Below are 288,358 nucleotides of genomic sequence, written 5' to 3' on the forward strand. Positions count from 1 at the left end.
TTTGGAGTGTCTAGGGTTTCAGTATGCCTTTGGGCAGTCATTCCAGCTTTCGTGGTGCTAGGCCTTCTGTTTCCGCAGCTGCTTCACAGTGGCGCTCTCAGCGTAACTGCAGTGCGGCCGTCCCCTACTTATCCCTGGGATCATTGCCGGCACTTCTGTTCCCCGGTCCCGCCCTGTGCTGCTGGCCGAAACTTGCTAGGTAGGTGCTTGTGTGGATCCTTCTGCGTCGCAGAGACTTGTGTGGACATCCCTCAGTCCCCTGAACTCACCGTCTGCGTCAAGGAGCTTGCGTGCACTTGTTTCAGCTCCCCGGGCTGGTCTCTGTGTCGTGGGGCTCGTGTGGACTTGTTTCGGTCCCCCGTGCCCGCTCTCTGTGTTGCGGGGTGTATGTGCACTTGTCTCCTCTCACTGCCTGCACTCTGTCACGGGGATTATTTGCTCTTCTTTCGGCTCTTCCGGGAGGGTGGTGTGCGCTGCACAAGTTTGTATGCCTTCCCTCTGTCAGCACCCCAGTCCCGCCCTTTTGACCTCCTGATTTTTGAAACAATTTGGGATGAATCTTAGATCCATTTTTCTAAGTTAATGAAGCCAGACTCAAAGAGGGACATACTCTAATGTATCAGTTATAGAACATTCTTTTTTTCAAATACAAAACTATGGAGACAGAAAACATTTGTGGTAGCTAAGTGCTAGGAGGTGAGAAAAGGAGTTGACTACAAAGTATGAGGGACATTTTAGGCAGAAGGGTGACAGAACCTTTCCACATCTTTATTATGGTAGTGGAGACATGACTGTACACCCTTGTCAAACAAAACTCATAGAAACTGTATACTAAAACGAGTGATGATTTTTACCGTATGTAAATTATACCTTAATACAAAAGGGAAAAAGAAAAACTTCCCAACATACTATCGCACTTTGAATGATAACATTATTTGAATATATGAGCCTGGCCTAATGATTAAATTAGAAAGCAGTCACTAGTTTATGGTCAATTAAAATGCTAGTAGTCAAGTGAAATCTGTGAGGTTTCTGAAAATATATGTATGTGTATATATATGTACATATACACATACACATTCATGTGTGTATATATATTATATATATGACTATATATGTGTGTATATATTGACAATCTTGGTAATTCTAAATGAATCATCTGGAGTTACCTCAGATAATTTCGGTTAAACTTGGGCTAAAAAAGATTCATTGTGGTTTTCCTTTGGAAAAGCATTATCATTAATCAGAAAAACATTATTAATATAACTGTTGAGAACAAATTAGCATAAAAATGTTTTAGTTTGTTTTTGTCCCTGTTATAAAATTCTACAAGTCTATGCAGGAATTTTACCATTTTAGTTTTCTTCCAAGGGAAGAAAATAATAAAGTAGAAATTTAAGTCCTAAAGTGACGTTGGCAAGGATTTCATAAGTTTGGGCAACAGATGATGGATGGTATTTATCAGCCCAGTTGTAGAAGGCTTACAGAGTGACTCATGAACTGATAGCTGTTTACTGAAGGGGAGGAAATGGCATTATCTTGTTTAAAATGTTGCCACGTTGCAGAGAAAATACAAATCTCACTCAATTTTGAGTCTATCTCCTTTATTAATAATAAGCAAGTTTCCTTTGTTCAAGTTATTTAACTAACTCTTTTAATATAGATTTTATAGGCTGGGCCAAACTTTTATTCCAAATGAAAAACAACTGCAATGCTTGCATGAATCTATTTTAGCTCATTATTTTTCATATTGTAAGATAGTGTGTTCATAAACGTAAGTTCATTAAATGTACTTACACATCATATTAATGGAGAAGGAAACGGCACACTCCAGTTTTCTTGCCTAGAGAATCCTTTGGACAGGGGAGTCTGGTGGGCTGCCATCTATGTGGTCGCACAGAATTGGACACGACTGAAGTGACATAGCATGCATGCATGCATTGGAGAAGGAAACGGCAACCCACTCCAGAATTCTTGCCTGGAGAATCCCAGGGATGGAGGAGCCTGGTGGGATGCCATCTACCGGGTCGCACAGAGTTGGACACAACTGAAGCGACTTAGCAGCAGCAGCATACATTATATTTGGATTTGTAGTAAATCATATGGTTAGTGTTTCTGGTTTCTTTTAATCAGAAAACAAAACTAAAGTAGAGGGAAAATGAAGAAGGACTCAGTGTCATTTACTCAAGGCTTTTGCGTGACAACTGGTAATAAGATATGTGGTGGGGTGGGGAAGGGGTTTTAGCAACTCTTGGTCATTGCAATTTGTAGAATAAACATTACATATGCAATGGTCAATGTGATTCAAATTTTGGCTGTAGCTGATGACTACTGAAGGTCATCTGGTGGTTATATTTTGAAATACATAATTACTAGTATTGTAATATGGATGGTGGCTCAGATGGTAAAGTGTCCGCCCGCAATGTGGGACACCTGGGTTCGATCCCTGGGTTGGAAGATCCCCTAGAGCAGGAAATGGCAACCCACTATTCTTGCCTGGAGAATCCCATGGAGAGGGGCCTGGTGGGCTATAATCCATGGGGTTGCAAAGAGTTGGACACGACTGAGCGACTTCACTTTCACCTTCTTTCACTTTAATATGGATGCATTTTTTTTTCCCATTTTCACATATTATTTTTGATAGTCGAGGCCCTTTCCTGATTTAAACTGATGGATGGGTTACGAGCACTGACATGGTAAAGAGGCAGGGAATTCTCTGATCCAAAGTCTAATCCTTTGGGGAGAAATGTGTAAATGAGGAACAAAGATTACAAGTTTGATGTCCAAGACTGACAACAAAGTTGAGGTTTTGGAGCCTGGGGTTTTTCCTAGGACTGAAGAGCACAGGTATTTTATTTAGAAGACAGCTGAATGCAGTCATCTGATCTGATGTTCCTCTTCTGCCTGCTCTCGCCCCACTCTGCAGAGATGAGTTATGCTCCACAGAAAAGCTCCTGGAGCCTACTGTGTGAAAAGCTGTTTTAGCGGAACAAGGTTGTCATTCTTTGCCAATAGCAAAGCTGCCGAGATTTTTCCTGGTTTCAGAAATCCAAGGTACAGCAAAATTAAGCTATTTGTCACTACCCAACACTGGCCCATTTCACTCCACAACCTCACAGGAGCTACCTGTTCTGGCTTGCTGTCAGGGGAAAGGATACTGTTGCTAGACTCTTTCCAGCCTAGACTCAGCTTGTTATTACGTTCTTTATGGATTTTGTGCTTGCAAGTATGATTTCAAAGTCAAATTTAAAACTAAAAAAAAAAGCCAATGTGCTACCTTTACACAAATATGAGATCTTGTATTACTAACATTTGAGCTATTCCTGGCAAACTGTATTTTTTTTCTAATATGTTACTTCTGCATGGTAGAAAATTGCATTAAGACTCCAGGTATGAGATTTAAGAGTTAGTATGTAATATTTTTGGTCTGAAGACTCTGAACTCTCCCTTGTAAAGTATATTCAGATAAAAGTTAAGGACCAGATTATTTCTTATCCACACAAGGGAAATCCAGTCTTCTAACTCAGGCAGCAGACTATGCTTGATGGTTGACCTGTCTACAATATTTTCCATATTACTGATTGCCATGCTTTATCCAGATGATCTAACTGAATGGTTAACTTCTTTCTTCCTGAGCACTCACATGGCCACTGATCAAAGATGTCTAATACCTGTGACACTAAGGAAATGGACTGAAAATCCATTTCATCTCTGAACAGCTGACAAAAATCAAAGTGTAATAGCTTTAGCTATGACACACTAGTAGGGTGAGAAGTCTTATCCTGAAGTAAAGTTAGAAAATCAGATTCATAACTTGGTTTCACCTCTTGATTCTTGTTTGCTTCTGGTCTAAGAAGACAGAATAGTACAAGTTTAGTGTGCTCAGGGATTGAACCCTGCCCAGAGTATCAAATGAAAACGAAGTTTGACACACTGATGCTTGGAAAAGAGAGTATTTCTCCCTCACTCAATAAGCCCTGTTTCTCAGGCATTGATAGAACAGAAGTATCACTGTTTCCTATTACTTAACATGGAAATAAGGCAGGATGTGAACGACAATTAGCTGAGCTGATGTATCTAATCCCTAAGTGTGGGACATGGCTAACAGCAAGTACTCAATAAATGGCAGCTGCCCCTATTCTGTTTTTGTTTTTAAAATTCATAAAAGACAGAGCAACCACTCATTGTTATGGAAAAAGCATGTGGAAAACAGAGACAGTGTATGCAATCTCTTTCTCTACCTTTTGGCAATTATAGACTTCAGAATTAAATGAGTTATGTAACAGATTCTACAATTATGAAATTTAAGAGCACCTTATTCATCCATTTGTTTAATGAACATCCATTAAGCACCTACTATGTGTTAGAATAGAACTGGAGATGTAAAGGTAATTTAGACACTATGCCTGTACTCCAGGAACTCACCCTCTAAGTGGAATTACTTACAAATTAATGATAAAACAAAGAACTGCAGTAAGATGGATATAAAATGGAAGCATTTGGTGATACTGACTTAACTCATTGAAGATGTGACATTTTGGTGGTTAAGTTCAGTTCAGTTCAGTCACTCAGTCGTGTCCAACTCTTCGCAACTCCATGAATCGCAGCATGCCAGGCCTCTCTGTCCAACACCAACTCCCGGAGTTCACCCAGACTCACGTCCATTGAGTCAGTGATGCCATCCAGCCATCTCATCCTCTGTCGTCCCCTTCTCCTCCTGCCCCCAATCCCCCCAGCATCAGAGTCTTTTCCAATGAGTCAACTCTTCACATGAGGTGGCCAAAGTACTGGAGTTTCAGCTTTAGCATCATTCCCTCCAAAGAAATCCCAGGGCTGATCTCCTTCAGAATAGGCTGGTTGGATCTCCTTGCAGTCCAAGGGACCCTCAAGAGTTTTCTCCAACACCACAGTTCAAAAGCATCAATTCTTCGGCGCTCAGCCTTCTTCACAGTCCAACTCTCACATCCATACATGACCACAGGAAAAACCATAGCCTTGACTAGACGGACCTTTGTTGGCAAAGTAATGTCTCTGCTTTTGAATATGCTATCTAGGTTGGTCATACTTTCCTTCCAAGGAGTAAGCGTCTTTTAATTTCATGGCTGCAGTCACCATCTGCAATGATTTTGGAGCCCAGAAAAATAAAGTCTGACACTGTTTCCACTGTTTCCCCATCTATTTCCCATGAAGTGATGGGACCGGATGCTATGATCTTCATTTTCTGAATGTTGAGCTTTAAGCCAACTTTTTCACTCTCCACTTTCACTTTCATCAAGAGGCTCTTTAGTTCTTCACTTTCTGCCATAAGGGTGGTGTCATCTGCATATCTGAGGTGATTGATATTTCTCCCGGCAATCTTGATTCCAGCTTGTGTTTCTTCCAGTCCAGCGTTTCTCATGATGCACTCTGCATATAAGTTAAATAAGCAGGGTGACAATATACAGCCTTGACGTACTCCTTTTCCTATTTGGAACCAGTCTGTTGTTCCATGTCCAGTTCTAACTGTTGCTTCTTGACCTGCATACAGATTTCTCAAGAGGCAGGTCAGGTGGTCTGGTATTCCCATCTCTTTCAGAATTTTCCATAGTTTATTGTGATCCACACAGTCAAAGGCTTTGGCATAGTCAATAAAGCAGAAGTAGATGTTTTTCTGGAACTCTCTTGCTTTTTCCATGATCCAGCAGATGTTGGCAATTTGATCTCTGGTTCCTCTGCCTTTTCTAAAACCAGCTTGAACATCAGGAAGTTCACAGTTCACATATTGCTGAAGCCTGGCTTGGAGAATTTTGAGCGTTACTTTACTAGCATGTGAGATGAGTGCAATTGTGCGGTAGTTTGAGCATTCTTTGGCATTGCCTTTCTTTGGGACTGGAAAGAAAACTGACATTTTGCAGTCCTGTGGCCACTGCTGAGTTTTCCACATTTGCTGGCATATTGAGTGTAGCACTTGCACAGCATCATCTTCCAGGATTTGAAATAGCTCAACTGGAATTCCATCACTTACACTAGCTTTGTTCATAGTGATGCTTTCTAAGGCCCACTTGACTTCACATTCCAGGATGTCTGGCTCTAGGTCAGTGATAACATCATCATGATTATCTGGGTCGTGAAGATCTTTTTTTGTACAGTTCTTCTGTGTATTCTTGCCATCTCTTCTTAATATCTTCTGCTTCTGTTAGGTCCATACCATTTCTGTCCTTTATAGAGCCCATCTTTGCATGAAATGTTCCCTTGGTATCTCTAATTTTCTTGAAGAGATCTCTAGTCTTTCCCATCCTGTTGTTTTCCTCTATTTCTTTGCATCGATTGCTGAGGAAGGCTTTCTTATCTCTTCTTGCTATTCTTTGGAACTCTGCATTCAGATGCTTATATCTTTCCTTTTCTCCTTTGCTTTTTGCTTCTGTTCTTTTCACAGCTATTTGTAAGGCCTCCCCAGATAGCCATTTTGCTTTTTCCCATTCTTTTTTCCATAGGGATGGTCTTGATCCCTGTCTCTTGTACAATGTCATGAACCTCATTCCATAGTTCATCAGGCACTCTATCTATCAGATCTAGGCCCTTAAATCTATTTCTCACTTCCACTGTATAATCATAAGGGATTTGATTTAGGTCATACCTGAGTGGTCTAATGGTTTTCCCTACTTTCTTCAATTTCAGTCTGAATTTGGCAATAAGGAGTTCATGATCTGAGCCACAGTCAGCTCCTGGTCTTGTTTTTGTTGACTGTATAGAGTTTCTCCATCTTTGGCTGCATAGAATATAATCAATTCTGATTTCGGTGTTGACCATCTAGTGATGTCCATGTGTAGAGTCTTCTCTTGTGTTGTTGGAAGAGGTTAGGGAAAGCTAACTGGAGTTTGTAAGCCAAACATTACATGCAATGATCATATGGTTAGAATTTTTATCTAGAGCTGATTAGAAAGATATCTAACTTGTCTGGTGTAATAATAAGACAGGTTCATACCTACTGGGGACAGGTAGGGACCACAGATCAACACGAGGGCCTAATGAGCTGAGCTCAGGAAAGGTTCTGCTCACAAAAGCAAGGTGCATGCTTTGAGGGAACAAGTTCAGTTCAGTTGCTCAGTAGTGTCTGACTCTTTGCAACCCTATGCCAGGCTTCCCCGTCCATCACCAACTCCCAGAGCTTGCCAAACTCATGTCCATCAAGTCGCTGATGCCATCCAACCATCTCATCATCTGTCGTCCCCTTCTCCTCCCACCTTCAATCTTTCCCAGCATGAGGGTCTTTTCCAATGAGTCAGTTCTTCATATCAGTGGCCAAAGTATTGGAGCTTCAACTTCAGCATCAGTCCTTCCAAAGAATATTCAGGACTGATTCCCATTAGGATTGACTGGTTTGACCTCCTTGCAGTCCAAGAGACCCTCAAGAGTCTTCTCCAACACCACAGTTCAAAAGCATCAATTCTTTGGCACTCAGCTTTCTTTATGGTCCAACTGTCACATCCATACATGACTAAAGGAAAAACCATAGCTTTGACTAGACAGAATTTTGTTGGCAAAGTAATGTCTCTGCTTTTAATATGCTGTCTAGGTTTGTCATAGCTTTTCTTCCAAGGAGAAGGCACCTTTTAATTTAATGGCTGCAGTCACCATCTGCAGCGATTTTGGAGCCCAAGAAAATAAAGTCTGTCACTGTTTCCATTTTTTTCCCCCATCTACAAACCCACCTGCAATTGTTGCCCCTTGTAAGACAGAGCTGAAACTCAGGACAAAATTATATCCAAACAGTAGATATTATTTCAAGAAGTATCCATACTAGGAATTCCAATCTAATATACAAGATACAGAGATTGTGGACAATGAAATAAATACTAGGTTGTGGTTCTGGGATATCTGCATTTACAGCCCAATTCTAGGCAGTGACCGAGAGAAGAGACTATGGTATCCACCTTTGGGAAAGATCTAAAATGGTTAGAATGAGTATCACAACCCTCTATGTGGGTTGAGTTTTAGCAAAAGCCTTAGAAGGTCTCTAGAATAGATGGACCCATGGGCTGTGGAATGCAGAGTAAGTATTGGGTCAAGATCTGGAATGAATAGGGAGTGCTCACACTCAGGAAACATCTCTGTGCAAGGTGACGCTCCTGGTGCAGTCAGGTAGTGGTATGTATTGATCAACTGACTGGTTGGTTGACGTATATCCCCACTCCATTCTCGATAAGACTTAAGGTGACAATCAGCATGATTTAATCCCATAGGATACTCAAATAGTGGCATTCATCCAAAGTTTCTATTTGAATTTAGAACTCATCTGCAGCTTGTTGGGAGCCCAGTGTAATGGCTGGGAACAATCTGTGCATGTGCCTCATGCATGGTGGAGGCTACGTGATGGGAAATTTGGAGCATTTGTCAAGTGCCTGGGCATGTAAAATCAGACACTTCTGGGAGGCAACGTAGGAGTCTCTCTTGGGAAATGACATGGTTAAGAATGTGCTTTTGGATCTAAGTTCTTGGAGGCTTAGGTTAAGGCTATACCAGGGACTCGGAGAAGGCAATGGCACCCCACTCCAGTACTCTTGCCTGGAAAATCCCATGGATGGAGGAGCCTGGTGGGCTGCAGTCCATGGGGTCGCTAAGAGTCGGACACAACTGAGAGACTTCACTTTCACTTTTCACTTTCATGCATTGGAGAAGGAAATGGCAACCCACTCCAGTGTTCTTGCCTGGAGAATCCCAGGGACGGGGGAGCCTGGTGGGCTGCCGTCTATGGGTCGCAGAGAGTTGGGCACGACTGAAGCGACTTAGCAGCAGCTGCAGCAGCATACCAGGGACTAATAGGCCTTCCTCTGAGCTTGCAAACCAGCAGGTACCACACCTGTTTTCTGCTATTCACAAGCACTCTACCACTTGCTAGCTGCAGCGTGTGTCACGGCTGCCACAGGACCAATTTGCCCTCCTGTGGTGGATGGACATCCTCCTCTCCTCAAGGATGTGGAAGATCAGAGTCTGGATGAGATGCTTAGGAGCTCTGGCTCTCACAGGTTCACAGAGTAAGTTGTACCAAACCTGCATACTCACTCTTGCAACACTCCTGTTGGGCCATTATGATTATTAGTATTAAGTCAAACTACTATTTTTGTGAGCTCACATATGACAGTCATTAATCAAGGTATTTTAGAAATATGTAGTCCAATCTTTGTAAAAATCCTATGATACATGCAGAATTACTAGCTTTATTTTGTAAACAAATACACTGAGGCTCATAGAGTTTAAACAAATTGCCTCTAGAACATAGCATTAGAAAAGGGCTAAGATTTGGTTCAAATCTATTTCTATTTGAGGCCAAACCTACTCCTGCCACAAGTCCTAATGTGCTGTCTGGGCAATTTCTGTCATGCGCCACGTTGTCCTTTAATGAATTTAATGGCATCCTTCATTTTCTGAGATACCAGACAAAGCAATGCTAAAAAAGGACATATTAAACAGAAAAGCATGGTAGAAACAAAACACAACTCTGAATGTTACACATCTACAGTACATATGTGAACACCAATTTTATACAGACACTCTGAGATACTGCAGATTTGGTTCCAGGCCACTGTAATAAAGTGAATATCGCAATGAAGCAAGTCACATGAGTTTTTTGGCTTTCCAGTGCATAGAGCAGTTATGTTTACACTACACTATACTCTATTACATTTGCAATAGCATTATGAATTAAAATTGTACATACCTTAATTTAAAAATACTTCCTGCTAATAAAAATGCTAATCATCTGACAATGCAAGGTGGCCACAAAACTTCAGTTTGTAAAAAGTGCAATATCTGTAAAGTGCAATAAAGTTAAGTTTAATAAATACTATATACTACCTATATACAAACACTGTCAAAAATTATAATACTTCAAAATCATTGGTCAAGAAAAAGTTGAAGTCCTAATCACACTCTTTGGCTCTCTGAAAGCAAAGCAAATGCAGTTTTTCACAAGAATAGTCTCAGATGTGAGTCTCCAAGGCCAGGAATCCTGTACTTATCCTGTTGCTTAAATGCTATTGGGCAGACCGTTGAACTACTGGGGTGGAAATACAGCTATGGTCTCTTGAACAACTTACTTTGAAAAAGATTCTAAAATATGGAGCAAACTTATTTGTAAAAATCCAATCTGTCTTTCACTTTTCAAAAGTGCCTATTTTATGTCTAGGAGAATATTTATGACTTCCCTTTTTGAAAATGTTCCCCTTTTGATGAAAAATGTTTGAAGCCAGGACAGAGCGTTCTTACTTGAGATAATTCAGGAAAATAGCTCAGCGGAGGGGAGGGGAGCATTGAAAAGAGGCTTAAAAAAACTAAGAAAAAGGAAAAGAAAACAAACGCAATTTTAGTATCATTTTCTTTGCTTTTGAACATCTCTTTGTTGAGTGGTCAAGGCAGCTTTATGGGTTCTTTATAAGATGTAAGGGAAAAGTCTGAATTAATGTTTGCTTGGGAAAAGCTAGAGCTGAGTGTGGGTGATTTGTGTTATCACTCATGGAGCCAGGGCAGATGGAATACTCCATTACACACAGGAAGCTGTGAGGGATTTAACAGTTTCTTGTGTCAGAGGTGAAAAGCCTCAATTTAAGGGAGACTTTTAGCTTCAAGGTTTGCTACAGAGAATATGTGATGCTTTTGATATGTATATTTTGAAGCATGTAAGGCTCAGAACTAGAAAAACCCCCCTTGGGAACATGTCTTAGATCATAAACAGTCCAGGAGAGCTGGGACCTGCCTTGAATTCCTCTCCACTTTCTCCCCTCACCTCCTAAGGCACATCAAATACTCTTATTTGGAGAAAGAAAATGTGCGCTCCAAACACAGAGGGTCTGTGCTTCTGATGGGACTTGATTAGATTTCTGAGCGCTTTCTGTCCATTTTGTGAAAGATGATTTCTTGCCCCTCTCTACCCCTTACACTATTCAAAATGAGTGAGGTTTGTTTTCCAGTTTTCCTGAGAGATAGACTATAGCTATTTCTAAGTAGAGATACACACACTTCTGGAGTCATGGCGAATAGGAATTTACTATTTTCCAGGAGACAAACTTGAGTGTATATGTGACTGGATTTTGTCCTTGTCCACTTCTTATTCTTGTGAGTGGGAGGCATCACAAAGGCAATGGTACCCCACTCCAGTACTCTTGCCTGGAAAATCCCATGGATGGAGGAGCCTGGTGGGCTGCAGTCCATGGGGTCGCTAGCAGTCGGAAATGACTGAGCGAATTCACTTTGACGTTTCACTTTCCTGCATTGGAGAAGGAAATGGCAACCCACTCCAGTGTTCTTGCCTGGAGAATCCCAGGGATGGGGGAGCCTGGTGGGCTGCCATCTATGGGGTCGCACTGAGTCAGACATGACTGAAGTGACTTAGCAGTAGCAGCAGTAGCCCACTTTTTATACCCAAAGCCACAGAGTTCATGTTTGCTCCTTAAGATCTCCATGGAAAAGGTAATATGGCAGAAAATACTAAGATGACAAAAATGTATCAGATCAGAGGTGAATTTCTTTTTCTTATGAAATGATGTAAACTTGCTCTCTTTGAAGGTGAAGACTTTAGAAATATGAAAGGAAATAAAATAGATTTCATAAAGCCTGGTGAATGTGTAATAATCTCCTAAATTCTTCTGAAAAGGGAACAAGGTTAACTTTCATCTTTAAGGAGAGAAACTACAATTTCTCCAGACTCAAAAATGCCATGGTCAGGAGCTTCACTCTCGGCCAGAAGCCCTTCATAAAACTTCCAGAGCAAAAATCAAACATCATAAAAACCCTGAGAATAAGTTGGAAAGTACACATTAGAACACAGACCAAGCCGCTAAGCATGGAAACAAGCAATATTCCATAGCTGACTGTATTTAAGAATCATCAGATTAAATGTTATCATAGCAATTAACTGCTAAATCTAAAATATCTTAATCAGATTTTTGAAACAACCAGCACAAAAAAGAACTCTATAATTAGAGGAGATTAAACAATAAAAGATGCTTGCTCCTTGGAAGAAAAGCTATGACCAACCTAGACAGCATATTAAAAAGCACAGACATTACTTTGCTGACAAAGGTCCATCTAGTGAAAGCTTTGGTTCTTCCAGTAGTCATGTATGGATGTGACAGCTAGACTATAAAGAAAGCTGAGTGACAAAGAACTGATGCTTTTGAACTGTGGTGTTGGAGAAGACTCTTGAGAGTCCCTTGGACTGCAAGGAGATCCAACCAGTCCATCCTAAAGGAGATCAGCCCTGAATATTCATTGGAAGGACTGATGCTTAAGCTGAAGCTCCAGTACTTTGGCCACCTGATGTAAAGAACTGACCCACTGGAAAAGACCCTGATGCTGGGAGGCAGGAGAAGGGGATGACAGAGGATGATGGTTGGACGGCATCATGGAGTCAATGGACATGAGTTTGAGCAAGCTCTGGGAGTTGGTGATGGACAGGGAAGCCTGGTCTGCTGCAGTCTATGGGGTGGCAAAGAGTTGAACACAACAAAGTGACTGAACTGAACTGAAACAATAAAAGACTATAGTCACTGTTATCAAACATTACCACAACAGGTAGAGTTTGATCAGAGAAGGCCATCAAGACAAATTTCAGTTCAGTTCAGTTCAGTTGCTCCGTTGTGTCCAACTCTTTGCAACCCCATGGACTATAGCACACCAGGTTTCCCTGTCCATCACCAACTCCTGGAGCTTGCTCAAACTCATGTCCATTGAGTCAGTGATACCATCCAACCATCTCATCCTCTGTCGTCCACTTCTCTTCCCGCCTTCAATCTTTCACAGCATCAGGGTCTTTTCCAATGAGTCAGTTCTTGACATCAGGTGGTCAAAGTATCGGAGTTTCAGCTTCAACATCAGTCCTTCCAATGAATACTCAGGATTGATCTCCTTTAGGATGGACTGGTTGGATATACTTGCATCCAAGGGACTCTCAAGAGTCTTCTCCGACACCACAGTTCAAAAGCATCAATTCTTTGACACTCAGCTTTGTTTATAGTCCAACTCTCACATCCATACATGACTACTGGAAAAACAATAGCTTTGACTAGACAGACCTTTGTTGGCAAAGTAATGTCTCTGCTTTTTAATATACTGTCTAGGTTGTTCATAATTTTTCTTCCAAGGAGGAAGTGTCTTTTAATTTCATGGCTGCAGTCACCATCTGCAGTGATTTTGGAGCCCAAAAAAATAAAGTTTGTCACTGTTTTAGGTTTGTAAAAACTAGAATAGGGGCAACAAACTGATCTAAAGTGGCTACTTCTATGGTATCTGGACCTCCAGTCATGAAGTAGTGACCACCTACTGGACTTTTCTTCACTGAGGGTTGCTAACCACTGGAGAGTCATTCTTTGTCTGAGAAGCTCAGCCTGAGAAGAAGCCACTCACAGCGAGGGAACACTTTATAAGAAGGGTTAAGTGCTGCATTTATTTTTATACTTATTCTGGGCCAGGTATCTTCCTGAGATAGGGGAGAAAGGAACTGATCATTAATATCCTTGTGTGAGAACCAGTGGAAGATCAGCAAAAAGCTTCACATTCTTTCTCCTCAATCTACTGAACTTAATATTCTTTTGACAAGTACTTTTCCAGCAACTCATGAGTGTCAGGCTCAGCGAGAGGTGTTGGGTCATAGATGATGAACATGAGAGATGCAGCTCTGATCTTCTGGAACTTATTTCATTTGGAGGAACTCAGGCATTAAGCAAATAATTCCAAATTAATCATTCTATTTTATTCATGTTGAGTGTTATGAAAGAGTACAGAGTATAATGGGTGCTTGACTTGGCCATTAAACTACATGGGGATCTGAAGGTTTTCTTAGGAATTTATGATTCTATTGAGATCTGATAAATGAGTCAAAGCTAGATAAAGAGATGACTAAGGTTCAGCCCAGCAAACATAAAAGATGTCTGTCACATGACAAACAAGGGAATTTCTCTTCTTAGAGCCTTTTTCTCTACATAATTCTTTAGCTTTATTTTCTAGGAAATTTTTTCTATTCCCTCTATTCTAGCCACATTGGTCACCGTGTGTGTGTGTGTGTGTGTGTGTGTGTGTGTGTGTACTGAGACTTTGTGGGTTTTTTAGAGCAATTTAAAGTTCACAGCAAAATTGAGGATACAGGAAAGACATTTCCCATATGTCCTCAATCCCCACATGAGAGTCTTTTCAAATTGGACCGAATCTCATGATTTTAGGGCTGATATACTCAAGTGTCCATCATCCAGAAACAGAGGCCAGATTAAATAATCAGGATATATGGGGTTCCAGCAGCCCAGTGATTCTAGAATTCCAGTTCCAAATGTATATGTCTTTCTTTTCTTACCGGTTGAAATAAAAAAAGGGCAGGGGCTGCATGAAAGAGCCAGAAAGGTTGTTTTCTGAGCATTAGAGGAAGCTCCTCTTCAAGTAGCACATGCTGGCCTCACACCAGGCAGAATGCCCAGAACTGTTCTCTCCACCGGAGTGCTCTTGGCTGGCAAATAGGACAGAGGGAGTTTGCTCGTAAATAGGCAAGGGTGAGCGAGAGCAGGAAGCACTTGGGTTCAGGGCTGAGTTACAAAGCACAGAAGAGAAAATACATCTTAGCAGAAAAAGTGACTTGGAGTTAGACACAGGAACAGAATGGAGAGAAAGCACCTAAACTTTGCTGTGAGTGAGGCCACATGTGGCTGCACAGCTTGGGCGCCCAGTGGCGGAGCCCACAGCACTTGAGGGGCTCCAGGTTTGACTCCTGGGGGCCTGTCAGCTTGCATCTCTTCCTGCACCCTTGATAAAGCTGGATGTCTTGCAAATGCTTACTTCTGGTCACCAGAGGATTTTGTGAAATGGATCAGCACAGCTCTAAATTCATGCTTTCCTGGAAAGTGAGGCTTGATCCGCTCGCATGTGAGGGACATCTTGTTATGTGAATGAATTATATCATACTGAAAGTTAGGGTCTGACTAGTGAAAACAAATAGAAACAGAACTAAAATAAATAAGAACAAGAGACTATCCAGGCTTTGCCACTTATTAGCTATACGATAGTGGGTAAATTACTTAGTCTCTGCCTCAGCTTCCCATCTATAAAATGGGGGCAGTAATAATCTCTCTACATGGAGTTATTACTAGAATTAAATGACTTAATATTCATAAAGCACGTGGAACAGAGAGAGAAGAGAGAGATTAATTCACCACTGAGGGAAAAGTATAAAGTGTAAAAGCTACATTTATTTTTTGAATAAATAAGTTTAATTCTGAATCATAGCCCAGGGCACCATCTTGCTGTCACCCTTCAGATTAAGAAGTTATAAATTCACTTTTTTACTATGTGTTAAATCTCAGGTACAATTAACTGAATAAAACAAAGACAACTCTTTGAGGAAGTTAGTTCTACATGAAAATTAAAAACAAATAATAGATCTTAAATAAAAAGCAATATATTAATATATTTGAGGTTGACTATACCAGTGACTAATAAGTTTAGATAGAATGGAAGTTACGTAGAGAAGCAAACTCTATAGAACATGTGGAACATATAATGCTGGGTATAAAAATAAACATTTTGAACTGGCTCAGATGTAACATTGAAAGTGAACACTAGAATCAGATACCATAACACTGGCTTTCCAAAATTGTTAGGTGGGGCTGTGACCAACCCAACAGAAAAATCCATGGTACCCGTAGTTTTCTCATTTTCTTAATTCAAAACCTGTGGGAAATATCTTTCAGATTTACAAACACATGTTCCTAATCACCACTCCCTGTGATAGAAAAAGAACATGGGTTTTAAAGTCACCTTAGGATAGATCAAGTTGGTTAGAGACCTACAATGAGTTTTCATTGTTCGGTACATATGGGAGCTGTATCTCCCCATGTGGGAATCCTACTGAATCTGAGCCAACATGCCTACTCTTGATTCATTAGACAATGAAAAAGAAATGATGGCAACCTGCCTCTTGATTCTGTGTCTCAGTGGCCAGCCACATGAAGACACACTAAAGAGCCACAGGGAGAACCTATCACAGCCTCTTCCAGGGTGAGTAGGTCTCCCCAGGGTGTCCAGGAAGATGACCACAGAGAGGAAAGCATCCAAATCCACTCAGCTACTCTGAAGTCAAAAGGCAGACAGGAATCATCAAGTTTGCTTCAACGGCAAAAAAACTGTGTATCACAGGAATGGGACACCAGTGAGGTACCCCCTTCAGGACGACAGCTAGGGGACATGCTAATTCACAAAATCTCGCTATGTCATCTGTCCAGGGACTGAATTACCTGGGGCCACTGTAGAAGAGTCATGAGAGGGGATGGCTGATGCTCCTTTATATTCTCTCCCATAGGACTGTCCTACTTCTCCATGAATAGCTCACTTGTTTCAAGAAGGAACAATCAGAAATTGGTCCTTTTAATGTCAGGAAGAAAGAAATAAGAGAAGGAAGGTTGAGGAAGAAAGAGAACGGGAGAATGGACAGTGGCAGATAACAGGAATTTAGGAATTGAGTTTGTCAGGCAAAGTGCTGGATCCTTAATTTACATCTTTATGTTGAATTCTTACAAGGGTCTGGTGGGGTACATATTTATTGTCTTCTCTTGCTCATGAGGAACCAGAGGTCCAGACGGGTAAAAAAAAAAATTATGTGCAAGGGTGAAAACTCAAGTCTAACTAACTGTACAACATCCTTCAACCATACCACTCCCAAAACTAGGGCCGGGCAGCCTTCATTCAGGCTGTTGAATATGAGAGCTAAAGCAACAAATCTGAGAGCCAATTAGAGCTTATGTCCTGAGGAGAAATCTATTAATAAACATTTTCTCTGCCCTGGCAGACTGCAGATGAAAATCTATCTTCCTGTGATAGCTAATGAGCTGTCAGGGAGACAGAAAAGCCTAAGAATTTACAGTTTTTGAGAGGAAAGTGTTTGGGGAGAAAGAATAGCCCTAGGGGAAAGGTCTGAGACCATTGCATTGCCAGGTCGTTGACCTCAAAGAAAATGTTTAAAATGAATGATCCCACTAGATTGTGTATTCAAAAAGAAAAGCAATGGTTAGGACTACTTTCATTTAAAAATGAATTTTCTGTTTTAAAATTAGATCCTGCCCACCTCTAACCTCTGGTATTCCCCCACCCAGAAATCTCACAAGAACTCCTTTCCTGATAAACTCTGTCTGCCACGGAATGGGTGGCAAGTTCCCTCCCTTCCTGGGCCAGAAGTCCCTTCAGAACGCCACCTCCACTTGTAGCTCAATGTCACTGTTCCAATGCTTTCTTTTATAACTGAAGGACTCAAGTCATGGACACAACCCTTAATAACATACATAAAAAGATTATACATATAAGATGAAAATATGTATCATTCTTCTATTTCCAACCACATGACCCAGTTTGTATAACTAATCCTGGAGTAGACTGTGTGTCAGGAAGTAAGGGGGAGGCTCCTGAGGTCAACTTGTCAGCAGAGCTCACTGTATCTCTAGAGGGAGCTTTCCCAGGGTCATCACTGCAGAGGGAAGAAGGGGTAAGCAAATTGGCTTTTCTGTGTCTGGCATGTCTCCAGCATTAGGGTGTTACAATTTATAGAAACAATTAGACCTTTCGCTGTTGCAAATAAACTTGAGAGCTCTCCCAGGAGAAAGGATCTTGGTCTTCAATGAGAAGATCAGATCAGATCAGTCGCTCAGTCGTGTCCGACTCTTTGCGCCCCATGAATCGCAGCACACCAGGCCTCCCTGTCCATCATCAACTCCCGGAGTTCACTCAGACTCACGTCCGTCGAGTCAGTGATGCCATCCAGCCATCTCATCCTCTGTCATCCCCTTCTCCTCTTGCCCCCAATCCCTCCCAGCATCAGAGTCTTTTCCAATGAGTCAACTCTTCACATGAGGTGGCCAAAGTACTGGAGTTTCAGCTTTACCATCATTCCCTCCAAAGAAATCCCAGGGCTGATCTCCTTCAGAATGGACTGGTTGGATCTGCTTGCAGTCCAAGGGACTCTCAAGAGTCTTCTCCAACACCACAGTTCAAAAGCATCAATTCTTCGGCGCTCAGCCTTCTTCACAGTCCAACTCTCACCTCCATACATGACCACAGGAAAAACCATAGCCTTGACTAGATGAATCTTTGTTCGCAAAGTAATGTCTCTGCTTTTGAATATGCTATCTAGGTTGGTCATAACTTTCCTTCCAAGGAGTAAGCATCTTTTAATTTCATGGCTGCAGTCACCAGCTGCAGTGATTTTGGAGCCCAGAAAAATTAAGTCTGACACTTTTTCCACTGTTTCCCCATCTATTTGCCATGAAGTGATGGGACCGGATGCCATGATCTTCGTTTTCTGAATGTTGAGCTTTAGGCCAACTTTTTCACTCTCCACTTTCACTTTCATCAAGAGGCTTTTTAGTTCCTCTTCACTTTCTGCCATAGGGTGGTGTCATCTGCATATCTGAGGTTACTGATTTTTCTCCCCGCAATCTTGATTCCAGCTTGTGCTTCATCCAGCCCAGCATTTCTCATGATGTACTCTGCATATAAGTTAAATAAACAGGGTGACAATATACAGCCTTGACGTACTACTTTTCCTATTTGGAACCAGTCTGTTGTTCCATGAGATGTTAATCAGATACACCAGCGAAGTTTTTATGTTTCAGCTATGGGTTTAGATATAGTAATACTGAGGTCTACACCTTCAGTGTTCACAGTCAGACTCCTGAGTGGGGTACTTCACCTCCTCCCTGACCCTGAAGACTGGGCCCCTTGGGACAGGGACGGGTTTGTTTTCCAGCCTTTCCAAGGCTGCTCCCTCCTTACACTCCTGCCACACACCCTTCCCACTGGTGAGCACTCTTGCTCCATCTTCTAAGCCATTCTCTTTGCTAGTTGGATTTCTCAGGGCCCACATTTCTCTCTCTTATCACCCTATATCCATTCTTGAGAAAATCCACTCTCGAGGCTTTGGGATCAGTAGCCCCCAGGTCCCCATCTCCAGCCCAGCTCACGCTTCTTCACAGAACAGTGTGGCTAAAAGCAGGGGACCTGCAGTCAGACTGCCTGGGTTTGAAACCTGGTCCAACTGACGTGCTGGCTGTGTGAATTATACAAGAGATTTAACGTCTCTATGGGCCTCAGTGTTCTCCTCAGTGAAATGGCAACACTAAGAGTACCTTCACTGTGGAGTTACTTGAGGACTGTGTGTTACTGCAGGTAAAGCACTTAGGACAGTACTGGGCACATCGGATGTACTTGGAAATGTTAGTGGGTATTGCTAATACTACTACAACTAGTAATACTACTATTACACAATTGAAACAGCTATCCAGATGTCCCTCATGTGCCTTAAAGTCAGTATTTATTTAATGCAACTGTATGCCTGATAGTTCTAGACGCTGTGTCCTTCAACCCTCACATCCCTGCAGTGTAGTGTTCTGGTTATCTACTGCTTCACAACAAACTATTCCAAACTTACCAACATCAAACAACAACCACTTTATGACACACATGAATACTGACTTGGAAATTGATACAGCAGAGATATAGCAGGGGTAACTGTTTTTCAAAATGTCTAGGGGTGAGTCAAACAGGAACTGATATCAACCAAAAACTTCACAGACATGTCTGGCACCCGAGCTACGACTTAAAATGCTGGGTTTGGCTAGGACTGTTGACTGGTACAACCTCTGCACAACTTCTCAGGTGATGTGTGCTTCTCAGAGCACGACACCTGGGTTCTAACAGGTAGTGTACCCGCGAAAGACATCAGAGAGCGAGTGTTCCAAGAGTACCAGGTAGAAACTACAAGACCTTTTATGATCTACCCTCAGGAACCACACAGCACTGACTCTGCCACACTCAACTGGTTGAAGGAATTGCAAACCCGCTCAGATTCAAGAGTAAGGCATGTAGATCCCATCTTTTCTTAGAAAGAGTGTCAAAGAAGTTTTGGTCTTTAAAAAAAATTGCCACAGGCAGGTACCTGTGGCACCTATTATCATGGCTTTAATAATGAAGAGCCAGAAACTTAGAGAAATAAAGTAACTTGAAAAAGATGATACAGTTAGTTGCTGAGAGTCTAGATTTGAACCCAAGATTTTTATGTCAGGTATGGGTTATTTCTTATTTATCCTGCAAAATGCATCCCCTCATCTCCTCCTTCTTATCCTCCCCCATCAAACAATAGATTTAGCTAGTGGAAGATGGAACCAGGACTATTTTCAAATATTACTGATGTGATACCGAACAAACTTCCCATTTACCTTCCCTATACCTGCTATACCTTCCCTGGAATGTTCACTTTCGATCAAGATTGGGAATCATCCCAATGTGGACCAAGATGGCAATAAAGAAGTCTCCTGAACCTCCCTCCTGCCATGGACACCTGAATGTACAGCTATACAAGCAGAAAGTCCCTTTGAGAGAAATTCAGAAATGACTTGGTGACTCCTACACATTAAGCAAATAAGAAAATGCTCACACCATCAAAACGGGTGGGAACTCTGAGACACAATCTCACCATAAACCCCACCAGCCCTGGCACGAGGCCATACAATTGGGATGGAACCCCCAACTTCCAACTTCTTGTTGAAGAACAAAGAATCTGGACCACACATCTAGCATCCAAACTTTTAAGACTCCCATTGAGGGGTGGGATCCCAAAACATCACGTTCTGAAAGACAATAGGGCTTGCATTCACATGTAGCACAAAACTACAGCAAAGAGCAGTTCTTTCCCCTGCTACTTTTACTGTGGCATAATTGACATATAACACTGTATTGGTTTTTGTGTATACCATGATGACTCGATATATGTATATATTGAGAAATGATTACAGTAAGTTTAGTTAATATCCATCATCTCACAGTTATAATTTTTTGCTGAAACATTTACTTTCAGCAACTTTTAAATACATGATATAGTATCATTAACTATAGTCACCATTCTGTACCTTACATCCCCAGGACTTATTTTATCTTACATAAAGTTTATATCTTTCAACCACTTTTACCCATTTCACCTACCTTCACTCATTTTACCCACCTCCAGCTCTGAAGTGAAGTGAAGTCGCTCAGTCATGTCCAACTTTGCGACCCCATGGACTATAGCCTACCAGGCTTCTCCATCCATGGGATTTTCCAGGCAAGAATACTGGAGTGGGTTGCCATTTCCTTCTCCAGGGGATCTTCCCAACCCAAGGATCGAACCTGGGTCTCCCTCATTGTAAGCAGACGCTTTACCGTCTGAGCCACCAGGGAAGCCCCACCCCCAGCTCTAGCAACCTCCAATCTATTCTCTGTGTGTATGAGCTTGGTTTTCTGGATTCCACATATAAGTGAGATTGTATGAATTTGTCTTTCTGTGTCTGACTTATTTAACTTAGCATAATATCTTTAAGGTCCATCTATGTTGCTGCAAATGGCAGGATTTTCTTCTTTTATCACATGTATTTTATATATATATATATATATATCTTTTATAGTATATCATATATACATATAAACATATATATCTTTTATAGTAAATCATATATATACACATATAAATATAAATATATCTCTCTCTCTCACACACACATCTTCTTTATTCATCTATCATGGGCATGTAGGTTGCTTCCATGTCTTGGCTATTATAAATAATGCTGCAGTGAAAATAGAGGTATAGATATCTTTTCAAGATAGTGCTTGTGTTTCCTTCAAATACATACCCAAAAGACTGAAACTGCCAGATCATATGGTAGTTCTATTTTGAATTTCCTGATTAACTGTTTTCCACAGTGGGTGCATCAATTTACTTTCCCATCAACAGTGTACAAGAGTTCCCTTTTCTCTGAATCCTTGTCAACACTTACCTTTTATCGTTTTGATAACAGACATCCCTAACAGGTATGAGGTGGTAACTCATGAGGTTTTATTTGCATTTCTCTGATGTGGAGCATCTTTTCATGTACTTATTAATGACATGCATGCCTTCTTTGGAAACATATCTACTCAGTTCCTCTACCCAGCTTTTATTAAAAAAAAAAAAAAAAAAACTTATTTAAAATTTGTTTGTTTTTGTGTTACTGAGTTGTAAGAGTCCTTTTTATATTTTGGATATTCATCCCTTATATACAATTTGCATCAGAGAAGCAGTTCTTAATGGGTGTGCAAACACTCATTACGGCTATCCTCCCTGGGCTCAGTGCAGAGGGACCAGGCAAAAACACCCACTCCCAGTCTTTCTTCTCCAAAAAGGGGTCTGACTGCATATGTTACAAGCTGCTGCCTGAATATCCAATTTCTGACTAGCATGCATTTTTGTGCCCAAAAGAACCAATGGGCACTTTACCTACCTTCTATCCCTAGCTCAAACATTAAAATCAAGTCACCAGTATCTACTTGGAATGAGACTGTGCTCACATCTAGTGCCCAAACTCTTATGGCTGCCACCTGGGAGATGGGCCCCTAAATCACCCAGCTATATAGCCAAGAGGATTTATATTCATGAATCTCACAAGATCATAGCAAACAAAGAAGCAGCTTTTAAACAGGAATGGAAGCAACTCCCACAGATATTCACCTGTGTAAAGTACAGAGAGAACAGGCAAAACATTCATATCCCAGCGTCTCCCTGTGAGGGGTTTAAATTACACACTTTCCCAGCTGCTTCTAAGGGTTTAGCTTCTAACCAGCCTGCATCTAGGTGCTGACTGTGATGTTCACTTTTGGAACACTGATGAATCTTGGCACAGCCTCAACTACTGAGAACCACTAAGAAAAAGATGGTGGAATGTAAAGGTTTGAGGGGCAACCAGAAGCTGGGGCTGGGTTTTTGACAAGGATCACCTACTACATAAGACGAGTTTGTCAAGACTTAAAAAGGTGACTGCTTTATCTAATGAATAAAAACTGATGCAGAGAGTAAAGGAAAATGGAGCTAAGTTATTTATCCAATAGAGAGTTCAAAATAACACTCACAAAGATGCTTAGCAAGGTCAGAAGAGCAATGAATGAACAAAGTTAGAATTTCAACAAAGAGAAAGTATTTTAAAAATATTTTTTTAAGTATTAAACAGAAATCATAGAGCTAAAGAGTACAACAATTGAGCTGAAAAATTCAATAGAGAGGTTCAAGAACAGACTAGATCAAGCAGCAGAAAGGATCAGTAAACTCAAAGACAGGACTGTGGAATTCAACCAATTAGAGAAACAAAAAGAAAAAAGAACGAAGATATCTTTAGGGACTCATGGGACACCATTAAGCAGAAAAATGTACACATTATATAGATCTTAAAAGGAGAAGACAGAAAGAAAGCTTATTCATAGAAATAATGGCTGAAACTTCCCTAACCTAAGGCAAGAAACAGACACCAGATCCAAAAAGTACCTAAAAAGATGACTCCTAAAGAGACCCACACTGAGATGCGCTATAATTAAAGTGTCAAGTGTTGAAGACAAGGAGAGTCTTAAAAGCAGCAAGAGAAAAGCTGGTTATGTACAAGGAAACCCCCATTAGACTATCAGCAGAGTTTTCAGTAGAAACTTTGCAGGCCAAAAGGGAGTAAGATGATGTATTTAAAGTACTGGAAGAAAAAAAAAATCTGCCAACCAAGAATACTCTATCTGGAAAATGTGTCCTTCAGAACTGAAGAAGAAACGGTTTTCCAAAGAAAAGCTGAAGGAATTAATCACCACTAGCTCAGCTTTACCAAAAAAAAAAAAAAATGTGAAAGGGAGTTCCTCAAGCTGAAATGAAACAACATAACAACATAAAAATATTGACAAACCTGTATGCAGGTCAGGAAGCAACAGTTAGAACTGGACATGGAACAACAGACTGGTTTCCAAATAGGAAAAGGAGTACGTCAAGGCTGTATATTGTCACCCTACTTATTTAACTTATACACAGAGTACATCATGAGAAACGCTGGGCTGGATGAAGCACAAGCTGGAATCAAGATTGCCAGGAGAAATACAATAACCTCAGATATGCAGATGACACCACCCTTATCGCAAAAAGTGAAGAGGAACTAAAAAGCCTCTTGATGAAAGTGAAAGAGGAGAGTGAAAAAGTTGGCTTAAAGCTCAACATTCAGAAAACTAAGATCACGGCATCTGGTCCCATCACTTCATGGGAAATAGATGGGGAAACAGTGGCTGACTTTACTTTTTTGGGCTCCAAGATCACTGCAGATGGTGATTGCAGCCATGAAATTAGAAGATGCTTACTCCTTGGAAGGAAAGTTATGACCAACCTAGATAGCATATTAAAAAGCAGAGACATTACTTTGCTACAAAGGTCCATCTAGTCAAGGCTATGGTTTTTCCAGTAGTCATGTACGGATGTGAGAGTTGGACTATAAAGAAAGCTGACCACAGAAGAACTGATGCTTTTGAGCTGTGGTGTCAGAGAAGACTCTTGAGAGTCCCTTGGACTGCAAGGAGATCCAAACAGTCCATCCCAAAGGAGATCAGTCCTGGTTTGAAGGACTGATGTTGAAGCTGCAACTCCAATACTTTGGCCACCTCATGTGAAGAGCTGACTCATTTGAAAAGACCCTGATGCTGGGAAAGATTGAGGGCAGGAGGAGAAGGGGACAACAGAGTATGAGATGTTTGGATGGCATCACCGACTCAATGGACATGAGTTTGGGTAAATTCCAGGAGTTGGTGATGGACAGGGAGGCCTGGCGTGCTGCGGTTCATGGGGTTGCAAAGAGTCAGACGTGACTGAGCTACTGAACTGAACTGAATAAAAAAATATACGGCACACTGGTAAAGGTAAATATATATGTTAGGCTACCAAAAAATGTCTTAATAAATATAAGAAGACTGAAATCATATCAAGTATCTTTGCCAACCACAATGATATAAAACTAGAAATCAATTACAAGAAAACTGGAAAATTCCCAAATATGTAGATATTAAACAACATGCTTCTAAACCATCAATGGGCCAAAGAAGAAATCAAAAGAGAAAAATTTTTTTGAATATTGAGGAAAATGAATATGGAAATACAATGTACCAAAATTTATGGGATGCAGCAAAGGCAGTACTAAGAAAAAAATTTATAGTGGCAAATGCCTACTGACATTAGGAAAACAGAATGATCTCAAATAAGAAACCTAACTGTACAATGTAAGGTATTAGAAAACAAACTGAGCTCAAAATTAGAAGCAAGGATATAACAAAAAACAGAGCAGAAAATAAATAAATACCAGAAAAACAATAGAAACAAATTCAATTAAACTCAAACCTATTTTTTAGAAAGGTAAACAAAATTAACAAACATTCAGCCATTATTATTAAATTAATAAATTATGTCATTAACTGATACAAGGAACTCACACAACTCAATAGCAAAAAAGAAAAACCCAATTAACCTAATTAAAATAAGTCAAAGAACCTGAATAGAGTTTCTCTGAAGAGGAAATACAAAGGTACAGAAAAAGGTTTTCAATATCACTAATCATTTGTGTGTGTGTGTGTGCACGCACACTCAGTCAAGTCTGACACTTCGCAACCTCATGGACTGTAGCCCACCAGGCTCCTCTGTCCATGGGATTTTCCAGGCAAGAATACTGGAGTGGATTGCCTTTTCCTTCTCACCACATTAGAGAAACACAAATCAAAATCACAATGAGATATCACTTTACACCTTTAGTATGTCTATTATCAAGAAAGACAAGAGATAACCAGTTATCTAACCCCATATAACTGCAGCTTAGGAGCAAGAGACTAATTCAGTTAGGCCCAATCATTTTATATAACTATAGAGATAATAAGATAAAGGCTTTAAGCTACTATGTTTGAGGGATAGTTTGCTATTCAGTTACAAATAACAAAAACAATCATCTACATAATTTTGCCTTCATTCTTTTATTTTTTGTATTTATCAGTTTCTCAAATAGTCATAGAATCTTGCGGTCAGAATAAATTTAATTCACTTGAAATCTTGAATAATTAATCTTGTATTTTTAAATTTTACAGTGGAGGTTCTCTCTAGTTAGTTCCAAATCTATGTGTGAAAGAATGATTCTATCTACTCCACTCTTTGGTCCCCGAACACTGGTGGCAGTATGAGCTGCTGCTGTCACTGGTTGCCATGTAACAGTTCAGAGCTGAGTTAATTACCTCCACTCCCTCTGTGGTAATTGTTAGAGCAACATGAGATTTGAAGGTGGCCAATTTATGTGAACTGTCAGGTGTACATTCATTGTTGACTAAAACGTTCCCATAGATGGTCATTCAGTTCAGTTCAGTTCAGTTCAGTTCAGGCACTCAGTCGTGTCTGACTCTTTGCGACCCCATGAATTGCAGCACGCCAGGCCTCCCTGTCCATCACCAACTCCCGGAGTTCACTCAGACTCATGTCCATCGAGTCGGTGATGCCATCCAGCCATCTCATCCTCTGTCGTCCCCTTCTCCTCCTGCCCCCAATCCCTCCCAGCATCAGAGTCTTTTCCAATGAGTCAACTCTTCGCATGAGGTGGCCAAAATACTGGAGTTTCAGCTTTAGCATCAGTCCTTCCAAAGAAATCCCAGGGCTGATCTCCTTCAGAATGGACTGGTTGGATCTCCTTGCAGTCCAAGGGACTCTCAAGAGTCTTCTCCAACACCACAGTTCAAAAGCATCAATTCTTCGGTGCTCAGCCTTCTTCACAGTCCAACTCTCACATCCATACATGACCACTGGAAAAACCATAGCCTTGACTAGACAGACCTTTGTTGGCAAAGTAATGTCTCTGCTTTTGAATATGCTATCTAGGTTGGTCATAACTTTCCTTCCAAGGAGTAAGCGTCTTTTAATTTCCTGGCTGCAGTCACCATCTGCAGTGATTTTGGAGCCCAGAAAAATAAAGTCTGACACTGTTTCCACTGTTTCCCCATCTATTTCCCATGAAGTGATGGGACCGGATGCCATGATCTTCGTTTTCTGAATGTTGAGCTTTAAGCCAACTTTTTCACTCTCCAGTTTCACTTTCATCATGAGGCTTTTTAGTTCCTCTTCACTTTCTGCCATAAGGGTGGTGTCATCTGCATATCTGAGGTTATTGATATTTCTCCTGGCAATCTTGATTCCAGCTTGTGCTTCTTCCAGCCCAGCATTTCTAATGATGTACTCTGCATATAAGTTAAATAAGCAGGGTGACAATATACAGCCTTGATGTACACCTTTTCCTATTTGGAACCAGTCTGTTGTTCCATGTCCAGTTCTAACTGTTGCTTCCTGATCTGCATATAGGTTTCTCAAGAGGCAGGTCAGGTGATCTGGTATTCCCATCTCTTTCAGAATTTTCCACGGTTTGTTGTGATCCACACAAAGGCTTTGGCATAGTCAATAAAGCAGAAGTAGATGTTTTTCTGGAAATTTCTTCATTTTTCCATGATCCAGCAGATGTTGGCAATTTGATCTCTGGTTCCTCTGCCTTTTCTAAAACCAGCTTGAACATCTGGAAGTTCATGGTTCATGTATTGCTGAAGCCTGGCTTGGAGAATTTTGAGCATTACTTTACTAGCATGTGAGATGAGTGCAATTGTGCAGTAGTTTGAGCATTCTTTGGCATTGCCTTTCTTTGGGACTGGAAAGAAAACTGACCTTTTCCAGTCCTGTGGCCACTGCTGAGTTTTCCAAATTTGCTGGCATATTGAGTGCAGCACTTCGACAGCATCATCTTCCAGGACTTGAAATAGCTCAACTGGAATTGCATCACCTCTACTAGCTTTGTTCGTAGTGATGCTTTCTAAGGCCCACTTGACTTCACATTCCAGGATGTCTGGCTCTAGGTGAGTGATCACACCATCGTGATTATCTGTGTCGTGAAGATCTTTTTTGTGCAGTTCTTCTGTGTATTCTTGCCACCTCTTCTTAATATCTTCTGCTTCTGTTAGGTCCATACCATTTCTGTCCTTTATCGAGCCCATCTTTGCATGAAATGTTCCCTTGGTATCTCTAATTTTCTTGAAGAGATCTCTAGTCTTTCCCATTCTGTTGTTTTCCTCTATTTCTTTGCATTGATCGTTGAGGAAGGCTTTCTTATCTCTTCTTGCTATTCTTTGGAACTCTGCATTCAGATGCTTAGGAAGCATAAATAAGAAGGCTTAGAAAGTTTGAGTTATGGCAAAGGCAATAAACATGGTAATAAGGAATGTTATATTGAACAAATACAAAATAAGAACCCACAACAGCATGAAACTGAAAAAAAAAATTAACTATACTTTTGAGAAAAAATAATTATCATAGGAAAAAATTCATCTAAACTTAATTTTCTCTCAAATATTTGCCTTATAACTTTAATTTCACTGCATTTATAATGCACAGTATTTCTCCCAGTTACTTCTATTTACTAATTCATTCAACTAATATTTATTAAGTTACTTACATGAGCTAGACATAGACTGTGCTAAATTCCTGGATTGAAGAAATATGAGAATGATATTCATACCTCAACCAATCCATAGTTTAATATGGTAGACAGAAAAGTAGACAAAAAAATAAAAATAAAAATCCACTTTAAGTACTATACCAAGATAAAGTAAAATAAAAGATGTTCTATAAGAAAGGCTGCCTAAGAGGTTAAGAGAGGGATTTCCTGGAATAAAATGATTGAGATTAGAGCTGAGTCTTGAAGGATTAGACTTCCCTGGTAGCTCAGTTGGTAAAGAATCTGCCTGCAATGCAAGAGACCTGGGTTCGAATCCTGGGTCCAGAACATCCCCTGGAGAAGGAAATGGCAACCCAGTCCAGTATTCTTGCCTGGAGAATTCCATGGACAGAGGAGTCCGTGGGATCGCAAGAGTCGGCCACGACTTAGAGACTAAACCACCACTTCCCTGTCTTGGTCTTTGGTGTAGTCTCCTGGCCAGGGTCCATCAGCCAGGACAAATGTTTACTGAGCATGTTTGCAGGAGTTTGGCCTGGGTCCTTGCTGAGTCAGCACCTTCTCCCTCACAAGGATGAGTCAGCAGTCATAAAGTGGCCTTCTCCGCCCAGTTAGAGCTCATCCAGTGGCTCACAAAGGACGGCATTGCTCAGATGGCTCAGACCTTGAGGACTGAGTAATCTCAAGGTTAACTTTGCCTTTTGATGTAGAAAAGGCTTATTCAGTCAACTTTGCTTTGCACGCATCTCCACCCCACTCAACCACCCAACATCTCTTTTATTCAAGTCAAGAAATCTTCTCTTCCTCTAAATTTCTGAATTTAGCTAATTATTGTGAACCCTACTGGAACTTTTAATTCTGGCATTTCAGTCTTGAGATAAGACTGATAGCCCTGCCTTCAGTTGGTTTTTATATTACTGGAATGATCTTTTCTTTTCTCCCCTGTGTTCTCCTGCCTCCTTTCCTTCATCAGATTCTTACAGTGTTAATGATCCCTTAGGTCCTACTCCAGCCTCTTCCACGGAAAACTGGATGCATGAGGTCACTGATCATGTGGTCACCATCATAGAGCAGGGCAGCGAAGGTCCCTAATTTCACCCCAAATTACTAGGAAGTCTTTTCTTTAAGACCTACTTTGACTGCTAACCATGCTGAAAGACAGTTGCTTTTAGAGACTAATTTCCCTGGATTATTTATTTTCCAGCAGGATAAGATTTAAGATTACCTAGTTGCCAAACTTCGGAGAAGGCACTGGCACCCCACTCCAGTACTCTTGCCTGGAGAATCCCATGGATGGAGGAGCCTGGTGGGCTGCAGTCCATGGGGTCACAAAGAGTTGGACACGACTGAGCGACTTTACTTTCACTTTTCACTTTCATGCATTGGAGAAGGAAATGGCAACCCACTCCAGTGTTCTTGCCTGGAGAATCCCAGAGACGGGGAGCCTGGTGGGCTGCCGTCTATGGGGTCACACAGAGTCGGACACAACTGAAGTGACTTAGCAGCAGCAGCAGCAGTTGCCAAACTTAAACTGATAGCCTGAAGGGCAAATTTAACCAGCAGACAGATTTTATTTGGTATTCACAGTATTTTTAAACATTTTGAATAAGTTACTCACATATATAATAACTAGATTTCACATTTTTAAAATATTTGAAAATCAAGCTTAAAAAAAAAAAAAAGTAGTGGATTTAGTATAATTCAGTGCACATTTCAGTTGGGTTCAGTTATTTTGGGAGGAATAGCTGCCCTTGAAATACAGACTCATGTTTCCATCTCACTTTAGCCCCTGCCCAGTGAACTGCACTCAGAGACTGCATGCATTCTCTTTTCCATTTCTGGACTAGTTTAACTCCCTCACTTTCCAGGAAAAAAAAACAAACAAAAAAAATGAGACCCATAGAGACCTCAAGATTTTCCTGAGCTTAGAGTTGATGATACAAACAGAACCAGAACTTGAACATGGGTCTCCTCGTTCCACTTCATGGTGCTGCTTTTCTATCTTATTTACATCCATAGCTACCTGCTCACTGTGATAAACTGCTTCAGGCTAGTGTCTGAGCAAAGATGGCAGAAGGACTGAACATCAAACTCCAAGAAAAGGGTAGTCATGGATCAAGACTTTAACATTGGATTTTAAAGAGGTTTGAGTATTTTGACATTTTCCCCCCTCATTCAATAACGCTTTTCTGTAGCACATTAAAGCAGGTGTCTATGAAGGTCACAGGCAAATGTTTTTCTGGTCGTTGTACATCTTTGTCCCATGAGAAGATGTGCAATTCCTTCTCACAATGACTTCCAGTTAACTTGATGGGAGAGTCCAGTTGAATTATGTCAGTGTCACTGATGATTTTATAACAGAGATATGGTAGATTTTCATTTTATCCTTGGGCCTGGTGGGTCCAAGCTAACAAACATTATTGTTGCACTCATAATCATAAATGTGAGTTTTGTTCCAATAAAGCATCCTGTCAGTTCTTACGGAGTAGACCCTTTTCTAAGTAATGAGATGGAGCCCTCCTTCACACCAGCCAGGACCAGTAAGTAGCAGAATTCGAAAAGATAAGCTTCCCCTCTTATCTCAATATATAGATGTATTGTTATTAGTTATACTTGTTCCCCAGGAAGCTGATTAACAGAAAATAGCTCCTCTATATTTTTAATGAATGAGAGGCCCATTTCAACAAAAGCATGAGAACTTCAGATTGAGTAGAGCCTTTTTTTTTTTTTTTTTAATAAACTTTTCTTCTCCCCAGAGAGATGTCCGGGACTCACAATGAGGTGCTTTGTGAGCTTCCAGCCAAGGTTGATCTGGCACCTCCGTCACAGAGAGCATGTGCAGACCGTGACAGGCTTTCAGGGAAGCCACTTCCCACATGTGCTCCTTTGGTTCCCTCATTGGTGCTCGGGCACAGGAGGCTGGCTCCTCCCGGTGAGCTGGGTGCTATGACAGATTAGACTTTTATGCAAGAAAATCAGTCCTGCACAGTTGATGTACTGCTTTAAATTTAAAGACCCCTTGGGACCTGAAACTGTAAGGTAAGCAGGGCTCAGCCACAATTCTTGAACTTTCAAACTGTGAATGTAATTTGAGGACGTTTCTTAAAACTCTTTTTTGTTTAATGTGAAACTTTAACATGCTGCCTTCTCCTGCTGCCTTTAAGAATAACAGCTCACTGTCAAACATGCACATATAGCTCTGATTTAAAAAGACAAAAAAAAAACAAAAACAAAAACAAACAAACCCCACAAACCCATTGCTTTAAAAAAAATTCTTCCAAAATGAAATAGTCACATTGATACGTTATACTTTTAAACTTGTGTGAACATTCCCAGGATAGGCCAGGTTTTTTCTCTGCTCTCAGTGTAATAAGTATCCTTTAAAATGGGATCAAATTATCTTTGCCACTTGAAAGTGGGTCTGTATGCAGGACTAGTGCTATAGAGAGAAAAGCCCAGTGGAATTGTAACCAAATGTCAGTCCAGGTCTGCGGGTCTGTATCTTAAGTGTCGCTGGCTGCCTGTTAATTTAAGCATGGGAGGGGAATCAGTGAAACCCTGCTGTTACAGTGGTGTTGGCACTGCTCTGCAAGAGGTGGAAACTGCTGGGATCAGGTGTTGCTGTGTGCAGGCCAGTTCCTTGTGATTGTGGCAAATGAAGTTGGGAGGCTAGAAGTTACTCTAATGCAGACTAAGAGTCAGAGGCTTGTCAGACAAAAGATGCTACAGAACAAGTTCGACAGTATACATGTAAAGCAGTTACTTGTCTAATGCTGTTAACAAAAATCCCAATCTTTCCGTAGAAATTTATAGGTGCTTTTAATGTTTTCATTCAAGTTCAGACTCCAAGGGTGGAATACTTTCAGGTGGGATGCTTTCAGGTATCCAAATGATCTAAGAGAGAATCACTGTAAAATCTCTCTCTGTTGGAGGGGAAGAGAAGATGCTGAATCTTCTGTCTGTGCTCTGCAGGCCATAAAGGAGAAGACCAACACCTATATTCATGCTACTTCTTTTCTCTTAAATCTCTGCTGAGGTGCCTCTTCTCTCCTAGTTTGCCTTTGGCACTTCCATGAGGACTAAGTTAACTGTCAGTATCTTAAACTTTCCCCGAGATTTTCAAACCTCTTTTTGTGCCTTTTTCGTGGACAGCACCAACCTGCATCCACACAGATCAATTAGATTCTTGCTCATCATTGTCTTTCTCCCCATGACTTGTGGTCTATGTTGTTATACTGCCTCCAGGGCACATTCTTGGGATACAAGTTGCTTTCGGTTTTCAGGCTGAGGAGGTGAACCCCAGAGGGGCGAGGGCACCCTGCCTGAAGTCTGAAGTGGCAGTACAGGTGGGACCTGACCTGGACGCCATCTGCCTTCCAGGCATTCTCCCTTCCAGGATTAAGCTGTCCAACCTGGCCCCAGGTATTTCCATGAGCCTACCCTTTGAACCACATTACTGATAAGCTGCACAGGGTTTAAGCAAAGTACTTACTCACTCTAAGGATTAGAATGTCTAAGCTACCTTTGGCCTGAAGAGAAGAAAATTCCCTCACCAGGCACACAATAAAGAATGTAGGAGAATGCAGAGTGGCTCTCTGAGGATTTTTCTCCTCTCATTGCCCTGTTTCTTGCTAGTCTAGGCACACTTTTTTTTTTTTTAAATGGCTCAAGAGAAAAGGTGAGGTTCCTAAGGAAATGAGGCTGGGGCTGTTTACTTTGTACAGCTAGGACACCCAGGATGCAAGGTTCACAAGGATAGGCAGTGGGCTTGGATTAGCATTCCAGTGCACCACCGCCTTGTGGGAAGAGTTATTTTTAACCTGACAATATTTCTGCACATCTGCAATCCAAATACCCTGTACGTGAGAATAAATATTTAGGCAATGTGTTAGCTTTGTTAACCAGACACTATATCACAGCCGTTCTTAGGAATTCCTTTTCTTATTTTAGTAAAATTAAAAGCAGGAGGGAAAAAAAAGAGTTGTGGGAGGAACAAAGGTGAAATATATTGCCTATGTCCGTTCAGGAAAAACTGCCTAATAAGGGATCATAATTTTTTTTCAAGATTTCTCTCTTTATCTAAGGATGACATCTCCTCTATTGATTCACTGAAGTTCTTGTGTTTTTCATCTTTGAAAATCTTGAGTCTTTTCTTCATAGCTGCATTCAGACTCTGATTTCTCAGCATCGCAATGTTTGGAGGAAGTTCCCAAAAGGTAGACAAAAGCACTAGAATTATAAGACTAAGAACAAGAATTCTCTGTCACTGTTAACAACCAAACCCTGCTGAAATCACCACCATTACAGAACTCATATTTAAAGAATTTCATTTGCCTCTAGAGCTAATAGTTGCCTTTTGTTATTTTTTTCACTTTTTACTGAATGAATGGAAGGCTGAAGGAATAGCTGAATTTATCTTCTACAATTTCACATCCCATGTGACACACATTCCTTCAATAATTCTATAAGTTTTTACTGAGATTATCCAGCATGCAAATCTAGGTAAACAAAAACCCTGAGAGATATGGTTAGACCATTTATTTTTTAAAAGCTCTAGGACATTGAAGACTATGACTTAAAAGTTAATAACCTGACTGTATCCTTTCACAGACAAGATGGAAGATAATTTAAATATTTTATCTATGTAATTTGGTGTATTAGGCAAAATAATAGAAAGTGCAACCTATCACCTAGGTACCGGTAGCAGCACCACAGGGCTCAGGGAGACATGGCTGGCAATTTCCAGGAGCTTTTGGTGACTCCTATACGCCTGCCCTCTCAGACAGCCATAAATGTAGACGAGGAGGTAAGAACAGGGTCAAGCAGCAATCATGGCCCTGGGAACCACACTGGTTTTTAAAATCACAGTAGTAACAGTAAGATGGGTCAAGGGAAAAATAGCATTGGGATACCTATAGGGTGGGAGAATATTAAATATATGTCATATTCTTGATGTGATTCTGTAGAGATGCCAGATGGTGGAGAAGTTGAGCAATTTCCTTGAGAAAATACTTGGAATAAAGTGCCTGGACGTCATCCTAGCCACGTTTGGCGGCACTTATTTTAAGTAGGAGGTTACTCACCATTGCTGTCTTTAGACAGTTTCAAGAGGAACTTAGACATATTGCTTAATTTTCGCAAACTGGCAAGATTCAAAAATGGTTTATTAAAGGAGTGGTTTGTGGAACAACTGAAAGAGATGCTAGTGGATTCCTAGAATCAGAATAGATTTACTAAAAAAAAAAAAAAATCACCTTGATGGTCACATTTCTTTTCTCTAATGTATTGTTAGCTTGGTAGACAGCATGTAAAAGCAGATAGCCAAAGGTAATTTGATCTAAAGCAAATTGGTCAACGCAATAAATTAGTTGAAAATGAAGATCTTCCATCATTATAGGTTCCATTATGGGTGACAAAACATAGGACAGCTTTATAAAGCTGTAGGTATCTGTAAACATTATTTTACACTTTTCAGAACTTTTTGTTTATATCACTATGTACATCCTTTATCTTCAAACAATTACTCTGTCTTTATTGAAAAAGTTTGAACAATTAAGGAATCACTCAAGAAAACCTAAGCATCAAGCAAAAGGAGCTAATTATTTGAAGCTAATGAAGTAATTAAACAATAGACCATCACTGTGATTTATGTATTATTTTAGACTTTTTAAGCAAACACATGCTCATTATAGGAAAATTATAAATACAAACCAGAAAAAAATTGTTTAACATAATGATATTCAAATAGGGCTGACCAATGATTTCACATTAGAGTATGATGGGCTTTAATATGTGTTTCTGATGACTAACATATGATATTTTACTTACCATATGGCATTTGAAACCTAGTATATTTTTAAAAAATAATCCATCAGTTGATAGACATTTACATTCTAATTAATTGCTGAATAGTCAGATTGTTTCATTCTACATTATAAGTAGGCTTAATAGGAATAACTAACTGGAAATGAGCTAGAAATTTAAGAAATTAAACTATTGAGAAAAGGCAAAATATGAACAAAAATATATAAGGTGAAAAATGGGTCACAATTCTGTCCAGAGTATACAAAAAATGACCAACTTTGAAAAAATGCCGATTGGCATTATTCTGTTTTAACTAGATCGTTGTTTTGACAAAACTGTCTTCTTGAACAAATTGTTTTTTGTCAAATTGCTTTTAGCTAAATTAAATCTGGCCAAATTAGTGGGAAACATTGTTCAAGGAAATGCCATAGACGAAATACTACTTACCACATGAACTTCAGTGGGGCATTGTGTAATTCTTTCATGATGTTATTGGAGACAAGATTAAGAAATATGAGCTGAGCTAATGCAATTAGAAGATTAATAACTGGTTGAATGAACATACTTAGAGATACTTCTTAGCAACTGGGGATAGGGGGAGCTGATTGGTGTTGGCTTATTAAAAAACTCTGTTATTGGTCTTATCCTAATATTTTCACTTTAGATAAGTGTATGTTTAACAAATTTCTTAATATATTATTGCTTTGACATCATCAAAATCCAAACAGATCTTAACATGTTGGAATAATGATCTGAATCTCCCTAGATCTTTACAATAATGACAAATATAAGATTATTTAGTTGGTTTGTAAATATAAATGTACAAATACCAGTTGGAAGAACTTGTGCTTGTGAAATAAAACTTTGTAATTTTGGTTGATAGTAATAAATTCTATACAGTGTAGACGAGGCAATGTGGCCTTTGGTGACATTGTTAGAAACATAATGGAGGAGTATGCATGCGACATGCTACACGCAGAGACCTGGGCCAACTACAGTGCAAGCCTTTAGTTACAGCCCAACCCGCGTGACTTCTGTTGCTTGTGAGTATACATTCCATCCTTGAACTACCCTTGAATCCTACAGTCCAAATTATTGGTCAATTCATATGATGACTTTAAGACTTCCTATTCCAAAGGATCTTTTCATTTCAAGGTTAGTGAGGCATCTGTGGGTGAATATAGAGAGGAGGGTAGTAGTTAGCCCAGAAGGGCAGGGGAAACCTTTAAGTCTCTACAAGATTAAGAATAATTGATTAAATTTTATAACAAAGTATGGTTGGACAGTCAGGACCCTGTAGGACAGGGTCAGGTAAGAAAATAGTCTTCAATTGTGTCAGCAACCAGGAGAAAGATTTCAGATGCAGTGGAACAAATTGTGGAAGTCTCAAAGGACAAGGACCATCTGAGATCCAGGAGACAGTGTGGAACACACCAGCCGAGCCAAGGCATGAGAGGCTGGAAAATGCATGAATTCACTCTGAATGACAGAAAGACTCAGGAGAGAAGGGAAACCACCGATGAGCTGACCTCTTTTCCCTGTGCCACTGCTAGGACTGTGTTTACATGGTAGACTTCTGCGTTCCTTTCCATTTGTTTCTACAAGGGTTGCTTTCCTGTGTCTGTGCTCCTGTTTACCATCTGCATCTGTTGATGATTGGCTCAAGGCTGAGTCTTTATCCCAGGTCTGCAAGTGATTCTCAGAAACCTATGATTTCCATCGCTCTTAGAGTCACTGGAAAGAAGTCAGTACATAGTGTGACTTACAGCACGGCCTAAGATTTAGAGCTAGGCCCTGCAACATGCCAGCTTTGGGAAAGGCATGTAAGGGTTATCAGTCTGTTTCCTCATGGGTAAAAATAGAGATCATAATAGTATTAACCTGGTAGGGCTGTCAGGAGAATGAAATAAAATCACGCCTGGTAAGCCAGCTAGCATGGCAACTGGAACATTCAATAAAGTGTTTAATTCCTATTGTTGTTGCTTTTAATTAGCCTCCATTCCAACCCTGTATATACCCTGGGAAAGAGAATTTACTTCTAGTAACCAAAACTGGTCCAAGAATATTCCCCGCTGCTGCTGCTGCTAAGTCTCTTCAGTCGTGTCCGACTCTGTGCGACCCCATAGACGGCAGCCCACCAGGCTCCCCCGTCCCTGGGATTCTCCAGGCAAGAACACTGGAGTGGGTTGCCTTTTCCTTCTCCAATGAACGCTGTGTAAACTGAATAGATAATGTATCCCATATACATGATTTACCACTTCTCAAATACATGTAGGTTCTTTTGTGGTTAATAAGAACTAAAAGCTGTATAATAAGCGTTATGTAGCACTGTGTGAAATTCTCCAACAATAAGAGCAAACATTATATAGTACTTAATTTGACAGATAGCCCAAACACTTTAAATATATTATTACCTGACTTACTCTTCAGAGCTCCCTATGACGTAGAAACTTGAATTATTCCTAGTTTTCACATGCTGACACTGAGGTAGAACAGTGCAGGATGGAACTGGCATTCAAAACCAAGCAACTGGATACAAGGTGTCTCAGCTTGTAACCACTGTGTTCAATTAACATTGCCAAGGAGTCTTCTCTCTAGCTTGTGTGTAATTCCTAGACTAAAATGGCGTCTAAGATTCCATCCATAATGCTACCCATAAATGCTATGATTCTGTATAGTGAGTCCTGAACCATATATCTGTAACATTCAAATAGCATGCATTCAGAGAATTGTTCGCCATTTCTTCTGAGATTCATGGAGATGGTGCATAAATTTTCTGCTGTTTATAGATTAAGAAGCTGTGGCATGCCATTCCCAGAAATTCTGCCAAAAGCCCTGGGGTCAAAGGCATGTGTAGACCTTACTAAAAGGCCAAGTCTCATTTTAGCAGCAGCTTCTCTTCCTTCAGGGGCAAGTCAGGTTATTTTATGTCTTGGTTTATCCCAGGCCCCTGTGGTCAGGGGCAGAGTATACTGACACATTTATCCCAATGGCCTGCACTGAACCAGCCAAGTGACACTGACTTATGACCTCCCCCCTTGGGACCTTCATGAAGCATAAGTTATGACACATAAGAGAACCCTGGAGAGAGTCAAAGCTTGGCATTCATTTTATTTTTAGCTTAATGGTTCCCTCTTCTCTCATTTCAGATCAGTCCTTTCTCAATGGCTGCTTCTGAAAGCCGGCCAGCCTCTAGTTCAACAACATTACTTAGGCTCATTATTGGGAGAAACATGGGAAAGCCAAAATAAACAAGCACTTTTCCTTGCAAGAGAAAAAATATCCTAGGTAGTAATTCCTCCATATTCTGAAATGATCCTATTAGGCATTGTCTTTCCATCAAAATTAAATAGTACAAAGGAACTGGGAGAAGGGAGCTGGTGGAAAAAGCATCGTTTCTCTTGAGCTGCTGGTCAAAAGGAATAATTTGAATGTTCTTATTACTTACTTAGAGGTACAGAAGTAACCATTATTTCTTGACCATGATACGATCAAGTAGTATCCATGGATTGTTTTCTTATTTTTTGTCCTTCACTTGATATCCTCCTTCATGTTTTATAGCATTAGATTAAGAGTTCTTAATGTTTTTTTTCTGTCTTTTATGAGGGTGGGCATGGGGAAGCATATATACCTTGAGAATATGAAAAATGCCACAGGGGTGCTTTCTTGAAGATTTTCATAAACTGCATAAGCTGTCAAAGGGTTCAGGTGTTGTCCTATTCTGATTTTTATGTACAATGAGTCACAGGTTAAAACGTGATCAAGAATTACCTTGAATAAGGAGCAGGGACTTGCCTTTAAGGAACCTGAGTTGTGTTGTTGGATACTTCACTGATTGGTGCCTGACCTTGAAAGGGTGGCCTGGTAACAGGGACTCCATCTCTTCTGGCCTCCAGTTCGCTCATCATTGTGACATTTACAACATAGTTTATAAACAGTTTCTCCCACACTGTCTCATTGTATCCTTTTGGTCGAGAGGAGTAAGGTTTTTCAATTTGATAACTGAAATTCAAAACAAGCAACTTATTTCCTCCAGGTGAGAAAGAGTATTAGTAAGTCCATCACATGCAGCAAGCTGTGAATGCCTCAAACTTTTAACCGAATTCAGTCATTGTAGCTCTGTGCTTCCTCAGAGAAGAAAACCTCAGAAGAAATGTACTATTTATGTTGAACCCCAAATGTTGATTTGTTCTTTCTCACTATGATACCAAAGACTCAATGACTGTGAAAGCGAATTGAATGCGTCTGCAACTAAATCCTTATTTAATGTGTGTGATGAGTGACAAAGGATCACAGGAATACATAGAATCAAGAAAATATGTAGATGCAGGAATATGTAGAATCAAGAAAGCCTGCATGGGTAGTTTCACGTGGTGAAAAAGGTGCCAAGTAGAATACAATGTGATGTTGAAAAATCAGTGCCTCTTCAGCACTCCTACATTTTCCCTCCCAGCTCCTGAGTTCTAATTGGAAAGGACCTGTAATCGCTAGGGTCAAATAAATGTCTGTTTCATCTCTGGAGGGGTGAGGACAGAACAGAAACTAGTCCCCAGTGGTGTCTGTGCCGCCTAATTCTCATTCCTCCTCCTGCAGAAGCTGCACTTGGACACGTCCCTTCCTGTTACAGGGTGCCAGGCCCTCTTCAGAGCGGTGAGGTCAGACTTTATCACTGCTCAGACTGCAGGAGGAACAGGTGCTGTAGCGTCAGGTTTAGGCAAGTAAAACAGACACTGGTCTCCTCATTCAAGGGAGTTTGGAAACCATGGGCCTCTCATTTCCCTGTTCAAATCAGATCAGTCGCTCAGTCGTGTCCGACTCTTTGCGACCCCATGAATCGCAGCACGCCAGGCCTCCCTGTCCATCACCAACTCCCGGAGTTCACCCAGACTCACGTCCATCGAGTCAGTGATGCCATCCAGCCATCTCATCCTCTGTCGTCCCCTTCTCCTCCTGCCCCCAATCCCTCCCAGCATCAGAGTCTTTTCCAATGAGTCAACTCTTCGCATGAGGTGGCCAAAGTACTGGAGTTTCAGCTTTAGCATCATTCCTTCCAAAGAAATCCCAGGGCTGATCTCCTTCAGAATGGACTGGTTGGATCTCCTTGCAGTCCAAGGGACTCTCAAGAGTCTTCTCCAACACCACAGTTCAAAAGCATCAATTCTTCGGCGCTCAGCCTTCTTCACAGTCCAACTCTCGCATCCATACATGACCACTGGAAAAACCATAGCCTTGACTAGATGAACCTTTGTTGGCAAAGTAATGTCTCTGCTTTTTAATATGCTATCTCGGTTGGTCATAACTTTCCTTCCAAGGAGTAAGCGTCTTTTAATTTCATGGCTGCAATCACCATCTGCAGTGATTTTGGAGCCCAGAAAAATTAAGTCTGCCACTGTTTCCACTGTTTCCCCATCTATTTCCCATGAAGTGATGGGACCGGATGCCATGATCTTCGTTTTCTGAATGTTGAGCTTTAAGCCAACTTTTTCACTCTCCACTTTCACCTTCATCAAGAGGCTTTTTAGTTCCTCTTCACTTTCTGCCATAAGGGTGGTGTCATCTGCATATCTGAGGTTATTCATATTTCTCCCAGCAATCTTGATTCCAGCTTGTGTTTCTTCCAGTCCAGCGTTTCTCATGATGTACTCTGCATATAAGTTAAATAAACAGGGTGACAATATACAGCCTTGACGTACTCCTTTTCCTATTTGGAACCAGTCTGTTGTTCCATGTCCAGTTCTAACTGTTGCTTCCTGACCTGCATACAGATTTCTCAAGAGGCAGATCAGGTGGTCTGGTATTCCCATCTCTTGAAGAATTTTCCACAGTTTATTGTGATCCACACAGTCAAAGGCTTTGGCATAGTCAATAAAGCAGAAATAGATGTTTTTCTGGAACTCTCTTGCTTTTTCTATGATCCAGAGGATGTTGGCAATTTGATCTCTGGTTCCTCTGCCTTTTCTAAAACCAGCTTGAACAACAGGAAGTTCACGGTTCACATATTGCTGAAGCCCGGCTTGGAGAATTTTAAGCATTACTTTACTAGCGTGTGAGATGAGTGCAATTGTGCGGTAGTTTGAGCATTCTTTGGCATTGCCTTTTTTTGGGATTGGAATGAACACTGACATTTTGCAGTCCTGTGGCCACTGCTGAGTTTTCCAAATTTGCTGGCATATTGAGTGCAGCACTTTCACAGCATCATCTTTCAGGATTTGGAATAGCTTAACTGGAATTCCATCACCTCCACTAGCTTTGTTCGTAGTGATGCTTTCTAAGGCCCACTTGACTTCGGCAAAGACTAATAGAGTTTTGCCAAGAAAATGCACTGGTCCTAACAAACACCCTCTCCCAACAACACAAGAGAAGACTCTATACATGGACATCACCAGATGGTCAACACTGAAATCATATTGATTATATTCTTTGCAGCCAAAGATGGAGAAGCTCTATACAGTCAGCAAAAACAAGACCAGGAGCTGACTGTGGCTCAGACCATGAATTCCTTATTGCCAAATTCAGACTTAAAATGAAGAAAGTAGGGAAAACCACTAGACCATTCAGGTATGACCTAAATCAAATCCCTTATGATTATACAGTGGAAGTGAGAAATAGATTTAAGGGCCTAGATCTGATAGATAGAGTGCCTGATGAACTATGGAATGAGGTTCGTGACATTGTACAGGAGACAGGGATCAAGACCATCCCCATGGAAAAGAAATGCAAAAAAGCAAAATGGCTGTCTGGGGAGGCCTTACAAATACCTATGAAAAGAAGAGAAGTGAAAAGCAAAGGAGAAAAGGAAAGATATAAACATCTGAATGCAGAGTTCCAAAGAATAGCAAGAAGAGATAAGAAAGCCTTCCTCAGCAATCAATGCAAAGAAATAGAGGAAAACAACAGAATGGGAAAGACTAGAGATCTCTTCAAGAAAATCAAAGATACCAAAGGAACATTTCATGCAAAGATGGGCTCTATAAAGGACAGAAATGGTATAGACCTAACAGAAGCAGAAGATATTAAGAAGAGATGGCAAGAATACACAGAAGAACTGCACAAAAAAGATCTTCATGACCCAGATGATCACAATGGTGCCAGACATTTCCCTGTTAGAGAAGCTTTAAACTGGATCAGATCTGAGAGAGCCTATCTGCCTTCGTCCCTCTCTGCTCTCCTTCCTCCCTCTTCCTTCTCTCTTTCTCCTTCTGAAAATTAAAGGCAGAAATATATGTGTAGATAGTTAAGGATCTGTTGGACTTTAGTCTACAGTGTGACAGACTATGTCTTCTGAACACCAGGACACAGAATTTCATCACCTTGTGATGGACATTTCATTTTACAGATTCAGGAAATGGGTGTTCAACGGGTTAAGAGATGGTCCAAAGCCACAGAATTAGTTTGAGGGATAGAAGTGATTCCTAGTGATGTTTTTTCTCAAATCATCAAATTGTCTGCCAGATAATACTACTGCGAAGAGTGACTGAACTGAGGATAGATATGGGAGAACAGAAACAAATAAAGGCCATCCAAATGAGAACAGAGGTAATTTATTTAGCGTTTACTGTAACAAGGGAGTCAGCCACCATCACATGCACTTCAGGGACTTGAAGGGAGAGGAACATAACACCTGCTGCTGCTGCTGCTAAGTCGCTTCAGTCGTGTCTGACTCTGGGCGACCCCATAGATGGCAGCCCACCAGGCTCCCCCGTCCCTGGGATTCTCCAGGCAAGAACACTAGAGTGGGTTGCCATTTCCTTCTCCAATGCATGAAAGTGAAAAGTGAAAGTGGAGTCACTCAGTCGTGTCCGACTCTTCGCAACCCCATGGACTGCAGCCTACCAGGCTCCTCCTTCCATGGGATTTTCCAGGCAAGAGTACTGGAGTGGGGTGCCATTGCCTTCTCTGACATGACATCTACTATAGTGGAAAATCGGAAGGTGAGAAAAGGTGTGATTTTTCTGGACACTGCTGGCAACAGCAGGAGGAGGGCTAGCTAGAAGTGCAGCATCCCATATGATTGGTTAGGACAGCATTTTTTTTTTTTTTGGCTAATTAACTCTTGAGTTGGAAGCAGGGATTAAATAGAATAGGGAATTTGACCATCTCTTGCCAAGTCCTGACTCTGATGAGCTCACTGCTCAGAGGCTGGCCTCAGAGCTCGGTTGTTACATTTGGTCTAGCCATTGTTGGCTTGTACATTCACTCTCTTAGGCGGGATTGATAAGGAATGCAGCCCTTTTCCCATCTCCCAGAGAAGACATATCAGTGATATCTTTGAGTCTTTCTTCTCCTTTACCCTCTGTGTTCCGTCTGTCACAAGTTCTCTCCTTGAGAAATCTCTCTGACATTTACTCTTTTCCTCCTACCAAGTTCTTGTTGAGAACATCATCTCAGGAACTGCCAAAACTCTGACCTAGCCAGACTCCTTCTTCCACTCCCCTGAACATTAAGTCTATCCAGCAGATTGGCCATTCTTATGCTGTGCTGTGCTATGTTTAGTTGCTTAGTTGTTTCCAACATTTATGACCCCATGTACTGTAGCCCTCTAGGCTCCTCTGTTCATGGGGATTCTCCAGGCAGAATGTCCTCCTCCAGGGGATCTTCCCAATCCAGGGATCAACTCAGATCTCCCTCATTGCAGGCAGATTCTTTACTGTCTGAGCCACCATTATCCCCAAACCAGGTGTCTCACCCAGGCCCAAAGCAAATGAAACACCTAATATGCCTCCATCCTAACCAGTGATGATAAACCTATCAAGTCTTCAGCCTGACTTTTAGTTCCCTTCATGGCCTGGCTTGCATTGCCAACTGAGCTTTATATTGCCCGTCCCTTACCACCACTTTCCCTGATCACCAATGCTATGGGCGGTAACCCGCACAAAGAAAGGCCCTAGACTAGGTACCTAGTGGGTTATGAATTTGTCCTCAGTTAAGCCTGTGGTTTCTTTATGTTGTATGGCCACAGCCTATACTCTCACACTTGATAGTCACCACATAGAAATGTCATAAAGTCAACCTCATCTTTTAGGTTTTTCTTAGTATTTTATAATCTTGAAAGTATTTTTCATATTTGTCACTTCAAATGATTCTCCTAACAAACTTGGGAGGAGGTTTAATACGATATATTTTATAGGTGAGAAAATACATGCTTCATAAATTATGTGATTTACCCTAAAGTCAGACAGATAGTAGATGGGAAGAATAAATAAGTCAACAATATTTTCACAGTCTCTATTCTTAGAACCATGTTCTGGATATCCATCCACATGACCACTTTTTTTTTCTTTTTCTGACCACTTATTTTACATATTTTTTTCTGACTGCTATAGAATACGTGTGTAATATATAAAAGGTTAAAAATAAAAGAAAAAAAATCACTTATAAACATTCCCCTATAGATAACCAATGTTAACATTTTATATATTTCTGTAGTTCTTTTTCTACTATTCCAAAATAATTGATCCCAAACTATATATAATTTGTATTACTCTTTGTAATACAATTACTCTTTGTTAATTAAAATATGACAAATATATTTCTCCATGTTTTAAAAATTTATAATAAAAAGATTCATGTGAATATTTGATGCATAATAATTCATTTATTGGTACATAAAATGTAATAAACTATACCCAAGCAACTAAACATTTAGTTTGTTTACAACTTTTCTATTTTTTAAAATGCTATCAATTTTATGTCCATAATGTATTTTGATCATTTACTGAGACTGGTTCTAAGATTTCTATCATTAAAAGCAATATTGTGTGATACTAGAAAATTATTTTCTAGAAATATAGTTCTAATTCAAACTACTATCAGCAGTTAATGAGAATAAACACTTCACCTCACTCCCACCAACACTGAATTTAATATTCTCTAAACCTTATGAAGTATATGGAGAAGACAGTGTCTCATTTTAATTTGTATTATTCTTGTTTACTGCCATTGAGACCAAAATTTTTTTTTCAGATTTTCATCAGCTTTTTATATTTCCTCTCTAGGAAGATTTTATGTCTCTTTACCCATGTGAGTAATGGGGTTGTGGCTGTTTTCAAATTAATGGGTATGAGCTTTAAACATTAATCTTAACCCTTTGTGATCTCTTCTGAGGCAACTACAAGAAGGGCTACAGCACAGCATGCCATTGACTTCCACGGAATTCTATTTCTTTGTTTCCTCAGAAAACAGCTACAAACCTAGGAGTCACATCTGGTAAAGAGGGGTAGGTTTCTCTCAACAGAACTGGATTGGAAAGTCCCCAAGAATAGGCATTTCATCCTCTTTTTTTGTATCCTCAATGGAGAACAGCCCAATCCTGGACCATGCTGAGGTATAAAACAAACACTTGACTTCTTGACTTAAGATAAGGTGGTGGGGGGTGGGAGGGTGGGAGGGGGACAAGATTGTAAAGTGAAGGTACTTGGTTTGATTTGCTGGGGGCCACAGAGCAAATTAAGGGTATCCTGTTCCCTTGACCAGCCACAGACTGACTGGAATTCTAAGCTTGTTTAAGAAGAGTATTGATGATTTCAAATAGTTTTTGCCAGAGTTTCGAGTAGTCTTTCAATCACAAAATTTTCAAGACAAAGCAAATTTTAATGTCATTTTATACATGCCATAGTGTGTCAATATACAATCAAATTAACACAAGTGTTACTTTGAGCAGTTTTAACTGTTAGAAATATCTTTTTAAACCAATAGAAACTACAAGTAGTAGTACACATAATAGCCCTATTTCAAAAAAACTAAATCTAGCCTAATATTATTAACATAAAGGAGCATATGAATTTAGTTTACACAAACTGCTCCAGCACAAACTGGCAGGACCCTCGCCGGGAAGGGCAGCACCTGGGACATGGTCCGCAGGCCCTGCCACATATGTGCCTCACCCCCACTCTCCTCCCTCAAAGGTCATCTGAGGGCCTCTCAACTTCTCAAAATCTCTGTTCAAACAGAGCATTGGTATCTCTGAAATTTAATGGAGATTGTTATCCAAGAACAGAATGTGAAACTGTATCAGGTATGATTTAAGCCCATGAGTAATCAAGATTTAGATATTTTATTTGGGTTCTAGACATACTTCCCACGTTTGAGTACATGGGAAATCTGAATTTTTGAGCGATAGTGCAGTTGAGGGGGAAGAGAGAAGGCTAGGTCTGGATTAGCTAGCCCAGAGTTATTTTGCTAGAAAAAATAGCTGCCAATGATATTTGAAAGATAAATTTTTAAAACTGATTTTTCCCCCAAATTGCAGGCCGATTTCATTTAGCATGTCCAACTAAAAGAAGACTTTTGTTCTGCCCTACAATTGCAACTCAATGAGGATATTTTTCCTTTTGCATCCCTGCTGGTGAAGGGATTACTGGAGTGAATAATAAAAAGTATGATAAGAAAAAGATTCTCTAGGCTGAGTCAGAAACTATCCCTCTATTAATAAGTGACTTAATTTTTCAATAATTTGGACTTCTTATCTGCCAGAAGAGGAAAACACTAACTACTCTATCTCCCACAGAGCTTATGAGCTGTAAACACAAAAGCACTTTGAAAAATTAAGAGCACTACATGAACATAATAAGCATATGTACACCTATGTTTATAGCAGCATGATTCACAATAGCCAATTCAAATGTCCATCAGCTGATGAATGGATAACCAAAATGTGGTATATATGTACAACTAAATACCATTCAGCCTTAAGAAGGAATGAAATTCTGATACATGCTACAATATGGACCAAACTTAAAGACATTATGCTAAGCAGAATAAACCAATCACAAAAGAACAAACACTGTATGATTTCACTTATATAAGGCACCTAGAACAGACAAATGCATAGAGATGGAAACAAAAGTGATTACCAGGGGTTGGGGAAGAATGGAATGGGGAATTATTGTTTAGAGGGTATAGACTTTCAGCTTGGGATGATGAAATGTTCTGGGTGGTGGTGATGGTTACATAAAAATGTGAATATATTTGACTGTACATTTAAAAATGGTTAAAATTTTGTTTTATATATTTACCACAATAAATAATATTTACTACTGTGTACACTGTAAAATAAAAACATAATTTATAGAATAAAGTAATAACTAGAAATGATAGTAGATAGATTTACTGGTATAAGTAGTATTAGTAATGAAAATAGCAATAATTTAGGTAGGTTGGAGAAAGTGTTCAGATTGATCAGATTTATGCAAAAGGGTGGGCTCAGCTACTTAGATAAAAATATTTTCATATATTTGTGTAGGTAAACTGAGACAAAGTGGCCTTTAGACAATTACATCTAAAAATTTCAAAATAAATTAAGGACTCCAGAGAAAGCTTATATATGTTGTAAGTATCCTAGAAGAATAAATTTTAAAATGACTCAATTTTCCCTAGAACTTATCCTCAAGCAGTTTAGGAAAAAGCTTTGAACATCTGCATATTTTCTACATGTTGAACTTTAAGTCCACAGTCTCAGAGCCTCTGCTGTGTTTTGATACCATCCTGTGCAATATGCGATCACTTATTATTTACCCGTTTCTCTTTCCTGGTAATACTCTGAGGTCTGTGAGGGCAGGGATCATGCGTCTTCTTCAATACTTGAATACACAGTACCTAGTACATGGCCTGGCACCTAGTAGGTGCACAATGTGAATTCGTTGAATGAATGAACAGATGCATGGGGGTGGAATCATATATTAAACATATTTTAGAGCTAAATAGGATTTGTGATACCATCACTGCAGTGGGTGAACATGTCTTAACATATCTACACCAACATCCTCACTAGAAGGCTTCAGGGTTCAGGTACTCCAGGGAAAATTCTTGGGACAGAGGGTCAGTAGAGGGTTTGTCTGGGCACACCTGCCCCTCTCAGGTAAGCCCCAGGGGTCTCTGGTGTGAGTGAACCAGGACTTAAAGTCCTGGGCATGATCTGCTCATTGAAATCCCTTTGGAAATGCAGGTTTCCATAAGAATCTAAATTATTCTGAGGACTTCCTGGGCTACATATCCATAGTGAGACGCTCCAAGCCATTCAGCAAATCCGGGAGAGACATCAGCTTCCATCCCTAAATTCTCTGGCCTATTAAGTCATTCTAGCCCATGTCCCCACGTCTAGATGACTGGCATGGTATGGGAGCACAGGCCCAATTAACCAGACCTGATTGTTTGAGAAAAGCTCATAATCTGATATTCTATGGAAAATTTTCAGCTTTCTTTTAATGAAAAATTTTTTTGTGAGCCAAGAAAAATAAATCTGTAAGTCATCCACAAGTTTACCTGAATGTATTGAAAAGCTTGCCAAGAGTTCACGTATTTTTTAGAATAGGCTTCCCTTTTTCCCTTCCATTCTTCTTTCCTAATGTTCTTTTTCCTTCCAAGCCCCCTCTCCCCTTCCTTCCTCTACTCTCCCTTCCCTCCTTTCCTTCCCTTTCCTTTCTTCCTTCACACCTTCCTTCCATAACATTTACTGAGCAGCTACTATTCCAAAGGACTATTTTTAGCACTGAATATAGAGCAGGAAAAAGGCAGGCTATATAAAATCAGAATTCAGACTCTGGTGGGGCAGAAGGGGAGACAAGCAGTAAATAAAAAGTTAGAATACATGGTGACCATTGCTATGGAGAAAAATAAAGCAGGGAAGTGGAAAGGAGTGGGAGAAGGTGTTGCAAATTTAAACAGAAGAGTGGGGGGAAACAGTAAATGCAAAGGTAAGATGGGAGTATGACAGCATGGACTGTGAGTGGATGGCATTGCTAACTTTCTTAAATTCTTCTGCACTAAAAAACTCTGCTTCTAGTAAGTTGCCCATTTTCAAGCATCAGCACTTTAAGTCTCTCTAGAAACCCAGTTCAGTTCAGTCGCTCAGTTGTGTCCAGCTCTTTGTGACCCCATGGACCGCAGCACACCAGACCTCCCTGTCCATCACCAACTCCCGGAGTTCACTTAAACTCATGTCCATTGAGTTGGTGATGCTATCCTCTCTCTGTCGATCTCATCCTCTGTTGTCCCCTTCTCCTCCTGCCTTCAATCTTTCACAGCATCAGGGTCTTTTCCACTGAGTCAGTTCTTCGCATCAGATGGCCAAAGTATTGCAGTTTCAGCTTTAGCATCAGTCCTCCAATGAATATTCAGGACTGATTTCCTTTAGGATGGACTGGTTAGATCTCCTTGCTGTCTAAGGGACTCTCAAGAGTCTTCTCCAACACCACAGTTCAAAAGCATCAATTCTTCAGTGCTCAGCTTTCTTTATAGTCCAACTCTCACATCTATACATGACTACTGGAAAAACCATAGCTTTAACTAGGTGGACCTTTGTTGGCAAAGTAATGCCTCTGCTTTTTAATAAGCTGTCTAGGTTGGTCATAACTTTTCTTCCAAGGAACAAGCATATTTTAATTTCATAGCTGCAGTCACCATCTGCAGTGATTTTGGAGCCCACAAAAATAAAGTCTGTCACTGTTTCCACTGATTCCCCATCTATTTGCCATGAAGTGATGGGACCAGATGCCATGATCTTAGTTTTCTGAATGTTGAGTTTTAAGCCAACATTTTCACTCTCCTCTTTCACTTTCATCAAGCATTTCCCTCAGGACTTGAAAAGCAGCAGCATTTCCCTCAGGACTTGAAACCTGAGCTGTACATGGCAGCAATCCCAGGAACCAATTCCTGACCTTCCTCAGGCTGTTGCCTACACCAAGCTCATATGGAAATTTACCAACAATTTACACTGGTTAGTTCACTCATTCATTCATTTGTAAAATATCTACTACGTACCAATCACTATATTTAATGCTGGGGAATCAAAGACGAGGAACCATAGTTGATGCTGTTCATAGGCTTGCATCTAATACTGAGAAACAAATATAAACATAAATAGATACAATAAAGGAGACACAAGAGCATATACATACAATAGGATCATTCCTATCTGGGATGATCAGAGAGAGCATAGTAGTGATTAATAAAGTCTCTATTTATTACAGATTTGTATGTCATTACATGTTGACTGTAATATGTTAGTTTCCTGGGTTGATATATTACAGACAGTCATAGAAAAATATCATCATTTCTTGTCAGTAAACATATTTCTTCTCTGAAAGAAGTATTCATTGCTGGAGGCCTGATTTCAGCTGCATAATATTTAGGTGGGATTTTAGCTCATGCTATTCAAAATAAAAGTTTATTAAGGTTCATTAGTGTTGTTTATGCCCATTTAACTATAAAGTAACATTTAAATTCGAGTTAAGTTCTCACTAATAATTATATTCTGAATTTGGAAAGGCATTAGGGATTAGGTCTGCTTGTCCAATTAAAGTTAATTGTAAGAAAGACAAATTCCTATTATTAACTTGTGTTTCTACAGCATTCAGAACTGTAAAATGCCATGCTGTTATTTTGTGCACCTATTTCTCAGCATTCGTCCAGCAGACCTAGAGACGGGGCAAGCAGACTCTTTTACAAACAGAGAAATGAGCTCCTCCATGAGGTGTGGCCTGTCAAGGGCCACAAGGACTGGCATTGGAGAAGCAAAATAACAAGCCACAGAGTCTGATTCCTGAGGATTATTATTTTGATCAAAGTCTCCTTCAGTTTAGTTAGCTACACAAGATTTGGAGGTATGTAAAAATCAGGCAGAAGTATTTCCAAAACTTTCCATATCTGACTGACCAAGGTAAAATCAGGAATTAATCTAACAGCTTTTGCACCATGGGCACAATATTTCTTAGATATTTACCTGTTTTAATTTTCACCAAATTGTATTTCAACCCTTTTCTTTATGTTATTCAGATTTTTTGAGGTCTAGTTCATATACCATAATCTTTACCCTTTTAAGTTGAACAATTCAGTGAGTGTAGTATACTGCCAACACTAAGTCATCACTGCTAATTCCAGAGCATTTCCATCACTCCAGAAAGAAACCTATACCCATTAGCAGGCATTTTCCATTTTCTCCTTCCTTATCTCCTGGCAATCACTAATTTACTTTTAGGATTCACAAAATTACCTAGTCTGGATACTTAATATTAATGGAATCATATGATATACAACTTTTGTGCCTGGCTCCTTTCATATAGCATAATGTTTTCAAGTTTCATTTGTGTAATAGTACATATTAGTACTTCATTCTATTGTTATAGTGTAATAATTCCATTGTATAGATATATCACTTTTTATTAATTTCATCAGCTAAAGAGCATTTATATTGCTTCCACTTTTTGACCATTATGAACAATCATGTACACATTTTTGCATGAACATATGTTTTCATTTCTCTTGTTTATATACTCCGGAATGGAATTGCTGGGTCATTTGACAACTCTGCCAAGCAATAACTAGATAGGTCTTTTACATGTAGTATATTTGCAATAACTGTGTAAAGGAGCCTGGGCCAAAACTCAAAAACAAACAAAATACAAAAACTAGAATTTTGTTAATTATATAGACTCTAGATTACCCAGGTTTATGTAATTTGGTCAAATTAAGTCCAAGTCTCATTCCAATAACAAAATAAAAACTATTGCTATAAGAGCACTAACTACTCACTAACCAACTGTGATTTGGGGCATGTTGCTTCTTTTCTAGTTTCCTCACCTATACACTGAAGAGACTGCACCAGCTGCTTTCTGAAGTTTATATACCTCTAAGGCCCTCCTTAATACATAGAAGGGGAAAATGAAGCCCAGGGAAGGAGGAAACTGAAGGAATGAACTTTTATTGTGGATTACAGACTACTATATGGGAAACTGTTTTGTTAACATGTCTTAATTAACCCTCCCAGTATTCTGGACTAAATAGTACCCTTCCTATATTACAAATGGGAAATGAAAGCACACAGACGTTAAGAAACTTCTCGGGTCTGCCTAGCTAATAAGTGGTAGAGCTGAGATTTGCTCCCAGAGCTGCTGACTCTACAACTTACCTGAAGCAGGTAAGAGCATGGACTTTGGCATCTAAAAGACTTGGATTCAAACCCATTCATCAGCTAATGAGCCTGGGAAAATTACTTAACCACTGTGAGATTCAGTTTTTGCATTTGGAAATAAAATTAATATCATTAATATCACCCTACCAAATAGGGTGTTGAAAAGATTAATATAAAACTTGGCTGATAAAGTACTCTCTTAGCTCCTTGGACAGAGTAAGCCTTTAATAAATGGCAGATGTCTTCATTTTATTTCCCTAAGGTTACACAGCAGATGGAACCAGATCTTAAGTTTTTTACATCCGCAAACAGTCATCTCACCATTACCCTATATGAGATAACAGTGTTTCTAAAAAATGAATATATTCACTGAGTACCTAGTGAAATAGACAATAAAATGAAAATAATGATGAAAAACATCATCTTATTTTCCACATAAGTCAGAAAAAGATTTTCGATACTATTTTTCTAAATGGTAAGGCCTAATTCTATGGGAACAAAACATATGCTAGATCTTTCTCATTTATACCATCTTGAATTTTAAAAAATCACATAATGCGACAGGGATTCAATAACCTAGATGTGTCAAGCTTATTGCTCAAGGTCCTTCGAGACAATTTCCACCTAGGACTGTCATTGTTAGAATTAAAAAACAAACAAACAGGATTTGGTTAAGTATTTAAATTTGATAAATAAATACATAGAAAGCCAAACTACAGTTCATGATTCAGGTCATGCACTGGAATAGGAAGAGCAGGGTAGCAAGCAGGGCTATTGAATGACCTCTGATGACCTAAAGTAGTAGATTCTCCCCTTGGACCATGTGCATAACTGGAATAAGCACACTATGAGAGCTGTTTGTTAACTGTAAATATTGAATATATTCTTTCTCCAAACAGAGTAACTCAGTGGAATTACTAGTATGACTGAAATAAATATTTTTTGAGATAATTTTTTTTGAGTCTCATGAAATGTGAATAAAAATAAAAACATACTTTGAATTTCTGCGTGATCCTCACCTTCTTCTAAAGAGACCAAATCCCTTTGCATTCTTCTAAGGGCAGACACAAGCCAGACCCTTTTACAACTATATATATCAGAGGTATAGAGAAACTGTTTCAACATCAATAAAATGCAGATATATTTAAAATTAATTTTTCAGACTAGTGAAAGCCTCTTACTTCAAGGTACATTTTTCTCTGAATTCATTCATTTTATATTTTGAATGTGTTGTATACTTCTTTATATAATTATTAAATTCAAAAGAACAACCTGCTGTGTATGAAGAACTTTCATATCATTAAAATTTATCATTGAATTTGTTATTTGCCCAAGAAATTACAGTTAAAAAGTTTTATTTAAAAGTCAACAAATAAAATTGCTGTATTAGATGGTACTTTTTACTTTTTTAAAGGACTTGCATATAACATTTCAACTCCTGCCCTTGCCCTTTGACTAGAATTTTGGACTGGTTAGAGTTGAACTACATTTAATTTTTTTTTAAAACTGAACTTCAGTATGATGTGAATGGTGCAAAATGATAAAAGGCTCTAATTCCTTTTGCTAAAGCAAGTCTTTTGCATGACAAAATAAACTAAGCACCAACATTTTGATCCCCAGAGACACCCTGACTTTTCCCATCACCCAGGTCTTCCAGGGCCAACACAGGTGCCGAGAAGCTCATGGCCAAGATGTGTGGGAGTTTGAAAGATTCTTGGGCAGAAATTTCTGGAGCCCTTGAATGTCTTTATATTGAATCCACAAATGCTTAACATACTCTTTTCACACATGCTAGGTGCAGGGGCAGAATATCTTCCCGACAAGGAGGCCACTGATAGAAAGATACAAGAAAAAGAACAACATGGTATTTATTTCACCATGCTGCATTTTGAGATTTTATATGAGTAACACAACAATTATTCTTCTCAGTCAAGGAGGAAAAATTAGTTGGATCAAGACTAGCTGCATTCCACTGTAGCTCATCAATGAGAAAGAACAGGACTGTGGACCGGGAACATGCTCAATTTCTGTTTGAAAAGTCAGCACATGTGGTCCTATTCTTACAATTGGCCTTAACTGGATAAACCAGTTTTACACTGGCTTTGATAAACTTTTTCTCCATTAAAAAAATTATTATCAGCTCTCTGACAACAGCTGGTGTCAGTTATTATTCAGATGTGTGCTCTGTGTAATACCCTCCAGCTGGAAAAGTCACAGAATTCCCAATTAGTTGCTACAGTTGGCAGATGGGAAAGAAAAGGGGAAATCCCTCTGTGAGGGCGTGGCTGATATATGCAAATAAGATTCATCCTAGATGATATCCTTACTTAAAGAAGAATGCCCTCCCTCCCCTAGGCATTTCTTTTGGCAACCTTTCCACATATCAAACACCACTCAGAGAGCAAGTACTGCCACGGACTGAAATGCCACTTCCCTCCAGTTCTAGGAGGCAGAGCTCCTGCTCTTCACATTGTTTAACAACAAAATGGTTTTGCATGACAATAATCTCCCAACAAGACAATCCTCTGAGACTGAAGTTTCTTCAGTTCTACTATTGGTTAGTGATGTTAATGGACCATCCTACTTCCTGCTCACAGCAAGAGAGTCCCTGTTCACAGGGAGGAAAATGGCATATCCTTGCATCAATGATCAATTTCTTTGTAACAAAACACCCTACAATTTGGCAGCTTGAACACGCTATTTATTTGCTAACAATTCTGTGGGTCAGCAGTTGGGTGGATTCTTGCCCCAAGGTCAGCTGGGTGATTCTTCTGCTGCTTGGTCTTGCCTGAGGTCACCTATATATACAGTCCTCTGGTAGTGATGGTCTCACTGCCTGTCAGTGAGGCCACTCTTTCCCTGGGGTCCTCCAGGGAAAGGTTAACCTCAAGGAGGTTAACCATAAATAAAGGTCTTAGGGTGGCAAAAGGGGAGAAAGTGGAAGGTGCAAGGCCTCTTGAAGCAGAGGTGACAGATCATAAGACTCAGCTTCGGCCATATTCTATTGGTCAACACAAGTCCTGAGGCCAGACGAGAGGCAAGAGGAAGGATAAATAAACTTCACCTCTTGATGGAGGGAATGGCAAGGTCACATTGCAAAGGACTGCTGTGTCCATCTTTGCAAGCAACCTATCACCAGAAGCTAGCAGCAAAGAACTTGCAATAAAGCGGTGGCAAGATTCCCTCCAGAAAGAAAATTTCCATGTGTTTCAATTTATTGTTTCTGACTTAAGGGTTTTGTTCTCCAATGATGCAAATGCAAATTTATCACATGGATATTATTACAATGGAGCCATCTGAATATTTGAGTACTCTGAATATTTGAGTGCTATTATTTCTAGAAAAGCCCATATTTAAGTTGCTATGCACATGATAGAAAATATTGTACATTCTCTAAAATAATTTGATGTCCAGGCAGTTTCACAGACACTATCAGTACCTTAAAATAACCTTTTAGTCAGAAAATAACTTCTTCCTCTTATTTCTTTGGAAGATATATATATTTTTAGAGTCTGGCATCAGAAACAGCTCAGGCACCTGGATAGGGAAGTCTCCAGAGTTCTGGTTGCTTCCATTAGCCCTAAGTATTGCAGAGAATGGCTGTCCTCAGATCTGACCTGAGAGATTCCCTGGGAGGGAGTGAAGTGTTCCAGGAGGCACCCTCATTGTTTTGGAACAGAGACTCACCAAAGTCGACTCCAGTAGTTGCTAACTGGATTTTGTCTTGTTTTGTCAATCATCAGCTTGGAATGGTAGAATGACAGGAACTGGGAAGCTACCAGCAGCCAGCTGGGGAAACTGACTTCTCCCCGTCTTCTATGGCTTGATAATCTCTAATTTCACCCCTCCCCTACTCCAGTGTCCCTCTCTCTCTCCGTCATATTATCTGTTTTTTGCTGCCTACTCTCTATCCTCCAGTGTCTCAGACACCCTTGAGTACATCCATATTGTGCCCCCACATGGGCACTATTCACATTATAGCCCATGCAAAGGGACCCTGAGGGGCAGGGGCGTCCCGCCAATACATACTTTTCCTCACTCATAGGAATTAATATTTATTGAGCACTCACTACATACCAGGCATGGTATGAGAAATGAATGCTTTATGACAATTACCTGATGTAATCCTTACAACTCAATGGCACATAGCATTACTTTTTCCATTTTATGAATAAAAGAAATTTGGGCTACAAAGATATTGATCTTATCCTAAGATTGTCATACTTCAGCCCTCCTCCAGAGCCCTGTTTTGTACATGGGTGGTCCATCACTGTCCCTCTAGCTTCTCAACCTTTTAGGTTCCATCCCTGTCATTATGTAAAAGGGTTACTGATGATTTTCTCTGTTTATTAATTTCCTTGTTTAGGATTTTAGCTAAAGCTGCAACACTGAAGCTAGCAGGTACTAAGAATCTCTGATCTTTAGAGAGAATACAGAAAAGCGGCCAGAAACTTCCACCCTCCAACCCTTAATAAGAGGTGGACAGAATGGTCTTTCAACCCTAACTCCCCATCCCCTTCTTCATCTGCCTCTCTAAATGAAAAATCAGAATATAATGGGGTGGGTGGCGGTGGTAGGCAGCAGGCAGCAGAGAGTTCACTGATGTAAAAGAGTAGTTTGAATTAGGTAAGTTGCTGCAGAAGTGTAGGAAAGTATGTATAGTGTGAGCTGCTCAGTTAGTTCAGTTCAGTTCAGTCGCTCAGTTGTGTCCGACCCTCTGCAAGCCCATGAATCGCAGTGTGCCAGGCCTCCCTGTCCATCACCAACTCCCAGAGTTCATGCACACTCACATCCATCAAGTCGGTGATGCCATCCAGCCATCTCATCCTCTGTCATCCCCTTCTCCTCCTGCCCCCAATCCCTCCCAGCATCAGTCTTTTCCAGTGAATCAACTCTTTACATGAGGTGGCCAAAGTACTGGAGTTTCAGCGTTAGCATCAGTCCTTCCAAAGAATACCCAGGGCTGATCTCCTTTAGAATGGACTGGTTGGATCTCCTTACAGTCCAAGGGACTCTCAAGAGTCTTCTCCAACACCACAGTTCAAAAGCATCAATTCTTTGGCCCTCAGCTTTCTTCACAGTCCAATTCTCACATCCATACATGACCACTGGAAAAACCATAGCCTTGACTAGACAGACCTTTGTTGGCAAAGTAATGTCTCTGCTTTTCAATATGCTATCTAGGTTGGTCATAACTTTTCTTACAAGGAGTAAGCGTCTTTTAATTTCATGACTGCAGTCACCATCCGCAGTGATTTTGGAGCCCAAAAAAGCCCCACCTTAAATCAAGTTCAAGAGAAATGGAAGACTCCAAGAGAAATGGAAGATTCCTGCCCCCCAAGAGAGACTGTCATGTCCCTCCCCAGCTGGAAGTCACTGTGAACTGCAGAATCAAAGGCCCATGACAGCTCAGGGACTGTGGTGTCATTCAGCAGAGAGTTCCTGAGAAAACTGGGTGTGAGTCCCTGAGAGTTTGGGCACTTGAGCATGTGGTGCCTGGTCGATGCTCCTGGCCTGAAGACTGCTTAAGGCAGAGGCTGACTATAAAAGCCAGAAAGCACAAGTGAGCAGGCAGGCGGCAGCAGAGCAGCCCGCACCCCAGCTGAGTGGTGGGTGGCGGGGGCAGGGAACTGAGACCCCCCCCCAACACACACACCTCCCAGTGTGTACTGTATGTACTACAGCAGAAACAGGCAGCTCCCTCACATGGTCTGAGAGTTTTCCCTCCCTGGATTCCTACCTGCAGAGAGAACTAGAAGCGAGAAGCTACCTGCAGAAAGAACTAGAAGTGAGAAGCAAACGCACGCGCGCGTGTGTGTGTGTGTGTGTGTGTGTGTGTGTGTGTGTGCTGGGGGTGGAGGATGTTGAGAGGAAGTTTCAGGAGGTCAGAAAGTGCATTGCCTAGGATTGGGGACAATCCCTGTGAAGAACCCACACATGTGCCCTTTGGGGGAAGCAACATTAAAAAACTGCTGTACAGCTGATGTTAATAACTGAATTACAGCAGCATCCATCACGTAAAAGATGTTTGCTCTTTTCCCCTGGTGCTTCTCTGAGGCCTCTAACACATCAAGGGTAGAAGGAAAAGGAGACAGAATAGGAAATGTGGCAACAGTGAATGAAAACATAGACCAGGCTTCCCTTCCCCTTGTGGAGCCTCTGCCTGGAGTTAGTCCCCATCTGGGGTTTGGAGGGTGCGTGACAGCTTTGAATTAGGTGTGAGGTTGAAATTTTAAAACTGAACTGTGTTGCACTTCTCAATACATTAAAGTGAATTTTAATCTCTAAAGTAAGGAAATAAGGCCATCTTTTTAATAACTGAAAGGGAATGGAAACCTATGATATTTGCCTGAGGAATCAGCCAGAGAGAGAGGCACGGACGGGAAATCCACAGGAAGGTATTTGAAGGCACTGGTTAGAGAAAAAATAATAAAGCTATTTCCTTTCTTGAACCTCATGCATAAATGGATTTCAAGGATCTATTTCTCAATTTTCATTCCCCAAAGAGAATCCTGATTGTTAAGCCTGCCTTTGTTCTAGACCGCATTGTAAGTCTCTAGCCAGACGTGGATTGGCTGCTTGTACCAAGGGCCCCAGCTTTCATCCAGCCAGCGGTGTCCAGGACAGATGGAACTGAAGGACTGAATGAAGGACTCCCCTTCAGCAGCTACAGTGGGCAGGAAACTTCCCCTACGGAGGTTTCAGGCAAAAAAGGAGACAGTCAGCATTCCCTGCCGCTCTGAGGACTGATCAGAGGCATCTGTACAAGGACTAGCCTTCCTGAACTGGGCTCAGAGCCAGACACAGAAGATGCTCAGCTTTTCCTAAACATCCTTTGCATGTGTATGTGTGTGTGTGTTTCTGTGTGTGTGCATGCGCATGTATGTATGTGTGTGTGCACTAATTACCCAAGTCAATTTACTGGAATGCAAGAGAATCTCAAGGAATAAGCAATATATTTTGTATAGAAACACACATGCATACTTAGTAATAAAATCAGAGGTCTTTCCTTCCTAAGGCCTTAGTCTTAAGGCAGTAATCCATCTCTTCCAGGCCCTGGGCTCAAGGTAATTGCTTAATAAATGTTTATTCTTTTCAATAACTCTGTCCTTGTGTGTGAGTTCACCCTGACCTCATGCCTCAGTCCAAATCTGATCTTCCTTGATCTCAGCTTTATTTATTCTTAAGGAAGGAAGGAATTTATGTTTGCTTGTTTGTTCCCAGAGTTCTTGGGCCCTCTGCAGTATCTGGGGGACCCCACGGCCCCCACCATCATGCAGCCTTTGAGGAAACACAAAGCGGTCAACAGACCAGGGACTCTGGTGTGAGCCAGATGCTACCAAATCCCACCTGTGTCATTTAATAGCTGTGTGACTCAGGGCAGGTTCCTTACAGTCTCTGAGCATCTGTTGATTAACTTGTAAATGCAGCTCTCAACAGTCACCTCAGAGTTGTTTGTAAGGTTTAAGCAAACAAAGAAAAGAGCACAGGGAGAGCATAGTTCTTTTAGCAACCTGTTGGAGCAGCCACCTGCCTGTTCCCAACCTTGACTCTCTTCCTTCACAGGGGCTCCTTCCAGGTCCCCAGACTTGTACTCAGATCTTCTCAGGTTTTTGTGCTTGTTACTTGCTCAGTTGTGTCTGACTCTTTGCAACCCTATGGACTGTAGCTCGCCAGGCTCCTCTGTCCACGGATTTCTCCAGGCCAAGAATACAGGAGTGGGTTGCCATTCCCTTCTCCAGATCCTCCCTGTTTCTTTAAATGCCTCTGTTGTGTTTATGCATAGTTGTTCAGTTGTCTCTTTGAGACCCTTTGGACTGTAGCCCACCGGGCTCCTCTGTCCATGGAATTTTTCAGGCAAGAATACTGGAGTGGGTTGCCATTTTCCTTCAGGGGTTCTTCCCGACCCTGGGATCAAAACTGCGTTTCTTATGTCTCTTGCATTGCAGGCAGATCCTTTATCCACTGAGCCATCAGAGAAGCCCTTTCTCAAGTTGGCTGTTACACATAGCCTTCTCCCTGCATTGCTAATCATACCTCCCTCCCCATGATATTTTCTAAATCCAGGTGTATATTTCTTAAGCTTTAACTTTATTCACAATTCACTTCCCAAACCTGACTCTCCAGACTGTTATCCTTCTCTCCTGCATAACCATAAAAAATTAAGATTGTCTCAATAACCCTCATTAATTTATGAATTCAGCCATTCCTTCAACTACCCTCCTGTGAGTACTCTGTATTGATATCAACTTGTTAAGTTGGATCATGAAAAAGGAAAGATTGGAAGACACAAAAGTGAAAAAACAAACTACTATCTATTTGGAGCCTAGAGCCTGGCAGGAGTTGGATGACACATGAATCTGTCATTGATATGCGATAGTTTATCTTGATATTAACTTTTAAAGTCTGTGTGCTTTTTTCCTTTTCACATTAGTATAACAAAAACATCAAAATCCTGTGTTTTTTTTTTTCCCCTGTCCTGATAGCTTTTCTGGGACAGAGTAGGTTTTTACTCCAAAAAATTACAAGGTTGAACAACTCAATTAAATTTTATTAAATTCAGTTTGCTGATCTCTACAAACAAGAATAATAATCAGTATCTCACAGGTTTTTTTCTGAAAATCAAAACAGAAAACAAACTCCCAGCATCATTCTAAGAATACAGTAGGCACTCAGTAAAGTTTGTGCTCCCTGCTTTCCTTAATTAGCAAAGAGAAAAGAAAAACAGCTCCCATTCTCCATCTACCATCAAGGAGCCAAGAAGTGTGTGTTTCCCACTCTTTTCTTCTTGATGTGAGATTGGGATCAGTCCCAACCAGGGCACCGATGTACTGACCTCCTCCCATTGCCTCAAGAATCTTCCTCAAATCAAATTTTGAGCGGGACATATACAACCTAAGGAACCTAAGGATCTGCCATCTGAAGGGTCTCATGAGTAATTGTCAAAATAAGAGTTATTTGACAAATAACAAAGCCATGTGCCAAATCTATCATTAAATGGCAGACTCCAGATCTCCTGTCTTAGTTAGAGAAAGAAGGGCAGTCTGTTTCCAGTGAAACATTAAATAGATTTGCCAGGTTGGAGGCTTTCCGGCCTAGACTCATAATACACTAACATTCTCATTTGCATGAGCTATTAGAATATCATTTATATTCTAATTACAGGCTATTTGAATATTGCATTTATATTCTAATTACAGGCCTTTTGTGGGGAAAGCTCATTTGTTTTCATGAGAGGACTGTGGTTTAAGAAGAAAGAAATGGGCAGTGGGTCAGGACCTCTGGGCAAAACAGGACCCAGAATGTGGAAAGCAAAATGAAAAGTGGTACCTAAGAAATAGAAAGCCCTGACCCTTGTGGGTCTGTTAGGGAAAAACTAGGTAGCAGCCCAGAAAAGAGGTATTTCTCACTGTAACTGAAAAAACCAACTCATGGTAGATTGTACACAGCTTTAGGAAACCTGCCACATAACCCAACATCCATCCTTGACTCCTTTCTCCAGGTAAGGTTTCCAGATGATTTTTTATACTACAGTTGATACTCAGATGGGAAAAAATTAAACACATGAAAAATCCCTTTGTCTTAGGGAAAAAGATTTTTGGACTTATAACTGTACTGAATAACTGTTTTTGCATAGTAACTGTTGATCTTCTATACAGAAGCCCCATATATGATGTTTGAATTTTTTTTTCTTTACAAGTTCAGTACAGCATTAGACTCAATAAATATAAACGGTGCCATCTCTAAAATCATGTAGGTGCTTCTCTGGCTTTACTTGAGGGATTTTTTCTTAGCTTTCTCACTTTCAGTCGGTTTTCTCTGTCCCCTGGGAATACGATGAAATTCAAACGATAGAAAACACTGGAAAACAATTGAGAAACCCTGTGAGAAATCTGGCTTTGCCACTGATGACCTACCTGGAAGGCCCTAGGCAAATTGCCCTGGGAGGTTCCCTCTGACCTGTTGCTCTGTCCAAGGAGACTGGATCATTTTCTTTCTCTGTTGCCATGACAGCCATAGGAGGGGACCTTTGTTATGCTGCAATGGCTTGCTTGTTTGTTTTCTGTGTCATTCATGAGTCTTATTTTCGTATTAGAGCAGTGAACTTCATGAGAGCAAAGTCCCCATCTCCAGCATAATCCTAGCACACAGCTGACTTTCAAGGCCTCAGAACTGCTTCTCCCTCAGCCCACATGGTCTTTTGCCCAAGTGTCCCTGTGACCTATCTCCACTCTTAGCGCCTCGTCATGAGGCTTCTCTGACCACCTACCCTAAGTATCCCCCTCCAAGTCACTCTCACCTCTCCTCCATATCATCCATTTTATCTGTTCTCAGCATCTGCCATCATTTGGCAGTCTTAGCTGATCACCTGTTTCTTGTTTACTTTATTTTTCCTCTTAGACTTGAGGGCAGGGAGCTTATTGGTTTCATTTATTACTTTATATTCAACATTTAAGAAAAAATGGCTGGTACACAAATGTTTTTGAATCAGTGATTCTAACTGACTAAAGGCTTAGGTAGTTCACCCATAGTCTATAATCTCTGAGTTTAGGAAAAGGAAAAGTGGTTCCCTTTCACAACATACTTGGGAAACAGCCAACCTCCCCAAATGTCTAAAGACAAATGTCTTCAGAGAGCTGATGATGACTTCCTGCAATGCTTGCCCTGCTGGAAAGTCTGTATGGCATGCGCTTACTGCCAATGCCCTCATCGTTCAGTTGACCACGGTAGCCCTTCTGTATTTCAGTCTTACATTTTCGATATATAACAATTTTACATTATTATCTATCTCATTATCCCTACTGTTCTACCCTTGCCTGATTTTTTGACAGAGTAATATTATAGAAGGACACTTAGGTATAGAGTCAGTGGTCACAACAAAATCAGGTTGGATAGAATCTATAATTTGTATTATTACAGAAAGGTCAATCCATATAACTTCTGCTGATCTGAATTATTTCTTTTCCTAATAATTCAAGTAAATGAATTGCTACTATATTTTAAAAAGTAAGGCCTGTCTATGTATACAGTATTTCCAAATTGATTGTCATAAAAATCTTGGAGCAGATAACCAGCACCATCTATCTTACACTGAGTTTCCAAATTCAGAGTTTGAAACAGGGTAACCTATATAAATAAGAAGTAACACATATTTACTTATCACAGGAGAAACTGTCAAAAGAATATGGTAAGAGGAAATATGGAAGGAAGTCATTAGATGCCCTCAAAAGTTTAGCTAAATAAAACGAATAAATACATAGAAACACAATTTGGTTGAAAAGTGTAAAAGTTTACACAATATGTAAAACAAAAGACAGTATTAGCACTATGATTAAAGTAAATCAAATTCCTATTTAAAGGTGTCTGGAAAACCGAGTCCCATACCTGATGTTTCAAGAATATTTTTTCACCTGTTAAAAAATGGTCTCTGCAAGAATCAAAACTCAAACACCACTTCAGATTTCATATGAATCTTATGTAACAATATAATTAAAATCAATTTAGCTCAGGTTTTTAAAGTATTTCCTGGAAGCAAATTATCTGGGTTAGTATGTTGTAGCTTCCTTCAATTTCTTTCCAAGTGATAAAATTTGTGTGTCGATTAGAAACTGTCTTTTGGTCTTTGGCAGAGTCATTGTCAAAGCCCCTGAGCCATAAAATAATAAGCATGATCTGCTTCTTAAGAAGCTTGGTGGAAAATGTCATTCATGTTGGTTCAGCGTAGACTGGTGAGACCTTGCAAGAGGTTAGTTACTTCTCTGTCTCAGGTTCCCCTCTTAATAGATGATGATGGTACCTACTACAAAGGTTTATTGCAGGGTTTAAATGCACAGGCTGTATGAAAGGGTATATTGCAGAGCAGAGCACAGACCATGGAGCCAGATATTCTGGGTTCAAATTTGACTTTTGCCCTATACTGCTCTATATCTTTGGCTTAATTTTCTTATATGAGAAATGAAAATTAAATACCTACCTCATAGAGATAGGTATTTAAATAAAACTGTGATGTCTGGCATATAAAACACTCCCAGTAAAGATGAAAAAAAAGAGTATTACTTTATTCCTTCATGGTGCTTTCAGGAGTAACATGTTGCTCACAACCTAAATTGAAAACTACTTTCAAGAAGGATGCAAAATCTGAGTTTAGAAAAGATAATATTACTGAAATTATTATTCAGTACTAATACTACAGGAGATTAAAAACAGTTCTAAACTGTTAGAGATCCCAGAGGTCCCTTGATCCAACTCCCTGATTGTACAGATGGCATAACTGGGACCTGGGCTGTGATAACACAGCCAATTAGCTGCTGGGTGGGACAAAAAACCCAGGGGTCCTGAAGACCTCCTAGCCAGTTTTGGACATGGCATATTAAAGCAGCAATAATCCTTTGTGATTTTGACTCAGTTGTGTCTTTTTTTTAAATGGAGTTCCTGGATAAAATAGCAGGTGCAATTATTTCCTAGCCTTCTTCAAACAAGAATAAACTTTTGAGAAAATTAGCACTTTTTCCTCCAGTTGTATTTCAGACCTTTAAGCAAGGAGAAGGTTTAGGACCTTAGCTTCCTGAATAGTGCCAAAATTAGGACACCAAACTCTCAGTTTTCCAGGGAAAGCCCCAGTTTATGCCTGTTGCCTTGGTGCCCCATCAGATTAACACTCCATTTCACTCTCAAATGTGTCCCAATTTGGATGGTGAGTTTTGTGATTTCTCTACCCAAAGTGTAATCTCAACAAAAGTAATGACAGGAGAAGTTATAGAATCTACATATCTTCCTTTTCAGGAAAAATAAGTAAAAATTCTATTTCTCATGTTCTTTAAAACAGAGGACTAAGGAGAAAGTGTTTGTCAGGGCATAGAAGTATCATCATAATTATATTTACTACCGTGTACTGAGCATTTGTATGGGCTTCCTGGGTGGCTCAGTGGTAAAGAATCTGCTTGCCAGTGCAGGAGATTCAGGTTCAATCCCTGGGTCGGGAAGGTCCCCTGGTGAAGAGACCCACTTCTAGTGGGTCTAGACCCACTCTAGTGGCAACCCACTCTAGTATTCTTGCCTGGGAAATCTCACGGACAGAGGAGCCTGGCGGGCTGCAGTAAATAGGGTAGCAAATAGTCTGATAGGACTTGGTGAAACAAGTCTGAAACAACAAAAACAACTGCAATAATCTCAATGAAGAATTTACTTTGCATTCATCAGGCAAGAAGATTAAAGCAAGGATACAAAGTAAATGGTAGGTGTCAGAATTTGAAGCAGGGGAGTATGGCTCCGTAGACTGTGCTCTGCTCTGCTGTGCTCCTCTTTCATTTATCATGTGCATGGAGAGAAGAGTTCACCAAGTGGGTACTGTAAAAAGGTTTCTCTGACTGTAGGGGAGAATTTTCTAAAGCAGAGGGAAGAATTTGGCTCAATTCTTGAGGTACATATCATACTCTTTCGTTTCATAATTTATGGTAAAAGAAAAAAATGTGTCTCAAATGTCCTGCCCTCTTTGGTAATATCTCCGAGGGAGAGCTGGCACACAGCTGCCATTCCCCTGTCCCCACTGAAGGTCTGCCATCCACCAGGCTCTGGCAGCAGAAATCACAGGAATCGTGGAGGAAATGAAGGCCAACACAAGCACTCCCACTGTTTCACCACCTCACTCCACCCTTCATTTGCAGCTACACACTTTCCCCGGGGGCCAATGATCATTGTTTTTCTCTCCTTCAGAGAGGTAGTCCAGCTATGTGAAAGAGAAATAGAACAAAGGAAGTGTGTGTGTGTGTTTAAAGCAAAGCAACAGTGATTTAGATCATTTAGGTTTGTTCCAAGTAGAAGCAGTGCAGTGAATTGATATACCTGTTATAGCTCCTTTCAAGATTTTAGACCTAGAGAAAGGATTCTGGTGACACAAAGTGGCTTTGAGATATCTACTCAGATCTAATTTTTTTTTTTAAAGGTTTGGAAGAGAAAATCTTTTAGGTGCCTATTTATTTTGTAAATCAAACCTTGAAAACACCATGGGGCTGTGGGTTTAGAAACAGTTCAGAAGTTCTAGGAAACGCCCACTGATAACAATAAGAACTATTCCATGTATTTACAGAACAGCTTCTACCATTGGATCATTAAGGCATACTTCAACTGTGAGGTCACTGGTGTTGTGTAAGTCTAGAATTCATGGGTGATGTGTTCCTTAAAGGAGTTCTGACATGTCTTTGGCAAAAGCTTTCAGATGCTATGGATTGATGCCACTCAAAGTTCTTAGCCCAGGGATATAGATCAGGTTGTAGCATGAATAAGGTACATTAGAAGGCTAACTTTCTGACATAAGATAGGAGGGAAATGAGGTTACTTAAACAAATCATATTTATATGGTAGCCATTTTTTGAAAAAAATTCTTCTCAATCCATTAAAAACTATCATTAAGTTATCAAATGTAGTTTTGTCCTCTGATGGACAAAGGAGTAGTGTTTGGACCATCTGAAGAACCCGTTTGGTTGAAAGCTGAAACAAATGTGGTCTTGTCATCTCTGGATCCTTCTGAGGCCCTGTGCACAGAGTTCAGATAGGGATCCCCACGAGGGTGGTCAGCAGTGAGAATGAGCTCTTCACTAAGCAGCTCACTTACCAACACCGCCCTGGGCGGAGAGGCAGGGCTCAAGTGCAGGTCCCAGATTACATCACCCGCTCCACACAACCTTGTATGCCAGGCTAAATTCTTCCATTCTGCAATTGGTTTTTACAGAAAATGGTTGAATAATGAAACTTAGAATCATATGATTTTTCCCCCTTTTAAACATTATTCTGAAGATGCAATCAAATAACCCCTGGCTGTTCTGTGCAGTGATTACACTTTATAAGTTGTGCCAATCATTCATGTGGAGCTCAAACCCAGGTCTCCTGCATCGCAGGCAGGTGGTGCTTTACCGTCTGAGCTACCAAGGAAGCCCCCATGTGGAGCTCAATAGAGTGTAAATAGGAGGCAGCTTAGTGTCCTATGAAGGACAGTTAAGGAAGATAGTACTTTTCTTTCGTCTTTTTCACAATTTAATGTCCATTATACTGGATACATGCTTCCCAGGTGGCACAGTGGTAAAAGAATCCACTTGCCAATGCAGGAGATGTGGGTTGGATCCCTGGGTCGAGAAGATCCCCTGGAAGTGGAAATGGCAACCTGCTCCAGTGTTCTTGCCTAGAAAATTCCATGGACAGAGAGCCTGGCAGGCTACAATCCATGGGGTAGCAAACAGTTGGACATGACTGAGCAACTGAGCACACACACAAACTGGATACTGAGTAAGGAATACATATGAAAAATATATTCTTGGATATATATTTCAGTGTACTTTGTTTCTTTGTATTAAGTACACCTTGGATCCATCTTATAAATAAGGTAGGTGGGTTGTGATCTATGATTCTGTTTATAAGAATCTGCCAGTAGTCATTTAGGACTTCCATTTATGTGCCATAAAAAAGAGGGTATCATATGATTAAAAGTAACCATCAAATCCTTTGGTAAATAGCATTGGGCAGCATTTTATAACAAGAAGGTATAAGATAAGGACTTCCTAAATGCACAGAGGGTTAAATACAATGAATGAAATGGCTGAATATAGCTGACATTATCGAGCACTATTACATCATTGATGTCATTTACAATTCAACATACACCTCTCAATAGGAATTAAATGATCTTGGTGAATTTCAGAATAAGTCCATCATACAAAATGAAAAATACCAGCTTGGGTCCAGTAACACTTTTGCCCTTTTGAAGCAAGAAGACTGACATTTTCCAGCACTAATGCTATGTTTATTCAGGCCTTAGGATATCATTTCATTGATCATTACTCAGTTCTGTGAATTGTGCTCTTGAAAGACATTATACCTTGCTTGTTGTCTCTTAAATAGAAATGAAAAAATTAGCATATAGGATATCATGACATAGTGACTGATACAAAGAAAACAGTGAGACTTTTTTCTTGTAGAAAAGTAGGGAGCTGATAGACTTATTTCCCTCTAACATATATTTTTCTAGCAGAGTGAAACCATACGTAATAAGGCTTAAAAATAAAATACATACCAGTGAAGAGAAATAATAAAATTGCTAATTATTCTACCAATATTATGGTTTTTTCTACAAAAAACAATAAAAGCTTTAGCTCCCACTTTGATTATGACCCATTTTTCCACACTTGAGATAAATTACTTTCTCTTTGGAGTAAAGTGAAAGTGAAGTCACTCTGTCGTGTCCAACTCTGCGACCCTATGGACTGTAACCTATTAGGCTCCTCCGTCCACGGGATTTTCAAGGCAACAGTACTGGAGTGGGTTGCCATTTCCTTTTCCTTTGGAGTAAAACTACTTCCTAAATACCTCAAAATTAATGTAAAAAGGTATAAAAACGTAACAGTGAAATGGAAGCTATTACCAATGGTTTTCTGAATATGATTCACAATTATATTGTAATCAAAATATAATTCTGACAGGATGCCATAGACTAATTTACAAGGTTCTAAATAATGTATCTGATCTAAGTAGTGCTTAACATCAGAATGTGCAGGAACACACTCTAGAGTGAGCAAGCAATGGAACTGGCCCAGATGTGACCGTGCAAAGCTCAAGAGTTGATGCCTGAGCCTAGCCTCAATAATTCACGTGCCCTTTATCTATAGTTGGTTGATTATGTGTGTCAGTTACAGGATGATAGCATCACAATCAACCTGCATCAATGCGTGCCATTCGATAAATTATGGGGACAAATGCAAATAGTCATGATTTCATTATAATGACAAAAATGACCAGTGTTGCCTGGTTTCTATAAGGCAACACTGTAATCAGGAATTTTCACTGTGACTATTACCCATTAAAATCTATTTAGGCTTTTGTGATGGGTGATTTTCTTTTTACTTCAAATCTAGTGAAAATTAGTTATCATGATCACATTCCTTCTTTCCACTATTATAACCACAATTTCTACCACAAATTACTTTTATCTGCTTACTAGACATCATGAAAACTTTAAACCTAATCTCTGAGTATGGCATTTTGAATACTGGAAGTGTTCATATTTACATAGATATTTAAGGATATTAAGTAAGAATTAGTAGCCTATAGAATCCTAATTACCATTGTATCCTAGGAATCTAAATATTAATCAAAATGCAAAAGATAGAGCTTCCATTCAGACTTGATTAAAATAAAAAATGCAAGTAGTCCCTAGCTTCAGCATTTTTTTAGTCTAAAGCTCTCAGTTGTATCCACATATCTTGTACAATGATGCAGAGAAGTCAGCATTATGACATGAAATGCTAGCACTTCCTCAATCATCAACAAGATAAAAGCATATCTTTTATACACTATCAACCAGCAAAGAACATGATGAGGACATTCTATGTGCTTTTAGAAAATAAAGTTGAAATCAAACTCTGTTTAATATCTCTCTGGTTTTACAGACACAAGAAAATTGTGGTTTTAATTTATCATAACACCTGGCTATTTTGATAACTCAATTAATGGTTTTGGATAGATGGATGTCACCTGGCATTGCCTTAATAGGAAAGTGATATATTTTGGATGACCATGTGGTATTATAAATCTCTACTGCTTATGCTGGCCAAAGATTACTGTGCCAGAGATTACCAAGTACAACTCCAGGCTCATAAAATCAGTGTGATTTATTTAATACTGCCCTGGCCTGGACCAACTACTGATCATTTCCACCAGTATATATTATACACACTGGGATGACAGCAGGGACTGGGCACTAATTACAAAGATGAGAACATATTTTTTTTTAATGCAGGTTTATATCTCAAAGGGATTCATAATGAATGCCAACTGAATTCATTTTTGCCTAAGAAGATCTGAATCTTTCTACCTCAGGACTCTAGGACCATATTATCTGTAGCAGTAAGGATGCAAGGGGTATTAATATGGTTACCATATTATTGCCAAGAAAGTGAAAAGAGAAGGTGAAGAAAGATTAGGGCTGTGGCACTCAGGGAGTTTCAGGACAGAATATGTACAAGAAAACCTGTGCTATTAAAATTGTGGTCAGTGTTAAAAAAAAGAAAAAGAAAACGTGTTTCAGCAGGTAGTGATATGGGCTAGAGCATATCTTGTACTGTGAAGAACACGATAAAATTCCACAGACTTGGGTGTTTACAAAAATCCTTCCTCTTTATTTTTTCCATACTTTGCCCTTGGATAAGGTTCTATTAGCAAGTCAAAGAGGAGGATAAAGGTCATGAGGGATTTGCAGTCCAGGACTCAGGACTGGATCTTGGAGACCAGGTATGTTGAATCACTGTAGGAAATGTCCATAATCTACACCTCTGGAGGGAAAAGCAATACTCAGCAGCTGGAATAGGCCGATTTGGAATAAGTATCAGCAAATTAACTTTTCCGTAGGCTTTAGAGTAAATCTTCCTAGGGGTAGGGAAGTGGTGGCGTGGTAGGAATAGTATGTGAAAGTCAACCAAAAGAAAGTCTCATGGGCCTCATTAAAAGGGAGTAAGAAATTCTGAGGATGTGAAGAAATGAGAGGAGCTGAGACTTAGTGACTAATGAGTAAGGGACCGAGGGACCAGAATTTGCAATCTGGATCAGCTACTTCTTTGCTGGGCCGCTCTGGGAAACTGACTTCATCTCTCTATTCCTCTGGCACCTTGCCTTTTAAGCAAGCTACTCAGTCTTATCTCATGAGGCAGCTGTGAGTAACAGATAATAAAAGCAAGCTTGAAAACTTGCAAGTACACAAAAATTATATAAACATGAAAGAAGAACAAGAACTGCTGGAATATATTATGTAGGTTATACTTGATTCAATAAAAGGCTTTCATTTGCCTTTGACATGTATTTTATTCCTTTTATATTCATAAATGAAATGATACCGAGCTTTATTACTTATCTAAAAGACTTTGCAAACCTTCTGAGATTGTTACCACATTAGAAGCAAATAAAAGATTTATAATACAAGATACTGTTCCTGATAGAATGGGGCCAAGCAGAAAGGCAATGAGACAATATTTTTTGCCCAGCAATTCTTTGGCTCTTGAGAGTTCAAAAAATGATGTTAAAACTCAGCAGTATTTCTTTTCTGTTTGTTTTATATTCTTACCCATATGAAGGTGCCAGCTTATAGGGTATATAAACTTATACCAAAAAATGCCATCTAGTGCCATCCATAATTCTCATATATGTCACTTAGCTAATTTAAAGTAGATTTAACCTAGAAACTGTAGTGTTTCCCTAAAACACATGTGTATTAGTTTCTAGACTTTGACAAAGTGATAGCTCAATAAAAATCATCATGAATGATGTGAATGTTTACATTCAGGCCAAGTCACAAATTTGGCTCTGCTTAGAAATCTCTAACAAACAAGCTGGAACACACAAAAACTTCCGACTGGTAGCACTATTTTCACTTCCAAAAAAGACAGCTAAGAGCAGCATATAGCAAACTTATTGGTTTAAATGGATCCACACCTTTACCCCTCTTTCAGAACATTTGAAATAATGACTAGCAACTTCCAGTGAAAATGTTCATTATTTACAATTTTATATGTCAGTTATACCTTAATAGAGCTGCAAAAAAGTTGATTCTGTATAAATTTGCCAATGGACTGACTTTACTGTTGTATTAATATCAGTGAAGTATAATTAGAAGTGGACTGCACTTCTAGGCATAGACTCTACTTTAATGTGGTATTTGGCCATCACAGTTGTGGTAGCCTGAACTGGAAGAGGAGTTGACTTGGCATGTCAGAAGTGAAACTGTCTATTGAGACAATTTACACAAAGGCAACTTGTGTTTAACAACTTTATTTAACAAATTAAGTTGAGAGGTATAAAATTCATCAATGGATAGTTAATGCTTTGGGGAGAGGGTCGTTTTAGAATATGCTATCATTTTGACCTGTCAAATGGAATATTCATTCCAGCTATACCAACCTTTTTACTGTTCATTACATGTGCCAGACTTGCTCCTGACTTAGAAAGGTTTGCCATTCCATCTATCTAGAACCATCTCCTTGCTCTTCATGGATATAGTTCCTTATGCCATTTAGAACTCAACTCAAATTTCACCATTTCAGGGAAGTTCTCCCTGATCTAAAATAGAACCATCACACCTACAGCTTCTCTCCCACTAATGCTTTTATATTGTTGTTGCTTGATCGCTAAGACATGTTCGAGTCTTTTCAACCCCCTGGACTGTAGCCTGCTAGGCTCCTCTGTCAGTGGGATTCTCCAGGCAAGAATACCGGACTGGGTTGCCATTTCCTCCTCCAGAGGATCTTCCTGACCCAAGGACTGAACGTTCGTCCCCTGCTTGGCAGGTGGATTCTTTACCACTGAGCCATCTAAAAAGTCCAATTTCATACTATACACCCCTTATTTACTGGCCTTTATAAACTTCTCACTATCCTTCATTTCCATAAAGCATTTGACATTATCAAAACAAGACCATTATCATGCCATCTCAAATTAGTCAGAATAAAAAAAAAAAAAAAACTGTTTTCATAACAGTGAAATCTTTAAGTGGTCTCCTAGTTCCCATGTTACTTCCAACTTCTACCTCTTGTTCTCTCAATGTTAGGGCTCCAAGGCTTGAATATATGGATTTTTACAGTTTCAACCATTAACCTCATATGGATGATGGTCAAATTCATCTTTTTAGGTGGCTCAAATCTATTAGCCAAATTTTAGCTCTTTATTTCAGCAGACTGTTATGGGTTTTATCTCAGTATGTCATAACTCTTTAAGATAAGATTTCTGATGCCAAAGCCTATCTCAACTCTTCTGGGGAGTAGGAAAGGAGAACACCTTGAAAGCAACAGCTCTTGTTGACATCCCCATCAATGTTCACTGTTCTACTTGGGCTTAATCATTAGATGGATCAGTCAGTTCAGTTCAGTTCAGTCGCTCAGCCATGTCCTACTCTTTGTGACCCCATGAATTGCAGCACGCCAGGCCTCCCTGTCCATCATCACCTCCCGGAGTTCACTCAAACTCACGTCCATCGAGTTGGTGATGCCATCCAGCCATCTCATCCTCTGTTGTCCCCTTCTCCTCCTGCCCCCAATCCCTCCCAGCATCAGAGTCTTTTCCAATGAGTCAACTCTTTGCATGAGATGGCCAAAGTACTGGAGTTTCAGCTTTAGAATCAGTCCTTCCAAATGAAGACCCAGGGCTGATCTCCTTCAGAATGGACTGGCTGGATCTCCTTGCAGTCCAAGGGGCTCTCAAGAGTCTTCTCCAACACCACAGTTCAAAAGCATCAATTCTTCCGCCCTCAGCTTTCTTCACAGTCCAACTCTCACATCCATACATGACCACTGGAAAAACCATAGCCTTGACTAGACAGACCTTTGTTGGCAAAGTAATGTCTCTGCTTTTGAATATGCTATCTAGGTTGGTCATAACTTTCCTTCCAAGGAGTAAGTGTCTTTTAATTTCATGGCTGCAATCACCATCTGCAGTGATTTTGGAGCCCAGAAAAATAAAAGTCTGACACTGTTTCCACTGTTTCTCCATCTATTTCCCATGAAGCGATGGGACCAGATGCCATGGTCTTAGATGTATAGATAACCCTTTCCTCTCTCAGCACTCATATAGACTCCATTACCAGATACATCCAGCTCTTGGCTTGTAATTTCTTCCCGTTTGTTCCTTCTTGCTACACTCACCCTTAAGTCATGCCCAGATAAAGTCTCCTAAATGTTCTCAATGCCTTAAAACTTTCTTTTCCCTACCCATTACACTAAGACCATTTTTTCTTCCTATTTAAAACTCTTAAAGGACTTCTATTGCTTATATGATAAAGTAAATATTCTTTTAGCTTATCATTCAAAATTCAAAATAATCTCATTCTAAAATACTCATATAGCCTCATTCTTCACTTGACCCTCCATTTACCTTGCACTGTGGTATAAGTGGAATATTCCTTGTATATACCATCCTGCTCCTATACCTTTCATTATAATATAATGGCTCTCCTCACCTGCCCTCTCCTCAATTTTCTGCATCATTGACACTATTTGAAAACCTGTCATCAGTTCAAGGCTAAGGCAAATGCTTCTTCATCTCTTAAGTGTCCTCTAATGTTCCCTTCTCCTATGTCATTTACAAGCATGGAGGGTACATCGATTGCTTATGTGCAAGGAGAATAGAACCAAACACACTGAGCACCTAACATGCACTGGACACTGTGCTGGGCATGACTGTCTCATTCAATCCTCACAAGAGTCTTACAATGCTATTGTATCAATCCAAGTTCACACACCTAGGTGATGGAGCTTGTAGTCAACCCCAGGTGGCCTAAATTAAAAAACAAAAGTAAAATAGAAACAAAACAGAAAACCAAGAATGGAGTAGTATAAACTAAGAACAAAAGAACTCTATGCCTGTAGTTCCATTCTATGACACTGATAACATCAGGTCATAATGCACTTACTAATGGGTGTGTCCTTTTTCCACATCTAGATCTATGGTTCCTTTAGGACTGTGTCCTCTTAGTCCTTGCCCAGTGCCCTTTTCCCTGGTTCCATTTTACTTATCATCCAGGTCTCAAATGAAACATCATTTCCTCACCCGCACTTCCGTCCCATCCCAGGTGAGGACCTCTTGTTACGAAATCTTATCAGCCATTGTACCTTCGGGTTCCAATCCCCATATTCACCATTGGTACCTTTGGGTTACACATCCCCAGATTCAACCAACTGCATAATTTATCCATGTACTGGCAATTTAACACTGCTTTAGGTATTGTAAGTAATCTATAGGTGATTTAAAGTATACAGGAAGATGTGCATAGGTTGTATGTGAATACAAATACAGATGCAAATACTATGCCTTTTGGGGCTTCCCAGGTGGCTCAGTGGTAAAGAATCCACCTGCCACTGCAGGAGACATGGGTTTGATCCCTGGGTTGGGAAGATCTCCTAGAGGAGGAAATGGCAACCCACTCCAGTATTCTTGCCTGGGAAATTCCATGGACAGAGGAGACTGGCAGGCTACAGTTCATGAGGTCACAGCTGCTGCTGCTGCTGCTGCTAAGTCGCTTCAGTCACGTCCAACTCTGTGCGACCTCATAGACGGCAGCCCACCAGGCTCCCCTGTCCCTGGGACTCTCCAGGCAAGAACACTGGAGTGGGTTGCCATTTCCTTCTCCAATGCATGAAAAAGTGAAAAGCGAAAGTGAAGTCGCTCAGTCGTGTCCGACTCTTAGCGACCCCATGGACTGCAGCCCACCAGGCTCCTCCATCCACGGAATTTTCCAGGCAAGAGTACTGGAGTGGGGTGCCATTGCCTTGAGCATGCACATGCTATGCCATTTTATATAAAGGACTTGAGCATCCCAGACTTTAGTATTCTTAGGAGTCCTGGAGTCAATCACCCACATATACTGAAAAATGACCATATTTTGTAGCATTGCTACAATTAATGAACATTCCTGTATTTATACATTCTGCTGCTTACTAATATCCAGGTACTCACTTATTTAGTTACTAAGGCGAGAACTAAGAGTCGTACGCAATTGAAGTGACTTGGCACGCACAAACTAATTTAAGGGCAGATACCATCTCTCTCCTTCACAAGTATATCATCAATGCCTCACACAGTATTTGGCTCACAGTAGGCATACATAAATATTTGCTGAGAGAATAAACAAATACCTCGGTATCTAGGACAGTGCCTGCCTGGCATATCATAGATTTTCCTATGCCCTGATCCACTATCACTGAAATATTCCCTTTTTGGTGACTTAATAGATGGATGGATAGATATATGAACAATTCTCAAAACTCCCCTAGTCTAGATTTCTGAGACTGGCATCCCAAGAATGATAGATATACAGAAGAAAGAGCAGAATGTTTCTATTGTCTAATATATTTTGGTGCTGATTATTAAAACCATCAGCATACTACCTGTCCCATTAGAGCTCACCTTTAAGTGAGTTTCTTCTTTCTTTCCTTCCTTCCCTCTTTTCTCTCTCCCTCCCTCCCTCTCTCTCTCTCTCTCTCTCACCTCCTCTTTCCCTCCCCTTCCTTCCTTCCTTTTCTTTCTTGCCATCCTGCCTTCCTTTTTCTAAAAGGCAAATCTAATTCTGGCAAGAAATGTATTTTTGATATGCTTGGCACAGCTGCTTCTGTGGAGTTAGAAATGTTAAAGAATACAACACAACATAAATAGTACAAATAACATAAATAACGAATAGCACTACAGTGTTAACATTAAACTGGTTCATTTAAGGACTGGCAGCAACAAGTGTTGGTTCAAAGAAATTAAACACCTGGACATTCCATAGATACACAGTATGTATTAACTGGTGTGAGTAGTACAACCCATGAGAAATTTGTTTTCCCACACAGCTATTTCCATCTCAGGTTTAACACAGACCACATTGAAAGACCTCTTTGTTTGGGTGCAGTGTGATGCTGTTGGAACAGTACCTAAAATGTCAAGATGATATCTCTTAACACCATAGATTTACACAGCACTGTGTTTCACAGAAGCCCAATTGTGGTGGTTTTAAAATCAGAATTGTGCCAAAGACCTGGTGCTCCGCAAAGGATGCCAGATGGTTACCCTGCAAAATCTCTTCTCAGAAACCAGGTGGGTGCTGCATCATACTATCCCGCCCAAAGGTGAAGTCCCGCCTGCATTAGCTCTGTGCTGTTCCAGGAACCAGTTCTAAGAGGAGCACTTTTCTGACAATGGAAAGTATGTTTCTTCCAGTGGTGCCTAGCATAGAGTAAGCACTCATCAGCTCAGTTCAGTTCAGTCGCTCAGTCGTGTCTGACTACGTCCAACCCCACAGACTGCAGCACACCAGGCTTCCCTGTCCATCACCAACTCCTGGAGTTTACTGAAACTCATGTGCATTGAGTCGGTGAGGCCATCCAACCATCTCATTCTCTGTTGTCCCCTTCTCCTCCCGCCCTCAATCTTCCCCAGAATCAGGGTCTTTTCAAATGAGTCAGTTCTTCACATCAGGTGGCCAAAGTATTGGTTTCAACTTCAGCATCACTCCTTCCAATGAATATTCAGGACTGATTTCCTTTAGGATTGATTGGTTAGATCTCCTTGCTGTCCAAAGGACTCTCAAGAGTCTTCTCCAACACCACAGTTCAAAAGCATCAATTCTTCAGTGCTCAGCTTTCTTTATAGTCCAACTCTCACATCCATACATGACTACTGAAAAAACCATAGCTTTGACTAGATGGACCTTTGTTGGCAAAGTAACATCTCTGCTTTGTAATAAGCTGTCTAGGTTGACCATAACTTTTCTTCCAAGGAGCAAGCATATTTTAATTTCATGGCTGCAGTTACCATCTGCAGTGATTTTGGAGCCCCCCAAAATAAAGTCTGTCACTGTTTCCACTGTTTACCTATCTCTTTGCCATAAAGTGATGGGACCAGATGCCATGATCTTCATTTTCTGAATGTTGAGTTTTAAGCCAACTTTTCCACACTCATAGTACTACTGATTGATCTTTTAAATCTAAAAATCAGTATCTTCAGCCCAGTTTTACTCTGAGCACCAGCCTCCAACCGCCCCCTCAGGATCTCTTCTTGGATCTCTGCTACTCAGGAGCCAAAGCAGAACTATCGATTCCTATCCTATACACTCTCCAACCCATGTCATAGGCTAAATCAACTTCTACCCCAGGTCCTCTTCAACTTTGTAAAGAGCACCACCATCTACCAAGTTCCTTAAGAAAAACATAGGGTTCTTATGGATTACTCTTGATTTATAATGTCCCATTGAAATTCACCGGTCAGTTCTGTTGACTAGTAAGTTCTGACACCTACAGCATCCTCTTGCCGAACTGGCTTCTCTCCTTCCACTCTAGTTCCTTCAAAGTCCACTGCTGAATTTTCCAGCAGCCTGGGTAACAATGCACACGAGAATATTCATTCCCCGACAGCTTCCTAAAATATTTAGAATGAAATAAGATCTACTGTTCTGCTCCTGCCAAAGGAGAACCCCATATACTACTTGTTTCCTACTCACTAGGCACTCTCCAGCCACAAAGGCTTTGTAAGGCCACAGAGATACTCAACACACCAAGTGATTCGGCTCGGCCCCTGCTGGACCTGCCGTTTAAAACGCAGGTCTACATGGGACTTCCTCCTTCATGTCTTTCAGACCGCTGTTCAAACACCATCTCTTCAGATTTCCCAGTCTCCTTTCTTCTCAATTATATCATTTTGATTTTTTTTCACAGTCCTTGATTATAATATCTAAAAGTGTTATTTGCTCCTGTGAACTTATTATGTGTCTTCCCACTAGTTTATAAACTCCTTGAGACTGTCAACGGTCACTGCTGCACCCAAGCATGTAGAAGTGTAACTGGCTGACTGGCTGGAAATGCAGCTAAGACCAACATCTGCATCAATGGGACCAGGCATCTTCCTGAGTCCTGAGATTTTATAACTCTTACAGAGCAATATTTGATCAGGATCAGTCACAGACAGTATAAAAGAATCTAAGTTCAATTTTTCAAAAAACAAAATGAAACAAAAACTGAGACAATGTGTCCAAAGAGATAATGTGCATTTAGGCAGCACTTAAATTCCACCTGAGAGGTGATTTTCAAGCTAAGCCCAGGCGCACCCAGGGAAGCTGGTACTCTGGGCTCCCAAGCACCTCACTGTTGCCAGAGCAACTCTGCTTTAATATGCTTTTTTAAAAAATAGATATAATTGGCTTCCACAAGAAGGGATATCTGATAAATAGGATTCACCACTAAAAAAGAATTAAGGGACTGCTTAATATATATGTTTCTCCTGAAATCGCTGTCGTGTCCAACTCTTTGTGACCCCATGGACTGTAGCCCACCAGGCTCCTCTGTCCATAGGATTCTCCAGGCAAGAATACTGGAGTGGGTTGCCAGTTCCTTCTCCAGGGGATCTTCGCGACCCAGAGATCTAACCCAGGTCTCCCGCATTGCAGGCAGACGCTTTAACCTCTGAGCCACCAGGGAAGCAAATACATATGTTTATGTGCGTTTAAAACCTCAGATCCTAAAGGAAATCAGTCCGGAATGTTCACTGAAAGGACTGACGCTGAAGCTGAAACTCCAATACTTTGGCTACCTGATGCGAAGAATTGACTCCTTGGAAAAGACCCTGATGCTGCGAAAGATTGAAGGCAGGGGGAGAAAGGGATGATGGAGAATGAGATGGTTGGATGACATCACCGACTCAATGGACATGAGTTTGAACAAGCTCAGGGAGTTCATGATGGACAGGGAAGCCTGGTGTGCTGCAGTCCATGGGGTCTCAAAGAGTCGGACACGACTGAGAGACTGAACTGACTGAAAACCTCAGAAAATAGATGGGCATTTCGAGTCATTGCACGCTACTGTCTTCTGGTGCCACTGTCGCAGCTCTTGCTGAGAGACCCCCCTCCTTTAGCTGGCCCTGACAGTATCTGGATGTATCTTCTGTCCCATCTGGTAATCCCTTCTTCACCCTGCTCTTAAATTAACATCTCTCCTTCCAAGCCCACATCTGAGCTGCCGCTCCCCTATGGCTCCCAGTGCTACTGAGCTCATGGTGCACTCAGCAGCCTGGCCTGTGACCACTGCCCTTACTTCATTTTCCTTCCCGGTCTCTGCAACCTGCACAGAATCTAGACCAGCTGTGCCGAACTATTCACTTGACATTTTCCAACCAGACCTGAAATTCTCCCTTCTTATATATGGCTGTCCTAGGGCCATTCCTCATACTGACCTGCCTTTTCACTTGAGCTTGTCAGTGGAAATACCATCTGTGCTCCCTTAGGTTTCCCATTCAGCACCCCCACCTCACCTTGCCTTCTGGGACATATATCCCTCACCCCCTGTGCCCACAACTCTGTTTGCACCACTGCTGTGACACAAGTCATGCTATTTTCCTCTCTGGACTAGAGACGTAGCCAGCACTTGTAGAAAGAGATGAGACTTAGAGCAGAGGTGTCTGTTGCAGGTCCCATGTCAACGCATACTACTTGTGCAAGTTTGGACTTCTTTCTCAGAGCTGCAGCCACTTTACCTACAAAAATACACAGAATAATACTGACCTCTCAAAGTTGTAAATATTGATACATATGAAAATAATTTGGAAGCTATAAATGTGAGTGTTCTTATTTGCTGCTTGGGACTATTTCCATCTATCTTTGTACCTGCCTCTTAGCCCTGATGCCTATGTAGCAGAGTTTATTAATTTCAACAAAACTCTGAGAAAGGAGAAAGGATTCATTCTGATTCAATGCCTCAACTTGAACTTTCAAGTCACCCAGAAGAGTTCTTTCACATCTGGGCAGGCTTGGGGGAGGTTGGGGGGAGAGGGGGAATGATTGAAAGAGAAGTTATTAGACATTTATTAACTGAAAGCAGTAAATCTGCATGACAGATTAACTGGGGGTAGGTCCAGATGAGCCCCTGACAGGGCTGCTGTGAAGCTAGAACCATGCTGGGTCTCTCAGATTTCTTAGAAGTCCAGCCCCCAGGAGTCTGGGGAGCTCCCCGCCCAAGAGCTCTTTAAGAGATAACTTGAATGAGACATTTGAATTAATATGTGTATAGGTTTGTTTGATGGCCATAGTGTACAATATGCTTCCCACCAGGCTCCTCTGTCCACGGGATTCTCAAGAATACTGGAGTGGGTTGCCAATGCCCTCCTCCGGGGGATCTTCCCAACCCAGGGATCGAATCCACCTCTCTTATGTCTCTTGCATTGGCAGTCAGGTTCTTTACTATTAGCGCCACTTGGGAAGCCCCTCTAGGAGAGGGTTAGATAGGAGAATAAGAATATGGGTTCCCTGGACTGATGCTCCCTGGAGAAGTTTTAAAGGATGATCTGGTCTCTGCATTCAAGTACCAAGGCTTGGTGGATGCAGGGACATTTCAAGAGAAGTTGTGCCTGATTTCCTCTGATTCAGCTTCTTTTCCATCTTGTAGTGCTGGATCATCATGGCAAACTATTCCGGTTGTACACTGAACAAGGGTACACGTAGGAAGATATCATTCACATACTAAATTTGTGCTTTTTTGTTATTGTTGCAAGTTTCTGCCCAAGGAAAGTCAAGTAAGTGTCTTCACCACCACTGTTGGGGCACACACATATTGGATCATCACTATTCCTTTATCATCTAGCCTGCACCTCCACTCCCCCTGCAACTCTTTAAAGACAAGGACTGTGTCTTAGTCATTATTTATTTTGGTCATATGTATTTACAGGACCTGACATACAATATTTATTCAGTAAATCTGGTTGTTTGACTGATGAATGTGGGTTTTATAAGTTTTATTAGGAGGTGTCATATTTTCCATTTTTTCTTCATTCCTTTTATGTTTTCCTCCCAGACTTCGGGTTTTGTCACAGAGATAGTACTTTCAACAAACAATATAAATCCTCGCCCAACACACGTTAGAAAATATGGCAGGAACCCTAATGAGGAAATCATCTTTTCAGGACCTAGTTTTCCACTCTTTCTTCATTTCCAAGTTATCAGCTGCATTTTCCTACAACCTAAAATTCAGGACACTGATCGAGTCAGTTAAGACGATTTTATTCCAAGCCTGCTGAGTATAAAGGGCTGCATTTTGCTCTGGGAAGGGATTCAAAGTCTTTCCAAATAAATGGCCTGCTTGTCTAGCTGTCAGAGTGTGGACTTCTTTGGCACTCTTACCCTAGTCCTGATTCAAGTTTATGTGCCAGAAACGGAACTTCTGCCTCTTTCAAATTCAACAAGGTCTTCAGACCATGGTCGTCTTGCACAATATGGACCTGGTATTAGAGCAACAGAGGGTATTTACAGTGTATTTAAATAACATAGTGCAAAGAATAGGAGGTTTGAAAGTCTGGCTGGGTTTGGAGAACTGACTTCCATAAATCTAAGACCTGAAAAATACCTTTTTTGTTCAAATGTTGGAAAGATTTTTGTCAATTTTTTGCTTGATTAGGATTTCTTTAAGTTTTCCTGGTAACCAGAAACAAGTTTCACAATTTGTGTCACACTTGGCTCCTGTTCCGGGGACTGAGGGAAAGCTTGCTCTTGCTTCAGTAACCCCTGCACAGTGGAGGACGAGGAGCTCAGCTGGAGGAGGCCTGCCAGCAGTTAACCCTGCCAAAACAAACAGGAATCATTGTGGACAATGGGAAGATTATGTGGTGGAAAAAGGATAGCCTGAACGAAGGCAGGAAAGCCACATCAATTGTATTTAGAAGCTGCGTCTTACCCCCAGATTATAAAGCCTTTCCTCCGAGCATTCAGAAGATGTTGCAGTTTTACTGAAAACTCACCCACCAAAGGTCAATGGGTGGAGCTGAAACAGAAAGCTTTTCTCTTGTAACTTCCTGTGTGTCCTGGTATCTGGCCACGAATCTTTGTGCCACCGCTGGGTCCTCTCTCACTCTGGTATCAAGCCTTCCAGGGCTCCCCAGAGGAGAAGGGCAGAGCTCAGCTGCCAGGGGCAGAGGCAGAGGGCTCAGTGGTCTCCTCAGTAGGCCCTCTCCATGCAGCTTCCTGACAGACATCATCAGCCAATGGCCGGGCTCCGGCTGGTCCTCTGGTGAAAAACCTGAGCTCAGTCCAGGCTCAGCAGAACTGACGAGGGCTATGTCCTTGAGTGTAAATGATTTTCCACTTCCTGTTTCTTCCTTTTTAGGAACCAAAATCAAATGAATAATTCTGTTTCAAATGAACAATATAGCCAAACTATACAGTGAATCATATGACACTCATGTAATCATCACCCAAGATTTCTATGTGTTACTATTATTTGAAAGAGATCTGTTTTATTCTGTTTTGTTTTTTAAAAGAAACATAATTTTAAGATACAGTAAATCTCCATCTTCATCCTTTCCTACCTAGGAGGTACCACCTGAAGTTAACATGGATTGTTCCCACGTGGTTTTTAGGACTTTTATCACATGTTTTTATTCATAAAATTGTATATAAAAATGATCTTGTGTGTTTTTTAAACTTACATGAATAATACAGTTATCTTTTAAGATTAACTTTTGCACTGAAACTAATGTTTTTGAAGTTTATTATTCCAAGTACTGGTAAATTTAGCCTTAAGATTATTTAATATTACTTCAAATTAAAAAAATAAATCTAGCCTTCTATTCAAGGGCATGCATTTCCCCCACTTTATCACAAAGAATACAATCAACCTGCTATGCATTGATTCTAGCATGTATATCTAGTATTTAAGTAAACACTCAATAAATTAGAAGTACATTTGCTGAACCATAATTAACTTAATCAAATGATAGCAGAATTGTTTTCTAAGAAGTTGTACTAATTTACAAGCCCTCCAGAAACGTGTATTTACCAAAACTTGATGTCAATAGATTATGTTTTGCTAATCTGATAGCCTCAAATGGCAGCTCACTGTTTTATTTTTCAATTTCCTGGTAACTAGTAAACTTGAGCTCAACTAGTGAAGTTGAGTGTATTTTCATTTTTCATATGCAATTGCTCATGTGTGTCTCTTGCTTTTAAACTGCCTCTTAATAAGCTTTTAGCTACACTGCCTGTATGCTAAATTGCTTCAGTCACGTCCGACTCTATGTGACCCTAAGGACTGTAGCCCAATAGGCTCCTCTGTCCATGGGATTCTCTAGGCAAGAATACTGGAGTGGGTTGCCATGCTCTCCTTAAGGGTATCTTCCCCACCCAGGGATCCAACCCCCATTTCCTATGTCTCCTGCTTTATTAGGCGGTTTCTTTACCACTAGCGCCACCTGGGAAGCCCCTTAGCTACATTTCTACTGTGTTATTGTAGCTCTCTTTTTTTTTAATAGTTGAATGTTTAAGTTCTAATTTTTCATTAAGATGTATTATAAGAGTTTACAAGAATTATATTCCTACTAAAAAAATTTTTTTTGGTCATGCCAGTTGGAATGTGACACCTTAGTTCCCTGAACAGGGATCAAACCCATCATTCCCCTGCAGTGGAAGGTGGAGTCTTAACTACTAGAGAGCCAGGGAATTCCTTGTAGAGATTTTTTATAAATTTGGGGTTTATAAGTGGTTCCCATAGATTTTTCCAGTCTGTGACTTTCCTTTTCACTTTGTTTACGGTTTCTCTTAACTTTTAATGTAGTTTAAATTTGTTTTCTAAAGTAGTTAGATGTATTCATCTTTTTCTCTATAATTTACTGGTATTTTGTGATTTTATAAAAAAAGAACTCTAGGTTTACATACTGAAATTTCTTCTACGTTTTCTCTCTTTAAATTATCAACATATTTATTACACCCTCTACTCCCATGAACCTAAGTCTTTGAGTATATACATTTTCCATGTTTTTCCTAAATTTTTTTTTTTCTGTCTTTAAGCCACTTGGGAATGTGAATTTGTATGTCATGAAAAAGAAGTTTAATGTTATTTTTTTCCGTATGTAATCAATTGGCCCACACAATTTGTTGAAAATTCTATCCTCTTCCCACTGATTTACAACATTGCCTGTCATATCCCAAGTTTACTCTAGAGTATGTTTTTAATGTCTTCATGCTCTCAATGATCACTTTTTCTATCTCTAAACCAGTATACTATACTTTTAAAACTATAATAATTTTGTTAAAAGTCTTAGTATAAGTAATTTTTATCTTTATCTTCCTTTTTTTCCTTCCCCTACTTTTCTTTCTTCCAGATTTTCCTGGCTTTTGTTGACCTTTTACTCTTCCATAAGACTGCAAAATCAGCTTGTCCAGTTCTTCAGGAAATCCTGGTGAGAACATGACTGCAATTATATTGAATTTATGAATTAATTTGGAGAAAATTGATGTCTTTATAATCTTTTCATACACAAAAACATGGATTTTAACAAGGTCTTCATTTATATCTTTCAATAAACTTTCACAAATGTTTTCTTTATAAATATGAACATTTTTGTTAAGATTTATTTCTAGATAGCTTATTAATTTAGTTAATATAAATTATATCTTTTACAATTATATACTTTAATTATTTGTTGCTCACTTATAGAAAAGAAAATGATATTTTCATATTCTATACACTATCTTGATAAAATCCAAAATTCCTTATTTGTTCCAATAATTTGTATAAGTTTCAGACTATTCTGTGTGGACAATCATATCAATGCTGAAAGTTTTGTTATGCCTTTCTAATTAGTATAGCTGTGTTCCCTCCCCTACTTTCAGTTTGTGCCAACAGAAAAGAAACAATGATAGCTGGAAAACTTTCTCAATGGCACCCCACTCCAGTACTCTTGCCTGGAAAATCCCATGGACGGAGGAGCCTGGTAGGCTGCAGTCCATGGGGTCGCTAAGAGTTGGACACAACTGAGCGACTTCACTTTCACTTTTCATTTTCATGCATTGGAGGAGGAAATGGCAACCCACTCCAGTGTTCTTGCCTGGAGAATCCCAGGGACGGTGGGGCCTGGTGGGCTGCCGTCTATGGGGTCACACAGAGTCGGACACGACTGAAGTGACTTAGCAGTAGCAGCAGCACTGTTTTACAAAATCATCCATTTGTCAAACTTCACAAATCCATTACCATGGATCATTGTTCATGATATCTCATATCATCTTTAAACACTGCTATTGTATGTGTGGCTATATTGTGTATTCAGTCCTAGTAACAGGAAGTGTGAGATAATGTAAAGCAGTTTAGTCAGAAGCAGCAGCTTAATCCACAGCCTTGGTGTTTATGAGCTGCACGACTTTGGGCAAGTCACTTCTCAGAGATTCAAGTTGTTTTTTGGTAAATTAGGTCAGGGCTTTTTTTTATAGATAAATTTGCTGTCTCTTCCAATAAAGCACTTTCTTCAAATTAAGTCTAACACTGAAGCAGATCAAAGTGGAATAATTCTGTTGAAGAAGAAAGTGCCATTCTAGCCCACCCCTAGGAAGCTCCTGAAGCACTTCCACCATGCCCCCTAGGGCTAGCACAGCTTCCACTACTAGAGTACCTTGCAAGGGTTTGAGGTGAACTTTCCTTGAGCTGGCATCTAGCCAACAGCCAATACTCAGCCAAAGTGATTACAAGTACAGTTTCCATGAGGACTAAAAAGAGTCATCCAGGTTTCCTAGCAACAGAAATCAAGGTCCACTAGCTACAACAGAGTAAAAAACATCCTTTCAAACATGGGAAAAGATGGTTAATTGAGTTTAATCCTTACTCTTTATAATGATGCAACAAATAGAAGTGATCTTCAGGGCAACAATAATTTTCCAGTTTCTTTACCTTCAATCTTCCACTGTCTCCTGAGATGCAACATGACAATTGTCTACTAAAAGACAAGAGTAGAATTTCCATTTTACTGAAAGGTGCTAGTGACTTTTTTTTTCCTTTTGTGACCATTTTATTTGAGAAAGGAAATAAATGAGAGGAGAATGATAATAATGGGAGTATTTTCTTCTTTCATAACATAATACATGGAGGAAATATTCAAACACAAGTTGAGGGATAGCATTGGTCTCTTTATTGTTTTGTTTTTTTTTAATGAGCAACATGTCTCCATTTTATAAATTAGAAAAATTCACTCAGAGGTTAAGGAATTCATTTAAGCTCTCAGGCCTGTTACATGGAAGATCCAGGGGGAAAAAATAATTTTTTAAAAGGCTGATTTATAATTTTTATTACAGTATTAACTTATTATAATGATTTGGCCAAGGGTTTATTTATAATTTCCTTGTTTCTCCCTAGTTTTCACTTTAGAAAAATTTAAGCCTAGAGCAAAAATAGATTATGAATAGCATATGGACTTCACCTAGATTCACAAATTAACATTTTATCCATTTGCTTTTTTTGTACGTATGTGTATATGCATTTTTAGGCTTAACTATTTAGTTACTTGGGCTTCCCAAGTGGCTCGAGGTGAAGAATCCACCTTCCAAGCAGGAGACGAAAGTTCAGTCCCTGGGTTGGGAATATCCATTGAAGAAGTAAGTAAGTAAGTAAGTGAAGTCGCTCAGTCGTGTCCGACTCTTTGTGACCCCATGGACTGTAGGCCACCAGGCTTCTCTGTCCATGGGATTCTCCAGGCAAGAATACTGGAGTGGGTTGTCATTTCCTTCTCCAAGGGATCTTCCCAACCCAGGGATAGAACCCAGGTCTCCTGTTTTGCAGGCAGGCACTTTAACCTCTGATTCACCAGGGAAGCAAGGAAATGGCAACCCTCGACAATATTCTTGCATGAAAAGTCCCATGGACCAAGGAGCCTGGAGGGCTACAGTCTATGAGGTTGCAAAGAGTCAGACATGACTTTGCAACTAAACAACAACATTTAGTTACTTGAGAAACAGCAATTTACAAATACTTTATATTATACATCTTATGATATATATTATTACACCCAAAATGCTATTAACTATCCATGAAAATTAAGTAAATTGACTATCATCTAATACAGCCTATATTTAAATTTCTCCAATTGTCTTCTTTTTAATTAGAGGATAATTACTTTACAATATTGTGATGGTTTCTGCCATGCATCAACATGAATAGGCCATAGGCATACATCTGTCCCCTCCCTTTTGAGCCCCCCTCCCGCCTCCCTCCCCATCCCACTTTTAAGCCAATAGGTTGTCGCAGAGCACCAGCTTTGGGTTTCCTGTGTCATACAGAAAATTCCCACTGGCTATTTATTTTACATAATGTAATGTACAGGATTCAATGCTATTCTCTCAAGTAATCTCACCCTCTCCTTCCCCTACTGTGTTCAAAAGTCTGTTGTTTATGCCTTTGTCTCCTAAATTTCTCCAACTGTCTTAATACTCTTTCATAGATGTTTAACATACTGGATCCAATTAAGATTTGCACTATACATTTGTTTTTTTATCTTCCTTTTTTTTTTTTTGGTTTGGTCTTCTTGATCACTTTTATCTCTAGTGTCCTCTCTCTAGTCTGTTTTTCATGACACTGACTTTTTCTGAGTCCAGAATAGTATTTTCTGGAAAGTGCCACATCCTAAATTTGTATATTATTTCTTTATGAAATGATATAGGCTAAACATTTTTACCAAGAAAATTACATAAGTGATCTTGTATACTTATTATATCACATTAAACAAAATCAGGTGATAACAAAATCAAGTGGTTTCCCTACTGGTAAGGCTGTTTGATCACTTAGTTAAGATGGTGATTAAGCTCTTCATAATAAAGGTACATTTTTCATTTGTGGTATTTTTAAGTAATGTTAATTGTGAAACTTTGAGATTATGTGATTTAGTTCCACATTAACTTTTAAGCCGATGATTTTAGCATCTATTGCTGATCCTGATCTTGCCAGAATCATGTATTAATACTGACAGTTGTAAAATGGTGATTTTCTTAGTTCTATCCATTCCTTTCACACTTATTAGCTGGTATTCTGTTTAAAAGATGAGTCCTCTCTCTCTCTCTCAGTGGTTTTCTGTGTCTGTCTCTCTCTCATTGCTAGTTCAGCAGGCACTGTGCACTGCCTTTTAAAAGTGCTGTTTTTGATAAAAACTCCTCCATAAAAAGACCTGCTTATAGGAAATGTTCAGTTGGCAAGGCAGAGTAATTTAAGATTATTTGTCCACAGTGTCTTCCAAAGGCTTAATGAGGAGGGTAGAGCCAATTATCTTCATCTGAGCTTCCGGGAATGCAGATTTTACTTATTAATAAGGAAACTGATGAACAAGGTTATTAAGTAACTAATGAAAATAGAGAAGTGTCTATAAAAATAAAAAAAAAGGATAGGAATCTTTCTTAAGAGTGTTGCTGAAATTCTCAAACTTCGCACCAGATTACCAAGCTAAAGAAAAGAGTTCAAGGTGTTTTTCTTTGGAAGTTTTTGGGCTCCTTAAAGGAAAGGGTCTATTTCCAGTGCTATGAGTGTAATCATTGCAGAAGGAGTTCACAGAACATGTGAAATGTTTCAAGGCTGACATCAATGTTTCCTTAATTGCTGCTTTTCAAATAGTGTGTGTGTGTGTGTGTGTGTGTGTGTGTGTGTGTGTGTGTTAGTTGTGTCCAACTCTTTGTGACCCCATGGACTGTAGCCTGCCAGGCTCTAAGGAATTTTCCAGTCAAGAATACTGGAGTAGGTTGCCATTTCCTACTCCAGGGGATCTTCCCAACCCAGGGATCAAACCCACATCTCTTGCATCTTCTGCACTGACAGGTGGATTCTTTACCACTGCACCACCTGGGAAGCCCCTTCAAATAAATTAACGGGAGCAAAACATACACTTAGTTTAGGTCAGGATGTCTGAAATAAAAACAAGCACAAGAGGATCAAAGATGGGGCTGTTTCTCAAGTGAAGTTGAAAGAAAAACAACTGGATGATGTTTTTCTGAAGTTTCCACGTTTTGAAACTCCCTCCTTGCAGATATCACTGCCAGAAACTTTCTTACATCATGACAGTTTGTGAATATTTCCTTAACTTGTTATAAAGGAAAGAAAGCTCTTGAGATCCAGATTTCTTATGATCATGAATCACTCAGGAAACATTAAGGAGGGTTACTGCTTTCTTGGCATGGATTTACAAGTTAGTGAACCAAAGATGAAAAAGACCCATCCCCTGATGGCACCTCCAAAATTTCTATTTAGAATTTTAAGAAATAAATTTTGGAGCTAAGAGATTTGTTATGAAGCTATATTTGCAATTCTGGTGAAGTTTTTTTTTTTTTTTTTACTTAGATTATATGTTTTAGGTCAATTAAAAAACTGGCAAAGTTTTTTTGAAGATGTCTTTACTCATTCTTTACATAAGACTGAGAAAACATCAGTTATTTTTATATCAAAAAAAGGAGAAGTTACTGATGGAAATTATGAAAAAGTTATGACTTCTTCTCTCACATTATATGATAGCAGCATTATTTCTACACTTGAGGACCTTGGTTTTAACCAGGGGTGATAAATACATAAGCAAATCATTATATAAGACAGTTTTAGTGGGATAGATGAATGAACAAAAAGACATTAACAAAAAGACACTAAAATCATTTGAGTTTGACTAGGAGCCTAAGGGCACAGCTATAATATTTTCCTTCAGAGACATTTGTGGATAGAGCTTGATATAAAATTTGGACCTCTTCCCTTTATCCTTTTGTTTCTATCCTAAAATCAAAAGTTCCTAAGGAAATTTGACATGCATCAAACCATGTTTTTCTATGTGATAGTTCTAGGGAGGACTAAGTTCAAAGGAAGCTGTGTGAGTGGGTTATAGGTACAAAATCTCTGGCAGTAGAAGAAAGAGCTTAGCAGGAAGAAATTGAGACTCCTCACTTCCTCACTGAAGACCCTGGGCTCCCCTCTGCCTGCCTGCTCTCCCTCTCCAAGAAGTGGGAGATAGCTGTGGGTTTCCAACTGGGCAGAACTTTAATAAAATAACTGATGTTTTCAGAGAACAACAACAACAACAACAACAACAAAAAAAACATTAATGCCAACCCAGGGAGAAAAGATCAGGGGCTCCTTGATGGCCATGTGAGGAGTGCCCTAGAGGCTGGGTTTCAGTGGTAAAGATGACATGACCAATAGGCACATTATTGAGGAAAAATTGCAGAATAAACAGCAGTATTCACTCATTTATTTTTCTGTCAGTAAGACATGTCACAGTTTAAATCTACCAACTAAGAGCCATTAACATTAATCCAATTTCAGATTAGAGTTTGAGCTTCTTGAAGGCAAGGATCAAATCTTATTTATCTACATTTCACCAGTGCCTACTGTTCCACCCACCACATAGTGGAATAAAGATAGTGTGACTAAATGGGAAGAGTCTTGATAATTCTCTTAATCAATATATAGAAACACAGGAGCATAGCAATGGTCAGTAATGACATATATGCCATTTATATCACTGTGTGAGTTAATGACATAAACCATGATGAAGAGACCAACAGTTAGCCTTTAAAACAAGATGATTGAAACAAATATAACTTTTCAATTTCTATGATAAATATATGCTGTTTCCATGTTCAGGCAACCCCTAATAATGACAGTAGCCATCAACTTAGTAAATCACAGCTTAGAACACACTATCAATTCACGTATTATATGATTTGCTGATGGTCCCTGCAGTCAATTTGGTAGTATTTGGAAGAGCATCTGATTTCAAACTCAGGTTACAAATCCCAGAGAGAAATGAATAAAGAATTGGCTGTTCTAACACTTAAGTTTCAATATAATTTGTAGAAAGCCAGTTAGAAGCTGTGTTTGTTGGTTTTAATAGAGCTGTCTTGCAAAAATTCGTAGAGTATTTTAGGGTGTGATTAAATCACTGGGATTTAAATCTGGCCACTCCGTAATTGCTAAAATCTGTGTCATGTTGACACAAAAAAACTTTTCCAAATTACTGCTCTATTATTTTGCAATAAGCTTTAATTGGTATTTAGCTCCCCTGAGTGAATCTGTTCTTAAGGACAAACATTAAGTCATTTGTTTAGAGTTCATCTATATATGCACATCTCATTTATGTTTATTGAAGATTTTATTATATATATATATCAGTTAAGTTCAGTTGCTCAGTCGTGTCTGACTCTTTGCAACCCATGAATCATAGCACGCCAGGCCTCCCTGTGCATCACCATATATATACACATATATTTATACATATATATGTTAATATAAAAAGGAGATGGTGGCAAGATGTTCTTACTCAATGTCAGAGTTTTTAAGTAATTCTAAAATAATATGAAGGTTCCTCAAAAAATTAAACATAGAATCACCATATAATCTAGCAACTTCATTTCTGGGTATACACTCAAAAAAACTGAAAGCATGTACTTTGACACACATTTGTACACCCAAATTCCTAGCAACATCACACACAACAGCAAAAATGTAGAAGCAACCCAAGTTACCACCAACAGATGAATGGATAAACAAAACAAAGACTATATGTACATGTGATGAAATATTGTTCATCTTTACTAAGGAAGGAAATTTAGTTACCTTTTACAACATGGATTGCAGACATTATGTTAAGTGAACTAAGTCAGTCATATATAGAAAAACACTATATGATTCCACTCATATGGGACTCATAGAGCAGTCAAATTCATAGAGACAGAGAGTAGAATGGTGGCTGCCAGGGGCTGGGGGAGTTAGTGTTTAATGGGTATGGAATTTCAGTTTGGGAAGATAAGTTTTGGAGGTGGATGGTGGTGACGGTTGCACAACAATATTAATGTATTTAGTGCCACTAAACTAGACACTTAAAATGGTTAAAATATTAAATTTTATTTATGCTGCTGCAGCTAAGTCACTTCAGTTGTGTCCGACTCTGTGTGACCCCATAGACGGCAGCCCACCAGGCTCCCCCATCCCTGGGATTCTCTAAGCAAGAACACTGGAGTGGGTTGCCATTTCCTTCTCCAGTGCATGAAAGTGAAAAGTGAAAGGGAAGTTGCTCAGTCGTGTCTGACTCCTCATGACCCCATGGACTGCAGCCCACCAGACTCCTCCGCCCATGGGATTTTCCAGGCAAGAGTACTGGAGTGGGGTACCATCGCCTTCTCCAAAATTTTATTTATATTTTACCACAATTTAAAAATTAAATAATTAAAAAATAATCCTAATATTTTAGCAAGGTCTGCTGGAAAACTGAATTTTACTATTTAAGCAAATTATACTCTAGAGGTTATTTTACCTTTTGTGGGATCTCACGATGTAACCAGAAATGAGATAATTATCTCATTTAATTATCTGTAGCCTGCCAGGCTCCTCCAGCCATGGGCTTTTTCAGGCAAGAATACTGGAGTGGGTTACCATTTCCTTCTCCAGGGGATCTTCCCAACCCAGGGATCGAACCCGGGTCTCCCACATTGCCTCCCACATTGCATGCTGACTCTTCACCATGTGATTCTCCAGGGAATCTCTGAATTTTATTTTCAGTTTAGTTCAGTCGCTCAGTCATATCCGTCTCTTTGCGACCACATGAACTGCAGCATACCAGGCCTCCCTGTCCATCGCCAACTCCCAGAGTTTATTCAAACTCATGTATATTGAGTTGGTGATGCCACCCAACCATCTCATCCTCTGTTGTCCCCTTCTTCTCCTGCCCTCAATCTTTCCCAGCATCAAGGTCTTTTCAAATGAGTCAGCTCTTCGTATCAGGTAGCCAAAGTATTGTAGTTGCAGCTTCAACATCAGAACTACCAGAGAACACCCAGGACTGATCTCCTTTAGGATGGACTGGTTAGATCTCCTTGCAGTCCAAGGGACTCTCAAGAGTCTTCTCCAATACCACACTTCAAAAGCATCAATTCTTTGCCACTGAGCTTTCTTTATAGTCTAACTCTCATATCTCCATATATGTAGTCTCCATACATGACTACTGGAAAAACCATAGCCATGACTAGAGGGACCTTTGTTGGCAAAGTAAAGTCTCTGCTTTTTAATATGCTGTCTAGGTTGGTCATAACTTTCCTTCCAAGTTGTTTTTTAATTTCATGGCTGCAATCACCATACGCAGTGATTTTGGATTTTATTTATATTTTACCAAAATTTTAAAAATAAATGATTTAAAAAGTAACCCTAATATTTTAGTAAGGTCTGCTGGAAAACAAACTAAATTTTACTGTTTAAGCAAATTATACCCTAGAGGTTATTTTACCTTTTGTGGGATCTTGTGATGTAACCAGAAATGGGATAATTAATTACGGTGGAAAGAGCCTTGGCAGAGTCAGTACTTCAAACAAGACTTCTCGTAGAACTTGGTAGGTAGGTCTTGTCGAACCTAAAACCCGTGCAAGGCTCAGAACATAGTGGGTATCCTCAAAGTTGGATAGAAAGACATCACAGAAATTAGGGAAGCAGCTGCTACCTGAAGAGCCCAGGCAATTACCACCTTCAGGGATTCTGTCAGTCCTGGATAAAGGAGAAAGGAACTGATCCCATCTCTAGAGAGATGAGATGTGCTGGGCAAATGTATCTGACACAGGAATTCAATCCAGAGACTGAGACACACAGTGGGGGTTGGGAGGCAGTTTAAGAGAGGGTAGTCTTGGAATAAGAAGACTGGTATTAGTATTTGGAGCTCAAGTTCAGAGAATGTAGTAACTTATGCTGTGGCCCCTTGGAATTGAACTTGGCTTCTTAAATCCTTTCCTGACTTAAGCAAGACTGGCATGGGGCTGAATTTTCAGTTGGAAGTCATGTGGGTCTAATTATTCCAGAGGAGAGAGTTCAGAGGTTGTGGGTACAGTGAAAGTGAAAGGGAAGTCGCTCAGTCGTGTCCGACTCTGCGACTGCACAGACTGTAGCCTGCCAGGCTCCTCCATCCATGGGATTTTCCAGGCAAGAAGACCAGAGTGGGTTACCATTTCCTTCTCCAGGGGATCTTCCCAACCCAGGGATGGAACCAGGGTCTCCCACGCTGTAGGCAGGCTCTTTACTGTCTAAGCCAACAGGTAAGCCCTGAGTGCAGAGGAAGTGGAAAAGCTGAGGTTAGGTCTTGAGAGTTTAAGAAAAGTTAACATCCTCCACTCCACAATTTGGTGAACGTCCTTGTCATGGTTTACACACACACAAACAGATCCTCAGCCCTGGAATGTTGACCCCTTGTGCTGCCAAGCATCTCAGGAATCTTCCCATTCCTCTATCAGCTGCCCGGCACCATTCCGTAGTCCCACTGGCTCTCCTGATAATGTTCTGAGCCCAACCATTCCCAATCTAGTTCTCTTTCCAATAGACTCCAGCCCATATACAGGGCAGAACTTTTTGAAAGGGTTCAGAGTTAGGGCTGTATTAGTTCCACTTGGTAGAAAGTAATCAATAAACATCTGTTGAATTTTGTCAAAAATTTTCTCAACAAACAAAACTTTTTCAATGCATTCGATTTTTTCAAGTTCTCAGCGTACCCTGGTGCCAAAAAGGTGGCCTGGGATGGAATCAGGAGCTAGCTATTAACAAGCCCTATGATCTTAAAGTATTTCTTTTTTGCTCCCCTTATAAAATGATTCTTTTAAGTCCTCAAAAGACATTCTTGTTCCAAAGCGTTAGATTATCAGGGCTCACAATTGCACCTCTGATGCCTGGGGTCTCCCATTTCCTGTAAATAGTTAATCCCTGGCAAGGGCATGAAGCCTTAGGGTTCTATCCCATCATCAGTCTACTAAGCCACACTATATTTCTTTCTAATCATCTTATGACTCCTTCCTGATCTCAGATCTGAAATAAACCTTTCAGATTTGGGGATAAATTATGGCAAAAAAAAAAATTGAATTAAACATATAGGATATAAAACAATGGCTTGAAAACTGGTACAAATTTTAATAATTATTTTCATATTTTGAATACGAAAGATGATTTGATTTATATGCTTGAATAACTAAAAAAAGAATCTTTTAAAGCTGAATTTTAAAAATCTGTTCACTAGTCTCAAACCATTTGGCTTCATTGCTTTTTAACTAAAATAAAGTGAACTAATTCTGATTAAATTTGGGTGAGGAAAAAATCTTCAGTATAGGTAACAAATTATATGCCAGATATTGGCTTCCTATGATTCCAAACTACGTTGCTAAAAAGCAGGCTTCTGGCAGATCTTTAATTATCAGTGTTAGTAATATGGACATCCAAGCCTAATGCATAATATGAATATAAAATACATGATTAATATAAAATGCACGCTGAAAGAATTTTAATTAATGAATGAACATCACTATTGCATTAGCTTTCTTAAGTAGGTCAGAGCTTAAAGCTGTCCAAATAATAGATTTTTATGTTTCTCTTCTTTCTCCATCTATCTCAGGGCAAGAAATTAATTTTTTCCTGTTCCAAAGTCATCACTGGATTAATGACTGTCATATGAAGCCTGGCTACAGGGAGCTCCTCAAATACACAGCCATGTGTAGCCCCTGAAAAATGAACAGAATCATTTTTCTCAAAGAATATGATTATAGTGGGATATCAAATAGATTTTTTTTTTCTGAGAAAGAATTGTTAAATTTGTCCTGATGACAGTGGTGAAATGAGACTCAGAAATATTAATGCCTTTCCCTTCCATCATGCCTAGCTTATGTGTCATAGATATTGTTTCAATTTATAAAACCATTCTGAGCACACTGTGTAAAACCTTACTGAGCACTACATGTGGAAAAACACAAGACTCCTGCCCTGCAAGAACTTACATTCTAATAGAGGTCATACAATCTCATCCACTGATACATGCATATAACACAGGCAAATAAGCATTTTTTAATGGAAAATTAGTTCTCAAACTGGCATTTCTTTCCTTTTCTATAAATAAAGTTCCAACAGTAAGAATTTTCTTTAGTAGTCTACAATATCACTTCAGGTACTATTAGCTGGACCTTACACCCAGAAGTTAGAGTGGATGGATGCAGTGAATGACAGGTAGAGTTCTCTGAGATGCGGATTCTGACTAATTTATCTGCCCTTGCCTTGCAGGGGCAGAAGAACCTCTTGAGCTCTATGGCAACTGAGACCAGAGCAGGCAGAAAGCTCTTGGAGGAGGATGCTATTGACAGGAATCAGGCATGTCTTAAAAATGAAATGAACACAAAAGTATTAAGGGACTATTTTCCATAATATTGCTCTGTTATACAAGTGCCCGGAGAAGGCAATGGTACCCCACTCCAGTACTCTTGCCTGGAAAATCCCATGGACGGAGGAGCCTGGAAGGCTGCAGTCCACGGGGTTGCTGAGGGTTGGACACAACTGAGGGACTTCACTTTCACTTTTCACTTTCATGCACTGGAGAAGGAAATGGCAACCTACTCCAGTGTTCTTGCCTGGAGAATCCCAGGGACGGGGAAGCCTGGTGGGCTGCCATTTATGGGGTTGCACAGAGTTGGACACAACTGAAATGACTTAGTAGTAGTAGTAGTATACAAGTGCCAAGGACCTTTTTTAAAAAATTGTAGTCTGGAAAAAAAATAGTAGGTCCTCAAAGCATCTTTGGGACTAGATATGTTTAATGCCCCTTTCAAAATGCTTTGAGGACATAAAATTATTTTTTTCCAAACTGCATAGTGATACTGGGGTATGAATGGTTGGTCAGAAAATTAAACAAGGTACCAGATCTAGTTCAGAAATTAGCAGGGAAAGAGAATCATCTGAAAGCTCGTTTTTATTTAAGATGTTATGGGTGTCTGTCTCTTGCACTGAACTGCCTCATGAATCCTGGTTCACCAGTACCTGACTTACTGTAGGTGCTCCATAGATTGCTGGGTGAAGAAGTAAGCCTGTTGAGTTAAGTGAAGAGGTAAATAAGTGAGTGAGAAAGTGGGTGAGTGAAGAATAAACGAATGAATGAATGAATGTTTACCAGGAAGTACATTAGAAGGCAACGATCCTTGAACCTCAAACTGAAGATGAGTAAATGCTTCTTAAATCCTGTCTGACATAACATTTGGAACATGCCCCTTACTTCTAGCCAAGGGCCTTCTCAAATTCCTCATTTCAATTACGACAATCGTACTGAAGAGAAGCAGTCACCTTCTTTATTTTTAAGCAATTCTCTTTCAATCAACGTTTAATTATCCTAAAGGAGGAAACCAGTGGTGCAGATAATCCCCCAATCTCTTGTTGGAATGCATTATATGATGGCTTTTTACAGTAGTTTGCCTTCCTAATTATGTTTTGATTAGGTTTCTATTACAGTTATGGAGAATTCTCTTAGCAGAGAGGACAGCAGGTCAGGCAGCCCCAAGAACACACTGATCATTGCACTGAGGTTGGCTGGAACTGATTCACACTTTAATTTAGACCTTTCTTTTTTAATTGCATAGTGCTTAGCACTTTGAGACACACAAAGTCACAGAAGATTTTTAGGGCTAATTTATTCGGCAGCCACCACTGAAAATCTATTAGAAAGTAGGTTCTTTTCTAGGGGTTGTCAAAGCAAAGAGGAATAAGATACAATCTAATAAGTAATGATATATAAGCTTGGAATTTCAGGAACTCACTGCCTAGCCAGCAAGATATAGGCAACACAAGGCAGTGTGTGCTAAATGACAAATGGGCCCTGGGAGCTAGAAGAGTAGGAGAGGTCACCTGAGGTGAGAACATAAGGAAAACACTAGAGGAAGGTTACTTGATCCAGGTCTTAAAGAAGAGACATTTGAATGAGTGGAGGAGATTCAGGATTCTCTACAGCAGTGTTGTTCAATGGAAAGACATTAGCCACATGTGCAAATTTAAATATTCCAGGAGTCAATTTAAAAGGAAAAAAAAAACAAATGGGCAATGTTGATTTTAATAATGCATTACATTTAACCCAACATGTTCAAAGTATTTTAACATGCAATCAATATAAATTAGGTATTTTACTCACATTGTTTTAGACTAAGTCTTCAAAATCCAGTGTGTACATTTGCTGCATATCTCAGTTCAGACTGGGTTTCCCTGATGGCTCAGTGGTAAAGAATCTGCCTGCAATGCAGAAGATGCAAGTTCAGTCCCTAGGTCAGGAAGATCCCCTGAAGAAGTAAATGGTAAACCACTCTAGTATTCTTGCCTGGAAAATTCCATGGACAGAGGAGCCTGGGGGTCTTTAGTACATACGGTCGCAAACAGTCGGACATGACTGAGCACACACACGCGAAAGTGATCACTTCAGACTAGCACACTGCAAATGCTTGACAGCCATATGTAGTTAAAGGTTTCCATACTGGGAAGCACAGCTTTAGAATCTTGCTTCTCAAGCTATGATTTGAGGATCAGTCTCACTGGCAGCATCTGAAAAAACATGAGACAGGCAAGATTTCACGTTCCACCCTAGACCTACTGAATCAAAATCTTCATTTTAGCCAGATATGGAGGTAATACTAAAGGTTCACATTAAAATTTGAGAAGCACTAGTCTAGGCAGGTCAGGAAGCAACAGTTAGAACTGGACATGGAACAACAGACTGGTTCCAAATAGGAAAAGGACTATGTCAAGGCTGTATATTGTCATCCTGCTTATTTAGCTTATATGCAGAGTACATCATGAGAAACGCTGGACTGGAAGAAACACAAGCTGGAATCAAGATTGCCGGGAGAAATATCAATAACCTCAGATATGCAGATGACACCACCCTTATGGCAGAAAGTCAAGAGGAACTAAAAAGCCTCTTGATGAAAGTGAAAGTGGAGAGTGAAAAAGTTGGCTTAAAGCTTAACATTCAGAAAACGAAGATCATGGCATCTGGTCCCATCACTTCATGGGAAATAGATGGGGAAACAGTGTCAGACTTTATTTTTTTGGGCTCCAAAATCACTGCAGATGGTGACTGCAGCCATGAAATTAAAAGATGCTTACTCCTGGAAGGAAAGTTATTACCAACCTAGATAGCATATTGAAAAGCAGAGACATTACTTTGCTGACAAAGGTCCATCTAGTCAAGGCTATGGTTTTTCCTGTGGTCATGGATGGATGTGAGAGTTGGACTGTGAAGGAGGCTGAGCACCGAAGAATTGATGCTTTTGAACTGTGGTGTTGGAGAAGACTCTTGAGAGTCCCTTGGACTGCAAGGAGATCCAACCAGTCCATTCTAAAGGAGACCAGCCCTGGGATTTCTTTGGAAGGACTGATGCTAAAGCTGAAACTCCAGTACTTTGGCCACCTCATGCGAAGAGTTGACTCATTGGAAAAGACTCTGATGCTGGGAGGGATTGGGGGCAGAAGGAGAAGGGGACGACAGAGGATGAGATGGCTGGATGGCATCACTGACTCGCTGGACGTGAGTCTGGGTTAACTCCGGGAGTTGGTGATGGACAGGGAGGCCTGGCGTGCTGTGATTCATGGGGTTGCAAAGAGTCAGACACGACTGAGCGACTGAACTGAACTGACCTGAGTCTAGGCAGGTGTAGTGTAGAGGAAAGATCTGAATGATATCTGGGAGTTAGGAGCACTAAAGAAATGTTTAAGAACCAGCAATGACTATAATGAGTGAGAAGCAGAAGAATTCACGGGTATGTAGGTAGTTGTTTATAAGGAATCAGATAAAACCATTTTAATCTGAGTGTTTTATAATCTTCAGAATGAAAATAATCCAGCCCATTTTGCAGGGCTGACGTTAGGATTAGAGACAAGATGATAAAGCAATTCACATGATGGCCTGGCTTCTGGACATGGCAGTTTTATATAACTCCATTACTGCTGATCAAGAGTCAGATGAAGACTCTAGTGCTGCAAGATTTTAACTACAAGGAACGTGTTTAATATTATATGAAAATTAATCAAATAGGGAGAAGTGGAGAGCATCACTGCTGTCACAAGCACAAATTCTGAGTGATTGACAGAAGTCTCAAGTGAGAACTAATGTCAGAGCAAGTTCACCCAAGATAGGATGGGAGAGGGGAAATTCCCTCAGAGGTCAATGCACATGCTAGAATTCATACATTATGATCATAAGTACACTGTGGCCATCCCTCACCAAAATACGTTGCACAACTTTGGATGTCTGATTTACCAACTAATTAACAAGACTACAAGGACCAGATAACTGGTCTGTGTGCTCATCTAACATCTGGCTCTTCCACTAAATGGCATGTTGGTCAAGATGCCTTATTCTGACTATCAAGAGGGCAGCAGGCCTGGGAACATTATTCAGCTGTAAGTAATGCAATACTAAGGAAACCTACTAATATTTTTGCCAGAAGTTTAGCCATCCTTCCTTTATTCTAAGGACTATGTATCAAAAATATCAGCTATTACAAAAAGAAAGGGAATTGATTCTGTGGGAATAGAAAGGTTCTGGTTTGGGAGTCACAGTTGTAGTTGTAGCTGTCCTAGTTCTGTAGGAGTTCTAGTTGTAGCTCTGCCATATTGTTTTCTTAACTCAGAATTTTAACCTCTTGTGGCCTCACTTCTGACCTATTAAAATAAGGTTTAATATATTAATCTCTTCCCTTTCTTATCTTTAAAAAATAGAGTATTTATTGACTGAATAACAAAAGTGCTTTTCTTAAATATACGTTCTTAAATTTCTTTAGTCATTTCCAGTTGTATTTTTGTTTTTTTTTTCAAGTTTTTACTTTTTATTGTGGTAAAAACATACAACATAAAATTTACCATGTTAACCATTTTTAGGTGTACAGTTTGTAGCATTAAATAGATTCACATTATTGTGCAGCCATCACCACCACTCATTTCTAAACATTTTTTATATTCCCAAACTGAAACCGTACTCATTTAACACTGGCTCCTTCACTCCATTTCTCCAATCACCATTCTATCTTCTGTCTCTATGAATCTGGTCACCCAAGTACCTCATATAATTGGAATCCTACAGTATTAGTCCTTTTGAGTCAGGCTTATTTCATTTAATATAATGTCTTCAGGGTTCATCCACTGTGCAGTGTATACCAGACTTTCATTCATTTTAAGGTGAAATAATCTTCCATCCTATGTATGTGCCACATTTTATTAATCCACATTTGGGTGCAGTGGCATATGGTTTGAAGATATAAGTTGCTGAAATTCACTCTAGTGGGGCTGTAACAGGGAAATAGATGCATTGGTGTATTTTCTTGAACGTCAAGGGTTAATGATGCCTTTTCCTAAACATCAGGAAAGAGAACAAGGAGCATACAAGGTTATTATTTATCATGGTTAGGGGTTGACTGATGCTGAAGTATAAAAACAGAGAAAAGCCTGTCTGTCAAAATGTAAAGGAAGTACAGACTCAACTATTAGAGCCATCAAAAGTCTGAGATAAAGCTGTGCAAAGACTAAGAAGCCACTTCAGCACCCAGTGCTGAAAGAAAAGTGGGAAATAAGGCACATTTTGGTCCTAAATGGGAATGTCAGCTGGAGATTCTTCGGTAGGACAATCTTTCCATTGATAATTCCTTCACATAATGTCAACTCTTAATGCATGAGTTAGTCAGGGTTCAAAGGTTCACACCAATAATAATGTTTGTTTTCATGTGCCCATTTGGATTATAATAGATATGCGACTATCACTAGGTTTATGATTATTAAAGTTGACTAACAGTGATAGTTTTTGTAAAGTAAATTCTGTTGACTTCAAGTAGCAAAAGAAAACACAAAGCAACTGAAACAATCTTTCTGGTGTCAGTAGGTCTATGAAATTAATGAAATTTGAACGGCATCTCAAAACAGAGTTCACAGAAAACTTTCAGGGCAAAAAGGAGTGGATTAGAGGAGGTGATGCTGAAAAAAGTCTCTGCTCATCCCCACTATACTGACCTTTCCAGGAAAAGTTTGAATTGGTGGAGGCTGAAACTAGGTTAGAGATATGAGAAACGTGATACCAGTTCTTGTTTTACATCAATTAGAAATAGATGTAGGTTAACAAGTTTCTCTTTGAAAATGAAATTCTTTCTCATAGCTTAGTTAGAAACTTCCTTGAGAAAGAAGTTAGGTTGGGGGCCCATCTCAGGGCACTCTGGACATTGGCATCCATATGCTGTGTGGAACCAGAGAGGTCAGGGCTCTCTGAGGTTATGTAAGGACAGTTAGCATATTCTTAATTCAACCTTCTTTTACTGGGCAAAGAACAGAGGTCAAAACATGGAGAAGAAAAGGCTTTTTTTAACCGATATTTGAGAATTCATAAATGTTCATTCATAAATTCATAATTCATTCATTCATAAATGTTCACATCTCCATAGTCAACTCTCTAAGGCAATATAGAACAAATAAAATATGAGAATAAGGGTCAAAAACACTTCCAAGTTTGCTTTCCACCTTGCTATTTAATAGCTGTGTAACCTTGAACAATCAGCTTAACCTTTCTCAGTCTCAGTTTTCTCATCTTTAATTGCTTGTATGAGAACTCACTGTGGTGTTTCATGATAATGAATGCCTCTGCCTAGTAGATACTCAATAAATGTCAGTAATCTTTCCTTGTTAAGTTTCAGTTTGGTTCAGTCGCTCAGTCGTGTCTGACTCTTTGCGACCCCATGAACCAGAGCATACCAGGCCTCCCTGTCCATCACCAACTCCCGGAGTTTACCCAAACTCATGTCCATTGAGTCAGTGATGCCATCCAACCATCTCATCCTCTGTCGTCCCCTTCTCCTCCTGCCTTCAATCTTTTCCAACATCACGGTCTTTTCAAATGAGTCAGCTCTTCACATCAAGTGGCCAAAATTGGGAGTTTCAGCCTTAACAACAGTCCTTTCAATGAACACCCAGGACTGATTTCCTTTAAGATGGACTGGTTGGATCTCCTTGCAGTCCAAGGGACTCTCAAGAGTCTTCTCCAACACCACAGTTCAAAAGCATCAATCCTTTGGCACTCAACTTTCTTTATAGTCCAACTCTCACATCCATACATGACTACTGGAAAAATCATAGCCTTGACTAGATGGACCTTTGTTAGCAAAGTAATGTCTCTGCTTTTTAATATGCTGCCTAGGTTGGTCATAACTTTCCTTCCAGGAGTAAGTGTCTTTTAATTTCATGGCTGCAATCACCACCTGCAGTGATCTTGGAGCCCAAAAATATAAAGTCAGCCACTGTTTCCCCATCTATTTGCCATGAAGTTTTTGGACCAGATGCCGTGATCTTCGTTTTCTGAATGTTGAGCTTTAAGCCGACTTTTTCACTCTCCTCTTTCACTTTCATCAAGAGGCTCTTTAGTTCCTCTTCACTTTCTGCCATAAGGGTGGTGTCTGCATATCTGAGGTTATTGATATTTCTCCTGGCAATCTTGATTCCAGCTTGTGCTTCTTCCAGCCCAGCATTTCTCATGATGTATTCTGCATATAAGTTAAATAAGGAGGGTGATAATAAACAGGGTGATAATAAACAGCCTTGACGTACTCCTTTTCCTATTTGGAACCAGTCTGTTCTTCCATGTCCAGTTATAACTGTTGCTTCCTGACCTGTATACAGGTTTCTCAAGAGGCAGGTCAGGTGGTCTTGTATTCCCACCTCTTTCAGAATTTTCCAGTTTGTTGTGATCCACACAAAGGCTTTGCCATAGTCAATAAAGCAGAAGTAGATGTTTTTCTGGAACTCTTGCTTTTTCGATGATCCAGCAGATGTTGGCAATTTGATCTCTGGTTCCTCTGCCTTTTCTAAAACCAGCTTGAACATCTGGAAGTCTATCATTCATGTATTGCTGAAGTCTGGCTTGGAGAATTTTGAGCTTTACTTTACTAGCGTGTGAGATGAGTGCAATTGTGCAGTAGTTTGAGCATTCTTTGGCATTGCCTTTCTTTGGGACTGGAAAGAAAAGAGCCCTTTTCCAGTCCTGTGGCCACTGCTGAGTTTTCCAAATTTGCTGGCATACTGCATGCAGCACTTTCACAGTATCATCTTCCAGCATTTGAAATAGCTCAACTGGAATTCTATCACCTCCACTAGCTTTGTTCATAGTGATGCTTTTTAAGGCCCATTTGACTTCACATTCCAGGATGTCTGGCTCTAGGTGAGTGATCACACCGTGACTATCTTGGTCGTGAAGATCTTTTTTGTACAGTTCTTCTGTGTATTCTTGCCACTTCTTCTTAATATTTTCTTCTTCTGTTAGGTCCACACCATTTCTGTCCTTTATCGAGCCCATCTTTGCATGAAATGATCCCTTGGTATTTCTAATTTTCTTGAAGAGATCTCTAGTCTTTCCCATTCTGTTGTTTTCCTCTATTTCTTTGCATTGATCACTGAGGAAGGCTTTCTTATCTCTCCTTGCTATTCTTTGGAATTCTGAATTCAAATGGGTAAATCTTTCCTTTTCTCCTTTTCTTTTTGCTTCTCTTTTCACAGCTATTTGTAAGGCCTCCTCAGACAGCCCTTTTGCTTTTTTTGCATTTCTTTTTCTTGGGGATGTTCTTGAACCCTGTTTCCTGTACAATGTCATGAACCTCTGTCCATAGTTCCTCAGGCACTCTGTCTATCATATCTAGTCCCTTAAATCTATTTGTCACTTCCACATAATCATATAAGGATTTGATAGGTATGATATAATAGGTATAATCATAAGGGATTTGATTCAGGTCATACCTGAATGGTCTAGTGGTTTTCCCCACTTTCTTCAATTTAAGTCTGAATTTGGCAATTATGATCCCAGCCACAGTCAGCTCCCGGTGTTGTTTTTGCTGACTGTACAGAGCTTCTCCATCTTTGGCTGCAAAGAATATAATCAATCTGATTTCAGTGTTGACCATCTGGTGATGTCCATGTGTAGAGTCTTCTCTTGTGTTGTTGGAAGAGAGTGTTTGCTATGACCAGTGTGTTCTCTTGGCAAAACTCTATTAGCCTTTGCCCTGCTTCATTCTGTACTCCAAGGCCAAATTTGCCTGTTACTCCAGGTATTTCTTGACTTCCTACTTTTGCATTCCAGTCCCCTATAATGAACAGGACATCTTTTTTGGGTGTTAGTTCTAAAAGGTCTTGTAGGTCTTCATGGAACCGTTCAACTTCAGCTTCTTCAGTGTTACTGGCTGAGGCATAGGTTTGGATTACCATGATATTGAATGGTTTGCCTTGGAAACGAACAGAGATCATTCTGTCGTTTTTGAGATTGCATCCAAGTACTGCATTTCAGACTCTTGTTGACCATGATGGCTACTCCATTTTTTCTAAGGGATTCCTACCCACAGTAGTAGATAAACAACAGTCATCTGAGTTAAATTCACCCATTCCAGTCCATCTTAGTTCGCTGATTCCTAGAATGTTGATATTCACTCTTGCCATCTCCTGTTTGACCACTTCCAATTTGCCTTGATTCATGGACCTAACATTCCAGGTTCCTATGCAATATTGCTCTTTACAGCATCAGACCTTGCTTCTAACACCAGTCACATCCACAGCTGGGTGTTGTTTTTGCTTTGGCTCCATCCCTTCATTCTTTCTGGAGTTATTTCTCCAGTGATCTCCAGTAGCATATTGGGCACCTACTGACCTGGGGAATTCATCTTTCAGTTTCCTATCTTTTTGCCTTTTCATACTGTTCATGGGGTTCTCAAGGCAAGAATACTGAAGTGGTTTGCCATTCCTTCTCCAGTGGACCACATTCTGTCAGACCTCTCCACCATGACCCATCCGTCTTGGGTGGCCCCACACAGCATGGCTTAGTTTCATTGAGTTAGACAAGCTATGGTCTGTGTGATCAGACTGGCTAGCTGTCTATGATTGTGGTTTCAGTCTGTCTGCCCTCTGATGCCCTCTCTCAGTGCTACCATCTTATTTGGGTTTCTCTTACCTTGGACGTGCCGTATCTCTTCACGGCTGCTCCAGCAAAGCGCAGCCGCTGCTCCTTACCTTGGACGTGGGGTAGCTCCTCTTGGCCTCTCCTATTAAGGAGTACATATTTGTTCACTCATTCAGTCTTCCATTCTTCAATTACCTATTTATATGTATGTGCCTAGCACTGTTGTACTCAAGTGCAGTTATTCATCAAATCATTCATTTTCAATGTTATTATCTTTACCATGAAGTACTGTAACTTTAAAAATAATCAATTCCTTCTGAGTTAATTAATAATAAATTCCTCCTTCCATAAGTTAGTTACTTTGGTATTATAAATATTCATGGTTTGAAATTATGTACTATATATGTAAAATGGGATGAAAAATACATCAACTGAAATACCTTGACAACGCAATGGAAATAAAAGTCTTACTGAGACCTAACAAATTCAAAAGGATACTGTTGGTAAACTTTTATTTTTATGTAATCTGTTACAGGGTTACCGTATTACAATAACTAACTACCAAAACAGCTATAGAGTTGATCTTGGGTCCACTGGGAGTCCAATGATATCCTAAAAATACACTTATTAGAAAGTTTTTCAAATTTTTTTCAAATCCTACAGGATTATGGTGGGGAAAGCTTTGGGTGACTATCCTCAGAAAATTTTTTCTATAATCATTTTGGGATGGGAATTCTAATGAAGGAGTGATAAATACTGAAATAGTCTAACAAATAGCCTTCTGTTCTCAAAAGCTAAATTACAGGGAAAATGGGCATGAGGGAAAGCTAATTTAAAAATTGTCTAGAAAATTTTCTCACTTTTCTTTATGATGTATTTTAATATATCAAATTCTAACTTATTTAAACTTGTTTAGCAAGTTCAAAATTAAACAGGAGAACATTAATATGTCCTTAAGGCCACTGCAATTGTAATTTTTGAATGAATATTAAAGTTGAGCTTAAGAGTTGGGCTTAAGAAGTATTCAGTTATGATAGTTTCGATAATTTTTTGTATTCCCCTGGGAGTTGGACATTTTATATATGTGTGTGTGTGTGTGTGTGTGTGTTTTCTAAGTCTAAGGTCATGATAACAACAGTCTATCTTGCTTCTGGAGGTACAAAGTGGGGCCATACTGGCCTTGAATCAAACTGATTTCCTTCGATTATTACAACTCATCTACCTCCTTCACATTCTTTTATAAATGCGGAGTTCTCTTTTTGGGGGGGGTGGGGTTTACATGTGGTTTTTAAAATGCATTTTTAAATTAATAGGCTTTATTTTTAGTCCAATTTTAGGTTTCCAGAAAAACTGCGTGGAAAGGACAGAGTTCCCAAATACCTCATGTCTCCCTCTTTCCCTATCCCAACACTATTTTTCCTATCATCAACATCTTTCATTCATGTGGTACATTTATTGCAACTGATTAGTCACTGAACATATTAACTGAATATTAACTGAAATCCACCGTTTACATTAGGGTTCACTCTTTCTGTCGTACATTCTATGGATTTTGACAAAAATTTCATGATATATATCCGCATTATAGTGTCATACAGAATAGTTTGACTGCTCTGAAAATCACCTGTGCTCCACCAATTCATGGCTCTATCTTTCCTCCAGAATTCCTTGCAACCACTTATCTTTTCATTTGTCTCCATTATTTTGTTTTTTCCAGGATGTCATATAGCTGGAAACATACAGTATGTAGCCTTCTCAAATTGCACTCTTTCCCTTTGGCACTACATACATAAGTTTCTTCATGTCTTTTTATGACTTGGTACCTCATTTCTTTTAAATGTTGTGTAATATTCCATTGTCTGGATGCACCACAGCTTATTTCATTCACCTTCTGAAGTATATCTTGGTTGCTTCCAAGTTTTGGCAATTATGAACAAAGCTGAAATAAACATTTGCATGCAGATTTCTGTGTGGACATAAGTTTTCCATCTGGGTAAATATTGAGGAGCACGACTGCAAGATTATATGGTAAGAGTATGTTTCATTTTGTCAGAAATTGTCAAACTATCTTCCAAAGCTTTACCATTTTGCATTCTCACCATTAATGGAAAAGAGTTCTTCTTTCTTCATATCCTCACCACTGTTTAGTACTGACAATACTTTGAATTTTAGCCATTCTAACAGGTATGTAGTTGCATGTCATCGTTGGCTTAATTTGTGATCCCCTTGGAAGATAATGTTGGGTATCTTTTCATATATTTATGAAATTTTGTCAAGGTATATTTTCTTTGGTGTTCAAGTTCTTTGGACATTTTAAAATTGGGTTGTTTTCTTACTGTTGCATGCTAAGGTTCTCTACTTTAAATATCAGTCTTTCATCAGATATATATTTTTCAAGTTATTTTTAGCTGATCTTTTCATTCTCTTAACAGTGTCATTCACAGAGCACAAGTTTTGAATTTTTAACTTTTTCCTGGATTATGCTTTTAGTGTTATGTCTAAAAAGTCATCATACAAGTCAAGGTCATCTAGATTGTCTTATATGTTACCCTCTAAGAGTTTTATAGTTCTGTGTTTTAAATTTATGTCTATGATCCTTCTTGAGTCAATTATGCAAAAGCTGTAAAGTCTATTTCTAGATTTATATATTTTTTCCATGCAGATGTCCAATTGTTCCAGCACCATTTGTTGAGAAGACTATCATTTCTTCAGTGAATTGCTTGTGTTCCCTTGTCAAAGATCAGTTGATTAAATCTGTGTGGGTCTTTTCTGGGTTCTCTACTCTGGAGCTTATGTTATTATCAATAATTGTGATTATTTATATCCTTTTGCTTCATTGCATTATTGGTTATTAATAATTCCCTTCTTGTTTTATTCAGGTAAAATTTAGATACAGGAAAACACACAGACTCCTTCCCTTCTCATACCTGATGAGCCTCTTGATTTTTTAAGTACAACAATATTAAACAGCTGATATTTCATAATGTAGTATTTATGAGGGAAAAACCTTTTGAAAACTGAAAGCCCACCTTAAGTTCAGTTTAGTTCAGTTGCTCAATCATATCCGACTCTTTGCGACCCCATGACTGCAGCACACCAGGCCGCCCTGTCCATCGCCAACTCCCAGAGTTTACTCAAACTCATGCCCACTGAGTCGGTGATACCATCCAACCATCTCATCCTCTGTCGTCCCCTTCTCCTACTGCCTTCAATCTTTCCCAGCATCAGGGTCTTCTCAAATGAGTCAGTTCTTCGCATCAGGTGGCCAAAGTACTGGAGTTTCAGCTTTAGCATCAGTCCTTCCAATGAATATTCAGGACTGATTTCCTTTAGTATGGACTGGTTGGTTTTCCATGCAGTCCAAGGGACTCTCAAGAGTCTTCTCCAACACCACAGTTTAAAAGCATCAGTTCTTCAGTGCTCAGCTTTCTTTATAGTCCAACTCTCACATCCATACATGACTACTGGAAAAACCATAGCTTTGACTAGATGGATCTTTGTCGGCAAAATAATGTCTCTGCTTTTTACTATGCTGTCTAGGTTGGTCATAATCTTTCTTCTGAGGAGCAAGCGTCTTTTAATTTCATGGCTGCAATCACTATGCAGTGATTTTGGAGCCCTCCCAAAATAAAGTCTCTCACTGTTTCCCCTTCTATTCGCCATGGAGAGATGGGACTAGATGCCATGATCTTAGTTTTCTGAATGTTGAGTTTTAAGCCAACTTTTTCACTCTCCTCTTTCACTTTCATCAAGAGGCTCTTTAGTTCCTCTTCACTTTCTGCCATGAGGGTGGTGTCATCTGCATATCTGAGGTTATTGATATTTCTCCTGGCAACCTTGATTCCAGTTTGTGCTTCATCCAGCCCAGCATTTCTCATGATGTACTTTGCATATAAGTTAAATAAGCAGGGTGACAATATACAGCCTTGACGTACTCCTTCCCATACTCCTTTTCCTTTCCTTGACATAATGGTCCTGATTTGGAACCAGTCTGTTGTTTCATGTCCACTTCTAACTGTTCCTCCTTGACCTGCATACAGATTTCTCAGGAGGCAGGTCAGGTGGTCTGGTATTCCCATCTCTTGAGGAATTTTCCAGTTTGTTGTGATCCACACAGTCAAAGGCTTTGGCACAGTCAATAAAGCAGAAGTAGATGTTTTTCTGGAACTCTCTTGCTTTTTTGATGATCCAGCAGATGTTGGAAGTTTGATCTCTGATTTTTCTGCCTTTTCTAAATCCAGTTTGAACATCTGGAAGTTCGCAGTTCATGTACTATTGAAGCCTGGTTTGGAGAATTTTGAGCAATACTTTACTAGTGTGTGAGATAACTGCAATTGTGGAACAGTTTGAGCATTCTTTGGCATTGCCTTTCTTTGGGACTGGAATGAAAACTGACCTTTTCCAGTCCTGTGGCTACTGCTGAGTTTTCCAAATTTGCTGGCATATTGTGTGCAGCACTTTCACAGCATCATCTTTTAGGATTTGAAATAGCTCAACTGGAATTCCATTACCTCCACTAGCTTTGTTCACAGTGATGCTTCCTATGGCCCACTTGACTTAGCATTCCAGGATGTCTGGCTCTTGATTGGTGATCACACCATCATGATTATCTGGGTCGTGAAGATCTTTTTTGTATAGTTCTGTGTATTCTTGCCACCTCTTCTTAGTATCTTCTGCTTCTGTTAGGTCCATACCATTTCTGTCCTTTATTGTGCCGATATTTGCATGAAATGTTCCCTTGGTATGTCTAATTTTCTTGAAGAGATCTCTGCCCATTTTACTCTGAGCTTATTTTTCCATAGAGTAGAGGCTTTCACCATCATGACTGCCAGCGTCATGACCAAATATCCTGTAGGTGGACTTGGTTCAGTTTAGTTTGAATCCAAGGTCTGTGCTGCATACACTTGTCATACTTTATGCAAATCAGGTAATCAAGAATCAGTGTCTGTAATTAAGAAATGGAAATAATTATGCGTACTAATCAGGACTGTGATAAGGATTAATGATAAAATGTATTTGAAAGGACTTTTGTAAAATGTGAAATCCTTCAGAGATGCTGGGTGTTGCTTTTACTGAATAATAGAACTTGGAAGCTTTCAAAGTGCAGTATTGGAGAAGACTCTTGAGAGTCCCTTGGACAACAAGGAGATCAAACCAGTCCATCCTAAAGGAAATCGGTCCTGAACATTCATTGGAAGGACTGATGATGAAGCTGAAGCTCCAATCCTTTGGCCACCTGATGCAAAAAAACTGACTCACAGGAAAAAACCCTGATGCTGGGAAAGATTGAAGGCATGAGGAGAAGGGGATGACAGAGGATCAGATGGTTGGATGGTATCACCGACTCAATGGACAGGAGTCTGAGCAAGCTCTGGGAGTTGGTGATGGACAGGGAAGCCTGGCGTCTTTCAGTCCATGGGGTGGCAAAAAGTCAGACATGACTGAGCGACTGAACTGAAGTGACAACTTGAAAGAACTAATTTAAAGATCAGTACATCTAGGTGCCATCAGACTGCTAATGGTTTCAAGTTAGCTATTAAAGCATTAAAAGATAACAAAATCACTAAGAATGCTCTTTATAAATGCCTTTCAAAGAAAAAGGTTCAACAAAATTTCATCAAGCTGTGTTGAAGTTTGTTACTCTAAGGCATATTTTGTTGTTATGCAGTCATCAGGTAGTGTCCGACTCTTCACGACCCCATGAACTGCAGCACACCAGGCCTCCCTATCACTCACCATCTCCCGCAGTTTGCTCAAGTTCATGACCATTGCATCATTGATGCCATCCAACCATCTCATCCCTCTTTTCCTTTTGTCTTCAATCTTGCCCAGCATCAGGGTCTTTTCCAATGAGTCGCTGTTTACATAAGGTGGCCAAAGCATTGAAGTTTTAGCTTCAGCATCAGTCCCTCCAATGAGCATTCAGGGTTGATTTCCTGTAAGATTGACTGGTTTGATCTCCTTGCTGTCCCAGGGACTCTCAAGAGTCTTCTTCAACACCACAGTTTGAAAGCACCAGTTCTTCGCCATTCTGCCTTCTTTATGGTCCAGCTCTCACAACAGTACGTGACTACTGGAAAGACCATAGCCTTGACTATATGGACCTTTGTTGGCAAAGTGATGTCTTTGCTTTGTAACACACTGTTTAGGTTTGTCATAGTTTTCCTGCCAAGAAGCAGTCATCTTCTAATTTCATGGCTGCAGTCACCATCCCACATGATTTTAGAGCCCAAGCAAAGGAAATCCGTAACTGCCTCCACCTTTTCCCCTTCTATTTGCCATGAAGTGATGGGACCGGATGCCATGATCTTAGTTTTTTGAATGTTGAGTTTTAAGCCAGCTTTTTCACTCTCTTATTGCACCTTCATCAAGAAGCTCTTTAGTTCCTCTTTGCTTCCTCCCATTTGAGTTGTTTCATCTGAATATCTGAGGTTGTTGATATTTCTCCCAGCAATCTTGATTCCAGTTTGTGATTAGATATATAATAAAACTATTGTTCTTGCCCACCAATGTTATATACAATATGCTTTGGGAAACAGATGCCTAACAGCAGGGTTCCAGGACACTGGTGGTTAAGAGAAAGGTAAAAAGCCAGGCCAGAGGGTGTCCTAAATATAGGTATTTTCTGAATCCAGTTTCCTACGTTGAACTAATATAAAGAACAATCTACTTCAGTTATATTTAATATTCTTATAATGTAAAATTCATAGATTATCTTCTTTTACTCCAGATGTCTCAGAATACCTATTTACTTCAAAGCATGCCTAATATCTGTTGCCATAATTGCTATCAGAGACATGTAGTGACTTTCAGGAAAACCAAGGGTTTTTGCGTACATGAAGACAGACCGATTTTTCAGCCACTAGTCTTCGGGGACTTTAATAAATGTTCTGTAATTTTTATAGTGGAATAAATACTCTATTTTTTCCTAAAGTGCTCAGGAGAAAACCGACTTTAGCCTGTTGTTTTGGTGAAATAAAATTGTTATTGCTGAGTAGAATTAACTCATGTATATGTTGTTTTGTTTGCTTGCCTCAAGATAAACTGTAGGATGCATAATTATAATGTGACAGATTTACATTTGCCACATATATAAATTAATTTCATTATTTGGTATCTTTATCTTTTATAAAATAGGATTCCTCCCTTCAAAGCTTTTCCAGACTAGATGGGGAGAGAAAATTAATAAAGGTGAACCAAAATTAAGTGCAATCTATTTAACTGTGGAAATGGTTTGTAATTCCATGAAACTGAATTTATTTCATGTTAGTTCAAAAGTTAGCATCAGAATCCTTTCATCCTGTTGGTTTTCTTTTTCATATAAAAATTCTACAAGGTGTTACATATTTTTGTAGCTGTTTGATAAGTGCTACCTAAAATCTTTCTAGGCTCAGATTCCTTCAAAGTTTTTCTTTTTTTTCTTTCTGTTGTGCTACTGCAGGGCATTCTGACCATGAAGCAACAAAAACAGGCAATGGATCAAGAGGCAAAATTTTCCATTTAATTTGGTGTTATCTTAGAAAAAGAGGCTAAAGTTGCTAATTTGAATAGATACTTCGTCTACATGATTTTTATTATGGGGGCAAAAGAGGAAACTCCCTAGAAAAAATATGAAAAATAAAGAAAAATAAAATATATCTCAAAGTATTTTTGAAACTCTTAAAATACATATTATTTATTCAATAGAATAAATTGATCAGTAAGCTCCCCTTAGGACTTGTGCTCTATGCCCAATCACTCAGTCGTGTCTGACTCTTTGGGGCCCCATGGTCTGTGGCCTGCCAGGCTCCTCTGTCCATGGACTTTTCCAGGCAAGAATCCTGGAGTGGGGTGTCATTTTCTTCTCCAGGGCATCTTTCTGACCCAGGGATCAAACCCATGTCTCCTGCATCCCGTGCATTGCCAGGCAGATGCTTTACCACTAGTGCCACCTGGGAAACTCTTCTTTAGGACTTACTGTGTATATAAAGCATGGATCCAATGAAGTACTGACCTCACAGACATTCACTTAAGATTTATAAGTAAATAGGTTACCATGTACAGTATCAGATACTTCACTTGAGCATACATTTCCCAGAGAACTCTATAACCTTTATGTGAATTTAAATGTTAACACTTTTTTTATATATAGATACACATTGTACTTTATACTTTTAACTTTTATGGCTAATGAGCTGTTTCTTACATAAATGCGTTATTTAGGCTTCTCAAGGGTTGACTGGAGCTGTAGTAGTCTATTCTTGTAATTAGAACAGGAACCCCCATAACCATCACTTTTCACTATAGAGACCTAAAGGAATAAAGAACAGAAGCTACAAAGCCATGATTCTTTGTTACAATAATGTAGAAATGGGATATATGTCCTGGGTCATTTAGTACATTAAAGTTTACATTTAGAAAATAGTAGAGAAGGTATTTAGAGAAGTGGTTTATAACCCAGAGTCATTTGAAGAAGTTGCATTATATGAAAGAAAACCTAGCATCCAGAAAGATAAGCTAGGGACAACTTAAAACTGAAGATTAGGAAATTATTCTGCAGGCAAGGGAAGCAAAAATGAGATATTTCACTTTGCTTATTTGAGCAAATATACAAAAATTTATCTGTTTATGATGTTAAATTTAATTAATATTTCCTAGGCTGCTGACTTAAGACCCTCCAGTCATTAATCTAATAGTCCCTCTTGTTATTTTCTTTTTCAACCATCTATGCACTGGGTTTTTTACCTTCCCTGTTCTCATAAGCTCCCATGCTCTTAATTCCCAGAAGAAGAATATTTCTAGGTCTTCTTAAATTTTACCCTTCTCACAACACATAGTCACACTACAAAAGGTGAGCGGATTATTTCTGTGGCTGGCAGGCACTTGTTACAGACCACGTAACGTCTCATTTCTGGACTCCTGCATAGCATCTTTCTCTCATGAAAAGAGGGAAAGTGTATAACGTACCACTCCCTGCATTAGAATCTGTTCAAGTTTCTGTTTGAGAGTTAGTGAACTTGAACACAAAATTACTGCTGACAACAGGGGGCAAGAATGTGGTACAGTACAAACAAGGAGCATAGCCCAGGTCTCTCTGACTGAGGAGCAAGCTCAGTATCTGAGTTGTGTAACTAATAAATAATACAAAATATGCAGAAAGATACAAGCACTATAGGCAGCTACCACACTTAATTTTTAACTACCAATACATTGGAAATTTTGTTCATTCTCAAAAGCAAAATAACCCTAAAATAAGTTGAATTTGTGATAAAGATTTTAGGGTTTGAAAGAATTTGGTTCATTTTGTGAAGAGTTTCTCACCTGGGTAATTGTGATGGGATGTAATGTGAATTTTAATTGCCAAGCCAACGAAAAATGAAGGTAATTCTACTTGTCATTCCTTAATTCATAATACTCATCAGAATGGAATCTGAGCTCTTCAGAGAGAAGCAGATGTCTTCCCTTATGTATCTATTAAATGCCCAGAAACTTTAAAAAGTGCACAGAAGGAGCTATCAGACATCAGACTAGAAATTCTACCAATCTGTGGGGACTGGAACCTCCATCAAAGGATTCCTCCTTAGGGATACCAAGAGCAAGGTGCAGTGCAATGCCTCCAAATCTCTGGACGCCTGGGGGAACATCATGAATGATGTTAAGAAGCATCATCTAATGGGAGCACATCATTTACTACCACAGGAACAGTAGAAGACAGTATTTATATATCCTCCCTTGAGCCATGTCTCTCTAAACATCTTTCAGTTAAAGCTTCAAAGAAAATTCCAAAACAAATCCTGAACAAAACCCAGCATGATGGTTTTTGTTTTTTTGTTTTTTCCCAACCATGGCTTTATAACCCTTGCTTTTAATGGAGGACTCAATATGTGTGAGGTAACAGATCTTGAAAGTGCGAGAGGAGGAATAGCTGGGATTATGTTTTCCCACAGCTGCTCCTCTATGAAACTCTTCCATAGGAATCTAAGTCAGGAGCATTCCCTTAAATTAAGTCAACAGCCTACGGTCTAATAAGGAAGAAAGATATGCATCATGAAGAGATTTCAGTAAACATTTTGGAAACAAATTAGATAAGGGCAAAAATGAAGAAAAAGTAATCCATTTAGTGATGAGTTGTTACATAATTACATAGGTATGCTTCTCATAAATGTTTGAAGTATGGCTCCTCTACATTCCCTTTTAATACATTGTAATACTCTAGTTCAGAAAAGTGGGGGAGAGGTCATTAGCATGCTTTTATATGGAGATAAAATTGGTAACATTAACTATAAGTTTAAATCATCTATTGATACCTTGATACAATCCAAAATTTTGCTTATTTTGTGCCAAGATGAATGGTATTACCATCTAATTGATAGAAAAATTATATCCTCAAATAATGTAACATGTGCTTGAGAATGGGTAGCTGGATTTTAGAAACTGTCACTTCCTATCCCATACTCTTTCACTAATCTCTTTATTGATGCACCTAGAGGGAGGCCTAGCTTAAAGAGCCAATAAAACAGAATATTCTTTACATTAAACTTGTGGTTAGAAAAAACCAGCCACATGCTTTTTTTTCTTTGGAGAGCAAAATTTTAACATAAGAAGAGTAACTCTATTTATTTTATCTGTATTCTAATCTCTTAAATCAAAAGGAAAATTAATATCTCTGCCTCAAAGTTTAGTTGATAATTTATTCTGTTCCCATTTTATCATAACCAAATACAGGACAAAAAATAGTTGGTATATGCATACTGTATATTATAGTTTGAAAGTCAAATAATATAAATCCATTAAATTTTAAATTTGTGATGAAATACTTGCTGTAATTATCATTTCCTGACTGATGCAGGCTTTTTTTTTAAATCTTCCTCTTCTAATTGAGATGTTACCTTTATATGCTGAAATAGCCTTCTATTGACTTTCTCATTTAATGCCACTTTCCTCTAACTTCATGACTTAATCATCATGTAAAGGTATTAAATCCTCAAAATGTCTTCCTATTTTTAAATATAAGCTCTTCTTTATTCATAAATAATTTACCTAATCAGCCCAGACAGGGGATTCAGGGAAGGCTTCCTGGAAATGGTGTTTTTCTTATGAATTTGCATAAGCTCATGTCATGACATTTATATATATATTTACGGTCATTGGAAGGACTGATGCTGAAGCTGAAACGCCAATACTTTGACCACTTCACGTGAAGAACTGACTCACTGGAAAAGACCCTGATGCTGGGAAAGACTGAAGGCAGGAGGAGAAGGGGACAACAGAGGATGAGATGGTTGGATGGCATCACCGACTCGATGGACATGAATTTGAGTAAACTCCTGGAGTTGGTGATGGACAGGAAGGCCTGGTGTGCTGCACTCCATGGGGTTGCCAAGAGTTGGACACAACTGAGAGACTGAACTGAACTGAACAGTCATATTTAGGGCTTCCCAGGTGGTACTAGTACTAAAGGATCCACCTGCCAATGCAGGAGATGCAAGAGACGTGGGTTCGATCCCAGGGTCTGAAAGATCCTCTGAAGGAGGAAATGGCAATCCGTTCCAGTATTCTTGCCTGGACAATCCCATGGACAGAGGCACCTGGTGAGACACAGTCCATGGGGTCGCAAAGAATCGAACAAGACTGACGCAACTTAGCACACATGGTCATATTTAATATTGTCAAACTGTTCTTCAAAGTATTTGACCATTTTACACTTTTACAAGTGAGATATGAATGGGAAGCAGCATATTGCTCTTCTTGCTTTTTGATAAAGAATAACATTGATATAACATCATATACAAGATTATTCACTATATTTAAGTCAATAATTTAATACATCATGTATATAACTTAATATTCTCCCCACCTTCAATATGTAAAATTTCTAGATCTAATGCTAAATAAGCTTCTTTTTAAAATAATGTAAAACAGATTTGCATGCACAACAATGAAGATTAGGATCTGAGATGAAAAGGCAAGCATGCTTCTGTCAAACAGAGAAGATCAAGATTTGTAAGTAACTGACTTTGGGACCTGCTGGGTGGGAAGACCTGCTGTGTTACCTTCAGATACTGTCTCTTTACCTGACACACTGGATGCTTCAGCAGCCTTTTTGGGTTGTCCACCCTGGGCTGCTTTTTCTAAGTCCTTTAGATAGTTAAGCTAGTATTACTGATAGCTTATGTTCCTGATCTGTTCACCCAGGAGCTTTTTCACGAAGCATGAGTTTTTGTTTTTTTCTTTTATTCTTAGAAGCCGAGGTTCTTAGGTCTTTCAGGAGCTTTCTGATATATTCAACAACTCAAGAAACTAACTCTTACTCAATTATTAGTGCCTGGTGCTGTTTACACTCAGTTAAACCAGAATGGCTAGTTTACCAAAAGGGAAGTTCCCATATTCATTTTCTCTTACCCAGTTACAATTGTGATTTCTATTAACACAGTAATGGTTATTGGTAGTTAAAAAATGACAAGGTAGATATATAGGAAAACTCAATTCCTTAGCTTAATAAGTCATTAGAATCATTCTGTCCAAAAGTAAAGCTCAAATATATTTCTTCTTCAGTTTATTCTGAATTTTATACAGACATATATGAAAGTATACTTTGGCCACCTCACGCGAAGAGTTGACTCATTGGAAAAGACTCTGATGCTGGGAGGGATTGGGGGCAGGAGAAGGGGACGCCAGAGGATGAGATGGCTGGATGGCATCACTGACTCGATGGATGTGAGTCTCAGTGAACTCCGGGAGTTGGTGATTGACAGGGAGCCCTGGCGTGCTGCGATTCATGGGGTCGCAAAGAGTTGGACACGACTGAGCGACTGATCTGATCTGATCTGATATGAAAGCAACCATACAGTAATTAGGGAACAACTGATCATCACTAGCTGGATAAACACACACACACATATACATACATATGTATAACTGTGTGTGTGTGTATATATATATATATATATATTAATGAATATTTTTGAAATATGTTAACAAATCTCCCTTGGATAAATATATAGCTACATGAAAATTCTATAAATTATGTCCAGGCCTTACAAATATACTAAACAGAAGGGGATGACAGAGTATGAGATGGTTGGATGGCAACACCGACTCGATGGACATGAGTTTGAGCAAGCTTCGGGAATTGGTGATGGACAGGGAATCCTGGCATGCTGCAGTCCATGGGGTCACAAAGAGTTGGACACAATTGAGCGACCGAACTGATAGATTTAGTGTATTCACTCTTTAATCTCCCCATTCATATGCTGGGACTTTCTGATATATTCAACAACCCAAGAAACTAATTCTTACTCAATCATTTAGTGCCTGCTGCTGGATAGCAGCCCTGTTCAGACAGGGGACACCACACCAAAACTAGACTGGATAACAAGTAAAATTAGTTGATAGCTGACCTCTGGTATATACTATTTCTATTAAATGCTTGCTATCCCTAGGAAATATTTAAGAAAAGCTTCAAAGCTCTTTTTTTTTCTAGAGTTTTATTACAAATAATTGTCCCAGAAGTGTGCTAATCACCTTACAGAACTTTACAAAAGTCATTTGGCCCCAGTGAGCTACATGGTAGTTTACCTATCACTGCTACCAAATCAGGCCCTCACTCAACACTGGCATTTCTAAAGTTCATCCAAGGTTTTTCATACCTATTTACTACCATCTCTGCAAGCCCAAAATTCCTCTCTGTCTTTATGATGATTTACTATAAGTATGAAAGCAAGATGGCAGGAGTCCCCATAAAAACATACATCATGATAAAAGATTCCATACTGCAAAGAGACTGGGAACAACTATTCAGGAATAACACCTCTAAGTTAATAATGTCTGTTCAACAAAGTTGGTTTAGTTTCCCAAGCATTTTCTCCCTAACACCTTAAGCTTTAAAGTATCTCAAATATTCATTTAAGTGATGGTAAAATCAGAAAATTCCTAAATAACAATATCTTTAAAAATAATCTCATTTCCTAAAGAAATGCAAGCTCATAAACACATTTTAATATTTTATTAACAGTTAGTGATGCATGGCCCTATACACAGACTTCTAAGCGAAGCATCAGTAATTTTAAGAGAAAAGGGACTCCCAGCATGAAATGTGCACAGAGCATTTGACACAGCTATTCTGACACTGGGGATGTTTTGACCCTGTGTTAGTAAGTATAAATATTTCAGTCAGAAGTATGCTGATTTTGATGAAAAAATATGTCAGAGCAAATTTTATTAAGCTAGTTTAGCCAACAGATCAATTCTCTACACAATGCAATTGAGCCATTTTCACTTTTGTCTTTTTTCATTTCAATTTTTCTGGAATGATCTATTGCTATCACTTTTCTATATAAATTAAATGAAGATCTGATTCCTGTATTTGTCCATATTAAGTTTTATCAATTATAGCTTGGTCATTTTCCCTTTTGACCACTATTTCTATGAAATCCCATATTGTTTAAGTATTACCAAGCTTTAATTCTCCTGTTGATTTATAGTCTCTAGCTGATTCCACCTCATGAAGTTTTACCTACTGTCACTTAAGTTATATTTTGCCACAGTTCAGTTCAGCCGCTCAGTCATGTCTGACTCTTTGTGACCCCATGGACTGCAGCACACCAGGCTTTCCTGTCCATCACCAACTCCCAGAGCTTGCTTAAACTCATGTCCATTGAATTGGTGATTCCATCCAACCATCTCATCCTCTGTTGTTCCCTTCTCCTCCCGCCTTCAATCTTTCCCAGCATCAGGGTCTTCCCATGAGGTGGCCAAAGTATTGGAGTTTCAGCTTTAGCATCAGTCCTTCCAATGAATATTCAGGACTAATTTTCTTTAGGAGTGTCTGGTTGGATCTCCTTGCAGTCCAAGGGACTCTCAAGAGTCTTCTCCAACACCACAGTTCAAAAGCGTCAGTTCTTCGGAGCTCAGCTTTCTTTATAGTCCAATTCTCACATTCATTCATAACTACTGGAAAAACCATAGCTTTGACTAGATGGACCTTTGTAGGCACAAACTAACATCTCTTCTTTTTAATATGCTGTCTAGGTTGGTCGTAACTTATCTTCCAAGGAGCAAACATCTTTTAATTTCATGGCTGCAGTCACCATCTGCAGTGATTTTGGAGCCCAAAAAAATAAAGCCTCTCATTGCTTCCATTGTTTCCCCATCTATTTGCCATGAAGTGATGGAACCAGATGCCATGATCTTAGTTTTCTGAATGCTGAGTTTTAAGCCAGCTTTTTCAATCTCCTCTTTTACTTTCATCAAGAGGCTCTTTAGTTTCTTCACTTTCTGCCATGAGGGTGGTGTCATCTGCATATCTGAGGTTATTGATATTTCTCCTGGCAACCTTGATTCCAGCTTGTGCTTCATCCAGCCCAGCATTTCTCATGATGTACTCCACATAGAAGTTAATAAGCAGGTGACAATATACAGCCCTGACGTACTCCTTTCCCAATTTGGAACCAGTCTGTTGTTTCATGTCCACTTCTAACTGTTCCTCCTTGACCTGCATATAGATTTCTCAGGAGGCAGGTCAGGTGGTCTGGTATTCCCATCTCTTGAGGATTTTCTACAGTTTGTTGTGATCCACACAGTCAAAGGCTTTGGCCTAGTCAATAAAGCAGTAGTAGATGTTTTTTTGGAACTCTCTTGCTTTTTTGATGATCCAGCCGATGTTGGAAATTTGATCTCTGATTCTTCTGCCTTTTCTAAATCCAGTTTGAACATCTGGGAGTTCATAGTTCACATACTATTGAAGCCTGGTTTGGAGAATTTTGAGCATTACTTTACTAGTGTGTGAGATAACTGCAATTGTGGAACAGTTTGAGCATTCTTTGGCATTGCCTTTCTTTGGGACTGGAATGAAAACTGACCTTTTCCAGTCCTGTGGCTACTGCTGAGTTTTCCAAATTTGCTGGCATATTGTGTGCAGCACTTTCACAGCATCATCCTTTAGGATTCCAAATAGCTCAACTGGAATTCCATTACCTCCACTAGCTTTATTCATAGTGATGCTTCCTAAGGCCCACTTGACTTTGCATTCCAGGATGTCTGGCTCTACGTGAGTTATCACACCATCGTGGTAATCTGAGTCACAAACATCTTTTTTGTATAGTATTTTGCCACAGTTTATTATTTACACTGCACGTGATTTTCCCTGGGTCACTAATCGTGGTTTTCACAAAGATGTCCTCATTTTTCACTGTGCTCTCCAGTTACATTTTAGCCATTTTCAATCTTATTTTGTGTTTATTATTCTTACCAGAATATTTGTTAGAGGAGTTTTATTTAAAAGTCTTCGTATTTATTTCTTGGAGCAAAAAATATTACTGGCTGTTGTAGGTAGCAGGCAGGGTGTAAGCATTCTGCTTCAGCAATACATCTTTAAATGATGACCAAGTGAAGCTTAAATAGTTTGTGAAAAGCTGATCAGTGCAGTAAGGCACAAGAAATGCACTGTGGAAATACTGGAAGGGCACTCAATGGCTTACTTCAAATGTAGAAGAATAAGAAATTACTGAACCATCAAATTAGACAACTGAGAAGAAGCTGAAAACTTAAAACGAAATACAAAATTATTTAGTGTACACGCTAGAACCTATATAATATGGTAAGTGACTGCAGGCCTTCTATAAGGTACAGGAGATGAGAAACAGACTGTGGATGGATGGAATTTCAGATACTGCAAGGATTGCCTAGTAACAGGTAGTACCTGAGGGCAGTGCCCCTTTTAGTGCCTAATTGTATTAATGATGTCCAGTTGGGAAACTAGGTGTCACTGACCTGGCAAATTTCTCACTTCTCCCGGGTTACTTTGACTAATAATTCTCATGAGACATGGGGGTTCTGGCACTATTCACCATGCCGTTGATAATATGAGCTTCCACAGCTCTCCTTTGCAGGTTCCACAGAAATGAAAGTGAGAGCAGCCTTAAAACAAAGGATAGAATGTTGATCAGAAAAGGAAGTGCTATGATTATACTGAAAGGGGAAAATCTTTTCTTATATAGGTCTTCAGAAATAACAGAAACTGTGCTAGTGGCTTAACCTGTACTACAATCTCTTTTACTTAGTCCCTATCTAGGCAGTTAATGAGGAGTTGTAAGAATTGTGGTACATTCTATAATAGATATAGGGACAAGTGCTTTAAGAGCACAAAGGAGAAAGTAATTTATTGCACATGGCAAAGCCTTCCCAAGAAATGGCATTGATTTGGGTCTTGAAGGATGAATAACTAAGAAGGTTATTATTAGAGAAGGAAAGAGAAGGGAACACCTAGGGTGTCTTGAATTAAATCCCTGGCTGTGAGTTGCCAATAATGATGTCTATCAATTACGTAATTCTTTGATTTGCTTTTGAGGCAGATCTTGGGTTGAGTGAAAATCTGCAGGTGCCTATAGGCAATTGATGGTCTCATGTGCTCTCCATCCCCAGGTTAGGAGGTTCAGGTCATTGATCACAGTGGTACGCAAAGATTCCAGAATCCATGGGTAATTTGCTTTCTTTAAATTTTACTGGTGTAGCCCTCTATTTAACATCACCAAATAGATTACCTACTTCATCAAAATACACCTTTTAAAAATCTTTTAACTTGACCAAAAGCAACAAAGCTGTTAAAAAAAAAGTGGGGGGAAAAAAATCTTAGCAGTATTTTACCCTGTTCATTTTTAACAGCTTCTGCAACACTTATGCTCAGTGTGATTCTTGGTTACAAGGATTTCCTTGGTTGTTTTTGTCTTCTCAACTTCCAACTATTATGCTAGGAAATCCTCTAAAATGTATACAATTTTACTTATAATTATTGATATTTTTAATCATATAGTATATTTGCAAAACATGATTTCATTTTTTTAATGAGTCAACTGAGCTAAATTTATCCTTTTACCCATAAAAGTAACATTGTTTTGCTATATACATAGTTCATTTATTTTAACAAATATATAGTGATAGCTTTTTAGGACTCCAGAATGAATAAGACAGGATGCCTGAACTCTGGAGAATTAGAGGTACACATTTTATTAATTAGGTGTACTTTTCCTAATTATTGAGCATGAGAAGTTAGAAGTATATACCGTATCATTTCAGAAGAAAAAAGAGATTTATTGTTTTTTTGTGGAGAATCCAGAAAGGTATCATGGAGGAAGTGCCATATGGCCTGTGCTTAAGTGTTGACAATGAACACATGGGAATGGAAAAAGGTTGTTCTAGGGAAAGAGAATAATAAATAAGGCCATATATGCTAAAAGGTATATGTAGCCACACTGAAGAATAAACAAAGGTGTGAGTCACCTGGGGGCATGGTTATTAAGAAAATCACTGATGACAGAACTTTCTCAGTTAAAAAAAAAAAAACAATCCCATAGGAAACAGCTGAAATAAATATGAAGATTTGACTTTCTAAATTTGGACATAGTTCTTAAAAAAATCACCACTAACGTACATTAATCCCAAAATTTACACTGGCTCTAGATCTCATAGCTAAAACGTAACAAGGAAATGAGGTTTGGAACCAAACAGCATTCAAGAATATAACTCATCTATTATCCTCAAATAGCAGTGGAAATGTTATCTCCACTGTTACCGTCACATATTTATGAATTAAAAAAAAAAACAACAACAAAACCTGAAGTGAGATATTAAGCTGCTAAAGTTGAAAAAGACAACCAATTTTTTCAGGCTGACTGAGAAAACCAAAGGCCAGAATGTGTTACTCTTCAATTTGCAGCTGTAGTTTCAGCAGAAAAAAATGACAGAGCATTAGTCACATTATGTAGTACAATAATGGCCCTGGGGTGGGGTAATTATCAAATAATGACACCTTTGAAACTGTTTGGCTAATGCTGTAAATTATTTCTGTATTATACGAAAAGCATTATCATATGATTTTTTGATGACTTTGGATTACAAGGGATTAGCTAGCACCACTGAAAAGCAACTCATTTAGGAGAATTTAAAATGAAGAGCAGTCTGAAGTTTTCATGGCTATTAATTAAACTTGATACACTGGAAGAGGCAATCAAGACTTTCAGTCAGGTACGCCAGCACAGACCTCTGAAGTCCAATTTGTAATACACATCTAAAGTCATTCACAAAGACATTTTAAAAATAGAAAAAATGCAATGGAGGAAAAGAGGCATTTCTAAGAATTGAAACTTAAAAATAACAAAAAAGAATATCTCTGGCAGTAATCACAAGGACTACATACACAGTTTCAAAGGAAAAACACCTTCTATTTGGGTGCAAACAGTTGTAGAACAAACAAAAGAACTCAGTAAACAATTTTTTATCAGTGTGTCAAAAAAAATGTTCAGGTTTTTTGCAAAGGCTTTTGTGGCTCAGCTCGTAAAGAATCCACCTGCAATGTGGGAGACCTGGGTTTGATCCCTGGGTTGGGAAGATCCCCTGGAGAAGGGACAGGCTACCCACTCCAGTATTCTGGCCTGGAGAATTCCATGGACTGTATAGTCCATGGGGTCACAAAGAGTCGGACAGGACTGAGTGACTTTAACTTTCACTTTGAACTCTAAATTCTGTAGATCAGTTTTTTTCTTTTTTAATTTAAATTAACAACATTCAGGATTTAATCTTTGTGCAAAGCTAACGTCTATCTGTCAGAAATCCAGACAGCCCCCAACACACACAAATAAATCCTTCCAAGTTTATCTGGATTAATAACTTTACAAACCTATGAACTTCTATAGCAAACTCAAAGAAGAAACTGAAAAAGGTTAAGGAGGTAAGAAGGTAACACAAAGACAAGATTCTTAAGCATTTTTTAATGCAGTGGCATCAACAGTGGCCTTGGAGAGAAATAACACTTTTCTAAAGCTTATTGATGCCTGCACTGAAGGCACTGAGAAAAATATGCCATCCATACAAAGAATGCAAGCCTGTGGAACTATTATCAACAGACTGCAAAAGAGAGACGGAAAGAACTCAAACCAAACACAAGATTGCTTTAAACTGTGTGGGGCTTTATTTGAAGGACTCTGATTTGGTATTCCCAAATCTTTTCATTCTAACCAAAGCATAAAAATATAAAGCTAAAACTTACCTGATAATATTACCGATTCTGAAATACATATGTATCAATATTTAAGACAAGTAATCAGGGATTTTAAGAATTTTTCAATGGTGGATAGCTTGTGTACACAAAATGATTCTTTACTTACATACTCTCTAAAGGGGTTGGTTCTCTCTGGGTTGTTGCTGCCAAGATTTGTTCAGTTTCACCTGGCAACAATTTTAATGATGCCTGAAAGGACCCCTTTCTTGTGGTCCAATATTCCCAAGTTATTATGTTCAGTTCTCCCACATTTTCAGGTGGCATTTCCCATTTTTTTCAGTCAACTAGATTCCATGGAAAAAACAAACCAACCCAGGTCTTTCTTCTTTTGAAGGCTAATCCTTTTCCCTTTAAAAAAATTTCTTCTGTTTCCCTAAGATATTATGCTTTGAAACAGTCTATAGAGAGACTGTTTTGACATTTTTAAAGATAAATTTGAATTTAAGTTTGTAAACCAAGGTAAAGTTCTGTTAGAGAAAAAATTTATATATAAAATACTTTCAAAAATGTTACATTATGATGCAGTTGAGTAGACAGGTAAATAAATATATACCAACTTGGGATATTACCTACAATGTGAGTGACTGTCTTATTAATAATTTTTATCAAGCTCTCAGAACATGAAAATAATGCCCACATGTAACTCAGGCTTACAGAATAAAATACAATAGAGTGGGTGGTTTAAACAATAGACATTTATTTCTCACAGTTCTGGAGGCTGGAAGTCCAAGATCAAGGCACCAGCACCTTTGGTTCTTGGTGAGGGCTCTCTTCCACGTTCATAAAAGGTTGTCTTCTTCCTGTGTCCCTATATGGCAGAGAGAAGAGGCTCTGGTGTCTCTTCATCTTCTTTTACGTGCGCTAATACCATTATGGGGACTCCACCATCATGACCTCATCTAAACCTAATTACCTCCCAAAGGCCTCACCACCTAACACTCACACTGGGTGTTAGTGCTTCAACATATGATTTCAGGGAGAACACATTTAGTCCATAATACCAATTACATGATATTTTGAAGTACCTTAACTCCTCTATTCTCTGATCAGGCTTCCCTGGTGGCTCAGACAGTAAAGCGTCTGCCTACAATGCAGGAGACCTGGGTTCGATCCCTGGGTTGGGAAGATCCTTTGGAGAAGGAAATGACAACCCACTCCAGTACTCTTGCCTGGAAAATCCCATGGATGGAGGAGCCTGGTACGCTACAGTCTATGGGGTCGCAAAGAGTTGGACACAACTGAGTGACTTCACTAGCTTTACTGTATTCCAATTGTACTCAAATCCTGCCAAAGCTAAGGTGTATCTGAATGTCATGTTTTGTGCTTAAATGAGATTTCTTTTAGCTGAAAAATGTAGGTGCTCTTTTGGGGAAATAAGACATAACAATATAAAGAACCTTCCCAAAGCATCCCATTTTGAGTTTCCAATAAAGAACATAATACCAGTTCAAAAAAATATTTCCAGAGCACCCAGTATATAGTAGACACAAGCCCAGTACTAAGGATTACAAAGATGAATGAGACAATGACCATGCTGAAGAAAGTATCAGATCAGATCAGTCACTCAGTCGTGTCCAACTCTTTGCGATCCCATGCATCGCAGCACGCCAGGCCTCCCTGTCCATCACCAACTCCCGGAGTTCACTCAGACTCACGTCCATCGAGTCAGTGATGCCATCCAGCCATCTCATCCTCTGTTGTCCCCTTCTCCTCTTGCCCTCAGTCCCTCCCAGCATCAGAGTCTTTTCCAATGAGTCAACTCTTCGCATGAGGTGGCCAAAGTACTGGAGTTTCAGCTTTAGAATCAGTCCTTCCAAAGAAATCCCAGGGCTGATCTCCTTCAGAATGGACTGGTTGGATGTCCTTGCAGTCCAAGGGACTCTCAAGAGTCTTCTCCAACACCACAGTTCAGAAGCATGAATTCTTCGGCGCTCAGCCTTCTTCACAGTCCAACTCTCACCTCCATACATGACCACAGGAAAAACCATAGCCTTGACTAGACAGACCTTTGTTGGCAAAGTAATGTCTCTGTTTTTGAATATGCTATCTAGGTTGATCATAACTTTCCTTCTAACAAGTAAGCGTCTTTTAATTTCATGGCTGCAGTCACCATTTGCAGTGATTTTGGAGCCCAAAAAATAAAGTCTGACACTGTTTCCACTGTTTCCCCACCTATTTCCCATGAAGTGATGGGACTGGATGCCATCACTTCATCAAGTATATCATCAAGAACTATACCTAATAATAAAATAGTAAATCTTATGAAAAATTTAAATTCATAAGCTTCAAAAAAGCAAGAAACCATTTCCCTGAATAAGCTCTTCATAAAACTAATGGCTACAGGTCTCAAAACATTTTTGAGGAATATTATGTGAAATTTCAAAAGGAGATTTTTTTCCCGCCTAGATTTGTGGAGAATTACTGTGCTACTTGGAAATAATCATTTCTTGGAAATAATCACAAGTCAGTAAAATGCCTAAAGTCAAGTCTGAATTTTAAAGTATCAAGTTCAGTTTATTTAAAGTTCTAAAAGAGCAACATAGTATCCTATTTTATACACTGGTATCTATGGCTAAAGGAGCAACATTAGGATTTGTTTACACAAGATATCTTATCTCATGTTATATTCTCAATGGTGCCCTACAGACCTGAATGAGAGGCAGGATGATTTCATCTAGCTGGGTGTTGCTTTGATAAGTCTGTTTCTCTTTTCACATGATCAATCACCAAATGTCTACTTCAAGTAAGAAGTAGGACTCTAAATATCTAACTCATTACCAAGGAATATAATGTAAGCATGTGGAAGTTGACAGACCCATAAACCCAGAATATTTAAAATTTTTTATAAGAAATTTTCCTAATGGGAACAAAAAAGTGAGAAATAAAAGTACAGAAAGAAAAAGATAAGGGAGGCAGGAAGGGGATGAATAAATATTGACAGCATCCTTTACGAATACCTAACCATTATTATTCCACAAGAACAACAAAGAATCTTGATTTTACAACTTCCATTTCTTTATGAATTTCTCTATCAGAAATCTTATATACTGAAAGCCCATTATATTGTGCAGAATGCCAGTCTTAACTGCAAATATATGACAATATTAACCTTCATTTGTTACTACTTTTGATGGTTCTTCCTTCCCTAGTTAAGAAGCCTGTGTCTGGCAAAGTTCCACAGCCACAGTTGTGTCATGTACATTTCTGAGGAAGAAACATGGTTATCTCCAAATGTGGGTCTTCAGAAATAAGTCAGACTATAAAAATGAACCTAATATTAACTAAAGATGGAGTATCACAGTCAACAAAACCCTTTACCTGAATTCTCATATTAAGACCTAATATCTTTCTCTCAAGTTTTTAAGTGAAGATATCTGTGAAGTAAGGAGAGGATCAGTTTTGCCCAGAGTCACTTAGTTAATAAATAGCAGCAAGGGCGTGTTCTCCCAACAGGCATCATTAACCATCTTCAGTCAGTCATTTCAACTTTCAAGTTAAACTAGCATATCTTCTGTTAATAATACTTTCTCTCACCCACTACATTCCTATTACATTCTCTTGAATTTGCAGGACATTTCAATGTAAAACTGGTGAGAGCAGAATTCCCTATGTATCCCACTTTTAAAGGGAATGACAGTATTTTACTTTTAAATAAGGTTAAAACGGGTGTTGGTTTGAAATAGACATCCTAACATACGAAGGAATTAGCCTTCTAAGTTATGCTTTTGGAAAAATATTTAAGAATTAAGTACAGAATTTTCCCAAATGACTTTTGTAAACACAATGAATAAAATTATACAGGATTTTCTTATTTTACCTATTGATACAATGTGATACCAATACATTCCTTGATACTGAAACATCTTTATTAGCTTCTGCTGCAGTAACCAGAACAAACAAACCACATGTTATATTAAGGCAGTGGACTGCAAGCTCTGTTACAGCCTGCAGGTTGACTGGAGGTTGCTCCACTGTCTTCTCCCTGTGTTCAGGCTGAAGGAGCAAGAGTAATCATAGCAGAGGGGGTAATAGAGACTGAGTGAATCATGCAACTGTTCTTAATGCTTGTGCTTGAAAATGGCTAATCTGACAACCATTCAGATTCCACTGGCCAAAGCAAGTGACATGGTCAAGCACAGCATCAATGAGGTATAGAAATAAACTCCTTCAACAGTGTGGGGAACGGAGAATGAATATTTGTGAAAAGTAATACAAACTGTCATACTTATAGTCAAAGAACAGACCCTTTCAGGCCATGGTAAATTATTCTTTTAATAAACTATGTGCTATTACACATATGCATAGTCATAAGTAAGAGTGGGTATGTATTTTTCATGCTTTTTTCTCAAGGATTTAGTAGGCTGATTTTATTTGCTTAGTAAAATGAAATGGGGAGGGAGATGGGAGGGTGGTTCAAGAGGAAGGGGACATATGTATAATCCGCTATGGCTGATTCATGTTGATGCTTGACAGAAAAAAAAAAAAAATCCTGCAAAGCAATTATCTTTCAATTAAAATTTTTTTTAAGTAAAAAAATGAAATGGGTAGCTTTCTATATTTTCTTTATATTCTATATGTGGTTTTACTTATTTCTCTTAAGGATAAAAGATTTCATCAGTACTACCTAGAATTGGATCCTTTGCTGGGGGAAGTAATTACTGGATAACTTTAAAAAATATTTTCATGCTATTGGTAGAATACCATTAGATTTTTAAGTAGTTTTTTATTTTCCTAGAAATCATCCACTTCATGATTTTCAAATTTGATAGCGATAAATTATATGTACACATTTAACATGTTTTCTACATGTTATAACTCCTCCATCACTTCTAATCTTTATGGGATGTTCCACATTTACTATTTTGTGGTTTCTTTACCTTTTCCTCCCCATTTTCTAACACTTTTACTATTATTGCTTTTATCTTTACTGTAGTCTTCCTTTTGATTTCTCCTTTTCCACTTTCTAAATTATTTAATAAAAGTCTTGCTCATAGAATAAAAAAAATCTAGCCAGAATATTTTTAGAGCAGCATTACATAATTCCATTAAAATGAAAACTCAGTGAGAGCTGTATTTCTACCCCTTTGTTCACTAATAATCCTCAAGCGTCTAGCATAGTATCTTCTTCACACAGAGGAGTTTCATAGTATTCATTCAGAGAAATCTGTTTCTGTAGTCTTTGTTTCCTTTTACACACTATGGTTATTTCTTAATTCCAAGAGGCTTGAATTTTTGTTTAAACTTTCAATATCTTATCTAATTCTGTGGTTCTCAGATTTTGACACCCATCAGGCTAGCTTGAAGAACTTAGGAAAAAAACACTGATTTTTACATTTTAAAACTTGGGCTCTCCCCTCAGTTTCTGATTCATTAGGGTCGAGATTTGGCTCTAGAATTTATATTTCTAATAAATTCCCAAGTGATGCTTTAGTCATGCTGGGATCCACATTTTGAGATTTACTGGCTATTTCATTGTATGAAAATGTTGGTTCTTCTTTGGAAAATTTGAGTTAGCTATCATTTTAACTATGTTTTTAAAACCCTAAGGGTCATCATTTATTTTTTGTGTAACTGAAGATAGACTAACAGTTGTATAGTACAATGTATATTAAAACAATTTAAGTCTTGTTTAATTCTTAGTATTAGAATAGCCTCCTCTGTTCATGGAATTTTCCAGGCAAGAATACTGGACTGGGTTGCCATTTCCTTCTCCTCACCAGTCTACTCCACAGCAATAGCCTTAGTCCTTTTTCAGGAACCTATGTTGTATCAAGAAGTTTTCTATGCAGTGTGCTCACAATGAATTCATTCCTTTATTTACTTCAAGGCCATTATTAAAATCGCTTTTGACTCATAAAAACTTTACTGAATTATTGCCAAAGTAGCATTTCAGTTGTCTTCACTGATCTTTTCAAGTGAAAGCGTTAGTGGCTCAGACCTGTCCCACTCTTCGAGACCCCATGGACAGTAACTGGCCAGGCTCCTCTATTCACAGGATTCTCCAGGCAAGAATAAATTGAGTGGGTTGCCATTCCCTTCTACAGGAGATCTTTCCAATTCAGGGATCCAACCTGGGTCTCCGGCATTGCAGGCAGATCCTTTACCATCTTTCCTGAGCCACCAGGGAAGTCCTCATTGATCTTTAATCAATATTAAAGATCTTTAATCATTGATATTTAATCAATATTAATTTGCAAATCAAGGGTATATCAGTTATTTTTCATCAAACATCAGAGCAAACACTCTCAACTTTTTAAAAGTTTTAGAAATAATTTCAGCTTTGAACATAAAACCTCTCCAAAAATATTTGTATTTCAATTATGTGCAAGGATAAAACTCACAGTGCACAGCACATTTTTTTTCACTGAAAGTAAATGCAGTGACATAGTCATGATTTGACAGAATTAACTGAAGAGAAAAAATTTTCACAAATGAGATGACCATGTTTACAAATGAAAACATTGTATATATTTGTACTGAATAAACAGCGCAATATGGGTGGAATAGAGTTGGTAGAGGATTTAGAAAAACAAAAGAATCTGGCAAGATGCTAAAGGACTTTGGAAAAGCCTGGTGTCTACCAAAAAGCAAAATGAGAAAGTTAGGGTATAGCAACTTTGTCCTTAATTCTAGTCATTTCTGATTTACTGACTTTTAATAGCTAATGGGAAGGGCAGAAATTCCACCAAAAATCACTGAAATATTTAGTATACCTGGTATCACAGCACCCTCTATCACATTATAATTTATAGAACACATTTATGTGCAGCAGCGGCTTTAACTGTGAATATTCGTTTATGTGGAATTTTCTGGATCTAGTGCTTAGTTCATTACTTTTCAACAATGGATTTCTCCAGTTTTGGTATCATTAGCATCCAACCAAACGAGCATGACTGCATGTGCTGACAAAGTAACCCTGAACTCCAAATTATTGCAGGTGTGATCCTAGTACCAAGGACCTAAGTATTAAGTATCACCAGATAATTTATCAGAGCTATTATATTAGATTGGCAAAAAATTCATTCAGGGTTTTTTCCTTAACATCTTAAGGGAAAACTGGAAGGAACATTGCAACAACCCAATAGAATTCTACCCCCTGACGTTCCCAGTTAAAAACTTTAGGGTTAAGACCCATCTGGTTTAAAAAAGCCTTCCAGGGACATCTAATGAGCGGACATCTAGTGAGTTTGAAAACCACGAGTAGGAGAACCGCCCGGTGGAGCAGTCTAGACAGTGGGAGCTGGAGTCTATAGGAAACTTGCTTCACCAGCTTTCACTAGCACTCCCATACTCGGTTACCACACCATTCCAATAAAGAAGAACCACCCAATACAACCTACATATATATCATCCGGTCTACACACTTCCAGGAAAATCGAGGTTTCCAAGCATCATTCAGGGAGAATTTACGATGATTTTGCTGACTTGGGAGAAATGACGTTTTCTGTTAATCTCATAGAAACACGCCAGGCAAACAAACCTACATACACCAGGGGTGTTCCTGAGACTACCTTTCTGAAATCTCTTTAGCCTGTTTTCATAGCAAATTCCCCACTTACTCATGGGCTCCAGACACATGCTGCATGTTTTTACAACAGTTTTAATAAGCAAAAGGAAACAAAAGCTTTTATAGCACAGAGCAGTCTAAGCCACAAGGTCAGTGCCATCTTCCCACCCAAGAGAGAAATAGGGTACTCTTGTCTTGGGACTAATGAATTGATAACTAAGAAAAATGCCTGAGAGGCATTCAGGAACAAGTCATGAGGAAACAAAAAAAAAAACGTTCTGTTTTTCTGGACTTAAAACTAGAGAAAGAACTCAGCTTCCTCTCCATTTTCGGTATTTATAGCTAACACGTACAAGTCGCTTCCGCTGCGAAGTCCTACAAAGTACCTCCTGCGTGAGAACTCGGCAGGGCGAAAGCTCGGGTCTCTCCCTTTCCGAGGGCGAGTGACGAAAGCCCAGGCCACATTTTCTCTGGAAGATTCCGGGAGGAGGGCGCGCGCCCCCTCTGCGGGCAGCGAGAGACTCAGCACCAGATGGCGCTGCCGCACCGAGAGCCGGAGCCTGGGCGGCACGGTAGAAGGGAAGAAGCGTCACCAGATTCTTTCCTCTGCGTCCGTCGCCGGAAGTGCGCGCTGGCGCCAGCCTCTGGTCCCGGATATTAAGACTTCTGGAGGGTTACCGCGTGAGGGCGGGGTTAGAACCGGAACCGAACGGCGACCGTCAGGCCTCGGGGCGGAAGCCCCGGGCGGCGTTAGTGGGGGGCTGATTTCTGGTGCGCGCGCCTCGGCGGGAGCGCGAGGAGGCGGGGCCTCGCCGTGCGCTTGCGCATTGTGAGGACGTATGCGCAGCCCGTACGTCTTTCTCCATATTTGCACGTTTGCTGGCCCGGCAAGGCGGAAATGGTGGTGTAGTAGGTTTTTTTTTTTTTCCTTCCTGCCCACAGGGTTTGAGTTTCTGGCTGTGAGTCAGGTTTCTGGAAATCTTCGTGGAAAATTAATGGTATACTCGAGCTGTATTTTCCTCTAGAGTGTTATGTGAGCCAAATGCCTGCTGGGCGCGGTCCCAATGCTGGGATGGGCCCAACCTTTCCTTCTAAATGTCTTCCTGAACCGGCTTGACCCACCCACTGTGTCTTTAAGCACCAGTCCTGAGGCGGTAGGGGTGTCACTAAGAAAAAGGAATGCAGGCAAATACACTATTCATAAGGAACATAAAAGCGCTTCTTATTATGTAAGGAGGCATGTCTTTTGGTCTTTTAGCAGTGCTTCAGAATTTAAGGAATTAATTAGCTTTATTTTCCCTTTCTGTCAAAAACACTTCATATTCTGTGTTTTATGGTGTGGTCTTGGTCTTTATCAAATTTTAGCTAAAGTAAGGCTGTCCGTGCTAAGTGTTTGAAAGGAACAGCACGTCCCTTTTCCAATATTACGAGTCAGAGGCAAATCACTTAAAAGACGGATCGTGGTAAACTTGTGAGAGTTCACTGCCTTTGTTTTGTGATGCAACATGGAAACAACCAAGAAGGTTGCAAAAATAAAATCTGTGTGAACCCACCCAATTTTAATTTTAGACTTTCTGAAAGTGTCAGATGCAAGGTACTCCGTTCTTCCAAGAAATTTCTTCAGCTTTGGTAAACACTTTTAACTTTGTATTTCAGAATTCTTCCCAGTCTGCTGCCTACATAAAAACTAAGTACTTGTGCAAGCCAGAGCAATAGAGACTTTTCAGCAGTTATACTGAGAGAAACAGACTGGGGAATACAAGAAAGATAGCCTGCGGTAGCCATTTTACGATTTTTGGATGAAACCTTTTCATGGTTTTGGTTGTAGGTGTTGTAAAGAGAGCAGTTGTGGGTTGAGGAGTACCTTGATACTATATTTATGTGAAAAGCCAAAAAAATTTTTTTTCCAAAAAGTGGGCAATACCACAGGATCATTGAAGACTCATCACCAATAGTGTGAGAAAGAGGCAAGATGGAGTGGGAAGTAATGGAAACACTAATATTTAAATATTAGCCTTCCTTTAGATAAAATTAGGTAAAGACCATGAAAAGGTCAGAGCTAAAGCAAATAGATTTGGAAAGCCTGATTAGGAAGACAGGAAAGATAGATTTTAGACCTCAAATGGAATGCGTAGAATAAGGAGTAAGTTCATTATATGGTTCAGTTTTGGAAATATTGCATTTAGCTGCTTATTTTAACTTTCGGTACATTCCAGTCTTCCCTGTGTCTGGTATATAACCAACCTTAAATTGAGACAATGCTTAGTTTTGCCACCATTATACTAGTAACTTGCATAGTGCTTCATAGTAAAGAATTATTAATTAATTCTGGCTATATGTATATATTCACAAATAGTGGCATTAAAGCCAGTTCCCTGCGAATATCCTCAACTCTTTGTCCCTGACTTCTGCTTTCCTGGCAAAACCCAGATCATAAATGAATTCACGTGTTTATCTTTTCTTGCCTGTACTTACACCTAGGCAGCTTAACAATTGGGTGGACTAATGTGACCTCATCCAAATGGTCTCTCCTACTCTTTTCTGTAGTTATTTTGCTCGCTTTAAACGAAGTATCTCATTCTTTCTCTACACTTTTGGAATCACTAACTTTCTCCTCAACTAGTGATTTTGCCTCATCCTTATTGGAAAAAGAGTTGTGAGCCTCGCCAAGAATTCTCTCATCTTCCCACCATCTAGTCTACTTGCATCTGCCTCTTTATCTTTCCTTTAGTTTCACAGAATGATGAATCTTTCAATCACATGGCAACAGTTGAGATTGTTTTAGTTTTAGCCATTTGAATGGGTATATAGTGTTATTTCATTTTTGTGAAGTATGTTGAAAACTTTACCTGTAAAAATTGAGTTTGTTTCCTTGTAATTGTAGAAGTTATTTGCATACTATGAACACATCTTTTTTCTTTGTTGAGATATGATTGGCAAACAAAGCTGTACATGTTTATGTAAACACCTATATGTGTACATGTATATATATAGAACTTAATAAGTTTGGAGTTAAGTGTGCATCCGCAAAACTCACCACAGTGTATGCCATAAATAAACCCATCACCTCTAAAAATTTCCTCCTGCTTTCAATTTTTATTATTAAGTGATAAGAACACTTAGCATAAACTCTACCCTCTTAGCAAATTTTAATACAACATTCTTAACTGTAGGGACTATATGTACAATAGAGTTCTAAGACTTAGTGATTGTGTTTAGCAAACTTTGTACCCTTTGAATAATACCTCTCCTTTCTCCTTCCCCTGTATACTTTTTTTTTTTTTTGGTCAAAATGTGTGTTGTGAATATTTTTATTCCAATTTGTAACCTTTCATTTTCTTAACAACATTTTGAAGAAAAGTTGTTGCAGGTTGTATTTTTCTAGGAATTTATACATATCGTCCAAATGCTAAAGTTCCCTAGCGTAAAGTTGTAAATAAAGCCCTCTTACTATCTTTTTAATATTCACAGTATATTACATTTAGGCCTAGAATGCACTGAAGGTTAATTTTTCTATATTGTATTAATATAACAATAGGGGGTGATACCTTTATTTTTGAAAAATAAGAATCCAGTTATTCCAACAGTGTTTGTTGAAAAGATTCTCCTTTCCTCTGCTGGATATCACATTTGCACCTTGGTCAAAAATCAAGTAATTTTCTGAGTCTGTTCAGTTCCCTTGATAAGCATGATGTATCCATGTGCCAACTTACCCACCTTTTGTTTTTTTCATTATTGTTTTGGCCATTCTACATTTTTGTGTGTTTTTTGCATTTTAATATAAAATTTACAATTGATGTTTCAATTTCTAAAAAGTCTTTTGGGATTTTGGTTGGAATTCTGGTGAATCTGTTGATCAGTTTGGGAAGAATTGACATTTTAAAACTACTGAATTTTTCTGTCTATGATTGTGTCATATCTCTCCCTCTATTTATTTATTTTGATCTTTGTAATTTTCAGCATAGAAGTCTTGCACATATATTGTTAAATTTATTCTTAAGTATCTCATGTCTTTCATTATAAATGAATTTAAAAATTTTAATTTATTATAAATGTACTTAAATTGTATTTTTAGTTTATTGAGTCATAGTTTTCAACTTCAGAATTTGTATTGGATTCTTATTTGTAGATTATTGTTCTCTAGTGAAATTCTGACATGGGCCTAATAGCTTCAAAATTTAGGTCATCTATGGATCTTATTTCTATTCCCTTTTCTTATTTCTGTTTCCTAGTATGCCCAGAAATTCTTAATGGAATGCTGTCTTTGTGAAAAATTTTAGGCTCTGAGTCATGTTTTTTTTTTTTTTTTTTACTTCCGGAGAAGATTTTACTTTTGCTTCTGTTAGGAAACTAGGCTCAGAGCAAAACACCTTAGCTTAAATGGCTTTCAGTCTGTTAGGTCTAGCCTATTTCAGCTTCATTCTTACTCCTAGGGTGGCCCTACTTCTGTCCCAACTGAAAGCCTGAGGTGTTTTTAAAGGCTCTTCCTTCCTCAGTTCAGTTCAGTTCAGTTCAGTCGCTCAGTCGTGTCCGACTCTTTGCGATCCCATGAATGCCAGGCCTCCCTGTCCATCACCAACTCCCAGAGTTTACTCAGACTCACGCCCATTGAGTCAGTGATGCCATCCAGCCATCTCATCCTCTGTCGTCCCCTTCTCCTCCTGCCCCCAATCCCTCCCAGCATCAGAGTCTTTTCCAAAGAGTCAACTCTTCGCTTGAGGTGGCCAAAGTACTGGAGTTTCAGCTTTAGCATCATTCCTACCAAAGAAATCCCAGGGCTGATCTTCTTCAGAATGGACTGGTTGGATCTCCTTGCAGTCCAAGGGACTCTCAAGAGTCTTCTCCAACACCACACAGTTCAAAAGCATCAATTCTTCGGCGCTCAGCCTTCTTCACAGTCCAACTCTCACATCCATACATGACCACTGGAAAAACCATAGCCTTGACTAGATGAACCTTTGTTGGCAAAGTAATGTCTCTGCTTTTGAATATGCTATCTAGGTTGGTCATAACTTTCCTTCCAAGGAGTAAGCGTCTTTTAATTTCATGGCTACAGTCACCATCTTCCTTCCTAGTTGCCTCTAAAGTCCAATTTATATTTTCTCAGAACTATGGGACTCCTGAAAACTCTTGGCTTCCCTGCTTCTAAGCTACTGGCTTCTAAATCACTCTTTATGAGTAATTTCTCAGACTCTGGAATAACTTTCAAATTAGCAAATGAGTCAAGGGGAAAAGCAGAGATGAACATAGCAGACTTCTCTGCACCTTCTCCTTAGGATCTTGTCCTTTCAAGATGCTATCAAAAAGATATATTTTATATTTTACCCAGCTTTTCTAGATCACAGTTTATAGGGGTGAGACTACTTTTTTTAAGTCTATTACTGGTAGAAATAAATGTCTTTATTCTGAGAATCTCAATGATGCTAATAAAGGTAGTACTCTTTTTTTCTGTACCATTGTCACCACTTCTTGTCCCCACACATCAGAAACAACCAGAAGACACACCAGTGACTTGCTTTCTTGCTTCTGGAGGTGTCTCTAGGGCCTCCTAGAAGTAATATCCTCTAGCTACAGATGGCTTCCTAAAGAATACTCTTAACTCTCTTTAGGGTTTGCTTGACTCTGTCTTCTGCCCTGGCCTCCTTCCAATGAGGAACTATGATGGTTCTGCTGCTGCTAAGTTCGATTCAGTCGTGTCTGACTCTCTGCGACCCCATAGACGGCAGCCCACCAGGCTCCACCATCCCTGGGATTCTTCAGGCAAGAACACTGGAGTGTGCTGCCATTTCCTTCTCCAGTGCATGAAAGTGAAAAGTGAAAGTGAAGTTGCTCAGTCGTGTCCGATCCTTAGCGACCCCATGGACTGCAGCCTACCAGGCTCCTCCGTCCATGGGATTTTCCAAGCAAGAGTACTGGAGTGAGTTGCCATTTCCTTCTCCGATGATGGTTCTCAGTTCAGTTCAGTTCAATGGCTCAGTCGTGTCCGACTCTTTGCGACCCCATGAATCGCAGCACACCAGGCCTCCATGTCCATCACCAACTCCCGGAGTTCACTCAAACTCACGTCCTTCGAGTCAGTGATGCCATCCAGCCATCTCATCCTCTGTTGTCCCCTTCTCCTCCTGCCCCCAATCCCTCCCAGCATCAGAGTCTTTTCCAATGAGTCAACTCTTCGCATGAGGTGGCCAAAGTACTGGAGTTTCAGCTTTAGCATCATTCCTTCCAAAGAAATCCCAGGGCTGATCTCCTTCAGAATGGACTGGTTGGATCTCCTTGCAGTCTAAGGGACTCTCAAGAGTCTCCTGCAACACCACAGTTCAGAAGCATCAATTCTTCGGCGCTCAGCCTTCTTCACAGTCCAACTCTCACATCCATACATGACCACAGGAAAAACCATAGCCTTGACTAGATGAACCTTTGTTGGCAAAGTAATGTCTCTGCTTTTGAATATGCTACTAGGTTGGTCGTAACTTTCCTTCCAAGGAGTAAGCGTCTTTTAATTTCATGGCTGCAGTCACCATCTGCAGTGATTTTGGAGCCCAGAAAAATAAAGTCTGACACTGTTTCCACTGTTTCCCCATCTATTTCCCATGAAGTGATGGGACCGGATGCCATGATCTTCGTTTTCTGAATGTTGAGCTTTAAGCCAACTTTTTCACTCTCCACTTTCACCTTCATCAAGAGGCTTTTGAGTTCCTCTTCACTTTCTGCCATAAGGGTGGTGTCATCTGCATATCTGAGGTGATTGATATTTCTCCCAGCAATCTTGATTCCAGCTTGTGTTTCTTCCAGTCCAGCGTTTCTCATGATGTACTCTGCATAGAAGTTAAATAAGCAGGGTGACAATATACAGCCTTGACGTACTCCTTTTCCTATTTGGAACCAGTCTGTTGTTCCATGCCAAACCAAATGTTACTGTGCTATAGCTGTAAATTCAGTCTCTCTCCATTGGTGCTTTCACAATACAAATACATGTTACAGTCAGGCAGGAAGAAGTGCATCCTATTATTTTTTATAGATAATACACACACACACACACACACACACACACACATATATATATATGCTCCCTGACAGAGAATGGATTTGATTTCTTACTGTAATTTCGAGTAATAATTATATACATTGCCCCCAGTTTGTGCTATAGAAAGGCCAGAATGACCAGACTTTAACCCAGATTGTACCACTTCTTCCATGGGTGAAATTGAGCAAGTTAAGTTTTTTAAGCTTCAGTTTCCCTAATTTGAAAACCAAGAAGATGTCTGCTTTCCAGGGTAAAAAAAAAAAAAAAAAGATGGGCTTAAAAAAATGATACTGCTTGTAATGTCTGATACATGATAGGTTCTATTATTACCTATACAATTTTTTTCTGGAGAAAGGTAATTTTAACTTCAAGGGGAAGTGGTAAGCCATAACTTCCCTGTCTGGCAGCCATGTTTAAGAATCCACAATATTTGCAGATTTTTGCTCATCACGTAGTTTATTTTATTCAGTAAACATTGACTGAACCTCTATTAAATACTGAGCACTGCACCAGTACACTGGGATGCAAAAATAGTGGAATATCTTTCCTCCCAGCTGTGTAGGTATAGCTTTTCCAATTATTGAAAGACCAACTGTTCATTTGAAATGGTTTTACTTTTACTTAGTGTTCAAATGCAAGACTTTGTTGTTTCATTCTCTTGCTGCTATTTAACAAATCCTGAAATAGTGTTTGTTACCTAGAATGAAACTTATTAGAATAACCGAGAGTAAAATTTGGTTTAAAGAAGCTCTAATATGAGTGACTTCCAAGTGACTTGTGTTACTAACAAACCAATAGACCAGTGTACTGATTGCTGGGAGAAATATCAATAACCTCAGATATGCAGATGACACCACCCTCAGAGCAGAAAGTGAAGAGCCTCTTGATGAAAGTGAAAGAGGAGAGTGAAAAAGTTGGCTTAAAGCTCAACATTCAGAAAACGAAGATCATGGCATCTAGTCCCATCACTTCATGACAAATAGATGGGTAAACAGTGGAAACAGTGTCAGACTTTATTTTTCTGGGCTCCAAAATCACTGCAGATGGTGAGTGCAGTCATGAAATTAAAAGACGCTTGCTCCTTGGAAGGAAAATTATGACCAACCTAGACCACATATTCAAAAGCAGAGACATTACTTTGCCAACAAAGGTCCGTCTAGTCAAAGCTATGGTTTTTCCAGTAGTCATGTATGGATGTGAGAGTTGGACTATGAAGAAAGCTGAGCACCAAAGAATTGATGCTTTTGAACTGTGGTGTTGGAGAAGACTCTTGAGAGTCCCTTGGACTGCAAGGAGATATAACCATTCCATCCTAAAGGAGATCGGTCCTGGGTGTTCATTGGAGGGACTGATGTTGACGCTGAAACTCCAATATTTTGGCTACCTGATATGAAGAGCTGATTCATTTGAAAAGACCCTAATGCTGGGAAAGATTGAGGGCATGAGGAGAAGGGGACTACAGAGGATGAGATGGTTAGATGGCATCATTGACACAATGGACATGGGTTTGGGTGGACTCCGGGAGTTGGTGATGGACAGGGAGGCCTGGCGTGCTGTGATTCATGGGGTCTCAAAGAGTCAGACACGACTGAGTGACTGAACTGAACTGAACTGAAGCAGTGTCATAAAATAGAACTTGAATTCTGCTCTAATGTACTAATAATTAGCTTGATTCATCCAGAGATTAGAGAATAGGCTGTTATCAAACAATGGAGTGAAGTTCTGTTCAGCATGCTGGTGGAGGACTTACTTGAAAGAGGAAAACTAGTTTATTTTGTAGTTGAATGTTCATTAAAAGAACTATCTTCCAGCTTTTCCCTTTTAAGTCTGCTCTTTAAATGATTCTAGTTCAGACAGTTGTGGTGGTGGTGGTGATTTAGTCGCTAAAGTGAAAGTGAAGTCGCTCAGTCGCGTCCGACTCTTTGTGACCCCATGGACTGTAGCCTACCAGGCTCCTCCCTCCATGGGATTCTCCAGGCAAGAGTACTGGAGTGGGTTGCCATTTTCCTTCTCCAGGGGATCTTTCCGACCCAGGGATCGAACCCGGGTCTCCCGCATTCCAGGCAGATGCTTTAGCCTCTGATTTAGTCGACAAGTCGTGCCCAACTCTTGCAACACATGGACTTATAGCCTGCCAGGCTTCTCTGTCTGCGGGATTCTCTGGGCAAGAATACTGGAGTGGGTTGCCATTTCCTTCTCCAGGGGATCTTCCTGATCCAGGAATTGAACCCAGATCTCATGCATTGCAGCAGATTCTTTAAGAACTGAACTATGAGGGAAATTGTAAGCTCCTTGAATACAGAGCCTTGACAGACAATTGTAAAACTGCTTGAATACAGAGCCTTGTCTTCAATATTTATCATATCTGCTCATACCCATCCCTAATGTGTACCTAATTCCTGTCCTACCAGGGAGCATTATGGCTGTACAGTAAGAATGGACTAAGTAATTTCATAACATCCTCATACCCAGTAGGAGATTCTCCCATGATAAGAAAATATCTTTCAAAATTGAATATTCTGTTTTCTGAGGCTGATTTGCTTTATTATTTAGTGGTTTGTTTTCATTTTCCTAATAGTAGAATAAACAAATGTATCTTGGAACAGATTTTTTTTTAATTCTCATAGTTATGATCATAAAATTATCCAAATTAGTCACATAGATTAAATTTTCTAATTTAATTACTTTAAAATGTACAAAGAAGTAATGACAATACAATTTTATCATCTTATTGACCATTTCTGTCATACTGCACCGTTTTGTTTTCCATGTTTGAATTTGCAGTTATTTAATTGTATCACTGTGGTTTCCTTTTTTAAAATTGTATCTTTTCTATAATCGGTAAACTTATTTGTATTTCCTTTGGAACAGTCATATGCTTAGTTCACTTACAGGCACACAGAAAATGAAATGCCAAATCTAGACTAGCTTTCCCATAACCCTGCTCTATTAATGTCTTAAAAATCACTAAATACTCTTATTCTAGATCCTAATCAGGTCGAGCTAGAGTGTCAGATCTGATCTCTATGTGTTCCATAAGGGATTTCTCAGTCCTGTTACATTCCAATAATTTAAGTATAGATTTTCTGGCCATCATCTTGCCTTTTATAATGTGCTTAGATGGAATCAGTAAAACAAATGTACCCTTCATTTCCCTGAATAGGGTTATTGTAGAGAAATAATAAGTCATAAATAAGGGTTCAAAATTTCCTTTATCCCCAAAGCACAAATAGTCATATTGAGGGTTGAGGGATAGAATGTATTTACCTCAGTTTTTGTGGTGAGAAAAAGAATAAGCTTTATATAGTCAAGATAAAGTTGACATTAGTACAAAACAACATGATATATTCTAAGAACTACCTCCCAAACACACACACTTTGAAGAACACCTTTGTCATATCCTTTTACCATATAATTGAATTATTTAAAAGATCAAAATAATTGACATTTGCTCTCAGTTTGTCTACCTCTTGAAGCTTTAAATTTTTCAAAAAATTATATCCTTAATTTATTGCCTAAAATTTTCTCTGATAAAACTTAAAATGCAAATTATTTTTACATAGATGTATTAATATGGAATTGTTACAGTTCAAAAATAAATTTTACTTCCTAAACTTATTTTTTGAGACTTCCTGGTGGCTCAGACGGTAAAGCATCTGCCTACAATGGCGGAGACCCAGGTTCAATCCCTGGGTTGGGAAGATCCCCTGGAGAAGGAAATAGCAACCCACTCCAGTATTCTTGCTTGGAAAATCCCATGGACGGAGGAGCCTGGTAGGCTACAGTTCATGGGGCCGCAAAGAGTCAGACTTATTTTAAATCATCAATATTTAATTTTTATCATGATGAAATACTTAATCATCTAACCTACACTGCTTTTAGGTCACCAATATCAACATTTAAAGGAATACTTGGAGCTAAAATTTCCAGTTATTTTTTTTTACTTGTTAGAAAACTTTTGGCTACTCATATTCAGATTTATATACAGTAATGGAAACTGATTTTTGCTTTTCCTTATATTCTGTGCAGAATTTGAAAAAGTTACTAGATGAGAAAGGGATGATGTCTTCTTTCATCGAGAAAACAGTTCATTTTAGTTTTCCCTACTGTCTTTGGGGTTAATGTTTCACATGTAATGAATAGTTTGCGTAACAGAAGGCCATAGCTTATGGAATAATGAAACAAGATTTTTTTTTTAAGATTGTTTTTATAAAGTAATGTTAAAACAGATCCAAATCCTACCCTCATGGTGCTTGTAGTAGGCACTTAGTGACTAGATTAAAAAGGAAAATATATCCAAAGAGCATGTAAATGTTCTGTAACCATTTTTAGCAGTGTTTCAGCAGTGAATTCTGTGTCTAAAGGAAATATATTAGAAAAAAAATATACCCAGGTGGCACAGTGGTAAAGAATCTGCCTGCTATGGCAGGAGACTAAGAGATGTAGGTTTGATCCCTGGGTCGGGAAGATCCCCATTTTCTTTTTCTCCTATATAACATTGTACACGATCACAAAATATGGGTATGAAAGAAAATAAAACTTCCAGTTGTAAGCATCTTTAAAACAAAGGTTACATAACTAAAGTAATTGAAGAGCAAGAGACCTTTTAAAAACATTGAATTCAAAAGTCTACATGTAGAATTACATTTAAATCTAAAAAGAAAACGCCCTTCTTTTCTGTTGTAACTTTCTACTTCTTCACCAACTCTTTCCATGCTTTGTGCAGAATATTCGTATATTGCTTCGAGGCAACTTTACACGGACAGAAGTATTGTTATCCAGTTAATTCATATGGCTCTCACCGAACTTGGGTACCATTCCAAAGAAGATAAGCTTATTCCAAAAGTCTGATACCACAAAATAACATAATTTTTAAAGTCCTGATGTTTAATAATAGAAGACTTCAAGGCATAAAATAAAGAGACATTTGATTAATAATGAGAAATTTGAGACAGAAAAAGTGAAAAGTTGACTAACAAAAGGTTGCAATTTTAGGGCTGCTTATTGGTTTGCCTGGCCTACCCCAAAACATTTCTGTTGTGATGTCCTAACTCTTATATCTACTTATTGATCAGTCATCAATTATTGTTGAAAAATTCTAGATTCAAAGTTCTAACCAGTATTCTAATAATTTTGATATCAGTTGGAGAAAAAAAAAGACACTCACCCAATGGGAAATACCTTATGATCAAGTGTGAGGTGGTGTGTCTCGACTGTATAGCAAAGAAGGGCAGAATAAGAAGAGCCATCATTTGTTAAGGGCTTAATATGTGCCAAGAGTTGTCTACACACCATCTCTAATAGTCCTTATGGTCAGATCAGGATGGGTTCTCCATGGAACAGGTCAAGTTTACTCAGGAGTTTGAAGCTTTGATTGACATCAAACTTTCCAATTGTAAACAAGGACCATGGTTTTAAGCTAACATTGACCTAATCTTGTTATTCCTGACCTTTTTCAATCTATGTCAGCATAAACTAATTTGTTTTTTTACCAAATGTAATCTTTTCCTGAACAGAAATAACTTTATAAGGTGAAAAGAAAGCTTTATTTTTTCTTTCTGTCTACCTTCAACTCTATAGAATGGACTAGTTCTTCACCTTTTAAATGATTTCCATGGTGGGTCTCATAGATTTTCCAATCATTATTAAAAACAAAAACATCCTTTGGTCACCTTTTGACACAAGAAGTGTCACTTAATTATTCTGAATCTCCAGGCCATGCATAATCTCACAACTGCATAGTCTTACCTTATTTGAAGCTTATCCTCAGTGTTGAGAGTGTTTCAGGCTGAGAGACTTGCAGTGTTTGGGTTCTCCTTTGTTTCTTTCTCATTTTATTGCTTCCTCACGCAGTGTGCAAGCTCTGGGGTCTGATCCTCCAGGGATGGACCACTGTTAAAAGGATTGGAGAAAAAGACTCAGGTTTACATGGCCACTGTTGTGACAATCTGGAACTGACAGTCTGGGGACTCTGATATTTAAAGAAGGCTCTTTAGATTCTTCTGCCTGGAATTTCCAACTACAGTATTCAAATATTGTCCTTTTTCCTGAGTGACCACTGAGGACTTCAACCAACACTTAGTCGTAGACATCAGATTTCACCCCACCAAGATCCTTTCTGTTGAAACCCCAGTGCCTTTTCAAGTGGCTTTCTCCTTCAGGTGTATCTCTTGGGTAAGTTAGTCTCTTTTATTTTTATTTTTTTAATGTAAATTTATTTATTTTAATTGGAAGCTAATTACTTTACAATATTGTATTGGCTTTGCCATACATCAACATGAATCCGCCACGGGTGTACATGTGTTCCCCATCCTGAACCCCCCTCCCACCTCCCTCCCCATACCATCCCTCTGGGTCATCCCAGTGCACCAGCCCCAAGCGTCCTGTATCATGCATCGAACCTGGACTGGTGATTCATTTCTTATATGATATTATACATGTTTCAATGCCATTCTCCCAAATCATCCCACCCTCTCCCTCTCCCACAGAGTCCAAAAGACTGTTCTGTACATCTGTGTCTCTTTTGCTGTCTCACATACAGGGTTATCATTACCATCTTTCTAAATTCCATATATAAGCGTTAGTATATTGTATTGGTGTTTTTCTTTCTGGCTTACTTCACTCTGTATAATAGGTTCCAGTTTCATCCACCTCATTAGAACTGATTCAAATGTATTCTTTTTAATGGCTGAGTAATACTCCATTGTGTATATGTATCACCGCTTTCTTATCCATTCATCAGCTGATGGACATCTAGGTTGCTTCCATGTCCTGGCTATTATAAACAGTGCTGCGATGAACATTGGGGTACATGTGTCTCTTTCAATTCTGGTTTCCTCGGTGTGTATGCCCAGCAGTGGGATTGCTGGGTCATAAGGCAGTTCTATTTCCAGTTTTTAAAGGAATCTTCACACTGTTCTCCATAGTGGCTGTACTAGTTTGCATTCCCACCAACAGTGTAAGAGGGTTCCCTTTTCTCCACACCCTCTCCAGCATTTATTGCTTGTAGACTTTTGGATCGCAGCCATTCTGACTGGCATGAAATGGTACCTCATTGTGGTTTTGATTTGCATTTCTCTGAAAATGAGTGATGTTGAGCATCTTTTCATGTGTTTGTTAGCCATCTGTATGTCTTCTTTGGAGAAATGTCTATTTAGTTCTTTGACCCATTTTTTGATAGGGTTGTTAATTTTTCTGGAATTGAGCTGCAGGAGTTGCTTGTGTATTTTTGAGATTAGTTGTTTGTCGGTTGCTTCATTTGCTATTATTTTCTCCCATTCTGAAGGCTGTCTTTTCACCTTGCTTATAGTTTCCTTTGTTATGCAGAAGCTTTTAATTTTAATTAGGTCCCATTTGTTTATTTTTGCTTTTATTTCCAATATTCTGGGAGGTGGGTCATAGAGGATCCTGCTGTGATTTATATCAGAGAGTGTTTTGCCTATGTACTCCTCTAGGAGTTTTATAGTTTCTGGTCTTACGTTTAGATCTTTAATCCATTTTGAGTTTATTTTTGTGTATGGTGTTAGAAAGTGTTCTAGTTTCATTCTTTTACAAGTGGTTGACCAGTTTTCCCAGCACCACTTGTTAAAGAGATTGTCTTTAATCCATTGTATATTCTTGCCTCCTTTGTCAAAGATACTGTGTCCATAGGTGCATGGATTTATCTCTGGGCTTTCTATTTTGTTTCATTGATCTACATTTCTGTCTTCGTGCCAGTACCATACTGTCTTGATGACTGTGGCTTTGTAGTAGAGCCTGAAGTCAGGCAGGTTGATTCCTCCAGTTCCATTCTTCTTTCTCAAGATTGCTTTGGCTATTCGAGGTTTTTTGTATTTCCATACAAATTGTGAAATTATTTGTTCTAGCTCTGTGAAAAATACAGTTGGTAGCTTGATAGGGATTGCATTGAATCTCTTTTAAAAGACATTGGCTTCCCTGGTGTGTGCGTGTGCGTGCATGCTCAGTCACTTCGGTTGTGTTTGACTCTCTGCGACCCTATTTCCTTCTCCAGTGATAAAGTATGAAGTGAGTGAAGTGAATGAAGCCACTCAGTTGTGTCCAACTCTGCGACCCCATGGACTGCAGCCCACCAGGCTCCCCTATCCATGGGATTTTCCATGCAAGAGTACTGGAGTGGGTTGCCATTGCCTTCTCCAACTTCCCTGGTGACTCAGATGATAAACAATCCACCTGCAATGCGGGAGACCTGGGTTCAATCTCTGGGTTGGGAAGATCCCCTGGAAGAGGGCATAGCAACCCACTCCAGTATTCTTGCCTGGAGAATCCCCATGGACAGAGGAGCCTGGAAGGCTACAGTCCATGGGGTTGCAAAAAGTCAGACATGACTAAGTGACTAACACTTCCACTTCCAAAAGATATTTTGGCTTATCTCTCTGGTCAATGTTCGTATGGTTAGTAAGACCACTTGTCATTTCTTGGCCTGCTTGTGTGTAAAAGAGCTCCTAACATGGCTCTTTCTGTCTGCTCTGCTCCCTTAAGCTGATATGGCCACTGCTATACTTTTACATTTCTCAGGTCTGAGTCAGACACCATATATAAATCAAATTAATTTATAATTTCATGAGATACAAATAAATGATTTCTCAGAAGCACAGCTTTTTTGGGTAACCCCCAAAAAACAAACTTTTACCCTGTGTTTTCAGGTAAAGAATTTGTACACACATCTCACTATACACACAACTCAACTGCAGGTGTATTAAGAGTGCTCAAGAGTAAAAGTCAAAGTTTTAAAACTTTTAAAACGTTTTTTTATGACTTTTGTTATGCTTAGTTGCTAAGTCATGTCTGACTCTTTTGCAACCCCATAGACTGTAGCCTGCCAGACTCTTCTGTCCTTGGGATTTCCCAGGCAAGAATACTGGAGTGGGTTGTCATTTCCTTCTCCAAGGGATCTTGCCAACCCAGGGATCAAATAGATGTCCCCTGTGTGTCTTCTCAGAGAAAGCAATGGCACCCCACTCCAGTACTTTTGCCTAGAAAATCCCATGGACGGAGGAGCCTGGTAGGCTGCAGTCCATGGGGTCGCTAGGAGTCGGACACAACTGAGCGACTTCACTATCACTTTTCACTTTCATGCATTGGAGAAAGAAATGACAACCCACTCCAGTGTTCTTTCCTGGAGAATCCCAGGGACGGGAAGCCTGGTTGGCTGCCGTCTATGGGGTCGCACAGAGTCGGACACGACTAAAGCGATGCGGCAGCAGCAGCAGCAGTGTGTCTTCTGTATTACAGGCAGGTCCTTTACTGGCTAAGCCAATTTGGGTAATTTTTAAAGAACTTTGGGTAACTTTTAAAAAGGGACTGAGAAAAAGAGCAAGATATCAAAGAAGAAAACTGAAGGAACCAGAAGAAATGCTGAAAATTATAATTCAGGAAATTTTTTCTAAAATAAGGATTTGAAGTTACTCATTATATACTTAAGAATATTGATCCACAATGACTAACACCAAGATATTGTAGTGTACTGGGTTTAAAGAAAAATAAAATATTTGACTATCTAGAAAGAAGAAAAGAACACATGATTTACAAGACATTTCAATTAGATAATTATCAGACTTCAAGAGCAACACTTTATGCTCATAGAAAATAAGTTTATCTTATTAATACTCTCAAGGGAAAAAAAAAGTGAATCAAGCATTTTGTATCTAGCAAAATTGACTTGTAAAAACGGCACAGGGGCTCATTATCCCTTTCTAAAGAAATCTACTAGAGAATCAACTTCGGGTAATCACATGACCAGAAAGACATACAGTTTGTAAAATTGAGACTGGAAAACTATGTAGAAAAACTCTTAGGTTTTTCAACAGATAACTTGTAGCAAAAATAAGTTTTGGATTAAACGAGGCTTAAAAAACATACCAAAAAATATATAAAGGAGCAAGACTAGCATTATAGGGTACATATTTGACTGCTGAAACTGAAAAATGCAAGGAAATAATTAATGTAAACAAATAATGATTCCTTACAGAAGGAAGAATGGGCTTGCAGTTGGTGTGGAGTATTTAGAGGTGTTTTGCATTGTGGAGAGGAAGTTCAGGGACACTTTTACTTCTTGACCCAATGGTGGTTAGATTGTTCACCTTTGAGTAATTCATTAAGCTATGCATCTGTTTTGTGTACTTTTCTATATTTGTACTTTCCTTTACAATAAAAATATTATTTTGAAAAACTGACCACAGAGAGGAGGGAGCAGAGCGGCAAGGGAGAGTTAAACTCCAACGAGAAATGTTGAGATACTGATGTCTATAATGCATGTTTAAAATCTTTTGATATTTATATAATCTCCTTATATTTCTTAGTATAAGTCTTGTAAAATATAATACAAAAACAAAAATCCACAAGATTCCTGTTACCTACAGACAAAAGTCAAATTCCTTAATATGTAGCATTTTATCTGAGGACCACATTTCATTTTCATACATCATTTGCTTCCATATCCCCTAGGCATCAATAGATGGAATCAGATAAAAATCCTTACTATTGTTTGAGTATGCTGTATTCTTTTTGTGTTTTCACACCCTTGGGATTCCCTCTCTCTGAAATACTAGTATTATTCCTTCAAAACTCAGTTAAAGGTTATTTCCTCTATGAACTCTTCCTTTTCCCCAGGCAGAATTATTTACTCTTTTGTCTGTGTTCTCATATCATTTTATATGATACTTTGTCTTAAATCCCTGCCTGTAATATTATCTGTCTACGTGACATTTTCTCTATAGACTAGAGCTCTTAAAGGAAATATGTTGTGTTTATTTTGTTTTCACTGCACTTGGACAGTGCTTGGCATATGAGTGAATGAATGAGAAGAGACCGGAAATTGATTAGCTCCAAAGATACTTTACCTAAGAAAGCCTTTGGGTGCAGGGAAAAGATGCAGTTACCTAATCAACTATGTACAAGTGGAAAAACAAACAAAAGGCCATGAGACTACAAACGCTTGTCTTACACGTCACTATGTTAAGTAGAACTGTGCATCATGTGAGTCTTCTGTGTTCACACATCTCATGTTTTATTCTGTCACTTTTATCCATCTTTAATGGATCATATCACAGGATTTAAAAGAGACGTATTAGTTCTTCAACTAGTATGGCGCTTTCTTCTTAGTCTGTTCATGTTGGTGATGTATTGTGGTGATTGATCAGAAAGGGTATAGTCATAGCTCTCACAGAGAATACAATGCAGTTAAAACTCCGGCATCTTGAAGCTGTGACAATATTCTGGGTAAAATATGGGCCAAAAATTAAATGGGAAGTAATAAATAAAACTTTATGAGTAGATCTTATTAATATTCCCATTTTAATCCAATGAGACAGCAGAGGCATAGAGAATTTAAGTAACTTGCTCAAGTCACCACAGTAAGCACAGAAATCAGGACCTGAATTTAGCCAGCAGCCTGCTTTCACTACACTGAATACAAGCACTAAATAAATGATAGTTATTATTCTGATGGAGAAAGGGACTCTTTGTATCCAGCTTTAGGAATATGAAAAATGAAGGTCTCTCATTTCTCAGATAGATCTGGAATCAAATGTCTTTCTTGGTCATTTAGCAGGATAAGTTAATTAGTCTCAGTTACGGGAAGAACAGATAACAAAAATTGTCAAAAATAAATTTAATACAAATTACATAGCTTGGGAAAATTTTCACATGTGCTTACATTTCTTCTTTGTATTCTTAGTGTTCCTTGAAAGTTAATTACACAAGCTTTTTTGAGATACAGAACTAATCTATTACTTGAAAAATAAATGGCAAGGGCAACTTTCAGTCTGTGCATAGCTTTGACCATTTATATTTGGGATCAAAATTCATGTTACATGATTTATACATGCTGTTGCAACTAGATATTAATAGTTTAAGTGTTATAAAATATTTTAGTTGTTTTTAAAATGGATGTTTCTTTATAAACGTTGTGCTTTCCTCCAAAAAAGATCAAATTAATTATCTTCAATCTCTAAGTTAGTTAGCTAGTGAGAGTCTTCTTTGCAAATCAAGAAATTAAAGGATGGCATGCTACACCAGTTTGGACAATCAACAGCAGTGAACCACCTCATTCCTTGCTATATTTGCATAAGCGTAAATGTCTTATCTTAGGAATTTTTTCCTAAACTTTCTTTATATGAAATTCAAACAAAGATTAGGAAGATAATTTTATTATTTGGGTTTTTTTTTTTTTTTTTTTTTTGCAATCCTGTGTCATGGCTTGGTTGTATGTAGCAGAAAAAATTCAATGATTATTACATCAATGAGGTTTAATATTCTAGGGCTAATACCTATACATAGGAAACTTTGAAAATACTACAAGGATAGCATTTAAAAGTTTTCTTGTTGAAGTAGGAAAAACAAAGAGACATTGTTTAAATAAAATGTGAACTATAAAAGGTAAGTAATGGATAAAGATCCAGGAAAAAAATATTTCAGAGTCAGATATTATTTCTCAAAAAGCTAAGTCTCAGGAAAAATTCTTGTTTGGTTATGTTGTAGTTACAAAAATATTAAATTAAACTCTTAAAACTATGTATTTAAAGTATTGTAGTAGAGGATAAAAATAAATTCCAGTAAGGAACAAAACCTAATTAAGTATTTCTTTGCCTTTATCCATTTTTTCCAAAGAAAACAGTTATGTTCCTCTAGCCACTAGGGCTTCCCATTTGTAATGATGTTAATAAAACACCTCAAATGCTTGTCATTATTTAAAACTCACATCACTTGATCCTCAGAACAGCCCAGAGGCAGAGCACATATCGTATTTTCTCTGTTTTTGCAGTTTTATTCTTTTATCCATTCATTTACCTGTGATGTACTAACATAACAATAGCTAACATTAATTCACAACTTGCTATGTACCAGACACACTTTCAAGTGTTTCACACATATAAACTCCCTACAATCTAGTGAGTGCAAAATTATTTATTTATGGTTTTACAGTTGAGGCAACAGAAATACAAAGAAGAAATATTTATTTATAGTCCCACAGCTAGTGAGTGGCACAGCCTGACTTTGAACCCATTACTCTAGCTCCAGAGCTCACACTTCATCACTCTTCTCCTCTCTTGGCATGGTAGCAATAAAAACCCATTATAACTATGATTTTATGAATAGACAAGCAGAGAAGGACATGGGAAAAAGTATTGTTCATTCAACAAAGATTTATTGAATACTCATTCTGATTCAAACAGTGTGCTAGGTATTTGGTGGGAAATTAATCAGACCTCCTCTTTACCCTCCTAGAGCTCACAGTTTAACATAGAAGCTGCTCATTAAACAAATTACAATAATTATGCAAGGCAAATGTTTTGCTGGGGAAATATAGGAGTTCACAGAAATATCTGCCAGGAGTGATGAAGGGCTTCCCAGAGGCAGTGGTGATTAAGCTGATATTTAACAAGTGAGTTGGCTTATCTACCTTGAGTCTGTTTAACCTAAATTCTAGGCTCTTTCATCTAGACAATATAAATAGAACAGAAACAAGAGGGCTATAATATCAAATACAGTATGATTTTCAAAGTGCAAGAGTCTACATAGGTCTGCTAATAAATTTGAAAAACTTCATGTAATAGACAATATAATAACATTTTTTGTCAAAATTCACTCAGTAGTTACTTATCAAAATAGACCATAAACCAATAGGAGAAATCTTTAAAGTTATCAAACCACCTCTAAGGGTCAAACAGTTTTGTCTATGGGTTCTTTGAGATTTTCAAAAAATGGATAATTTTCATGCAATATAAATTTTCTATATCTTATTTACAAAGATGCACAACTTGCATATGTATTTTATGAAACCAGTGTTTTCTTGACACAAAATAGGACAAAAAAATGAATATGGGTTCAAAAAGACCAAAGAAATTCTTCCCAAAATGAAAATCAAAAAAATTAAAAGGAACTGCTTACCACAACCAGGTACAGTTGGTCTCAAGAATATAAGGATAGTTTAATAATTATGAATCTATTACTATGGCTCATTGATAAGACTAGTTATCAAAAGGGCATTTGACAAATTCCAACCTTCATTATGATAAATAATCTTAAAAACTAGAAGGGTACTTTGATAATATAATACAGAAGTGCATGGTTGGTTTAACATGGTAAGATTAATGTAATTTATAAATTAAGAGATTAAAGAAGAAAAATTTGATCATCTTAATACATGGAGAAAATGCATTCAGTAAAATTCAGCATCCTTTCATATAAAAATTTTTTATAAAAAGAAAAACTGCATGATTTAGAAAAATAAAACCCAGTACAGTCAGTATCATGGTTAAATGATGACATATTGGAAGCACTGTCCTTAAAATCAGAAATAGAATCAGGCAGAATGTCTTCTCTTTCCACCCCTGACTGGAGGCCTAGCTTATTTATAAGGAAAATAAAAGAAAGGAAAATATGAGGAATGGTAAAGAAACAGAATTACCATTTGTCCTCCGTGTCAGAGTACAAAGACAATCCCCCCAAAATATATAAAACTGATCAGAAGGCTTACAAATATTTATGGAAACATCATCAGGTTAAAAAATGAACTGAATTACTATATACAAGAAACAGGACTAAGAAAATGTAATTTTATGAAAGAATCTTATTTATAACAAGCTTCAAAATTATAAAGTGGCTAGCATACTTTCAATAAGTGCTGTAAGTGGCCATGTCTGGGCCATAGGAACCCTGCAAAACAGCTGGGTTTTAGTGGTTAATTCCTTCCTGCAGTTAGAACCCCATTTCCTTGTCTTCATAGGTATCTGTCTTCAGTAGGGCTAACAGGAGCCCAAACCCATTATCCAGCTGACCAAAGACAGTGATAGAACAGACCTTTGCTGAGATTTAGACTGGAGAGGTTGTGGAAGTGAGACTGGGCCAAGATACAAAGAGAAATATGGAGGAAGAAAGAAGTAACTGAGAAGAAATCAAGAGATCTTAGCACTCTCAGTTGCTGTGTGATCCTAATCAAGCAACTTGTTCTCTTTAGGAATTATTTTTATAAAATTCAACCAACAAGGGCCTACCTCACAGAATTACTAAGAAGAAAAAAAATGAGGGAGTCCATATGAAAGTATCATACACAGGCTGTTGTGCTTAATATTCTGTCATCAGATGTTAGATTTTCCTGAATAAAATGCAGTCCCTAACTTCTCAAAGAAAAAGAGGCTGTGTTACAACAGCCACCATAACAGTACTGAAGGGGCTTTCATTTGCATGTAGCACCCTATTGAAATAGGAGCCAGCATCATCCTCATTTTATAAATTAACCCCCAGTGGTTATTCCTCTAGGTACTAGGTCAAACTGTCCACACCTGCCAGCAGAAATAGACATTATCAATAGAAGAGTGTAGTTCTTATTGGCCAACTCATTGGTCAACTCACTGTATTGCCAGCACCCCTGACTGCCTGTCCAATGTGTTCTAATTTGTCAGTGTTTTTCCCCCAATTTAATAACTTTCATACCTTTTAAAATCACTGTGCATGTGAATTAAGACAAGATCCCATTAGATCTTTCATGGTCTTTTCTCAAGGGTATAATGTGTATACACTCTTCTATGTCCTTTAAACTCTTCTTAGACAGTTTTGAGTTAGTAAATTTCTGTTCAAAATATCAAATGGGGAATTCTTCCCAAAATGTAAATATGTAAACCATATTATTACTAGCACAGCATATCATTATTATTCTCATCACTGTATTTCTTTTCCCCACTGTAGAATTTCTATAAGCATCAAGAGTAAGAAAACTATAATTTCCATGCAGAATATTTAAAGATTCTGCTCAGACTTGGCATGTTCCTTTGTACTCACATTCCATTGGCCAAATATGCCGGGCACAAAGAAGTGTTCACTAGAAGTCAGAAGGTATTCTTTTATAGGTGATTAAATTTAGATTTGAGGAAATTAAGTCAAAGTTTATATAGTCAGTATTTGACAGTGCTATATTTACACATAAGCCAGTGTATTCTAGATACATTATTTTCCACCCTGAAGAACAAGCTGATGAGCAGTGACTAAACTTTTAGTTAAGTGAAAAATTCACATTTCCAACCTTTTCTTCTTCTGAAAACATTGGTCCTTTTTCCAGAAGCAATAAACCAGGACAGGACACTGCAGTAGAGGCTTCTAGGTAACTTACATAAGGCAAGTGGACACAGAGAGATGTGGCAGACTTCCAGGTGATGGAAAGAATTAGTGAAGGAAAACTTGACTCCAATAAGAATTAATCTAACATTTTGGAAAAGAAACTCATTCTGTATTTGAAAAGTTTAGGATTCTCTTTATGCTGACAACTTTACTTCACTCGTTTTACTTCTACACCTAACCTTTGAAAATAAAATTTTATAATTTGTTCCCTGCTGTTACAAAATATAAGTCTTCCCTAGTGGTTCAGTCAGTAAAGAGTCTGTCTACAATTCAGGACACCCAGGTTCAATACCTGGAGAAGGAAAGGGCAACCCACTTCAGTATTCTTGCCTGGAGAATTCCATGGACAGAGGAGCCTAATGGGCTACATAGTCCATTGGCTCACAAAGAGTCAGACACGACTGAGTGACTAACACTTTCACTTTCAGTACAAAATATATAAATTGAGATCTTAAAGCTTAAAAGAATACTGTGGCTCTAAATGAGCCACCTCTTATTTCAAGTTTTTAACAAACTTTTGGTTTTGTTTTTTAAAAAGTTTTAAAATACATGGCAATATAGTACTATGTATTACCTTGGTAGTTTAAACTTATATTTACTTATAAACTTACATTTACAAGTTCACAGGCTTTACCAGGGTTGATCTTACTGAGCCTAAGTATAAATATCTCTGGAAAAATAATTACTATTTAGGAATATTCTCACATTTTATGTTAGCTTTCAAAACAATCCTGGTTTTTTAAAAATGTGTTTTTATTAAATAATTCACTTGAATTATTCCTAAGAATAATTCTTCATGTGTGTAAAACTTGTTTAAAAATGTTTTCTACAGAATTCTATAAACCTGAAGACTAATCTTTTAGAAAAATCATCAGAAGGAGGGAATTTGTGGAAATAAAACTGGAAACATTCAGAATCTTGATGGTGTGCCAAACCAAATGTCAACTGGAGCTCGGCCAAAAACTCAAGTGAGTAGCTTTCTTACAGAATATTCTGGGTGTAGTGCAGTGCCCCACTCATGCAGTGAAGAGAGTGCCATACTTGAACATTCTCTGTTACTTTTTGTGTTTTAAGTTAAACATAAAGGTTGACTTTCTTTTTATTGTAACATGATTTGTAATGAAAAACATATATAGTTAATATTTATAAAATTGCAAAAAAATGCATTCTGTGATTTTAAGATAAAATCGGTAGTCCATTGTGATATGTAGAGTTATAGCAGGGGATTGTATACACTTCAATTAATTTCTTAATTATTAATGAAAATTCCTGATGCAGTTGAAGATTTCCTTGAATTACTATTATAAAGCTTTTCCCTAATAAGATAGTACACGTCTCTATGATAAGCATTCCAGCAAAGAGGCATCAGATTGGGGAATACATCTGTAAAACATCACTTATGAACACTAAGTTCACTTTATTTAAATAATTGTCTTTGCTCTACCAAGCTAAATAATTCCCAGGAATTTGTTTTTGCTGTTGTGTTTGGTATATTTTTAATAAATAAAAAATTGACTAGCCTTTTTTATAAATACTTTACAGTTTTTAATCTTTATAACTTAAATTTCTAAACTTTTTTCACATTTTATATTTGAATCCAAAAGTAGATCTTCATAAAATTCTGAACAGTATTGGGATATAGAGGGATATTAGGGATAACATGTAAGAGTTTATAGGGTTGTTTATGGTTTTGGATTTTATGATTCACTGGTTGTTTACAAAGTAAAAGAGTAACAATAATTTTGCAAGTAAACATAAGGGAAAATATGTGTCTGACAGGAAGCAACAGAAATTTTTAAATTATCACAAAAGAGATAATTTAAGAGATTAATTACCAAAGTCTGGTCAGGGTTAGATAGGACACTGAGAGATGAACTCCCCAGGACAGTAGGTGCCCAATATGCTACTGGAGATCACTGGAGATAAAACTTCAGAAAGAAGGAAGGGATGGAGCCAAAGCAAAAACAATACCCATTTGTGGGTCTGACTGGTGATAGAAGCAAGGTCCGATGCTGTATAGACCAATATTGCATAGGAACCTGGAATGTTAGGTCCATGAATCAAGGCAAATTGGAAATGGTCAAACAGGAGATGGCAAGAGTGAATGTCGACATTCTAGGAATCAGCAAACTAAAATGGACTGGATGAGTGAATTTAACTCAGATGACCATTATATCTTCTACTGTGGGCAGGACTCCCTTAGAAGAAATGTAGTAGCCATCATGGTCAACAAAAGAGTCTGAAATGCAGTACTTGGATGCAATCTCAAAAATGACAAAATGATCTCTGTTCATTTCCAAAGCAAGCCATTCAATATCACAGTAATCCAAGTCTATGCCCCAACCCATAATGCTGAAGAAGCTGGAGTTGAATGGTTCTATGAAGACCTACAAGACCTTTTAGAACTAACACCCAAAAAATATGTCCATTTCATTATAGGGGACTGGAATGCAAAAGTAGGAAGTCAAGACCACCTGGAGTAACAGGCAAATTTGGCCTTGGAGTACAGAATGAAGCAGGGCAAAGGCTAATAGAGTTTTGCCAAGAGAACGCACTGGTCATAGCAAACACCCTCTTCCAAAAACACAAGAGAAGACTCTACACATGGACATCACCAGATGGTCACACCAAAATCAGATTGATTATATTCTTTGCAGCCAAAAATGGAGAAACTCTATACAGTCAGTAAAAACAAGACCAGGAGTTGACTGTGGCTCAGATCATGAACTCCTTATTGCCAAATTCAGATTAAATTTAAGAAAGTGGGGAAAACCACTAGACCATTCAGATATGACCTAAATCAAATCCCTTATAGTTATACAGTGGAAGTGAGAAATAGATTTATGGGATTAGATCTAATAGACAGAGTGCCTGATGAATTATGGACAGAGGTTTGTGATTTTGTACAGGAGACAGAGATCAAGACCATCCCCAAGAAAGAGACATGCAAAATGGCAAAATGGCTGTCTGAAGAGGCCTAACAAAGAGCTGTGAAAAGAAGAGAAGCAAAAAGCAAAGGAGAAAAGGAAAGATACAAGCATCTGAATGCAGAGTTCCAAAGAATAGCAAGGAGAGATAAGAAAGCCTTCCTCAGTGATCAGTGCAAAGAAATAGAGGAAAACAATAGAATGGGAAAGACTAGAGATATCTTCATGAAAATCAGAGATACCAATGGAACATTTCATGCAAAGATGGGTTCAATAAAGGACAGAAACAGAAGCAGAAGATATTAAGAAGAGATGGCAAGAATACACAGAAGAACTGTACAAAAAAGATCTTCACAACCCAGATAATCCCGATGGTGTGATCACTCACCTAGAGCCAGACATCCTGGAATGTGAAGTCAAGTGGGCCTTAGGAAGCATCACTATGAACAAAGCTAGTGGAGGTGATAGAATTCCAGTTGAGCTATTCCAAATCCTGAAAGATGATGCTGTGCAAGTGCTGCACTCAATATGCCAGCAAATTTGGAAAACTCAGCAGTGGCCATAGGACTGGAAAAGGTCAGTTTTCATTACAGTCTCAAAGAAAGGCAATGCCAAAGAATGCTCAAACTACCACACAGTTGCACTCATCTCACACACTAGTAAAGTAATGCTCAAAATTTTCCAAGCCAGGCTTTAGCAATACATGAACCGTGAACTTCCTGATGTTCAAGCTGGTTTTAGAAAAGGCAGAAGAACCAGAGATCAAATTGCCAACATTTGTTGGATCATCGAAAAAGCAAGAGTTCCAGAAACCATCTATTTCTGTTTTATTGACTATGTCAAAGCCTTTGACTGCATGGATCACAATAAACTCTGGAAAATTCTGAAAGAGATAGGAATACCAGAGCACCTGACCCGACTCTTGAGAAACCTGTATGCAGGTCAGGGAGCAACAGTTAGAACTGGACATGAAACAATAGACTGGTTCCAAATAGGAAAAGGAGTACGTCAAGGCTGTATATTGTCACTCTGCTTATTTAACTTATATGTAGAGTACATCATGAGAAATGCTGGGCTGGATATAGTACAAGCTGGAATCAAGATTGCTGGGAGAAATATCAATCACCTCAGATGTGCAGATGACACCACCCTTTTGGCAGAAAGTGAAGAACTAAAGAGCCTCTTGATGAAAGTGAAAGTGGAGAGTGAAAAAGTTGGCTTAAACCTCAACATTCAGAAAACGAAGATCATGGCATCTGGTCCTATCACTTCATGACAAATAGATGGGGAAACAGTGGAAACAGTATCAGACTTTATCTTTCTGGGCTCCAAAATCACTGCAGATGGTGATTGCAGCTAAGAAATTAAAAAGATGCTTACTCCTTGGAAGGAAAGTTATGACCAACCTAGGCAGCATATTAAAAAGCAGAGACATTACTTTGTCAACACAGATCCATCTAGTCAAGGCTATGGTTTTTCCAGTAGTCATGTATGGACGTCAGAGTTGGACTATAAAGAAAGCTGATCACCAAAGAATTGATGCTTTTGAGCTGTGGTGTTGGAGAAGACTCTTGAGAGTCCCTTGGACTGTAAGGAGATACAACCAGTCTGTCCTAAAGGAGATCAGTCCTGGGTGTTTATTGGAAGGACTGATGTTGAAGCTGAAGCTCCAATACTTTGGCCGCCTGATGCTAAGAGCTGACTCATTTGAAAAGACCCTGATGCTGGGAAAGATTGAAGGCAGGAGGAGAAGGGGATGACAGAGGATGAGATGGTTGGACGGCATCACTGACTCAGTGGATGTCAGTTTGGATGAACTCTGGGAATTGGTGATGAACAAGGAGACCTGGTGTGGTGTGGTTCATGTGGTCAAAAAGAGTCGGGCACAACTGAGTGACTAAACTGAACTAAGCAACTATAAGATGGTTGCCCAGCAGAATCTTTGCCCTTTGAAGAGGATTGCAGCCACAGCCAGACTCCAGCTTGATAGAGAATAGAGAATAGGCAGAGGAAGAAAACATCCATCTCTCTCCCAGCTTCTACCTTTTTTCTTTCTATATTGAACTTATCAGGAAACCAGGAGGGAAGGGCACTCACTTAATGCGTTCTTAAGCAATTGTGTCCCACAAAGGACGACGGAAAAGAGCAGAGAGTGATTTAGAAGGTCAAAGAGAAAGTATTCAGCACACATTAAAATGAGATATGTCAGCTACTATTATTAAATGTGTAATATGTTCCTGTCCCGGTGCTAACCTTTTCACACACATTGCCTTTTTAATCCATACAGCAACCCTACAACGTAGGCATTATTACCTCCATTTTTTAAGGAATGAAACCTGATTTTAACAACTCACAGAAGTCTGTGGGTTAGGTATTAATGTTATCCTCGTTTCACAGATGAGCAAACCAAGGTCTTGGAAAAGTAAATAACTTAACCAAAGGGGCAAAACCAATACCTGAGTCTGAGTTTTCATGCTTTTTGCCTTTCTGCCACATCATTCATTGCCTTGGGAATTTTGTAATGCCTTTGGGGGAAAATTGCATATTACTAAGTGAAAGAAGCCAATCTGAAAAAGCCACATACTGTGTAATTTCAGCAACATGACATTCTGGAATAGGCACAACTATGGAGCCTGTAAAAAGATCAGTTGTTGCCAGGGATTAGGGAGGAGGGAGGGGTGAACAGGTAGAGCACAGAGGATCTGTAGGGCAGTGAAACTATTCTGTACGATACTATAATGGTGGATACAGGTCATTTTACATTTCTCAAAACCCATAAAATTTACAGCAAGAGTGAATTCTAAGATAAACTATGGACTGTAGATGATGATGTGTCAGTGTGTGTGTGTGTGTGTGTGCGCTCAGTCACTCAGTCGTGTCCGACTCTTTGCAACACCAGGGACTATAGCCCACCAGGCTCCTTTCTCCATGGGATTTCCCAGGCAAGAATACTAATGAGAGTTGCCATTTTCTTCTCCAGGAGACCTTCCCTGGAGTAGGACCCAGGAATCAAACCTGCGTCTCTTGCATCTCCTGCACTGACAGGCAGATTCTTTATCATTGTGCCAACTGGGAAGCCCTGATGTGTCAATGCAGGTTCAAGTGTAATAAAGGTACCCCTCTGATGGGGGAGACTCTGTATGTGTGTGGGCTCCATCAGTGGGTATATGGGAAATCTCTGTACTTTCTACACAGTTTTCCTATGAACCTAAAATTGCTTGAAAAAATATATTTTTAATAAACAATTAATTTTAATTTAAAAAAGAAAAGAAAAATATAGCACATCTTTAATTATGTTTACTGTGATCCACATTTTGTTTCTTTTTGATGAAGAATGACTGATAGAGAATATTAAACTGTTTCTCAAGGCTTTCTTAGAGCATTTCTCAGCCCAAGAAGAAAGGATTTATTACAAATCTATTGATTTTCTTTTTTTAAGATTAACAATGGACGTTAAAAAGGAGAAAGCCATTATCTTTAATGTGATGCTATAATCCATTGGGTTGTTGCCTTTTAAGGGAATGTAATTTATTAAAGAGGCATTTGGGACCCATCTTAGCTGATTTTCTAATGTTTCTTTTTTTTTTTCATTCTGGTTACTTTGTTTTTACAGTAAGCTCTTAATTATCCCAGGACAGGTAATTTATTTCCATTAGCTAATTTAAGACAGGGACAGGATAACTTTATAAGCTATTAAGTAAGAAATCTGAGATTATTTCATATTTTGGCCCATTCAGAACAATATATAATTTGAGTCCTCGGCCAGCTCTCACTGACATAGGTGGTGGAGAAGAGGAATACATAGCCTCAGATATTAATACTGGGATTTATATTGCCTCTGAAAAATCTTTCTCTGTTTTCTTTTGTTCACCATCAATATGTGCCATAGGCATTCCTTCTAAGTTCACATATAAGTGGGCAGCATGCAAACAGGAGTCAGTTGGGCAGAAGAACTTTTTTTGCTGTTCTACCTGTGAATTTTTGAGTAGATAAACAAGTTTCTGAAAACTTTCGCTGCTGTTTTCCTTTTCTAGGGAATACTTTCTAAAGAGTCAACTCACTTCTGTTTCCTCTGAATATGTCATGAACTCAGAGGCCCCCGTAATAGAGGAAGTTTGCCACTGGCTAGCTCTTTTCCAAGATAGGAGACAAATCTTTCCACAGAGATTTATGTCAATGCAATGGACATTTATTCATCTGACTTACTGTAATCTTCTTACTTTCTCAGCCTAGGCTGCAGAACAGTTTTACTCATAAAGATGTGCCAGATTCACTACCCTGTGGAATATGTCTGAGGAACGTGTCCTCATTTCTAAATGTAGCCCTGGCTGCCAAATACTGAGGGCAAGGCCTCTGCAAGCCTGAGGCAGGTTTCCCACAAGGCTGTGTAAAGGATGAAGGATCAAGATGTCAAACCCTTTATTGCTTGTCAAGACTTCTATATACTTTTAATAGAACATTTCCAAAGTTTGGAATATGGGCCTCTACCTTCATTGGACTATTTCTGTCTACTCATCTCAGATGTCATGTGCCTAGGGGGAAAGTGAAGAAAGCTGTTCATGGTAGCTGCCAGTATAAGTGAGACACCAGAACTGCTGAGGGCTTAAACTAAGCATAAACATCATCAACAAAGGGTCAGATATCTCAGTCTGAAGTTGGCTCAGAGCTGCACATACAGATGATATGCCCTGTGCAAGTGTCACCTTTTTTAATTGGCACAAAGGTATCTTCTGCTCCCCAATTTGTGAGTCCTTGAGATGGTGAATGCCAGCCAAAGAGGATATTTTTTTTCCCAATTTTTATGAAAATATCATATGGGCTAGTGCAGACTGTGACCTGACTAAGGGGACAGTCCAGGTTTGGTTGACAGAAACAGAAAATCCAGGGACCAGATTATAAATTCAGATAGCCAGGTTGCCAAGGCTAAGAATGGTATTTAAAAGAAAGCAAAGCCATACAGCAACCAGTTGAAATTCTGGGGCTATTCTGGATCTCTGTTGTCACCTTACATGAGCAGGTCAAGCCCATTTCTGAAGCCAGTGACTCACAAGCAGCTTCTGATTTATGCTTAATTCCCAGACTTGTGGGTGGGTAGAAGGGACAGGACAGGGTGATGCAAGGAGTTATATTCTGGGCAGGGAAGTATGGGTGGGGTGGGGTGGGGTCTAGCCAGCTCCACTGGGTCTGTTCTCCATAACCAGTGTCTATATCCTCATCTCCCTCCTGAGCCCCAGGCACTTGTGCCTGACTGGATGTCTTGGCATCTTAAACTACATGTTCCGGTGCACCTCAAACTCAGTCTTGAATTTTACTGTTTTCTATTAATATCATAGTGAAAGACACTTTCAGTCAACTCATCATTCAACCAGAAACCTGGAGTCACCCTAGTTTTGTTCTTCTCTCTTAAATTTACATTCGTTGTCACCATGTCCTCTCCAGCCTGCATTTCGAATGAAGTGTTAACTCATCTCCTTTGCATCCCTAATGCTACTGCTCTGATTCAGCCATCTCTCATCTGAAATGCAGCCTACTAACTAATCTTTGGGGGCTTCCCAGGTGGCGCTAGTGGTAAAGAACCCGCCTGCTAATGCAGGAGACCCAAGAGATGTGGGTTTGATTCCTGGGTTGGGAAGATTCCCTGGAGGAGGGCATGGCAACCCACTCCTATATTCTTGCCTGGAGAATCCCATAGACAGAGGAGCCTGGTGGGCTGTGGTCCATAGGGTCTCAAAGAGTTGGATATGACTGAAGTGACTTAACATGCATATGAATTCGTCTTTGGTATCATATACCCTTCATCCATTATCTAAAATACAAACAGAGTGACCTTTTAAAAAGTTAAATCTGATCATATCTCTGTTCTTTGGGAAAATCCTTCTATGTCCTCAGTTTTTTGGGCGGGTGGGGTGATGGGTAGAAACTCAAATTTCTGGGCATGTTAGACAAAGTTCTTTATGATTTAGCCCTGCCCACTTCTCATGTCTCTCTCTCTTTTTTGTCTACTCCATCTTTTGCTCAATATTCCTGCCACATCAAATTACTTTGGGATTCTTTATTCTTCATACTTGAATCATTCATGCCTTTAACTTAAAATTCTGTCTTCATCACATTGATTCCCTTTGCTAGGTTCTCAATACTCAGTCTGTAGGAAGAGTCCTGTTCTTCTAGCAGTTGTCACAATAATGTTACTTATGTATTTCTTTGTTTTTCCTTTCACCAACCTTGAAGCAGTTTGAGTCCAGACTGTGTCACTTGTCTCAGCAACCTAAGTGCTTACTTAGCACAGTAACTGAAAATTATAGGCATTCGTTAAATGTTCAGATTGTAGTATATTCTAGTTATTTCAGTAGGGTCTCTATTCTACTGTGGAGTAATAGGAGGAGTTGCTACTCAGACACATTTAGGCTAATGTTTCGGCAAAGTTTTAATACTGGAAAGGAAGATGTGTATACATTCACACCACAACAAGTTTTGGGTTTCAGGATGTTAAAAATTGAAGCATTGTCATGGTGAAGACTTTCAATCTAGGAGACATTTCTAGAGGAATTTTTTCCTACCCAGGTCAGATTTCTGGTCACCCTCTCTTTTTTTTCCCTCTGAGAGAATTGGAGTTTGGGTATCTTGCTAACTTTTCCACTGCCACCTTCTTTATTTTCAACTGTTACATCTTTCAATCCTTGACGAATGAGAAAGTATTTTGCAAGGATGACGGTTTGCAAGTTTTCTAAGGGTTTCCATTGGAAGTTGTGAGGTTATGAGCAAAGGGGCCCACATAAAATCCTTCTTTGAATACTTTTTTATTTTTCCCAAAAGAATGTTGGAAGGAGATAAGACAGCTGGTGGGTCTCATATAATGTTTATCTATACTTTGGAGGCCACCTGTATTCAGTGAATTTCCTGGAAGCTAACAAGCTAAGCAAGAATTAAGAAATAGCTGGGGGCTGTGTAAGAGCTGGGATGGAACAGGGGCTAGAGATTTGACGTGATCCTGTGCCTTAGTTGGAGGAGACATAGCAATAGAAATGGAAGCGAGGAGAAGCCTCAGTTGATGATGCTGCAGGAGATATCCAGCCTCTCCTTCCTTCCTCCCTGCCATTGTTTCTAGCGTAACTACTCCATGGATCATTGCTTTGGTCTGCAGTGGGGAAGTTCAGAGGATTTTTGCATGGTCAAAGGAATGATGAGAAGGACGTGTGAAACATAGCCTCATAGCAGCGGCTATGGGGAAGCAGAGTTATTTTGGCCACCAGACTAAGGTAGTAATTCCCAGGGACTCTCTGTATGTAAATAGTGGTCCGGCAGATGTACAGTAGATGCTCATTATTGTTCTTAAAAAAGTAACACCCTAGAGAATAAGACACTAGTAGTTATGTTGTATTTCATGATTAACTATGACTAACTATTCTAGGTTCTTCCTTTTTGTCCCCTGCGGATTTAGAAAGTATTTACTGGAGCTAGTACATACAGAGCCACATCTGTGTAAAATGACATCTGTTTCAGGACCACAGCCCAGTTGTGGAGTTGAAAATATGCAGTCACAAGCCTCATGTGGCCACTGCATTCCTAAAGCCCTGGCGAGATGTGTCTGCCCATGAGATCACCCCAGCTACCAACCAAGCATATTTCTCCTCTGAATTATTGAAAAGTATTTTAAAACATGACGCATCTGAAAAATTCATGGCTTTCGTTTGGTTTGTTTTATAGCTTTTACTGACTACACACATTTCCTCTATGGCTTGAATGGATAGCAGCATGGGCTATGGTAATAAGTCCTTCCCTCTGCAAACCTATGTCATATATACACCTGGGCCAGAGTTGCACACCAGATGGCAACTGAAAATGAGTGGATATCTGTAGTAAGATGGCATTTAGAGAAAATACATTTACGAGTAAGACAGGATGTGCATTTCACAGTAGTGATTTTAAAAGTACATAGAACGAGTCAGTTGGCAAATATTATTCAGTGCCTACTCTGTGTAGAACCTTGTGAGGGTTGCTGTTTTGGTGTTGGGCAGCCTGGATGTAGGGCTTAGAAGTGTTACTAATACATCATCTCCTCTAAAACTGGAAAAAATAATGATTTCTTAAGTTTTTCAAAGTTTCTCCACTTTTGATTTTCTGTGTTATGAACTTGGAACAGGGATTAAGAACATTTTAATCTTCGAGGATATGTTTTCTGTGGCTTTTTGAGTAGGGCATGTGTGAAGTGACCCATGAAAGACAGCATTTATTGGCACAGCCATTGATTAGGTGATCTAGATGGATTTGGTCCATAAACAACATAGAAAAGTCCTAAGGACTTTAAACGTCCAGGAAAGTCTCCATAAAGATACACAGAGTGTAGAAGTGACTGTGACTTTCTGGTCAAAAATGTCAGTGTGTCCTGAGGTACGCATTCTTTAGTAACTACAAAACTATTCCTGGAGAGTGAACGGGTGATTAAGTTAGTGAACTAGGCCATCACCTACCCTCTCCAAACAGCTGCAGCCAAAGATGAAATTTCCTTCTGCACAGTTAAGATCATAGGACCATACCCTGGTGTCCCATACTGCCTCCTACTTTCATGAAGCAAAGATGAAGTTTCCTAGTTTTCACTATATTTTACTGGAGGAAATTCAAGAGGCAATTCCAGTGTTCTGCAAGAAAGAACACTGTGAATTGGCCATAAAGTGTTTTGAAAGACTTGACATGGCTCTTTTAACTGCTAAAATATTAATATCTTGGCAGATTTAAGGAGGAGCCACATGTAGGCAGTTTTCTGTTCCCTAACTTTGAAATTAGATTTCTGTGCTTATCACTGAGGAAGACCAGCAGTGAGAAGGCTGCTGATCACTTGTGGGGGGTGAAGGAGCAGAGAGACAATTTGATTGAATAATTCACACCAATAGGTAAAAATCTGAAAGTCCTTTAACACTCTCAGGAATATTTTGCATTTTTAAAAGATTCTCTCTTTGGACCTCCCCGGTAGTCCAGAGGTACTGCAGGGGGCTCCAGTTGGATTAATGGTCGGAGAAGTACAATCTCACAGGCCACATGGTGCCGCCAAAATAAATGAAATAAAGAGGTGTTATCTTAAAAAAAAGATGCTTTTTTAACCCAAATAAATCTGTATAAATCTGTGAGGGTGGTGGGGGTGTAATTCTGACGTATAACACAGTGGGATAAAAACAAATCCAGCAATGCACAGAAAGCTATTTCAAAGATGGGTGAGGGATGCAGAACTCTGGAGACCAGCCCCTTAAAGGGTCCCTGCTTTCCCCCAGCCTTTTTACTGATTTTCTCAAAGCCTTAAGTGTTTTCTTAATGGATCCCAGACAGAACTTAAGGCTGGAGAAAGAAAGAATGACTGGTAGGAAGCAGAAGGTGGAGAAGACATGAAGATAGGGCAAGTGGTTCTTTCTATATTCTGGTCATTGTAAGTTAGAAAACATCAGGGTTTTGTAATGGTTTATTATAAACATGTCTGTGTGTGGATTGATTTGGCTGTAAAAACATCAGAAGTGTAAAAATAATGACAGACCACAATGGAGAAAATAAGCTTTGCTCTTTATAGCAAGCACTTGGAAAATATTTAGCCCCATTGCTCCCTTGGGCTGGATTGATACTGCCTGTGAACTTCCTTCAAGAAAAACACAAGCAGTTTCACCATCCATTTTTATTAACTCCACATTCTCAGAGGAATCTTTGTGCATTCCCTTGAATATCAGGACTAAATTTGTTTCACCCCCTGTGGAACTATCTTTCTGGATGTGATTTTCCAGGAAGTCAGTTCTGCTTTCCAGGACCAGTAGGAATACCTGTGACTAGTCTGCCATTGTTCTGCCTACCTTGTGTTAAATCTCCAGACATTATTTCCATAATAAGGAAAAAATTTTTTTTCTAATAGAATGACTTTAGGGCCAGGATACTTGCTGTGAGAGGTAGTGAGTACTTAAATCTATCCCCCATCACATGTGGGCTGAGAAACTCTTCTTTGGCTAAGATAGAGGTAATCAAACAAAGTTGTTACTTCAGTGGGAATGTTAGTGCCATAGAAAAGGAAAATGGGTCAGGAGATTTGGGCTTGAATTAAGCATGAGGGAGGAGGAGGGGAAGAAGGATAAAGACCTAGAATGTAAAGTTAAAAGCTCTAGGTTAGTGCTGCCCATAGAAGTATAATTTGACCCGTGTATGTAAATTTACATTTTCCAGCATCTTAAAAAAAAAACAACAACAGTAAAAGGAACAAGTGTAATTAATTCATTTAATAATATGTTTTATTGAAACCAGTGTATTAAAATGTTGTCATTTTATTTTTTATTTTTTTAAATTTATTTATTTTAACTGGAGACTAATTACTTTACAATATTGTATTGGTTCTGACACACATCAACATGAATCTGCCATGGGCGTACATGTGTTCCCCATCCTGAACCCCCCTCCCACCTCCCTCCCCATACCATCCCTCCAGGTCATCCCAGTGCACCAGCCCCAAGCATCCTGTGTCATGCATAATCAATGCACAAAAATTACCCCGAAATGTTACTTTTCTTCTTGAGATCTAAGACCTTTAAATCTGCTGTAGATTTTGCATCAGCAGTGTGTCTCCATTCAGACCAGTCACACTTCAAGAGATCTGGTGGATAGAGGAGCTATATGAAATAGCCAGGAGGAAAGACATGATGATCTGAATCACTTCATTTATTTATTTATAAATGAATTGTTACAAATAAGTAAAAGTTCTTATGACATCTAAGTCAGAGAGAGCATTAACAAAATAATGAGAGAAAATAATTAAGAGAATTACCCAACTTTGGACAATTATCCTCAAGAAATAGACTGGTTAAGGAAGACTAGGGTAGAATTTACTGAGTTAGACTTCAGGTAGATATAAAGGGATCAGGGTTTACCATGAATTGCAGGATGAGCCTGGAGTTCATTCAACAATGATCTTGGTTTCCTTAAGGTAAATGAGAAAAACAGCTCTGCCCTGGCACAAGAGTGGAAGTAAAGGTGAACTCCGAAGGTGATGACTCTTAAAAACTCTATGAACATGTAAACCTAACAAAAAAGGGGATTCAGTGTCCTTAAAGTAAAATGTATAACTGCTTCCCTGAGGTTAAGTGAACCCTCAAATCTCCTTTCTGCAATAAAGTAAATTGTATCTGTATGAAATGCTTTGTTAATTGTGAAATTCACATACAGACATGGCTTATTGTTATTGGCTAGAGAAAGGACTGTTCTGTGGAGAAGAGTTATTAGGAACATCTAATGGAAAATCCATCATCCCAGCGCATCATTAAATCTTGGAAACTTGCTCCCCTGGGCAGGTGGCAGAGAGTTAGTGGAGGTAAGGGAGGGCTAACTTTCTATTGGGGGCAATCTTAGATTTGTTTTATCAAAACATTTATTGCCCATCCTTAGAAACTTCAGCCCATTACTCTCATTATGTATTTAGTGGGAGGGCATATACTACTTGATAATTATTTTTTCTCCCCCTCAATGTGGGCTTTCAGTGGCTTCATAAAAGTGATAAATGGCTCTTCTTAGACACCAAAATAGAGATTGGCAGGCAATTTAAAGTTAAGATTTCCCAGCAGACCAATCACTACCAACAAGATCACCTACTGACTCTCATGTACTCTGAGAAATGTTAAAATAAGGCCAATATTTTTATGGTCCCCACTTTCTACTGCCCCAAAGGCTTTTCTATGCTTCATTTCTTCTGTGCCAGCTACAGCTGTATTTTCTCAGTTGTGTCTCTGAGTGGTACACAGACATACCCTAAAAGGAGTCATTTCAAGTGCCTCTAGATTTTGCCGAGACAATTGCGTGAGAAAAATTATTTGGAAAATGGCTTTGGAAGATGCAAAAGCATTTTATATCAGGTGACAGCTGGAAATCAGTGCACTCAGAACCCTTTTATAAATAGCCTGTTCTGCAAATACTCCCTGTAATGATAATTATAGCACTTTAAATAAACAATAGGGTTTGCTCTCACATAAGTCCATTTGAGCTGCACCATAACCTTGTCAGAACACTTGAACGATTCCATGTTTCTGACGCAAGACCTGAAGTTCAGAATCTTTGAATGACTCGGCCAAGGTCACACAGCTGATATTTAATACAACCAGCACTCCAGTACCACATCGCCTCCTCCACTTTGTCAGTTGTGTTTTCCAGGCCATGCAGCCCGGAAGCAACACACTCATTGTAGCCGCTCATACATACCACACTGAAAGTGAGCTTTGAGGCTCCCATTTATTGTAACTCCACCTCTACAATTTCTGCCAACAAGTCTTAGGGTCTTTTTTCTCCTAGAAACCTTGGTGGGGGTACGGTGTTGGCGGGTAGAAGCTCATGTTTGGCACTTGACTTGTTGGCTACACGGTGGTGGCAAGTACCATTTTTATTATTCTATGATCCAGTTTGGAGTCCGTGATGTCAACTATCACGCCCATGTTGTGGCGCAGCTGAAACTCTCCGAAGGTACTGAGGCTGCCCAAGCACTGTGCTCGCTCACTTGTCTGGTCCAGCTCTGGGCTGTTCTCTAACGCGGCTCAGGGTTCCAGCTGAAACATCACCCCTTGAGTGGGAGAGTGACCTTTGCCCCACCCCAGCATCCACTGTTACAAATGCTATTAAACGCTGCCCTCAACAGAGTCTTTAAGGAAACTGCTCTTTTTTTTTTTTTTTTTTTCACTCCCTTTTTGTATCCCCCTGTCCCTGGAGGTCCATAAGTGCTAAAAACATCCAGGTATCAAGCCCCCACAGAATTCAAACAAAGCTGTCTTCCTTTTGAATGAGTTGTCTCCCTGAATACCCTTAGATCCTGCAGCCAACAGGCTCTGTGGGGCCTACCCTGCCCTTCCTTCCCACTGGTCACACAAGTCCACAGTTTAGATTATCAAGCTGAGATCTCTACATTCCTAACTGCTAAAATGATTTTCCCAAACACTCCATTTTCTCAGTTACTCTTTATGAATATCTATCAGATCAAAATCAGATTTTTCTGCCTGAATGTCAGGGTCCTTCACCAATTGTTCATTTTAGCTTGTTTTTCATGCCCCAGGACATCAGAGACTATTTGTATGTAATAGGTATTTTCTACAATTATCAGTGGGTTAATTGAGTAAACTAATGAGCTCTGGATGACAGACTGGTGACTGATTTTTCTTTCTCAGACATATATCTAGATTTTTAAATTTTTGCTTAAAAATTATTTTTCAAACTGTGTAGCTCATATTTATCATCACCATCTTTTCCATCTTTTCCTTATGAGTCTGTATAATAACACTGTTGGCAAGGGATTGTTAGGGTCTTATTTATTAATGAGGGAAACCACATTAATTAGCAGAACACTGTGTTGGTTATTAATCAACCCAGACCTCAAGTTAAAAACCTGCTCAAGAGCTCAAAATCTGAGGAAGGTTAGAGTAATTTAGATCTGTAAAGGGACATGCAGATACATAAATTCATAGTGTCTTAGTGTTAAAAAGAAAAGTCATCTAAACTTTGTGTGACCATTAGTGCAAGTGGTTTTATGTGGTTTAGAGTTTAAGAATGAGTCATGAGAATTGCATATTCAGAGAGGATATGGCCAGGTTAAAAAATAAATTGGCACTCACTTCCTTTTTGGAGAAACTCCAAGAAGGAAATGAGATTTCCAACACTCTTGCTATGAGGATGAAGAAGCTGAGGTTTGGTTGGGGCCAATGAACCATTATAACTCTCTCCTCCAGATATGAAATCACCTGAGAAACATATACAGGTGTCAGAAAGAGATTATAATAAAAGTGTTGTCACTGATAAATCTAAATTGGAGACCATGTCTTAGACCTAAAATTGCTTTCGTATTTCCACCTTCCTTTTATCCTGAATGGAACTCACTTGTTGGTCCCAGATAGATCAGCTGGACATTCCCAGGCCTCCTGTGCTGAGGAGAGAAGGGCTGAGGAAGGGTCACCAGTCACTTCTCGAAAGAAACAAGGAGAATGGGCTGTGTATGCCTAGTGACCCTTTCCCCTACCTCATCAATCAGATAAATCCAAGAATCAGCAAACTTTTACCATAAAGGACCAGATAGTAAACATTTTAGATTTTGAGGCCTTACAGTCTTTGCTGCAGCTACTCAGCTCTGCTATTGTTGCAGGGGACAGCCATAGACAATGTGTAGATAAGTGAGAATGGCAGTTGTGTTCATTTGCTAAGACTTCAAAGTACTGCAGAATGTGTGGCTTGAGCAACAGAAATGTATTGTCTTTCAGTTCTAGAGGCTGAAAATCTGAGGTCAAAGTGTAGAGAGAGTGGGTTCCTGAGGGCTGTGAGGGGGAGAATCTGCTGCGTGCCTTGATTCTGTCTTCTGTTGATTTGCTGACAATCTTTGGCGTTACCTAACTTGTAGAAGCATCTCCCTGATCTGTGCCTTCATCTTTACCTAATGTTCTCCCTGTGTACATATACCTGTCCAGATTTCCCCTTTTTTATAAGGACACCAGTTAAATTGGATCAGGGGGCCCACTCAATTCCCATATAACCAGCATTAACCAATGATATCTGCACAAAAGCAGATTAAGGCCACATTTTGAAGAACCAGGAGTTAGGACTTCAACATGTAAATTTGAAGGAGATACAATGTTGTATTTTATATACATGTTATGTGGCATGAAATACTCTTCTCATTTTTTCCCAACCATTTATAATATGAAAATATATGTGGACTATACAAAAACAGGCCCTGGGCTGTAGTTTACCAGCTTCTGAGATAAGACACTCCTTCTCTAGAGGGGAGGATTAAATAAGGAAGGAAAAAAGGGACCAAAGTGTTCCTCCAGTCCTAATCCCTCCAGAGGGGTGAGGAGGAGTTCCTTGCTCTCTGTGTAAATATTAGCAACAGGATAATAAATATCCATATCATATAGCCCAAAGGACTGTGGCTAGCTTGAAAGCAGATTATATTCCAAGAAGAATGGGAGGCATTAACAAGGATGATGGAATTTAAAAAGCAGGCCAAAAATAAGAGGAAAGAAAAAAAACACAGAAAGATTTTAAAAATTAGAAAGATTTGCAAGTGTAACATGTAGTCTTCAGTTTATAGCATTTAGAAAACACAATAGGTCTTATAAGAAACTGATCAACATGGTCAAAGTAATTTAATGACAAAGAGTAATTCAACTAAATTCACAAGTAGGAAACATAGAGAGAAAGGTAATGCAGAAGTCTAAATTAAGTTTACAAGAACCTGACTTCAGCTATGGTTGTAGAGTGAAAAGGAAGTATTAAGTAGAAAACAATCTCTGTTCTAAAGACTCTAATTCTTGTCTTTTTTGAAACCTCGTTATTACATGTTCTTAGAATGTTTCTTACTCTTCATTTTAGAAGAAATTCAAGTAAGGTTTTGATTTTCATTGTAAAACATGTGTATGTAGATAATCCTTTTAGTCAGCAATCTGCTTTAGGCCCTTAATTTCTTATAATTTTTTTTGATTGGTCTTAGTCTTTAGTTTCTAGTGTTTTGCTGTATAACTTTATTCCAAGCTTTTATGAACCAACTGCTGATTGTTGGAGGGGGTGGTCTTAAAGGACATGCCATGCTCACCTGCCTTTCACTATAATATCAATACTTGATAAAATCTGCTCAAATATCAAGCCATTTGACAACAAGAGAATATATATACTTTATCTTTTTTGTTGTTGTTTTTTCTTTTTATTTCATTAAATTTAACATTCGAAACAGCCCTAAGCTGCCTAAATATTCATCCATTGATGCCTCATTCAGAGGCTTCTGGCCGCAGTACTTTTTCCATCCTTTATGCATTGTGTACAAGGGATAGAGGTGGGCAGGGGGAGAAGGGAACACACGTGTGGCAAGAAGGAAAAAGCAGAGCGCAGGGAGGAATAGGTAGCAGTGACAAGGGCTTGCTTATGCAGGTATCCGGAAAGCAGCCCAAAGTCTAGGCATGAGAAGGCAGTTGGAGTCAGCGCTGCAGAATCTTGGCACTTCTCAGGAGCAGAAGCAACGGGCTGGCTTGCCCAGGCTAAGTCCGGACCCTGTGAAAAGAAGAGGAAGAGCCGATGCTCCTACAAACAAAGAACTTGATTTGAGAAGGAGACATGAGAGGGAGAAGGAACTTGCAGAGCTACCCAGTTGGGAACGGTGGGATTAACCCAACCAGCCCAAGGTTGAGAGAAGTATTCCTTTTTTGTTGTTTTTAACCTCCCTCTTGAATTGCCTTTGTAGATTTGTAATTTAACTAAGGCATCTGAGCTTTAATTAAGGGTCAGTTTTTTCTCCAGTGGGCTTCCCTGGTGGCTTAGCTGGTAAAGAATCCACCAGCAATGAGGGAGACCAGGGTTCAATCCCTGGGTTGAGAAGATCCCCTAGAGAATAGAAAGGTTACTCCCTCCAATATTCTGGCCTGGAGAATTCCATGGACTATATAGTCCATGGGGTTGCAGAGAGTTGGACACGACTGAGTGACTTTCACTTTTTCTCCAATAGCCATAGAAGAATATATCTGTATTTTTTATGAAGCTTCTGTTAAAGATTCAATTATATAATTTGGTGCCAGTGTCTGAAAAACTAATAAGTTATTTCTAGACTTTAACACTAGAAATAAGATAATTTCTCTCTGATGAACTGTTTCCTTTAAGACATGACATAAAACTTCAATATTCACTTTGCTTTGCCTCTTCAGAGGCTCAGATACAAGTCATGCACTTGAAGCTCAACCTGGGATTTTCAGTTCAACTATTTCCTTTTTCACTTTGTAGTTTGGATCTTTTTGTTTTTAATTTGCTTTGGTGGTTTTATTACATAGTGCCTTTTATTGCAAAGACACACAAAGTTTTTCTGAATGTAAGTAGGATATAAAAAATGACTTGGCACTCATCACCTTGTCCAGGCAGATTATCCTCTAATAGAAATTTTTGTGACCTTAGTAACCTAATTTTGAACTGTGGTATTGGAGAAGACTCTTGAGAGTCCCTTGGACTGCAAGGAGATCAAACCAGTCAATCCTAAAAGAAATCAGTCCTGAATATTCATTGGAAGGACTGGTGCTGAAACTGAAACTCCAGTCCTTTGGCCACCTGATGCGAAGAACTGACTCATCGGAAAAGACTGTGATGCTAGGAAAGATTGAAGTCAGGAGGAGAAGGGGATGACAGAGGATGAGATGGTTGGATGGCATCACTGACTTGATGGACATGAGTTTGAGCAAGCTCTGAGAGCTGGTAATAGAAAGGGAGGCCTGGCATGCCGTAGTCCATGGGGTTGCAGAGTTGGACCCGACTGAGTGACTGAACTGAACCGAACTGATTACCATCTCAAGTTACAGTAATTTTTTTTTTCTTCCACTGATTCCTTAATCAGTGGTTTCTCTACTGAGATGCTAGATTTGCTAAAGTAACAAATACATATTGGAATCCAGAAGTATATCAGTTTTTTTTTTAAAGGAAATTGTTTAGTTCAATTATCTCTCTTTGAAAGAATAAAAAACATGTTTAAATCATTTTATGTAGTTGTGTTTGTTAGGATTGTTTTGCTTGAAACTGTCAGAAGCTTAACCATATAAACATAAAAAGGAATCTCCTGACTCAAATAATTTGAAAAGCCAGAACTTATCTGTCTAACTTTAGGTATATGGTTAGATCCAGGAGCTCAAAATAAGCCTCACTTCTCTCTCTGCTTTACCAAATTAGGTTTTGGCTTCATTATCAGGGAGATACTCCCTACAATGTAGAAAAAAAATGACTAGCAGTGATTGTGTACTAGGGACTTCCCTGGCAGTCCAGTGGTTAAGACTTCACTGTCCAGTTCATGAGGTATGGGTTTGATCTCTCATCAGGGAGCTAAGATCCTATATGCCTTGTGGCCAGAAAACCAAAACATAAAATAGGAACAATATTGTAACAAATTCAATAAATACTTTTTAAAAATTGTGTACTGGCAGCTGGCATTCCTAATGAAAAAAATCAAAAAGTTCCAAGGAGAGCTTTTATTGGCCTGGCTTAGATCATGTGACCATCCTTGGACTTAGTCAGTATGGTTGAATAAATTGAGTACTTAATTGGTCAAACTCCTAGGATGCACCTACTCGTAGAAACAGGAGGTGTGATTAGCAGTGCTAGTAGTATTTGTCACTCAGTCGTGTCCAACTGTTTGCAACTCCATTGAATCGTCCAGGCAAGAATACTGGAGTGGATTGCCATTCCCTTCTCCAGGGGATCTTTCTGACCCAGGGATCAGATCCAGGTTTTCTGCATTGAAGGTGGATTATTTCCCATCTGAGCCACTAGGGAAGCCCAGAGGTGTGATTGGCCCCACTCAAACCACCTGCATTCAGAATGGGAAGAGATTGTTCCCAAACAGATTGTGGGCAGGATAAACCCAAGTTAACTACACCCCCCATTATGTTTCCATCCCTTGTCTGACCATCATCCATATATACCTTCTTTCCCATTTTAAAATTCTCAAGATGACCCTGGCTAATACAACGCAAGTATAACCTCTACCAGGAATATTGTCTTTCCCTCCACTTTAATGGAAGACAACTCTTAGGCTCATCCAGTTACCACCTTCAACTTTGATTGTGAAATCTCTTAAGTCACAGCATTTTTCTTGGTTGCGTCTAAATGTAGCTCTTCATGGCTTGGCATCCTTTGGCTAAATGATACATTTAATACTACCAATAGGCAGTGGCAGAAAAAGAAAAACACTATTGCTGCAATAAAACTTCGATTTGAAAAGGGGAAAGAGGGGAAACGCCTAAATAGTGATCTCAGGTTCATCACAATCATCTCATGCTGGACATGGCCTGGCAGTAGATGGAGTTCTTTGTTCAAGAATCTAGCTGTTCTCTCCCTCCTTTCTGGGAGGAACTCCCTTTACCATTGTCCTGCATAGCTTCATGGCAGATGGACATTGGGGAGGCTTTTATTCTAACAGCTGTAACATTTTAGTTCCTCCCTTCTTTTTAGTGCAGGTTTGAGGGCTGGAATTGCCTTGCGAAGTGGGCTTTCTCAGGGCTATTTGGTGAACCTGGACTTTTCTCTGGCAATGTGCTGTCTCTCCTGACAGACTTGTTGTTTGTTTATTTCCTGAATTCTCTGTAAATAGGTTTTTTTCAGAGTCAAGCCCATCAGTCAGGTTTCAGCCCTTGTGGATTCTTCCTCTCAGCAGTCTGTCTCTTTCCTAAGCCATGTGGACCTCAAACTGGGAAGCAGTACACTGTCCTCATGGGATCCTACTGCTCCGTGGTAGGGTTCTTACCACAAAAAAGAAATGATAATCATGTGACCTGATATATATGTTACCTTGTGCTATGGTGGTAGTCAAACTGCAATATATTAACGTATGAAACCAACACATTAGTACATCTTAAATTTGTACAACATTACATGTATACATGCATCTTGGCATCAAGATTGCCAGGAGAAATATCAATAACCTCAGATACGCAGATGACACTACCCTTATGACAGAAAGCGAAGAACGAGGTGATGGAATTCCAGTTGAGCTATTTCAAATCCTGAAAGATGATGCTGTGAAAGTGCTGCACTCAATATGTCAGCAAATTTGGAAAACTCAGCAGTGACCACAGGACTGGAAAGGGTCAGTTTTCATTCCAATCCCAAAGAAAGCCAATGCCAAACAGTGCTCAAACTACCACAAAATTGCACCCATATCACACGCTAGTAAAGTAATGCTCAAAATTCTCCAACCCAGGCTTAAGCAATACGTGAACCATGAATTTCCAGATGTTCAAGCTGGTTTTAGAAAAGGCAGAGGAACCAGAGATCAAATTGCCAACATCTGCTGGACCATTGAAAAAGCAAGAGAGTTCCAGAAAAACATCTATTTCTGCTTGATTGACTATGCCAAAGCCTTTGACTGTGTGGATCACAAGAAACTGCGGGAAATTCTGAAAGAGATGGGAATACCAGACCACCTGACCTGCCTCTTGAGAAACCTGTATGCAGGTCAGGAAGCAACAGTTAGAACTGGACATGGAACAACAGACTGGTTCCAAATAGGAAAAGGAGTACATCAAGGCTGTATATTGTCACCCTGCTTATTTAACTTCTATGCAGAGTACATCATGAGAAACACAGGGCTGGATGAAGCACAAGCTGGAATCAAGATTGCCGGGAGAAATATCAATGACCTCAGATATGCAGATGACACCACCCTTATGGCAGAAAGTGAGAGGAGAGTGAAAAAGTTGGCTTAAAGCTCAACATTCAGAAAACTAAGATCATGTCATCCGGTCCATCACTTCATGGGAAATAGATGGGGAAACAGTGGAAACAGTGGCTGACTTTACTTTTTTGGGCTCCAAGATCACTGCACATGGTGATTGCCGCCTTGAAATTAAAAGACGCTTACTCCTTGGAAGAAAAGCTATGACCAACCTAGATAGCATATTGAAAAGCAACTTTGTCAACAAAGGTCCATCTAGTCAAGGCTATGGTTTTTCCAGTAGTCATGTATGGATGTGAGAGTTGGACTGTGAAGAAAACTGAGCGCAGAAGAATTGATGCTTTTGATCTGTGGTGTTGGAGAAGACTCTTGAGAGTCCCTTGGACTGCAAGGAGATCCAACCAGTCCATCCTAAAGGAGATCAGTCCTGGGTGTTCACTGGAAGGACTGATGTTGAAGCTGAAACTCCAATATTTTGGCCACCTGATATGAAGATCATGTCATCTGATCCCATAATTTCATGACAAATAGATGGGGAAACAAAGGAAACAGTGAGAGACTTTATTTTCTTGGGCTCCAAAATCACTGCAGATAGTAACTGTAGCCATTAAATTAAAAGACACTTGCTCCTTGGAAGAAAAGCTATGACCAACCTAGGCAGCATATTAAAAAGCAGAGACATGACTTTGCTGACAAAGGTCCATCTAGTCAAAGCTATGGTTTTTCCAGTAGTCATGTATGGATGTGAGAGTTGGACCATAAAGAAAGCTGAGCACCGAAGAATTGATGCTTTTGAACTGTGGTGTTCAAATATTGGAAGGACTGATGCTGAAGCTGAAACTCCAATACTTTGGCCACCTGATGCATAGAACTGACTCATTGGAAAAGACCCTGAGTCTGGGAAAGATTGAAGGCAGGAGCAGAAGGGGATGACAGAGGATAAGATGATTGGATGGCATCACCAACTTGAGAGACTTAAGTTTGAGCAAGCTCGGGGAGTTGGTGATGGACAGGGAAGCCTGGCGTGCTGCAGTCCATGGGGTTGCAAAGAACTGGACATGACTGAGTGACTGAACTGAACTGAACATGTATAGCTTAATAAAAAATAATTTTTAAAGCTCATGTCCCCTACATCGGTTAAGCCAGCTTAAAGGAAAAAAGGCAAATACTAAACACAATTCATTCTTAGTTATATATCATCATATAATCATTAAACCCATATTATTTCTATAGCACAGTGAATCTCAAATATTTTTGTCTCAGGACCCTTTGGCTCTTAAAACAGTTATCAAGGACCAGAGCTTTTGTTTATATGGGTTATAACTATAGATATCTGCTGCTGCTGCTGCTAAGTCACCTCAGTCGTATCCGACTCTGTGCGACCCCACAGACGGCAACCCACCAGGCTCTGCCGTCCCTGGGACTCTCCAGGCAAGAACACAGGAGTGGGTTGCTATTTCCTTTTCCAATGCATGAAAGTGAAAGTGAAGTCATGTCTGACTCCTAGCGACCCCATGGACTCCAGCCTACCAGGCTCCTCCATCCATGGGACTTCCCAGGCAATAGTACAGATATCTACTATATTATAAATTAGAAATTTTCTATATTTGAAATAAATTTATAAAAATAATTAAAAATTTATGTTCTAATTTAAAATATGCATGCATGCATGCATTTATGCTCCATCATGGCCAACTCTTTGCAACCCCACGGACTGTAACCCAGTAGGCGCCTCTGTCCATGGGATTTTCCAGGCAAGAACACTGGAGTGGGTTTCTGTGCCCTTCTCCAGGGAATATTTCCACGTCAGGGATCGGACCGACATCTCTTGTGTCTCCTGCATTGGCAGGTGGGTTCTTTACCACTAGCACCACCTATCTATAGGAAGCCCTATATTGTCACAGGGAATATTAGAAAGATATATACTCAGGGTTGAGATTTAATAAAATAATTAATTTTGTTTCATCAAGGCCATCTTCAAGTGAAACTTGCATGGTATTTTTCCCCAGCTTGTCCATGGCATTGACGTGTACGGAGTCTGTAGGTATCAACAGTTTTACTTAGTGTTTTGTACCATCTGTACAAGTATCGACATAGTGAAAAGGGCAAATAATATCTTATTGTTAGACAAAAAAAAAGTTTTGACTTCACAAACCTCCTGAGCCATCTCAGAGATCACAGGGAATCTGTGGACCACACTTTGAAAACTTCAGCCTTGTAAGAATTGAAATAAAGACATTTTTTTGAGATCAACTGTAAAAGAACCATGAGATTGAGCTGCTGTTTTGGCTCATCCGCTGATTTTTGTTTGCCATTTTTGTCTTTTTTTTTTTTTGGTCACACTTTATGGCTCACGGGATCTTAGTTCCTGAAACAAGGACTGAAACTGTGCCCTCGGCAGTGAAAGCACAGAATTTTAACCACTGGGAAATACTCCAGTTTTGTCATTTTTGGTGATACATGTCAAACTCGACTTGAAATATTCTGCATTTCCTTAGAGAGTTGTGGGGGAAGTGTCGATTTAACAGAAGTCAGGAAATATTGATCCTTGGGAAACTTGTTTGCCAGAAAAATTTAAAAATTGTCTTACTTTTATTTAAAATGTTTTGTTCCTTAGCAATAATTTTTTAATTTATTTTTAATTGGAGGATAATTGCTTTGCGTTCTTGTGTTGGTTTCTGCCATACAACAATGTGAATCAGCCATAAGTATACTTATGTCCCCTCCCTCTTGATCATCCCTCCCTCCTCCCACCCTATTCTACCCTACTAGGTTGCCTTAAGAATAATTTTAAGGGATATTAATATTTGGGTATTATTTTTGTAAGTATGCAAAACCATAAACAATTTTTCTGGTTTGTAGTAATTTTGTCCTACTGTGTATGAAATTGCATCTTTATGAAATGACTGTAGCTTTTGTAAAAAACATTTGTGAATTCATTCAGTATGAAATTTTATATTTTTATTTAATTACAAAGGGAATTTGTTTTTTTTTTTTTTTCAGAAATAGAGAAACCCTAGGTTTGGATTCTAGCTATAATACAATTTGCCAACTAACTAATGTTGGATTTTTAACTTGGCTTCTCCATTCATGGAAAACTGGGGACATTTTGTACAAATGCTACAATGGTATAATAAATATGAAACAATGCTCCACTTGCCATATAGAGGGCACTCAATATTCGTTTCCTCTTTGCTTTCCACACTTACAAGAGCAACAAGCATTGATTGTAGATTCACATTGGTTAAGATGGGAGTGTTGGTTTTCCTCTGTTCGGTTTGAACACCCTGGCTGTCATGAGCCAGATTTGAGAAGCAAGCTTTCTTTGAGGCAGACCACGATGCAGGCTGTAATCGAAGGGCTTTATCACAGAAGTAGGACCTTTCTAGCAATATCTCAAATAGAACAGCTCTTGCTGCCATCCTCCTGATACAATATATCTTCTAAGAGAATATATGGAAACTTTGGAAGGGAATTAAGTAGAAGGAAGTGTGATATGGTAACGTTTTTGTTGTTATTTTTCTTAGCGTAATATTAATAACATCATACTGTTTTTTTCAGCAGTCAATATAGTGTTCCTTAAAGAGCAAGCATCCTATAATTATAACATTCATACTGAAGCATCACTTAATAACCTTAAACAAGTTCATTATTCTCATTCTATAAGTTTAACTGTTAAAAAATTAATATCTTCATATCATGAAGCTAGAAACTAGAATTATGGTTAGAATTTTCCAACTCACTGCTTAACTTTGTTGTGAGTGATGCTGCCCTCGTGATAGAAGCCCTGCTGTAGTCAGTTCTACTTTATTAATACTTGGCAGCACTTGATTCCTTTTACTGCTAAATATATAAACAAAATGTTGGAAGAAGTCATCACAGTCTGAGGCATTCATTAAGCACTCAATCGATCGTTTCTAAAGAAATAAACGAGCCAAAGAGCACCCAGAATGGATTTATTTAGCAGCAAGCAGAATTTTTCATTGATCATCTCTAAAATCTTCTGTTCAGGTGCTATTAAGTTTGATAATTTTAAAAACACATAGCTAAATGATATGAATTGGACCCCAGACAGCATAGAAAAAATTTCATACATATGCATTTCATACAGTACTATGGAAAATGGTCCATCTTGTTTCCTTTCTCAAGTGGTTTTCAAATGCTTACTTTACCTTGATTTTTTTTTTATTGCAGCATAAATAATTGTAAATGTTAAATAATAGAAATTAGCATGAACTAACCACTTGGTCTGCAGAGATGGCTGGCCAAGGTTTTAAGAAGCCTCAACCATGTCCTTACTTTCACTCATCAAAAATTTGTAAACTCATTCAAATCTCTCAACTTCTCTTAGCCTCACTTCTTTCATCCATAAAAATAAGAGTACTGGACCAATTAATTTGTAATTCATGTGCCAGGGTTTGAACTGCAATATACAGTTTCAAATAGTTTAGTTGTGGTGGGAGAATTCAGAACTATTACAAATTTACTCTCAGTTAATTAGTATTTCCAAAGCACTGCATATGCAAATGTGCAGGAAGCACGATGAATATCCTCCACATCATTTTTACCTTAACTTTTAGGTCACAGCTGTATGTAGTTGTTACTTTTAATTCCTCTCTCTTTCTCTGTAATTTTCAGCATTTTAATATGAGAATTATCTGTCTTTTGTCTTACAAAGATTTTATTTGAAATTATCATTTTATGTTATTAAAATTTCTTTCTTAGAAAGCATTTAGATTCATTCAGTCTTACTGCTTATCTTTTATACCTGAAGCAAGTCTAACCTTTTTCTCAGTATGATAGAAGTCCTATTACCTTATCTCTTAACTACCACAAAAATGCAAGTATTTTTAAATTTTGGGTTCATTACACATAGAAATATGCTGAAATAAAGGGACTCTAAGAATCTCTAATGTAACTCCAGCCCATATCATTTCCATTATAACTGTTCATCAACATGGAGACAACATTCCATTTCCCAGCACAAACATAGCAGAGGAGAATTCTAAATTCCCACAATTGAAGCATATCAGGTGTCATGCTGTGCTTGTAAATATTTTATGTTGACTCCAGACTCAGAGTATATTTGCTATTTTTCTCTGTTTCCAGAGAAATAGATCCTTTTAAAACTTCTGTTACAATACGTGGAAGTTAACAGTGGCATTCTAGTTGGTTTTACTGAAATCAGTCTGTTGTTTCCATACCTCTTTTTTATTGGACACTATTTTAATGACATATAATATTATTCTACTAAAAAGTTGGTTGTTACTGATGCACATGGGGAAAGGACTTATCATTTCATATCATAGAGCCTTGTATATCTGTATTTATGAACTCCCATGGTACCAAAGTAACATACTAGAACCACAAAAATAACTGTGTATCTTCCAAATCATTTATAATTTCAGAGTTTGAAGCATTATACACTCCAGGAACCCTTACACTTTAAATTCCACCTTCACCACACTCAATCCTCTTCATAGTGAGTGGGACTCATAGGTCTGTGAGAAGATACAGCAATACCTGGCATACTTGATGGATGTGAAATATGGTAATTACTCTAAATAGAGTAGGGCTTTACAACTGAGAATACATAAAACAAATACATCAACTAAGTTGACCACTGAATGAACTTGAAATGTTTTCCTATTGAAGAGACAAGGTAAATAAATAGATCGATGTAAAGATAGATAGGAGGGGTGACTTTGTGATTTAGCTGTGAGGTAGCACTACAAACTGGTATCACCACCTGTTTTCGAAATATTTTTATGATCTTGGAAAACTTTTCACACTTCTTTCTCAAGATGGAGATGGCCCAAGGTAATAGACATAAAGCCCAGGCGTAGCTGCAGTTGGGGGTGGGATGCTCGTTGCCACAGTGGCAGCTACACTGTTGGCTAACAGTGGAAATGAAATGTCAGGCTGAGAACAGCCCTGTAGGGACTCCTCAAGACGACTGACAATTTTCAGGAAACAAACCACGCATTTAGTCCTCACGGAAAGGAAGCAGACTGTATGTTTTTGGTTACATCTGAATGTCTAGCCCATAACATCAGCAACTATATATGGGCATGAAAGAGTGCCTTAATCAATTTTTCCAGGACAGCAGTTAGATGAATGCTTTTGGAAGCTTATAAGTCTTAGAATATGATGGCACTCATTTGAGGTCATTCTAATTAAGCTAAGCATATTTTTTTTTATTCTCAGAATCTCTAAGGAAAGCCAACATTTATTTTTCCTGTCATAAAAGAATAACCACAGTGGAAGTCTGGAGTGAAAATAAGCCCAAACAGATTTCTTCCAGAAGACATCTATTTTTTATATAGATTGTGTTTATTTGAGAAAAATGATACTTTTAGGATAATAGCAGCAAAATATGGTTGATTATCACATGACCAAAATTTATCCTGAAATGAGACTACATCTAGTTTTAAAAAATCAAAAAAAAAAAATAATAGAATTTGAAACTTGGCATTTGATATCGAGACAAAATGGCTCGCATTTATTCTGTATTTAAAAACAGCAATGACTCTGCAGAAACTATATTAGCAGCAACAGAGTTATGAAATTTAAAAGCACTTTTCTGTATATGCTACTGTCCTAGGTATTGTACAAAGAGAGTTAACAAACGTGGGAGTCATTTATGTGCTTAACACTTAAAACCATATCATATGTGTCTGGGCATACAGATGATTCGGACAAAGGAATTAACATGACTCAACTGTCTGACTAGAGAAGGAAGTGGCAACCCACTCCAGTATTCTTGCCTAGAGAATCCTGTGGACAGAGGAGCCTGGTGGGCTGCTGTCCATAGGGTCACACACAGTTGGACACAACTGAAGTGACTTAACATGCATGCATGCATTGGAGAAGGAAATGGCAGCCCATTCCAGTATTCTTGCCTGGAGAATCCCAGGGACAGAGGAGCCTGGTGGGCTGTCATCTATGGGGTTGCAGAGAATTGGACACAACTGAAGTGACTTAGCAGCAGCAGCAGCAAGTGTCTGACATGAATAAATACTTGAATAATAATATTAATATTGTGTATGAGAATAGGGAAATAGCATAATCAAGTAGGATGATATGTTAGGGAGAGATTTGCATGTTAAAAATGAGACCCAAAGGAAATTTATACCATGAATATATTTTAGGAACTGACTCTTCGAAGTAATTTAATAATAATAATTATCATTGTTAATCCCATGGACAGAGGAGCCTGGCAGGCTACTATGGGGTTGCAAGAGTTGGACATGACTGAACAACTAAGCACACACACAGACACACACACACACACACACACACACACACACGTTAGTAACAATAATAATGCACTGTTTTAGATGGATGTGCATTTACTATGTTATTGTAATTTCTTATTTTAAAAATTGCTTCAAAAATATCCTTGTCTAAAAATAATAAAACATATTAAGTGTAAAAACATTCTTAGTCTGACTTAAATCACTTATTACAGGAGGAGGGTAGAAGATAAAATAATACAAAACAATTAAAAACCATCCATAACCTTCTCCTCCTTTCTATCAGCTTTATTCAAAGGTAACATACATAGCAAGCAGTTCTATCCTGTTTAGAAGATGGGAAAACTGAGACATAAATATTTAAATATTTTACTCAAGACTAACAAGAAAGTAAGAGAGTCACATGAAGACAGTGTTCAAGTTTTTCAGTTCTTTAATATTAGCTCATGTTGCCCTTGTAAATGTTTATCATTTATCATTGAGGGTTTCTCAGATAGTACCACGTATAGAGCAATTTAGATTAGAGTTGGCATTTTCATAGCAGTTCTCTAAAACACAAATACTTCTTTGAAAGTTTTAAGTGATAATCAAAGAAAACCTGAAGTGATAGAGTCCTGAATATTTTTTTTAATTGGCAGGTACAATGACAAGAGTGGAGAAAGTTGGGAAATACATTGACTTCTCATTTTAGTCTCACATGTTGTGTATTCATTCTCGGAACAGCGTTTATAGTCTACATGAGCTGAGCTAGAAATATCTGCACTGCTACACATGAAAGCCAGCTCACAGTGAGGTCCAGAGCTGAAGGAAGTTTAGGCAGGAAATAGAGAATCACTGAGTCATGTCTTGGGAATGTATGGCTAGTGAGCTTTGATAACATTCAGCTAAACCACACTGTTGATTTTGGAAGATATGTCGTGGGAACCCTAAGGAGAGTCCTTACCCTCTTGGGGTGCATTTGTTTTTATGTTTCCTACTGTATTTAAGTGGTTTGGGATAATTATTCTTTTTTTGGTGTAGCAGCAGAGAAAACCTTGAACTGTAACTAACCACTATACAACCGCTACGTAAGTTCTATATTTGGTAGCTGTCCTAAGTGGCCAATTGGTCACCCTTATTTTGCTAACTATAGAGAGAAAAACCCAAGCTAGGTCTCCATTTCAATCAAAAAGCTATTTTGTCCAAACTTTTAGCCAGTTTTACTGGGATTACAATCCTACCATTCATTCCTGTTGGCCACTGTCTAGCTTCGGCCCTTTTTACTGGTAGTAGACAATGACCCAATGCAATGTGTTGAAAATACATTGAGAAAACTAGTGCAAAGGCCAGGGGAGATAGAGCAGGAAGGCCTTAAATTCCAACAGTTTGGTTTATAAGTTCTTTCCATGCACTCTGATATTTGCTTCTACCAGGGCTCTTACTGCTCAGCTCCCCATAACCTGGGTATCTGGCGTACCTTAGACCCTGTTCTTCCAAGTACTCTGTTCCAAAAACCTTGTTCTCCCAAGTTTTTGGTGGGAGGGCTCCAAAATCATTGCAGATGGTGACTGCAGCCAAGAAATTAAAAGACACTTGCTCCTTGGAAGAAAAGCTATGACCAACCTGGACAGCATGCCTCCAATTAAATAAATTTAAATTAAAAATAAAATAAAAAACAGAGACGTTGCTTTGCTGACAAAGGTCCATCTAGTCAAAGCCATGATTTTTCCAGTAGTCCTGTATGGATATGAGAGTTGGACTATAAAGAAAGTTGAGTGCCAAAGAATTGATGCTTTTGAACTGTGGTGTTGGAGAAGACTCTTGAGAGTCCTTTGGACTGCAAGGGGATCAAACCAGTCAATCCTAAAAGAAATCAGTCCTGAATATTCATTGGAAGGACTGATGCTGAAGCTGAAGCTCCAGTCCTTTGGCCCCCGGATGCAAAGAACTGACTCATTGGAAAAGACCCTGATGCTGTGAAAGATTGAAGGCGGGAGGAGAAGGGGACGACAGAGGATGAGATGGTTGGATGGCATCACCGACTTAATGGACATGAGTTTAAGCAAGCTCCTGGAGTTGGGGATGGACAGGGAAGCCTGGTGTGCTGCAGTTCATGGGGTGCAAAGAGTTGGACATGACTGAATGACTGAACTGACTGACTTCCAAGTACTAGTTCAGTCATTCAATTCAACAAATATGTGCAGGAGGCATACTGAATGCCAGGTACTTTTCTAGAGACTGGAATACAACAGTGAAAAGATCTCTGCCCTCCTAGTACACACTAGTGGAGTGAGAAAGCAACAAACAAGGTTGAGTGAAATATGTAGTATGTCAAATGGCAGTAAGTATGCTGGGGAAAAAAAAGAGAGAGAAAGAGAGAAACAGTAGGGAGCTAGGGGAAGTGGAGAGTTTGCAATTCTAGGTTGGGTGGTTGGTGAATGCCACACTGAGAAGGCAGTGTCTGAGTCTGTATGAGGAGGAAATGTCTGCTATGTCCAGCCCATCTGTGCTATGGGCTGGAGTTCTGAAAAGAACTGTAGCTCTTTCTGTCCCAGTTGTAAAGAGACCTTTGAGGTGAGCAGCTAACCTTAGTAGTGTGATGTCCTGGTGAGTATAGTCTACAACAGAGTGGGGCTAGCTTTCTTATACTGGTTAAAGTGAAAGTTGCTCAGTCGTGTCTGACTCTTTGCGACCCCATGGACTATACAGTCTATGGAATTCTCCAGGCCAGAATACTGGAATGAGTAACCTTTCCATTCTCCAGGGGATCTTCCCAACCCAGGGATCAAACCCAGGTGTCCCGCATTGCAGGCAGATTTTTTAAACTCTTCTCTTAAACTTCCAAAGAAAACTTCAACATAGAAATATAACTCACAGTTCACTGATTACACATACCATATAATTCATTCTCTTGGAAATTTTTGCTAAACCCTTTCATTGGATTTTAAAAAGTAAAACAAACTAAACATTTCTCTAGATTAGAACATCTCCTCTTCTAATAAATTCTTAGATTTTTCCTAATAAATTATTTTGAGTCCTCAGCTCTTAATCAAAGCACTGTTATTTCCAGTGTCTTATTGATGTTCCCTAAGCTGACTCAACCTTCTCTCATTCATTTATTCAAAAATACTTGTTGAGTGCCTAATGTAGTGACAGACACCAGGAATACAATGAAAAAATGTCCAAGGTCTGTTTCTGTCACTAGTTAGCCTCAGCATAGAACTTTCATTTTAATCTTTTACTCAAAACAGCCTGCCCATCTGCCACTGGGAAATTTTTTTAATATATCATAAGCATGTCACCTGTCCATGTGGCATAGTTAATACCAACTAGCATCTACCAGCATATGACTTCAGATTATTAATCCAGAGCAAAATGTGCATTTGAAATTCCTTATTTCAAATTCCAACAACAACAACAACAAAATACCCAAACTTGTGAAATAAGGTTTCACACTGTTATCATTAAAGTCAATTATAATTAAAGTTGAACTTTAAGTTATAATTTATCTCAGATAAAATTATTGCTATGATAATTTTAAATGAAAGTTTAAACATCCTGTTTTAACAGGATGTTTAATGAGCAATGTTGTTATTTCATGACACATCCATGTTTTGCTTAACCCAGAGTTTCTCCTTAAGCTCAAAATTATCAATCCACTTGATTTTTTCTTTTCAGCAATGTTCCAATTTCAAGAATGACCTCAAAAATTATTTTCATCCTTCAAAAAGGAAGGGATGTGGTAGGTCATATTTTTGATCTGATAATTCTCTGAGAATCCTCATGCAAATAAGGAAAACTAGCAAAGTGGGTAGAGATTAGGAAAGAAAAGTAATTTGAAGTGATTAGCCCCATGACCCTTGGCTGTTTCTTGAATTTTTTAAATGCAAAGCCAATGTTGTTCAGATTAATAAAATCAACACATTAAATTTTGGCCCTAGAAGATGATGAGTAAGTAAATCACTTGGTACTTTCAACTAAAATTGAAATACTTCATAAAAAGAAAGTGTAATGAGAAGTTTTAATGGGTTAGTTGTTTTCAGATATCTACATTTATCAATTACATAAGGTGAGAGGTTAGGGGAGATGGAAGAATCAAGGATGACATCCAGCACAGGAGGAACACCAAGTCCAGTCAGGAAGGGTATGTTCAAGTGGCAATGGATTAAATTTGAAGGACTTGAGGATGAATGCAGTGAGATGATTATTGGGCAATTAAATGTGAGTCTGAAATTCAAGTAGAGAATATTTAAGGAAGCATGACCTGAAGTTTTGAATACATGTTAACACAAAATCCTTTATGATCATAGGGTAAAGAATGATTAATTCTGTGAGTCAGTATCAGAGAAGACTACAGAGCCAAGCTGATATCTGAACATGAAAGATAGTTGGATTTCAGTAGATGGAAAGAAGGAAAGGATATTCCAAGTTGAGGCAACATCATGGGCAAAGATTCAAAAGCTTGAAAGTGATTGATGTTATCAGGAAATAGTTGGAGAAAAAGCAAAGAATTCACAAAGAAAGATAATGGAGATTGAAGTAAAAAAGAAAGATTCTTGCCAAGTACTGGTAATCTTTTAATCTTATTCTAAAGAATTTTCATTCTGTTCTCTAGAGGCAGTTGAGATCCTTTGAAGATTTTTGAGGGAGAAAGAACCAGATACTGGAAATGAAATATTGCAGACATGGAAGTAATTGGGTTTGGTGGCTGAATTTATATGGGGTTGGGATATAAGTGCAAATCAAATATAATATTGATATATCTACTTTGGAAGGCTAGGGTTAATGCAGGTGTGAATAATTAAAAATAAAGTACAGAGGGGGTCATCCTTAAGTGGAGGGATGCCTCAAGGAGGCAGTAAGCATGCCACTCTGGAATTGTAGTGATGGAGGTGGAGATTGGGTAGTTTGGGTCTTTAAAATAGAGATTATTGTAATTATAGGAAAGAATAATGAGAAAGAGGAAGACTAAGGATAGAACTTTAGGGCATTTCTACATTGAAGAGGAGGGCAAGGGAAGCTAGAGGAAGAAGAGCGACCAGAGACACAGTAGAATCCCAGAGAGGGCAGTAGCATGAAAGCCAAGGAAGAAGCTATGACTAAAGGGGAAGGAGAGGTAGACATTTTAAAGCATTCCTGGGTGACTAGAACTGAGATGAGACCTTTGGGTTTGGCAAATAGGAGGACATATCTGAGAGGTCATGGAGAGAATATTTTCAGTGAGTGATGGAGTCAGAAGCCAGATTACAAAAGGTGAGTGTCAGATGAATAACAATTAGCAAGTATAAACTTTGAGAAGTATGTGAATTGAGGAAAGTGGCTATGGTTGAAAGGAAAGTGAAAGTGAAGTCGCTCAGTCGTGTCCGACTTTCTGTGATCCCATGACTGTAGCCCACCAGGCCCCTCTGCCCATGAAATTTTTCAGGCAAGAGTACTGGAGTGGGTTGCCACTTCCTTCTCCAGGTGGTCTTCCTAATCCAGGGATTGAACCTGGGTCTCCCACATTGCAGGCAGATGCTTTACCATCTTGCCATTTCCTTCTCCAGGGGATCTTCCTGACCCAGGAATCGAATCTGGGTTTCCCGCATTGCAGGCAGACACTTTACCATCTGAGCCACCATGGAAGCCAACTGAAAGGAAGAGCTATATATTAAAGAGGGCAAGGGTATCACAATAGACCAAGGTTAACACCTATGAGCAAGAAAGGGTTATAAAGGTGCCCAAATTAAGAGCATTCTAGGAGTGTGAATACACCAACATCTCATGAAACGTTTCACAAGATGCTCACTCCCCTATATCCTATAGTCTCAGAAATTTCTCTCCCCCTTGTAGAGCATTGCCCTAGGTTCATGTTTTGAAACTTCTTTCATTCCTTTTTATGGACTATTTGAAATATGTTAATTGCTCCTTTTGTTTATAAGGCATGTAGCTAAAGTAACTTCATAGATTTCTAACATTTAAATTATTTTTATGTATCTATATATACCCCCAAATTATTTGTGTGTATGTATATATATATATATATATGAAATTATTATTGTGGGAATTGGACTAACTAGATCCCATGAGCTTTTAAAAAGCATATCTATTATATATATAAGGATGACAAAATAGAAAGCAACCACTACTACTATAACTACAGCAACAGCAGCTACTGCTAAGATTTCTTTTACTTTGTGCTAGGACAATGCTAAGAGCTCTCAATGGATTATCTCATTGAATCCCCCCACAGTGGTATGAGGCAGGGACTATTAAATTCTTCATTTTACAGATCTAGAAACCATATTTAGGGAGGCTAAGTTGCCCATGGTCACAGAGTTTATAAATGGTAAAATGACATGGCCCTAGAGGAGGGCATGGCAACCCACTCCAGTATCCTTGCCTAGAGAAATCCATGGACAGATGAGCCTGGCAGGCAATGGTCCATAGGGTTGCAAAGAGTTGGACATGATTAAAGCGACTTGCACAAAATGATATGACAGAGACTGATACTGTACTTTTTAAAGGTTGTTGTTTTAATAATAAATGTTTATTCCAGGCTAGTGATAAGTTTAGAAAAATGCCTTTGAATAGCTGGTTCCCTCACAGAAAAAGGTTTCCAATGGTGCAATAGAGCAGACAGCACTACCTACATGGAGGGAATCCATCCAAGGTCAAAGATGAACTGCTTATCCTACTTCAGCCAAAAAAGGTCATTGCGGAGGTACTGATCTGAATGCATTCCCCCTTTTTCTAGCAGACAGGAAGCAGGCAGTATTAAAATACATGAGAATATACTTCGGAAGAGGAGTTGGTAGGGGAGAGGAGTGGCTATAATGAGGTAAAGAAATGTGTCAGTGGACAGAGTCATAGAAGACATAAGCCAAGCAGATCACATACCTGGAAACAAATGTTGATAAGGAAAGATGCAAAGCATTTATTATATACAAAAGAAAGAATTTGTAGCTTCCAATTAAGCAGCTGCTGGTCTTCTGGGTGCCACCTTAGCCCTTGTGCATTCATTGCCTGACAACCACACTTAAACTGCAAAGCCCTTCACTTTCTGTTAGTGGCCCTTGAGGTCAGGAGTCTCTGGTCCAAATTTTGACAGCTAGTGCTGTCCCTAGCACTGCTCTAGGTCAGGACTGATCTTAAAGTGTGACTGAAATCACCGAAGAACACTTTGATTATGATTTATAATGTTGCAGTCAAGGGCCCACGATGAATGTTTTTCATCTTCAGCAGTCTAAACTGAACACTTAATTTTATGTTTCCACATTTTATTAGTTCCGACTCACCAAAATATACCTGATAATTAATTCATTTTATTTTACTGTCACCTTTGTTTCCTTCTCTCATCTCTGCAGGGACCTTCTTTATCCTTGCGGTAATTTGAAATTGAAAGGTTGTATGAGAATTTAACTATTTAGTAATAATGATAGTACCTTATATTTGTATCGACATTCTTAAAATTCAAAGTGATTGCATATCTATTACCTCCTTTGATCTCAGTTTAAGTGAATAATGGGGATTCTGTGCCCTTAGAGGACCAATTTCTGAGCTCTATTTAAGGAAATTAGTGAGACTCAGCCATTTCTATAATACTATCATACAGCACAAAAAAATTTCCAGGACTTTATAATCTATGTTGTTTTCCTTTCAAAGAATTAATCCTTATTTCTTTTTAAAATGAATTTATGCCAACAAAGCATTATTTTTATGTTTCAGAACTAAATATTGTGGCTATGTTATACCTAATGACAATTTTCTAATTTTCTGGAGCACTTTTTGAAAGTCAAAAGTATTCTAATACAAATATGTTTAATTTTTCAAACTCATCTCACTTACCTTTTGTAACATCATGGATCATTTCACTTTGGTAGTTAAAAATGCCTTTGAATTTCAGAAGAACTAAATAGTAATAAAATTATTAGTCATCTGCTTATTTTTGGCACTCATTTAATTTAAGGCAATCTGAATGCATTTTCCCTAATTGCATTTGCAACTTACCAAGTTGGAGTTAGTGGGTAAATATCCATAGTTTTAATATACAAATGTCTCATAATAATTCATTTAGAATATTAGAGATCTGCAATATGTGAATCTGCCATTTTCTACTTCCTATATTGAAATAGTTTACTTCTACTTGTCTCAAAAGTTATAATAGTAAAAGGAATAAAAAGGGATAAAACCAGAGTTGGAGGAAAGTGTCTCCTTAAACCGATTTTTTGAGGTTTAAGTGAAATTTATGCTTTGAATAAATTTGGATCTAGTAAGTATTATCTTATGAGGTTAATTATCTTTATTTATTGATTTTTTTCTTCCCTAACTCCCAACCCCTCAACTTGGAAATGACTACATCCTAAGGAATATGGAACTTGCCATGTTGGATTTCTTTTTAATAATGTACACATCGTGTATAACTCTAAAATATTTAGAATTGCCTTTGTTTAGGTAAATGTCTCACTCCATTTTACTAAGGAAACACATGTACTTTATGTATAGCTATAATTTAGAGTAATTTTTAAACATTCTAAGATATGATCAAAATTAGTTATCAATGTTTTAAGCTCTAATTTTATTCATCTCTCTTTCTGATTGCTCACTTATTTATTTGGCCCTGGGACTTAATATATATATGTCATGTTTTAATTTTAATTGGCTTCTAGTCTGGACCAGACAGTCTTAGAATACCACAGTTGTTCTAGATTTTCATCCACAGTTAAAATTCATTCCAAAATCATATTATTACTAAAAATCCTCTAGGTAGTTCTGGTTGATTCTGGATCATCATTGAGCCCTCCAGCCAAGGACTTCACAACCTTGACTCACTTCAGAATCTTGTGACTTACCTGCTAGGAAGGATCCCTTGGGATGGTTCTATAAGAAAATGCATCCAGAAGGTTTTTTATCTAATCCAAATCCAGACTCTAGTCACGATAGTGGTCAAGAATATCCCCAAATCAATGTATGCCCTTTGGTCAGCTGTAAGGTTAGCATTTTCTTTCTTATTGTTTGATTATTTAGTTTCTTACTATTTGCTTAACCCCCAAAAAAAGAAAAGAAAAAGAAAATTTAAAAATACAAACTAGTGGGCAAATTTTTATCTGAAGCCTTTCCTTATTAGAGTATTGCAAGACTTCAAAATGGATTCTGCTTGAATTTTGTCTGGTGCACCAAGCAATGGGACATTTAAAAATACAAAGCCTTCCTTAACCAAGTCTCCAAAACCTTTCCTCACTCGTCATATGAAAAGATGAATTTAAATAAAATTTTACTTTTATCTTTGACAGTTATTCATCAGTGTTTTTAATGTCCATTTTAAAATTTTAATCAATTGCATATTATCAATAATTTTAAAAACCTAGGAGATACTTTTAATACCATCATTATCACTGTAAGAGAAATTTTAAAATGAAAAATTTAAAACTTAGAAACCTGTGTTTGTATATTTATTTTTGCTTCAGAAATATGAATGTGTTCAATAAAAAGCTTTCTATTGATCTCTCTTTACATTAGGATACAATTAGGATGGGTAGGTGGGGTAGATCTCAAGGAAAAGAAACACTATAATATTTCCAGCTGATGGATGTTTTCACTTCTTCATCATGAAAATTTTCAAACCTATAAAATATTAGAAAGAGTAAAAATAAACACTTATGTAACTGTCTTCCAGCTAACTCATGCCAATCCTGTTTCATCTATAATCTGGCACACATTTATTTCCCCAAGCTATATTATTCTGAAACAAATTTAAGACATCTGTGTCAACTCATCTGTGTAAATATTTTACACATCTGTGTAAATATTTTAATATATATCTCTAAGCAATAAGGACTTAAAAAAAACCATAAACACAATATCATTATCACCCCTAAAATTATCAGTAATTTTTAGTATCATCAAATACCAAGTGGTTATATTTCCAATCCATATTTTTTTTAAGTTTGTTTAAATCAGAAACCAAATAAAGTCTACATAGTAAAATTGGTTTTCTAGCTCTTAAGTCTCTTAAAATATAGATTCTATCTTCCCCTATTTTTTCTCTCTTTCTCTCAACTTTTTCCTTATCAAATTATTGTTGAAAAAATTCTGTAGAGCTTCATACAGACTGGACTTTGATGATTGCATTTAGCATTTTCCTTTGTTCTCTGTATTTCCTGTAAATTGGTAAGCAGTTGGATCTAGAAGCATAAATAGATTGTGGTTCAATACTTTTTGGTGAGATTACCTCATAGATTGCATTGTCTTCCTCCATTAGGAGACACCTAATATTTTCTTTTTTAAAGATTTTTTTGATGTGGACCATTTTAAGTTGTTTATTGAATTTGTTACAATATTGCTTCTGTTTTATGTTGTGAGTATTTTTTTTTTCGGTCCTGAGGCATGTGGGGTCCTAGCTCCTGGATCAGGGATAAGACCCGCATTCCTTGCATTGAAAGGCAAAGTATTAACCACTGAACTGCCAGGGAAGTCCCAGAGGCACCTAATTAGATATAAACCCTTTGAATGTGATATGCCACAAATATTATTTTCCCAATTTGTTATTTGACCTTTTATTTTACTTCATTTTTTAAAAGTGAGCAATGGTGGAAATCGAATTGTTATGGAATATAGATTCCACTGGACGCATTGAAAAGAGTGATGTCACAATTTCATTATAAAGTATAGTATTTACAATATGTGTGGGCATGCCTGCTCGGTTGCTCAGTCACGTCCGACTCTGTGACCCTATGGACTCTAGCCCACCAGGCTCCTCTGTCCATGGGATTTTCCCAGCAAGAATACTGGGGAGTGGGTTGCCATTTCTTCCTCCAGGGGAATCTTCCCAATCCAGGGATCAAACCCACCTTTCCTGCATCTCCTGCATTGCAGGTGAATTCTTTACCACTGAGCCACTGGGGGAGCCCTATTTACGATATTACAGGACTTATATCCTTCACTGCTATTTAAATGTATAGTGAAAATTTTTAGATATGCAACTTTAAAAAGTATCAGTTCAGTTCAGTTCAGTTCAGTCACTCAGTCGTGTCTGACTCTTTGCTATCCTATGGACTGCAGCACTCCCGACTCCCCTGTCCATCACCAACTCTTGGAGCCTGCTCAAACTCATGTAGTATCATATAATTATTTTCAAAATTCTTTAAGGAGTTTCTGATAAGGTACCCCAGGAACAACATTTGAAAGTTTTAGGTCCTCACCAATAATTTCAGTAGTTTGACACTAACAGAACAAGAGCCTGTCAGGTATCAGGAAAGATGATGTGACTTTGTAGTCTAAAAGGGTGAAGTTTTAACTCTGTCAGTCACTACAGGCAAGTTACAGACCTCTTTGAGCCTCAGTTTCACCATAAACAATATATGGAGGCAATAATGTACCTTCCACATTGGGTCATTATGAAGATTAAGTGATAATGTCAATGTGTTTACAATATAATAGACTATAAATATTTTCATACTGCTTAGGTTGTTAGCAAAACAAAGGTGTAGTTTGCCTTACCAGACTATGAATTATTTAGGATCAAATTACCTCCCTCTGATTTTTCTACTTCCTTCTCACAGCCTGCATAAAAATCTAAAGGAGCTATTACATGCTAGTATAATGATGTTTGGAATGCCATTCATTCATTTAATAGTATGCCTCTATGTATATTGTGAAAGTGAAGTCGTGTCCGACTCTTTGTGACCCCGTGGACTGTAGCCCACCAGGCTCCTCCGTCCATGGGATTCTCCAGGCAAGAATACTGGAGTGGGTTGCCATTTCCTTCTCCAGGGGATCTTCCCAACCCAGGGATCAAACCCAGGTCTCCTGCATTGCAGGCAGATGCTTTAACTTCTGAGCCACCATGTATATTATAGGCTTATATTATATTCATCAGGCACTATGCTAAATGTAGAGATTCAAAGATAAGATATGATCCCCACCCTCTAGGAACTAATCATGAACTAAGAGAAGCTATACCAGGTAAACAAATGTAGTCAGTACTTTGCTATTTTTGCTATGGCAGAGGTATGCAAGCATTGGTTGCTGGAGCACAGAGCTCTTAATTCAGTCTGAGACAGTCAACATTTTCCAATCAGATAATGACAAGATAAACTATAAAGAAGAAATAGAAGTTAGCATAACGACAAAGATATTCTAGGAAGAGGAAACAGAATGGACTTGGCCAGGATTAAATTGAACCCCAGGACTGTAGGGAAAGCACAGGGTGAATAATTTGTTTATACTTATTCTCTGCAGTGTTAGATCAACTTCTCACTTAAAGAGCCCCAGCTCCTTCCTTCACATACACGTGATTCTACACTATCCTAAATGAACTAGAAAGCTGAGCTGCTGAGGGCATTTCCTGGATGCAGTTTTGCTGCATGATGAATTGTTTCATGTCTTAGTTTTCAGTACTGAGCAATAAGCTGCACTGAGTTATATAAAAGCATTAGTATATGCCCATGGTTCTCAACTGAGTGATTTTGCTTCTCTGCTTCTGCTAGAAGACAGTTGGCAATGCCTGGAAACATTTTGGCTTGTACTGATACAAGTCACAGTTTAGGGGACGCTACTACCAGTGTCTGGTTGATAGGGATGAGGGATGCTGCTAAACATCTACAATGCTCAGGACAGCTCCTCACCCCAGCCCCACCACTATGACAAAATAGTTGCAGCCTCAAATGTCAATAGTGCCAAGGTTGAGAAATTCTGGCATGTGTTTTTATTTTTTAATGATTGAACGTAGAAAATAATGACAAGCTAATGACAAAGTTCTAAATAAAAAAGACTTGTTATAAAAAGTAAACAAAAACAACAACAAAAAAGACTGGCTCAATCCACTCGAGATTATAGGTTAAAAATAAAGGCAGGATCTGTTTTATAATTTGATTAAAGGTGAGTATGTAATATAAATTCATTTTCTGGCCTTTTGTTTTAAAAATGAATTCGTCAGTATAGAATATTGAATCTTTCTCTGCAAATTGGCTTTATGTAAAGAACCCACAATAAAAGACTATTCTTTCTGTAGAGTTAACCTCATTTCCTATTTTAGTTATGTAGAAAACAGTAAATTTGGGTTAGAAGTGTCTCTAATGCTGCTTGGCTTATTAATGCCACAAAGATTTGTGTCTATTTCAAAAAAAATCCTTGAATATTTCAGAGGAAGGTCATTGGGTTTTACCTTAAAAAGTGGAAACATGTTTTCATTACAGATAGGCATAAAATCCGATGGTCACGTGCCTTTTTCCCCACAGAGCCAAAAAAAGCAGGGAGCTAATGTGACTGAATGGTGAATGTATCCACTCTGGTAATCAATCACTTCTAAAACACAGTTGTGCACATGTTATATTTTAGAATGGAAATAACCTCCTGAGGGAGATATTCCTCCCCATTCTAGAAGCAGAACCCAAATAAAAAAAGAATTGAGAGTTTTCTTAAATTGATCTGTGTACTTAGAAGCTAAGCATGAAATATTGTGATTCAGCCATCACTGTCATGCATTTTGAGGAATCAGCAGCTGCTACCCTGCATGGCTGGTTTCTATTTTTGAATGACACAGAAGGATCATTGTAACACATCACTGAAGACAGATCTCTGCTTCTCTGTGTGTGACTATAGGGTGAGGGCAATTTCATACTCTTTTTTTCCTATGGAAAAACAGAAACACTTCCTGTATATTTTTAGATCAACCTAACACTGACTTGTTAAAAACAGTATAGCTGGTGTCTTATGAACATCATCTTCCCTTCATTTCCATCTTGCTTGGAATAGATTATTCAGGATGCTTGTGGTCAGGTGACCAGGGTCCTATTTCTGGCTCTGTCATTAGCTCCTTGTATAGGATTAGACTAATCTTAAAACAGATATCTCAATTTCCTTCTATGTAAAGTGGGATAAAAATGCCTGCCTTTACTGTCACACAGATTCTCGTGTGCAACTAATACTTATAAACTTTTATTAGGTTTTTTCTGTCCCCTCTCCTCTAGTATCATCTCTTCACCAGTGTTTCCACTTCACAATCATGTATGCAATGTCTGTAGAAGTACCTAGTAAACACCATTCCTTAAACATTTGTTGAATGAAATGTAAGTTATTCCAATTTTATAATTATTCATCAATACTGAAGGTGAAGGAAACTCCATGTTAACCAGTATCTCAATGAGTACATGGGCCAAAAAAGCAGAGACATTACTTTGCCTACAAAGGTCCATCTTGTCAAGGCTGTGGTTTTTCCAGTGGTCATGTATGGATGTGAGAGTTGGACTGTGAAGAAGGCTGAGTGCCGAAGAATTGATGGTTTTGAACTGTGATGTTGGAGAAGACTCTTGAGAGTCCCTTGGACTGCAAGGAGATCCAACCAGTCCATTCTGAAGGAGATCATCCCTCGGATTTCTTTGGAAGGAATGATGCTAAGGCTGAAACTCCAGTACTTTGGCCACCTCATGCGAAGAGTTGACTCATTGGAAAAGACTGATGCTGGGAGGGATTGGGGGCAGGAGGAGAAGGGGACGACAGAGGATGAGATGGCTGGATGGCATCACTGACTCAATGGACGTGAGTCTGAGTGAACTCCGGGAGTTGGTGATGGACAGGGAGGCCTGGTGTGCTGCGATTCATGGGGTCGCAAAGAGTCGGACACGACTGAGCGACTGATCTGATCTGATCTGATCTGATAATGAAAAGGACATCTCTTTTGGGTGTTAGTTCTAAAAGGTCTTGTAGGTCTTCATAGAACCATTCAACTTCAGCTTCTTCAGCATTACTAGTTGGGGCATAGACTTGGATCACTGTGATATTGAATGGTTTGCCTTGGAAATGAACAGAGATCATTCTGTAGTTTATGAGATTGCATCCAAGTACTGCATTTTGGACTCTCTTGTTGAACATGATGGCTACTCCATTTCTTCTAAGGGATTCTTGCCCACAGTAGTAGATATAATGGTCATCTTAGTTAAATTCACCCATTCCAGTCCATTTTAAGTTCGCTGATTCCTAGAATGTTGACGTTCACTCTTGCCATCTCTTGTTTGACTGCTTCCAATTTGCCTTGATTCATGGACCTAACATTCCAGATTCCTATGCAATATTGATCTTTACAGCATCAGACCTTGCTTCTATCACCAGTCACACTCACAACAGGGTATTGTTTTTGCTTTGGCTCCATCCCTTCATTCTTTCTGGAGTTATTTCTCCACTGGTCTCCAGTAGCATATTTGGCACCTACCAACCTGGGGAGTTCCTCTTTCCGTATCCTATCATTTTTCCTTTTAATACTGTTCATGGGGTTCTCAAGACAAGAATACTGAAGTGGTTTGCCATTCCCTTCTCCAGTGGACCACATTCTGTCAGACCTCTCCACCATGACCCGCCCATCTTGGGTGGCCCCACATGGCATGGCTTAGTTTCCTTGAATTAGACAAGGCTGTGGTCCATGTGATCAGATTGGCTAGTTTTCTGTGATTATGGTTTCAGTGTTTCTTCCCTCTGATGCACTCTCACAACACCTACCGTCTTAAGGTGCAAAGACACAGAAACCATGGCATTGTAACTCTTGATTCTTAATATTACCAGAATTTGTTTTTTAAATATTTATTTTATTCAAATGCAATTGATTTACAATGTCATATTAGTTGGAGTTTATATTTTTATAAGTGAGAAAGATCCTGGTGTATTGGTTAAGAGATGAGCCTTGGATCTGGCAGTTCAGGGCTGACTCCTGGTTCTGAGTCTTACTTGTGAAGCAAAGGTTTCCTGAACCACATAAACTTCAGTTTCATTTTCTATATAAAAAAAGAAATAGTAATAATATGTTCTTCATAGTATTATTCTGAGGATTAAATGAGATAATCCATACAAAGTGCTTAACACAATGCCTAATATGTAGTAAATATGTATGTAGGGTGGGATAACAGCAATAACTACTGCACAATTGCACCCATATCACACACTAGTAAAGTAATGCTCAAAATTCTCCAAGCCAGGCTTCAGGAATACATGAACCGTGAACTTCCAGGTGTTCAAGCTGGTTTTAGAAAAGGCAGAAGAACCAGAGATCAAATTGCCAACATCTGCTGGATCATCAAAAAAGCAAGAGAGTTCCAAAAAAACATCTATTTCTGCTTTATTGACTATGCCAAAGCCTTTGACTGTGTGGATCACAATAAACTGTGGAAAATTCTGAAAGAGATGGGAATACCAGACCACCTGACCTGCCTCTTGAGAAACCTATATGCAGGTCAGGAAGCAACAGTTAGAACTGGACATGGAACAACAGACTGGTTCCAAACAGGAAAAGGAGTACGTCAAGGCTGTATATTGTCACCCTGCTTATTTAACTTCTATGCAGAGTACATCATGAGAAACGCTGGACTGGAAGAAGCACAAGCTGGAATCAAGATTGCCGGGAGAAATATCAATCGCCTCACATATGCAGATGACACCACCCTTATGGCAGAAAATGAAGAGGAGCTTAAAAGCCTCTTGATGAAAGTGAGAGAGTGAAAAAGTTGACTTAAAGCTAAACATTCAGAAAATGAAGATCATGGCATCTGGTCCCATCACTTCATGGGAAATAGATGGGGAAACAGTGTCAGACTTTATTTTTTTGGGACTCCAAAATCACTGCAAATGGTGACTGCAGCCATGAAATTAAAAGACACTTACTCCTTGGAAAGAAAGTTATGACCAACCTAGATAGCATATTCAAAACCAGAGACATTACTTTGCCAACAAAGGTCCGTCTAGTCAAGTCTATGGTTTTTCCTGTGGTCATGGATGGATGTGAGAGTTGGACTGTGAAGAAAGCTGAGTGCCGAAGAATTGATGCTTTTGAACTGTGATGTTGGAGAAGACTCTTGAGAGTCCCTTGGACTGCAAGGAGATCCAACCAGTCCATTCTAAAGGAGACCAGTCCTGGGATTTCTTAGGAAGGACTGATGCTAAAGCTGAAACTCCAATACTTTGGCCACCTCATGCGAAAAGTTGACTCATTGGAAAAGACTCTGAAGCTGGGAGGGATTGGGGGCAGGAAGAAAAGGGGACGACAGAGGATGAGATTTCTGGGTGGCATCACCAACTCGATGGATGTGAGTTTGAGTGGACTCCGGGAGTTGGTGATGGACAGGGGGGCCTGGCGTGCTGCGATTCATGGGGTCGCAAAGAGTCGGACACGACTGAGCGACTCAACTGAACTGAACTGAGCACAGAGCAGGCCCTCAATATGTCCTAATTTCTTCTCTTTTCTGAATTTATGAGATGTATGTCACAAACTTTTTAAAAAGTAAAAGCTATGTATGTCAACATTAAAAATTAAGGAAAAGAAAAACACAAACAAAGAAGTAAAATATTACCCCAAGCCCATGACCTGGAAACAACCTTTGCTAACACTATTGACCTTCCTTTCATAAATCTCTTAACAGATAGATAGATAGATAGATGATAGAAACTAATTTTACAAGAATAGTTTGGGACTTCCACTTCCAGATACAATAGAATAACAAGAACAAGATATACCTTCCTGTTGGAAGCAACTAAAGAAACTGATGACATGTATAAAAGAAAGATTTTCAGATATTGGACATTAGACAGCACAGAAAAGTGAACCCTGGAAAATGAGAAACAAACAAGATGAGCCTTAGAGTTGCCGCTGCTTACTGTCTAAGGAAAATTTCTAGGCTGCAGTGTAGGGAGGGGGAACCCAAGTAGGACCTTGACTGTCTCCCTGACTTATAAGAAAATGTTGGTATCACAGGGAGGCCAGTTCAGCTAGAATTTAAGGTAAAATACTGTGGAAGAGCTTCACAGAAGGAAAGGGCTCTAAGAGGCTGTAGAGAGTTTCTCTACTACTCCCAAATCTGCAGCTGAGTACTGATCAGCACATGCAGGTGAAGAAACCACCCAAGGACAGCGGAAGAACCATTAACAATGATTAAAGATAGCAATCTCAGAGTTACCCAGGATTCAGAATAGTTTGTGTTCTCTTCAGCCAGAGAGAAAAAACTCCTTGTAATTTACAGGATATTGAGTAGGGTACTCAAAGGGAATCACTTAAGTAGTGGTGAAAAACCAGCCCCAGAGTAAAGGCTGCTAGTCTGATGCCACACAGCAAAGCGTAAAAACAAGTGATTAAATCATTTCCAACTGATCTAGCTGCATCCCAGAACAAAGTTCAAGAGTATTTATAGGAATACAGAAATACTCAGCTCTCAACAGGGAAAAATTTACAAAGACTGGCATCCAATTAAAAATTATCACGAATGTAGGAAAATGTGACTCATAATAAGGAGAAACAGTAATAAATAGAAACAAACTCAGAAATGTCACAGATGATAGCATTCTTAGACAAGGACATTAAAATTTCTATTATAACCACATTGCATGTGTTCAAGAAGCTAGAAGAAAGATTGAGTATGTTAAGCAGAGACATAAAATATATATAAAATGAACTTATAAAAGTTCATTTATAAAATAAACTTCTAGAAATGAATATGTGAGGTGAAAAAAAAAATGCACTGCATTTGACTAATAGTTGAAACCCTACAGAGGAAAAATCAGTGAGTGAAACTGAAAACATAAAAGCTATCAAAAGTGAAACTCAAAGAGAAAAGAATGCGGAGGGAGCACACTTTACCAAAGAAGATCTACATGTGGCAAAAGCATATGAACTGCTCTACATCAGACATCATCAGAGAAATGCAAATTAAAACAATGATGAGATACCACTACATGTTAATTGGAGTGGCCAAAATTCAAAACACTGACAAGGAAATGGAGCCGTAGGAGCCCTTATTCATTGCTTGTGAGAATGGAAAATTGTACAGCCACTCTGAAAGGCAGTTTGGCAATTCCTTACAACCTAAACACGCTCTCATCATATGATCCAGCAATCAAGCTCCTTGGTATTTATCCAAAGGGGTTAAAAACTTACGTCACAGAAAATCCTGCACCTGAAAGTTTAAAACAGCTTTATTCACTTGGAAGTAACTAAGATATGGTTGGGTGGCATCACCAACTCAATGGACATGAGTTTGAGTAATCTCTGGGAGTTGGTGATGGACAGGGAGGCCTGGTATGCTGCAGTCCATGGGGTCGCAAAGAGTTGGACACGACTAAGCAACTGAACTGAACTGAACTGAAGATATCTTTCAGTAGATGGAAAAAATAGATGAATAGATAAGTAAACTGTGATACATCCAGACAATGGGCTATTACTCAGTGCTAAAAGGAAATGAGCTATCAAGCTATGAAAAAACATGGAGGAAATTTGAATGTGTAAATCTGAAAAAGCTCTGCAGTATCATGTGGCATTTTGGAAAAGGCAAAAACAAGCAAACAGTGAAAAATTGGTGGTTACCAGGGCTTAGGGGAGGGGGGAGAATGAATGGGCAGAACAGAGAAGTTTTTTTCTGCTCTTATGATACTCCAATGTTGAATACATGTCATACATTTAAACCCATAGCATGTGCAATACGAGGATTGAACTCTATGGTAAACTATGGACTTTGTGTGACAATTATGTGTCAGTGTAAATTCATCAGTTTTAATACATGTGCCACTCTGGTGGAGGATGTCAATAGTGGTGGAAGTTATGTGTTTATGTAGACAGTATATGAAAACTCTTTATCTTCCACTCAGCTTTGCTATACATCTAAAATTGATTTAAAAAATAAAATATATTCTTTTAAAAGTCAATCAGCTACAAGATAACTTTAGGCAGCTTAATATACATGTAATTGGAAGTGAGAAAAGGGGAAACAGAAAAAAAAATTGCAAAAAGAATAGCAACTTTTCCAGATTAAAAAAAAGTTCATTTATTTGGCTGTGTAGGGGCTTAGTTGCGGCACTTGGAATCTTTGATCTTCTTTGTAGCATGCAGGATCTTTTGTTGTGGCATGCGAACTCTTAGTTGTAGCAGGTGGAATCTAGTTCCCTGACCAATGATAGAACCCAGGCCTCATTCACTGAGAACTCAGTCTTAGCCACTGTTGGGAGCACAGAGTCTTAACCACTGGACCACCAGAGAAGTCCCTTAATTTTTCAAAATTTAATGAAAACTTCAGACCCACAAAACTAACAGAAAACTCCAAACATAAAAAAACTGAAAGCACATTACACTAACACACATTACAATGAAATTATTTAAAGCCAATGATAAAAGATAATCTTAAAAGCCATCAGAGAGGAAAAAGGTATATTTAATACAAAGGAATAAATAAAAATGACCTCAGATTTTTGTTTGGAAACAATGCAAGCCAATGGCATAATATATTTAAAGTAGAATTCCATACCATGAAAAAATATCTTTCAAATAACTATCTTTTACATTAAAAAAATCATAGAATTCATTACCAGCAGAGTTATACTATAAGAGATATTACAGGAAGTCCCCAGGTTAAAGGAAAATGATACCAGATGAAAATCTGGATCTGTACAAAGGAATGAAGAGTGTGGGAAATGATGGATATGCAGGTAAGTGCAATTAAAATATTTTCCATCTCTTTTGGAGAAGGAAATGGCAACCTACTCCAGTATTCTTGCTTGGAGAATTCTATGGACAGAGGAGCCTGGCAGGCTACAGTCCATGGGGTTGCAAAGAGTCGGGCACAACTGAGCAACTATCACTCACTCCATCTCTTTAAAAATAATTGTTTAAAGCAAATACAACAGCATTGTGTTTGGAAGTTTATAACAGATGTGGACATAAAATGTATGAAGGTTACAGTCCTAAAGGAGGAGGAATATGGAGAAGTGTTTTGAGTTTTATGTACCATGCATGAAGTGATGTGATACTACTTGAAAGTAGACCAGTAAGTCAAAGATGTAAACTGTAAACCCCAATCTAAGGACTAAGAACCTAATCAACAACAACTACAAAATTCAGAGTTACAGCTTATAAACCAATTGAGGAGTTAAAATGGCACCATAAAATATATAAAGTAATGCAAAAGAAGACAGACAAAAGGGTAAAGGCAATTCAATGGAGAAAAGACAGTCTCTTCAGCAGATGGTACTGAGATGATGGGATATTCATGTGTGAAAAAAGGAACCTTGGTTCAGACTTACTACTAACAAAAATTATCTCAAAAGGGATCAGAGACAAATGTAAAATCTAAACCCGTAAAACACAAGTGAAAAATCTTTCTGACCTTGGGTAAAGCAAGTATTTCTTAGATTGAAACCATAAATAATCCGTTACAGAATTGGACATTTTCAATATTAAGAACTTCTAGAATGAAAAGAGAAGCCACGGACTAAAAGAAAATCTTCACGAATCACTTATCTGATAAAAGACTTGTATACGTAATATATGAAGAACTCTATAAAGGCAATGTGGAGAAGGAAATGGCAACCCACTCCAGTGTCCTTGCCTGGAGAATCCCAGGGACGGGGGAGCCTGGTGGGCTTCTGTCTATGGGGTCGCACAAAGTCGGACACGAGTGAAGCTACTTAGCAGCAGCAGCAGCAGCATAAAGGCAATGATGAAAAAATGATCAACCATTTTAAAAATGGGCAGATGATTCAAAGGAAATTTCTTCAAAGTAAGTAAGTATGAAAAAGTGACAGTATCATTAGTTATTGGGGAAATGAAAATTTAAACCACAAAAAATTAATACCTATTAGAATGGCTAAAATTAAAGGGACTGGAACTCAAATGCATTCTGTTAAATGAAAGAAGCTAGGAAAAACAGTAAATACTGCATGATTCCATTTATATCAAATTCTTAAGAATGCAGACTAATCTATAGTGAAAGAAGGCAGATCACAGGTTGTCTGCGACTGGATGTGGGAGGCAAGAGAGGGTGTGAAAGATGATTACAAAGGGGCACAAGGAAACTTTGGAGAGTAGATGGTTAGCATCTTGATTGTGATGATGTTTTCCCAGATACATGCATATGTCCAAAGTTACTACACTGTATGCTTTAAATCTATGCAGTTTTTTCTGGGTCATCTATACCTCAATAAAGCTGTAAAAATGAAAAATCACAAGATTAAGAATAATTATAATAAACATGGTGTGTACACAGTTCAGTACTCAGAAGGGCCCTTCCAAGGGAAATCCAGACCAGGGTGTCCATAGGACAGACACATCACCCAAGGCACTCCTCACTTCTCCCAAACTGCCCTGTACTAGTTGTCCTAATCAGAGGGTCACTAGTCAGACCTTCTACTGTTGTGACACTTATTTTCGGGGAAGTCTGCATCCTGTTCAGAGTCTGAGGTTTGGGGCCACTCTCAGCACCCTCGTTCTGGCAGAGCTTCCCACTGTAATTGACTTCTGTGTGTCATAGTCTGTGGTTTAGGCACAAGGCCATTTTCTTGTTTTATTGGTGTAGGAGGTCCCCCCGCCTCCTGTTTTCCATTATATCTCTGGGCTTTAAGTGACTGAGTTGAGCAAAAGTTCCTTCACACAAACACACACACCCACACACCCACACACCCACACACACGTCTCTGACCAGAAGTCATTCAAATGCTTCTGAACAGTTGGGAATGTGTCTGTTGTTTCCTGTCTTCCCAGAGTGTAGCCAAGGGCAGGGCTGATCTGGAGTAAATATATGTTGAATCACTAAAATTTCCAGTTAAATGTCTCCCCACCTCTTTTATCTATGCTGGGGCTCTTCTCACACGTGCTACCGTTTTCTCTTTGGATGACTGCACCAGCCTCCAAACTGGCCTCCTCTCCTCTGGCCTTGTTCCCTTGAGTTACTTCTATGCTTTGCAACAGAATGGTCTTATTATATCACGAATCTGAGCATGCCACTCAAAGGAGTCCTTTACTCTTAGGATAGGGTCCAGAGCCGTAGGAGGCATATAGGAGACATTCAATAAATGTTGGTTAAGTGAAAGACTGTGGGGCTTCAGGAGCCTCAGGCCTCAAGATGAAGCAGAGATTGGTGTTTGAGTTATCATATCTCCTTTGGCAGTTTATTAAATCTTTCTTTGCTTCAACTTTTTTCTGTGTATATGCCTACTTGTGAGTGTAAAACAAATAAAAGATACTGGATGAATGTGTTAATTCATGTCTGCCAAGAGGCAGATGCCAAGGTAGGATTAACCATGCAAGGGGTTTGTTGAGAACAGGATCAGAGAAACCTGGGAGTAGCCTCCCTACTATATTGGAGGTCTGGCACTTACAGAAGGAGAGCGGGAAGGAGGGGTTGCAGACCAAGTGTAGTTCCGAGAAAGGCTTGGCCAGACCAGTGGGAAGTCCTGTAACAAAGTCGTGCATAGGAAGTGTCCTGCCTCTGACTAGAAAGGGCTGTGTTAGTACCCCCACCAGCTTCACTCACTGGGTGGGAGCAGCCTGCAGGAAGCATGGCCTCAACACCAAGAAGGTGGTGGATCTAGAGGAGATATTGCTTCCTGAGCAGAAGATCCAACCAGCACATTTCCAGCCACCGCAAGTCAGAAGCCCTTAAAGTTAGGAGACCAGGCATTAAGTCAACATGAGAAAAAAAAGTCAGCTGTAGTTGTTTAAGGACTATCTATATACCATGTGGGTTTCATGTCATTAACTCACCAGCCTTGCTTTTTAAGTTTCTTCTTCCCGCTACATTCCTTTTATTCTTTTCACTACTCATGAGCACCTTTACACAGAGGTTGGCAGGAACAGAGAAGCAAGGAGTCAGGCCATTTTTTTTTCCTGCTGTTGAGGACCAAATTGCTGGACCAAAAATATGACCTCCCTCATCTTTGTTTTTCTAACTTTTCATTTTTTGGAAATGCTTTTCTTTTCTTAATATTTAAATTACAGCATACCGCAAAGTGTCTATACAGTTATTTATATCTAAAGATGATGTCAAATTAGATTTTGGTAGATAGTTTTAAAGTCCCAGTTCTCCATTAACACAGATAAAATAGCAATACTACATTATTATTATCTCCTGAGAGAGTCCCTTGGACTGCAAGGAGATCCAACCAGTCCATTCTAAAGGAGATCAGTCCTGGGTGTTCATTGGAAGGACTGATGCTAAAGCTGAAACTCCAATACTTTGGCTACCTCATGCGAAGAGTTGACTCATTGGAAAAGATCCTGATGCTGGGAGGTATTGGGGGCAGGAGGAGAAGGGGACGACAGAGGATGAGATGGCTGGATGGCATCACCGACTCGATGGACGTGAGTCTGGGTGAACTCCGGGAGTTGGTGATGGACAGGGAGGCCTGGCATGCTGCGATTCATGGGGTCACAAAGAGTCAGACACAACTGAGCAACTGAACTGAACTGATACTTCATCTTTTATTGGCATTTCCTTAAACTACTGATTGTCCTGTGGTTTTCAAATTCAAAATGAAAAGGATGCTCCCCCCAAACCAGTATCACCAGTGCTTCTTCCATACTTAGAAGAAAACAGATTCTTAAGAGTACTTTTATTTCTTAAAGCACTTAGGATTCATTCAGGAAGATACTTGAGCTGGGTCCAGACAAAGGAGTAGACCATCCAACTCCTGACATTTTCCAGGGCTGTGTGTCCAGAACTTGGTGACCCAATTCTTCTCAGTTGGCCTATATTCAGCTGAGCAAGTCATCAGGCTTATGAGGAGTTTGTTTTTTTAAAAAACCAAAAACCACTCTTCTAAAGAAAATGAAGCATTAAATAAAATATGCCACTATAATCTTGTGTAATCTTAAAAGTTGGCAGGACTGGTCTATAAAAACAAGCCTGAAAGCCAAGGCAAATAGGCCTACAAAGCAGTCAAACCTGGAGGGGATGTTGCCGAAGGAGGCCTACCATGTGGTAAGAGCCAAACCAAACTCTTGATCTGGATTCCTTACTTGAGCACACCTAACAGTCAGGAGGAAGGTATGATCACCAAAAGACAGAATTAAGGTGTGATGGAATGGCGGCTTTTCCATACCTTCTTTAATGGAAGGCAGTATTTTCAAAGTTAGAGATGAAAGTGAATATAGTAATTGAAAGAGAAGGATATTTTCATGTATGCACATAGGTGTTCCAGGCTCCTCATAGAAGGCACAAATGAAGTTTATCGTGTGTCCAATCTGGTCCTGGATGCCATGGATGAGAGATGGCACACAATTTTTAAATTTAATCCTTGTGTCCTTATGAGGACTGTGTTACTATCTCCATTTTACAGATAAGCAAACTAAGTCTCAGCCAGGGGAGAAAAGTAGCCTAAAACCGTATAACTAGTCACCGACAGATTCAAGACTCAAACTCAATGTGTCTATCTCAAAACCCCAGGTTTTTCTGATATACAGTACCGTAATGCCTCCAAAGAAATAGAAAGGTGCGTCATAATTTTCCACTATCCACCGTTTGCTTGAGAAGAGAGATAAATTTGTGAAATAGCTACAGCATAGTTTTATACTTATATGAAGTATAAATATATCTGAGTATGAGACTGTAGTCTGAGGACTGCAGGAAGGAAACACTGTGCTGCTTCTGCATCGGTAAATAGATTTCCCCTGTGCCTCCTCTTCAGCTCCAGACCTCCCTCGTCCTGACCTCCACATCCCTCGAGAACCTGCAGCCCCTCAGGTGCGCCACCGCTCGCTGCCCGGACTTCATCCGCTGTCCCCGTGCTGGTCCACCTCAGCCACGCTGTCAGCCCCCACCCTCCTTGTCTTCTTCCCCATCAGGCCCTGCACCCGCCTCCCTCCCTCTTGCCTGCCTGCTCCCTCCTCAGGATCTCTGCTCCCTTACAACTGCAACTGCAGTCTTCACTGAGCTCCTCCTCCTCAGGCCCTAAAGGTACTAAAATCTCTTCAAATTTACAAAAGCCCTCCAAGAAACTGCTTTCCAAGACTAGCACTTTTTTCATCCTTCAACCTCTCTAAATCAAGCTGCTTGGGATTAGATTACTTTATTTCCCCTGTATTCCTTAATTTATCCTGTTCAAATTTCTATCCCCTGGATCTAGCCAAGATCACTTCATAATTACCAAGTTTTAGAATCTTCTGGGTTGTTAATTTTCAACTTCTTTCTATTAATCTACCTACTCCTCCTGCTTAAGATCTTCCCGTTTTGTCATACTCTTTATCACCCTCGTCTCGTCATTTCCTTCAGCGTAGTAAATACTGCAATGCCCCCAGACTCTTGTCTCTGCCTCTCCTATTCTTGATTATAAGCACACTTTCCCTAACCAGCTCATCTTCTTTCAGAGCTGGAATTCTCACAGATATTTTGTGTTCATTCAGTCCAGACCACTTTCCTGGACTCCAGCTTCTTTATACAGCCCCCACTGTGTGTCCCTCAGTCTTTTCAAATTCAATGTGTCTAAAAGTAGAATTCCTTATATTCCAAACCCCTGACCACCTCCCCTATTGCTCATCTTCATTAGCATGACACCTCTGTGAACCACCTTACCTGCATCAAAACCTGAAAACTACCCAAGATGACCTCTCTCCCTCCCTCTCTCTCACTTCCCTTGCTCTTCATCCCCTCCTAAATATTACTCATAATGACCGCGTCATCACAGATAGTCTATTTCATGTCCTTCTGTTTCAGCAGGTCTTGGTTTTATTTGAGCTTGTGTCCAAACTCTTCCTTCCTCAAGTGCATCCCTCGTGTCACTTTGGGAATTACCATTATAAAGCCTATAGTTTTGGAGTCCTTATCACCCACAGGCCTTCATATAGTATACATATTCCCAAGGACTTCATATAGTATACAAATTCCTCTATCATCTACCCATCTTATCTTTCTAACCCCATTGTTTTACACTCTTCCCTATAATTAGTTTACAGTATTTCCCCAAAGACTCATGCTTCCCTCCCCTCTGCCTCTTTCCTTTGTACATGTTGTCCCTTCTGTCTGGAATTCCCCTCTCCGCCTTATTTTCCCAGTGAAATTATTCATCAAGAATGATCTTAAATACTACCCTCTACACAAACCTCCCCCTGATTCTTTATATGAGACCCTTTCTCTGAGCAACCATCATTTCTTATAGTCACCTCTACTGGTATGTTTGTTCCAAACGATCACAATCTTTTCCCTTTGGGGCTGTCTTCTGCTCTAGACTGTGATCTCATTCAGAGTAGAGAACTCAACTTCATCTTCATCCAGCTGGATTTTCAACAGCACGTGAAAATGTAGTGAATTTTCTTTCACTAATATCTGTAAGATATACATAAAGTAGTGTTAATTGCACTTATTAAAATCAGTTCATTCTTTGTCATACTAAATTCTTCATTGAATAGCTTTCTATTGGGGTTTGTGTGTGTGTGTGTATATATATATATACACATATACATATACATATATATATACATATACATATACACATCTTACCTGGAGAAGGCAATAGCAACCCACTCCAGTGTTCTTGCCTGGAGAATCCCAGGGACGGGGGAGCCTGGTGGGCTGCCATCTATGGGGTCGCACAGAGTTGGACATGACTGAAGCAACTTAGCAGCAGCAGCATACACCTTACCTACTCTTCTAGATTATCAAATCTTGGAGTCTTTTACTTTTACCAGTTATCTTAGGGTGGATCATGCCTCTTGTAAATCTAGATAACCAGATCAAGACATTGCAGTTTTTACTAGGTCTGTGATATTGTACTGGGCTAGGAAATTCAAAGGTAAATCATAAAACCAAACATTTTTTATGATTACAAGAATTCTCAACCAATAAGGAGAAAAAAATGTTGGATTTTAAGCTAATTAATTCACACTCCCAGTTCTTACAGGTTAGTCCACTGACTTTGCATTCAGAGCTTTTATTTGTCTCATAACATAATATTTCTGTCCTTATCATCTGATAAATGCTTGTTAAGTGTACTCATTGATTTTCAATTATTATAACAAAATTTAATGAAAAATTATATGATGTATGTTTTATACTACTGCATTGATTTGTTGCTGTTATAATGGTCACTAAGTCATGTCTGACTCTTTGCAACCCCGTGGACAGTAGCATGCCAGGCTCCTCTGTCCTCCACTATCTCCCGGAGCTTTTTTAAATTCATGTCCATTGAGTCAGTGATGCTATCTAACCATCTCATTCTCTGCCACCCTCTTCTTCTTTTGCCTTCAATCTTTCCCAGCATCAGAGTCTTTTCAAATGAGTCAGCACTTCATATCAGGTGGCCAAAGGATTGTAGCTTTAGCTTCAGCATCAGTCCTTCCAATGAATATTCAGGACTGATTTCCTTTAGGATTGACTGGTTTGATCTCCTTGCTGTCTGAGGAACTCTTAAAAGTCTTCTCCAGCACCACAATTCAAAAGCATCAATTCTTCAGCACTCACTCTTCTTTATGGTCCAACTCTCACATCCATATATGACTACTGGAAAAACCATAGCTTTGACTTGACGGACCTTTGTCAGCAAAGTGATGTTTCTGTTGTTTATTATGCTGTCTAGGTTTGTCATAGCTTTTCTTCCAAGGAGCCATCTTCTTCTCATTTAATGGCTGTAGTCACCATCTGCAGTGATTTTGTAGCTCAAGAAAATAAAATCCATCACTGCTCCCACGTTTCCCCACCTATTTGCCATGAAATGATAGGACCAGATGCCAGTGACATCTTCTAGAGGAAAGGGTCAAGAGCCGGTGTGTTGGGGTCAAGAGTTAGGGACACCACTGTTCAATGTCCAAGTTGGAGCAGGACCCTCACCAAAGGATCTAAAGAGTGGAACACACGAAGTCTGAGAAAGCAGGACAAGAAGATGCATGCTCTAGAGACAAGGAGAGCATCTGGACAGCTCCAGAGCAGCCTGACTGTCTCAGCAGGATCAGGCTCAGCTGCTGCTTCCATAGGCTCCTGACAAACCTGTCTTGAATCAAAGGATTAGTCCACTTTGCCTAGAGCAAATACAGTTGTTCAAAAGATGGAACTTTTAGAGGTTCTTATGGGGTTTTGCAGTTCTGGAAAAGTTACTTCAAATATTTATCCAGATGCAAATTCCTTGGATCATTGTTTTAGAATGAACTTTATTAACTAAACTTGTTCCAGGAAAATTCTATAATCAGTTTTGTTATTAAGAAACTTCGTTTTCATTTGATGCATTCCTTTCTTCCTTCATTTATTCATTTCTGGGACTTGATCCAAACCTTATATAAAGCATTCACAGAAAGAGAGAAAACAAGTGGCGTCTTTATATAAACTATTCAAAAAGGAAATGAAGCCACCCAAATGCGACCTATGCCATCTGTGGCCTGTGATAAATAGCAAAACTACAGTAATGTTTTTTATTTAAATATTAACTATAAAATATAAAATCCTTTTTATCAGTACCAGATGTCAGGCATGCTTATTAAAATGCCATAGTTTATTAAATAGCATCATTTTATACTCACTGAACTAGTAAAGGTTTTTTTTTTTTTTTTGTATTTAGGTTAAATGTCTGAAATTATGCATTACCGACTACTTCTGTTCAAGTATCTGAATCCTATTGTACATATACCAAAATTTACATTTAGAAGTAGAAAGATTTATACATCATGGGCTGAATCAAAATATTTTTCAATCCACAAAAGTAGATTTTCATTTGACTCTTATGTTTCAGATGTATTGAAATTTTCATATAGCACTAAAACAAGAATTACTTTCTATATCTCAGGTGTAAAAGAAATGAGTGAAGATCAAATGAAAACAAAGAGTAAATATTGAATTATATTATACATTCTCTCTAGCCTTTTTAGCAGGTTTTTCTTTAGTTTTCATAGTGCAGTTATTTGTGAGGAAATCTGTTGGTTTCTATTTCTCCCACAGTCCCACAAAGAATTACTACAGCCTTTTCTCAGCATGAGTCAGGGGAGGAATAACTTTGACAATTCGGTAAGAATCACTATAAAGAATTTTTACAGAAATCAAAAATTTTGGAAACTTCTCTACAAGGCCATGTTTGGAGTATTTTGAAATCAAAATTAAAGTCAATAATGAAAATTTAGTATGGCAATTAAAGACCATTAAATTTTCATCTTATTTCTTCATGAACTGATACTGCGATTGAAACTTTTAGGTCTCCTTGAAATAGCTCTGAAATCGCAGATTATAATACTTTAAAATATTTGTTCTTCTTTTTCATTTTTACATATAGTTTGTGCATGATCTTTTAAGGAGCTAACATGAGGGAGATTAGGAAAAGGATTTTTGTTTTTTTGAGATATAAAACCAGCTATCTCATAGTCAACGAGTCTTAAGTTATTTGAGCCAAAGTCAGTATATAATATATCCCTTATATTTGTCTAAAGAAACCAGCTTTCCAGTGGTAATCTGGTGATTAGCTTTATCAGCTCATTTCTACTTAGACATTATTCTGTAATGTTTAAATCAGGGTCACTGCAAAATATGGTTTACTGAGTTTGAAATACAGCAGGTGTATTCTGGACAAAGTAAAGAGCAAATAGTAAAATGGCTTACATGTTTTCGTAAGAGTTTATTTACTTTGGGATTTTATCTGCTGCTTTTAGTTTTAAAGGCTTACTATGAGGGCACTAGGAACAAATGGGCCCTTTGTATTTCAAGAACAGCAGGTGATGAAACAGGTTTTTGGTTTCACCTGGACAATAATAGTCAATGTATTTATTGACTTGATTGATCATCACAAGCCCCAAGGGCCGTTGCTTCCCAATAAAAATTATCTGGATGTTTTTATGGTTGTCTAGAGTTGTTCTCGGAGAAGGCAATGGCAACCCACTCCAGTACTCTTGCCTGGAAAATCCCATGGACGGAGGAGCCTGGTGGGCTGCAGTCCATGGGGTCATGAAGAGTCGGACACGACTAAGTGACTTCACTTTCACTTTTCACTTTCATGCATTGGAGAAGGAAATGGCAACCCACTCCAGTGTTCTTGCCTGGAGAATTCCAGGGACAGAGGAGCCTGGTAGGAGGCCATCTATGGGGTCACGCAGAGTCGGACACGACTGAAACGACTTAGCAGCAGCAGCAGAGTTGTTCTATTCATTTAATCTGCATATTTGTCTGTGTGACAAGGGATGCATATCTGCATTTCATCCAGATTTCATACATTTGTTCCAAAAAACAATTGTCTACTAAATACATGTTCATAAAACCAATTCCTAAAATGTTATTCTTAGACTGTCTGTGTGAACATGGCTTTATAATTACTATTGCTTTACCAGTATCAAAAACTTAACACCTTCTGGGAATCTCACCAGATGAGGCAAGTGACTCAAACATACTTCAGAGAACTTTACTAGGATGTATCCATGAGATAATTGTAACTATTCTCAGTAAATTCAGTCACACAGTCATGTCCAACTCTTTGCAACCCCATGGACTGCAGCACACCAGGCTTCCCTGTCCATCACCAACTCTCAGAGCTTGCTTAAACTCATGTCCATCGAGTTGGTGATGCCATCCAACCATTTCATTCTCTGTTGTCCCCTTCTCCTCCTGATTTCAATCTTTCCCAGGATCAGGGTCTTTTCCACTGAATCAGTTCTTCAAATCAGGTGGCCAAAGGACTGGAGCTTCAACTTCAGCATCAGTCCTTCGAATGAATATTCAACACTGATTTCCTTTAGGATGGACTGGTTTGATCTCCTTGCAGTCCAAGGGACTCTCAAGAGTCTTATCCAACATCACAGTTCAAAAGCATCAATTCTTTGGCGCTTAGCTTTCTTTATGGTTCAATTCTCACATCCATACACGACAACTGGAAAAACCATAGCTTTGACTAGATGGAGTTTCGTCAGCGAAGTAATGTCTCTGCTTTTTAATATGCAGTCTAGGTTAGTCATAGCTTTTCTTCCAAGGTGCAAGCGTCTTTTAATTTCATGGCTGCAGTCACCCATCTGTAGTGATTTTGGAGCCCAAGAAAATAAAGTCTCTTACTGTTTCCATTGTTTCCCCATCTGTTTGCCATGAAGTGATGGGGCCGGATGCCATAATCTTAGTTTTTTGAATGTTGAGTTTTAAGCCAGCTTTTTCACTCTCCTCTTTCATTTTCATCAAGAGGCTCTTTAGTTCCTCTTCGCTTTCTGCCATAAGGGTGGTGTCATCTGCATATTTGATGTTATTGATATTTCTTGTGGCAATCTTGATTCCAGCTTACACTTCTAACCATTCTAGTGTTCCTGAATCTCCAGCGGGATAATTACCTGCCCTTAGCCATCTATCCCACAAAGAGAAAGGGTTAAACACCCAGCATAGTGCTAGACATGAGTGTTTCTATATGTTGGCTAAACACTCAACAAATAATAAAATATCCAGAGAAATAACCCATTTGTTGCCTGGGGATTTTTCATCTAATTGCTCTGGCATCAGTGAATGCCATTATCCCACCTCCTTTTCTCTTCCTTCTTCATGCTTCTGGAGATGACTGTAATCTCATGATGACTTTAGGGAGTATAAATAATTATCTCCAGGTTAGTAGCAGTTCTTTTATTATCTGCCCATAAGTCATATTTTGGATCTTAGATTTATTCTATTTGGATTTCCAAACAGAGGGGTTTGAAGTGTAAGGTAGTGGGAGTTTAAACATAACAAGTAGCAATAGGCTATGTGCATCTAGAGATTTCTTTGTGTGTTTTTAATTGTGGAAAAATACATAAAACATAAACTTTATTATCTTAACCACTGAAGTGTACCCTTCAGTGGCATAAGTACATTCACATTGTTGTGCGATCCTCCATCCCCAAGACTCTTTTCATCTTAAAACTATACCCACTAAACAGCAGCTCCCCATTCCCTCCTCCCCCCAGTCCCGTCACCTAGTGAGTTTTAATGAAAATGATTATGGGAAAATATTGTTGAATATCCATAAAGAAATGTATGTTCACCATCACATTTATAAATTTTTTAGAGCTGACATAGCATAGGAAATATATATATATATATGTATATTTAATATTTGTCTCATAATTTTTCCTGGGAAAGGAGTGTCCATAGCTATACTTCTGCATCTAATTTGTCATGTACTGTTGAAATGGTTAACATGCATTAGGGGTTCACTTTCAAATACCTCCAATGTCTTTAAAATTTAGTAATATTTTTCATTATTTTATTTTCAATAACACTAATTTTTGTTGCTTTAATTTTAGGCATTTAATTTCTACTTTTTTCTCATCATGACAACATTAATATTTTTAGTATTAATTAAAATTAGTTAATTGGCTTCCCAGATGGTGCCAGTGATAAAGAACCCACTTGCCAATGCAGGAGACGTGAGAGATACAGGTTCAGTCCCTGGGTCAGGGAGATCCCCTGGAGAAGGGCATGGCAACTCACTCCAGTACTCCTGCCTGGAGAATCTCACGGACAGAGGAGCCTGACAGGCTACAATCTATAGGATCCAAAGAGTTGGACACGACTAAAGTGACCTAGCAAGCACACAAGCACATATATTTACCAGATTCAAGCTCTGCACCTTTTAATGCATCATTCTACATTTAGAACTAAATAATACTTGACCATACATTTGTTGAGTACTTCTGTTTATCTGGAAATCCCTATCGCATTTATCTATTTTGGAATCAAGTAATCTGACTTTTAGTTTCTTATGTTAATTATTATTATTATTGTCATTATTAATGTGTGAGTAGCTCTGTTAGCACTCAATCTCAAGGACTAGATGAGGAAGTCTACTTACTTTTGTTTCCCTTTTAAGCCCTCAAGCTGACATTTCTCTGCAGGAATTGGTCTTAGCTCATAACTGAGAATTTTTCAACAGTTGAACTTGAAGAATCCTGCTGGGTTATTTCTATGTTGAATGGTTATTAAAATATTATTATGATATTTTAAATAATTATTAATGTTTTATTATGTTCATGTAACAAAACTTATCTACTTCATAATTTTATTTTACTTGCTATTCCAAGTCAAATAGTCATTAGATATATTTGCTTCCAAATCAAGTGAGACATTTAAATATGATGCACTATTCTCATTGACTGAGTTCTCTTTAGAGCAGGAAGTAGTCACCTACTTGATATTATTTGAGAAATGTGGAGAGAGCTTTCTCCTCCTCTGTCTCACACTATCTCAAGTTTTATCATTAGAGATTCAGTACTTGGTGTTTGTCATCAGATGGTGCCCTTTAAAATGTGAATGTCCTTGGGAAAATTGACTCTTCTCATTGTCAGTCATCAAGTTTCTTGTGAATTTGCTTTTACCCACTGTAAGTGTGAATGGAGACATAAAATAAGATGAGAGAGAATAAGAATTGGGTGGGAGGAACTGTGATATTGAGGAAAAAGCTCTAACTGCATCAACATTTTGCATCTTTCATCCTTGACTCTCAAAGAATATTATTCAAATTATCATTATGCTTTGAAAGAGTTAACAAAATGTAAGTCTCTGTTTTTAAGAAGTTCCTTCAAAATAATCAATAAATATTTACTGTATGTCTCTTCTATGCCATACTTATTGCTCAGCACATCACACAAAGCAACCCCATTTGCCTGAAGAGATTGAGGCTTGGAGAAATTGAAAAACTTTCTGAAGGTCATGCAGCTAGGCATAAGATCTTAACCTCTAAACTCTATTTATTCTTAGGGCATTGGGGAACAATTGGATAGCTCCAATTAGAAAAGTGACATGATCAAATTGTATTTTAGAAACATCACACTGGGTGCTGAATAGATTGGAGGGAGATAAGACTAGAGTCAGGCTAGAAGTTAGAAAGCTATTGCAATTATCTAAGCATGACCTGAATGTTGCCCAGGAGGTGGAAGTAGAAATGAAAATAAGTAGATGGATTCAAGCAAGATTTGAGAGTAGGCATCAACAGAATTTAACAAAAAGATGATCCTTGGGTTTCCCATTTGGGCAACCAGGTAGATAGATTGTTTTTTATCCGTTGGAGCTGTTAGGACAAATATACCATAGACTTGGTGGCTTAAACAACATACCAACAATTATTTATTTCTCATAGTTCTGGAGTCTTCAAGTCCAAGATCAGGGTACTGACAGATTTGGTATCTGGTGAAAACTCATTTCCTGCTTTACAAATCACCATTTTCCTCACTGAGTCCTCACATGATACAGAACTCTGAGCTCTTCATCCTCTTACAAGGCACCAGCTCCATTGTGGGGGACCCAACCACATGACCTCATCCAAACCAAATTACCTCCTAGAGCTCCACCTCCAAATGCCATCACACTGGGGATTAGGCTTCAACAACTCAATCTGAGGAGGGACACATACGTTCAGTTTATGTTGCCTTTCGCTAAGATGGGAACACAGAAAAAGAATTGGTTTGGGAGTTGGGTATCTATGTGAGGGGGTGGATAATGTTGAGCTTTGAACACACGGTTTTGTGGTGTCTGAAATCTCCAAATGCAGATGTCCAATAAACAGTTTCCTATATTGGCCTGAAGCTCAAGTTAAGAGACGTGGGCTGGAGATATAAATCTGGAGGTTATCAGAGTATGGATGGAAAGTAGATGAGATCACCCTGGAAAAAGTGCAAAGTAAGAAGAGAAGCCAGCCCTGCAACATGTCTGAAAAACAAAATAAAACAAAAGTAAATTAAATCAATATGCCTAAAGATCCCAGGCAAGAAGGGAATCCACCGAGAAAATGAGAAGGACCGGTTAGAAATGTACAAGCAGGCACTGTGGGAGAACAGGAGCCCAGAAGGATCAAGTTTCTGATGGGAGGAGTGCTCAGCTGGCTCAGTTTTTGTACTGTTGCTGGTTAGCACGAAGGAGGTTATTGGAGGTTATTGGTGACATGAGGACAGCAGAGTACACGACAAAAACTAGACATCAGTCTTCCTCTAGTTGCTAAATGGATGCATAGTATAGTGTAAATCTTGACATAAGCCTGAGAAAAGTACATAAATCTGAGAAAAATAAGATTCAGGCATCTTCCTTGTCAATGAGTATTACTTTTATTATTCCAGATTCTTTGTGCACACTAAAATCATGCATTACCCTAATTGGCATTTTACTTTCATTTCTGAAGGCAATTCAGTTCTAATTTTACAATCTGATTTTTTTTCAAACTCGATGATATTCTTAATGATGGCAGCATAAATTTGAAATATTAAGAGAGTCTTGATTTTTTTTTTTTTAATACAGGTGCTCTCTGACAAACGAAGCAAAGAGAGAGCAGGTAAGTCTCTTTGAGGAAATCTGTTTTACTGATTGTCTGTGAAAGTTGTTTAAAGAGCCTTGCCTAGTTGCTATAAATTTAAGCATACCACATGTCTTGCAGAGTAATTGATAGTCACAGTATGATGTTAAATCTGAGTGTATTCTACATCTTGAAGACTGGATCAGTTCACTTAGTTTTTCCCTTGTCTTCATGCAGACATATAGTGGGTTTAATTCATACATGCAGAAATTACTTTGCATAAATATATCTCTTTTGGTAGTCACTTTGCTATATATACAAATATATATATATATATAGCAAAAAATAATCATTATACATCTGAAGCTATTAGTACTATACTGTTATATGTGAAAAAATTAAGGAAATTTAAAAAAGAAATTCCTTTGCATAACCAGACTTTGTCTTGAAATATGTACTATAGAAAAAGTAGTAAGAAAATAACAGCTGTACCAAAACAACTGCTAAGTCCTCTTGACAAATAAAGAAAAGTAGCAACTTTTATTGTTGTATCTGCTATATTTGGAAATGTTATACGTAAATCAAAATTTATGTAATGCATAAATCAAAGTGCATCTTAATTTATTGACTTTCTTATTTCAATAACTACATAAAATAAGAAAAACTCCCTGGAACCATCACTTCTTACCATCTGTTTAGCAACTGTTGTTTTATTTGAACAGTTCTTTATTTGACCAGTCATTGTGGACACATCATTCTGAATCTTCTCATTTGTCCTTACTTCATATGGTCATTTAAATGTTTACACTTGAAAGGAAACCACTTCAAAAACTTCGTGTGATTCCATTATCCACATTCTTCACATGTGGAAGATAATGTGTTTCTGGAAAACTTCAATGAAAAAATTAAAACTTCTTGTTTCTGAGTTAATATCTTTAGGGCCTTTTTTGAAATAAATTTGTCAAATAGTGCCACTAAAAATAATACTGTATTGCTGCCCTGATTTTTGGTAACCATCATTATTTTTGTTTTCAATGGCCTCTTTTTCTTTAATCTGTTGGAGAAAACTTTTAGTTCCTATTCAAAAACCCAAGATCTCAGCTTCAGCTTAAATTAGCCTCAGCTTTGCAAAGGTCTCTGGATATAGTCATCTACTGTTCTATCTCTTGGGGAGACTTGCAAGGAGACGTTCACACTGGACCACCAGGCAAAGTGACTGGCTGGAAATGCATCACAAAAATATCCTTGATAATGTGCTGGCCCCACCAACTGTGCCAAGAATCACCAAACAGAGTTGCTCCTGCCATTCTGTGAAGTGCTTATAGCATCAAGCATGCACAATTTTGTCCATATCCATTTTTATATTTGGAGAAGGACATGGCAACCCACTCCAGTATTCCTGCCTGGAGAATCCCATAGACAGAGGAGCTGGCAGGCTACAGTCTGTGGAATCGTAGAGTCGGACACAACTGAAGTGACTTAGCATGCATGCATGCATGCATTTTTATATTTGAGACCTTAATGGTACATAACCCTCAACCACCTGACACCTGAGTGGGATATAAGCAACACCTGTTTTTAAAATCTTATGAATGTGTCCCAAATTGTAAACTATGCCCTAAGTAGAACACTCTGTGCTTCATCACTTTTTGTTAAAATTCCAACTCAAGCTCAAGGGGTCGATCTTGCATTTACGTCAGCAAAGACTGTTTCAGTCCAGAAATCACGAAATGGGGGATTTACACAAATAAGCAGCGTGCTAAGGTTTTAATTAAAATGTGATAGATTTATTTTCTTTTTATCATAAGCAAACCCAACTTGTTATAGTTAAAGGATATTTTCCATCATACAAAATTACAGTCAAGAGAGTAAATAAGAAACAACTCCCACTAACTTCTGGCCAGAAATGACAAGTACTTTTCTAACAAATCTCCAATGAGGAATTTCAGCTTTGATGGCTGTGATCTGGTATAAAAGTACCAGATTGGATGTGCAGCTTATCCTTCAGTATCCAGGTATCGTGCAGTGGGGGTTCAGTCTACCAGAGACTCAGTTTTTAGCTGCTTATCTACTCTGCCAGCTAGTGTTTCATCTTGACATAAAAAAAAAAAAAAAGCATTGGCATTGGCAAGCAAGCCAGCAGAATCTAGAAAAGAGTCAAGTCAGTTTTCACATAAATATTTATGCAAAGTGCTCTGGGAATAGGAAGTATTGGTGAAGGGTGTCTGAGGACAATTTTTCTGCACACATAAATCAGAGGAGAATTTTTGAAGCCTAATTCAGATTTCCATGCAAATGTGAAACCATCCATAAGTTTGGGCTTTTCAATTACAGCTGCCCTCTTTTTTTTTAATCTCATTTTTCAAATTAAATTAACAATTTAAATTTTTAGCGGTCATTCTTTCCTGCTGTTTGTAAGATGTGAAGTCAGCTCCCCTAGTTTTTGGCTTCCCGTTGTTGCTTCTTGACTGGAGGTTTCAAGAGCTTCTATCTGTATGCTTTACCAAAATGCAATATGGAGGTCAGACAGAATAGGCTATTGAGTATATAGGGACATAAGATATAACATGACATAGAAGAAGGACATGCCATGACTCAACCTCACTGTTTGTCCTTGTAAGGTGATTCCTTATGATTCTTTCTTGTGTGTTAGAATGGTATGATCTCTATTTTCCTCTGGTCTCAGTCACTGGAAAGGGATAAATGGGGAGCCCAGTGTAATAGAAGTGGAGGCACAAGGAGGCAGTGGTCTAAGGCCAGTCAGTGTTACACTCACTAACAAATTAAGAGACGGTGTCGCCAAGTAACTACACTCTTTTTAAAGGAGTTTAAACTGTCCAACCGGACAAAATATTTTAGCCTAGTAATAGAAGAAACATTTGCTATGATAACAATGGAGTAAATTCTGAGTTTGTGCCTGTCATACTGTGACCTTTGTGAGATAAAAAGTCAAAATGGAAATGAGTGGTACATACTATGGTATGACTTCCCTAATGACTTTTCATTTTGAAAAGTTAATATAAATGTTTAAATGCTAACCCATATGGTTATGGTTGACTTAATCTGACCTTAAATTCAGTTTCTCATGGGGCGTGTTTTTTCTTTCTTCAAATTTGTAAGTAGGAGACCAAATTCCAGTGTTGCTCACTATCAAGAATTTTGAATCTTGCACTGGCATGCTGTTTTTCTCATACAACATATATTTTTGCTTCCAGATTGTAAAAAAGAAAAGAAATTCTCTTCCATTTAGAAAACCATTTGAAAACCTAAGGAAAATAAGGTCACATCTGAAGAAATTGCTTACATTTTTTTCTCCATAATTTCATTAGGGTAGCAGGGACAGCTCCTCTAAGCACAGTCTCAGAGGGATTTTCATGGCTATAAGTATTCCTCCTTCCTGGAAACACTTAATTACTTTCTGCCCCCTCAGCTTCATGTGGTACGGCATTTTGTTAGACCCATTATCGAGAGTATGAAGACTGTCTCAAAAAGAATTTTCCCAGGTGTTAGAGATGCAGAATATGCAGGTAGTCAAAAGTGCAGCCAAATCCAGTGACCGTGAATAGAAGCATATGCTATGGAATGTTCACATTCTTCCATTTCACTGGAATTTAACTGTAGTGACAGATGCCCAAGAGCGAGAAATCCCCAGTGCCCCTCACCAATCTCAACTGAAAATTATAGCTTCATTTTAATTCAGAGTAATGAACGTCTACTATGTCCCTAGCACTGTGCAAGGTCTTAGCAACACAAAGATAAATGAGATAAAATTATCCCTCCTTCAAGAAACTTACCCAACTCGAATCTCCTTCTCTTAAGATTACTTTAGCAAAACCAGAGCTTGTCAGTAAATGTGTGACTAGTGAAAGTTACAATCACTTAATACGTTTTCAAATTGTGATTTCCTATGGCTATATAAAGAGAAGCCATTACCATTTGTGGCAGTATGCCCACATGAGGCAAAAGGAAAGCATCCAGTGTATGCGGAGAGGAAACTTGGTTTTATTTTATATTAATTTGTATGAATCTTTATCATAAAATGCAAGTGCCACATAAAGCTTAAGAGCTATATAAATCTAGTTCACATTCTTTCCCTCCATATTTGAGTTGTGCCAGCTTATTCTGGATGCTTAGTTATAGCCCTTGGAAGCTGCCAACTTAAATACCGAGGGAAAGGAGAGTGGTTTTTATCCACCATTCCTACCTCTTGCAGCTGGTGTTCAAAGTCTTCTCCAGGGCAGTGCTTCCTAAGTATCTGAAAGACTCCCATGTAGCAGGAAGTCAGGGAAACTGTCAAACCAGCAAAGATGACATTTGTTTTACCTGAAGAATTCAGGTGACTTTCGTGTTCCTACTCCTTCCACTTGAAATGTTTGTCCCCCAGCACTTAGCATGGCTGTCTTCTCATCATCCAACTTGCATCCACTGCTTTTAAAACTTTTCTCTGCACACTCTATCTGAAGAGGTTGGCTCCCCCAACCCCAGTTTTTATCTCTGCAGTCTCTTTGTTTCCCTCACAGCACTTGTCGGAATTTGATTTTTTCCTTCCATCTTCCTTCCTTTCTTTCTTCCCATTAGACTATCCCTTGTGCTCAGCAGGCTGCTGCTACATAACAGATGCTCAAAAACATTTGATGAGTAGAAGAATCCCTGAACAATTGTTTTATATTAATACAATTATGTACCATCCATAGAAAAACATATATACAGGAGGAAAACCATTGTGTTTATCCAGCTGCTTTGTGACACTCTTGGCACATTGCTAGGTACCCAGTTTGAAGAACTGGAATATTAAGTCTGGGGTATTAGGGGGAAATAGAGGATCATGTTTATTGAGTGCCTACTGTGTTCCAGATTATGATAGATTATCTATGAATATTCACTCATTCAATCCTCAAGAAGCCCTATATCATAAGGGGTATTGTCCTCAGTTTTCACATATAAAAAATAAGGATCAATGAGATTAAATTGCTCAATGAGTATCAAAGTTGGAATTTAAACTTGATTCTATCTGATTTTTAAGCTCATGTAAAAAAAAGTAAATCAAAGAGTTAGTCTCTCAATCATGTCCAATTCTTTGCAACCCCATGGACTGTAGCCCTCCAGGCTCTTCTGTCCATGTTTTTCATTAAACAAATACTTCTCAAGGAGTATAGTCGGGTGGGGGTGGGGACTGGGAGTTGTTAGTTGCTACTGCTTGTCCATCCATAAACTCAACCACTGTATTTTATGTATTCATAAATTTATTGAGTTAAATTGAATAAGCATTATGATTCATTACATAATGAATACAAAGAAGGACAAGACAGTGCCTTCCATCAAGGTGCTCACAGTTTGTGAGGAAGAGAATAAACAATACATAAAGTGATCAAAACATGTGGATATTTTCTGTTATATTTATATTTCTGCAACTTAGAATATAAATATGGCAAGGACACAGGAGGATCCTTAAAATCTAAGAAAAATTACTGTTTCAAATATTTAATGAAATTTTATTTTAAAATTCCCTCATAAATAGTAATAGTAATCATTTATAAAAAATGAGTTCTGGAGACCAAAATTGAAGCAAACCAAGAGGTTTGATCTTAGGGCCGCTGCTGTTGCTTCTTCTTTTTTTTTTTTTTTTCTGACCGCACCATGCAGCATGTGGGATCTTAGTTCCCCAACCAGGGATGAAACCTGTGCCACCTTCAACGAAAGTGTTGGAGTCTTAACCGCTGGACCACCAAGGGAGACCCTGTTGTTGCTTCCATAGTGCCTTGGAAGAAGCCAGACTTGAGCAAATCCTAAATGACAAAAGGCAAATCAGTACCTGATTTTCCCCTTTGTTGTTTCTTTGAAAATTAAGCCTATTCTTCTAGAGGGTAAAAGACTTGGAATAGAGGAGACCATGACCAGAAAGCAGAAAAGCAGTTACAGCACTTGGAAACTTATTTGTTGGCAACAGGGAAAGAATAATATCTTGTTAAGAGAATCTTTCTTTGTTCTGGATAATTTCTTCCATCAGGAGCATTGAAGTATTAATGCATTTTGTTTTTCAGTACCATTTATTGCAAGTAATAGACCTAAGCCAAAACCTATCCTTTTCACCTTATGCCCTATTTGTTTCATGAACTGAAAGGAAAATATAAAAAATTTCTGTTTAATAACAGCATGATTTTATGTTTTTATTTGCTACTTTTAATAAAAATGGATCTCTCTACTTTTATGCATAGCATGTTGGTTTCTTACATAAAGTTAATGTTGAAAATAAAGTATTATTTCATTTTGCAGTTTTACAATATACCCACATCTTATAAATAGATTTGAGATTAGTCAATGTTTATATTTATTATTCTTAAAACTGCAATCTCTGTAAATAGTGCATTAAGGAAAATACCAGAGTTAAAAGGCAGCCATAACTTTTGCTTTTGAAATTGCCTTATATAAGTATGCTGTATTCAAATATATACTCTTGAAAGCATCTTTCACACACCATTATTTTCACTGCACTTTTATTATAAATAAATATAGTCCCATGGAAAATTTTCAATCATATTGACTGCACCATTACTACAGATGAATAACTTTGATGTATATTTATCTCTAGCCATTATTCAGTCTTTGGAAATACTGCTAGGTCTAAATGATTTCTTGTAGGCTCCAGGTGTTTTGTGAAGCTGCCCCTTCCCCTAGGCAGCACTGAAATTATCTATTTGAAAATATGGGACTTTTTATGAAACATTGTCCTAATCCAAAAAGTTGAACATATTCTTTAAAATAAGAATATTTTGCCCCATATTATTTTTTACAGAATTTAATCGTTGAATACTGTTCAGTTACAGCCCTCAAATTTATGTGTATGTCTTTTGTTAACATCCTCCTCTAAGAGAGGAACAGAGATTCCAAAATCACATTAATGTATGGGCACCATCACCAAGAGCTGGCAATTGTGGTTCTTCTCACCCGGCATCAGAACCTTCCATTCTGGACACATGGTGGCCCCTCTGCTCCTTTGCTGGCCAGCACCTTAATCTCCCATGTTGTCCACTGAGCACACTCTGCTCTCTCACTCCTTGGAGAAACAAGATGTTCCCTGACCTCCCCACCTGCTAAATTCCTCTTCACATTCAAGAGGCAGATCAGAGGCTAATCCCTCTGTTGAACTTTCCCTTACTCCCCCAAGCAGAGTAAACCCAGCACATGACAAGTTATGATGCTCCCTGTCATGGCTCCTGTAACAGTCAATTAATTCTACTGCAAGGTCCTTGAGATCAGACCAAGATTGATCATTTTTTGTTTCCTTGGCACATGCACATCCTGGATTGTTGATAAATTTTCGTCAAATGAATGAATGAATGAAATAATTGTGCATTTTTATGTTTGTAACAATCCTTTGAGGTAAGTAATATAGTATTCCAGACAAATCATTTGGAAAAAGTTTCAATCTTTTTGTCAGTTAATAGATGCATATGCTGTAACAAATCATTTTCATGCCTATTAACCTCAGTTCATACTGTTCATGGGGTTCTCAAGGCAAGAATACTGAAGAGATTTGCCATTCCCTTCTCCAGTGGACCACGTTTTGTCAGAACTCTCTACCATGACCCGTCCATCTTGGGTGGTCCTACATAGCACCACCCTTATGGCAGAAAGCGAAAAACTAAAGAGCCTCTTGATGAAAGTGAAAGAGGAGAGCGAAAAAATTGGATTAAAACTCAACATTCAAAAACCTAAGATCATGGCATCTGGTCCCATCATTTCATGGCAAATAGATGGGGAAACAGTGGAAACAGTGAGAGACTTTATTTTCTTGGGCTCCAAAATCACTGCAGATGGTGACTGCCACCCATGAAATTAAGAGACGCTTGCTCCTTGGAAGAAAAGCTATGACCAACCTAGACAGCATTAAAAAAAAAAAGTGTCTCTTAAAAAGCAGAGACATTACTTTGCCAACAAAGGTCTGTCTAATCAAAGCTATGGTTTTTCCAGTAATCATGTATGGATGTGAGAGTTGGACTATAAAGAAAGCTAAGCACTGAAGAATTGATGCTTTTGAATTGTGGTGTTGGAGAAGACTCTTGAGACTCCCTTGGACTGCAAGGAGATCCAGCCAGTCAATCCTAAAGGAAATCAGGCCTGAATCTTCACTGGAAGGACTGATCGTGAAGCTCCAATCCTTTGGCCACCTGATTTGAAGAACTGACTCAGTGTAAAAGAACCTAATGCTAAGAAAGATTGAAAGCCAGAGGAGAAAGGGACAACAGAGGATAAGATGGTTGGATGGCATCATCGACTCAATGGACATGAGTTTGAGCAAGCTCTGGGAGTTGGTGATGGCAGGGAAGCCTGGCATGCTGCAGTCCATGGGGCTGCAGAGCATAGGACACAACTGAGCAACTGAACTGACTGAACTTCAGTTACTGAAATAAGCCTCATTTTACTAATATACATTCGGGCATAATTTTTATGTGGGTTATATGGATAACAGATGGAGAGTACTGAGTTTGATGCCTACATGTGGTCAGTGCATGGTGGCAATTACTTGCCTTATTATTATTAATAATAATTAGATCTGTTCAAAGTTCCCATATTCACCTAAAACAACAACCTGTGTTTACTGAGTACCCAAATGATGCATGATAAAGCATTTTAATGGTGGACACAAGGCCATAAATCGAAAAAAAGAAGGAGAAGTCAAGATGTTCTAACTTTTAAGATATCAAAGCTCATTCTTTACTAGTTATCTTGAATAAGTCACATTCTGTTTCCTCAGATATAAAATATGAGAAGTGTTTTGTTTCAGTAATAGAAGTACTATGACCACTTAATGTAACAATTATAATAAGTTTCAATTATAATAATGTAATTATTGTAGAAGTACTATGACCACTTAATGTAACAATTTATAATAAGTTTTACATAATGAATAAGTACACCCAGCCTACTACACTGAAAGGAAATTTATGGATGAGATATTCATATAATTTCAAAAACCAACATGATAACTTAACTATAATAAATGAAACCAAAAAGAAAGTTAAATGATTGTGTACTTAATTTATAATATTCAGCTTGATGATATTAAAAGGTATAATGAAGCAATCTGATACTTATAATGAATAGGTTTGGATTTTAAAAAAGGTAAGAATATAAGAAGCCACTTGATGGAAGAGGTATAGGAATATGAAGGAGTGGAGATAAGGATGGAATTAGAATAAAACCAGGGTTGAGATGAGTAATAACAGACTTATGTGTATGATAAAAGGCAGGATCAGTTCAGTTCAGTTCAGTTCAGTCGCTTAGCCATGTCCGACTCTTTGCAACCCCATGAATCACAGCACGCCAGGCCTCCCTGTCCATCACCAACTCCCGGAGTTCACTCAGACTCACATCCATCGAGTCAGTGATGCCATCCAGCCATCTCATCCTCTGTCGTCCCCTTCTCCTCCTGCCCCCAATCCCTCCCAGCATCAGAGTTTTTTCCAATGAGTCAACTCTTTGCATGAGGTGGCCAAAGTACTGGAGTTTCAGCTTTAGCATCATTCCTTCCAAAGAAATCCCAGGGCTCATCTCCTTCAGAATGGACTGGTTGGATCTCCTTACAGTCCAAGGGACTCTCAAGAGTCTTCTCCAACACCACAGTTCAAAAGCATAAATTCTTCGGCGCTCAGCCTTCTTCACAGTCCAACTCCATAAACCATAGCCTTGACTAGATGAACCTTTGCTGGCAAAGTAATGTCTCTGTTTTTGAATATGCTATCTAGGTTGGTCATAACTTTCCTTCCAAGGAGTAAGTGTCTTTTAATTTCATGGCTGCAGTCACCATCTGTAGTGATTTTGGAGCCCAGAAAAATAAAGTCTGACACTGTTTCCACTGTTTCCCCGTCTATTTCCCATGAAGTGATGGGACCGGATGCCATGATCTTTGTTTTCTGAATGTTGAGCTTTAAGCCAACTTTTTCACTCTCCACTTTCACTTTCATCAAGAGGCTTTTGAGTTCCTCTTCACTTTCTGCCATAAGGGTGGTGTCATCTGCATATCTGAGGTGATTGATATTTCTCCCAGCAATCTTGATTCCAGCTTGTGGTTCTTCCAGCCCAGCGTTTCTCACGATGTACTCTGCATATAAGTTAAATAAGCAGGGTGATAATATACAGCCTTGACGTACTCCTTTTCCTATTTGGAACCAGTCTGTTGTTCCATGTCCAGTTCTAACTGTTGCTTCCTGACCTGCATACAGGTTTCTCAAAAGGCAGGTCAGGTGGTCTGGTATTCCCATTTCTTTAGAAACTCCTAATTATTGCAGTAAACAAAAATGCACTCCTTCATTTCCTTCCCCAAATGCACGCTTCTAGGAAATGTAAGATCTTTACTAAGAATCATTGGCTTGGAGGGAAAGCACATCAGTGCATTTGACTTTCCACATGCAGGCACGAATCTAGCAGCATGACTTGAGGTTGGGATACCACGTAGACTGGGACTGAGAGTGTATTTTGCAACTTGTTCCTCCAACTGCCTGGTGCCAACCGTGGCATGCTAGTTCTAACAGTCTGTAGACACTTCAGATGCTTGCTGGACACCCTGCTTAAATTCATGGCCTTGAAAGAATCTCTTTCCAAGTAGGAGGCATAAGCAAAATTTCATGCTTCTAGTCAAAAAAATAACACCTCTGAATGAATGAGTATACAGTGCAAACCCGCTATTCCATTTAAATAGTTACATGTATGGTGGTTTTCCTTTTCACTGAACTCCTGTGTAAAGTGAGACCACAACTTTTGTTCATCTTTTGAGCATTTCAGTGAGTTTTAAAACTTCTATTCTTAGCTCTATTCTATCTGTTCTTAGCTCTAAAATTCACATCAAAATCAATCTGACATTTGATAACAATCAGCAGCTCAAATTAACAAACTCAGCCTTGGATAGGATTTTAATTCATCTATGAAAGTCATCTTCCAATTGTGGAAGCAAACCAATTTCTCTTCTGGAAAATTCAGTAAACACATGCTTGTTAGACTATGTCTATTTTGAGTTATATTGTAAGGTTTCTGAAAGGTACAATTGAGTTATATAATAACATACAGGATGAATTTAGATTTTTACATGTAAAATACATCCACATCCTTACTCCTTATGGCCTTTTTTAAAAAAAAATAAGCAATTCTGTGTTCCCTATCACCCATAGGATGAAATCCAGAAAACTTGTCTGGCCATCAGAGTTCCTTAACAGTCTGACTGCAACTTACCCCTACTCCCTTCCCACGCTGTCAGACAACACCTCAGTCCCTCTTCTAGCTGTCTGTATTTCCTTCCTCACAAACATCATTCAGGCCAGACACAGTTGCTTCTGGGCCTGCAGTTGAACCCCTACTTCGTCATGTAATCACTTTACTTTCGGAGTCAGCTTTTTTCATAAGTACAAAGCAGAGGGCATTAAATCATGTAATGTACACAATGCATAGCACAGACTCTAGCACACAGTGGGTCCTCCAGAGCTGGGAGTCCCTCTCTCCTCCTTTTAAAGGTCTTTATCTCAAAATCTATAAAAACACTGTCTTTGAGGCCAGGCCAAATTCTACCTCTGTGAAAATTTCCCTTGAGACCTTAGCTGAAAGTACTCACTCATTTACAGATGAAGATACTGGATACAGAGAAACTAAGTAGCTTGGGCCTTCATTACTGGTTCAGTGTAAAGCATAGATTCCAGCCTAAGTGATCCAGCACTAGTGTGTGTGCTTTTATTTTTAAACAGGATATAGATTTTAAAAAAATAACTCAAGATGTAATTTATGTACCAAATGTTTCACTCATTCAAAATGTACAACTCAAAAAAAAAGTGTACAACTCAATGGTTTGTACCGTAATAACAAAGGTGTGCAGCCATCACCACAATCAGTTTGAGAACATATTCATTACTCCAGTAACAATCCCCCCACACCTATTAGCAGTCACTTTGCATTTCCCCTCAATCTTACCCTCTAGTCTCCTATTCTGGACATTGCATATAAATGGACTCATAAAATATGTGGTCTCCTGTGCCTTGTAACTCTCTCCCCATGATGCTCTCAAGGTTCATCCACACTGTGGCACATATCAGTACTTCATTTCTCTTTATTGTTGAGTGATATTCTGTTGTATGGATAAGCCTTATTTAATCTATCTGTTCATCAATTTACAGACATTTGGATTCTTCCCACCTGTTGGCTTATGATTAATATTATTACAAATCTTCATCTACATGTTTTTGTGTGAGCATATGTTTTTCGGGCTTCCCAGGTGGCTCAATGGTAAAGAATTCACCTGCCAATGCAAGAGATGCAGAAGACGCAGGTTCGATCCCTGGGTTGGGAAGATGCCCTGGAGGAGGAAATAGCAACCTACTCCAGTATTCTTGCCTGGAGAATGCTATGGACAGAGGAGCCTGGCAGGCTACAGTCCATGGGGTCGCAAAGAGTCAGACACAACTAAGCAACTGAACATGCACGCATGTATTTATTGTTCTTGCGTACATATTTATAATTGCTGGGTCATATGGTAACTCTGTGTTAAACATTTCAAGGAACTGCCAAACTGTTTTTCAAAGTGACTATATCAGTTTAAATTCTTACCAGCAATGTGTGAGGGTTTCAATTTCTCCACATCCTCACCAATGCTTATTATTATCTGACTTTATAGCCATCCTGGTGAGTATGAATTTGTAGTTTTAATTTGTATTTCCCTAATGACTAATGATATTGTACATCTTTTCACATGCCTATTGGCCACTTGCATTATCTTCCTTGAAGAAATGTATGTTAAGCTTTTTAAAATTATTTTTAAGCCCATTAAATTAAAAAAATTTTTTTAAATTTATTTTTGACCACACCTTGTGGCATGTGGGATCTTAGATCCCCAACCAGGGATTGAACCTGTGTCCCCTGTAGTGGAATTGCAGAGTCTTAACCCCAGGACCACCAGGGAGGTCCCTAAGCCCATTTCTAAATTGGGTTATTGTCTTTTTAAAGTGTTGAGTTTTGGACTTTTTAAATATATTCTTGTGTACAAGACATTATCGGGTATACGGTTTGCAAATATTTTCTCCCATTTTGTGAGGTGTCTTTTCACTTTCTTGATGACGTTCTTTGAAATACAAAGTTTTAAAACTTTGATGAGTTGCAGTTTATTTTTTCTTTTGTTGCTTCTGTTTGTTATGTTGCTTATATCTAAGAAAGCTTTGCCTAACCTAACCCAAGTTCATGAAAATTTACTCCTATGTTTTCTTCTAAAAGTCTTGTGGTGTTAGCACTTGCATTTAGGCCTGTGATCACTTGGAATTTTTTGTGTGTGGTCTAAGGAAGGAGTCTAACTCCAGACTTTCCCATGTGGATATCCAATTGTTCCAGCATTAACTTGCTGAAAAAACTATCTTTCCTCTACTGATTTGACACCCTTGTTGAAAAAGAGCCTATGTACTTAGTTGCAGTACTGTGCTCTGTCTGTCATCTCTACTGTCTGTCCATCAGGTTCCTTCGTCCTTACGAACTACCTTTTCTTCGATCATACCGTGCTCTTCCACACGTCCATTCTTGCTGTCTGTCTTGAATGCAGCTTCCCATTTTGTCTGCTGTCTTGAATACCAGCTTAAATGGAATCTACTTTGTCTAGTTGTTGTGGCTTTACCTGCAGCACATTATTTAGTTTTTCTAAATGTTTTATTTGTCATACGGATCATTATCTAGTTATGGACAATTCTTCTGCTTTAAAGAAAACTATCATTCTCTTTCTCCAAGCACCTGGCACAGTGTCCAGCATATTATAGACACTGTAAGTTTAAATCTGTTGAAATGAATTAATGAACATAGCCTTGGCTAGGAATTTTAGGGCCTATAAGAAATCCAGGAAGATCCTAAAGATATCAAGAGTTCAATAAATATAAAAGTTAATAAAACGAAAACTGCAACCCACAGTGAAAACATCATTTCTCATGCTTCTGATAAATTTCCTGCAGACTTATCATTGCTATATCACTGTTAAGAACAGAGAAAGCTAGTAAAAATTTTACAGGTTGATAAAATATTTTGTGAGCTAATGCACTTTAAAAATGTATTTTACAGATCGCATTACTAAAAATATTCTTAAATCGATTTTGTTAATATCTTTCGCATAGTTTTTATAGCATATTTTTAAAAGATTAAGAATATTTTAGTTGCCAGTCCACAGCCATTTTCCATGCACATGCATTGGCCCTTATTTTAAAAGATAATTGATTTATAAAGATGTTTATGGGACCAGTATTATACACAGCTATCGGAAACTAAGGTCTGTGTAATGCTGCGGCAAATAACAGTAAATAACCATAAAATAAGAGGAAGACACTTTTCCAGGCCCAATTCTAAGAAAAAAAAAAAAAAAGAAACAGAAGAAACCTAAATCGAATGCTTTATTTCTTCTTGTAAAAATTTTCTTTAATTGATTTATTTCAAATTAGAAAATAATATATGCTTGGGCAAGCTGGAGAAGTAATGTAAGATATATAAAGTAAAAGTAAATCATCCCCTCTTTCATTCTTACTGCCACTGTGAAGCAACCAATTTTGATAGTTATATTGTTAGAATATTCTCTTTTCTCTTTAAGCATTCACATACCTTTAAACATATCTCAGATACCTATTGCTGTGTGACAGATTACCCCAAAAGAGGTGAGGTGGGATTATTACCAGCCATCTTTGCAGTCTACCCAACATTCAAACCTTTTTTGTGTGTGGTTTGGTCTAGATGAAATGAATGCATAATAATGTATTACTATAAAACTCTTCTTCTTAAGAATATGTTATAGACATACTCAAGATCATGAAGATCTAATTTCCCTGTCACCTTCTAGTTTCTTAATGCATATTGCCCACACTCATATGTGGGCTTCCCAGGTGGTGCTAGAGATAAAGAAACTGCCTGGCACTGCAAGAGACTAAAAAGGCTCAGGTTTGATCCCTAGTTTGGGAAGATCCCCTGGAAGAGGGCATGGCAACCGGCTCCAGCATTCTTACCTGGAGAATCCCGTAGACAGAGGAGCCTGGTGGGCTACAGTCTATGGGGTCGCAAAGAGTTGGACATGACTGAAGTGAGTTAGCATGTGCACACACACACATACATACATTTATATATGGTTTTGGTGAACTTTTTCTCTCCTCTTTTTTCAAATTACATTGTAATGATCCTTTACTCCCAACCTCTGCCCATTGAACCTTCTGGGACTCATGTACATAAGATAGCCCGAGCTGAGAACTGATGTGTTTCTTTCCAGACTTGCTCTGAGGAGGGCTTAGTCTAGTTCAGTTAACTCTGTACTCTTCAGTCATTTTATTTTATTGAAAGTAAAATCTTTTTCTCTTACAGGCAGATAAAACCCACAGTATCTGGGGGGAAAATGGCTAGTTTTATCTCCCCTCCCCCAATATTTATACTAGTATATTTTATTTTTCTGTCTTATTGCATTTCTGACTTGATTGCAATGGTTTAAATGTGTTTCAGTTTTTAGAGTAAATCTCCTGTTAAGTTTCAATAAATATTCTTCATCAAATTTTAATCTTTATTATTATTATCTTAGCATTTTAATTAATAGTTGCATGGTCTTATCAAATGACCTTTTCATATTAATGTTAATTTCCTTTTTAATTTGTCTGTTTTATCATTGTTAAAAGTTGACTTCCTAATTTAAAACGTTTCTGCATTCTGAGAAATAATTTCACTGGTGGTAATGTATTGTGATTATTACACTATTATTAATATTCTTCTTTTTGAAATAAATTTCTAACTTAAAGGAAATTTCCAAAAATAGTCCAAAAAAGCATGTATACTCATTGACAGATTTACTATATAACCATTACCTAGACTGACCAATTTTTAATATTTTATCATTTAAAAAAAATTTTGTTCCATTTGCTTTACCAAATGATAAAGCACTCTCTCTGGTTAACTCACCCTTTGTTTTTGAAAAATGAAGCAAATACATGTGAACTTTTTGTCTTCTTTTTTTCCCACAAAATTAGCATTCTATTTTTGCTGTATTGTATTTTCATGTGTCACATAACAGTATATCCTGGAGAGTGCTTCTTATCAGTTTGAGATTCTTTATTAATTTATTTTTTAAATAGCTACATAGCACTCCACTGTGTGTATGAACCACAGTTTAACCAACTTATCTCTTATGTTTGGGCTGTTAGGTACTTTCCAAAATTTTGCAAATACAAGTAATGCTGAAAAGCATGATATTAAACATATGTGTTTTCATATGGCAAAAGTGTGTAAAGGTTACTTTCCAGAAATGGGATTTCTTGTCGCTTGATCAAATTCAGGATTCAGTTCATCGCTCAGTCGTGTCCGACCCTTTGCGATCCCATGGACTGCAGCACCCCAGGCTTCCCTATCCATCACCAACTCTGGGAGCCTGCTCAAAATCATGTCCATCAAGTCGGTGATGCCATTCAACCATCTCATCCTCTGTCGTCCCCTTCTCCTCCAGCCTTCAATCTTTCTCAGCATCAGGGTCTTTACCAATGAGTCAGTTCTTTGTATCAGGTGGCCAAAGCATTGGAGTTTCAGCTTCAGCATTAGTCCTTCTAATGAATATTCAAGCCTGATTTCCTTTAAGATAGACTGTCTTGATTTCCTTGCAGTCCAAGAGTCTTCTCCAACACCACAATTCAAAAGCATCAATTCTGCACTCAGCTTTCTTTATAGTACAACTCTCACATCCATACATGACCACTGGAAAAACCATAGCTTTGACTAGACGGACCTTTGTTGGCAAAGTAATGTCTCTGCTTTTTAATATGCTGCCTAGGTTGGTCGTAACTTGTCTTCCAAGGAGTGTCTTAATTTCATGGCTGCAGTCACGATCTGCAGTGATTTTGGAGCCCCCAAAAATAAATCATCTCACTGTTTTCCCTGTTTCCCCATCTGTTTCCCATGAAGTGATGGGACCAGATGCCATGATCTTAGTTTTCTGAATGTTGAGCTTTAAGCCAACTTTTTCACTCTCCTCTTTCACTTTCATCAAGAGGCTTTTTAGTTCCTCTTCACTTTCTGCCATAAGGGTGGTGTCATCTGCATATCTGAGATTATTGATATTTCTCCTGGCAATCTTGATTCCAGCTTGTGCTTCATCCAGCCCAGCATTTCTCATGATATACTCTGCATATAAGTTAAATAAGCAGGGTGACAATATACAGCCTTGACGTACTCCTTTCCCTATATGGAACCAGTCTGTAGTTCTGTGTCCAGTCCTAACTTGCTTCTTGACATGCATTCAAATTTCTCAAGAGGCAGGTCAGGCAGTCTTCTTTTTAAGAATTCTCCAGTTTGTTGTGATCCACACAGTCAAAGGCTCTGGCATAGTAAATGGAGCAGAAGTAGATGTTTTTCTGGAACTCTCTTCCTTTTTTGGTGATCCAACAGATGTTGGCAATTTGATCTCTGGTTCCTCTGCCTTTTCTAAATCTAGCTTGAACATCTAGAAGTTCATGGTTCATGTACTTCTGAAGCCTGGCTTGGAGAATTTTGAGCATACTTTGCTAGCGTGTGTGAGATGAGTGCAATTGTGTGGTAGTTTGAACATTCTTTGACATTGCCTGTCTTTGGGATTGGAATGAAAACTGACCTTTTCCAGTCCTGTGGCCACTGCTGAGTTTTCCAAATTTGCTGGCATATTGAGTGCAGCACTTGCACAGCATCATCTTTCAGGATTTGAAATAGCTCAACTGGAATTCCATCACCTCCACTAGCTTTGTTCATAGTGATGTTTCCTAAGGCCCACTTGACTTCACATTTCAGGATGTCTGGCTCTAGGTGAGTGATCACACCATCGTGGTTATCTGGGTCATGAAGATCTTTTTTGTATAGTTCTCCTGTGTATTCTTGCCACCTCTTCTTAATATCTTCTGCTTCTGTCAGGTCCATACCATTTTTGTCCTTTATCGAGCCCATCTTTGCATGAATTGTTCCCTTGGTATCTAATTTTCTTGAAGAGATCTAGTCTTTTCCATTTTATTGTTTACCTCTATTTCTTTGCATTGATCACTGAGGAAGGCTTTCTTGTCTCTCCTTGCTATTCTTTGGAACTCTGCATTCAAATGGGAATATCTTTCCTTTTCTCCTTTGCCCTTAGCTTCTCTTCTTTTCTCAGCTATTTGTAAGGCCTCCTCAGACAGCCGTTTTGCCTTTTTGCATTACTTTTCCTTGGGGATGGTCTTGATCACTGCCTCCTGTACAATGTCAGGAACCTCCGTCCATAGTTCTTCAGGCACTCTGTCTATCAGATCTAATCCCTGAATCTATTTGTCACTTCCACTCTATAATCATAAGGGATTTGATTTAGGTCATACCTGAATGGTCTAGTAGTTTCCCCTACTTCCTTCAATATAAGTCTGAATTTTGAAATTAGAATAATTTTGCTTGGTCAAAATGCTTTGATTTATTTACATTCACACAAGCAATATGTAAAAGTGCTTGGTCCCACAGCCTCACCAGGTGAATATATTCTCAAGCTTTTAATTTTGCCAGTCTGGTAGGTGAAAGTGATATCGCAGTGAACTTTAAATTTACATTTCTCTTATTGTGAATGAAGATAAGTGTCTTTTCATATGTATAATGGTTGTTTTGTGTTTTCTATGTCTTTTGAATTATTATTCCTATCCTTTGCCCATCTTTTTGTCCATTTTTTGTCTTTTTCTACTCTTGAATTTTGAAAGTTTCCAATATATTAGGGATAATAGCCCTCTATCTGTAATATATATTAACAATATTTTCCCCCTGATTTGTCACCTGCCTTTCATCAAGGAGTTTTTGCCATGTAAAAGTTTGTTTTACTTGTGATGCTTTACTTTGAGTTGAATCTGTCTTTTCTTATATTGCATCTGAACTTTGGATCAAATGTAGAAAACAGGTCCACATACCTAGATTACAGCATAATTCACTCATATTTTCTTCTTGTTCTTATATGCTCTCCTTTATTGTTTCAACATAAAATATTATTATTTTAATATATTGCTGAATATCTGCTACCTTTAAATTTTAGTTTTTTGCACCTATGTTTATAGTTAAGATTAATTACAGTTTTCTATATATTGTGTTATCTTTAATATAAAGTTATCCTGGCATTTTTAAGAGCAACGTCAGAATATTGGTTTTTCTAAATACTAAATATTATGACTCCAATTTGTATTATAATACTCCAATGTTATTTCTACAAGATTCCACATAAATGGATAAAACTGGAGGTAAATCACTAACTTGCTTTTGCTTCCCAAACTCTTAGGCTTTCTCTGTTTACCTCTTAGAGATCCAAATATAAAATTCACAGAAATCCTCAGGAAGATAATTTGATTGATCATCAATTATTTAGATTCAGAGAATGCTGGAGCTGGATAAAAGATTATTAGTCCATCCTTTTCACCCTATAGACAAGGAAGCTGAAACCTTGCTTGGGTGACTTTCTTAGAGTTACTGTCACAAATGAGTGGTTAGTGGTAGAGCCAGGACAAGATGCCAATTTCCCAGACTCTTCATCCTATTCTAGTGCTCTTGCTTACTTTCCCCTCCCTGCTTTTAGGGGGAGTACTCACATGTTGGGCTTGGTGCAGATTCCTCCAGACTTACACTTTCAGTTAAGGTGAGTCAGTGTACCCAGTAAGAGGTGATCCTGCAGGAAAGTGAGTGCATACTTGGAAATTCAGAATCAAGCTTTGGGTGGAGTTATTTCTTCGGAATTTATGAGTGAAGCTCACTCACCCCGTCGAAGGCCATCAGAAGTTAAAGATCTATTAACACTTGGCCCCTGTTATTATTCTCACCGCACCCTCGCCCACTGAGATTTTCCCTAAAGCTCTCCAGCATCCTCTGCTGACCTCCAGGGAGACTGTTGTTACAAACAGCATGTAGATTATTATCACTTGACTGACAAAATTGTGCTGAGATGGTGTATCCATCTGTGCTCTATTGAAACCTGAAGAGAGTCTAACCCAAAGCTGGCTGTACAGGTGGTGTCCTCAGTAATACAGAACCCATGGAATGGCCTTAACCATTTGCCAACTGCTTTGTAAGTCACCTAAAACAGTACAGAATGCAAAATTGGACCAAGGAATTTTTAAGGCACCAATGAGGCTAGCAGCTGCCTCCTGGTTTAAAGAATATAGAGAAGAATCAGAATGATTCTTCAGCTAACACTCACAAAGAATAGTGCTTCTTTATTTTTTAAAAAATTTCTTTCCAGTGAAACATATCACTTTCTGTGCCTGCTGAAATAAAGAGCTCTCTTAGCTTGTTTCTGAGTGGGAGGCTCTTCCCACCTCCCCTGCATTTCTTCAGAACATCAGCCTGGTCACTGACAGTGGAGCAGCCTGCCAGGATGCTTAGACCTTACAAGGATCAAGAGGAGGATATTACAGTAGAAGTGCATTGTCAGGGAAGGTGCTGTCTTGAAGAGTAAACAATCTGCTGAAATCCCAGTAAAAATCATGGCATCTAAAGTAAATCAGTCCAGCTCTGACAAATAAGAAAACAAACGAGAAAACCATGACAATGGTGATGGCAGGTCTTGGCCTGCTATCTGTCATCCTTGTGCCTTCTATTCTGGAGAATGATTGGAGTGTACTGTTTGGGAATTTTCTGAACTTAAAAGCTACAGTTTACTCAAGTTATCGCTAATCATATAAATAATATAATATATACTCCTATGTCCCAATATTTTGAAGAATTCAAATATTTTGAGTCAGATGTTGCCATGAACTAATTGAAGATGTAGGTATTGTGGTGATAATAGTAGAAAATGAAAGAGTTTCGCCTTTGAAAAACCTTGTTGAACACTAAATGTTTACAGGCAGTTTTGATACTCAAAGCAGCTGGAGTTAGGGAAGCCTAGCTAGAAAGAAACATCATGTTTCTAGGAGTTGTAAAGAAAATGAACCGTATTCTTCCTTTAGCATAGCAGAATGTCCTGTCCGTGTGTTGAATTGGGGCTGGGAGATGCCACCTCCTGCAAAGCCCCATGCAGAACACAGACTGCAGAGGCTCTGTGCCAGAGAATTGAGGTGTTCTGTTTGGATCTAGAAAAATTGAGCTCAGGCAGTTTACCACCCCCTTGTGCCATACTGTTTGTGAGGATAGTTGAAAACAGAAAGTTGAAATTATTTTATTGGAAGGATCTAGTTCTGTCTTAGAGAAGGCAGTGTCACCCCACTCCAATACTCTTGCCTGGAAAATCCCATGGACGGAGGAGCCTGGTAGGCTGCAGTCCATGGGGTCGCTAAGAGTCGGACACAACTGAGCAACTTCACTTTCACTTTTCACTTTCATGTATTGGAGAAGGAGATGGCAACCCACTCCAGTGTTCTTGCCTGGAGAATCCCAGGGATGGCGGAGTCTGGTGGGCTGCCGTCTATGGGGTCACACAGAGTTGGACATGACTGAAGCAACTTAGCAGCAGCAGCAGCAGCAGCAGTTCTGTCTTAGCACAAACAGAGGTTTATCCATCCTGCATAGAGGTCTCCCTCTATAGAGCAAGGGTCTCCTCCACTACAGAGGGGGCAGAAGGTCAAGCCTTCTGGGTGGTGCTGCAGATGGGGAGGTCCATTACAAGTCCTTCTTTATTATCAGAAATAAGGAGTTTTCAGGTAGGAGATAAAGCCAGATGACTACATAAGTTTATATCCTTGGCCTTGTGCTTAGACATGCATTTAACATCCTAATTCTAATTTTCTTGGAATGTTATTCACATCAGGCAAGATGTCTTTATTCCACATCATTAGCTCTTTGCTCACAACAAGCCTGTTGAAGAAGAGAGTGTATAGTACCTGCTTTTCTCCAGCTGCTCCCTGCTTCTACTTCCACTTATATGACCATTAACATCGTCCATGACACCAATAAAATGGAGGTGGTAGATTATCTTAGAATATTTTCAATAAATCATCTGACAACTACCGAACCTAGTCATAAATCACAAGAATATTCCTACAGGGGAAAGCACACACAGCTATTGATTTTTATTAAGCTTGCATTAAGCACTTAGCAGAAGACAGCAATGAATTAGTAATCACCTCAGTGTTTTCCAGGTTCAACTGAAGTGGCACGTTAGGGAAATTCTGAGACACTATATCAAATAAAAGCTACATGGTGAAGGACACAGCAGGGAAGAGAGGAGAAACTACACTGAATGAGAAAAACAGGAACAATTAAATTGTAAGGAGAATAAACTGGAAAAAACGTGGCTCCAAAGGTTGATATTGGTGTATAGCATAAAGGGAATTTGAAATTCCAAAGTGTCTTCCCTTTTTGGTAAGGTATTTGCATTTCCAGTGAAGACTGGTAGATATTAATATAAATGATTAATTCTTACAAGAAGGGTGTTAGTATGTCCCAACCTCTAGGTACTGAAACAAATTGGACTTTTGGTTAGTCAGGAGAGCGCTATGCTAACTTCCACTGCCCATAACCAAGCCCTGAACGTCATACCAAGAGTGGAGAAAAATGGAAATTCATGTGCCAAGGCTTTTCTCTGCTAGCAGAAGGGAAAGGCAATAAAGAAATTTGCTTAGTCCATCCTCTGCCCCGTAGAATCTATATTTCACAGTATAGTTTGTCATCTAGAAAGAACATGAAGACACACAACAGAAAAGAGAAAATTTGCAACCCCTTCCCTCTTATTTTGTAATTTAAGAGTCACTTTCTCTATTCCTTCACTCACAGAATTGTGGTAAAGAACCACGCTGTTTGAACTTGTACTGTGGCTCCATCATATACCAGCTGGGTGACATTGGATAAGTTACTTGATATCTCTATGTCCTCAGTTTCCTAACCTGTAAAATATAGACAGTCCCAGCACCTACTTCTTAGGATGATTATAAAGATGAAATGAGTTAACATTTGTAAAGGACTTAGAGCAGTGCCTGGCACTTAGTAAGAAATATATAAATAATGCCTGCAAATAAATAAAAGAGCCTCTTATTTGCCAGACACAGATCTAGGTATGGAGATACAGTATGAAAACAACAACAACAAGTCCTGACCTCACAGAACTTTCTTTCTAGCAGGAAAAGTAGGTGATTAAAAAGAAGGCAATATATGAATTAGGGTGATGGCTGTTATGGAAATAACAGGCGAAAGAGAGGTAGGGCTGGTTGATGCTGGTAGAGAGGCTGGTCAGAGGAAGGCTTTTGGATTAGGTGACATTTTAGCAGAGATTTGAGGAAAGGGAGAGAGCTATCCAGAAACTTGCAGAGAGGAAACATTCCAAGCAGAGGGAACAACACTGGTGAAGGCCTGGAGATAAGAGTGAATTTGGCCTATTAGATGAAGAGCAAAAACAGCCAGAGAAAAGTGAATGAAGTGGGGGGTGAAGAGGGAGATAAAATAGCCTAAGATCATATAAGCCATGGTCAGATAATCTAGTTCCAGGAAATAGGCTTAATTCCTAAGTTTAAAGAGAGCGTAAGGGCTTCACTGGTGACTCAGTGGTAAAAAATTTGCCTGCCAATGCAGGAGACTAGGATTCCATCCCTGGTTCAGGAAGATCCCACATGCGGTGGAGCAACTAAGCCCATGTGCCATAACAGCTGAGCCTGTGCTCTAAAACTTGGAAGCTGCAATTCCTGACCCCATGTGCTACAACTACTGAAGCCCACATGCCCTAGATCCCATGCTTTGAAACAGTGAAAACCACCAGTGAGAAGCCTGTGCACCACAATTAAAGAGTAAACCCCGCTCACTGCAACTGGAGAAAAAGCCTCACACAGCAACGAAGACCCAGTGCAGCTCAAATAAATAAATAATTAATTTAAAATTTTTAAAAAATAGAACATAACAATAAACTCCATTCTAAGGGTATATGTTGTCATCCTTTTGTTTCACTAAATATTAGTTACTTTAAAACAAAGGAGTAAGTGGAACTAACCCAAGTGTCCGTCCACAGATGAATAGATAAACAAAATGTGGTGTATACATTCAGCCTTAAAAATAAAGGAAATTGTGACACATGCTACAAGATGGAAAACCTTGACAATATTATGTTAAGAGAAATAAGTGAGACACAAAACACAGATACTGATGATTCGACTCACAGTAAGTTGTCACGTTCACAGAAGTGAACAGTCAAATCCGTAGAATTTGAGTAGTGTGTGTGTGTGTGTGTGCGTGAGTGTGTGTGTGTGTGTGTTGTGTGTGTATGAGAATGAGACAGAGAAAGAGAGAGAGAGAGAGAGAGAGATGGAGGTTGCCAAAATTTCTTTGAGGCAAAAATGTGGCTTGAAAAATGTCCCGGAAGTGATTCTGACGTCCTCCCAGCCCCTCAGCAGGGTGCAACATTTTCTTCTCATCTCTGTCTGGTTAGAGGAAAGCACACACCTTGTCATTTCACAAAATGTTCAGTTCTAGCTCAGTGCCCACATCTGGTGTTTTCTTAGCCCTCATGCTTACTTTATTGTTTAGAGTGACTTGTTCTTAGTCATGCCTTCAGGTGGCTCAAGGGACATATCTCAGATTCTCTTTCTGGATCACTACCTAGTCCAGTCACCTGACCCATGGATTCCAAACATCACAAGTACTCATGCCAGTATGAAAACATTGTACCATTTCTGCTTAAGGCTCTTGATTTTTATCTATCAGACAGTCAGTCAGTCTTTCTCTCTCTCAACTAAATAACAGAAGAGAACTTTACTTCAGTCTTCTTTGTTTATGGGAAAACACATCCTTTTTTGGACTTTTGTTTTTTTAAAAAAAAAGACTTTAAAAAGAAATAATTCAGTTGAGGAAAGAGTTATGTCAGCTGATATCCAGTTCCTTTTTATCCTGTTTGAATCTGCTACTTACCAAGATGTCTTTTATGGTACTTTTGTATAGTTTCTTCATGTGTATCACAGGAGCTATAAGATATATTTTCTTCTATATAGGAAAAACATACCTAATTATCATCTATTTCAGCTATGAAAACCCAGCAATCATCAGTCTCTTCTGATTATTACTGCTCATCAATAACACTAGCTATTAAACTAATTAAAGATGAAAGTTTGTTTATGATTCAAGAGGTCTGAAAAGAAACATGTAATAGAATATCCCTATTAATCACACTTAGAGTAACTGTAGAATCCAAGGGAGCAAAAGGAGAAAAGTTTTAACCAGAATTTACATAGAAAATTGAACCACTGAGCTGCTATGATTTTCTTATCCATATAGCAAATGGAGATTAATGGGTGCTTTGGTTCCCTTTATGAAATATTTAATATGTTCATGAATTCTAAAAGTGTAGAGTAGAAAACAGCAGTCTGTATCCTGTAGTTTGATACCCAACTAGACTGAAACTTTGTTGAGGGACAGCAACCTTCAGCATGATGACTATTTTCACCATAATGGTGCACACACTTGCAATCATGTCTAGGTTCAGCTTCTTATTAATGACAAAATTGATCACAAAATGTTTATTTCTGGCCTATTGCATTTCTTTTTTTAAAAATCCCATGAAATCTATGAGCTAATGAAAGATAAATCCTCTGAAGTATGTGGTATAAAAAGTATTTTTACTATGAGGATGGATAGCCATGATAAAAATGAATTTTCAGAATAGTTTATTCTCTTTCTTGCTTGCCAGGCATTCCCTTGGCCTCTGAACAAATTATTCTTAAAACAATTAGTTTAGAAAACACATAACTCCCACACAATCATTTTTAATCTAAACACAAACAAAACTTGCCATTATTATGAAAGAATTAAAGCTAAGTGCTTTTTTTTTTAAACAATCACAATACACAGTGAAGCAAACCACTAAGTCCTTATTTCAGGGAATTCAATTACATTGCTTTTAAAAGTTATTTCATTTAATAGGTAGCTATTGCTGTTCTAAGAACTAAAATTTTTATGCTGTGCTCTCTACCCTAAAATTTAGAAACAACTTGTTTCTAAAGCAAACTACAAAAGATCACTTGTTTCAAATATTATTTTTTTACATTTTTTGATGCCATTGCTATCTTGTTGGTAATGATTATAAACACCTTCTGTGTGCAAAATGCTATAGGAGAAGATGTACAGTTTGAGTATAAGGATACTATCTACCTTCTAGCTACATATACTTTACTATTCCTATAATTTTCTAATATTTATTCAATTTATGAAAACATGAACCTCTTTGTACTGTTAAGCTTATTAAAGATTTTGACTGCATGACTAAAAGATCTATCATTTGGCTATTCCAGTCCAATACTTTTATTCAGAACTCAAAGAAGTCATATTAACTACTCACTGATTTTTTGATGTCAAAAAGGTGGAAAAATATAACAGATGTAAAAAATGATTAAATCATGATCCATAAATATCTTGATGTGTTGTAACAATGGGCCATAAACCAATATGATTAAATTTAATAGGGATAAACATAAGCACAGAGGAGTCATCAGTAGGTGTTGATTGCTATATAAGGTGATCAAATATTGGATTGTGTTTTTGTTAAGGTTCTCCAAGAAACTGACATCAAGCTGAAATTAAACTTGCAAGGATGTTATAGAAGAAAAGTCCCATGAGAGAAAATGGGGGAAAGGGAGCTGAGAAAGCTTGGCAGAGCCATCTGTGTGTGTGTGTGTGTGTGTGTGTGTGTGTGTGTATGATTAAGATTGGTTCTGGGTCATTTTGATAGAACATGTTAATCTTATTTTGTAACCTGTGGGTCTTTTCTTTTTAAATCAACTTTACTGAAGTACTATTTACATGTACTGAAAAGCATCCATTTTAGTATACATCTTGATGAGCTTTGACAGTTGTATCTCCCATGTAACCACCATCACAATCAAGAATAACCATCCAAAAAGTTGCCTGGTGCCATTTTGCAGATATTTTCCCCCTTTCAGTTGCTGCCCCAGGAAACCAGTAATCTGCCTTTTTCTACTGTGAATTAATTACGCCTATTCTAGACTTTAATATAGGCAAAATCACATAGAATGTTCTGTCCTGGTTCTGGCTTTCTTACATAATGTTCTGGAGATCAATTGTGTTTTTTTCATTCATGAGGTGTTTGTTCCTTTTTCTTTCTTGAGAAGTATTTCCTTCTATACATCCTCTACAGCTTGTGTATCCACTCACCTGTCAATGGACTTTTGAGTTCCCTATTTGAGACTATTATGAATAAATCTGCTCTGAACATTCATTTAAATGTCTTTGTAAGGATATATGTTTTCATTTCTCTTGGGTAAATATCAAAGAGTGAAACTGCTGAGTTATATTTTAAGTGTATATGAAAACTACCAGGGCACTTTATAGTGTGTTTGTGTTCTTTTATATCTTCCCTGCAATACATGATTGTTTCAGTTGCTGCACATCATCACTAACACTTGTGTGCACTGATATCTTATTGTGATTTTAGTTTGCAATTTCCTGATACTGATGCTATTGAACATTTTTTAATGTGCTAAGTGATTATTTGCAATAATAATCCTTTTTTGTGATGTGTTTGTTCAAATATTTTGTCAACTTTTTAAAATTTATTTATTTTAATTGGAGGCTAATTACTTTACAATATTGTATTGGTTTTGCCATACATTAGCATGAATCCACCACAGGTGCACATGTGTTCCCTATCCTGAACCCCTCTCCCACCTCCCTCCCCATACCATCCCTCTGGGTCATCCCAGTGCACCAGCCCCGAGCATCCTGTATCATGCATCAAACCTGGACTGGTGATTCATTTCACATATGATGATATACATGTTTCAATGCCATTCTCCCAAATAATCCCACCCTCACCCTCTCCCACAGAGTCCAAAAGACTGTTCTATACATCTGTGTCTCTTTTGCTGTCTCACGTATAGGGTTATTGTTACCATCTTTCTAAATTCCATATATATGCGTTAGTATACTGTATTGGTGTTTTTCTTTCTGGCTTACTTCACTCTGTATAATAGGCTCCAGTTTCATCCACCTCATTAGAACTGATTCAAATGTATTCTTCTTAATGGCTGAGTAATACTCCATTGTGTATATGTACCACAGCTTTCTTATCCATTCATCTGCTGATGGACATCTAGGTTGCTTCCATGTCCTGGCTATTATAAACAGTGCTGTGATAAACATTGGGGTACACGTGTCTCTTTTGATTCTGGTTTCCTTGGTGTGTATGCCCAGCAGTGGGATTGCTGAGTCGTATGGCAGTTCTATTTCCAGTTTTTTAAGGAATCTCCACACTGTTCTCCATAGTGGCTGTACTAGTTTGCATTCCCACCAACAGTGTAAGAGGGTTCCCTTTTCTCCACACCCTCTCCAGTATTTATTGCTTGTAGACTTCTGGATAACAGCCATTCTGACTGGCATGAAATGGTACCTCATTGTGGTTTTGATTTGCATTTCTCTGAAAATGAGTGGTGTTGAGCATCTTTTCATGTGTTTGTTAGCCATCTGTATATATTCTTTGGAGAAATGTCTGTTTAGTTCTTTGGCCCATTTTTTGATTGGGTCATTTATTTTTCTGGAATTGAGCTGCAGGAGTTGCTTGTATATTTTTGAGATTAGTTGTTTGTCAGTTGCTTCATTTACTATTATTTTCTCTCATTCTGAAGGCTGTCTTTTCACCTTGCTTATAGTTTGCTTTGTTGTGCAGAAGCTTTTAATTTTAATTAGGTCCCATTTATTTATTTTTGCTTTGATTTCCAATATTCTGGGAGGTGAGTCATAGAGGATCCTGCTGTGATTTATGTCAGAGTGTTTTGCCTATGTTCTCCTCTAGGAATTTTATAGTTTCTGGTCTTACGTTTAGATCTTTAATCCGTTTTGAGTTTATTTTTGTGTATGGTGTTAGAAAGTGTTCTAGTTTCATTCTTTTACAAGTGGTTGACCAGTTTTCCCAGCACCACTTGTTAAAGAGATTGTCTTTTCTCCATTGTATATTCTTGCCTCCTTTGTCAAAGATACTGTGTCCATAGGTGCATGGATTTATCTCTGGGCTTTCTATTTTGTTCCATTGATCTATATTTCTGTCTTTGTGCCAGTACCATACTGTCTTGATGACTGTGGCTTTGTAGTAGAGCCTGAAGTCAGGCAGCTTGATTCCTCCAGTTCCATTCTTCTTTCTCAAGATTGCTTTGGCTATTCGAGGTTTTTTGTATTTCCATACAAATTGTGAAATTGTTTGTTCTAGCTCCGTGAAAAATACCATTGGTAGCTTGATATGGATTGCATTGAATCTATAGATTGCTTTGGGTAGTATACTCATTTTCACTATATTGATTCTTCTGATCCATGAACACGGTATAATTCTCCATCTATTAGTGTCCTCTTTGATTTCTTTCACCAGTGTTTTATAGTTTTCTATATATAGGTCTTTAGTTTCTTTAGGTAGATATATTCCTAAGTATTTTATTCTTTTCGTTGCAATGGTGAATGGAATTGTTTCCTTAATTTCTCTTTCTGTTTTCTCATTATTAGTGTATAGGAATGCAAGGGATTTCTGTGTGTTGATTTTATATCCTGCAACTTTACTATATTCATTGATTAGCTCTAGTAATTTTCTGGTGGAGTCTTTAGGGTTTTCTATGTAGAGGACCATGTCATCTGCAAACAGTGAGAGTTTTACTTCTTCTTTTCCAATTTGGATTCCTTTTATTTATTTTTATGCTCTGATTGCTGTGGCCAAAACTTCCAAAACTATGTTGAATAGTAGTGGTGAGAGTGGGCACCCTTGTCTTGTTCCTGACTTTAGGGGAAATGCTTTCAATTTTTCACCATTGAGGATAATGTTTGCTGTGGTTTGTCATATATAGCTTTTATTATGTTGAGGTATGTTCCTTCTATTTCTGCTTTCTGGAGGGTTTTTATCATAAATGGATGTTGAATTTTGTCAAAGGCTTTCTCTGCATCTATTGAGATAATCATATGGTTTTTATTTTTCAATTTGTTGATGTGGTGTATTACATTGACTGATTTGTGGATATTGAAGAATCCTTGCATCCCTGAGATAAAGCCCACTTGGTCATGATGTATGATCTTTTTAATGTGTTGTTGGATTCTGATTGCTAGAATTTTTTTAAGTATTTTTGCATCTATGTTCATCAGTGATATTGGCCTGTAGTTTTCTTTTTTTGTGGCATCTTTGTCAGGTTTTGGTATTAGGGTGATGGTGGCCTCATAGAATGAGTTTGAAAGCTTACCTTCCTCTGCAATTTTCTGGAAGAGTTTGAGTAGGATAGGTGTTAGCTCTTCTCTAAATTTTTGGTAGAATTCACCTGTGAAACCATCTGGACCTGGGCTTTTGTTTGTTGGAAGATTTCTGATTATAGTTTCAATTTCTGTGCTTGTGATGGGTCTGTTAAGATTTTCTATTTCTTCCTGGTTCAGTTTTGGAAAGTTGTACTTTTCTAAAAATTTGTCCATTTCTTCCAAGTTGTCCATTATATTGGCATATAATTGCTGATAATAGTCTCTTATGATCCTTTGTATTTCTGTATTGTCTGTTGTGATCTCTCCATTTTCATTTCTAATATTATTGATTTGATTTTTCTCCCTTTGTTTCTTGATGAGTCTGGCTAATGGTTTGTCAATTTTATTTATCCTCTCAAAGAACCAGCTTTTTGCTTTGTTGATTTTTCTATGGTCTCTTTTGTTTCTTTTTCATTCATTTCTGCCCTAATTTTTAAGATTTCTTTCCTTCTACTAACCCTGGGGTTCTTCATTTCTTCCTTTTCTAGTTGCTTTAGGTGTAGAGTTAGGTTATTTATTTGACTTTTTTCTTGTTTCTTGAGGTATGCCTGTATTGCTATGAACCTTCCCTTTAGTACTGCTTTTACAGTGTCCCGCAGGTTTTGGGTTGTTGTATTTTTATTTTCAATCATTTCTATACATATTTTGATTTCTTTTTTGATTTCTCCTGTGATTTGTTGGTTATTCAGCAGCATGTTGTTCAGCCTCCATATGTTGGAATTTTTAATAGTTTTTCTCCTATAATTGAGATCTAATCTTACTGCATTGTGGTCAGAAAAGATGCTTGGAATGATTTCTATTTTTTTGAATTCAACAAGGCTAGATTTATGGCCGAGGATGTGATCTATCCTGGAGGTTCTGTGTGCCCTAGAGAAAAAGGTGAAATTCATTGTTTTGGGGGTGAAATGTCCTATAGATGTCACTTAGGTCTAACTGGTCTATTGTATCATTTAAAGTTTGTGTTTCCTTGTTAATTTTCTGTTTAGTTGATCTATCCATAGGTGTGAGTGGGGTATTAAAGTCTCCCACTATTATTGTGTTATTGTTAATTTCCCCTTTAATACTTGTTAGCATTTGTCTTACATATTGCTGTGCTCCTATGTTGGGTGCATATATATTTATAATTGTTATATCTTCTTCTTGGATAGATCCTTTGATAATTATGTAGTGTCCTTCTTTGTCTCTTTTCATAGCTTTGTTTTAAAGTCTATTTTATCTGATATGAGTATTGCTACTCCTGCTTTCTTTTTGTCTCTATTTGCGTGGAATATCTTTTTCCAGCCCTTCACTTTCAGTCTGTATGTGTCCCTTGTTTCGAGGTGGGTCTCTTGTAGACAACATATACATGGGTCTTATTTTTGTATCCATTCAGCCAGTCTTTGTCTTTTGGTTGGGGCATTCAACCCATTTACATTTAAGGTAATTATTGGTAATTATGATCCTGTTGCCATTTACTTTATTGTTTTGGGTTCGAGTTTATACACCCTTTTTGTGTTTCCTGTCTAGAGAAGATCGTTTACCTTTTGTTGGAGAGCTGATTTGGTGGTGCTGAATTCTCTGAGCTTTTGCTTGTCTGTAAAGCTTTTGATTTCTCCTTCATGTTTGAATGCGATCCTTGCTGGGTACAGTAATCTGGGCTGTAGGTTATTTTCTTTCATCACTTTAAGTATGTCCTGCCATTCTCTCCTGGCCTGAAGAGTTTCTATTGAAAGATCAGCTGTTATCCTTATGGGAATGCCCTAGTGTGTTATTTGTTGTTTTTCCCTTGCTGCTTTTAGTATTTGTTCTTTGTGTTTGATCTTTGTTAAGATTCCTGTCTTTTTAATTAGTAAGTTAAATAGTTCTTATGTATTCTGCATATGTATCTTCAGAAATAGATACCTTGAATATTTTTTCACTCAGTGGCTTGCATTTTTTTAACACTTTGTTTCAGAGAAGAGGAATTTAATTTTGATGATGAAATTCATTTATTCAATTTCATACAGTTCATGTTTTTGTGTTCTAAGATTCCTTTCCTATCCTAAAAAAATCTTGATTTTATGTTGTCTTCTAAAAGTGTTATAGTTTTAGCTGTTATGTTGTATTCATTTTTGTGAATGTCATGAGGTAATATCAGGGTTAATTTTTTCCCATATGGATATGTAGTTGTTTCAGGATGAATATTAGTACTAATTGTTAAAGCAGGACAAGCCTGACAGTGTTTCCAAGAAGAAAACTGTGGGTGATTGTAGAGCTCAACTTACCTGGTTCCATTCTCTCAGGGATTGCAAGCTTACACTATATCCTCTATATTGTTTGAAACATTGATTTTATAAATTTTGTCCAATTTTTCTTGTTTACAATGAGATAATAAACCCAGTACCAGTTACCTTGCATGATAAAGGCAGATGTCCCTGTGTTTTTTAGTTCGTTTGTTTGTTTATTTTCAACAATTTATGGAACAGTCTTCAAAAATAATTAAGCTTTAAGTTGCATATATTTTTGCATAAAGCTAAAACTAATTGCATACATAAACTGGGACAGAATAACAGAACATTATATTGATACTTTTCTGAAGCAGAGATACAGTCTAAAGATGCCTTTTAGGGATGTTAACAGGGTCAACTAAAGGGAAGTTAAAGGCAAAGGAGAAAAGGAAAGATATACCCATGAATGCCGAGTTCCAAAGAATAGCAAGGAGAGATAAGAAAGCATTCCTCAGTAATCAGTGCAAAGAAATAGAGGAAAACAATAAAATGGGATAGACTAAAGATCTCTTCAAGAAAATTAGAGATACCAAGGGAATATTTCATGCAAAGATGGGCACAATAAAGGACAGAAATGGTATGGACCTAATAGAAGCAGAAGATATTAAGAAGAGGTGGCAAGAATACACAGAAGAACTATACAAAAAAGATCTTCATGACCCAGATAACCATGATGGTGTGATCACTTACCTAGAGCCAGACATCTGGAATGTAAAGTCAAGTGGGCTTTAGGAAACATCACTATGAACAAAACTAGTGAAGGTGATAGAATTCCAGCTGAGCTATTTCAAATCCTAAAAGATGATGCTGTGAAAGTGCTGCATTCAATATGCCAGCAAATTTGGAAAACTCAGTAGTGGCCACAGGACTGGAAAAGGTCAGTTTTCATTCCAATCCCAAAGAAAGGCAATGCCAAAGAATGTTTACACTACTGCATGATTGCACTCATCTCACATGTTAGCAAAGTAATGCTCAAAATCCTTCAAGTCAGGCTCCAAAAGTACATGAACCATGAACTGCCAGATGTTCAAACTAGATTTAGAAAAGGCAGAGGAACCAGAGGTCAAATTGCCAACATCTGTTGGATCATCAAAAAAGCAAGAGAGTTCCAAAAAAACTTCTACTTCTGCTTCATTGACTATGCCAAAGCCTTTGACTGTGTGGATCACAACAAACTGTGAAAAATTCTTAAAGAGAAGGGCATACCAGACCACTTGACCTGCTTCCTGAGAAATCTGTATGCAGGTCAAGAAGCAACAGTTAGAACTGGACATAGAACAACAGACTAGTTCCAAATTGGGAAAAGAGAACGTCAGGCTGTATATTGTCACCCTGCTTATTTAAGTTATATGCAGAGTACATCATGCAAAATGCCAGGCTGGTTGAGGCACAAGCTGAATCAAGATTGCCAGGAGAAATATCAATAATGTCGGATACACAGATGACACCACCCTTATGGCAGAAAGCAAAGAAGAACTAAAGAGCCTCTTGATGAAAGTGAAAGAAGAGAGTGAAAAAATTAGCTTAAAATTCAACATTTAGAAAACTAAGATCATGGCATCCAGTCCCATCACTTCATGGAAAATAGATGGGGAAACATGAGAGACATTATTTTGGGGGGCTCCAAAATCACTGCAGATGGTGACTGCCAGCCATGAAATTGCTTACTCCTTGGAAGAAAAACTATGACCAACCTAGACAACATATTAAAAAGCAGAGACATTACTTTGCCAACAAAAGTCTGTCTAGTCAAAGCTATGGTTTTTCCAATAGCCATATATGGATGTGAGAGTTGGACCACAAAGAAAGATGAGCGCCAGAGAATTTATGCTTTTGAACTGTGGTGTTGGAGAAGACTCTTGAGAGTCCCTTGGACTGCAAGGAGATCAAACCAGTCTATCCTAAAGGAAATCAGTCCTGAATATTCATTGGAAGGACTGATGCTGAAGCTGAAACTCCAGCACTTTGGCTACCTGAATGAGATGAACTGACTCATTTGAAAAGACCCTGATGCTGGGAAAGATTGAAGGTGAGAGGAGAAGGGGATGACAGAGGATGAGATGGTTGGATGGCATCACCGACTCAATGGACATGAGTTTGAGTAAGCTCCGAGAGTTGATGATGGAGAGGAAAACCTGGCATGCCGCAGTCCATGGGGTCGCAAAGTGTCGACGTGAGTGAGCAACTGAACTGAACTGAACTGAACTGAACAGGGTGAGGCTGTCTACACCAAGGCTACTCAAGTAATATATATAGTTATAAGGGAGGCATTACAAAGGCCTTAGTGGCTGCTCCCTCCCCCTTGTTTGAAAAGGCAATTCATCTAAACCTTTGGGGAAATGTCAGATTGACTTCTTTGATGCTCTAATGTACATAATAGTAAATCTTTTAGGCCTGAACAGAAGTATCTCTTTCTTCCTTCATAAATCAAGACCTCCGGTCTCAGACTGATTACCAAGACTGGTGGCTTCCTCCTTCTAGTTAGGGGATTGGACACCCATATCCTGGGGCTAGACACAATGGTTCACAATCCATAAACCAAGGGTTCAGTCTGAGGTTTGATCAGAGGAGAAGTTGTTTCCAGGATAGCCTCACTTATTTTGACAACTCAGAACTGAGTCAGTAGATCAGGAAAAATCGAAGGAAGAGTGTATTACTCAGTTTACCAAATTGTTTCCCCAAAGGAACCAAACACTAGCACAGTGAGAGTGCTCAGGCTCTGCTCTCATCTTTTCTCATCTTTCATATTTTATCCATCTTATTTTATTTCCAGCCTGATAATTGTTCATTATTTCAACTCTTTCATTTCATAATCTTTTAAAACCAATTTAGAACATTATAAATATAAATCCATTAATCAAGAATGGATTTAAGCTGCTTTTCAAATTTTTCTCATTTATTCAGTAGGAGATTGAATTTTCCAGGTCATGCTAATGATCCATCTTACCAGTATGTATTTAACAAAGGACTGATTTGTCCTTTTAGTGTCATTATTGTTTAATGTAAAAAAAAAAATTGTAGCTAATTTTGAAGTCATTCTTATTTTGAGCCATGAGGTATTATAACTGGTGATTAGGCACAATAACACTACTAAGGGGAAACCCAGAAGCTGTTTCTCAACCTGTAACCTAAACACCCTCCTCACCTCTGCCATAGTTATTTTCCTACAAAATGAAGTTGTGTCAGTCATGTCACTCCACAGCTTGAAGACATCTGGTGGATCCTTACAGCCTAATAGATAATGTCAAAACATTTGAGGGAATATAGGTCCCTTACAATTTGAACCTAGTTGTAATCTCAACACGGCTTCCTGCTATTGTCTCACTTAGAGATTCTACCATTCTGAAATCACTTTACACCATAACCAGATCAGAAGGCCATTCAAGTTTCCATGTATTTGTTTGGGCCATATCAAACAAAAAGCCTTCTCTGAACAGCTCTGACCACTCTGGCCAGTATTGTTTGCCCACTCTTCTCATCTCTGCACAGGTGATATAAACATGGTACTGGTGAGTCCTGCACTTTACTAAGGAGCACAGAAGAGTTGGACTCAGATAATTCTCCAACCTTGATGCCTCAATTTTCCATCCTGTTGATCAACACTAAGTCCCACCTCTTTCCAAGAGTTTCCACAACTAAATGTACCTAAAAATCCTCTGATGTGATTACATAGATAACTTGACATTTCTGTAGGCTCCACCAGACTAAGGCAGAGAAAGATACTTACTGATTGTATGTTCTTGAGCAGTGATGCTCAGTACAACTTTTTTCCATGGTGGAGACTCATCTGCACTGTCCAGTACCATAGCCACAAGCCACATGTAGCTACTGAGTATTTGACATATGGCTAGTGAGCAAGCTCTGGGAGTTGGTGATGGACAGGAGAGCCTGGTGTGCTGCAGTCCATGGGGTTGCAAAGAATCAGATACAACTGAGCAACTGAACTGAACTGAACTGAGTGGGATAGAGGAAGTGAAATTTTCAAGTCGTATCTTAGTTTAAATTTACTTTAAATGGCCACATGTAGCTAGTGGCTACCATAATGGAGAGTACAATTCCAGAATCCTCATAGCACTAGAGACCAACACATAGGACTATCATCCCAGGGATTAGGCTCTTAATAGTGTAAGAAAAGAATTTTTTCAAATAGATAACTGGTCATAAAAATTAAGGCACTACTAGGATTGTATGATTGCACGGATTCCATGCAATCCACTCTTTAGGATTTAATTATATACAATCCAGCCCACATAATTTTGCACTGGTTTTTATATCTATTTTTAAATGTTCTACAACCTTCCCTCTGCATGCAAGTTTTGTCACTCTAGAATATAAATCCAAACTTTCTATTTTGCTAATTATTTCCTTATACCTTTACGAGTGTGCTGCATATAGAAAACATGTATTAGATGCCATTGAGTTCATAGTTGGGCTAGTCAATTAAATGTCAGACAAGAAAGATCACTTTAATGTAAAATGTGAAAACACAGAAATCATCCCTAAATAAATTCAGTTAGCATTCATAATGGTTATAGTGGAGAAGGCAATTCAGAATGGATGTTAAAGCACAAATGTGGATTCCAAGGAGACCTTGGTTAAGTTATTCAACCTGTCCAACCTTCTGTTTCCTTTCTGTAAAATGAGGATAAAAATAAAATGCAGCCCACTGAGATAATTCCTGTAAAGCAGTGTCTGATGGAATAAGGTGGCTCAGATGATAATGAATCCGCCTGCAATGTGGGAGACCTGGGTTCAATCCCTGAGTTGGCAAGATGCCCTGTAGGAGGGCATGGCAACTCCAGTATTCTTGCCTGAAGAATCCCCATGGACAGAAGAGCCTGGCGGGCTGCAGTCCATGGGGTTGCAAAGAGTCGGACACTACTGAGTGACATAGCACAGCAGCATTTAAATGTTAGCAAATATTGTTACTCTGATAGTGATTATCCTATCAGATATTATTTTATTAGCATTCTCATTTGTATAGATCTTTATAGTCGACAAAGCACCTTCAGAACATGATCTAATTTGACTCTCTACCTAAGAGGCAGGTAGATATTCAAGGCAGATAGGTAGACTCACTTTATAAAAGAAAAATGAGGTTCAGAGAGTTTAATCAACTTGGCCAAGCACCAAAAGGCAGAACTGCCTACAGACTGCAAAGCCTGTGCACAGCTTACTACACCATGCTGCCTTCCTTATTGGTGATCACTTTGCCACCTTTATATAAATGCTAATTAATTCATTTCTTCATCTCCAAATGCTTACTCTAATCTGGATTTTAGCAAGTCTTCCTGAGTCCCAGGAATATCTTCTCCCTAGGGTTGCCTCTCTTTCTAGGCATATGTTACTGTTGTGTTTTAAATTTGTTTCTCATGTTTAGGTAAGAAATATTTCATAATATGCAGTAGTGCCTTGTGAAAGGATTGGCAAGTCAATTAAAAAAAAAAAAAAAAAACTCTTATCCATATCCTAGAGCAAACACTTAAGGTTTACCTCTGAAAAGCCAGGCCAGCATCTGAAGTTAGAACTCAACAAATGAGTCTTTGTTTCAGCTGATCTCAACATCAGTTATAAAAGCTCTTAGGCATCTGCCAAGAGCCTTTGCCATTTTGTACCTTACAAGTAAGAGACAAAGGGCTTTGGAATAATTAAACAAAGCCTGATTTCTACATTTTGTTTACTCAGGACTCTATCCTGTGTTATCATGCCAGCAAAATTTAAATGGAAGTCAGTGGAAAGATAGACCATGTGAGACTTAAAGGATTAGACTCCCAATCAGTACTCAAAAAAGTGTTCCTGCCTGTGCATATTAGGTGACAGTAAGACTTGATATCTCTTAATTAAACAGAATATAATAATGTGGTTAAGTAAATGCAAAACTCGATTACTGCATTCATTCTACCACATCAGACCAAACATGGTGATAGGCTAAATGAGCATGGGACCCTTCACATTCAAAGGCAATATGAGTCCTTCACTTTGTATAATAATTTCCTGTCCACACTTCCAGCCTGCTGGGCCATGAGCACTGAGCAAAGAATGTGCATCAACAAACACAACTGAGGTGGAGGAATAATAACGGTGGAGAAGCAGAGCATATAACAGGATGCTTAGGGTTAGGCATTTTACTTTTCTGACAAGTAATAGTGAATTAGACTACTGGTCTATAGGGATGTCTATGTAATCATGAGCAACGCAGTTTCTCTGTGTTTTTTCTCCTCCTGCAATACAAAATATTGAGGAAAAAAATCACACAACAGAATCCAAACAGTTGATATGTTTGGTGACGTGATGCCAAAACTGGCCCATCCTAGAATATTGTCTAGTGGAACACTATGCTAAGTAAGACCCATTAGAGCAATAGTGTTCTAAGATATTACACTATCAAGTTTTTCAGAAGTTAGTTATTTTATAGTTGGCTGGATTCTTTTCAAAATATCATACTAGCATTGAGATTTTTCTTTGGTATCTTGCCAAGAAGTCCTTCTCACATGGTGGGTAGGTGGTGCTCTGAAAGGCTGTTGGCAGTCTCACTGAGTGATTCCTACAGCCCAGTTCAGGATAGAGATATTGGCGGTGGATGGTCAGTAAATACTGACCCAGAATTGACAACATAGGGTATGTGCTCCATGCTGATTCCCTGAGCTGTCCTGGGCACTTCTACCAAAATACTCCCTGTTCCATCATTTGTAAAGTCCAGCTAAAAGTCATTTATAATAAATTCTGTCACATCTATTGGAGAAGGAAATGGCCACCCACTCCAGTATTCTTGCCTGGAGAATCCCATGGTCAGAGGAGCCTGGGGGCTACAGTCCATGGGGTAGCAAAGAGTTGGACACGATTGAGCCACTGAACCACCACCACCATCACATCTATAATAACCTTCCTAGACGTGTTGAGGCTTTTAAGAAATATTTCCAAATTATATATTAAAGAATATGAAGAGTGCTTGGCCTGTGTATCAATCCTGTAAGTACTCTGTACACTTGGCTTGCTAAAGAGTCACTACTGTTGCAACATTGAGTTACAATAATGTTCCAGCTTGTAAAACAAAGGAAACAAAACCTTGAGTCTGACTTTAAAGTAAATTGTACAAAATCCAATCAGTCAAGATTTTAGTAAAATAATTTTGCCAATTGTGCATGATGTTGGTTCTGATTTTCCTTACCTAGGCAAGCAATAACAATGTTAAAATTTATCTCAGTTGTTTTCCACATCTTAAGATAGCGTGGTTTATTTGCACATAAAATGAAATAGTGAATTTTTCTTGTAAATGTTCTTAACCATTATTAATGATGTTTTCTAGTTGTATTTTTATTATAACCTAGACTCTGATATTCTCTTATCACTGAGAGGGGTTAAAATCTACTTTTCTGTAACACATACACAAACACACACATGAACTAAAAACATACCCTGCTGACTGCTTTAAAGAATTCAAATGATATGTCATTTGAAATGGATACATACTGGAAAAGAAATACAGACGAGACTAGTTTGTGCAACTACACCTGAAAATATTCTACATATACTCATTTAGGTGGAAGAGGATCACAGATTTTCAATATGCACTTTAAGTGGCATATAAAATGTAAAGAACTCTTGCATCTTGGTGTTAGAGAGGATTTCCTAGCCACCAGCATAATTTTCACCAGAACTAAAGCTGTATGGTTTAGTCTGGTTTATTCTCTAAAGTGCTTGAAACAGAAACTCCCTTGCTTCTTGGGCCAGAAATAATAACCCCCTCCTCATTCTTGAGCATAACATTCCTGGCACAAGCAAAGTATGTGCCTTGACCTCTATTTTCAATAATTGATTTACTCTGATCCATCTTATCCTCTTGTTTCTGCTTTGTGACAAATTTATGAAAAGGTTGTGTATGCAAGTGCCATTTGTCATTGTAAAACAAAATAAGGCTCGCACTGTAAAAAGGGACAAAACTGGCACCTTTGGAATCCTCAACTTGTTCTACCCAAGTTAGTTGGACAGGGTGTTCAATAGCAAAACTCGAGTTCTTCTGAAGCACGTGGTTGACAGTAAAGCAAACCCTGCCGCAGTTGATCTCTGTCAGTCATTCTGGAGCTAATGCTGGACAAAGCAACCGTGTAACCAAAGCCAGGGTATGCTTTTTGGCTCTGATTTTGGAAATTAAATTGAGCTCAGCAGTTCTTTTAGCTTTTATAAAATTATCAGACCCAGAGATTGTGTCTTCTTTTTCTTTTGTGCTTGTTAGCAATAGCTTGTGAAGTACTGTTCATAAAGTAAGCTTTTCAGACATGCTTTTTATTGATTTTTCTGAGTGTCTTATCTTTTCTAGCCTCTAACACCTTCCTTTCTATCTGGATTTCACAGGCTCCATTCACAGTTTGAAATATATGCTGTTGAAAGTGACCTCCATACCCTTATTTATTCCTGTACAACAGAAGGGTCGATCACTGTTGTTTTTGTTTCTTCGATTGATCTTTTAAAATAAGACCTGGAAATAACTCAGATATTTAACAATGTAACTTTAAACATCCTTTTGAATTATTTCCAAATTTCTGAAGATATTGAGGTCAAAATTACCTCAAGAATTAGGACATTCTTCCTAACCATGAATGCCAGGTTTTCTACACTCGAACAATAAAAATGAAGATAAAATGAGATTAATATAGAAATGGATTTTACCTACAACTGACATGACTATTAGACTATATGGTCATGTAACATAACTTTAATGGAAATAATTTTTAATTTTCATTTATAACTCTGTAAGTAATTAAATGTCAACATATGATTTGAATATTAGAGAATGATTAATTTCTCAAGGGAATTAATGAAGTGTTTCATTGTTGTCATTCTCTGTTGTCATTACTTACATGATGAGTAAAAAGTTTTCATACCCATTTTATTACAGTAAGGGGCTTCCCTGATAGCTCAGTTGGTAAATAACCCGCCTGCAATGCAGGAGATCCCAGTTTGATTCCTGGGTCGGGAAGATCCCCTGGAGAAGGGATAGGCTACCCACTCCAAAATTCTTGGGCTTCCCTTGTGGCTCAGCTGGCAAAAAATCTGCCTGCAATGTGGGAAACCTGGGTTCAATCCCTGGATTGGGAAGATTACCTGGAGAAGGGAAAGGCTACCCACTGCAGTATTCTGGCCTGGAGAATTCCATGGACTTTATAGTCCATGGGGTCGCAAAGAGTCAGACACGACTGAGAGACTTTCACTTCACTTCACTTTATTACAGTATAATATTTACCTAAAGAGCTAGGGATGGTAGGTGATGGAGATGATGCAATCTGTGTCTGCCCTGGCTAGCTCACCTTCCTGTCTCCTTCACCAGAAGGGTCCTCAGCCTACCTCCACTGAAGTTCCTTCTGCTGTAGTTCTCTGTAGTGAGTGAAGAGGGGAAAGGACCTCTTTTCCTTCCAGAACTGTTTAACCAGTGGGGTCATTTTTCCTTATATACCAGTTGTATGCACTTAATGTAGCAAGGATTATTTTAGCAGAGTCTCTTCCATCTGAAGGACCGATAATATGGACAAAAGTGTTAAGAGTCAGCAAGGTACTGGGAGCTTGGGACACCAGCATCACCAGCAGCAAGACCAGCACAATGCTAAACACCTGTTGGAAGGCTACTGATATGAGGATTGATCTCCGAGGCCATGGCAGATCTCAGCCTGCCAGTGTGAGTAATGTCAGTGCAGCTGCCAGGCCACAGGGCAGAGAACCATGGAGGTTATTTCAGGTCCTTATGTTTCAGAAAGTCAAAGGAAAGGGTGTGTTTACAAAGGTAAATTGGCAATGCAGGGTGGCATGTTACTAATCTCCAAGCTCCTGTAAGAGTTCTGAGGAAACAGATATCACAGCAAGGTTCTAGGAAAGATGTAGCTAACTGAGTTCTGAAGAAAAGGTGGAATTTAAAAAAACCAACCCAGAAGGAAAGTAGGAATCTCACCAGTAGTCTCTGAGTTCTCTTAAGCAGCTTCCCCAACTGAGGAGCTCAGCCTGTGCCCCATCTCTAAAGGCTTCAAGTAACAACCACATGGGCTCAAGATCTCCCCCTACCCAGCCTACACAGTGTTCCTCACGCAAGACCAGCCCTGTGGTTACACTTGCCCCTTAACTCTGGCCACCCACTCCAATATTACACCCCTGCTGGCAAGTTAGGGCAAGCCCCAAACAATGGCCTATTCTAGCCCATCACTCATCTCAGCCCATTTACTCTAAACTCAGCTATTTTTGCTAAGTTTTCCTTTAGTTCTCAAACTCCCAGCCTTGATAGTTATTTCCAGTTCCTACTGTTCTGCAACCCAGTAGATATCCTTTGAGCCTTCTTGGTCCCTGACTTCCACCTCCCATTGGCTCTGCTTACTTCCCGATTTTGGCATCTCTCTTGGTCGGGCAAGAGAAACTCATCACAGTCCCAGCCTTACAGAAACACACCATTTAAACTCTAACCCCTCAGACTCTTCACGCATGTGCTTTTCCCTTTTCCAGCTTCACGGTTCAGGACACACTCGAGCATTTAGAGAGCAAAGACCACTTGAACAGAGTGCAGAGGAGAGGGTAGTGCTTCCTCCACTGCCAGCTCCCCAAGACAGATGACCATGTCTTTTCATTTTGAATCTCCAGCATAACATGGGCACTGACTAGATGTTTCTGTTCATTGTAACTCTGTGATAATGCAGAACCCTTGTAATCAGTTTCAGCCAAGATTCTGTCCTGTAGAGGTCAAAACATTAGGTCCCTTCACCCCTCGCCCCAATTCCATACCAAGATACTAGAAGGATTTGCAGAGAAGATAGTAAAAAAAAATGCCATTCTATTCTCAACCAGTCTCCAACCTCAAAATTTTCAAAGGGTTGATATAGAAGAGTAAGGAAGGCAGCTCTCGTCGGTAGAGAGGATCTGTTATAAAGCCAGCAATGATTCGGGATGAGCCTCTTTCTCTTCTGACATTATTTTGATTCTATATGTAGATCACCTGCCCTCTGCTATGGTTCATAATCTTGGGTCTTCCCGTAGAGCACCTCTCTTTTCCCTCAGCCCAGAAGACTCTTTGGGGTAGAGGTGGCTGGAGTAAGGCTTAAGGAGAGGATAGGATTTGAGTGTCATCCCTGGTAACTCAGTGGTAAAGAATCTGCCTGCAATGCAGGAGACCATCTGCAATGCAGGAGACATGGGTTCAATCCCTGGGTGGGGAAGATCCCCTGGAGGAGGAAATGGCAACCCACTCCAATGTTCTTGCCTGGAAAATCCCATGGACAAAGGAGCCTGGTGGGCTACAGTCCATGAGATCGCAAGAGTCAGAAAGGACTTGGCAACTAAATCAAGTCTTCCCTCAGCCCAGAAGATTCTTTTGGGGTAGAGGTGTCTGGAGTAAGGATTAAGGGGAGGGCAGGATATGGGTGCCACAGGAGATGAAAGGATTAGAGAATTTGAGGACTTCATCCTTATAGAAAATGATGTAATAACTGACCATTAGTTTAGTTCTAACGCTTTGTGTTTTGAGTTCTTATTCAAAAGTTCAAATTAGGATATCTAACATCTCTTTTTGTGCTAAATCACTATTGTACTGTTGGTACTTACAGGTTTACTTACTCTTGTGCTACTTACTGGTAGATGTTTTAAGTTGTTAGGAGCTTATTAGTATTAATTCACTTGATTCAAAAGCATTTGCTTTCTCTGGCCTATAGACTCAACATACTCTTAAGGGGCATTGAAGTATTGATTGGTCAGTGCTTAACAAGCCATGCTGAATGGTCTTATGTGATTTGATTTAACATTCTCTCTCTCTCTCTCTCTCTCTCTCTCTCTCTCACACACACACACATATGCACACACACACTCCCTGATTCTTGGCTTGGCTGACAACACTGCATTTCTTTAGCCATTGGTTCAGAAAACTGAAGAAAATTATTTCCCTTCAGTCATCACAAAGTGGTAAAGAGCAGGGATCAAAGCTTGAGGAAGGGCCATCTAGTTGTGATTACTGGTTGTCAGATTCAAAATGTTTGTGTGTGTAGTCAATCTCAGTGTTCCTTTCATCTGATCGTGGTCTATGATTGGACTGCATCATGCAAGGCAGTGTTCTTAAGACACTCACCATCTCAGCTTTAGAGCTGGGCTCACCAGCCAACTTGCTCTCCCAGGGCTAATTTATCTTGCAGGTGACACATTAAGTAGAACCACACAGTCATAGTTTGAATTCTAGCCTCTATGTTGTCTTGGTCCGTCAGGTCATATTAATCATCTAATGATATGCCCTTGAACAAGCTGCTTGCTGCGTACTTTAACTGTCCAAACTGTGCAGCCCTCCACCCCCACTGGGAGAAATCTTCTGGTAGGAAAACAAACTCATGAAAAACAGAGGGACCAGGCAAGTGGAACAGGGGTATGACTAGAAAGAGGGTTTTCTAGTTTTTTTTTTTTTTTTTTTTCTCAAATGAAACTCTAACCACATGTGATTTCCACTTGTCTTTGCCAGATTCCTCTCCATGTAAGGTAGTATTCCATGGGAACTCAACCTCAAAGGAAACATTCACTAAGCGTGTGGCATTTCTCTGGGGCAACCAAAGGGAAATGGTGGGAGAAATATTACATGTCTTATGAAGAAACCTAAATGTGTTCTGAACATTTGATGTCCTGAGTTTTGTTTTTTAATATTATTGTTTTCATTATGGAAGATCCAGCTAGATCTCACTCACCCTTCAGCCCAGCTCAGACCTCTGAGTTCTAAACACACAGAGTCGTAGCTTTGGTTTAATCCTCCAGAGCAACAAAGGGACTGATAAACTGAAAGAAGTTTGAAGAGATCCACAGGAATAATAAAAGGAATAGGAAGAGTGATTTATGGAATAAATTAAAGAAACAAACTATGTGTAGTGTGGTTAAGTGATAGTGAGTATAAGACATGAGGCTAGAAGTACTGAAGTGTATAACTGCCATCACTAAGAATTGTATTACACATAGAGTATTACTTAAGAAGCTAGATATCATGGAATACAATTAAAGGCAGGTAATTTAGATTGTTCACCAATAGTAATGTTAATTTAGATCGTTCACTAATAGTAATGTTAATAGCAACTACTTATTCACAAATAGAAAAATTAAGCTGTTATATCAATAAGCTATCAGTGAATTAGCATTTCTGTATACTATGAAATCTGCTGCTGCTGCTGCTAAGTCGGTTCAGTCGTGTCCAACTCTGTGCGACCCCATAGATGGCAGCCCACCAGGCTCCCCCATCCCTGGGATTCTCCAGGCAAGAACACTGGAGTGGGTTGCCATTTCCTTCTCCAATGCATGAAAGTGAAGAGTGAAAGTGAAGTTGCTCGATCATGTCCGACTCTTAGCGATCCCATGGACTGCAGCCTACCAGGCTCCTCGGTTCATGGGATTTTCCCATCAAGAGTACTGGAGTGAGGTGCCATTGCCTTCTCCGAATATGAAATCTAAGCCAGCCTAAATTCTAAAAATGAGGTCTAGGTTGTAGCCAATTTATACACTTAGAGCTTGTGTCAATGCAAAGTATGAAAAGATAAATAGTATTCCAAGAGTTAACAGTCTGGAGAGGGTGGTAGGAAAGGTGACATTTCAGCTGAAGCCATAATAGGAGTTGCCTGTGGGGAGAGAGGAGGTGAAAGAGAGGTAGTTGGGAAGGGGTAGGAGACAGCTCTGTGAAGGCCCAGGGAGCGAGGGCACAATTTCTGTATCTGGATGAGTTTAACTTGAAATTTGATTTTCTCAGAAGAAATAAAAATTAAAATTTAGGGTAAATGACCTACAGTTACCCAAGAGAACCTAGAACTTCAGATAACTCTGCTAAGGGCACTTGTATTCCACATGGTTTAGTGCCCATAAAGTATAGCCTGCTACATTTATGATCCTGCAGCGCAGCCTGGTCTCTGCACTTGCATGGGGGCTGGGAAAGTCTGCACACTTACAGAATTCGACGTGATTGCTACAGTCCTCTGTAGTCATAGACAAGCCAGGTGTCTCTGTATAGGAAATAGGATAAACCCGAGAGAGGACAGCTGTGTCCCCTACTTTGACCTTGATGTATCATTAGGTAAAACCATATCCAGAAATAAATTACTTATATTCCATAAAAATAATGTTGAAAATGTTTGAGAAAATTTTAAAAGAGAGTCTTAATATTGAATAATTGAGGAATTATGATTTCTAAAATTCTGAGAGTTCTCTCATGAATGCTTCTCTGAAAAAGGGATATGTATCCTGTACACATACAGCCACTGCTGGGGCCCATCTTTATTGAGTATAGGTCAACTGTGAGGTGTTTAGACTTCCCTGGTGGCTCAGACGGTAAAGCGTCTGTCTGCGATGCGGGAGACTTGGGTTCAATCCCTGGGTTGGGAAGATCCCTTGGAGAAGGAAATGGCAATCCACTCCAGTACTGTTGCCTGGAAAATCCCATGGACAGAGGAGCCTGGTAGGCTACAGCCCATGGGGTCGCAAAGAGTCGGACACGACTGAGCGACTTCACGTTCACGTTCACATGAGGTGTTTCATAGGTGTTCTATGGGAACAAGAATCAAAAGAGTTCCGTGATTAACAAAAGCTTCTTGCCTGGAGAATCCCAGGGATGGCGGAGCCTGGTGGGTTGCCGTCTATGGGGTCGCACAGAGTCGGACACGACTGAAGCGACTTAGCAGCAGCAGCAGCAGATTAGACAAAGTTAAGTAGGCATCCTATGTGTAATAAATTTGTATTAATGTAAATTGTAAAATTATTGTGAGGTAACATAGTACTTATTATCACCCAAACATTTCATTGGAGGAGACCTTTTTTTCTCTCTAGAAACACTACACATTCCTCAGAACCTAATATTCCTATATTCTCATGTAGGTGATCTAAAATTAGGAAAAAGTCATTATATTTTTGGTCCTAGAATTTATTGCCAATTCACTGCTTTTGCAATTACGTCTACAGTTCTGAGCTGAGCCTATAAGGCCATTCACCATCTGAGTCCAGCCCAGTTTTCTCTTCCACAGTGGAAACACTAACCACTGGACTTCCAGGGAATTCTCTGGGGCATATTTTTAATTTGGGCTACTTTACAAGATGCTTTAAATATGTGTTGTCTTATTCGATTCTCGTGGGTACTCTATAAGGAAGACTGATCTAGTTTTATATTTCATCTGGGTGATGGTGCAAGTAAATGACAATTGACATAGCATATTACTAAGTGTCAAATGTGTGTATCTAATAATAAACACAGGTTTCAGAGAATGGAATTATTCCTTGAGAACCAGAGCAGGGGGTAAAATTATAGTAGAGGATTTAGAGCTTTAGGTTGACCTCAGAAGGTAAGATTTACTTACGTGTCAGGAAGGAGAATGGGCAGAGTTTGGAATGCATTTGGTATGTTTGGAGTAATGAGCTCAGCGTGGCAGCAGTGGAGGCTCAGGCTGGTCCTGGGAGTCAAAGCCAAACCTGAAAGTCTGAGCCAGAGCGGAGAGGGTTTGGAATGCTGTGCTAACCCATGCCTGCCTGCATCCTGAATTTTAAGTGTAACCATTCTCTTCCCTGGGGAATCTACTCCATGAACTATAAGTAGGATAGCCAAGGAAAGTCCAAACACCCCCAGGGATGTACCGCCAGACACTAAGTAACCCACAGCCCCACCAATCAAAATAAAGCTTCACTCAGTTGCTTCACTCAACAAATAATAACCACCCCCAGCATTGATCCAGAGCTATAAAAGTAGTCATTGAGCCACTGAGAAGTTACCACACATTCCTACCAGAATTGTATTCGCTATTGGGAATGGTTTAATAACAGTTCTTTATTCATTTGGCTTTTAGATGTGTCATTACTAATTTACTCATTCAATCAATTTCTATTTTCTTCTGTCCCAGTCCAACCACTGTGCATAGGACAAGGAGAAAGCTAAAAAGATAAGTGTAGTTTTTTTCAATTCTGATAGAAATTATCCAGGAATATTGTAGCATCTTCCTTAAAAGTATCACAAATAGAATGTATTCTCATCCTCTTCAAGTACTGTATTTGTGATGTGTTGCTCCCAGGGGCCGGGGAGCCTGGTGGGCTGCCGTCTGTGGGGTCGCACAGAGTCAGACACGACTGGAGCAACTTAGCAGCAGCAGCAGCAGGCAGGGTGGAGTGAGGTGGAGGGGAGTGTACCTTAAGAGGTCAGGTGAAAGTGAAAGTGAAAGTCGCTCAGTCCTGTCCGACCCTTTGCAAGGACTCTGTGGACTATACAGTCCAAAACTACTGGGATTATTAGGCATGGTCTTAGTACTGACAATTCTGGATAGATAAATTAGCTTTTACCTCTCAGAGAAAGCTCAGTATTTTTCATTCAGTATCCTTAGGTTCACACACATACCTCTTACTACTTTCAATCTTTCTTCCCAAATGTCCCTTCATATAAGAAAAAAGATATAAAGTAAAATTGAATTTTTTACTAGAATATGCCTCTTGTTTGCTACTTTAAATTTTTAAAGCATGTAAGTGCCATTTATAATCCATTCTCAGAGTAATCTTGTGAGAAAAATTATGCCCTAGTTATTGATGAGAAGTGAGATGCTTGGAGCTTTGCTTTATCTTGTTCCAAACTTTCAGAAACAACAACTACAAGAAGGTTTTTATTAACAATAAAAAATGGCAGTGAGAAATACGTATATTATATCAACAAATTATCATCTAAGAATAAATTGGCACTTTAAGACTCTCCATACTGCTCTTTCTCATATGCAGAATATCATGTAGCATCTCATGGATTGCCTCCCAGGGCATAGTGCTTTCTTTCCCAAAGCAGACCCTCCCCCTTCCCCACCTTTCTCAGACCTTGTCTCCTTGACTTCTCAGAACTTTTGGTATTGTTACCCAGAGGGCCCTTGACCTCCCTACCTCCCTAGCTTCTGTTATACCTGGAAATTCTTTTACCTCTCTGAATGCTTCTCCATGGGCTCATGGACTCTTCTGTCTATCCTCTCAGTGTAGGCATTATCCACAGTCTCTTCTTTCTCCTCAAGTCTATTTTCAGGGAGGCATCCCACTTACTCTCAAAGTTTCATCCCTCCATAAATTTCCATATCTATATCTAAACCTGCATCTACCTCCCTTTCAAATTCTAACCCCTCTTTCTTGATGCTTGATACTACCCCTGGTGTAAGTCTTGGGGGCACCTTTAGCTTGCTCTTTCCCTCCCCCACCTCTGGGTTGTGTTGGTCTCCACAAGATCATAAACTCCACAAGGACAGACCTTGTGGGTGTTATCATTTTTACTTAAACTCAAGTATCCTCAGCACTTAGATCAATGCCTGGCACATAGTTGACATTGGGTAAACATTGAATAAGTGAATGACTATCACCCAATTTCTACCCGCTACAAACCAGCCTAACTCTCCTTTACATCCTGTTAGTCACCTGAACATAATGCTATGGTGGTTATACTATTTATTACCCAATATAGGGCACTTGAGGGGCTTCCCTAGTGGCTCAGCTGGTAAAGAATCTGTCTGCAATGCAGGAGACCTGGGTTCAATCTGTGGGTTGGGAAGATCCCCTGGAGAAGGGAAAGGCTACCCATTCCAGTATTCTGGCCTGGAGAATCCCATGGACTATACAGTCCATGGGTGGCAAAAAGTCAGACACGACTGAGCAACTTTCACTTTCAGGGCATTTTTAGGGCGGAAGTGGCCACTATTAATAATTTTTCTGGGATGACAGGCATAAAGTTGGAATGTCTTGGGGAAACCTGATTGTATGCTTACTGTAGCCATTGGTACTTTAAAACTTTCCCTCCTCATATATCCCTTTGCATGTCAGACACCAGGTCACACATCTGCCTTTGCACTGTCCCCTCACCATGTCTCACCCTTGGCACCTTCACTCCCACTTGCCTGTTTCAGGCTTCACCACATCTAGCCTGGTTACTACTAATAGCCTCTTACTGTTTTGTGCTGTCATGTCTGACTCTTTGCGACCCCCCTGGATTGTAGCCTGCCAGGCTCCTCTGCCCATGGAATTTTCCAGGCAGCATATGGGAATGGATTGACATTTCCTACTCCAGGGGATCTTCCTAATGCAGGGATCAAACCCATGTCCCTTGAGTCTCTTGCACTGGCAGGTGGATTCTTTACCTCTGCACCACCTGGGAAGCCCTCTTAGTAGTCATTAATACTGATAGTTCTCATGGACCTCTAACCTGTCTCCCCAGTGTCTGTCTTTACCCGTTCTAGCCCCACTACACATTGCTGACAGATTAATCTTCCTAAGAAACAGCTCCAGTAATAGGACTTCCCTACCCAGAAGAGTTTCATTGGTTTTCTATTAACTCTGAAGTACAGAAACAGACTTTTAATTTTCCAAGTCTTCAGCTTTGGACTGATCTACATTTTAGGCATATATACTCAAGACCTGAGCTACCCAAATCAGCATTGGTATCTCCTGGGAGCTTATTAGAAATGAAGAATTTTGGACCCTACCTTTAGATTTGTAAAATCAGAATCTACATTTTAGCAAGATTCCCAAGTGATCTGTGTACACAGTAAGGTTTGAGAAGCACTACTCTGCCCTTTAATCTAACTGGGAAGAATCACAGTTTTAAAACCACACCCCAAGATTTTGGCTTCCATACCTAGTTTATACTGGTCTCTTTTTGTAGACTACCGGCTCCCACCTTCTCCACTCAATGAAATTGTATTAATCTTCCAAAGGTTAACCTCAACCACTATATACTCCATAAAACTTTCCTGAAACAACTGCTGTCTTTGCATTCTCTGAACACCATAGTATTTAATTTCTACTGTCTTATTATTTCATTTACATTATATTAAAGGTATTCAGATATTAATTTTATATGCACACTCCTTTCCTCACTTATATTGTAAGCTCAATATGGGTACAAACCATTTATTTTTTTATTGTGGTAAAATATTCACACAAGGACCTACAGTATAGCACAGGGGATTATATTCAATATCTCATTATAACCTATAATGGAAAACAATTAAAAATATTAATATAAATGTATAACTGAATCACTTTACTGTACCCTTGAAACTAACACAACATTATAAATTGAATATACTTCAATTTAAAAAATGGTGACATAAAATTTCAGCCATTTTTGGTGCACAGTTCTGTGGAATTTGAGTGCATTCACATTGCTGTGCGACCACCACTACTATCTGTCTCCAGGACTTTTTTTATAGTCCCAAACTGAAACTCATACCCATTAAACATTAACCTCTCATTCCCTTCTCCCCTAAAACTCTGGCAACCACCATTCTTTTATGTCTCTGAATCTGACAACTCTGAGTACCTCATATAAGTGGAATCATACAGTATTTGTCCATTTGTTTCTGGCTTATTTCACTCAGCACAGTTTCTGTAAGGTTTGTCTGCATTGTAGCATGTGCCAGAATTCCCTTTATTTTAAGGCTGGATAGTATCCCATTGTATGTGCAGACTGCATCTTGTTTGCCGGTTCATTGAATGATAGACACTTGAGTTGCTTCCACTTTTTAGTCATTGTGCATAATGTGGCAATGAGCATGGGTGTACAAATGTCAGTTTAAGTCCCTGCTTTTAATTCCTTGGAGCATATACCCAGAAGTAAAATTGCTATGGTAATTCATTTCTTAATTTTAATTTTTTTGAGAAAGTTTTATACTGTTTTCCATAGCAGCCATTCCATTTTATTTCCACCCCCAGGACTGCACAAAGATTCCAGGTTCTCCATATGCTTGCCAGTACTAGTTATTTCCAGGATTTTGTTGCTTTATTTTTTTTTAAGATTTATTTATTTATTTGATTTAATTTTGGCTGTGCTGGGTCTTCATTGCTGCATTCCAGCTTTCATCTAGTTGCCACAGCAGGGGCTTCTCTTGTTGAGGATAATGGGCTCTAGGCATACTAGCTTCAGTAGTGGAGGTGCATGGGCTAGTAGTGATGCAGACGCTTAGCTGCTCTGTGGTACGTGGGATCTTCCTGGACCAGGGATTGAACCTGTGTCTTCTGCATTGGCAGACAGATTCTTAACCATTTGACCACCGGGGAGGCCCCTGGGTTTTGTTTCTAATAATAGCCATTCTAATGGGATGGTATGAAATTGTGGTTTCAATATGCATTTCCCTAATGATTGTTGAGCATCTTTTCATATGCTTATTCACCACTGGTGTATATTTTTGAAAAAATGTCTATTTAAGTCCTTTGGGCATTTTTGGGGGCTTCCCAGGTAGCACAATTGATGAAGAACCTGCCTGCCAACGTAAGAGACGTGGGTTTGATCCTTGCATCAGAAAGATTCCTTGGAGAAGGCCATGGCAACCCATTCCAGTATTCTTGCCTGGAGAATCCCATGGACAGAGTAGCCTGGAACGCTACAGTTCATAGGGTTGCAAGGAGTCAGACAAGACTGAAGTGACTTAGCATGCACACACTCATTTTCAAACCAAGTTTGGTTTTTGTTTTTGTTGTTGAGTCATAAGAGTTCTTTATATAGTCTGGATATTAACTTCTTATCAGATACACAATTTGCAAATATTTTTCCTGTTCCACAGATTGTCTTTTCACTCTGTTGATAGTGTGAACTATTTTTATATCCCTTCTACAGTATCTTCAAAGGGTGTTTGATAAATATTCATATTTTTAAACTTACTCATAAATGATGCTTAATTAATGATGTATCACTGCCCTTAAGTTTATGATAAAATGAAACTAAGTATAAATTGACTTTGCTTTAAAATCATTTGGGATGAATCCAATGAGATTGATGAACTTCAAATTGTGAACATTTTCAGGTTTGAACTCTACTAGAGTATATAAACAAAGCTTTATGTTCTGAAAATTTCCCATTATTGTCCTTAAATTTAGAATTTTGACACCTCCATTGGGAGGCTTTGAAAATTAATTAGTGTTGTATGACAGGAAACAGATGAGAAATTAGTTGTGAGACAGTCATATGAAAGTTTCAACTCCTGTCTTTGGGTAGGAGCTGTCCCATGATCAAAGACATTTGGGAATTAGAATGTTACTCGAAAAAGTGAATTTTCAGGGAAGTAAATAGTTTTAAGGGACTGGATCTGATAGAGTGCCTGATGAACTATGGATTGAGGTTCATGACATTGTACAGGAGACAGGGATCAAGACCATCTCCATGGAAAAGAAATGCAAAAAAAGCAAAATGGCTGTCTGGGGAGGCCTTACAAATAGCTGTGAAAAGAAGAGAAGCAAAAAGCAAAGGAGAAAAGGAAAGATATAAGCATCTAAATGCAGAGTTCCAAAGAATAGCAAGAAGAGATAAGAAAGCCTTCCTCAGTGATCAATGCAAAGAAATAGAGGAAAACAACAGAATGGGAAAGACTAGAGATCTCTTCAAGAAAATTAGAGATACCAAGGGAACATTTTATGCAAAGATGGGCTCGATAAAGGACAGAAAATATATGGACCTAACAGAAGCAGAAGATGTTAAGAAGAGGTGGCAAGAATACACAGAAGAACTGTACAATAAAGATCTTCACGACCCAGATAATCACGATGGTATGATCACTCACCTAGAGCCAGATATCCTGGAATGCGAAGTCAAGTGGGCCTTAGAAAGCATCACTACGAACAAAGCTAGTGGAGGTGATAGAATTCCAGTTGAGCTATTTCAAATCCTGAAAGATGATGCTGTGCAAGTGCTGCACTCAATATGCCAACAAATTTGGAAAACTCAGCAGTGGCCACAGGACTGGAAAAGGTCAGTTTTCATTCCAATCCCAAAGACAGGCAATGCCAAAGAATGTTCAAACTACCGCACAATTGCACTCATCTCAAACGCTATTAAAGTAATGCTCAAAATTCTCCAAGCCAGACTTCAGCAATACATGAACCGTGAACTTCCAGATGTTCAAGCTGGTTTTAGAAAAGGCAGAGGAACCAGAGAGCAAATTGCCAACATCAGCTGGATCATCGAAAAAAGCAAGAGAATTCCAGAAAAACATTTATTTCTGCTTTATTGACTATGCCAAAGCCTTTGACTGCATGGATCACAACAAACTGTGGAAAATTCTAAAAGAGATGGAAATACCAGACCACCTGACCTGCCTCTTGAGAAATTTGTATGCAGGTCAGGAAGCAACAGTTAGAACTGGACATGGAACAACAGACTGGTTCCAAATAGGAAAAGGAGTACGTCAAGGCTGTATATTGTCACCCTGCTCATTTAACTTCTATGCAAAGTACATCATGAGAAATGCTGGACTGGAAGAATCACAAGCTGGAATCAAGATTGCCAGGAGAAATATCAATAACCTCAGATATGCAGATGACACCACCCTTATGGCAGAAAGTGAAGAGGAACTCAAAAGCCTCTTGATGAAGGTGAAAGAGGAAATTGAAAAAGTTGGCTTAAAGCTCAACATTCAGAAACAAAGATCATGGCGTCTGGTCCCATCACTTCATGGGAAATAGACGGGGAAACAGTGGAAATAGTGTCAGACTTTATTTTGAGAGGGCTCCAAAATCACTGCAGATGGTGACTGCAGCCATGAAATTAAAAGACGCTTACTCCTTGAAAGAAAAGTTATGACCAACCTTTATTCTTCAAGATAGCATATTGAAAAGCAGAGATATTACTTTGCCAACAAAGGTCCATCTAGTCAAGGCTATGGTTTTTCCAGTGGTCATGTATGGATGTGAGAGTTGGACTATGAAGAAAGCTGAGCACTGAAGAATTGATGCTTTTGAACAGTGGTGTTGGAGAAGACTCTTGAGAGTCCCTTGGACTGCAAGGCGATCCAACCAGTCCATTCTGAAGGAGATCAGCCCTGGGATTTCTTTGGAGGGAATGATGCTAAAGCTGAAACTCCAGTACTTTGGCCACCTCATGTGAAGAGTTGACTCATTGGAAAAGACTCTGATGCTGGGAGGGATTGGGGGCAGGAGGAGAAGGGGACAGCAGAGGATGAGATGGCTGGATGGCATCACTGACTCGATGGACGTGAGGCTGGGTGAACTCCGGGAGTTGGTGATGGTCAGGGAGGCCTGGCGTGCTGCGATTCATGGGGTCGCAAAGAGTTGGACACGACTGAGCGACTGAACTGAACTGAAAGGATGTTTATGAAAATTCAGAATGTACCCTGAAGCCTGACTCCTGCTGGTCCTACTGTGATCAGATGCATCACTGATACGACAAGCTGATGAATATTTGTAGCATGGCAAAGAAAAAAGGAGTGATAGGTTCTTTATTATTTCTGAACTGCATTTACTGTTTTTTTTTTTTTTTTTTTTTTACTAACAATAGTTCCATTAACAATTCCAGTTCTTTTACTCACTTGCATTCTGGTCTTTCTGCTCCGTGATTCATTTTCAGTTCAAGAACTTTCTACCACAATTGTCTTAAGGCTATAGAGTAATGTTGGTTGTGTACTGCTGGTATCTAGTGCCCTCTGTAGCTTAATGGAAATTCTGATTGTTCTAGTTGGTTCAAATTTGAGAGGATTACATAAAACCCCATTGAGTAACTAGTGGGGCATCCCAACAAAGGGTTACTTGATATTTTACAATAAAAGGTCAGACAAGAGAAGGTCATTTAAGAAGGCATAAGAGATTGCCTTCCTGGGGTCATTTTTACTCTAAATTATGAAACAGCTTCAAAGGCATGAGTCAAGCACTTAGTATTCCTGGTGCAAAACATAAGGACAGAGTAACTATAGTTCAATGACAACTAGATTAACATAAGAACTAATAATGGTTCATTTATGCACATAAGTAGGTGTCTTGAAAGAGTATGTGTGGGTAGTTAAAGAGGGTCATACTTAGCCTTTCATCATAACTCTCTATTTACTCTATTTGCTAAACCCCTGACTTTATGATAAACGATCCAATTTGGGAAGAACTTTTTGTGCCCTTTCAGATATATAAAGGTTACATAATTTCCTCTGACTGTTTACATTTAGTGCTTAACCCCACCCCACCCGCACTACTGTTGATTTGTTCACTAACCGGTGTTTTTAAGTGATTTATCTGGCTGTTTACATTAAAAGAAATAGAGGGTTAGATCAGGAAATCTGTGGACTTTCCCTCTTCTGATTGGTTTGTCTTAAGTCTCAAATGTGGCAGGTGTTCCTACAAGATCTACTGTTTTAAGTCAATTTATCTGAGCCTTAGTTGGAATTGAAACAGAAGTGAACTTTGTGAGTACTTTTCTTAGTTTCACTTCTGGAATAAAAGCAATATGGTATTATATTAAACCCTTTAATTGCAATGGAGGAGTTCATATGTTGGGTATTAAACATTTACCTGAAATTGCATGATTTTAGAAGAGAGATTTAAGAGGATATCTGTTCTGTTTCTCTCACTTCATAAATGAGGAAGCAAATGAAAACTGGTGAGGTTAAGGGACCGACCTAACATGGCATAGCTCTTAACAGCAGTGCCAGGATGAGACTCAGGCTGGGCAGCATTTCAGTTCAATGTCCTTATTATTATTGCATGTGGCCTTCCTTCAGTTGATCCTTTTGATAACCACTATATTCCTCAATTCTTGCCTTTTTAATTGGAGCAAATCAGGCATAGTGTTGGAGTCTACATGATGTTCCTTTATTAAATATTGAAATTTTCTGAATCCTAACTTTACTATTGAAAGAAGAATGCTAAAAATAGAATGTGAATGTATTTGACAAGGTTACAAAATGCTACCTAGTGTGACATTCTCCATGACATCAGTCTGAAATACATAATTGTCACTGTCTACATACACAGACTCAAGGAGGGAACACTTTCTTATTAGTTCTTCAGAGAGGATGTAGTGTTTCACAGATGTTTAAGCAAAGTTTATAGAGAAAGAAAAGAAAAAAAAACAGAACTGAGCTTTCTACAGTATGTGATACCAGTGAAGGTGAAGACAGATAAGACTGTTAGCTTTACAAAATTTCTCTTTGCTCAGATGATGAAAGCACTGACGTTAAAGGAGAGAACTGACAGATAATGAAATTCTTTCTACTGACAAAGAATGACTATATGAAATCTGTTAGCACATCTTCCACCCATTCATTTAGAGGTGATGCAAATTGGTCCTAAACCTTTTGAGAGATTTTTAAAGGAAATTAATTATTCCTTAATATTCTTAGTAATTTCTTAATTCTATCTAATAATTGCATTCTTCATGTGAATGCTACACAAAACTCCAAGAAATCTATTGAATTATAACTAAACACTAAGATAAATCCTAGGATATTAAAAATGATCCTATCAGATATTCACTGTATATTAATTTCTTATTGCTGAAAGTAATTATAGTATGAAAAACATTGTTTCCTACTGCCCAAATCCAGCTAAGAATGAGAAAGGTATGATGAAAATGAAATTCAACTTAAGTGGTATTAGCAGATTTTGGCTGTATATTAATTTCTTGCTGTCCTTCTGAAACTGTGTATGCAAACCATTGTTCCCTATTGCCCAAACCCAGCTAAGAATGAGAACTAGCAAATTCAGCAAAAGTAGCTAGTAAAATGTATTTCCTCTTCTAGGAGGGTCAGAGTGGTAAGTATAATTATCTGTAATCAATTAATTTGAAAGCGCTCATTGTAATTGACAATTACATGTGCCCAGGCCCTGTTCTAAATGCTTTATAAATATGACCTTATTTAATCGATACTACAGTCCTGTGAGGTAGAGATTTATCCCCGTTTTACAGATGAGAAAGCAGAGACGCAGAGAAGCTATAACTTGTTCTACAAGTGGCTGAACTAGATTGAAAAAGACAAAGCCTGTTACCTTAAATAAAGGCCACGAACAATATGATTATGCACTTTATCCTGTAACTTATATCCATTTCTAGTAAGCTGAGGTCATGATCGTTTATCTTTAGAATATAAAAATCACAAGCTTCTAGAAAAATTAAAAGATTATGAATCTATTGCTATCTCTTGAATTATTAAATATTTACTAGTTCAATCCCTGGGTTGGGAAGATCTCCTGGAGTAGGAAATGGCACGCCACTTCAGTGTTCCTGCCTGGAAAATACCAGGCTGAGAAGCCTGACAGGCTACAGTCCACGGGGTCACAAAGAGTCAGACACGACTGAGCAACTGAGCACACATGTTTATATTTTATATATTATTAATATGTTATTTATATTATATTTGATTCTTATTATAAAATATTGTTTTATATTATCAAATATATTGGTTAATATTTACCAAGCCTAGTGACTCTTTATTCCATTAATGATAAGTGGTTCCCAAAACAAGGGAGATTTTTCTCCCAACTGCCTTTAAGATAAACTTCACCTAATATATTATGTATGTCTATGTCAATGAACATAGACACAATTCTTTAAACAAAGAGAAAGTAAACTTTTAAATACTTCTTTGTTTATAAGCTTCAAACAAGTGGTAGTTGATCAGAAGACAAATATGTACTCAGTAAAGATGGTCTCAAGTTGATTTTTTATTTTTTTGCCTTGAACCACTAGAGTTATTTCCAGATCATTAACTTTGCTGAGGACAGATAAATAAGTATCCATTAGAAAAGGTTTTTTATTAACATACAAGTCTTTTTGGAGTGGGCATTGTATATGTGTAGGATTTCATCTGTTACAGCACAGAAAGACAACCACAAAGACTCCTGCTAAATGCCTCAATGCTTGGAGAAGCTGAGAATCGCAAGTGGGAGAAAGTATTTCTGAATTTGTGTCTGGGTCACCCTGATGGGGCAACAGAGACAAGAATATTATCTCATTTCTAGTGTTGCCAGATAAAATACAGACCAATACAAATACAGATAATGCATGGGATATACTTCTAATAAAAAATTACTTGCTGTTTATCTGAAATTCAAACTTAACTGGACACCTGGCACTTTTATTTTCTAAATCTGGCAGCCTCACTCACTTCCCAAGCCTGCCCCTGGTGGTTCCAAGGTCTTGGTCAGAGATTCCAATAGGGGATGTTTGTGATGATGGGAAGGGGCAGACTGTGATGGGATCTCTAGCAATGAATACTGGTGGGGGGGCGGGGGGTTTCCCAGGAGGTCCCTTGATTGGAACCTAGAAACTCCTGCCTACTGAAACCCCTCGAAAACACTCTGAATGTTGAGCTCACTCCTCACTATGCCTCTTCTGGCTCTGGTCTTAATCGACTGCCTTCAGGTCCACAGCCAGCACCTCATTTCTGTCCAAGACATAAACTCATTCTCATTCTCAGAGCTCTCCTAATCCACACCCTTATTTAAGACCCTCCATAGCACAGGGTCTTTTGCACTTAATATTGCTTTTTCCAGAGCCAAGCACATAGTCCAGAACATACTAGAGGGCTAATAAAATCTTTAGCCCTCTAGTGACTCAGACAGTAAAGAATCTGCCTGCAATGTGGGAGGCCTGGATTCGACCCCTGGGTTGGGAAGATCCCCTGGAGGAGGGCACGGCAACCCACTCCAGTATTATTGCCTGGAGAATTCCCTTGGACAGAGGAACCTGGCTGGCTACAGTCCATGGGGTCTCAAAGAGTAGGATACAACTGAGTGACTAAGCACACACAATAAAATGTTTACTAAACTTGAAGCTTACAAAGATTTTTGTTATTGTTTTCCTGCTAATTAATAGTAAGCAGGAAACAGGAATAAATTGTTCCCTCCTAAACTCTCATTATTTCTCCTCATTTTCAAAGCCTGTAATAGGGACGGACAGTTGCACCATGGACCCCTCCGAGGTCTGTTATTCAGGATGTACTCAATGAGTACTTGTTGAGTGACTGAATGACTTGTTGAGTGACTAATTATAATATTTGAATACAAAGAGGCCATTAGATTTGTCTACATTTTTTACAAATACCACTTAATCGAAGGAGTCTTTCTGTATTACAGAAGCTAGGCCAGGATGTGAGATGGAAACTGGTTAGATGTTGCTTAACCCAGGACACATGGGGAAGAAGAGCTGGCGGAGGGGTGCCTTGAGGAAGTAGGGAAAGGGATTACTCATAGGGTTTACTCCCCTAAAATAAGAAGTATTTGAAGTTCAGGGAGAGACTGGGGACATAAGCAATACCAAACAGCAGTGATGGAAGGAGGAAGGGGAAGGAAATCACAAGCCCTGTTATCAGAAGTGGGAGGAGAGTTCTTACAGCTACTGGGCCCTTTGGGCACTTTTCCCAAATGGTTATATATCTGAAAATAACAGATCTTTGTTGATATGCATTCATTAGGAACTACCCACAGTGTGAGAAATTACTAAATTCTGAAATTCACATAGCACAACAAACCTTCTTAAATATAGTTCAATTTGAAATACTTACCACATTTCACTAAAATGTTTAATATTGGCAAGGAAAAAAATCCTGTGAGTTCCAATTGAGTCTTTCACCAAATCATTGTGAATTGGCTTCCATAGCACAATAAGGTAAAAGCATATTAGATACATGCCTAGCTGCCATTTCACCATGGTATATTCTTCCCACCAAGAAGAAAGCAGAACTACAACAGGTTAAATTAGTAAATTTAAGGATACAACACTCAAGATTTAACCAAATGGATATTAAGACATAAAGAATAGTTTTTAATATTGTAAGCAAGATTTATTATTGCTTTTACTAGTTTAAAACATTTTTGTCCTTTTTATTTTTTAGGTGTTATTCACCACTGGGAAGAAATAATTGTAACTTTTTTGTTTGTTTGTTTATTTGTTAACCAGATCACAGCTATCTTAGACTGAATTTAACTGAAGCCAGTTTGTATGTGGCGTTGATTAACTGTTTAAGGCAGAGAACTGTCTTCAGGTTTCAAAACTCAGCTCGGTATTATTACCCATATATCTGCTTTATTAGACATAAATTAAAAGAGGATCTGGAAACATTATTTTTTTATGTCTAACATTCATTTTGTAAAAAATTAAGTCATTTGGACAATGATATAGTGCGTCTCTGATGTGATGAAAATTCTACATTTCCCTTTTTCTTGATATATTTATCTACATAGTGGCAGAGGATGATGAGTGTTCATGCGGTTAATGTTGTCATTAATCATTTAGCTGTATATTTATTTTAATGTATTTTTAAAGTAAACTTGGACTACTATATACCTATACAATATTCTTTTACAGGACATGGATAACTCCTGTCCTAACTGCTGAAGGTCCCTTATAACAAATAAACATTTAGCTTGAATACAAAAGGTTCACTTTCATAACAGTTCATCTTTGAACCCCCAGCAATAAGCTCCTTTCACTAAATGTTGATATAGTATTCGGCCTATCAAATGAAATCAGTGTTTAATGCTTAGGAAGGGCATAGAACAGTGCAAATGTGCTGTTTTATAAGGCATTAATCCAGAGAGCCAGTAATATGTACAGTGAAGTTTATCTTGACAGGTAAATCAACTCATTGCTAAATGAAAAAGCCAGACAATACTATCCTTGTTGTTGAACTGCAGGTGTTTGAAAAGCTAAGTGAACTAAGGGAAAACCTAACGGCGTCATACGGCAAGAATGAATGGTGGTGAAGGAAGGGAAGCTTGGTTAGGTGGTTTAGGCAGGTGCTTAGGAAATTTAAAGGAGAAAATAGAAACCTAAAATAAAAAGCAGGTGCCCTGTTAGGTTTTTATGACCTTACAGAAATAATAACAGAACTAAGGTTAGGATCACAGACATTAAAATATTTATTTCTAAGAAATCTTGTTTTGGAAGAATGAAGTAAAGTTTTGGAGATAACTCTGCCCTAAGAATTCATTGTATCTTGTAAATCTGTAAATCTGAAAACAAACATATTTATCAGTCTTAGAAGTATTTATTAAATCTCTCCAGTATCTGTGTCAGGGTTCTATCCTTTATCCTGTCTTTTTTTAAGATAACTATGATGTAATATTAGGAAATATTATTCACAAGTATTTTTAATAAAATCATAGCCAAGGGAGACTCAAGAGATGCAGATTCAATCCCTGGGTCAGGAAGATCCCCCTGGAGGAGGAAATGGCAACCCACTCCACTATTCTTGCCTAGAACATCCCATGGACAGAGGAGCCTCTTGGGTCACAGGTCATGGGGTCACAAAGAGTCGACCACAACTGAGTACACACGCATGATGCACGTATGCATATAAAGTATACGTACACTTGCTTACTAAATGAATTTACACTATTTTGTGTCTATGATGCTATACACAGGGATAAAAGCCATAGAACCCTATGATGCACATCTCCAACCAATAGTATTAAGAAAACATTTGCTTAAAATAATCGATAGGTGAATTGTATGGTATACCGTTAATATCTTAAATGAAGATGTTATTTAAGAACATGAAAGTGGCTAAAATAACATAAAGTCATTAAAGAGAAAGTAACAAGATTTGTGAACAGGGATAATTAATGTCTCAAGTGAAAATTATTATGTTTACTAGTTATACCAAGAAAAATATGAGTAGAGAGAAAACAGAGCTTTCCTGGTAAGACATTTGACCTTCAGTGAATTATACTTCATGTGCAAGGGTTCCAGAGAACACAATTTATTCTTCAAGATATTGAAAGTTGAGGGATTGCATTTTGTATTCAGCTCTCCCATGATTTATCTACAAAACCCCTTGATGAAATATGTGATGTTTCATCTGCTAGAAAATCCTGGGTTTACTTTTGGCTGCACCGAAAGCAAACCCAGGGGAGTCTCCAACCTTGTCACCCTACCTTCACTTCCTTGGTAGGACTCCCATCTCCAGCCCTAAGTGCTGTCGTCCAGCATGAGGAACTGTTCTAATGCACAGTTTCACAATGTCACAATGGAGTGAAATGCCAGACGCCAGCTGTATATGGTTGGTGGGCATCAAGAGTGTGGGTTTATATCGTTCAGTGTCCCTTGCCCAGTTTGAAGCCTCTGAACAATCCTTTCCAGCACCTCTGTTTCTCAAATCCCATTAACCTCTAGATTTCTCTATTAGAATCCTCTGAGGCTATGGATTTTTGTTTGCAACAACACCCAGACCCTCTTCTATTCCTAGGAATCCCCCTCTTCACTCTCCAGGGAACTCAGTTCCTTCCTGCTTGAGGCTCAGTTGAACCTAAATCAGTTTGTTTTGTGACACTTCACGCTTACGTGGAAGGTGCCCAACTGGTTCTTATTCCAGGGTTTTTACCTCTTGCAGTTGCTTCTCTCCAAATATAATTCCAGCAGCTTCTCTTTCTGCCCAACACTTTGATGTGTTTTACTGGAGTCCCTTTTTGTTCCTCTGGTTTCTGTCCTTTAACTTCTGTCCTTCAGATCTTATCCATACTCTATAGCTTCTTTCTTTTTCTTAATCATTATCCTATTCTTCTTTAAAACCATGTATGCTTTATCACAGAGAAGGCAATGGCACCCCACTCTAGTACTCTTGCCTGGAAAATCCCATGGACGGAGGAGCCTGGTAGGCTACAGTCCATGGGGTCGCTAAGAGTCGGACACGACTGAACGACTTCACTTTCACTTTTCACTTTCATGCATTGGAGAAGGAAATGGCAACCCACTCCAGTGTTCTTGCCTGGAGAATCCCAGGGACGGGGGAGCCTGGTAGGCTACCGTCTATGGGGTCACACAGAGTCGGACACGACTGAAGTGACTTAGCATAGCGTATACTTTATCAATCAAAATATTATCTTTTTCCCCAGATAGGATATGGTTTTTCTTTTTTTTTCCAATACTGTAGTCCTATTCAGAGAGTCACATGTTTACCTTGCATGTTAACTTCACAGAACACTCCTACCTATTAAGGATAATCCAGTTCATTTCTACTGTGTATTTGTGATATGGATGACTGCAATTAAATTTTAACTCTGAAAACTTTAGACTCCAACCCTAGTTTGGGTGGAAAGAGGACATTAAATTATGACAAAATTAGTCTTCTCAACTGTAAAATTCAAGTTTGGGAGGAAAAAAATCCTAAGTAATTAACCAACTTGATAAAATGTTCTAAATGGTTAATAACAACTACCTATAGTAATGTTAAATGTCCTGTCATTCTTGGTTCTTTTATCAGTTGTGACTTGGACCTGTGTGTGCATATTTATCAATTTCTATCTTTTTTATGGATTAATGCTAAATATTTCAACATTTCAATGGATAACAAACACACAGGCACACCTAGTTTCCCCGGCCACTTTATAACCCCAATCTCCAAATTGTATTCATTCAATAAATATATATTGAACACTTACCATGTATTGGCACTATATTCCACTGGGGATTCCCTTATGGCTATACAGTGGAAGTGAGAAATAGATTTAAGGGACTAGATCTGATAGACAGAGTGCCTGATGAACTATGGATGGAGGTCCGTGACACTGTACAGGAGACAGGGATCAAGATCATCCCCAAGAAAAAGAAATGCAAAAAAGCAAAATGGCTGTCTGACAAGGCCTTACAAGTAGCTGTGAAAGAAGGGAAGTGAAAAGCAAAGGAGAAAAGGAAAGATATAAGCATCTAAATGCAGAGTTCCAAAGAATAGCAAGGAGAGATAGGAGGGCCTTCCTCAGCAATCAATGCAAGGAAGTGGAGCAAAACAATAGAATGGGGAAGACTAGGGATCTCCTCAAGAAAATTAGAGGTAACAAGGGAACATTTCATGCAAAGATGGGCTCGATAAAGGACAGAAATGGTATGGACCTAACAGAAGCAGAAGATATTAAAAAGAGGTGGCAAGAATACACAGAAGAACTGTACATAAAAGATCTTCACGACCCAGATAATCACGATGGTGTGATCACTCACCTAGAGCCAGACATCCTGGAATGTGAAGTAAAGTGGGCCTTAGGAAACATCACTACGAACAAAGATAGTGGAGGTGATGGAATTCTAGTTGAGCTATTTCAAATCCTGAAAGATGATGCTGTGCAAGTGCTGCACTCAATATGCCAGCAAATTTGGAAAACTCAGCAGTGGCCACAGGACTGGAAAAGGTCAGTTTTCATTCCAATTCCAAAGACAGGCAGTGCCAAAGAATGTTCAAACTACTGCACAATTGCACGCATCTTACATGCTAT

General features: G+C 38.8%; 2 long non-coding RNA genes across 2 annotated transcripts; one reads left to right on the plus strand and one right to left on the minus strand.

Annotated features, from left to right (window-relative positions):
* Positions 1-31,177: 31,177 nt before the first annotated feature.
* LOC113902321 lies at positions 31,178-223,110 on the plus strand. Its single transcript, XR_003513755.1, has 4 exons — positions 31,178-31,361; positions 84,670-84,747; positions 157,562-157,697; positions 222,989-223,110. It is a non-coding gene; the product is annotated as an uncharacterized LOC113902321 (long non-coding RNA).
* Positions 126,533-136,447, minus strand: LOC113902320. Its single transcript, XR_003513754.1, has 2 exons — positions 133,925-136,447; positions 126,533-126,872 (listed from the first exon to the last, which is right to left on the minus strand). It is a non-coding gene; the product is annotated as an uncharacterized LOC113902320 (long non-coding RNA).
* Positions 223,111-288,358: the final 65,248 nt, after the last annotated feature.

The sequence above is a fragment of the Bos indicus x Bos taurus genome, chromosome 12 (genome assembly GCF_003369695.1).
Source record: "Bos indicus x Bos taurus breed Angus x Brahman F1 hybrid chromosome 12, Bos_hybrid_MaternalHap_v2.0, whole genome shotgun sequence".
Taxonomy (NCBI): domain Eukaryota; kingdom Metazoa; phylum Chordata; class Mammalia; order Artiodactyla; family Bovidae; genus Bos; species Bos indicus x Bos taurus.